Source organism: Jaculus jaculus, chromosome 3 (genome assembly GCF_020740685.1).
Source record: "Jaculus jaculus isolate mJacJac1 chromosome 3, mJacJac1.mat.Y.cur, whole genome shotgun sequence".
Classification (NCBI taxonomy): Eukaryota; Metazoa; Chordata; class Mammalia; order Rodentia; family Dipodidae; genus Jaculus; species Jaculus jaculus.
In genome coordinates this window covers 95,285,769-95,565,675 of record NC_059104.1, presented here as the reverse complement: position 1 = coordinate 95,565,675, position 279,907 = coordinate 95,285,769, and the positions used below count along the sequence as shown (strand labels likewise).

Below are 279,907 nucleotides of genomic sequence, written 5' to 3'. Positions count from 1 at the left end.
TTTTTTTTAACTCTGTTCATCTCCACTTTCTGGAAAATCCTCCCTAACCCTGACTAGGACTTACTTGCTCCATTTTATCATTAGGAAAAAAAAAAAAAAATCAGGGGTGGAGAGATGGTTTAGCAGGTAAGGGACTCACCTGCCAAGCCTAAGGACCAAGGTTCAATTCCCCAGGACCCACATAAGCCACATAAGCACAGGGTAGCGCATGCGTCTGGACTTCATTTGCAGTGCCTATAGAGGCCCTGGAGTGCCCATCCCCGCCCCCCCCCCCCCCCCCCCCCCGTCTAACTCTCTCACTCAAATAAATAAATAAAATATTTAAAAATATTTTTGTTTGTTTTTTCAAGATAGGGTCTTGCTCTAGCCCAGGCTGGCTTGGAATCTGCTGTGTAGTCTCAGGGTGATCTCAAACTCATGGTGAAACTCCTACCTCTGCCTAGGGCTGGGATTAAAGGCCTGGGCTACCAGACCCCACCTCCACTAGATACTGCAGGACATCTCTGAGGCTGCATTCCCAAGCCACGCCTTTCTAATTAATTGTCCAACTCCAAAGAAAACTGGCCAGAGAGATCAGAGTATGTGACCTTGACCTAGGAACTTCTATTCTCTGGGCCTGTTTCTTTAAATGTTAAGAAGTACCAGGTGAGTTTAGTTACAAGGTCTTCTTTACCCTAAAGAGAACAATTAAATAACAGGCTTGGGGTTGTTTGATTGGCTAGTTTTATTGGTCTGCTTTTTTTTTTTTTTGGTCTGCTTTTTGTTGTTTGTTTATTTCTGTAAAATATTTTATTTATTTGAAAGAATGGATGCATCTGGACCTCCAGCCACTGCAAACAAACTCCAAACACATGTCCCACCTTGTGCATCTGGCTTATGTGGGTCCTGGGGAACCAAACCTGGGTCCTTTGGTTTTGTAGGCAAGCACCTTAACTGCTAAACCATTTCTCCAGCCCCAGCTTGTTTGTTTTTGACCATGGTCTTGCTATGCAGAATTGGCTAACCTGGTAGTCATTATGTAGCTTAGACTGGGCATTAAGCTCTATGCAGTCCTATGTGTCAACTTCCAGAGGGCTGGGATTACAGGAATGTGCCATTATGCCTAGCTCTGTTGTTTCGAGGAAGAGTCTCACTAGGTATCCCAGCCTGGCCTCCAACTCAACGTCCTTCTTACTCAGCCTACTTCCTTGCTGGGATTGCAGGTACGTACCACCACTTCAACTAATCATAGGCATGCTGAGAAAACCAATACTTCACTCTGATCTGTATGATGAATACAAAGTTCTGCTTTGAGGTGGAGACTTACTGGGTTGTCCAGACTGGTCTTAAACTCCCAGACTCAGCCAATCCTCCCAGCTCAGCCTCCCAGTGCTCAAACTGTGAAGCCAGTTCTTAAATCCAAGAGAAGGGCTCGGTGTGTGGCTTGGAAGCACAGTGCCTGCCTAGCATGTACAGGGTTCTGAGTGCGATCTCCTGTACCACCAATTAAATAAGTATGAATCTAGGAAAGAAGATCTGGTAGCAAAGCCCGGGGGGGGGGGGGGAACCATAGTCACTTGCCTCCTAGTCTTTCTTTCTGCCCAATTCTGGCAGTTCTGAGTCTCAGAGAGTTAATTCTTGCCATTTAATCTTTGAATTAAAGGCTAAAGCCTTTCTGAGATTTGCTGGGAACAGGGAACATTGGGGGACAGCACTCACAGACTATATGTAGCGACTGCATTAATTTGCTCTTGTATGTAGCACTTTAGAACACTCTTTTGTTTGTTTGTTGATTTGTTTTTGTTTTTTGAGGTAGGTTCTCACTCTAGCTCAGGCCAACCTGGAGTTTACTATAGTAGTCTGAGGGCAGCCTTGTTCTCTCTCTCTCTCTCTACATATATATATATATATATATATATATATATATATATATATATATATATATATATATATATACACACACACACACATATACAGGAGGCAGAGGTAGGAGGATCGCTATGAGTTCAAGGCCAGTTTGAGACTACACAGTGAACTGCAGGTCAGCCTGGCTTAGAGCAAAACCCTACCTTGGGGAAAAATAAAAATAAAACGAGAGAGAAAAGGTCCTGCACGTGGAAAGGAAATAGGCTTAACACTGGCTGTCCGCAGGATCCCGCAGCCTCAGGACCATGCATGCACTATCAGAGGGGCCAGGGTGCTGCTCACTGGGGTATAAAACACCTAAGCCCGTGCTCAGTCCTGTGAAAGCTCCAGGCTATTCTGGCTGCATATTTTCTCGGCCTCCATTGCCCGGTTATCAACAGTAATTGCCAAAAGGACTTCCAACAGTCACCTGTGTCCCAGGAGAGCAGTACACTTCCTAACCTGTGGTCACATTTGTCAAAGTTCCTGCACTGTTCTGTTCCCTCCACCTCATAGCAGTCACTGTCAGTCAGTCATTCTGCGAACCCTGTCTGCCCATCTGTCTTCTACAGCCGGAGCTCCTCTGTCTCCTCTGCCAGCCCCTTTCTATGTGGACTGGAGTAAACTTTTGGCTCATTCGTTTCCTCTTTTCTTCCCCATTACCAAGTTTCTCCCTGAACCAAGAGAAAGTTACTTTTCTCCTGCCTCCTTAGTCCAACCTCTCATCTCTTGCCCCCAAATCCCCCCTTCACACGTCTGAATGACAGAACCCCTAGGAGGAGCAAGCCAAGCCAAGCCAATTTTTTCTTTGTTTTTGGTTTTTTGGGGTTTTTTTTGGTTTTTTTTTTTTTTGGTTTTTCGAGGTAGGGTCTCACTCTGGTCCAGGCTGACCTGGAATTAACTCTGGAGTCTCAGGGTGGCCTTGAACTCACGGCGATTCTCCTACCTCTGCCTCCCCAGTGCTGGGATTAAAGGCATGTACCACCACGCCCGGCTGTTTTTGGTTTTTTGAGATAGGGTCTCACTCTAGCCTAAGACAATTTTTTTTTGTTGTTTTTTTAAGGAAAACCGAACAGAATGGCCTTTTGTTTTGTTTTGGTTTTTAATGCAAAAAAGTGAGAAAGAGAGAGAGGAGAGAGCGAAGATTGGCACGCCAGGGCCTCCAGCCACTGTAATTGAATTCCAGATGCATGTGCCACCTCGTGCGCATGTGCAACCTTGCACACTCGCGTCACCTTGTGCGTCCAGCTTACGGGATCTGAAGAGTTGAACATGAGTCCTTAAGCTTCGCAGGCAAGTGCCTTAACAGCTAAGCCATCTCTCCATCCCAAGACAAAAATGTTAATAATAGGGGAACCCACTTAAGCCAGATGCGCTAGGTGGCTCATGTGTCTGGAGTCTGTTTGCAGTGGCTGGAGGCCCTGGTGCACCTATTCTCTCTCTGTGTCTGCCTCTTTTTCTCTCTCACTCTCTCAAACAAGCAAACAAATAAACAAATAAATAAAAGTTTTAATAATAGAGCTGGAGAGATTGCCCAGTGGTGGAGGTACCTGCTGCCAAGCCTAATGACCCGGGTTCAATTCCCCAGTACCCACGTAAAGCCAGATGCACAGTGGCACATGCCAATTCTCAATCTCTTTCTCTCTGTCTCTTAAATAAATAAAATATTTTTTTTTAACTTTTGACATAGGGTCTCATGTAGCCCAGACTGATCTGGAATTTGCAATCCAATAGAGGGTGACCTTGAACTTCTGATCTTCCTGCCTTGAGTTCCTGAGTGCTGGGATTACAGATATGCACTACTCACTGGGTTTTACGTTCTGAGATGCTAATAAAATTGTAACTGAGAACTCAGGTACCTGTCCTCAAGGACACCTATGACAGAGATAATGAATAAATAAATAAAGGATACTAAATGATGAAAAAATATAGTATTCATGCTGTCAGTGCAGAGGGTAACCTCAGGCAGACCTAGTGGAGAACAAGAAACGGACCTGAGCTGACAGCTCAGGAGCACAGAGGGCGGGTGAGGAGTACCAGAGAGCAAAGGCATGGACAGTCATAGATCTTGGTGGAGTGTACCTCAAAGGCTAGCTGCCTAGTTCAAATTCTTTCTGATGCTCAACTCCCTGCCAACATCTCTGGCAAGCAGTGGCCATCCGAGAACATCTTGCACACCCTAACCCGCTCCATTTATGGATATCAGCTTTCCCTTCCTCTGATCTGAACTTTGTCTTTCAGTGATCTCCACTGAACTGGACTTCACTCCGAGCAGAGCTTCACTTTGAGCTGGACTCTCTCACCCAGCAGTCCATGCACTACCTCACAGACCACACACTGTAAGTTGAATTTCCCCCATTGTAGTCCTTTACTATATATACATTTTTTTGTTTGTTTGTTTATTTGTTTTTTTGAGGTAGGGTCTTGTTGCGCCCCTCCCGCCAGCAGGAAGAACGACAACAACAGGATTCTTCTCAAGCACACTTTATTGGGAGCTCCAAACTGAAAGAGAGAAGGACCCCAACCCTACGGAGTGCCAAGCTTATATACTTATGGTCATGTGATTGTATAGCATCGTCTGATTGGCTTAAGTCTCATCAGATGATTTTGCATCACCCAATCGGGATGGGTGAGCAACCATATTAGAATAACATCATGTGCTCATGCGCAGGCAATTAGGATACAAAAGCAGTAAACAAGCTGACATGGCAAAGCCTGACGAAGCCAGCATGGCTTCCCACAGTTCCCCCTTTAAAAAATTGTTTTGAACCTCAGGATACCCGATCAAGGACCAACCCTCATGATGGCCAGTCCGATCGAGGGTAGAGCCTAAGACCAAAAACTTGCTTAAGCACCTTCCCGAGTGTAATGAGAAAAATCCCTTCGGGGTGCAAAGGCTGCTCATGCAGGGATGTAAGCCTTCCAAGGTGCAATGACAACAAGGTCACTTGGTGTACAAAGGCCTTACAATAGGCAGGGTGGAACTATCCATGGGATGTAAGCCTTCCAAGGTGCAATGACAACAAGGTCACTTGGTGTGCAAAGGCCTTACAGTAGGCAGGGTGGAACTAACCATCTCGCAGGCTCACCAGCCACACTTGTGGAGATGCTCCTTGATCCAAAGCCATAAGTGCCTGAACAATCTTTATGTTATCCTGCTGACATTGTTGTCTGATTCGACAGATAAGCCAGAGACAGAACACCATACCACACAAAAGGGCTGCTCCAAACATAGCCACCCCCACCCATTCCTTAAAGAAAGAAAATGCAGAAGATAGCCAAGAAGTAAAATCTCCCAAAGAGATTGGCTCCAGATGAGTTCCATTCAGCTGTACAATCTGGAACAATAACTTCCGAGATAGCTGCTCTCCTTCAAGTGTCCAGTTTCCTGCCAAAAATTCAGCTAGCTTGCAACTCGGTACCGCCGCTCCGTGTGTTGAGTTCTGAATCCTCCCTCCGAAGTATCCTCAGGGGTCCTCTCAACTGGCCGTTTGCTGACAAATTCCCAGGTTTCGGCACCACTTGTTGTGCCCCTCCCGCCAGCAGGAAGAACGACAACAACAGGATTCTTCTCAAGCACACTTTATTGGGAGCTCCAAACTGAAAGAGAGAAGGACCCCGACCCTACGGAGCGCCAAGCTTATATACTTATGGTCATGTGATTGTATAGCATCTTCTGATTGGCTTAAGTCTCATCAGATGATTTTGCATCACCCAATCGGGATGGGTGAGCAACCATATTAGAATAACATCATGTGCTCATGCGCAGGCAATTAGGATACAAAAGCAGTAAACAAGCTGACATGGCAAAGCCTGACGAAGCCAGCATGGCTTCCCACAGGGTCTCACTCTGGCCCAGGCTGACCTGGAATTCACTATGTAGTCTCAGGGTGGCCTCGAACTCATGGCGATCCTCCTACCTCTGCCTCCCAATTGCTGGGATTAAAGGCGTGCGCCACCAAGCCTGGTTTAGTCCTTTACAATATTTGAGCCTTTTTTTTTTCTTTTTTTGTTTTCTGAGGTAGGATCTCACTCTAGCTTAGAATGACCTGTATTTCACTATGAAGTCTCAGGATGGCCTTGAATTTACAGTGATCTGCCTCCTGAGTGCTGGGATTAAAGGCATGTGCCACCACGCCCTGCTATTTGAGCTTTAGTAACAATCAACTCTTGTCCTTTTCTTTAGCCTGAACATTTCCAGTACACTAAATAGTTACTTCAGTGATAACATCTGGCCAATTTAGAGTAAGACAGAAGTATCTGTCCTCCCATTGTTATCCCCTTATCAATTTACTTTTTTTTTTTTTTTTCTAGGTAGGGTCTCACACTAGCTCAGGCTGACCTGGAATTCACTATGTAGTCTCAGAGTTTCCTCAAACTTACAGCGATCCTCCTACCTCTGCCTCTTTTTGTTGTTGTTGTTGTTTTGAGGTAGGGTCTCACTCTAGCCCAGGCTGACCTGAAATTCACAGTGTAGTCTCAGAGTGACCTTGAACCCCAGTGATCCTCCTACCTCTGCCTCCTGAACTTTGGGATTAAAGGTGTGTGCTGCCAAGCACACTTGGGAGGCAGAGGTAGGAGGATCACTGGGAGTTCAAGGTCACTCTGAGACTACATTGTGAATTTCAGGTCAGCCTGGGCTAGAATGAAACCCTACCTTGAAAAACCAAAAAAGAAAAAAAAAAAAAAAAGTCGTGTGCCACCATGCCCGGTTTAAATAAAACTTTTTTTTTTTTTTTTTTTAAAGAAATGTGCCAGGCATAGTGGTGCACGCCTTTAATCCCAGCACTCGGGAGGCAGAGGTAGGAGGATCACCATGAATCCAAGGCTACCCTCAGACTACATACTGAATTCCAGGTCAGCCTGGGCTAGAGTGAAACCCTACCTCGAAAAACAAAAACAACAACAACAAAACAGTTTTATTTGTTAATTTATTTCAGAGAGAGTGAGAGAAAGAACAAAACAAAAAAAGAGAGAAAAGACTGGGGCTGGGGAAATGGTGTAGCAGTTAAGACATTTGCCTGTGAAGCCTAAGGACTCCGGTTCAATTCCCCAGGACCCATGTAAGCCAGATGCACAAAGGGACACATGTGTCTGGAGTTTGTTTGCAGTGGCTGGAGTCCCTAGCATGCCCATTCTCTTTCTCTCTACCTGCCTCTTTCTCTCTCTCTCAATTAAATAAATATTAAAGTAAATAAAGAAAGAATGGGCGCACCAGGGTCAGTGCAAACAAACTCCAGATACATGTTCCACTTGTGTATCTGGGTTTACATGGGTCCTGGAATCGAACCTGGGTCCTTAGGCTTAACACCTTAACTGCTCAGTTATGTCTCCAGCCCCCTTATCACATTTAAAAATTTTTTTATTTACTTACTTATGAGAGAGAGAGAATGGGTATGCTAGGGCTTGTAACCACTGCAGACACATGTGCCACATGTGCATCTGGCTTACGTGGGTTCTGGGGAATTGAGCCTGGGTTCTCAGGCTTCACAGGCAAGCACCTTAACTGCTAAGCCATCTCTCCAGCCCCCTTATCACAATTCTAAAAATGCAATTTAAAATATAACTTAAGCCATACATGTTGGCAGACATCTTTAGTCCCAGTACTCAAGAGATTGAGGTAGGAGGATCACTATGGCTACAAAGTGAGTTCCAGGCAAGCCTACGCTAAAGTAAGATTCTGAATTACTCTAGCCAAAAAAATAAATAAATAAAGCCTAGTGTGATGGCACATGCCTGTAATCCCAGCACTCAGGAGGCAGAGGTAGGAGGATCACTTAAGAGTTCCAGGCCACCCTGAGATGACATAGTGAATTCCAGGTCAGCCTGGGCTAGAATGAGACCCTACCTCAGAAACCAAAAAATAATTAAATAAATAAGTAAAATAAAATGTAATTCAGCTGAGTGTGGTAGCACAAGTAATCCCAGAATTTAAAAGGCTGAAGCAGGAGGATCAAGTAAGGGGCTAGAGATGGCTTAGCAGTTAAGGTGCTTGCATGCAAAGCCACAGAACCCAGGTTCAATTCCCCAGGACCCACATAATCACAAGGTGGCACACACATCTGGAGTTCATTTGCAATGGCTGGAGACCCTGGCATACCCACTTTCGCTCTCTTTTTCTCTGTCTGCCTCTTTCTTTCCCTCTCTCCTTCTCTCTCTGAAATAAATAGGTAAAAAGAAAATATTTTTAAAAGAGTTCCAGGCTAGCCTGGGCTACATACAGAACCCCCCCATCTCAAAAATAATATGGTAAATAGAATTTGCTTTGATATTATATTATAAAGCTGACTCAGACAATGTGCTAAACTCTTGGTTCTGCTTTACCAGAACTTTTTTTTTTTTTTTTCCTTTCTTTCTTTCTGTTTTTGTTTTTCTAGGTAAGGTCTCACTCTAGCCCAGACTGACCTGGAATTCACTATGTAGTTTAGGCTGACCTCAAACTTCCAGTGATCCTCCTACCTCTGCCTCTCCAGTGCTGGGATTAAAGGTGTGTACTGCCATGCTCAGCCAGAACTGCTTTTAAAAAACAATATATTTATTTATTTATTTTATTTGGGAGAGAGGCAGATAGAGAGAGAATGGGCCCCAGGGCCTGCAGCAAACTCCAAACATATGTGCCGACTGTGCATCTGACTTATATGGGTACTGGGGAATTGAACCTGGGTCCTTAGGCTTTGTAGGCAAGCACTTTAACCACTAAGCCATCTCCCCAGCCCCAAAACTGCTTTTGCACTCTATCTGAATGCCTGTGTACATCTGACTGTTTCATTTGGTTAGGTCTGCCCACTATTTTATACCTGGAAATGATTTTTGGATCCTTATCTAGTCTTTCAGTATTTAGTATTTTTGAGTTTGAATCTGTGAAATGTGAGGTTATGACACCATATAAACTATTAATAAAGATTTTGAGCTGGGCTGGAGTGAGTTTTGCTGTGAGTTTGAGGCCAGTCTGAGACTACATAGTAAATTCCATGTAAGCCAACTCTATAGAGAAACCCTACCTCACAAAACAAAAAAATTAAAAATTCCTTTTTTGAAACTGGGTGTGGTGGCACATGCCTTTGATCTCAGCTCTTGGGGAAACAGAGATAGGATTGCCATGAGTTTGAGGCCACCTTGAGACTACATAGTGAAATACAGGTCAGCCTGGGCTAGTGAGAGACCCTCCCTCAAAAAAAAAAAAAAAAAAAAAAAAATTGAATCCAGGAGTGGTGGCTCTCGCCTTTAATCTCAGCATTTGGGAGGCAGAGGTAGGTGGACTGCCATGAATTCAATGCCACTCTGAAACTACATAGTGAATTCCAGGTCAGTCTGGGCTAGAGTGAGACCCTACTTTGAAAAACAAAACATAGATATGTAAATAAATTTTTAAAAATTTATATAATAAAGATTTTTAGCTGTGCATGGTGGTGCATGCCTTTAATCCCAGCACTCAGGAGGCAGAGGTAGGATTGACATGAGTTCAAGGCCACCCTGAGACTACAGAGTGAATTCCAGGTCAGCCTGAGCTAGAGTGAGACTTTACCTAGAAAAAACAAAACAAAACAAAAGGGCTGGGGAGGAGCTGGAGAGATGGCTCAATGGTTAAGGCACTTGCCTGCAAAGCCTAATGACCCTGGTTTGATTCCCCAGTACCAACAAACACAAAGCCATGCGCAAAGTGGTGCACACAGCTGGAGCTCATGCGCAGTGGCTGGAGGCCTTGGCATGCCCATTCTCGCTGTGTTCTCTTTCTGCTTGCAAATAAATAAATAAAAAATATTTTAAAAAGGAAGGAAGGAAGGAAAGAAGGAAAGAAGGCGAAAGGAAGGAAGGAAAGAAGGCCAGGCCATGCACATGCCTTTAATCCTAGCACTTGGGAGACAGGGAGGATCACTATCGTTAGGAGTTGAGGCCAGCCTGAGACTACATGGTGAATTCTAGGTCAGCCTGGAGACCCTACGGTGAAAAGCCAAAATACACATGCAACAACAACACACACACAAACGAATTTTTAGTGAGACACAGAGATGATGATGAGCCCCAAAGCACACAAATGTTTTTCTAGTGGATACCAATTCAGGGGATAATTGCGAAACAGCAAGATGCATCCAGGAAGGAGACATATTTGTACGTGGGATGGAGTTAGATCAGATGAGCCCAAAAATCTACCAGAAGAATAAAGAAACAGGAAATCTCAGAAGAGTTTTGAGTAGAAGAGCCATCTGAGGACAGTTTGGTATAGTAAAAATAAATAAATATATAAATGAAACACTAATTTTGGAACTCTACAAATCTGGGTTTGAGTTCTAGCTATTTGGTTAACCAGCTGTAGAACTTTGGACAAATTAGCCACCCTGAACGCCAATGTCTTCTGGCAATACCTATCAGATAATACCTACCAGTTGCCAGGTGTGGCCTCCAATTTTAATCCCATAATCCCAGCACTCTGGAGGTAGAAATAGGAGATAGGAGGATCATTATGAGTTCAAGGAAAGCCTGAGACTACATAGTGAACTCAGATCAACCTGGATAGAGTGAAACCCTACCACGAGAAAAACAAAACAAAACAAAACAACACCAATAATAATAAATAAAAAAAGAATTGTGGGGGCTGGAGAGATGGTTTAGTGGTTAAGGCGTTTGCCTGCAAAGCCTAAAGACCCAGGTTCGACTCTCCAGGTCCCACATAAGCCAGATGCACATGGTGGCACTTAAATCTGGAGTTCATTTGCAGTGGCTAGAGGCCCTGGTGCTCCCATTCTCTCTCTCTCTCTTTTTCTCACTGTCTCAAATAAATAAATAAAAATAAATCAGAAAAGAAAATTAAAAAAAAAAAAAAGAATTGTGAAGATGAAGTAAGATACTGTAAATGAAGTGGCCAGAACAGCAAAGAAAAAAAAAGAGTTGAGGAGAGGGGGAAGAAAATTGTGCTTAAGGCGGGCCTTGTTTCTGAAATGTGACTACTTTTGTATTAGGGACAAATAAAAGGTCCACCTCTGGGACTGTAGTGAGGAGTGTCTAGGCTGACTTACTGGATTCTTGCTCTAGGGTGACATACATTCTATGGCAAAATGACAGGAGCATGTATGAATAAACTTCACAGAGAGAGTTGATACAGAAGATGACAGACAAGGTTCATGTGCAGCACCATGGGTTCTACGGAAGTATAGAGGGGTGATGGCCTGGGCAGGGTAGATTCTATTTAAGGTCACTGCATGAGGACATGAAAGTCGGACACCCCAGTGGACATGACCAGCAAGAGAGTAATAGAGATTTGATAAACTTGGGAGAGTGAGAAGTCAGCCAAAGTTAGGTAGGGGAAACCTAAATTCATGCCAGTGTAGTTGCAGCCACTGGCTGAGGTCTCCAAGGGTGACAGGAAATGAAGCCCATGGACAGGGGACGCCCTCAGAACCACTAATGCTGACAGATTCTTCTGGAGCAGAAACTGCTCAATACTGGGGTCATCCCCACTCCCTGCCCCACTCTACACATCGACCTGAGCTGATACTCTCCAGCCAACACATTCATGCCAACAAACCCCTTTCCAGGGCCCGCTGAGACTCAAATCCTGTCTCTCCCTTCTCTCTTCTGGGAAGTTCTTGGGGAGCCAGCGGACCCCAGATGGCTGCTGGAACTGTGGACTTGAGAAGCTAGAGAGGAGGGAGGCTTTGGAAAGGGACTTGCCCAGTGGAGGCAGGGAGGCCTTCGGGGAGAACAGAGGGAACTGGAGAAGCTGAGAGATGAAGAGGCGAGAGAGCACCCTGGGTCCATAGGAAAACAGACCAATGGAGGAACAGAAAAAGGGAGATTGGAGAAGGGGGCAGAAAGAAGAAAAAGATTTGCCGAGAAGCTGATGAAGTGCGACTGAGAAAACCGTTGCCATGGTGACGGGTCCAGAGGCGGGAGTAGGAATATAAATCGGATTATGAGTTGGGGGAGTCTGTGTGCTGGGTGTGTGGTAGGGACCCCAGAGGCAGCTCCCCCACACCAGGCGCTCCCCACCGGATCTCCTTGGGGCCATGAGGAGCACCTTTCCCAGGAGTCTCCCTCAGGCCAGAACAGAAGCGGGGCAGTGCGTAGCAGTGGTGGAGGGGCCCCGAGAGCTGCCAGGATCCTCTGTCTCCCCCCCTCACCACCCCGACCCCAAGGGAAACACGACAGCTGCACCCTCGTCCCCAAGGTGTCCCTGGCCTCCTGCAGAGCTTTCTCCTATGCTCATCGCCCCTCTTCTCAGAACCCCAAAGAGAAAAAAGGGGGCGGAGCTTGTTGTAAACACCTCGGACCCAAACACTGTTTAGGACAAGCCCTCAGAGGAGGGAGATTCTGCCTCCATTCTTTTTTCTTCTTCTTCTTTTTTTTTTTTTTTTCGAGGTAGGGACTCTCTCTAGCCCAGGCTGACGTGGAATTCACTATGTAGTCTCAGGGCGGCCTTGAACTCACGGAGTGATCCTCCTACCTCTGCCTGCCGAGTGCTGGGATTAAGGGTGTGCGGCCGTTCTTGCAAGGCAGCGCCACCTAGTGTGCAGTCGGTGGAAGGCACCGGGGAGCTCTTAGCTCAAGGGAAGTGAGGAGGAAGGGCTGGGGTTGAGGGGCCCCTGGGACTGGAGGAGGTTAGGGGGAAGTTCAAAGGCCAGGCCTTTTCCGGCAGGAGCACCGAAGAGAACTCAATTTGAGCATGCAGCATGTGGGGAGCTGGAGAAGCAGCAGTTTCTGGCTTGTCAGTCCAACTAGCGCTGAGGTGATGGGCTTGCTATGAGCCTGCAGATCCCTGCAACTCAGAGTGGGGGCAGGGATGAGAGAAAGAGAAGAGGGAGGCTTCCCTCTCTCCCCTTGGGGCTTCTGAACAAAAAACAGTCTTGCAAAGGGCACTAGTATCTGATGTGCATCTCAAACAGGGCCTGGGGAGGTGGAACAAGGCCAAGTTCAGGGCCACGGCCTGCACAGCTGTGACAAAACCACTCTGCCCCTTTAGGAGGATGAGGTGGGATTCCAAAGCATTTTGGCCTTTTCCCATCATGTCTTGCTCTTCTTCTTGGTGGCTAGCTACATTGGAACATCCCTGTTCTCTTCAGAGACTGCCTTGGACCAGATCCTATCCTAAGAGTCCCTGTTGGTGGTTGACACCCAGAATGGATGGAGTCTGGGGGGTGGGGAAGGTTAAATGTGGTAGTTCCACTGATTCCTTTGGCTGTTCGGCTGGAAATCCCAGGTCTCTGTCCCACACCTCTCTGGTTGTGAGCTCCAAGATCCATTCACTAATGGTCTTCTCCATTCTCCACCCATAGTCCAGGAAACCCTCTGACCCTCCTTCCCTTACCCATCAGAAAAGCCTACAGACAGCCCATAAGGAGCCCAGCAGGAGCTGCATGAAGGAGATTTCATAGGGAAGACCCCTGTCCTTTTTCTACTGTTCTGTCCAGGCTGTCTGGCCTTTTAGCTTTTCAGGGAGTCCTGGAGCCATCTCCATACAGCCATTTCAGCATCCTCTTGGCTGGCCCAGACCCTCTCACTCACACGCCATCCAATTTGAGTTTTTGTGTTTGTTGTTGTTTTTGTAGCATTGGGATTTGAACCCAGGATCTTGGCATACTAGGCAGGCGCTCTACCACTGAACCACAACCCCAGCCCACCCCTCATTTGAAGAGCTGTCCAAGGGCTCCTTCCTGCCAGAGTCAAGGTGCCCACTCCTGGCCTCTGCTTTCTCCAGCTCTGCCGCTGTTCACGGGCTTCCTGCAAGCTCCTAGGAGCACCTGCCCTCCACGCTTCTCTTTTCTCCCAGGAAAACGTCTCAATCCCTTTGCAGGTTTCTCTTCTCTGTCCTGCAATCTCAAGGCTCCCAAGGCTCTCTCTTTAGCCTTGTCTTTTCGCTGGTACACTCCTTTCCAAGGTTTTGGCTGGCAGCACCTGTACTGACCACCCTTCCTGCACCGCAGACCACTTACATCAACCCACTTGCCACATAACCTCACCTCAGCATCCTTCAGGCACCTCAACTAGCAAGTTCAAAGCAGAAATATCGCCCCTCAGGCCCTCCCCACAAATCTACTCCCCAGCTAATAAGAATACTATCCCTGGAGCAGGGTGTGTTGGTGCACACCTTCAATCCCAGCACCTGGGAGGCAGAGATAGAAGGATCACCATGAGTTCGAGGCCACCCTGAGACTACATAGTGAATTCCAGGTCAGCCTGGGCTAGAGTGAGACCCTACCTCACAAAACCAAAATAAACAAGAATACTTTCCTTGGGGCGGCTGCCCCAGAAAGCAACCCTAACTTCAACCTCCATAACCCTCCCTGCGTATGTCCAGGCCCTGTCACTCTCAACCCCAAACCCCTCTTCTGTCATCTTCTATCTGGAATGCAATTTCAATAGCCTGTAAATGGTTTCCCAGCTGTTCATCCAACTCAATTGCTATACTGCAGCAGCAGATCGTCTTTATAAAATACAGATCTGATCATTGCGCCCTCCATTTTAAAACCCTTGAAGAAGGGCTTCCTTTTATCTTTAGGATAAAAATTAAAATTTCAGCCAGGCGTGGTGGCACACCCCTTTAATCCCAGCACTCAAGAGGCAGAGGTAGGAGGATTGCTGTGAGTTCGAGGCCACCTGAGATTACATAGTGAATTCCAGGTCAACCTGGGCTAGAGTGAGACCCTACCTTGAAAAAAATTAAAATTCCTGTGGTTGGGGCTGTAGCCTAGTCATAGAATGCTTGCCTAACATATGTGAAACCCTTAGGTCCAATCCCTAGTACTGAAACAAACAAACAAACCATGCTCTTTAAGAGTTTCTCATCTGGATCAAAGAGATGGCTTAGTGGTTAAGGTGCTTGCCTGTGAAGGCTAGAGACCCAGGTTTGATTCTCCAGGACCCATGTAGGCCAGATGTACAAGATGGTGCATGTGTCTGGAGTTCATTTGCAGAGGCTGGAGGCCCTGGTGTACTCATTTGAGAATTTATTTTTTTTCAAGTTCCTCATTGGGTCCTATCTACTTCTCCAGTGATCTTTCCCAAGTCTGTCCTCTGACTTTGAGTCTTTGCAGTTCTGTCAGCCTAAAACAATCCCCTTCTCATCTCTATCCGCCTCCACCTTCACCCAGCTAATTCCTACTCTTTTGCTAAGTACTCACCACTTCCTTTTGACCCGCCCCAGACTACTTAAGTTGCCTCTTTGGTATGGTGCTTCTCCAGTAAGATTCGGCTTTCCTGTGTCTTCATTTCATTTCATTTTAAGTTTTTTTTCATTTTCATTTATTTATTTGAGAGCGACAGAGAGAGAGAGAGAGAGAGAGAGAGGGAGGGAGGAAGAGAGAATGGGCGCGCCAGGGCCTCCAGCCACTGCAAAGGAACTCCAGACGCGTGCGCCCCCTTGTGCATCTGGCTAACGTGGGTCCTGGGGAATCGAGCCTTGAACCAGGTTCTTTAGGCTTCACAGGCAAGTGCTTAACCACTAAGCCATCTCTCCAGCCCTTCATTTCATTTCTAATCAAATGAAAATAGCAGTTCTTGATGACACACACCTATGGTCCCAGCTACTTGGGAGGATCTCCTGAGTCCAAGGGCAGCCAGGGCTACATAGCAAGACCTGTGCCTCACAAACAAACAAATAAATGAATAAAAAATAATAAATAAAGGCTGGAGAGATGGCTTAGAGGTTAAGGCATTTGCCTGCAAAGCCAAAGGATCTTGGTTTGATTCCCCAGGACCCACATAAGCCAGATGCACAAGATGACGCATGTGTCTGGAGTTCATTTGTTGTGGTTGGAGGTCCTGGTATGCCCATTTTCCCTCTCTCTCTGTCTCTCATATAATAAATAAAAATAATATATATATAAAATAAAATAAGGGCTGGAGAGATGGCTTAGCAGTAAAGCATTTCCCTGTGAAGCCTAACAACCCTGGTTCAAGGCTCGGTTCCCCAGGTCCCATGTTAGCCAGATGCACAAGGGGGCGCACGCGTCTGGAGTTCATTTGCAGAGGCTGGAGGCCCTGGCGCGCCCATTCTCTCTCTCTCTATCTGCCTCTTTCTCTCTCTGTCTGCCACTTTCAAATAAATAAAAATAAACAAACAAAAAGGACAAATTGTTAAAATAAAACAAAGTTGGCAGTGGCTGGATGTGTGCTCAGTGGTAGAGCCTTTGCCTAGTGTAGTGAGGCCCTGGGTTCACTATGTGAGCTTAGCACAGTGCAGGGCACATGGAAACATTTGATAGCTGTCATCATTTTGGCTTAACTCATCATGCAGGGCAGCAGTGGATTCTTCTCAGTACAGTGTCCTCCTGTATCTAAATTTCAGTAAGAACTGTTTTTTAAAAAAATATTTTAGCCGGGTGTGGTGGCGCACGCCTTTAATCCCAGCACTTGGGAGGCAGAGGTAGGAGGATCGCTGTGAGTTCGAGGCCACCCTGAGACTCCATAGTGAATTCCAGGTCAGCCTGGGCTAGAGTGAAACCCTACCTTGAAAAACCAAAAAAAAAAAAAAAAAAAAAAAAATATTTTAATGTATTTGCAAGCAGAGAGAGAGAGAATGGGCATGCCAGGGCCTCTTGCTACTGCAAATGAACTCCAAATGCATGTGCCATTTTATGCATGTGGCTTACATGGGTAGTGGGGAATCAAGCCCAGGCTGGCAGTCTTTGCAAGCAAGTGCTTTTAAGCACTGAGCCATCTCTTCAACCTCAAAGAGTTATGTTTTACCTCTAAATGTCCAGTACTTTTCACAGTGGCCAGCACAAAAAGCATTTAATAGATGTTTATTTATTAAATTAATTCATACAAGCCACGTGTGGTGCCTTATGCCTGTAATTCCAAAACTCCAGAAGCTGAGGCAGGAGGATTGCTATCAATTTGAGACCAGCCTGGATACACAGTACCAGGCTAGCCTGGACTACAATGTGAAAGCATGTTTCCACCACCAAAAAAATTTCAAAGTTAAATTAATTTATGCTAATTTGGGCAGTTTGTTTTGAGACATGGTCTCTTGTAGCCCGGGCTTCTCTGCATTCTCTATGTGACAGAGAATGATCCTAAAATCGTGATCCTCCTGTCTACACTTCCCAAATACTAGGATTATGGGCAGGAATCACCATGCCTGGCAGGACCATTGCCGTGTGTGCGTGCGTGCGTGCGTGCGTGTGTGTGTGTGTGTGTGTGTGTTACTAGGGATGGAACCCAGAGCCTCATATATGCTAGGAAACACTCTACTACTGAGACAAACCTCCAAGCCAACCATGAATTCTTGTGTGAGTGGGCTGTCCTTGAAACCTGAGGAGAGAGAAATCAGTAGACTTCCTATACACTAGCAATAAACATGCTGAGGATGAAATCAAATACCCCTTCCCACTCAGATATCTGGACAATTGTTGAATAAACCAGAGACAGAAAGAGCACTCAGCTGGCTCGGCCAGGGCAGGACCAGAGTGAGCAGAGGCAGGGGGTCCCTAAGGCCCCAAAGCCACATTTTCATGTGTCTTCTAATACTGCTTCTTGTCTGAGGCTTGGACATGGCTGTAGCGGTGTGCACACATAGAGGTACAGGCCCCAGCAAGGACTGAAAAAGGTGTATAGTCACCTAACCGGCAAAACTTTCAACCATGTATAAACTTGTACGGGTCCCTTGCTCCTTACATCCATTAAATAAAGAGATTGTCTTCACACACACACAAAATAAAAAAAAATAAAAAAAAACTGAAGGACCCAGGTTCGATTCCCCAGATCCTACGTAAGCCAGATGCACATGGTGGCACATGTGTCTGAAATTTGCTTGCATGCCCATTCTCTCCTCCAAATAAATAAATAAAATTTTTAAAAAACATTTTAAGCCAGCCATGGTGGTGCATGCCTTTAATCCCAGCACTCAGGAGGCAGAGGTAGGAGGATCACCATGAGTTCAAAGCCACCCTGAGACTACATAGTGAATTCCAGGTCAGCCTGGGCCAGAGTGAAACCCTACCTTGAAAAACTAAAAAAGAATTTTTTTTTAAAATCAGGATTATTTCAATAGATGTAGAAAAAGCATTTGACAAAAATCCAACATCCCTTCATGATAAAAGTCCTATAGAAACTGGGAATAGAAGGAACATATGTCAACATAACAAAAGCTATATTTATGACAAACCTACAGCTAACATAATACTAAATGGAGAAAAACCTGAAGCTTTTCCACTAAAATCAGGAACAAGACAAGGGTGTCCACTGTCCCCACTTTTATTTAATATAGTATTGCAAGTCTTGGCTGTAGAATTAGGCAAGAGACACACATTAAAGGTATACAAATAGGAAAGGAAAAGACCAAGTTATCATTTTTTGCAGATGATATGATTCTATACATAAAGGACCCTAACTCTGTTATTTATTTATTTATTTATTTATTTATTTATTTATTTATTTGGGGAGAATGGGCATGCAAACAAATTTCAGACACATGTGCCACCATGTGCATCTGGTTTACATGGGATCTGGAGAATCAAACCTGGGTCCTTCAGTTGTGTGTGTGTGTGTGTGTGTGTGTGAAGACAATCTCTTTATTTAATGGATATAAGGAGAGCAAGGGACATGTACAAGTTTACACAAACTGTTAGAGCTGATAAACACGTATAACAACATAGCAGGATACAAAATAAACACACAGAAACCTGAGGAGAGGCAGCATCATTACCCCAAATTAAGTCCCCACCTCTTCTTAGAGCTTTCTTTTTTCCCCCCTGAGGTAGGGTTTCATTATAGCCCAGGCTGACGTGGAACTCACTCTGTAGTCCCAGGCTGGCCTCAAACTCACTCCAATCTTCCTATCTCTGCCTCCCAAATGCCACACCCAGCTAGATTAATCTTTCTTTTTCTTTTTTTTTTTTTTTTTTTTTTGGATTTTCAAGGTAGGGTCTCGCTTTAGCCCAGGCTGACCTGGAATTCAATATGTAGCCTTAGGGTGGCCTCGAACTCACAGCAGTTCTGCCTCTGCCTCCCAAGTGCTGGGATTAAAGGCGTGTGCCACCACGCCTGGCTAAGAGCAACCTTTCTATAACCAAGCTTAATGCCACTTCCGTGCTTGAACCCTGTGGGACTCCACACGTCTGCCCAGAACACGCATGCCAGGCCTTTCCAGGGACTGCTCCCTCACCTCCTCCACCTTCACCGCATTCCTTTGCAGTGTCTCCTTCCTGGGGCACTGCTGGCTGGCTGCATGAAGCCTTTGCTAAACCCTCCAGCCTAAATATCCTTCTTCTGTGGTTTGTCCTCTAATGTTTCATGTGCTAGAAACTTGGTCCCTAGTGTAATGGTATTGAGGGGTGATAGACCCTTTAAGACATGGTGTCTGGGCCAGGCATGGTTCCAGATCATCCTGGGTTATAGTTGAGACCCTTCCTCAAAAAAAAAAAAAAAAAAAAGTAGAGGCATGGTGGCATACGCCTTTAATCTCAGCAGTCCAGAGGCAGTGGTGGGAGGATCATTGTGAGTTCAAGGCCAGCATGAGACTACGTAGTGGTAGATCAGCCTGGGATAGAATGAGATCCTACCTCAATCCCCTCCCCCACCAAATGCCTTGGCATGCCCATTCTCTCTCTGTCTCTCTGTCTCTTTCTCCCTTTCTCTCTCTCTCAAATAAATAAATTCCTAAAGAGAGAGAGAGAGGGAGAGAGAGAGAGAGAGGGAGAGAAATAGAGCCCACTGGGTTTCAGATCTGCCCAGAATGGCCACTTTATTTTTATTTATTTTTTTTTTTTTTCAAGGTAGGGTGTCACTATGGCCCAGGCTGACCTAGAATTCACTATGTAGACTCAAGGTGGCCTTGAACTCAGGGCGATCCTCCTACCTCTGCCTCCCAAGTGCTGGGACGAAAAGCATGCGCCACCACACCCGGTTTCAGGATGGCCACTTTAGAAAGAATTTAGGCAGCTGCAGTTGGCCCCACTTCCTGCTACTTTTGCTATCTATGTGGTCCCACAATAATTCCACCCATCCAACTCCTGTAAAAACCTTGGCTTCCTCTCTTTAGCAGCCACCGTCTGTCACCACTCTATTCCCCATCTTTATCCACATTCTCGGCTTTTCCACTTCTCTCACAGCCTCCTTCTAAGCTGACACTGCAAGCCTTCTCTTCCTATCCCTTAAAGGCAATACCAAGAGGCAGAGGTTGAAAATTTGAAGCCAACCTGAGCTACAAGGTGAGATCAGGTCTCAATAAATAAATAGTCAGGCATGGTGGTGGATGCCTTTAGTCCCAGCACTCAGGAGGTAGAGATAGAAGGTCATTGTGAGCTTGAGGCCAGCCTGAAAGTACATGGTGAATTCCAAGAGGCTGGACATGGGGGTGCACTTGGGAGGCTGAGATAGGAGAATTATTGTGAGTTCAAGGCCATCCTGAGATTACAGAGTGAATTCCAGGTCAGCCTGGGCTACAGCAAGACCCTACCTTGAAATAGAAAAGGAGGGGTGTGCTGGAGAGATGGCTTAGCATTTAAAGCCCTAAGGACCCAGGTTCAGTTCCCCAGGACCCATGTAAAGCCAGAAGTAAGAGGGTGCATGTGTCTGGAGTTCATTTGTGGTAGCTAGAGGCCCTGGAGCTCCCATAACCTCTTTCTCTATCTGCCTCTCTGTCTCTCTTTCTACCTTTTTTTTAATGTGAGAGAGCGAGGATGAGACAGACAGACAGACAGACAGACAACAGACAGATAGATACATAGATAGATACATAAAGGGAGAGAGAGAATGGGCATGCCAAGGCCTCCAACCACTGCAAACAAACTCCAAATGCATGTACCACCTTGTGGATCTGGCTTATGTGGGTCCTGGGGAGTCAAACCAGGATTCCTTGGCTTTGTAGGCAAACACCTTAACCACTAAGCAGTCTCTCCAGCCCTATAAATAACTTTTTAAATGATTGCTTGTTTTAATTTTTGTTATTTTAAAAAATATTTTACTTAGCCGGGCATGGTGGCGCACGCCTTTAATCCCAGCATTCGGGAGGCAGAGGTAGGAGGATTGCCACGAGTTCAAGGCCACCCTGAGACTACAGAGTTAATTCCAGGTCAGCCTGGACCAGAGTGAGACCCTACCTCGAAAAACAAAAAACAAAAAAAATAAATAAATTAAAAAAATATATTTTACTTATCTATTTGAGACAGCGTGAAGGAGAGAAAGAGGAATTTAGAACGGACTTTCTCAGGGCCTCTAGCCACCTCAAACAAACTCCTGACACATGTTCCACCTTGTACATCTGGGTACTGGGGAATCAAACTCAGGTCCTTAGGCTTTGCAGGCAATTGCCTTAACTGCTGAGCCATCTTTTCAACCCTGTTGCAGTTTTTGCTTCAACAGATGTACATTACAATGTTTCACAAGGCCAATACCATGAGTGTGTGCTGTGGACAGCTTCACATTGCTGGGTTGAATATCCAAACCCAGCACAGTTTAGGGAAGAAAACCTCCGTAAAACGCCTGAGTCTAGGGAGGGCATACATTCATACTACCACAGTGTGAAAGCTGAAGTTTGAGATGTACCGCATCTAAAGTCCAAGGGAGGTGAATGAGACAAGCAGTGGTCATTCCAATTGAAGAATCAGGTGGGGCTGGAAAGATTGCTTAGTGGTTAAGGCACTTGCCTTCAAAGTCTAAGGATCCAGGTTCAATTCCCCAGGACCCATGTAAAACCAGATGTGCATGGTGGCACATGTGTCTGGAGTTTGTTTGCAGTGGCGGGAAGCCCTGGTGTTCCCATTCTCTTTCTCTATGCCTCTCTCTCTCTCTCTCAAATAAATAAATAGACAAAATTAAATTAAAGAAACACTAAGAATCAGGTAATAGCACAAGTAGGTACAGCATCAGAACTGTCCGTTGTTTCTTTTTCCCTGATGGTAAGAGGTCCTGTGTGTCTGGGCTCTTGGTTGTGTGTTTTTTAAACTTTTTATTAACAAATTCTCTAAATAGAGACAAAATATCGTGATTATAATCCCCTTTCACTGTATCTTATGTGAGTTTCTGTCATAGACTAGAAACCTTTGGACCTCCAACTCCAGCAGGACACAACTTTATTCTCCATGTAGAAAGTGTGTGCTAACCTTAAGTTCTCTTTCTAGATGTGGATGGTAACCATAGCTTTAAAAATGTTTCTTAGATATTTTTATTTTTATTTATTTATTTGAGAGAGGGAGAGAGAGAGAGAGAGAATGAGCACACCAGGGCCTCCAGCCACTACAAATGAACTCCAGATGTATGCACCACCTTGTGCATCTGGCTTACATGGGCCCTGGGGAATGGAACCGAGGTCCTTTGGCTTCACAGGCAAGCACTTTAACCACTAAGCCCTCTCTCCAGCCCCTTTTAGAAAATTTATTTATTTATTTATATTTATTTGAGAGAGAGAGAAAGAGAGGATTGTCTGACCAGGGCCTCTAGCCACTGCAAACAAATTCCAGATGCATGCACTGCCTTGGGCATCTGGCTTACGTGGGTTCTGGGGAGTCGAACCTGGATCTTCGGGCTTCACAGGCAAGCGACTCAACTGCTAAGCCATCTCTCCATCCCTTTTATATATTTTTTTTTGTATTTGCAATACAGAGAAGGGGGGAAGAGAGAGAGATTGGGCTTGCCAGGACCTCTTGCTCCTGCAAATGAACTCCAAATGCATGTGCTACTTTGTGCATCTGGCTTTATGCAGGTACTAAGGAGCTGAACCCAGTCAGCAGACTTTGTAAGCAAGCACCTTTAACTGTTGAGCCATCTCCCCAGCTCCCACTCGTCAGTCAGACCTGTTCTAAGACCTGAATCTGGAGACTGTTCTCTGTTTGTTTTTATTGATGAGAGAGAAGGGGGTGGGCAGATAGAGAGTGGGCATGCCAGCGCCTTCAACCATTGCAAACAAACCCCAGACACATGCTCCACCTTATGCATCAGGCTTACATAGGTCCTGGGAATCAAACCTGGGTCCTTTGGCTGTGCAGACAGGTGCCTTAACCACTAAGCCATTTCTGCAGCCCTGGAAACTTGTTGATTCTCCCTTCCTGAGGAAGATTCTGCAATCCTTCCAGACTCCAGGCAGTCTCCTTCCTATCTACTTCTCCGTTCGTACATCACTGCCTGGCCAGTTCCCCCTCACCCCACCTTTTCACTAGAATCATTTTCTTCTCTTCAGTCTCCTTGCCTTACGTCTCACCTGCTGCCAATCTCTCCTCCACACTGTTGCCCTCAGAGGCTTTCTGTTTCCTCCGAGATAAAACACAAGCCCTTTGACATAGGACACAAAGGCATTGATGGTCCAGCCAGTGGCTGTAGCTCTCACCAGGTTCTTCTTTGAATCCTTCTTTCTAGCTAAAACGTATGGTTTGCTGTGCCCAGAAGGTGTCAAGATAGATGATGCAGGTCTGGAGAGATGGCAAAGCGGTTAGGACACTTGCCTGTGAAGCCCAAGGACCCAGGTTTGATTCCCCAAGGCCCATGTAAGCCAGATGCATAAGGAGGCACATGAGTCTGGAGTTCCTTTACAGTGGCTGGAGGCCTGGTGTGCCCATTCTCTCCCTCCTCCCACCTCTCCCTCTCTCTCTCTCTCTCTCTCTCTCTCTCTCTCTCCATATATATATATATATATATATATATATATATATATATATATATACATGCTTCTATCTCAAAATAAATAAATTAAATATTTTTTAAAAGATAGAGAATGCATACCCACGAGTCCTTTCTCATGTGGCTGCTTCTCTTTTGGAATATCCTTTTTGACTTTTCCATCAGGTCAGCTCTGGTTCACTCTTCAAAATTCATGCTGTTGGGAGCAGGAGTTGCATCTTGTCAACTCAATATCTCAAGTCTGGCGTGGTGGCACACGCCTTTAATCCCAGCACTAGGGAGGCAGAGGTAGGAGGATCGCTGTGAGTTCCAGGCCACACTGAGACTACAGAGTGAATTCCAGGTCGGCCTGAGGTCCAGTGAGAACCTACCCCAAAACAAACAAACAAAAAATCTCAGCACCTGGCATAATGTCCACCACAGAGGAGCTTTCCTACAAATGGTATCAGTCATAGTTCATAGCTGCCATCATAGGCCAACATGCCCTTGGAGACAAGTGGGCATATTTTCCTAAGTTACTGGTAGGCAGGGAAGTGGCGTGGTGGAAAAAGAGCCCATTGACCCAGTCAGACCTGGGTTTTGATTCCAGCTCTTCAGGTGGCAGAACTACTGAAGTTCGGGAGGAGGGAAAAGTACCATAGTTAAGAATAGGAAGTGCTTTTTTGTTTGTTTTTTGTTTGCTTGTTTGTTTGTTTTTCCGAGGTAGGGTCTCACTCTAGCTCAGGCTGACCTGGAATTCACTCTGTAGTCTCAGGGTGACCTGGAACTCACAGTGATCCTCCTGCCTCTGTCTCCCAAGTGCTGAGATTAAAGGTGTGCACCACCACGCCTGGCTCAGGAAGTGCGTTTTTTAAAGAAGTGATTATCTAGCTGGGCATGGTGGCGCACATTTAATTCCAGCAGTCAGGAGGCACAGTTTGGAGGATCGCTGTGAGGTTGAGGCCATCCTGAAACTACATAGACATTCTTGGTACTCAATAAAAGGTCTATTGACTTGAGTAGCAGATTTGGAAGGAAGAAGAAAGGGATTGGAATTCGAAGGAGTTTGCAATCATGAATCAAGGAGAAAACAGCCTATAGAGAGGGGTCTAGAACAGAAACTCCACACAGGTGGTCCCTGTCTCCCTCATTCCAGGCCACTGGGAAATCCTCTGGAAGAACAAGGTGCTATGGCTTTAAATGACTTCAGCATTGTCAATGAAGCCTGGTAAAAGAGTTATCCTTTTGCTCCTGCGCTTGGCCTCCCCCTCCTCTCAGCTCCCCAAACCCTTCTCAGCCGCTGTGATGGGATAATTAGATGCGAGAGCTCAGCACAGATGATGCTCCAGTTGCTTAGCAACTAATGGTTTCCATGGAGACCGCAAAGCACAGCCTCCAAAGCAGCCAGTGAGCAGCTCGGCAGGGCAAGGAGAAGACGCAACTCTCTGCTCCTCCAGAAACCTGGGGAGGGTTTGGGTGGTGAAGGTGGGGGGAGATTGGAGGGAGAAGGACAGGCTTAAAGGCACAGGGTCCTCACATCTCTTTAAAGTCTTGTCAGAGAGCCCCCCTCCCCTCCGTCTCACTCCTGATTTCAGATGAAAATGGGGGCTTACAAGTGGGTCAAAACAACGTGCCCTACAATGAACCTGGCCTCTCCTTTCTGCTTCCTGCTTGGACTGAATTGGAACAGATAACTCCAAAGCCCACAGAACAGCCCACTGGGTGGGTGGTGTGGGCGATGGGGTTTGAGAAGTGCCAGGAAGATCCCTTTGCCCTGACATCCTACTGAGAAGACCAAAAGTGTCTCTATCTCTCACTGTCTGCCTCTATGTCTCTCTCTATGTATCTATCTCTTCTCTCCCCAAGTTCAACTTCACATGGGAAATGTCCGTTTTAGAGTGGGGGATAAGATCTCATTAAAAATGCACAAAAGCCAAGGAGCAGGAAAAACAGAATTCAGCTCTTCACACAAAAGTAGCCTGTCCTGGCAGCCTGGAGAAAATCCTTGACTCGAGAAGTATCCATGTGTGACACACGCACATACACGCAGAACCAACATTCAACATCTGGACATCTGGCAATCCCCAAGTGTGGTTGTCTCAGACCAGCAGTAACATCATCTGCTTTACCTGAAAGCTCCTAGAATTGTAGTTTCAGAGCCAGGCATGGTGACACACGACTTTAATCCCAGCACTCAGGATGCAGATGTAGGAGGATCACTGTGAGTTTGAGGCCGCCCTGAGACTACATAGTGAATTCCAGGTCAGCCTGGGCTAGAGCAAGAGCCTATTTCAAAAAACAAAACAAAGTGTCATTTCAGGCTGTATCTCAGATCCACTGAATCAGAAACTGCTTCTGAACAAGCTCCCTGGTGATTCACTGGACAGTACTCAAGACCCTCCTGTCCTCTGCTTGGGTCTCTGAGTTCAAACATCGCTGTTATGCCACTCACAGCCCTGGCTTCCCACCATGAGGGAAAGACATGCTGCATCAGCCTTTCATTTTTCTACTATCTTCCTCAGTGAATTGAGAAGATAAGTGGTTTGTGGTGCCAAGAGACAGACAGTATTCAGTTGAGCTCGGGTCTGTAGAGTTCTCCAGCCTCTCCCAACAAAACATTCCACTTTCTGGTAACTGAACTACCTGTTTGAGTCTAAGATTCCACATCTGTGCAAGGTAGCCAGGAACATAAGCCACTCAGGATGACTGTTAGTCAAGAAAGTGAGAGCCAGGGAGGGGTGGCGTACGCCTTGAATCCCAGCATTCCCAGCACTCAGACAGCAGAGGTAGGAAGTCCACCGTGAGTTCGAAGCCACCTTGATACTACTCAGTGAATTCCAGAACAGGCTGGATTAGAGGGAGACTCTAACTTGAAATTAGTGGGGTTTTTGTTGTTGTTGTTTGTTTTTGCTTTTAGTTTTTTTCGAGGTAGGGTCTCACTCTGGTCCAGGCTGACCTGGAATTAACTATGTAGTCTCAGGGTGGCCTCGAACTCATGGTGATCCTCCTACCTCTGCCTCCCAAGTGCTAGGATTAAAGGCGTGCATCACCACGCCCGGCTGAGACTCTAACTTGAAAAAAATAAAAAAGATTTTGTGAGGGGGGCTGGAGAGATGGCTTAGCAGTTAAGTGCTTGCCTGTGAAGCCTAAGGACCCCAGTTCGAGGCTTGATTCCCCAGGACCCACATTAGCCAAGGTGCACAAGGGGGCGCACATGCCTGGAGTTTCTTTGCAGTGGCTGGAGGCCCTGGCATTCTCTGTCTATCTGCCTCTTTCTGTTTGTTGCTCTCAAATAAATAAATTTTTTTAAACTTTTTTTTTTGTTCATTTTTTATTTATTTATTTGAGAGCAACAGACACAGAGAGAAAGACAGATAGAGGGAGAGAGAGAGAATGGGCGCGCCAGGGCTTCCAGCCTCTGCAAACAAACTCCAGACGCATGTGCCCCCTTGTGCATCTGGCTAACGTGGGACCTGGGGAACCGAGCCTCGAACCAGGGTCCATAGGCTTCATAGGCGAGTGCTTAACCACTAAGCCATCTCTCCAGCCCTCAAATAAATAAATTTTTTTAAAAAAAAGATTTTGTGAGCATTTAGAGCTCAGAGTAGGGGTGTTGGCGTGCACATCTTGCCTCTCCTCTCCCTCTGCCCAGAGCTCCTTCACTTCTCTGTGTTGAGCCTGGGGTGGAAGACAGTCAGAAAAGCGTCTCTGGTTTCCTCCTATCAGGTCTCTCTGTTACTTTTGTAGAGCCAGGGACAGAACCCAAAGCCTTGTGCATACAAAGCATGGGCTCTACCACTGAGCTACACATCCCAGCCCTTTTTCTTTCTTTTCTTCCCTTCTTTCTTTCTTCCTTTTTTTTTTTTTTAATGTTGTTTGTTTGTTCTTGTTTTTGCAAGGTAGGGTCTCACCCTAGTCCAGGCTGACCTGGAATTCACTATGCAGTCTCAGGGTAGCCTTGAACTCACAGCGATCCTCCTACCTCTGCCCCCCAAGTGCTCTGATTAGTGTGCACCACCACACCCGGATTTTTTTGGGGGGGGTGTTGAGGTAGGGTCTCACTCTAGCCCAGGCTGACCTGGAATTCACTATGGAGTCTCAGGGTGGCCTCGAACTCATGGCGATCCTCCTACCTCTGCCTCCAAAGTGCGGGATTAAAGGCATGTGCCACCCTGCCCGGCTCCCCCGGCTTTTTGTTTTGGGTCTTACTGGATAGCCCAGGCTGCCCTTGAACCCCAGATCCTCCTGTCTTTGTTTTCTGACCTTTTCCTTTCTTTATTCTCAGTCAGCTCAACAAAGGTTTACTCCTCAAGGCTGACTGTACACCTGGTCCTCCCCCTGCTAGACTAGACCAGTGTCACTTCTCTGGCTTCTCTGGAGGAAGCCTTACCTGGCCTCCTTTGTCCCCACCTGCAAGAGATATCTGGAGGTCTGCATTATCACTTCAGTCAACACTAGGAACTAGAACTCTGTCATCCCCTCCCCAGCCCCCTATTATTTAGTCTCCTTCTCTTCCATCCTTATTCAGTGCACTCAGGGTGGCTCTCTTTTTCCTATGCACCAGAGCAACTTCAGAACTCATGCCCCCCCCCCCCGCCCGAGAAAACCCTGGGGCAGCTCCTACAGCCCAGACTAGAGACATGCACGTATGCTCATAGAAATTTTGTGCTTTCATCATGGGAATTCCAGAAGATGGGGTGATTTATCCTATTTCCCTGCAGCTAGCAAAGCTGCCAGCACCCAGCCAAGCCTAAGGGCCAGCTCCCCATCCTGCAAAACCTGTCTGAGGGCCCCTCCCTGAGGCTAGAGTGCCCAAGGGGCAGGTTGGACTGGATTCCCTTCTAGCCCCTCCTACCCTCAAGACAAAATCAGCCACCCTGGGGCCAAGGCCTCACTTGCCTAAGGAAGCTCCAGCCTGCCAGAGCCTGTTCGAGGTTCCAGCTCCCAGCCCAGCATGGCATCCAGGCTGCCTGTCCAGACTTTGCCCTTGATCCTGATTCTACTGGCTGTCCTGGCTCCAGGGGCTGCAGGTCTCTGCTGTTTCTGGTGGGAGTGAGAAGGGTTTCAGAGGACTAGACACGGGTACTGTGTCTTCCAGGACTCTCAAGAGGGAAGCTGATCTGGTTGTTAGGTGTCAAGGGCTCATGAGGTAGTGACCAGGCATTAGATGCTGGGTCCCCGGCACACTCCCGGGCTTCCTCCAAACCCAGGAGACAAGTGTGGGAAGGGGACCAGAGCTGCGGGCCGTGGTGAAGGGGTGTTGGAGGTGTCCTGGCAAATGGCTTGCTGGGAACCAGGGGTTTAAGTGGCTTGGTGCTGCCCATCTCCCAGCCTCCCGGGTTTGGCTCCCAGGCAGCCCAGTATCCAGCATCTGTGGCTCAAGCCTGCCACCTGGTGGTCAGGCCCACACAGAACAGGCTATTCTGCGGATGGCCCGGGAAGAGAAGGTGTACTCTGCTTCCTTCACGCTGCCCCCAAGGGGATGTGACCAGATCTAAAGGTTGGGAGGGTCGGTTGATCCCATCGAAGCTCCCTCCTGTCTTCCCAGCAGACTTCAACATCTCAAGCCTCTCTGGTCTGCTGTCCCCAGCACTAACAGAAAGCTTGCTAGTTGCCTTGCCCCCATGTCACCTCACGGGAGGTAACGCCACACTGATGGTCCGGAGAGCCAATGACAGCAAAGGTCGGCCACCCCTTCCCCAGGAATCCCCTCGCTTTCCAGCAGCGCTTTGGCCAGGACACTTCCAACATCCCTTCCCCCCATTCATGCCAGTTAGCCCCTTTCCCAAGTCCTCCACACTCTTTTTTTTAAAAATATTTATTTATTTATTTGAGAGCGACAGACACAGAGAGAAAGACAGATAGAGGGAGAGAGAGAGAATGGGCACGCCAAGGCTTCCAGCCTCTGCAAACGAACTCCAGACGCGTGCTCCCCCTGTGCATCTGGCTAACGTGGAACCTGGGGAACCGAGCCTCGAACCGGGGTCCTTAGGCTTCACAGGCAAGCGCTTAACCGCTAAGCCACCTCTCCAGCCCACCAAGTCATCCACACTCTTAAGAGCTGCTCCTCCGCCGTCGGGCCTCCAGAAACTTAACCCTTGCCTTTGCTGCCCATTCCCCCCTAGTGGTGAAGTCGAACTTTGTGGTGCCGCCGTGCCGGGGACGCAGGGAGCTGGTGAGCGTAGTGGACAGTGGAGGGGGCTACACAGTCACTCGACTCAGTGCCTATCAGGTGACAAACCTCACACCAGGAACCAAATACTAGTAGGTACCCACTCCAATGAAGCTTGGGGCACATGCAGGAATGGGGTACGGGAAGAGAGGTCTGCCAGCTTGAGGAAGGGAGGGCACAGGATGTGAAAAGTATTCCTCTTCCTCAGGATGGCACACATGGGAGGCAAGACCCTGAAGGGGCTGAGGGCTGGACTGGGTCCTTTTTTTTTTTTTTTTAATTTATTTATTTGAGAGCGACAGACACAGAGAGAAAGACAGATAGAGGGAGAGAGAGAATGGGCGCGCCAGGGCCTCCAGCCACTGCAAACGAACTCCAGACGCGTGCGCCCCCTTGTGCATCTGGCTAACGTGGGACCTGGGGAACCGAGCCTCGAACCGGGGTCCTTAGGCTTCACAGGCAAGCGCTTAACCGCTAAGCCATCTCTCCAGCCCTGGACTGGGTCCTTTTTGCCCTCAAGAACTATATATGCACTCTGCTTTCTCTCAACCCCCACCGCAAAGCATTTCCTATCAAGTACAGAAGGGGACATCTACTGAGTCCAGTCGAGAGACCCCGATGTCCACACTTCCTCGTAAGTAACACTCCCACATCATTCACACATCGGGGTCCCCAGGCCTCCCATCTCATCCCCCAGCGTGGGTTGGCTGCCCCCTCTCAGCTGCACTCCCTCAACAGCGTGGCTTCCCTTTCCTGCGGCTGAGTGTTTGGACTGGCAGCCTCCTATTGACTCATCTGCTCCTCTGCCCAACTGGGGAGGAACAGTGTCCTCCTAATTTCTGTGTCCTCAAGTGACTCACGTGGGACCTGACTCCTAAGAGCCAGTGTGAGGAGTCCACTGATTGCCTGGATAGTTGAAGTAACGGCTGAACAGGCAGCTGCTCGGATGGCTGGATACGAGGCTCAGCTGTGAGCCTCAGGTGGCTAGGGGCCCCTGTTGCTCACAAAAACACACCCCCTTCTCTTCTGATAGGAAGGCGCGTGGAGTCCATCGGGCTTGGAATGGCCAGAACAGGAGGGATGGTGGTCATTACAGTGCTGCTGTCCGTGGCCATGTTCCTGCTGGTTGTAGGCCTCATCATCGCCCTGGCAGTGGGTGCCCGAAAGTGAGGAGGTCTCCCCTGTGCCACAGGCTGCTCAAAGAAGTCCCAGCTCTACCCCTGTCTCCAGCCTGCTCTTCCCAGGGCTCCTTCAGTGCCTCCCCCTCCCACCCCCCGAGTCCTTCCCTAACTGCGTCCCTCTCCTTGCCCGCGTCTCACCCTCACGGCACTCCCATCAAAGCCAACTTACCTCCTATTTTACCCCTCTCACCACCAGAGCAGCCACCACTCCCCCCATGAGCTCCGTTCTCACAATAAAGCTCTGAATACCCCTTTAGTGTGCTGACCTTGTGTGCAAGCCTATGGAATCAATGTCAATGCCAGGCACACTCTTGCAGTCCTCAGTCTCAGAGTCACTCTTCCCATGAGGGAAGCAGGCAGGGGCAGAGGCCATGAGATCCCAGGAGGCAGAGCTCCCGGCCTCACACCTGGGCTGTGGTTTTGCACCCCTGCCCTCAGCAGGTGACCCAAGCAGGACTTTGCATGCATCTGGGCTGGGGGTGGAACCTGGGGCTGAAGCACCAGGAGGAAGTTGGCATAGGAGCTGGCAGACCGAGGGGTACTACTGAGGAAAAGACAAAGACAGTGTCTCCAGGGTGAGACCCAAGCTAGGGCACTGGAGCATACCCAAGCACCGGCTGAAGGGGCTCTAGAAAGAGACAGCCTGGGGGGAGAGAGCCAGGCAGCAGTGCCCCCCCATTCATTTTTGTCCTCACCAGTATGTGGTCCTAATGAGAAGTAGTGACCTTGACATTGCTCCTAGGGTGAAAACCAGGTGTTTTGGTTGTTGTTGTTTTGTTTTACTATATTTATTTAGAAAGCACCACTTTGCATCTGGCTACACGTGGGTACTGGGGGTATTGAATCCCAGGCCATCAGGTTTCTCAAGCCAGCGCCTTTAACCACTAAGCCATCTCTCTAGCCCCTGTTTGTTGTTTTGAAGCAAGGTCTCACTCTAGCCCAGACTGGCCTTGAACTCATGGCCATCCTCCTACCTCAGCCTTCAGAATGCTGGGATTATAGGTATAAATCACCATATCCAATTTTAAAAAACCTTAAAATGAGCCTTAAGGCCAGGTTTCTCAGGCTTTAAGGTATCCTATAATCTCCCCTCAACTTTTACCACCATGCCTCCAGTGTCCTGTGTTTCCTCTTGTCTCAGGACTTCTGTAGAAGATTCCATATGCCTGAACTGCTCTTGTGAATATTCCCAGACTCTCTCCACAACTATTTGCATAGTTAGTTCACTATTCTTTCTTTAGGGAAGCCCCCTGACCTCCACTGTCCCCCGTCAGGTGTCCCTATCTTGTTCCGACCATGATTCATTACTATGTGTTTGTGTGATTATTCAGCTGTCCCCCATCAAAAGGCAAGTTCCCTGACAGCAATTGCTTTGGCCTGAGGGGCATGCAAGACCAAGGAACAGTGAACTCCACTGAAGTGGTTTCTTTGGGGTCTCCATGCTCTGTAAGTAAACCCTCTCCTGAGACTGAGGGAAGAGCATCCATGAGAGTAATCCAATCATTCTGAGCCCCAATAAAGTGCTGCTCTAGGGTCTAATAATCTCTAAGTAAGCCCTTATCTTGAGACTGAAGGGGGAGCACAGGGTGGGGGTAATCTGGATACAGTGAGTTCCACTGAAGGACTGCTCTGGGGTCGCATGCTCTGTAAGTAAGCCCTCACCCTGAGGGTTAGGGAAGAGAATCCTCAGGGGTAATCCTGATGCAGTGGGTTCTGATGTAGTGTCACTCTGTTGGTCCCATTACTCCTGAACAGGGAAGAGAAGCTTCTGGAAGTGGCCATGGGGAAGTTGTCATTCAGGGTGGGATGAGACTTTTCAGTGGTGAGGCTGCTCTGGGATCCTCATGCTCTGTAAGGAGCCTTCACCCTGAGGCTGAGGGAGGAGCATCCAAGGAGGAATCTTGACACAAGGAGCCCCATCAAAATGGACACTTTGAGGGCTCTACGTTCCTATAAGTAACCCTCTGCATTCTCTGTTAGTAACCCCAATAAACTCGTTGGGTCACTGAGTTAGTATTCTTGCGATTATACTTTGTTCTGCCATCTGAGTCCTATTTGGGGTGAAGATGTGTGTTTGGAGATAGTAGCCTAGAGTTGGCCTTGACCTTGCAGCAGAGCTGCTTCAGTCCCCCAAGTGCTGGGAAAAATCACACAAACACATAGTAATGAATCATGGTCAGGAAAAGATAGGGACACCTGACGGGGGACAGTGGGGGTCAGAGGGCTTCCCTAAAGAAAGAATAGTGAACTAACTATGCAAATAGGTGTGAGCCACCATGCCTGGCTGCAACAGTTATGGCATTCTCTTTCTAAAGTAACACCAGAGCCCAGAAGTAGGCAACAGGGGAGAAGGACAACAGTGCTATTTTTTGGGGGGGGGGGGCTGGAGGGATGGCTTAATGGTTAAGGCACTTGCCTGCAAAGCTAGAAGACTCAGGCTCCATTCCCCAGGACCCACATAAGCCACAGATGCTCAAGGTGGCACATGCTTCTGGAGTTTATTTGCAGCAGCTAAAGGCCCTGACGTGCCCATTCTCTCTCTCTTTCTCTATTTTTTTATTTTTTTTCGAGGTAGGGTTTCACTGTAGCTCAGGCTGACCTGGAATTCACTATGGAGTCTCAGGGTGGCCTCGAACTCACAGTGATCGTCCTACCTCTGCCTCTTGTGCTGGGATTAAAGGTGTGCGCCACCACACCCAGCTCAAACTCCTTCTTGATTTGGGCCGCAATGTCCTTCTCTATGCAGTTTTGATCACCACCTTAAGGTTGCACATGGTTGGTTACTGAGGAGCTGGGGTTGCCTCACCGGCAGTGGTCTCCTGGGGGAGGTGCCCAGGAAGAGGCTCAAGGCAAGAGAAGATGCCATTGCTAGCAAAGCGGTGGCGTATCTCAGTACTCTTCGTTCACAAATACTGACTGAATATTTATCAGGTGCCAGATGCTATTGAAGGTGCAAGCCATAAACTATGAAAAGACAGTGTTGCCGGGAATGGTGGCACAGAGGTAGAATAATCACCATGAGTTCAAGGCAGCCCTGAGACTATGTAACTAATTCCAGGTCAGCCTGGGCCAGAGTGAGACCCTACCTGAAAAATCCAAAAAAGAAAACATAGTGTCCAATACAATGAATGGTAGACACAGAGCATCCAAAATGTAAGCAATCTGGTGCTGGAGACATGGCTTATTGGTTAAGCACTTGCCTGTGAAGCCTAAGGACCCCAGTTCGAGGCTCAATTCCCTAGAACCCACGTTAGCCAGATGCACAAGGAGGCGCGCAATGGCTGGAGGCCCTGGCGTGCCCGTTCTTTCTCCCTCTGTCTATCTGCCTCTTTCTCTGTCTGTCATTCTCAAATAAGTAAATAAAAATAACAAAAAAAAATTAAAAAAAAACCCAAAATGTAAGCAATCTAATATACACTATTGACTGAGTATGGTGGCACACACCTATAATCCCAGACGGGAGATGAAGGCAGGAGAATAAGAAGTTCAAAGCTAGCCTAGGCTACTTGAGACCCTGTCTCAAAAAAGGGGGCTGAGAGATTGCTCAGTGGCTAAAGTGTTTGCTTGCAAAGCATGACAGCAGAGTTCAATTCCCCAGTACCCACATAAAGCCAGATACACAAAGTAGCTCATGCATCTGGAGTTCATGGACAGTGACAAGAAGGGCTGATAGACTCACTTATGCTCTCTAACTCTTCCACCCTCTTTACAAATAAATAGTTTTAAAATATTTTTTAAAATATATATTTTTTTAATTTTCACTTTATTTATTTACGAGAGACAGAGACAGAGAGAGAGGGAGAGAGAATGGGTGCACCAGGGCCTCCAGCCACTGCAAACAAACTCGCACTACCATGTACATCTGGTTTATGTGGGTTCTGGGGGATTGAACCTGGGTCCTTTGGCTTTGCAGCAAATGTCTTAACCAATAAACCATCTATCCAGCCCCTTTAAATATTTTTTATTTGTATTTATTTATTTGAGAGCGACAGATAGAGAAAGAAGGAGAGACAGAGAGAGAAAGGATGGGTGTGCCAGGGCCTCCAGCCACTGCAAATGAACTCCAGACGCGTGCACCCCGTTGTGGGTTTGTGGCTAGCTAACGTGGGTCCTGGGGAATTGAGCCTTGAACCAGAGTCCTTAGGCTTCACAGGCAAGTGCTTAACTGCTAAGCCATCTCTCCAGCCCAACAAATAAATAATTTTTAAAACATAAATAAATACAAGTGCCATAAATGCTGGGAGTGATGAGGAGTATGCACTGTAGTCGTTCCTAAGTTTGGGTAAGCTGAACTGAGCTGAGCACAAAGTTAGGCAGATCAGAGAGAACATGTCCTACAAGGAGGAGGATTTAGGCTCTCCACTCTCCCTATATGGGTCCTGGGAGATTTAGGTGTCTACGCTTCCTGACAAGCTAACTGTTAATACACATACATTAGAATCCTGTGGGGCGCTTTAACACATACCAGGATTAGAATGCTTGCAGATGAAAGACAGACATTTGTTTATTTATTTGCAAGCAGAGAGGTGAGAGAGAGGAGAGAGAGAGAGAATGGGTGTGTTAGAGCTTCTAGCTCCTGCAAACGAACTCCAGATGTATGGCCACTTTGTGCATCTGGCTTTATACTAGTACTGGGGAATTGAACCCAGGTTGTCAGGCTTGACAGGCAAGCACCTTAACCACTGAATCATCTTTCCAGCCTGGAGCCAGACACTTAAAAAAAAAAAAAAAAACACTTATTTGATTTGGGCATGGTGGCACACACCTTTAATCCCAGCACTTAGGGAGGAGAGGTACGATCACTCTGAGTTCCAGGTCAGCCTGGGCTAGAGCGAGACCCTACCTTGGAAAAAAATAAAATTATTTGACAGAAAGAGAAAAAGAGAGTGAGAGAGTATAGGTGTGCCATGGCCTCCTGCTGCTGCAAACAAACTCCAGATACATGCACCCATTTGTGCATCTGGCTTTATGTGGATACTGGGGAATCAAACCTAGGCCATTACACTTTGAAAACAAGTGCTTTTAACCACTGAGTCATCTCTCCAGCCCCAGGCTTCTTTTTGGAAGACCACCACCCAAGAGATTCCAATATGTAGCAGTCTGAAATGACATACCTGACATAAATTTTCTATTATAACATATTTTCCTTTGGGGCATTTCTTTCTTTCTTTCTTCCTGTCTTCCTGTCTTCCTTCCTTCCTTCCTTCCTTTTCTTTCTTTTTTTCTTTTCTTTTCTTTTCTTTTCTTTTCTTTTCTTTTCTTTCTTTCTTAGTGTAGTGGTTGTGGGGATGAAGTCAGTGTCCTGCATGCCAAACAAGTGCTTTACCACTGAGCCACTGCCTTGGCCTGGCCCTAAGTAGATTTTCAGCATTCTGCAATCATGACCACTACCAATTTACAGAATGTTATGTCATTCCAATGAGACACTAAGTCCACTAAATAATAGCTCTCTATTACTACCTCCCCAGTCTTGAGCAACCACCACTCTACTTTTGTGTGTGAACTAGGCTATTCTAGATACTTCATATAAAATTTTGTCCTGAGCTGGAAAGATGCCTTAGCAGCTAAGGTGCTCGTTTGTAAAGCCAAAAGGACCCAGGTTCAACCCAGGACCCACGTAAGCCAGATGCACAATGGGGTGCATGCATCTGGAGTCTGTTGGCAGGGCTGGAGGCCCTGGTGCACCCATTTTCTCCCTCTCTTCCAAATAAGTAAATAAAAATTTAAAAAATTGTCCTTTTGTGCCTAGCATATTTCATAATGTCTTCAGGGTGCATAATGTCTTCAGTGTCCATCCATGTTACATATCCACGTTAAATCATATGTTAGAATTGCATTCCTGTTGTGTGTGTGTGGTACATGCATATGTGTGTGCAAATATGTGTGCCTCATATGCACATGCGTGCAAGCCAGAGGAGAACACTGGTGTCCTCTATTGTTCACCTGTTTCTTTGTGACAGAGTCTTTCACTGAACCCATTTTTTTTTAAAAAAAAATTATTATTTATTTTTATTTGTTTATTTGAGAGAGAGAGAGAAAAAAAGGCAGAGAGAGGGAGAGAGAGAGAGAATGGGCATGCCAGGGCTTCCAGCCTCTGGATACAAACTCCAGACGCATGTCCCCCTTGTGCATCTGGTTTACGTGGGTCCTAGGGAATCAAATTGAGGTTCTTTGGCTTTGCAGACAAATGCCTTAACCGCTAAGCCATCTCTCCAGCCTTCTATTTATTTTTATTTATTTAAGAGAAAGCAAAAGAGGGAGAGAGAGATTAAGAGAGAGCCTCTAGCCACTGCAACCGAACTCCCAATGTACCACCTTATGCATATGACTTACATGGGTCCCAGGGAATTGAACCTGGGTCCTTTGGCTTTTCAGGCAAGTGCTAAACTTGCAAGTGCTAAAGAAAACTGCTAAACCATCTCTTCAGCCTAGGCAGCTGCCATTTTTGGTCAGACTGATGGGCAAGCCCCAGCAATTCTCCAATCTCTGCTACTCACATGACTGGGGTTATAGGCATGCATAGGCATACCGAGCTTTTTTTTTTTTTTTTTAACATGTGAATGCTGGGATTGAATTCAGATGAATAGGCCCACTCAGGACCTTAAGGCTGGTGAGCTCTCTTAACTGCTGAATCATCTCCCCAGCTACAGACTTGAACTCCATTTATTTGTCTTTTACATTTTTGTTGTTGTTGTTGTTTAATTATTTTTTTTTCAATTTTAATTTTTTTTTTCTTTTCACAATTTTTATTGACATTTTCCATGATTATAAAAAATATCCCATGGTAATACCCACCCTTTCCCCCCCCCCCGCACTTTCCCCATTGAAATTCCATTCTCCATCATATTACCTCCCCATCTCAATCATTGTACTTACATATATACAATACCAACCTATTAAGTTCCCTCCTCCCTTCCTTTCTCTTCCCTTTATATCTCCTTTTTAACTTATTGGCCTCTGCTACTAAGTATTTTCCTTCTCACGCAGAAGCCCAATCATCTGTAGCTAGGATCCACATATGAGGGAGAACATGTGGCGCTTGGCTTTCTGGGCCTGGGTTACCTCACTTAGTATAATCCTTTCCAGATCCATCCATTTTCCTAAAAATTTCATAACTTCATTTTTCTTTACCGCTGAGTAGAACTCCATTGTATAAATGTGCCACATCTTCATTATCCACTCATCTGTTGAGGGACATCTAGGCTGGTTCCATTTCCCAGCTATTATAAATTGAGCAGCAATAAACATGGTTGAGCACGTACTTTAAGGAAATGAGATGAGTCCTTTGGATATATGCCTAGGAGTGCTATAGCTGGGTCATATGGTAGATCAATCTCTAGCTGCTTTAGGAACCTCCACACTGTTTTCCACAATGGCTGGACCAGATTGCATTCCCACCAGCAGTGCAGAAGGGTTCCTTTTTTTCCACATCCCCGCCAACATTTATGATCATTTGTTTTCATGATGGTGGCCAATCTGACAGGAGTGAGATGGAATCTCAATGTAGTTTTAATCTGCATTTCCCTGATGACTAGTGACGTAGAACATTTTTTTAGATGCTTATATGCCATTCGTATTTCTTCCTTTGAGAACTCTCTATTTAGCTCCATAGCCCATTTTTTGATTGGCTTGTTTGATTCCTTATTATTTAACTTTTTGAGTTCTTTGTATATCCTAGATATTAATCCTCTATCAGATATAAAGCTGGCAAAGACTTTTTCCCATTCTGTAGGATGCCTCTTTGCTTTTTTTACTGTGTCCTTTGCAGTGCAAAATCTTTGTAATTTCATGAGGTCCCAGTGATTAATCTGTGGTTTTATTGCCTGAACAATTGGGGTTGTATTCAGAAAGTCTTTGCCAAGACCAATATGTTGAAGGGTTTCCCCTACTTTTTCCTCTAGCAGTTTCAGAATTTCAGGTCTGATGTTAAGGTCTTTAATCCATTTGGACTTAATTCTTGTGCATGGAGAGAGAGAAGAATCTATTTTCATCCTTCTACAGATATATATCCAGTTTTTCCAACACCACTTGCTGAAGAGGCTGTCTTTTCTCCAATGAGTATTTTTGGCATTTTTATTGAATATCAGGTGGCTATAGCTACCTGGACTTACATCTGCATCCTCTATTCTGTTCCACTGATCTACATGTCTGTTTTTGTGCCAATACCACGCTGTTTTTGTTACTATGGCTCTATAGTATAGGTTAAAATCAGGTATGGTGATACCACCAGCCTTATATTTGTTGCCCATTATTATTTTAGATATTCGAGGGTTTTTTTTTTATTTTTAATTTATTTATTTGAGAGCGACAGACATAGAGAGAAAGACAGATAGAGGAAGAGAGAGAGAATGGGTGTGCCAGGGCTTCCAGCCACTGCAAAGGAACTCCAGACGCGTGCGCCCCCTTGTGCATCTGGCTAACATGGGTCCTGGGGAACCGAGCCTTGAACCGGGGTTCTTAGGCTTCACAGGCAAGTGCTTAACCGCTAAGCCATCTCTCCAGCCCATATTCGAGGTTTTTTGTGATTCCAAATGAATTATTGATTTTTTTTTTCTATTTCCATGAAGAATGCCTTTGGAATTTTGATAGGGATTGCATTAAATGTGTAGATTGCTTTTGGTAAGATTGCTATTTTCACGATATTGATTCTTCCAATCCAGGAACACGGGATGTTTCTCTACTTTCTAGTGTCTTCTGCAATTTCTGGCTTGAGTGTTTTAAAGTTCTCATTGTAGAGATTCTTTACTTCCTTGGTTAGGTTTATTCCAAGGTACTTTTTAAAAAATTTTTATTAGCATTTTCCATGACTTACTTTATTTTTTTTTTTTTGATGCAATTGTGAATGGGAGTGATTCTCTGATTTCATCCTCTGTGTGTTTGTTGTTAGCATATATGAAGGCTACTGATTTCTGTGTATTTATTTTGTATACTGCTACATGGCTGTAGGTTTTGATCAGCTCTAACAGTTTGCTAGTAGAGTCTTTAGGGTCCTTTATTTATAGAATCATGTCATCTGCAAATAATGATAACTTGATCTCTTCCTTTCCAATTTGTATTCCTTTTATGTGTCTCTTGCCATATTGCTATGGCTAAGACTTCCAAAACTATATTAAATAAAAGTGGGGTCAGTGGACATCCTTGTCTTGTTCCTGATTTTAGTGGAAAAGCTTCCAATTTTTCCCCATTTAGTAATATGTTGTCTGTAGGCTTGTCTTAAATAGCTTTTATTATATTGAGATATGTTCCTTCTATTCCCAGTCTCTGTAGGACTTTTATCATGAAGGAATGTTAGATTTTGTCAAATGCTTTCTCTGCATCTAATGAGATGATCATGTGATTTTTGTCCTTCAACCTGTTTATGTAATGTATTATATTTATAGATTTGCGTATGTTGAACCATCCCTGTATCTCTGGGATAAAGCCTACTTGGTCAGGGTGAATGATCTTTTTGATATACTCTTGTATTCTGTTTGCCAATATTTTGTTGAGAATTTTCATAGAAGGAGTTTGGTAGAATTCCTTCTTTTTCTATTTCCTGGAAAAGCTTAAGAAGCAATGGTGTTAGCTCCTCCTTGGAGGTCTGGTAAAATTCAGCAGTGAATCCATCTGGGCCTGGGCTTTTTTTAGTTGGGAGATTATTGATAACTGTTCGGATCTCCAAGATTGTTATAGGTCTATTTAAATGATTAATCTCATTTTGATTTAATTTAAGTAGGTCATATAAATCAAGGAACTCATCCATTTCTTTCAGATTTTCATACTTTGTGGAGTATATGCTTTTATAGTATGTCCCTATGGTTTTTTGAATTTCTCTGGAATCTGTTGTGATGTTACCTTTTTCATCTCTGATTTTATTAATTTGTGTCTCTTCTCTCTTTCTTTTGGTCAGATTTGCTAAGGGTTTATCAATCTTGTTTATCCTTTCAAAGAACCAATTCTTTGTTTCATTAATTCTTTGGATTTTTTTGTTGTTTCTATTTCATTAATTTCTGCCCTAATCTTTATTATTTCTTCCCATCTACTGATTTTTGGTTTGCCTTGTTCTTCTTTTTCCAAGGCTTTAAGGTGAAGCATTGGGGGGGGGAGGGAGGGAATTACCATGGGATATTTTTTTATAATCATGGAAAATGCTAATTAAAAAAAAAAAAACACAGTCAGACACAGACCTTCAACCCGAAAAAAAAAAAAAAAAAAAAGAGAGAGATTTGCTTTGTGTCCTAATATATGGTCTATTTTAGAGAATGTTCCATGTGCTGCTGAAAAGAATGTATATTCTGCAGCATGTGGATGAAATGTCCTGTATATATCTGTTAGGTCCATTCCTTCTATGACCTCATTTAGTCCAGCTGCCTCTCTGTTTATTTTTTCCTGGGATGACCTGTCAATTGATGAGAGTGGGGTGTTAAAGTCACCTACCACCACTGTGTTTGGTGTCATCTGTGACAATAGTTCTAATAGTGTTTGTTTGATGAATTTGGGAGCCCCCATGTTAGGTGCACGTATGTTTAGGCTTGTAATGTCCTCCTGTTGGAGTGTGCCCTTAATCAATATAAAGTGACCTTCCTTATCTTTCTTGACTAACCTTGGACTGAAGTTTACCTTGTCAGATATTAGGATAGCAACCCCTGTTTGTTTTCTAGGCCCATTTGCTTGAAACACCGTTTTCCAACCTTTTACCCTAAGATAATGTCTATCCTTTCTAGAAAGGTGAGTTTCTTGGAGACAACAAATTGTAGGATCCTGCTTTTTTTTTTTTTTTTTTTTTTTTTTGGTTTTCTGAGGTAGGGTCTCACTCTAGCTCAGGCTGACCTGGAATTCACTATGTATTCTCAGGGTGGCCTTGAACTCATGGCAATCCTCCTACCTCTGCCTCCCGAGTGCTGGGATTAAAGGCATGCACCACCACGCCCGGCTTTGGATCCTGCTTTTTAACCCAGTCTGCAAACCTATGTCTTTTGGTTGGGGCATTGAGGCCGTTGATATTAAGAAATGTTATTGAAAGATATGTATTTATGTTTGCCATTTCTTTGTGTGGTTCTGGTTCTACCTTTGCTCTCTTGTGTTAACTAGTATTTGAGTATTGCTTGTTTCTTCCAGGTTCCTTACATGTGTGCTTTTCCTTTTCTTCAGCATGGAAGATTCTATCAAGTATTTTTTGTAGAGCTGATTTTGTCTTCAAATACTCCTTTAACCTGCTTTTGTCATGGAATGTCCTTATTTCTCCATCTATTTGAATGGATAGCTTTGCAGGATAAAGTAACCTTGGTTGACCATTGTTATCTTTCAGAACTTGGAATACATCACTCCAAGCCCTTCTGGCTTTTAAAGTTTGTGTTGAATAATCTGCTGTAATCCTGATGGGCTTGCCTTTGTAGGTAACTTGATTTTTCTCTCTAACTGCTTTCAATATTTTTTCTTTGGTTTGTGTGTTTGGTTGTTTGATAATAATATAGCGAGGAGAAGTTCTTTCCGGGTTTTGTCTGGCTGGGGTTCTAAAGGCTTCCTGTATCTGCATTGGCATCTCTTTCCCAATTTGGGGGAAGTTTTCTTCTATGATTTTGTTGAAGACGCCTGCTATGCCTTTGGAGTGGAATTCTTCTCCTTCTACTATGCCCTGAATTCTTATATTTGATCTTTTCATAGTGTCCCGAATATCTTGAAATTCCCACTCATACTTTTCTATGTTTGTCTTTCTCTTTGTTAGACTGTATTAGATCTGCCACCTGGTCTTCTAGCTTATTCTGTCCTCTCCTTCATCCATTCTACTGGTGAAATTTTCTACAGAGATTTTTATTTCATTAATTGTGTTCTTCATTGCTAGTAATTCTGACTGGTTTTTCTTTATTATTTCTATTTCCTTATTTATGTCTTGTATTGCCTTCTTTATTTCATTAAATTGGTGTCTTGCGTCTTCTTTGATTTCCTCTTTGATTCCTTTGATTTCCTCTTTGATTCCTTTGATTTGTTCTTTGACTTCTTTGAACATATTTACAATCATTCTTTTGAAATCTTTCTTAGGCATTTCCTCTAACTTGTTCTCACTGGAGGTCATTTCTGATGCATTAATACTTTTAGGTAGATTTATATTGTCTTTATTTTTAGTGTTTCTTGTGTTATAATGTATATATTTTTGCATCTTGGATTAAGTTAATGATTGGATTTTCTAGCCAGCTGGATATTCTTAGGTGTATCAATTGATTTGGTGTTATATATCTTCAGGGTAGGAGCTTAAGTTGTTTGGTGTGGCTCTTAAGACTCTCAGAGTATCTACAAAGGTGTTCCTAGGGATTGAGTTTCCTTGCTATGGGAGTAGGCTGAGTGCAATAAAATACAGGTAGATTCTAAAATTTAACTAAACACTGTACACATTCAATCAAAAACAGTACCGAGTATTTATGCAAGAGTAGTTATTATAACAACCAGATCCTCTATCAACAAAGAGGTTAAGATTTCTGGTCTGTTGAGGGATGCAAGTCAGCTTGTGACCAAGTAAGACCCTTCCCTGGTACAATCCCACTTACGTTTTTGGATGGTTTTGGTCTCAGTCAAGTTGCTGGCTGGGTTGTTTGGCTGCTGTTCTGATTTCTGGAGCTGGGCACTGGCTTTTCCTGTGGGGCAAACCGAGCCTGTCAACTGTGGCCCTGCAGATCGGCACCCCCGCTGCTGGAACTGCTACTGCTGTTGCTGAAGCTGCTGCTGCTGGATCCACCGCTGCTGCTGCTGCTGCTGTTGCTGCCACTGCTGGAACTGCCGCTGCTACCGCTGAAGCTGCTGCTGCTGGATCCACCGCTGCTGCTGCTGCTGCTGTTGCTGCCACTGCTGGAACTGCCGCTGCTACCACTGAAGCTGCTGCTGCTGGATCTGCCACTGCTGCTGCTGCCGGATCTGCTGCCACTGGGGCCGCTGTTGCCGGTGCCAGAGCGGCTGATGTTGCTGCTGGACTCTGCTCCTGCTTGGGTCCCGCTGTCGGCTCAAGTTGGCGTGGCCAGGTCCCGGGACCACTGCTCTGTTCGCTGGAGCTGGGCACAGGTGGTGGGGGAGGGGAGGGAGACGCAGCTGCTCTAGTTCTCTCACTGTTCCACGTGTTCTTCTACCTTGTGATCTGCTCCTCCATTGTTCACTGCCACTCTCCCTTCACGTTTCTAGAGTTTGTGGAGAGCTCCGGTGTGAGTGGAAGCTTCCTGCACCTGGCTTTTCCTGTGGCTGTTGTTGTTGTTTTGAGGTAGGGTCTTGCTCTAACCCAGTCTGACCTAGAATTCACTATGTAACTCATGCTGACCTGGAACTCACAGCAATCTTCCTACCTCTGCCTCAGAGTTCTGGGATTAAAGACATGTGCCATGGGCTGGAGAGATGGTGTAGGAGTAAAGGTGCTTGCCTGTGAAGCCTAAGGACCCAGGTTCAATTCCCCAGTACCCACGTAAGCTAGATGCACAAGGTGGCACATGCATCTGGAGTTTGTTTGCAGGGCTGGAGACGCTGGTGGACCCATTCTCTTCCTCTTTCTCTCTCTTTCAAATAAATAAAATAAAAATTAAGCCAGGCATAGTGGCACATGCCTTTAATCCTAGCACTTGGGAGGCAGAGATGGGAGGATAACCATGAGTTCAAGGCCACCCTGAGATTACATAGTGAGTTCCAGGTCAGCCTGGGCTAGAGAGTGAAATCCTACCTTGAAAAAAAAAAAAAAAAAAAGGCACATGCCACCATGCCTGGCCTATCTTTCTTTCTTTTTTTATTTCATTGCTTTTGTATTTTATGTATTTATTTAAAAAGTGGGCAGATAGAAAATGTGCATGCCAGGGCCTCTAGCCACTAGCCACTGCAAACTCCAAACACATGCACCACTTTGTGCATCTGGCTTTACGTGGGTACTGAGGAATCAAACCTGGTCCTTTGGCTTTGCTGGCAAGTGCCTTAGCTGCTAATCCATCTCTCCAGCCCCTCTGTATTTCATTGTTAAGAGATAGCTATATTATTTTCCCCGGTAGCTGTACTATTTTACATTCCCACCAATAGTGTACAGGATTACACTTTCTCCACATTCTTACCAATACTTGATTGCTTGCAATCTTAGAGAAGCAGCAGTTTCTTAGCTATGAACCCAAAAGCACAAGCAAGAGACGATGAAAATAGATAAAATAAACTTCTGGGCTGAGGAGATCACTCAGAGGTTAAAAGTGCTTGTTTGTAAAACCTACTGAGTTCAATTCCTCAGCACCCAGGTAAAGCCATACGCAAAAAGTGGTGCAAGCATTTGGTGTTCATTTGCAGTGGCAAGAGATCATGGGTGTGTGCATGTGTGCGTGCACACTCACACACACACGGAAACAAATTAATTAAAAAACTACCTGGGGGGCTGGAGAGATGGCTTAGAGGTTAAGGTGTTTGCCTGCAAAGCCAAAGGATCCCGGTTCAATTCTCCAGGACCAACATAAACCAGATGCACAAGGGGGTGCATGTATCTGGAGTTCATTTGCAGTGGCTGGAGGCCCTGGCATGTCCATTGTCTCTCTCAAATAAATATATAAAATATATGTAAAAATTAAAAAAAAAAAAAACTACCTGGGAGCTGGAGAGACAGCTTAGCATTTAAGGCACTTGCTTGAGAAGCCTAAGAACTCATGTTTGAATCTCCAAGTCCCCACATAAGATAGATGCACAGTAACACACGTGTGCAATGTTGCACATGCACACAAGGGGATGCACACATTTAGAGTTCATTTGCAGCAGCTGAAGGCCCTGGTGTGCCCATTCTTTCTCTCTCTCTCTCAAATAAACAATAATTTTTAGAAAACTATCTGGAAGCTGGGTATGGTGGTACATGTCTTTAATCCTAGCATTCAGAAAGCAGAGGTAGGAGGATTGCCAAAATTTTGAGGCCAATCTGACATAGTGAATTCCAGGTCAGCCAGAGCTAGAGCAAGACCCTCCTACAAAAAACCGCATACACACACACACACACACACACACACACACACACACACACACACAAAAACTACTTGGGGCTGGAGAGTTGGCTCAGCTGATAAGGCAGTTACCTGCAAAGCCTGATAACACAGGGTCAATTCCTTAGTACCCACATAGGGCTACATGTACAAAGTGGCCCATGTCTGCAGTTTGTCGTGCCAACAGAGACTAACATGTGCTCTCTCTATTTGTAAATAAAATTATTATTCTTATTTATTATTATTATTTTGTTTTTTGGAGGTAGGGTCTCACTCTAGCCCAGGATGACCAGGAATTCACTACGTACTCTCAGGCTGGCCTCCAACTCACAGTGATCCTCCTACCTCTTCTCCCAAGAGCTGGGATTAAAGGCATGTGCCACCATGCCTGGCTATAAAAGTTGTGTTTTTTTTTTTTATTAACTAGGGGGCTGGAGAGATGGTTTAGCGGTTAAGCGCTTGCCTGTGAAGCCTAAGGACCCCAGTTCGAGGCTTGATTCCCCAGGACCTACGTTAGCCAAATGCACAAGGGGGAGCATTTGTTTGCAGTGGCTGAAGGCCCTGGCATGCCCATTCTCTCTTTCTCTCTTGCTCTTTCTCTCTCTGTCTGTTGCTCTCAAATAAATAAATAAAAATAACAAAAAAAATTTTTTTTCAATTAACTAGGGCTGGAGTGATTAAAGTATTTGCCTGTGAAGCCAAAGGACCCAAGTTCAGTTCCCCAGGACCCACATAAGCCAGATGCACAATGTGGCACGTGCATCTTATTTTTTCTCTCTCTCTCCCTCTTTCTCTCTGTGTCTCTGAAATAAAGTTAATAAAAATGTGTGTGTGTGTGTATATATATATTTTAATCTTTTTTTAATTTATTTGAGAGCGACAGACAGAGAGAGAAAGAGGCAGAGAGAGAGAGACTGAGAATGAATGGGTGCTCCAGGGCCTCCAGCCACTGCAAACGAACTCCAGATACGTGCACCCCCTTGTGCATCTGGCTAATGTGGGTCCTGGGGAATTGGCTTAGCGGTTAAGCGCTTGCCTGTGAAGCCTAAGGACCCCGGTTCGAGGCTCGGTTCCCCAGGTCCCACGTTAGCCAGATGCACAAGGGGCGCACGCGTCTGGAGTTCGTTTGCAGAGGCTGGAGGCCCTGGCACGCCCATTCTCTCTCTCTCCCTCTATCTGTCTTTCTCTCTATGTCTGTCGCTCTCAAATAAATAAATAAATAATAATAAAATATTTAAAAAAATAAATAAATAAAAGAATCTGCCTCAAAATAAAACATAAAAAATTTAGGTTTTTGGAATGTATTTGTTTTCTAACTCACTGCCTTACTCCCATTCTTGGGAGTACCTTTCACCTTAAAAAAGAAAAAGAGGGCTGGAGAGATGGCTTAGTGGTTAAGCGCTTGCCTGTGAAGCCTAAGGACCCCGGTTCGAGGCTCGGTTCCCCAGGTCCCACGTTAGCCAGATGCACAAGGGGGCACACGCGTCTGGAGTTCGTTTGCAGAGGCCGGAAGCCCTGGCGCGCCCATTCTCTCTCTCTCTCCCTCTATCTGTCTTTCTCTCTGTGTCTGTCGCTCTCAAATAAATAAATAAAAATTTTTAAAAAAAAAAAAAAGAAAAGAAAAAGAGCTGGGCGTGGTGGTGCCCGCCTTTAATCCCAGCACTTGGGAGGCAGAGGTAGGAGGATCGCCCTAAGTTCAAGGCCACCCTGAGATGACAGAGTTAATTCCAGGTCAGCCTGGACCCGAGTGAGACCCTATCTTGAAAAACAAAAACAAAAACAAAAAAAGGAAAAGAAAGAAAGAAAGGAAAAAAGGAAAAAGAAAAGAAAAGAAACCTGAAGGAAGGATGGCAGGGACCAATGGAGGAGCAGCTAGTGAGGAAGAGGATCACCAGGACCAGCGGAGAGAGAACTTTAGCCACCATCCACAGCCTCCCCTCCCCTGCCACCAGCGCAAGCATCAGAGACCTGGGGAAGGGAGTTCACCTATATACAACATTTGGCTCAGGCAATCAGAGCAGCGATCCAGCCACCCAGCCAGCCTACCTGAGCCCACAGTGTAACAAAGATAGAAGCAAGCAGGAGTGCAGCATAATTTTGACCAAAACCATCTGAAGGTAACTGGTATTACGCCAGGTCAGTATCCACCAAATAAGCCTAGTATGTAGGCCTGAACCGGAAGTGTTAATTGCACCTTCCATGTCGGGATAAATTATATGCTAAATCTGATGGATGGTTGGATTTGCCATTCTTTTTTACTGTTGTTTTCAAGGTAGGGTTTCACTCTAGCTCAGGCTGACCTGGAATTAACTATGTAGTCTCAGGGTGGCCTGGAACTCCTGTTAATCCTCCTACCTCTGCCTCCCGAGTGCTGGGATTAAAGGCATGCACGACCACGCCCAGCTCACCATTCTTAAATAAGCTATATTTTGGGCTTGTCATTTGTTGCTTCCTGATTTATAATGCCTCTGTCTTCTCTTCTGTGGTTCACTAGAGAAGGGTCTCACTTGGCCACAAGCTGACTTGGAACCCTCAACAAACCAGAAATCTTAGCCTCCTAGTTGACAGGAAAGGAAAGGTAGAGGGAGGACTAATCAAAGTCTAAGAGGGTATAAATAAGTCATATGGAATCCTACTTTTTTAGACAACGGAACACTCAGGAGTCATAGATTGTTACTAGAAAATTTTCAGTGCCAGGAATGGGATACCTTCCAGTCAGTTGTTGGTCAGGGAGGTCCCTGATACCCCCAAAACATTACAGGCCATTGCCAAGGCCCTTGGTTTCCCACCAGGAATAGATGGTAAGACCCTATTGCTGAAGATTACACATACTTGAGCTGCAAGATCACTGAGAAACCCTGTTAGAGCTGAGCTAAAAACCTTCTCCATGTAGACAGCTGACAGAAAGCTGGAAAAAGCCACACTGCACGCAGTTCAATGGGAGGGAGAAATCACCAATGAAGATACTCAACATTAGACACTGAAAGCCTTATATTTGGCCTGCCAGGCCAAATGAGCCAACAGATGCAATAGTGGCATGTCTGTTATGGGAGAAACCAACTGCCCTCAGATTTGATTGGAGGACTGCTCCATGGGAGGGAATATACCCCTCATACTAAAAACCTACAACAGGGGAAGTCATGAGCCCTAGGTGTGTAATGTCTGCTGCTATCTGGTTAAATGTATATACTATGCTCACCAAACTGCCCAGTATGCACTTCTCTTAATGTTCATACCCAAATATTAATGGTACTCTCACTTTTGGTTAAAGAACCTTCTTTTTTCAGATGACAGTGACCTTGGGATGACTCAGAAGGCACCATGGTGCTGAGAAGTGACAGAGGAGTGCTCAGCACTGAAATATCTCTATCACACCCTCCAAGGCTCAGGGTCCATTGCGGAAGAGGTGGTGGAAAGAATGTAAGAGCCAAAGGAAGGGTAGGACTCCTTACAATGTGCTCCTCCAGACACAAAATGGCCTGAATATCCATGACCTCACAGTGCCTGACACTACATACACAAGACCATGAAAATAGAAGGAAAAGATCATGCTATCAAAATAAGAGAGACTGATTGAGAGGGGGAGGAGATATGATGGAGAGTGGAGTTTCAAAGGGGGAAGTGGAGCGGGGAGGGAGGGAATTATCATGGAATATTGTTTACAATCATGGAGGTTGTCAATTAAAAAAATAGGGGCTGGGGTGATGGCTTAGTGTTTAAGGCATTTGCCTGCAAAGCCAAAGGACTCAGGTTCAATTCCCTAGGACCCACATTAGCCAGATGCTCATGGTGGTGTATGCCTCTGGAGTTCATTTGCAGTAGCTAGAGGCCCTCACATGCCCATTCTCTCTCTCTCTCCCTCTTTCTCTCTGTCAAATAAATAAAAATTTAAAAACAAAATACATCTAGCTGGTTGTGGTGGTCTACACTTTTAATCCCAGGGGGATAGAGATAGGAAGATCACTGTGAGTTCAGGGCAGCCTGAGACTACATAGTGAATTCCAGGTCAGCCTGGACTAGAGAAAAACCCTACCTCCAAAAATTAAAAAGAAAAAAAAAATCTGGGGAAATAGCTAAGTGGTGGAGCATTTGTCAGACCTGAGCATGTGGGAGGCTGTGAGTTAAATCTCTAATACCACACACACACATAAAATGTCATGTTTGAGCCTTGTGTGGTGGTGCACGCCTTTAATCTCAGCACTCGGGAGGCAGGGAGGCAGAAGTAGAACTGCTGAAAGTTTAAGGCCACCCAGAGACTACATAGTGAATTCCAGGTCAGCCTAGGTGGTACACATCTTTAATCCCAACACTTAGGAGGCAGAGGTAGGAGGATTGCCATGAGTTCAAGGCCAACCTGAGACTACATAGTGAATTCCAGGTCAGCCTGGGCTAGAGCAAAACCCTACCTCAAAAAAATAAAATAAAAATAAAGTCATGTTTAGTGGCATGTGCTTAGGAGTGCAAGATAAGATTGAGCAATATAACAAGACTCTTCTAAAAAAAGAAAATTGGGAGGTGGGCTGGAGAGATGGTTTAGCTGCTAAGGGTACTTGCCTGCAAAACCTAAGGACCCATGTTCAATGTCTCTCCAGATCTTGGTAAGCCAGACACACACAGGCGATGAAAGCACAAGGTTGCACATGCACACTAGATGGCACAAGTCTGGAGTTCGATTGCAGTGGCTGAGGCCCTGGTACACCAATCCTCTCTCTCTTATTCTTGCTCTAAAAAAAATGGAGGTCTGAAGAGAGAGCTCAACAGTTAAGGCACTTGCCCGCACAGTTGAGGACCTAGGTTAGATTCCCCAGTATCCATGTAAAGCCACATACACAAGGTTGTTTATGTATCTGGAGTTCCTTTATAGTGTCTAGAGGCCCTAGCTTGCCCATTCTCTGTATATATCTGCCTCTGTCTCTCAAATAAATAAATCATATTGAAAGGGGGTAGAGTTAGGGTGGCTGGACCACTGAAGGTAAAAAGGGCAGGAAAGTTTTTCTTCTTTCCCTTAGTTCTAAAGAACTGTTGTCTTTCATAGGATTTAAACATTGTGGTTGGTCAAGTTAAGCTAATCTCTTCCTGAGACAGCCTCTAGACCTAACTGATCAGCTGGCCCTCTGGTTTACCAGGGTCAAAAGACAGCCTACCACCCCAAGGTTATAAACACTTTTGCAAGGGGAGGGCAGGCTGTCTTTCTGATCACCTGGGAACTTCCAGCTGTGGGTGAGTTTTTCTCTCAGCTGGGCCTGAGCTGGCTCAACCAGGAGGGGCTCAGCCTAGGCACTAGCCCAGGCCCAGCAGAGAGGGACCCCTAGCCCTTACTCTCGGCATGGTTTCTTTATCTCCTCAAACTCCCTACATGGCAGGAGTTCTTTGAACTCTCTTTTCTCTTTTCTTTCCACACTTTTTTTCCCAGATCAGTCTGGTCACATGGACTCCTGAGCTAGCGTGGCCCACATGGGCTTCTGGGCTCCACGTGGTACACTTGTCTTCTCCCCACTTTGTTTCCCCTTATCTCTCAGCCTTCCCCTTCCCACACCCCTTTGTAAAATCTTATTTCCTTCTTGATTTCTTCATTGACCCATTCATCATTTAGTAGTGTATTGCTCTATAGCTTTTCTTGCTATTGATTTGTAGTTTGATTCCATTGTGATCAGATAGTGCAAGGAATTATTTCAATTTTCCTGTATTCGTTAAGATTTGTTTTGTGTCCTAGTATATGGTCTATTTTAGAGAATGTTCCATGTGCTGCTGAAAAGAATGTGTATTCTGCAGCATTTGGATGAAATGTCCTGTAGATATCTGCTAGGTCCATTTGTTCTATAACCTCACTTAATCCAGATGCATCTCTGTTTAATTTTTGCCAGGATGACTGGTCAGTTGATGAGAGTGGGGTCTTAAAGTCACCCACTACAACTGTGTTTGTTGTTATCTGTGACATTAGTTCTAATAGTGTTTGTTTGATGAAGTTGGAAACCCCCATGTTAGGTGCGTATATGTTTAGGATTGTAATGTCCTCCTGTTGGAGTGTGCCCTTAATCAATATAAAATGACCTTCCTTATCTTTCCTAACTAATGTTGGACTGAAGTCTACCTTGTTAGATATTAGAATAGCAACCCCTGCTTGTTTTCTAGGCCCATTTGCTTGAAACATCATTTTCCAACCTTTCACCCTAAATGTCCATCCTTTGTAGAAAGGTGAGTTTCTTGGAGGCAACAAACTGAAGGATCCTGCTATTTAACCAAGTCTGCAAACCTATGTCTTTTGGTCCTTTGTAAAATCTGAATAAAATGTGATATTTTCAAAATCATTCTCTTGAATCTGGAATTGCTAAATCTTTTTTTTTTCTTTTCAATTTATTTTTATTAACAACTTCCATGATTATAAAAAATATTCCATGGTAATTCCTCCCCCTACTTTCCCCTTTGAAACTCCATTCTCCATATCCCCCCATCTCAATCAGTCTTTTATTTTAACGTCATGATCTTTTCCTCCTATTATGATGGTCTTATGTAGGTAGTGTCATGTCAGGCACTGTGAGGTCATGGATATCCAGGCCATTTTGTGTCGGGGGGGGGGGGAGTGGAATTGCCAATTCTTTGGTTAGTTTGCAGATATTTACTCAGGGCTTGGGGTTCCAGTTAGCATTCCAGAACCCCAATTTCCCCATTACAATATATTTATATGTACATAGACACACACATATATACGTGTGTGGGTAGCACATGCCTGTAATCCCAGAATTTGGGACGCAGAAGTCGGTGGATTGCCTTGAGTTTGAAGTTACCCTGAGACTACATAGTAAATTCCATATCAGCCTGGACTAGACCTCAAAAACCCTGGTGGCTCATGGCTGTAATCCCAGCACTTGACAGTCTGAGATAGGAAAACTGTTGTGAGTTTGAGGACAGCCTGGGCTATAAAGTGAGTTTCAGATCAGCCTAAGATAAAGTGAGATTTAGCCCAAGCTAATCTCAAACTGGGTATTAGCTGAGAATGACTTTGAACTTCTAATCTTCCTGCCTCTACCTCTTGAATGCTAAGATTACAGGTGCACCCAGTGTATGCAGTGCTGGGGCTAGAACCCAGACCCTCATGCATTCTATGCAAGTACATTATCAACTGAGCTACATCCTCAGCCCTCAAAAAAAAAAAAAAATATATATATATATATATATATATATACACATACATACATATATGGCTTAGTGGTGAAGGCACTTGCCTGGCAGCACACACCTTTAATCCAAGCATTCTGGAAGCAGAGGTAGGAGGATCTTCATGAGTTCGAGGTCAACCTGAGAGTACATGTGAATTCCAGGTCAGCCTCAGCTAGAGTGAGACCCTACCTGGAAAAAAAGAATTAGTAAAGATTATTTGAACAAAGAAAGCAACAGGGGGAAAAAACATTTCAGGGCTGGAGAGATGAGATGGCTCAGTGAGTGGTTAAGGTACTTACTGGCAAAGCCAAAGGACCTAGGTTCAATTTCCCAGTACCCATGTAAAGCCAGATGCACAAAGTGGTGCATACATCTAGAGTTCATTTGCAGTGTCTAGAATTCCTGGCACACCCATTCTCTCTGTCTCTCAAATAAATAGTTAGTTGTGTTTTTGTTGTTGTTGTTGTTTAAGGTTTGAGAATCTGGCAGTACCTAGGCCAAAGCAAGTTCTGAAAAATGCCAGCTCACAACCTGACCTGACATTTACAGAGAAGTGAGGTCACAACATGATTTAGACACAGGGGCCCTGGTAAGTGCTTGTCCCAGCATTTGGGAAGTGGAGGACATGACAGTACAGTGGTTAGTACTGTGCATTGTGGGAAGTGGAGGTCCGTGTCAGCGAGGATCAGGTAAGACCAAGCTCAGTTACACAACAAGTTCCCACCAGGGCTACATGAGACCCTGACTCAAATAAAAGGAGGAGGGATGGCATGTTTGGCATAGTACCTGGCTTGTATAGTGCATTTAAATGTTCCCATCTTGCCAGCAAGTCCTAGAATCCCAACTTGCAGAAGGCTGAAGGAGGAGGAACATGTGACTGGGGGGAAGGGTAGTTTTGGGGATAGAACCTAGGGCTTTGCCTCCAGATCCAGAGGCCAGCTTGGGCTATATGGCAAACACTGTCTCAAACAAAACCACAATAAGCTGGGTGTGGTGGAATGTGCATTTGATCCCAGGCAGAGATAGGAGGATCTCTATGAGATCAAGACAACCCTGAGGCTACATAGTGAATTCCAGGTCAGCCTAGAGTGAGACCCTACCTCAAAATTAAATAATAATAATAATAATAATAATAACCCAATCAGTTGGTCATGGTGGTGCATGGCTTTAATCCCAGCACTTAGGAGGCAGAAGTAGGATTGTTGTGAGTGCGAGGCCACCCTGAAACTGCACAGTGAATTCCCAATCAGCCTAGGCTAATGTGAGACACTACCTCAAAATTTATTTTTTTTAATTAATTAATTTATTTATTTATTTGAGAGCGACAGACACAGAGAGAAAGACAGATAGAGGGAGAGAGAGAGAATGGGCGCGCCAGGGCCTCCAGCCACTGCAAACGAACTCCAGACGCGTGCGCCCCCTTGTGCATCTGGCTAACGTGGGACCTGGGGAACCGAGCCTCGAACCGGGGTCCTTAGGCTTCACAGGCAAGCACTTAACCGCTAAGCCATCTCTCCAGCCCTACCTCAAAATTTAAAAAAAAAAAAGGAGTTCTGTATATGTGTATGCCAGGGTGCCTGGTTACTGCAAATAAACACCAGATCTATGCACCTGGCTTTATGAATAGAACCAACAGACTTTACAAGCAGGTGCCTTTCACTACTAAAACATCTCCTTAGGTCTGCAGTGACTTTTGTTGTTGCTATAGGCTGCTTGTTGTTTTTGTTTGTTTGTTTGTTTGTTTTGTTATTTTTCAAGGTAGGGTTTCACTCTAGCTCAGGCTGGCCTGGAATTCACTATGTAGTCTCAGGGTGGCCTCAAACTCATGGTGATCCTCCTACCTCTGCCTCCCAAGTGCTGGAATTAAAGGTGTGTGCCACCACGCCAGGCTTGGAGTTGTTTTTCTGCTTTCATTTTTTACTTATTTTTTTATTATTTTAATTTTTTTCATTTATTTATTTGAGAGAGAGAGGAAAGAGGCAGATAGAGAATGGGCACATCAGGGCCTCTAGCCACTGCAAATGAACTCCAGGTGCATGCACACCCATTTGCATCTGGCTTATGTGGGTCCTGGGGGTTGAACCTGTGTCCTTTGGCTTTGCAGGCAAACACCTTAACCACTAAGCCACCTCACCAGCCCTACTTTTTATTTTTGAAGCAGTATCTGTAGCCTAGGCTGTCCTGGATCTCACTCTATAGCCCAGGTTGGCCTCAAATTCATAGACATGCTCCTACCTCGGCCTTCCAAGTACTGGGATTAAAGGTGTGCACCACCATGCCCAGCTTGGAGTTGTTTTTCTGCTTTCATATTTCACTTCTTATTTATTTGCTTCTAATTTTATTTATTAAAGTTGTGTGACACCATGCCCAGCATATATATATGTATGTGTATATATATATATATATATATATATATATATATATATATATATATATGTATATATATTTTTTTTGAGGTAGGGTCTCATTTTAGCCCAGGCTGACCTGGAATTCACTATGGAGTCTCAGGGTGGCCTTGAACTCACGGACTCCTCCTACCTCTGCTTCCTGAGTGTTGGGATTAAAGGCGTGCGCCACCATGCCCGGCTTATTTATTTATATATATATATATATATATATATATATATATATATATATATATATATAATATTTAGTATTTCACTTGAGAGAGGCAGATAAAGACAGAAAGCGGGTGTACCAGAGTCTCTAGATACTGCAAATTCCAGGTGCATACACCATCTAGTGCATTTGACTCTATGTGGATACTGGGGAATGGAACTGGGGTCCTTAGGTTTTTCAGGCAAGTGCCTTACCTGTTGAACCATCTCTCCAGCCCAGGAATTATATAATTTTTAATATTTTATTTTTATTTATTTATTTCAGAGAGAGAGAGAGATGGAAAGAGAGAAAATGGATGTACCAGGGCCTCCAGGCACTGCAAATGAACTCCAGAGCATGCAACACTTTGTGCATCTGGCTTATGTTGGTCATGGGGAATAAAACCTATGTCCTTTGGCTTGCTGGCAAGTGCTTTAACTGCTAAGCCATTTCTCCAGCCCCCAGGAATTATATATATATTTTTAAATTTTATTTATTATTTTTTAACATTTTATTTATTTGAGAGACACAGAGAGGAAGAGGCAGGCAGAAAGAGAAGAATGGGCACACCAGGGCCTATAGCCACTGCAAATGAACTCCAGATTCATGTGCCCCTTTGCATCTGGCTCATGTAGGTCCTGGGAATTGAAATGGGGTCCTTAGGCTTCACAGGCAAACACCTTAACTGCTAAGCCATTTCCCCAGTCCTTTTTTTTTTGTGGTAGGGTTCCATTCTAGCCCAGGCTGACCTGGAATTAACTATGTAATCTCAGGGAGGCCTAGAAGTCCTGGTGATCCTACCACTGCCTCCTGAATGCTGGGACTAAAGGTGTGTGCCACCACACCCAGCTTAGTTATTTTTATTTATTTTTGATGTAAAGTCTCCCTCTAGGCCAGGCTGACCTGGAATTCACTATGTAATCTCAGGGTGGCCTTGAACTCACAGTGATCCTCCTACCTCTGCCTCCTGAGTGTTAGGATTAAAGGCATGCACCACCACACTCGGCTTATTTATTAAATATTTTAGTTTTATTTATTTGACAAAGAAAGAGAGAGACAGAGAGAGAGAGAGAATGGGTATGCGAGACCCTTCAACCACTGCAGACGAACTCCAGACCCGTACACCTCCTTGAGCATCTGGCTAACATGTGTCTTGGGGAATCAAACCAGGGTTCTTTGGCTTTGCAGGCAAACGCCTTAACCGAGAGGGGTGGGGGGTAGGGAAAATGGGTGCACCAGGGCCTTCAGCCATTGTAAATGAACTTCAGATGCATGTGTCACCTTATGTATCTGGTTTATTAGGGTCCCAGGGAATAGAACCTGGGTCCTTTGGCTTTTGCCGCCAAACCTCTTAAGTGCTAGTCCATCTCTCCAGCCCTCAGTTGTATTTTGTTTTTCAAGGTAGGGTCTCACTCTAGCCCAGGCTGACCTGGAATTCACTATGGAGTCTCAGGGTGGGAGTCTCAGGGTGGCCTTGAACTCATGGCAATCCTCCTACCTCTGCCTCCTGAGTGCTGGGATTAAAGGCGTGCACTATCACGTCCGGCTCAGTTGTAATTTTAAAAGATAGTATATTAAGGAAGACTGGAAATATACAGCTATTGGTAAAGTGCTTGCCTAGTGTGTGTAAGAGGCCTTTTGTTCAAAACCGAGTACCATAAAAAATATATACGTGTGTATGTGTATGTAAAAGTAATTGAAAGCTGGGTGTGGTGGGTCACACCCGTAAGCAATACCAGCATTTGAGGCTGAGGCAGGGGATCCCTATGAATTTGAGGCCAGCCAGGTGTACACAGTGAGACCCAGTCTCAAAAGAATAAATTAAAAAAAAAAATTAGGGTATGGTGGTGCACGCCTTTGATCCCAACGCTCAAGAGGCTATGGTAGAAGGATCGTTGTGAGCTGGAGGCCAATGTGAGACCATATAGTGAATTCCAGGTCAGCTTGGGCTAGAGCAAGACCCTACCTGGAAAACCTAAATAAATAAATAAAATAGTTTTAAAAAACCAAGTCGTTAATCAGTAATCCCATCTTCATCTGCACCTTAATACAGATGTAATCTTAGATAAGCCTTTGAGATTGCCTAGAAGGTATGCAATCAGGATTCTCTTGCCTTTTTGTTTGTTTTTTTTCCAGGCAGGGTCTCACTCATGCCCAGGCCAGCCTGAAGCTCACCACGTAGGCCCAGGGTGGCCTTCCACTCACGGCGATCCTCCTACCTCTGCCTCCCGAGTGCGGGGATTAAAGGGCGTGCGGCACCACGCCCGCCCCGCGCGTCTGCTGCCTTTTAAATTAGAAGTTTGTGCAAAGCGGCGGTGGGAGATGGTCTGAGGCGGCCTTTCTGGAGCCCAGGCCTGGGACGCCGGACGAGCGCCGCGACCCTGGAGGCGCCCAAAGGGGCGCTGCACACCTGACCCGCGGGCCGCCGCCACCTGAGCCCGTCCCCACGGGGGTATTTGAGGAAGCGCCTCCCACACCCGCCCACCGGCGGCTCTCCCGGGCTCTCCCACACTCGGCCGGCTCTCCTCAAACGTGGATCTCCAACTCCAGGATCCCGACTTCTGGAACAGCCTCCATGGCCAGGTCCCGGGCTTGCTGGACTGGGATCTGGGCAACGAGGCCTTGCTGGCCTGCACCACCTCGCACCTGCCCTTGTGGGAGCAGAACCGTGAGTCGCGTGGGCGCGGGCGGGGCTCCACGCGTGACCTCCAGGCCCCGGGCCCGCCACCCTCGGCCGTAGGCCCCACGCGAGGGCTGGGTGGCTTTTATTTTGACGGGGAGCCCCCGCGGGCAGTCCCGGCCGCCCGCCGGGTACCGGGCTTTCTTCACTAGCTCTCCACACTCCAGAACATTCTAGGCCTCGTCAGAGCCTTGGCGCCTGCGCAGTGCCGTTTGGCCTACTGAAGATTATTTCTCCCTGAAATACTCTTCTTTGACGACGTTCAGGACTGGGGAGGCAGTTAAAGGTTCTCGCTTGCAAAGTCTGATGGCCTGGGTTCCATTCCTTGGAGCCTGAAGGCGCGCATGCGTCTGGAGTTCCTCTGTGGTGGCTGCTGGGCCTGGAATGCCCCTAGTCAGCTCGTCTACCTCTAATTGTGTGGGCGCCACTCAGCCTCTGTACCAAATAAGAAATTTTTTGCTTTGTTTTGTTGAGGTAGGGTCTCACAATACCGCAGGCTGACCTGAAATTCACCATGTAGTCTCAGGGTGGCCTTGAACTCACAATGATCCTCCTACCTCTGTCTCCCGAGTGCTGGAATTAAAGGCGTGCGCCACCACGCCTCGCTATTTATTATTACTATTTTCTAAAACAGTTTTAGTTTTATTTATTTATTTGAGAGCAACAGATAGAGAGAAAGAAGCAGAGAATGGGCGCGCCAGGGCTTCCAGCCACTACTGCAAATGAACTCCAGATGCTTGTGCCCCCTTGTGCATCTGGCTAACATGGGTCCTGGGGAATGGAGCCTCGAACCGAGGACCTTAGGCTTCACAGGCAAGCGCTTAACCGCTAAGCCATCTCTCCAGCCCCTATTATTATTATTTTAACAAATATTTTATTTACTTGAAACAGACAGAGGGGGAGGAGGATGGCCATGTCAGGGCCTCTAGCCACTGTGAAGGAACTCCAGTCGTATGTGCCACCTTCTGTATCTGTTTTACGTGAGTCCTTGGGAATCCAATCAGGGTCCTTAGGCTTCATAGGCAAATACCTTAACTACTAAGCTTCCTCTCAAGCCCAAGAATATATATTATTTATTTATGTATTTATTTGAGAGATAGAGGGAGAAAGAGGAAGAAGCAGATAGAATGGGCAGGCCAGGGCTTCCAGCCACTGCAAAGGAACTCCAGATGAGTGCGCCACCTTGTGTATCTGGCTCATGTGGGAACAGGGCAATTGAACCTGGGTCCTTAGGCTTTGCAGGCATGCACCTTAACTACTGGGCAATCTCTCCAGTTTATTTATTTTAATTTTGTATAACTAACAACTTCCAGGATTGTAAACAACATCCTATGGTAATTCCCTCCCTCACTCCCTCTCTTCCTTCCCCCACTTTCCCCTTTGAAACTCCACTCTTCATCATATCCCCTCCCCCTCTCAGTCTTTTATTTTTCTCAAATTTCTTTAAATATTTTATTTGCATTTATTTATTTGAGAGAGACAGAGTCAGACAGAGGGAGAGAGAGAGAGAAAGAGAGAGAATGGGCACACCAGGGCATCTAGCCACTGCAAACGAACTCCAGATGCATGTGCCATCTTGTGCATCTGGTTTACATGGGTCCTGGGGAATCGAACTGAGGTCCTTTGGCTTTGTAGGCAAACGCCTTAACCGCTAAGCCATCTCTCCAGCCCTGATTTTTGTGGGGTTTTTTTGCAGCTTTTGTTTTTTTGTTTTTTTGTTTTTTTTTTTTTGGTTTTTTGAGGTAGGGTCTCACTCTAGCCCAGGCTGACCTGGAATTCACTATGTAGTCTCAGGGTGGCCTCGAACTCATGGCGATCCTCCTACCTCTGCCTCCCGAGTGCTGGGATTAAAGGCGTGCACCACCACGCCTGGCTTTTTTCTCAATTTTTATTAACATCTTCCATGATTATAAAAAATATCCCTCCCCCCCACTTTCCCCTTTGAAATTCCATTCTCCATCATATCCCCTCCCCATCTCAGTCTCTCTTTTATTTTGATGTCATCATCTTTTCCTCCTATTATGAAGGTCTTATGTAGGGTAGTGTCAGGTGCTGTGAGGTCGTGGATATCCGGGCCAGTTTGTGTGTGGGGGGAGCACATTGTAAGGAGTCCCACCCTTCCTTTGGCTCTTACATTCTTTCCGCCACCTCTTCTGCAGTGGACCCTGAGCCTTGGAAGGTGTGATAGAGATATTGCAGTGCTCAGCACTCCTGTCACTTCTTTCCAGCTCCATGATGCCTTCTGAGTCATTCCAAGGTCACTGACATCTGAAAAAAGAAGGTTCTCTAATGAAAAAGTGAGAGTAGCATTAATATATGGATATGAACATTAAGAGAAGTGCTTACTGGGCAGTTTGTTGAGCATAGTATATACATTTAGCCAAACAGTAGCAGATGTTACACCCCTAGGGCTCATGACTACCCCTGTTGTGGATTTTCAGTATCAGGGATTATTCCCTCCCATGAAGTGAGCCTCCCTCCAGTCAAATTAGAGGGCAGTTGCTTTCCACCACGTCAGACAAGTCTCTATTGTACCCGTTGGCTCATTTGGCCTTTTTGGCCAAATAAATATAAAGCTTGCAGTGTCCACTGTTGAGTATCTTCACTGGTGATTTCTCTCTCTCCCATTGAACTGCATGCAGTGTGGCTTTTTCCAGCTTTCTGTCAGCTGGTCTACATGGAAGAGGTTTTCAGCTCAGCTCCATCAGGATTTCTCAGTGACCTCACAGCCCAAATATGTGCAGTCTTCAGCAATAGGGTCTTACCATCTCTACCTGGTGGGAAACCAAGGGCCTCTGCAATGGTCTATAACGTTTGGGCGGGGGGCATCAGGGACCTCCCTGAAGAATATATTTTTAAAAATTATTTATTTGGTGCCTGGTGTGGTGGCACACGCCTTTAATCCCAGCACTTGGGAGGCAGAGGTAGGTGGATCTCCTTGAGTTGAGGCCACCCTGAGATTACACGGTGAATTCCAGGTCAGCGTGGGCTGGAATGAGACCCTTCCTCAAAAACAAAACAAACAAAAAAATTACTGATTTGGGAGCCGGGTGTGATGGTGCACACCTTAATTTTTTTTTTTATTAATTAGCTTTGTATTCAGCAAATACAGTTTGGTACCATTATTAGGCTCATCAGTGACCTACCCCCTCCCCTTGGCCCCTCCTTGATAAGGTATATGGGTCATGCATTGTGGAGTTAGCCCAATTATAGGTAAGATAAATGTCTCTGCATATCATGACCCAACATGTGGCTCTGACATTCTTTCTGCCCCCTCTTCCACAAAATTTCCCTGAGCCATGTTGGGTTCATTTTTGGTCTGCTTCAGTGATGAGGTGTTGGGGGCCTCTGGGTCTCTGGATCTCTAATTTGATAGGAGTTGATTTTTCTCTGTGTTGATCTCCTTCCCCCTTGTGCTGGTATCCGGTACACACCTTTAATCCCAGCACTGGGTAGGCAGAGGTAGGGGGCTTGCTGTGAGTTCAAGGCCACCCTGAGACTAGAGTGAATTTCAGGTCACTCTGGGGTACAGCGAGACCCTACTTAAAAAAAAATTATATATATATATTATATATATATATTAGTGTTGGAGAGATTGCCTAGTGGTTAAGGCACTTGTCTGCATAACCTAAGGACTCATTTGACTCTCCAAGTCATGTATAAACCAGCTGCACAAAGTCAAGCAAGTTGTGCAAGCTCACACATGTGCACAATGTGGTGCAAGTGTATGGAGTTCTATTGCAGTGTCTGGAGGCTTTAGCATGTAAATTAACACTTTTTCTTTTTTTTTTTTTTTGGTTTTCTGAGGTAGGGTCTCACTGTAGCCCAGGCTGACCTGGAATTCACTCTGTAGTCTCAGGGTGGCCTCGAACTCACAGCAATCCTCCTACCTCTGCCTCCCAAGTGCTGGGATTAAAGACATGCATCACCATGCCTGGCTTAATTAACTCTCTTTCTTTCTATCTTTTTTTTTTTTTTCTTTTTGGTTTTTCCAGGTAGAATCTCACTCTATCCCAGGCTGACCTAGAATTTACTATGTAGTCTAAGGATGGCATCGAACTCAGTGATCCTTCTACTTCCCTCCCAAGTGCTGGGATGAAAGGCGTGTGCCACCACACCCGGCCATTTCTCTCTCTCTCTCTCTCTCTCTCTCTCTCTCTTACTCTCTTGCTTAAAAAGAAAGGCCATTCTGTTGGGCTTCGCCCCCGCCCACAAAAAAAGAAAATCTTTATTTTTTTAAAATTCATTTTATAGCCAGGTGTTGTGGTACAAGCCTTTAACCCAAACACTCGGGAGGCAGAGGTAGGAGGATTGCCATGAATTCGAGGCCACCCTGAGACTCTATATTGAATTCCAGGTCAGCCTGGACCAGAGTGAGACCCTACCTTATATTTATTTGAAGCAAGAAGAGAGACAGAGAGAAAATGGGCATGCCAGGGCCTCTAGACACTGCAAATGAAATCCAGAAGCATGTACCACTTTGTGCATCTGGCTTTACATGGGTACTGGGGAAGAATTGAACTCCGGTCATTAGGCTTTGCAGGCAAGTGCCTTAACTGCTGAGCAATCTCTCCTGTCCAAAGAAAAATTATTTATTTATGTGTGAGTGTGCAAGCGCTCCGGGACATCTTGCTGCTGAGATGAACACCAGAGGCTTAGGCAAGTGGGACAGGGAGGGCTTATGTGTGTGGTTTAGGAATTGAACCCAGGCTGGTAAACTGAGCCCTTCATGAGTTCCCCAGTCTGACCTTTCCAAGCAAGCATCCTAACCACTGAGTGTCTCCCCCATCCCTTTGTGGTCTTTTTTTTAACTTATTTATTTAGTGAGAGGGAGAGAGAGAAAATTGGCCAGCCAGTACAATAGAACCCCAGACGCTTATGCTACCTACTGGGCATATACGACCTTGTGTTTGCCTCACCTTTGTGCATCTGGCTTTCATGGGATCTGGAGAATAGCACATGGGTCTTTAGGCTTCACAGACAAATGCCTTACCTGCTAAACCATCTCCAGCCCCATGGTGGTCTTTTAAAACATTTTTTTTCCTTCTTGGACTTCAACAAAGAAAAAACAAAACATTGGCTGGAGAGATGGCTTAGTGCTTGCCTATGAAGCCTACGGACCCTGGTTCGAGGCTCAATTCCCCAGGACCCACGTTAGCCAGATGGCTGGAAGCCCTGGCACGCCCATTCTCTCTCTCTGTCTGTTGCTCTCAAATAAATAAAATAAACAAAAAATTAAAAAAGAAAGACAAAACAAAACATTACAACTCTTAAGAACTGTATGACTCAGCTACTCAGTTAAGATTGAGCATAGGAGATTCAGGACAGGCTGGTCAACACAGCTGGACTATTAAAAACAAAACTGATAGATGACACCTAAAGTTGTTGGCTGATTGGAAGAAAAAGTTATCTTGTCCTCAGATGGAGAAGGCTTCTTTTTCTTTTCTTTTTCTTTTTCTTTTTTTCTTTTTTTTGGTTGGTTGGTTTTTCAAGGTAGGGTTTCACTCTAGTTCAGGCTGACCTGGAATTCACTCTGTAGTCTCAGGGTAACCTTGAACTCATGGCAATCCTCCTACCTCTGCCTCCCAACTGCTGGGATTAAAGGTGTGCACCACCGTGCCTGGCTGGGTTTTTGTTTGTTTGTTTGTTTTTTTAGAATTTTATTTGAAAGAGAAGGGTAGAGAGAGAATGGGCACACCCAAGCCACTGCAAATTAACTCCAGACCCAGGCACCACCTTGTGTATCTGACTTACTTGGATACTGGGGAACCAAACCTAGGCTTTGCAGGCAAATGCTTTACCTGCTAAGCCTTCTCTCTAGCACTTGGTTTTGCTTTTGTTCTTTGTTTTGAGGCTAAGTCTTTCTCTGGCTGATCTGAAACTCACTCTATCCTAGGCATGCCTTAAACTCACAAGGATCCTCCTCCTCCCTCTGCCTCCCTATTGCTGGGATCAAAGACATGTACCACCCTGCCCAGCTACAGAAGGCTTGAGGACACATCTGCCAAGGAAGATCAGCAATTGTGCTCTGGATTTGTTGATTTGGAGTTACTTACCAGTCATCTGAGTAGAAATATTGAGTAGGCACTTGAATAAAGAGCCTGGAGTACATGGTGGCACACACCTTTAATTCCAGCACTCAGGAGGCAGAGGATCACAGTGAGTTTGAGGCCAGCCTGAGACTACATAGTGAATTCTATGCCAGCTTGGGCCTAGAGCAAGACCATATTTGGAAAAACCTTTAAAAAAAAAAATTAAAAAGAGCCTGGAGTTTATGAGAAATTTGTGGGTTGCCAATATAAACTTTAAAAATCTTTGGGACTGGGTCTGGAGAGATGGTTTAGTGGGTAAGGTGCTTGCCTGTGAAGCCTAACAACCCAGGTTCAATTCTCCAAGTCCCACATAAGCCAGATGCACCTGGTGGCGCATGCATATGGAGTTCACTTGCAGTGGCTAGAGGTTCTGGTGTGCCCATTGTCTCTCTCTCTCTCCTCCTGTCTCAAGTAAATAAATAAATAAAATCTTTAAAAAAAAATCTTGGTGACTAGAGGGATTGCTTAATGGTTAGAGCATTTGTCTGCAAAGCCAAAGGAACTTGGTTTGATTCTCCAGGACCCACGTTAGCCAGATGCACAAGGGGATGCGTGCGTTTGGAGTTCATTTGCAGTGGCTGGAGGTCCTGGCACACTCATATTCTCTCTCTCTCTCTGTCAAAACAAATAAAAATAAAATATTTTTTTAAATCTTTGGGATATGGGTAGCATTTAAGGAGTGAAAATAGGTGACCAAGGCTGAATCTTGGGGACATTCCATTGTAAACACTTGAGAGAAGAGTTTACTATCACAAAAAGGTGACCTAGATCTCATTGTATAGCCTCAGGCTGGCCTCCAACTCACAACTATTCACCTACTTCTGCTCCCCAAATGCTGGGATTACAGGCCTGGGGCTTGTCCACTTTTTGTTGTTGTTTGCTTTTTGATAGCCCAGACTGGCTTGTAATTCACTACATATTCTCTGCTTCCTGAGTGCTGGTATTAAAGGTGTGCACCACCACGCCCAGCCTGAACAGCTGGTTGGGTAGTGGTGCACTTTGTTGAAACAAAGAATACAGGAGGGAGAACAAGAAAATGGAATTGAGTTTTAGAATGTTGAGTTTGAAACTGGTAATCCTGCCAGGTTTAGGTAGGAGAATGGAGAGTTTGAAGCCAGCCTGGGCTATTTAGTGAGACCATATCTTGGGAAGAGGGAAAGAAAATAAAAAGGAATGAGAGATGAGTTTGCCTCAGACTACCCAAGAAATGCCATCCAGTAAGCAGCTTTATTTAAGAGACTAGCAAAGTGTGGTCTAGAGGTAAAATTTGAGAACCCTGGATTTATTGATGGTGAATGATAAACACTGACATGAATGAGATTATTCAGAATAACGTAGGTGGAGTGAGAGAAAAAAGAATGCAGGGCTGGAGCGATGGCTTAGCAATTAAAGTGCTTGCCTGCAAGTCTGACAGCCCAGGTTCAAATCCCTAGGACCCACATAAAGCCAGATGCACAAGGTGGCACACGCATCTGGAGTTTGTTTGCAGAAGGTCCTGGTGCAATCCTTTCTCTCCTTCCTTCTTTCCCTGTGTGCAAATAATTATAAATTCTTAAAAAAGAAGAGTTCAGAGGAGACTGAAAAGGTCAGAGAGTGAAGGGAACACCAATAGGATGTAACCTCATGACCCCAAGGCCAGGCTCATACCAAGTCCCAGGAGATCTTTAAGGCCCAGCATCAAGGGGTCACGGTAGTAACTCTACAGTGTCTTGACCTTCTTGTCTTTTTGCCAGTGGCCAAATACAAACTCCAGATAATTGAGCCACCAAAACTGCCTCTGAAAAAGAAACCCAACGCTGATAAAGACGGTAAGAGTCATGAGTTCTACAAACTAGGCTCTATGTCCTGGGCTGGTATCACAGGGACACCCAAAGCCAGTGAGCTGTGGCACAGTCTGCTTTTGCTCTGCACAGGTCCAGCTATTGAGCCCAACCCATGGATGTGGGTGAACCCCAACATCGTGTATCCCCCTGGCAAGCTGGAGGTGAAAGAACGTAAAGTGGAGGGCCTGCCAAGCACACGTCTGTCCCGTCAGCCACTCCTGAAGAAGGAGGAAGCCAGCTCTTCAGACACCTCACAGGCACGGTCACTGTTGCCTTCCTCTAGTGAGCAGCCGCTGGCCTGGAAACGGAAGGAGCTCAAGCAGAAGCAGCCGCGGAAGCGTTCTGCCTCTTGCCCTAGTTCCTGGGAGGTAGGGATTGCTGGGCTGTGAGCCAGCCTTGGGTAGTATGCAGGGTGGGCACAGCGCTGAAGCGTCAGCATTTGGGTTTCTGAGGGTCAATAAAAGTATTCAGGCTCAGAAATGACAACCTGTAGCCTCGCACTGAGAAGCCAGGATGGTGGTCCTAGACTGCGCGCCTCTTCTGCCATTGCACCCCAGAGCTGAGGCCAAGGAGGCAGGACCAGTTCCTACTCTGTGCTCCTCTAGCTTACAGAAGAGGAGGAGGAGGAGGCCAAGGACCAGGATGACAGCTCCTCTGTGGCTCTCCCATCCCCTCACACAAGGGTCCCCCTCCAAAGTCGGAGGCTTCTTCGGCAAGCCATCAGCCCAGAGGGGAGGCTCTGGTCCCGGCCCCCTCTCAATTACTTCCACCTAATTGCCCTGGCACTAAGAAACAGTCCCCCCTGTGGCCTCAACGTGCAGCAGATCTACAGTTTCACTCGGTATGTGCCCAAGGGGCCCTGTGAGGAGGGAAAAAGGGAGGGTCAGGGTCTGTTGCCTTCCAACCTGGCCCTTGGCTGCTGACTCAGTTCCACATTTGGGCCTGAGGACATGTGCCTTCCCAGTTCTCTTTCCCCAGGCAAGTGCTTGCCTAACCAACCACCACTTTAGGCTTAAAATTTTAGCCCTCCCTCAAAAGAGTAATCTACCAGGTTCAGACAATAGCTCCTCCCACATTCCCTCTTAAGATTAGCTAGAATAAAATCCAATTTTCCCAACATTGACCCTCATTTAATTCTCCTTGGATTGTTCTGCCTGTAAAGCACCCTGTATCCCCAGGGGCACCTTATTGAAAGTTGCATTTAGTGATTTAATAGTGTGTGTGCATGTATGGTCTTCAGAATTGAACCCAGGACCTCACAGCTTTTTCTTTCTTTTTTTTTTTTTTTAATGAGAGAGTGTTGGCGAGCCAGGGCATCAGGCACTCCAGTCAAACTCCAGAGGCACGTACCACCTTGTGCACATGCATGACCTTGTGCGGCTGGCTTACATGGGTTCTGGGGAGTTGAAACTGGGTTGTTAGGCTTCTCAGGCAAGCACCTTAATTAACTGCTAAACCATCTCTCCAGCCCCCACCCTGTTTTTTTGTTTGTGGTTTTTTTGTTTGTTTGTTTTTTGAGATAAGGTTTCACTCTAGCCCAGGCTGACCTGGAATTCGCTACATAGACTCAAGCTGGCCTCCAACTCACAACAATCCTTCTACCTCAGCCTCCTGAGTGCTGGGAATGGGACGGAGTTTCTTTGGGGGCCCTTTTCCAGTATTAGGCAAAGAGCCCAATGTTTTAGAATATGATCTTACAGTGGTTTATCCAGTCCTTGATTTGTGCTATGATAGAAATCTTGAGCCCTCGGGGTAGGGAGGAAAATAAACTTGGGGTTAGGGCAGTGAACTAGGCTTAGAAGGTTCTCAGCTGAGTATGGTGGCACGCTGCCTGAAATCCCAGCACTCAGGTGGTAGAGGCAGGAATTCAAGGTTGTGCTTGCTTAGCTACATAGAGTACCCTTCTCCCACCCCAACCAAAATAAAAAAGAGTTCTCATAAGCAATGCACGAGGATTGAGGTTTTGCACAATCAACAAAGGGCAATTCCAGACCAGTTTGAGAGAAATGCTGAGGCTTCTGGCCCGTGGGGAGGGCACGCACTACAGAGGAAGCCCCTTCACAGAAGCCATACCTTTCCTTACTTTACTTTCCTGTTCACAGACAGCACTTCCCCTTTTTCCAGACGGCTCCAGAAGGCTGGAAGAATACTGTCCGTCACAATCTTTGTTTCCGAGACAGCTTTGAGAAAGTGCCAGTCAGTATGCAGAGGGAAGCCAGCACACAGCCTCGATCCTGTCTCTGGAAGTTGACGGAGGAGGGACACCGCCGCTTTGTAGAGGAGGCCCGCGCCTTGGCTTCCACACAGCTGGAAAGTATCCAACAGAGCATGAGCCATCCAGGTGTGAAGCCTTGTCATGCGTGGGCCCAAGGGTAGGGAACCTGAGGAATTAACCATGCCTGGGTGCATCAACCTTCATCACACTCTGGGGGCATCTTCTGTAGGAAGCAGGGAGAATAGCAGTGGTTTGCGACCCTCTAGTGATTGATGTCTGCCTGAGGTGAGACCTCTCCAATGGAATTGGGACTCGATGTACAAGGAATTGGTGGGGAAACAACTGAGGGTATAGCTGGGTCTGCTCACAGCCAGCATCAAGTGCAAGATCCTTAGAGGTCTTTCTTTTTCTTACAGATGTGATGCCCTTCCTCTTTGACATTCACCTTTAAGAAGAATCAGCCATACCCTATTAAAGTTTACCTCAGCAGCATGTGTGTGCATGTGTCTTTGGTCTCAGGATGAGTTCAAGGGGAGAGTGGAGCTCAGTTCCAAGGATGAAAATGGGGGGACTGGTGGAGAAGTGCTGTGAATTTAGGAGAGGCTAAGCCTTTCTCTTCTCAAAGGAGGAAAGGAATGAGCCTTCTGCAGAATCTTGAAGTTCCATATTTCTGGGGTATGACATTAGGTTGTAGAATCAGCCCTGGAACTTCCACCACCACTTATTCAGCTGACATTTAATTAATTTAATTTTTATTTATTTATTTAAGAGAAGGAAACAGGCAGACTGAGAGAAAGAGTGGGCGCACCAGGGCTTCTACCCACTGCAAAAGAACTCCAGATGCATGCGATTAGAGAGAGGACGAGGCACAGAGAAAGAATGGGTATGCCAGGGCCTTTAGCTATGCAAATGAACTCCAGACACATGCGTCCCCTGTGCATTTGGCTTACGTGGGTCCTACGGAATTGAACTGGGGTCATTAGCTTTGCAGGCAAACAACTTAACCACTAAGCCATTTCCACACACTCCCCCCCCCTCTTTTTTTTTTTAAGGTAGGGTTCACTCTAGCCCAGGCTGACCTGGAATTGACTTTGTGGTCTCAGGGTGGACTCAAACTCATGACAGTCCTCCTACCCTGCCTCCTGAGTGCTAGGATTAAAGGCGTGCACCACCATGCCCCACATTTTTTTTTAATTTGTTTTTTATTTTTTTTATTTACAACTTCCATAATGCAGACAATATCCCATGGTAATTCCCTCTCCCCTTTCCCATTTGAAACTCCACTCTCCATCATATCCCCTCCCCTTCCCAATCAGTCTCTCTTTTATTTATTTTTTTAATGTGTGAGAGAGTGAGAATTGTCATGTCAAGGCCTCTAGCCACTGCAATCCAACTCCACACACATGTGCCTTAAAAATATTTTTATAGCCAGGTGTGGTGATACATGCCTTTAATCCCACCACTCAAGAGGCAGACAATAGGAGGATCATGATGAGTTTGAGGCCACCCTGAGAATACAGAGTGAATTCCAGGTGAACCTGGACTAGAGTGAAACTGTACAAGTTATTTGAGAGAAACAGAGTATGAGTATGCTAGGGCCTCCTGACACTGCAAAAGATGCAGGTGTGACTGTGCATCTGGTTTTGTAAGCAAGGGCCATCTCTCCAGCCCTCTGCTGACATTTGTCTGCTCTGGGAACCAACATAAGAAGAGAGCACTGGCCTGCCTCGGCTATAATGGTAAAGGCATATGCTCAAAAAACAGAGGGCCTGAGGTAGGAAAACATTTAGAGAAAAAAGATACAGCTTTTTTTGGATGATGGGGGTGTGAGGCAAGCAAGCGTCAAACTGTAGTGCAAGGATCAAGTATGACCTAAATACCAAGGCTACAGGGGTGTACCATCTTGTGTTTGTTTGTTTTTGTAGACAGAACTGTACTAGGGCCCCTAGCTACTGCAAACAAACTCCAGACACATGTAACAACTGTGCATCTGGTACTGGGGGACTGAACCCCAGTCCCAGGTTTTGCAGGCAAGCACCTTAACTGCTGACCCATCTCTTCAGCCCAAAAGAATTTTTTGGTTTTATGAGCATGTGCCATCATACCTACCTCTGCTCCCCCCTCCCCCCCCCCCCGGGAAAAAGGTTTATTTTGGCTTATAGGCTCGAGGAGAAGCTCAATGATGGCAGGGAAAAACAATGGCATGAGCAGAGGGTGGACTTCACCCACTGGCCAACATAAGGTGGACAATAGCAACAGGAGAGTGTACCCAACACTGGCATGGGGAAACTGGCTTTAACTCCCATAAGCCTGCCCCCAACAATACACTCCCTCCAGGAAGCATTAATTCCCAAACATCCATCAGCTGAGCACCTAGCATTCAGAACACCTAAGTTTATGGCGGACACCTGAATCAAACCACCACATTCTGCCCCTAGCCCCCACAAACTGATAACCATAAATGGTGTAAAATGCAATGCATTTAGCTAACAAAAGTGCCATAGTTGAGAGGCCCTGGGTCATCATGACAGCCTTCAGAACCCATGTGTTGCTGTGAAGGCTGCTGTCCGGCTGTCAGCTCACAGCAGCTCTGTATCTGAGCCGGAGCGCAGCCCCAGCCCCGCGCTCTGCTGTAGGGTCCCGAGGCCACCATGCCGCCGGCTGGGCTCCGAGGCGGCAGAGTCTAGTAGAGCAGAGATGAAGAAACCTACATTTATGGATGAAGAAGTCCAAAGCATCCTTGTCAAGATGACAGGCCTGGACTTGCAGAAGATTTTTACGCCAGCTGTACAGAAACTGAAGCCACCAACCTACAAGCTGATGAACCAGGCACAGCTGGAAGAGGCTACCAGACAGGCAGTTGAGGCCGCTAAAGTACGATTAAAAATGCCACCGGGGGCTGGAGAGATGGCTTAGCAGTTAAGCGCTTGCCTGTGAAGCCTAAGGACCCCGGTTCGAGGCTTGGTTCCCCAAGTCCCACGTTAGCCAGATGCACGAGGGGGCGCACGCATCTGGAGTTCGTTTGTAGAGGCTGGAAGCCCTGGCGCGCCCATTCTCTCTCACTCCCTCTATCTGTCTTTCTCTCTGTGTCTGTCGCACTCAAATAAATTAATTAATTAAATTTAAAAAAATACATTTAAAAAATGCCACCAGTTCTGGAAGAGCAAACACCCATAGATGATGTGCTAGCTGAAGATAAGATTTTGGAAAGAGCACAAACGAACAAATATGTTTTTACTGATATATCATCTACCACACCGGGAACGTTTTGTCAGAGAACCAAATGGCACACTTCGTAAAGCCTGTTGGGAAGAACGTGATCGGGTGATACAAATTTATTTTCCAAAGAAAGGTTGTAGAGTTTTGACACCAATAATTTTCAAGGAAGAAAACCTTAAGACCATGTATAGCAAGGATCGACATGTTCATGTCCTCAATCTTTGTGTTGCCCAGTTTGAGCCAGATTCTGCTGATTATATCAAGCTTCATCACCAGACCTATCAAGATATAGACAGACATGGGAAGTACGACCTCTTACGCTCAACAAGACACTTTGGTGGAATGGCTTGGTATTTTGTAAATAAGAAGATTGATGGCTTGCTTGTGACCAGATTTAGAGAGAGTTGATCGATGATGCTACCAGCTTGGTCCAGCTGTATCACATGATCCATCCCGATGGTTCAGTCAGCTCGGGAAGCTAAAGAGCAGGCTGCTGAGGGAGCAAATTTGATTAAGGTCTTTGCAAAAGCTGAAGCCCAGAGAGGAGCATATATAGAACTAACACTGCAGACATATCAAGACTCATTCGTTAGACATTCTGCAGCTTTGTGAAATCATTGAAAACATTTCATTTTACTAAAAAAAAAAAGTGCCATAGTTTTTATCAATTCCAATGATGTTCATACATCTCCATAGTCCAAGATCTTTTTTATTTTTATTTTATTTTTATTAACATCCATGATAATAAAATATATCCCATGGTAATACCCTCCCCGACTTTCCTCTTTGAAACTCCATTCTCCATCATACCCTCTCCCCATCTCAATCAGTCTATTGAGTTTATTTTGATGGCATGATCTTTTCCTCCTCTTATGGTCTTGTGTAGGTAGTGTCAGGCACTGTGAGGTCATGGATATCCAGGCCATTTTGTGTCTGTGGAGGAGCACGTTGTAAGGGGTCCTACCTTTCCTTTGGCTCATACATTCCACCACCTCCTCTGCATTGGACCCTGAGTCTTGGAAGGTGTAATAGAGATATAAGGGTATGAACATTAAGAGAAAAGTGCTTACTGGGCAGTTTGATAAGCATAGTATATATATTTAGCCAGACAGCAGCAGACATTACACCTCTAGGCTTCATGACTACCCCAGTTTTAAGTTTTCAGTATCAGGGGTGTATTACCTCCCATGGAGCGGGCCTCTGGTCCAATTGGAGGTCAGTTGGTTTCAACCATGACAGACCTACCACTATTGCACCCGTTGGCTCATTTGGCCTAGCTGGCCAAATATAAGTCTTGCAGTGTCCACTGTTGAGTATCTTCACTGGTGATTTCTCTTTCTCCCATGGAACTGCATACAGAATGGCTTCTTCCAGCTTTCTGTCAGCTAGTCTACATGGAGGAGGTTATCAGCTCAGTTCCAGCAGGATTTTTCAGTGGCCTTGCAGCCCAAGTATGTGGAGTCTTCAACAATCGGGTCTTACCATCTATTCCTGGTGAGTATCAAACCTGGGTCCTTAGGCTTTGCAGGCAAATGCCTTAACTACTAAGCCATCTCTCCAGCCCTTTTTGTTTGTTTGTTTTTCTAGCTATGGTTTCACTGAAGCTCAGGCTGACCTGACCTGGAATTCACTATGTAGTCCAGGGTGGCCTTGAACTCATGGTGATCCTCCCACCTCTGCCTCCCAAGTGCTGGGATTAAAGGCGTACACCACCACACCAGGCTCTACTGCCCTTTTTAAGTGTATATATATATATATATATATATATATATATATATATATATATATATATGTGTGTGTGTGTGTGTGTGTGTGTGTGTGTGTGTATACACTTATATATATAAAGTATATATATATTTAAAGTATATATATATATACATATAATATTTTATTTATTTATTTATTTATTTGAGAGTGACAGACAGAGAGAGAAAGAGGCAGATAGATAGAGAATGGGCGCGCCAGGGCCTCCAGCCACTGTAAACTCGAGATGTGTGTGCCCCCTTGTGCATCTGGCTAACGTGGGTCCTTGGGAATCGAGCCTTGAACCGGGGTCCTTTGGCTTCACAGGTAAGTGCTTAACCGCTAAGCCATCTCTCCAGCCTAAAAAAAAATTGTTTTATTTATTTGCTAGCAGAGAGAGTAGGGGCACAGCAGGACCTCTTGCCTCTGTAGAGAAACTCCAGACTCATGCACCACTTTGTGCATCTGGCTTTATGTGGATACTGAGGAATCAAACCCAGACCTGGAGACCTTGCCAACAAGCTCCTTTAACTGCTGAGCCACTTCCCCACCCCCCCCCCCCGGGCACAAGTTTTCTGAACATTTCTACACCTATTTCCTTGATATTCAAATTGGAAATATTGGGTGGTCGTGATGGTGCATGTCTTTAATCTCAGCACTTGGCAGATTGAGGTGGGAGTATCACCATGACTTTTGCTGCAAACAAACATCACATGGACCACTTTTGTGACTGGCTTTATGAGAATGTTGGGAAATTGAACTCAGCCCTTTGAGATCAGCCTGTGCTAGAGTGAGACCCTGCCTCAAAAGAACATTGTGTGGGCTGGAGAGATGGCTTAGTGGTTAAGCACTTGCCTGTGAAGCCTAAGGACCCCAGTTCGAGGCTCGGTTCCCCAGGTCCCACGTTAGCCAGATGCACAAGGGGGCACACGCGTCTGGAGTTTGTTTGCAGAGGCTGGAAGCCCTGGCGCCCCCATTCTCTCTCTCTCCCTCTATCTGTCTTTCTCTCTGTGTCTGTTGCTCTCAAATAAATAAATTTAAAAAAAAAAAGAACATTGTGTAATTTTTTGTGTGGTAGGTTATTTCTTTGGTAAGATTCATTTCAAGGGGGCTGGGGTGAAGTCTCAGTGGTTAAAAGCACTTTCTTTTTCTTTTTTAAAATTTCTTTCTTTAACAACTTCCATGATTATAAACAATATCCCATGGTAGTGCCTTCCATCCCCCAACTTCCCCTTTGAAACTCCATTCTCCACCATAACCCCTCCCCCTCTCAATCAGTCTCTCTTTTATTTTGATGTCATGATCTTTTCCTCCTATTATGGTAGGTAGTGTCAAGCACTATGTGATCACGAATATCCAGGCCATTTTGTCTGGGGGGAGCACGTTGTAAGGAGTCCTATCCTTCCTTTGTCTCTTACATTCTTTCTGCCACCTCTTCTGCAATAGACCCTGAGCCATGGAAGGTGTGATAGAGATATTGCAGTGTTGAGCACTCCTGTCACTTCTTTCCAGCACCATGATGCCTTCTGAGTCATCCCAAGGTCACTGCCATCTAAAAAGAGAAGATTCTCTACCAAAAGTGAGAGTACCATTAATATAAGGCTATGAACATTAACAGAAGTGCTTACTGGGCAGTTTGATAAGCATAGTATATATACATTTAGTCAGACAGCAGCCGATTTACACCCATAGACTACCCCTGTTTTAAGTTTTCAGTTTCAGGGATGTATTCCCTCCCATGGAGTGGGCCTCCAGTCCAATTAGAGGGCAGTTGGCTTCCACCATGATAGATGTGCCACCATTGCACCCATTGGCTCATTTGGCCTGATTGGCCAAATATAAGGCTTGCAGCGTCCACTGTTGAGTATCTTCACTGGTGGTATCTCTTTCTCCCATTAAACTGCATACAGAATGGCTTCTTCCAGCTTTCTGTCAGCTGGTCTACATGGAGGAGGTTATCAGCTCAGTTCCAGCAGGATTTTTCAGTGGCCTTGCAGCCCAAGTATATGGGGTCTTCAGCAATAGGATCTTACCACCTATTCCTGGTGGGAAACCAAGGGCCTCGGCAATGGCCTATAATGTTTTGGGGGCATCAGGGACCTCCCTGGCCAGCAACTCACTGGAAAGTATCCCATCCCTGGCACTGAAAATTTTCTAGCAACAATCTATGGCATCTGAGTGTTCCATTGTCCAAAACTGTAGTTTCCATATGATTTATTTATATCCTCTTAGCTTTTGATTAGCCCTCTCTCCACCTTTCCTTTACTCAATCTCTTTCCCTGACCTCACTTGGGCCTCAGTGGTTAAAAGCACTTTCTTCCTTTCTTTTATTTTTTCTTTCAAGGTAGGGTCTCACTATCCTAGGCTGGCCTGGAATTCACTCTGTAGACCCAGGGTGGTTCGAACTCACAGTGATCCTCCTACCCCTGCCTCCTGAGTGCTGGGATTAAAGGCGTACGCCACCACACCCGGCTCTAAAAGAACTTTCTTGCAAAGCCTGCTGGGCTGGGTTCATTTTTCCAACATCCTCATAAAGCTGGATGCAAAAATGGCCCATGTGGTATTTGTTTGCAGCAGCAGGAGACTATCCACGTACATAATTTTTTAAAACGATTTATTTCAGGGAGGAAAAGCACTTGCACTATCCCTTTGGTAAAGCTGACAGTAGATGGCGCTAAAGTGAGCATCATACAAAATACAATGTCCACTCACAGGGCCTCCCTTTCAGTGCTTTTGGAAACCAGGGAGGGCAACACAAAGGAGTCAGTAATGGTCATGTCCAAATCCCCTGAGCTTAGCATGGAGTCTGTTGGGCAATAAGGCTGCACCCTTGGCTATGAATAGTCACTTCTTTCACAGGCAAATTCCATGTCCCTTGGAAACACACAGAAAGAGCAATTAGCTCTGATTGGAGGAGCTACAGATGGCTTCTCACAGGAGGAGGGGTTAGCACTGAGTGTTCCCCAAATCTGGACAATAATTCTTCTCCAGAAGTGCCCTAAGCTAGCCCTGCTCTGTGGAGGTCAGCTGATGCCCCACAGAAGTGGAGGTGCAGATGGGGGAGGTGAAGAAGAGCAGAGGTGAGTGGAAAAGCACAGAGAGACCAGATGCTCATCAAGTCACAATGCAGCTATGCCATATAAAGTGCTTCCCTCATTGAGACTGTCTTGTTGAAAATGCCTTGTACTTACCTAACCTAGGGAACTTCCTTGCTTAGCCACTGCGAACTGTTGAGCATCGGTTGATTCACTCATGATCCCAGGGTTTACCGGGAGCTGGGGCTTGGTGCTGCTACCTGTGGTGGCTCACGCCTTTAATCCCAGCACTCAGGAGGCAGAGGAGGGAGAATTACCATGAGTTTGAGACCGCCCTGAGACTACGTAGTGAGTTCCAGGTTAGCCTGGGCTAGTGAGACCCTACCTGGAAAAAACAACCAACCAAACAACTGGCTTGGGTTACATAGGAAGACTGTCTCAAGGGCTGGAGACATTTGCCTGCAAAGCCAAAGGACTCTGGTTTGATTCCCCAGGACCCACGTAAGTCAGATGCACTAGGTGGCGCATGCGTCTGGAGTTTGTTTGCTGTGGCTAGAGACCCTCATGCGCCCATTTTCTCTATCTGCCTCACTCTCTCAAAAGAGAGAGACAGAGAGAGAGATAGAGATGAGCTGGGTGAGATGGCATGGGCCTTTAATTCCAGAACTCACTACAGAGGCTGAGATAGGATCATCGTGAATTCAAGGTAGCCAGCCTGGGCTAGAGTGAGACCCTACCTGGAGGAGGGGAGAAATAAAAACACAATATAAAAATGAATAAAAGGGCTGGAGAGATAGCTTAGTGGTTAAGCACTTGCCTGTGAAGCCTAAGGACCCCGGTTCGAGGCTCGATTCCCCAGATTTTACTTTAGCCAGATGCACAAGGGGGCACACGCACCTGGAGTTCGTTTGCAGTGGCTGGAGGCCCTGGTGCGCCCATTCTCTCTCTCTCCCTCTCTCTATCTGCCTCTTTCTCTCTGTGTCTGTTGCTCTCAAATAAATAAAGAAAAAAGAAAAAAAAAAAAAAAAAAAAAAGAAGAAGAATCCAGGCGTGATGGCACCATGAGCTCGAGGCCAGCCTGTGCTAGAATGGGCAGAAGGCTGGTGTAGTGGCACACACCTTTAATCCCAGCACTCTGGGGGCAGAGGGCTAGAGTGAGACACTACCTCAAAAAAAAAAAAAAAAAAAAATAGAGAAAGAGTGGGCGCTAGCTGCCAGAGGGTGGAAAATAGCAAGGGTTGCAGAGGCCAAGAGGCAGTCTGCCAGGCCGCGGTCCCGGAGCACGCGGGGGTTACAGTTGGCTTTGGCAGAATTATATGAAGATGAAGCAAAAGGCAAGTCTTTCAAGTCTGGTAGACATAAAGCCATAGTCTTCTGGATCCGTGAACGCCACCTCAGTGGTTTAGTTCAGATGAGCGTTAGAATGGTGGATTACATATGGTTCAACCTTCAACTGGGAAAATTGTGAGTGAACTTTTCAAAGAAGCAAAGGAACATTGGGCCATTCTCTAAATGAAGCCACGAAATTTTTTTTCATTGCAGCAGTTAGAGGCCCAAGTGTGCCCATTCATTCTATTTGTTTTTTCTCTCTCCATTATATATTTGAGAGGGGGGGGGATAGTCAAGGCCTCCAGCTGCTGCAAACTAACTCCAGATGCATGCACCACCTTGTGCATCTGGCTTATCTGGGTCCTGGGGAGTTGGCTTTGCAGGCAAGTGCCTTAACTGCTAAGCCATCCCTCCAGCCTGAACAGCCCAATTTATATCTTCCTCCTATAAATGATTTAGTTTTGTCATCACTTGAAATTTTTGTGGGGCTGGAGAGATGGCTTAGCGGTTAAGGCACTTGCTGGCAAAGCCGAAGGAACCAGGTTTGATTCCCCAGAACCCATGTTAGCCAGATGCACAAAATGACTCATGCTTCTGGAGTTCTGTGGAGCAGAACAGTTTAGGTGATGGAGAATTGAGACTTTACAATGACCCAGCAAATACTCAGTTTTTGGAATCTGTTAAGAGAAGAGAGATTCTGCTGGAGCTTCAGTGACAGGTTTGTGGTGGCCAAGTGAGTTTGGATATGGAGGAACATGAGGACCAAGGGTACATGAAGCCTAGATTGAGTCTCAAAGCTTTTAGAGAAGCGCAAAAACTTGGAAGCCTTACACCTGAAATAGTAAGTACACCTTCTTCCCTGGAAGAAGAGGATAAATCAATATTTAATGCAGTTGTTCTTATTGACAATTCAGTGCCCACTACAAAAATTCATATTTGGGGCTGGAGAGATGGCTTAGTTGTTAAGGTGTTTGCTTGCAAAGCCAATGGACCCAGGTTCGATTCCCCAGGACCCCACATAAGCCAGATGCACAAGGTGGCCATGCCTCTGTAGCTCATTTGCAGTGGCTGTATGCCCTGGTGCACCCATTTTCTCTCTCTCCCTCTTTCTGCCTCTTTCTCTCTCTCAAATAAATAAATAAATGTCTTAAAAATATTAAAAACATATTTTAGCTGGGGATGGTGGCACATGTCTTTAGTCCCAGCACTTGAGAGGCAAAGGTAGGAGAATCACTGTGAGTTTGAGGCCAGTCTGAGACTACAGAGTGAATTCCAGGTCAACCTGGGTTGGAGCAAGGACATACATTGGGGGAAAGAAAAAATAAAAAATCATATATATATTGCTGAGGAATGGCTTGCCAGTTAAGGCATTTGCCTGCAAAGCCAAAGGACGCAGAGTTTTTTAATTTTTTTTTTTTTTGTTCATTTTTATTTATTGAGAGTGACAGAGAGAGAGAGAGAGAGAGAGAGGGAGAGGGAGAGAGGTAGATAGGTAGAGAGAGAGAGAATGGGCACGCCAGGGCTTCCATCTACTGCAAACGAACTCCAGATGCGTGCGCCCCCTTGTGCATCAGGTTAACGTGGGTCCTGGGGAATAGAGCCTCGAACCGGGGTTCTTAGGCTTCACAGGCAAGCGCTTAACCACTAAGCCATCTCTCCAGCCCCCAGATTTTTTTGTTGTTGTTGTTTGTTTTTGTTTTTATTCTTTTGTTTTTCGGAGTAGGGTCTCACTCTAGCCCAGGCTGAACTGGAATTCACTATGGAGTCTCAGGGTGGCCTTGAACTCACAGCGATCCTCCTGCCTCTGCCTCCTGAGTGCTGGGATTAAAGGCTTCACAGGCAAGTGCTTAACCACTAAGCCATCTCTCCAGCCCGATTTTTTTTTTTTTAACAGAGAGAGAATGGGCGCGCCAAGGCCTCCAGCCACTGCAAACGAGCTCCAGATGCGTGCGCCCCCTCGTGCATCTGGGTTATATGGGTCCTGGGGAATTGAACCAGTGTCGTTAGGCAGGCGCCTTAACCACTGACCCATATCTTCAGCCCTCAGGGAGATTATTAATGAAAAGTTCGGAACATAAAGCACCCTTTGTAAACATTAGTTATGACTTGTTACTTTGTCTAATTCGGGTCCTTCCAATGCCGAGATGGGTGTGGCCTGTGGTCCTAACTGGCTTGCGTCTCGCCTACTCCGCCAGACTTGCCAAAGGCGCAGGGGAGGGGCGGGCAGCGGGCGGTCTGCGCAGCCGCACGACGCTCTGCAGTGGCGCCCGCCGGCCGCTGGGGACCGCAGGAGTTCCCGCTTCGCCCCGCCCCGAGAGGTCAAGGGTCAGCGCACCGGGACTAGCCGGCCGCTGGTGGCGGGTATCCCGGGCTCCTGGCCTATGGCACCGCCTCAGCGCTGCCCCGTGTGTCGCCAGACCTTCTTCTGCGGTCGTGGGCACGTCTACAGCCGCAAGCACCAGCGGCAGCTGAGAGCGGCCCTGGAGCGACTGCTACCCCAGGTGCGGACGCCAGGCCGGAGGGGCCTGGGGCGGGTGGGCCGTGGGGACCGCGGTGGCCTGACACCCGGCCTCCTTTCTGCAGATAGAGGCCGCCCGCAAGGCCATCCGCGCCGCCCAGGTGGAGCGGTACGCCGCGGAGCACGAGCGATGCTGCTGGTGCCTGTGCTGTGGCTGCGAGGTGCGGAAACACCTGAGCCACGGAAACCTGACGGTGCTGCACGGGGGCCTGCTGGAGCATCTGGCCAGGTGAAGAGGGCCCCGGGAGACTCCCCCAGCTCCGATGCTCGCCTGTGGGATGGAAGGCTGGGATGGGGAGACAATGGTCTTTTTTGGGATTGGTCGAGGTAGATGAATTGAGTCACCTTACAGGCAGGCATTGCCAATCCTGGCTAGGGGTCTTCGGGTTTCCATGTCAGTGGCATTGGTGGTCTAAGTAGAAAAGCCAGTTTGCTTTTCGCCCAGTATTTCACATCTTATTAGAAGGGAGTATGGAGATCTTGAAGAGATTGGGAATAGTATTTTTATTTATTTACTTATTTTTTGTTCACCAGAAGAAAATTTATTGAATTTTCATGTGAGCATAATGAAGCAATCCGTAGTATCATCATAGAATTCCTCCACTTGGCATATTTTGTGGAGGCATTGAGTATTTTTTTTTTTTATTAACAATTTCCATGATTATAAAAACTATCCCATGGTGATGCCCTCCCTCCCCTAACCTTCCCTTTTGAAACTCCAGGGGATAGTATTTCTATCTCTGTTTTGCCCCAGGCAGAAACTTAGATGCCAGTCTGCATTATTTACCCAATACTCAGATAACCCAAGTTCCCTTTTACTATTTTATTACTTATTTGCTTATTCTGTTTATTTGATTGTTTTCGAACTAAGTTCTTACTCTAGCCCAGGCTGACTTGGAACTCACTCTTGTAGTCCCAGGGAGGCCTCAAACTCACAGAGATCTCCTACCTCTGCCTCCAGAGTGCTCTATTTTATTTTTTTAAATTAATTATTTCTTTTATTTGTGTATGGGGGGGGGATGCCAGGATCTCTTGCAATACAATGCCTGTGGACACCTGGGGACTTAAACCCTACCTGGCAGGCTATGCAAGCAAGTGCCTTTAAGAGCTGAGCCATCTCCCCAGGCCTTCTTTTACTATTTTACTGTATAGCTAAGATCATTTATCCTCTCCATCCTCAGTCCAGAGCACAAGAAAGCCACCAACAAATTCTGGTGGGAGAACAAGGCTGAAGTCGAGATGAAAGAGAAGTTTCTGATCTCCCCCCAAGATTATGCACGGTAAGTCACTTGTTATGAAAGATGAAGTAGCAAAGTGAATTCTCCAGGTCTTTTTGTGGATTTTCTTTGTTTTGCAATACTGGAGATTGAACCCAGGGCCTTGTATAGGTAGAAAAAGTGACACCTTTAATCCCAGCACTTGGGTAGCTAAGGTAAGAGAATTACCATGAATTTGAGGCCAGCATGAGCTACACAGTGAGTTCCAGGTCAGTCTGGACTAGAGTGAGACCCTGTTTTAGGGAAAAAAAAGAGAGAGTGAAATAGTTCTTGAAGTTGATAGTTGGTATCAGGGACAGTTAGCAAATAGAGAACAGTATAGTAAAACCAGGCTTGGTGGCGCACGCCTTTAATCTCAGCACTCTGGAGGCAGAGGTAGGAGGATCACTGTGAGTTTGAGGTTGCCCTGAGACTACATAGTGAATTCCAGGTCAGCCTGAGCTAGAGCAAGACCCTATTTCAGGAAAAAAAATTGGGGGCTGGAGAGATGACTTAGCAGTTCAGGCATTTGCCTGTGAAGCTAAAGGATCCAAGTTCGGTTCCCCAGGAACCACATAAGCCAGATATACACTGGGGTGCATGCATCTGGAGTTTGTCTACAGTGGCTGAAGGCCCTGATGTGCCCATTCTCTCTCTCTCTGCCTCTTTATCTCTTTCTCTGAAATAAATAAAATTAAAAAAAATTTATTAGAATCAGGAGAAATAAACCTGGGCATGGTGGTACAAGCCTTTAATCCCAGCACTCTGGAGGCAGAAATAAGAGGATCACTGAGTTTGAGGCCACCCTGAGACTACATAGTGAATTCCAGGTCAGCCTGAGCTAGAGGGAGACCCTACCTGGAAAAATAAAAATTAAAAAAAAAGGGGAGGGGTAGATAAAAGCCATGTTTGGTTGTACACACCTTTAATCCTAGCAGCACGCCTTTAATCCCAGCACTAGGAGGTAGGAGGATCACCTTAAATTCAAGGCCACCTTAGACTACATAGTTAATTTCAGGTCGCCCTGGGCGAGAGCAAGACCCTACATTGGAGAAAAAACAAAGTTGACTATGGGGCTGGGGAGACTGCTTAGTGAATGAAGCACCCATCATTCAAGCTGGAGGACTTGAGTTCAGTCCCCAGACCCTACATAAAAAGGTAGAAGCTGGGCTGGAGAGATGGCTTAGCGGTTAAGCGCTTGCCTGTGAAGCCTAAGGACTCCGGTTCGAGGCTCGTTTCCCCAGGACCCACGTTAGCCAGATGCACAAGGGGGCGCACGCGTCTGGAGTTTGTTTGCAGTGGCTGGAAGCCCTGGCGCGCCCATTCTCTCTCTATCTGTCTCTTTCTCTCCCTCTCTCTCTGTCACTTTCAAATAAATAAAGAAAGAAACAAACAAACAAAAAAAAAAGCTAGAAGCTGCAGTGTACTTACAGTGACAGCAAAGAGGGAAGGTGAAGGTAGACAGAATTTCCCAGAAGCTGGTGCTAAGCACAGCAAAGAGCAGCAGATTGAGAACCCTACCTTAAATGAGGTGACAGGCAGGACCAACCACTAAGCCATCCCTCCAGCCCAAATTTTTAAAAAGTTTTTATTTATTTATTTGAGAGAGAGGGACAGAAATTTAATTGTAGCACTTGGGAGGCAGAGGTAGCAGGATTGCCAAAAGTTCGACCCTGAGACTACATAGTGAATTCCAGGTCAGCCTGAGCTGACCCTACCTTGAAAAACCAAAATAAATAAATAAATAAAAATAATTTTATATCTATTGAGCGAAGTACAGAACCAAGGAAAAGCACCCACATGGCTAGAGATCCCATGGGAAGGGCCTGGAAAAGCCATGGAAAGTAAAAAGGGGAAAAGAAAGTTCAAAGAGCTCCTGCCATGTGGGGAGCTGGAGGAGTAAAGAACCTATGTGGAGAGTAAGGGCAAGAGGGTCCTTCCCTTGGCTCAACCTGACTGGGCCTGAGAAGCTGAGGGGAAAATTTATTCATAGCTGGAAGTTCTCAAGTGGTCAGAGTGCCTGCCCTCCCCTTGCAAAGGTATTTATAACTTTATGGTGGTGGGCTGTCTTCCTGCTAGGGTGAACTAGAGGGACAGCTGGTTGGGTAGGGCTAGGGGCTGTCTCAGGAAGAAATTAGTCCTGACACCAAGTTCCAGGGCTGAACCTGACCAATCACACTGTTTAAATCCTATGAAAGACCTCCCTCCCAGTAGGGGTCCTGTTTGTTTGTGGAAAAACTAATCCAAGGAACTAGGCAAGACTTTTCTGCCCTTTTTAGTTTCAGGGGTCCAGTCACCCTAACTGTACTCCCTCTCATTCCCACCTCTCATGAGAAGACACTAACTGCTGTTAGAGGAAAGGGGACAATGATGTCAGATCCTGAACTACTTCCAGGTGAGGGCAGGAGAGAGGGGGTACAGAAATATGACATTTAGAGTCTCTCCCAGAGAGAGGAATTGTTTATTCTAAATGACCCCGAAAGTGTATTGATGGAATGCAGGAAGAGAATGTTAGGGAGAAAGAATGTAAGTAAGGAGTTATTGAGAAGTGGGCACACAGCAAATTGGTTGCCTTTAGGCTTGTCCTTCCTTTGTAAAATTTTTTTAATTTTATTTATTTGAGAGAGAATGGGCACGCCAAGGCCTCCAGCCACTGCAAACTAACTCCAGATGCATGTGCGCCCTTGTGCATCTGGCTTACATGTGCCCTGGGGAATAGAGGCTCAAACTGGGATCCTTAGGCTTCACAGGCAAGAGCTTAACCACTAAGCCATCTCTCCAGCCCAGGATTGTCCTTCTTTTGTGGACTTCCAAGCCTTGGGAAGCATTTGAGGGAGCCCAGGTAGATGGAGTTGTATTGTCTCAGGACCATCTGAGCATAGACTGACTGAGATTTTCTGTCACAGCTGTTCATCGAATGGCACAATATTGTCTGACATGGCCAGAGTCTGTTTCTGTATGGCTTATATATTAAAAAAAAAAAAAAAAAAACACGAGAGGGCTTAACAGTTAAGGTGTTTGCCTGCAAAGGCAAAGGACCCAGGTTTGATTCCCTGGGGCCCACATTAGCCAGATGCACAAGGGGGCACAAACATCTGGAGTTTGTTTGCAATGGCTGGAGGCCCTGGCACGCCCATTCATTTTCTTTCTCCGTCAAATAAATAATAACCTTGATAATGGCAAATATGTCCTATTTTGTATAATAGCCTTCCAGAGTTTTTAAATTTGTCCTGGGGGTAGTCAGGGCCAAAAGTTGGTAACATAGAGCCATTGGGTGCCAATAGGGGCTGTACAGTATATTTTGGCCTCATGATGTCCTGGTACAAGTTAGAAAAGGCTTACCATTGTTTTCAGTATAAGGATTTTTTTTTTTAAAAAAAATATTCTATTTAGTTGTTTATTTGCAAGCAGAGTTAAAAAGAATATTGGCGCATGAGGGCCTCCAGCCACTGCACACTCCAGATACATGTGCCACTAAGTGCATCTGGCTTTATTTGGGTACTGGGAAATTGAATTCAACTATGTTGCAGTCAAGTCCCTTAACTTCTGAGCCATCTCTCCAGCACAATAAAAATATTTTTTTGTTTTTTATTTTTATTTATTTGACAGCAACACACAAAGAGGCAGATAGAGAGAAATAGAGAGAATGGGCACGCCAGGGCCTACAGCCACTGCAAACAAACTCCAGATGTGTGTGCCCCTTTGTACATCTGGCTAAAGTGGGTCCTGGGGAATCAAGCCTCAAACCAGGGTCCTTAGGCTTCACCGGCAAGCACTTAACCACGAAGCCATCTCACCAGCCCCCAATAAAATTTTTGTTGTTGTTGTTTTTTTTGAGGTAGGGTCTTGCTGTAGCCCAAGCTGACCTGGTATTCACTATGGAGTCTCAGGGTGGCCTCGAACTCACAGCGATCCTCCTACCTCTGCCTCCCCAGTGCTGGGATTAAAGGCGTGCACCACCATGCCTGGCTAATAAAAATATTTTTTAAGTTGACTATATTCAACTAAATAGATGTGAGATTCAGGCTGGGCATGGTGGCACATGCCCATAACCCCAGACAAAGCTGAAGAATGAGGATCCTAAGCTCAAGGCTAGTCTATGCTATATAGTGTTATCTTGTCTTAATTTTATAAAGGGGGCATGGCTGAGGAGACAGTGTAGTCAGTAAAGTTTTAACACAAGTTTGAGGACCTGAGTTTAGATCCCCAGCACCCACGTAAAATCCTGGCATGGTGGCACACTCCTATAATCCCAGCACTAGAAAGGAGGATCCCTGGGGCTTGCTGGCCAGCTAGTCTGCCCTCAGTGACAAGCTCTTATCTCAAAAAATAAAAGCTGTGCAGGAATGGTGACACACGCCTTTAATCTCAGCACTTGGGATGCTGATGGCTATATAGTGAGTTCTAGTATAGCCTGGGTTACCAAATGAGACCTTATGCCAAAAATTTTTAAATTCTTGAGCTGGGGAAGTGGCTTAGTGATTAAGGCACTTGTCTGTGAAACCTAAGGCCCCAGGTTCCATTTCTCAGAACCCACATAAGCCAGATGCACATAGTGCAAGTGGCTGAAGTTCATCTGCAGTGGCTAGAGGCCCTAACACACCCATTCCTTATTGCTGTGAGTTCAAGGCCACCATGAGACTACATAGTGAATTCCAGGTCAGCCTGGGCTAGAGTGAGACTCTACCTCGGAAAAAAAAAAAAGTCCATATGTATGGAGGTTGTCATTGAAAATACCTATTTGCAGAGCTTATCATAACTGGTATGGCTGGAGTTCTGGGCTGATTTGTCCATCTTATTTTCAATTGTTTGCTTGCTTTTTAGATTCAAGAAATCCATGGTGAAGGGTTTAGATTCCTATGAGGAAAAAGAAGATGAGGTGATTAAAGAGGTAAGAAGGGAAGGTCTCTGAAGAACCTTTCCTCCTTATCATGAACCTGTCTAAAGATTCTCTCTCCCACAGATGGCAGCTCAGATTCGTCAGGTAGAACAGAGCCGGCAAGAAGTGGTCCGATCTGTCTTAGAGGTTGGTTTCCCTCGGAGGATCCAGAGCAGTATCCAAATCCACTGATCCCTGCTTCCCCAGGTCCAGCACTTCAACCATCTGCTCTTCTAAGTGAACTCATGGATTAGTCTCATCTGCCTGGCTTGAATTCCCTTATCTGTCTGTCCACCGCGGGGGAGGGGCAGGCCTAGTTGGTGGAGATGTGGGCAAGGCTGGGAGTTTACAAAATGGGCAGTAGCCTCCATATGATACTGGGGTCTGAAGTGTGGGGACACCGCCTAGACAGGCTCTTAAGCATCATAGACACATTTATTTTTCCTGAATAAAACTCAGCCTCAGGTAGACCCAGACCCAGAAGAGGGTTCTTCAGCACCTGGAACCTGGGAAGGGACAAACAGGTAAGATTATGATTATCAAGAAGTCAATCTCTAGTTTAATGTGGTATCTCAGAGCAGTCTGTGGCCTTAATTATTTGTTTATAAGTAGAGAGACAGAGAAAATGGGCATGCCAGGCCTCTTGTCACTGCAAGCATACTCCATATGCATGCACTGTCTTATACATTTGGCTTTACGTAGGTTCTGGGGAACCAAACCGGGGCTGGAGGCTTTGCAAGCAAGTGCTTTTAAACTGAACCATCTGTGGGTTGGTTTTTTTTTTTTTTTTTTTTGAGGTAGCATCTTGCTCTAGCCCAGGCTGACCTGGAATTAATTCACCATAGTCTCAAGGTGGGCTTGAATTGATGGTACTCCTACCTCTGTCTCCTGGGATTAAAGGTGTGTACCACCAAGCGCAATTTGTTTTGGATTTTGTGAGAATAGATTTCAATCTAGCTCAGGCTGACCTGGAACTGACATCATCACTCTAGGGCTGGCCTCAGTCATGGTGATCCTACTTCAGCTTCCCAAGTGCTGGGATTAAAGACATATGCCACCATGCCTAGCTCTCTAGTCTATAACTTGGCTCTTACTCTAGTCTGGGCTAACCTGGAATTCACTATATAATCTCAAAGTGGCCTCGAACTCACAGCAATCCTCCTACCTCTACCTCCTGAGTACTGGGATTAAAGACATGTGCTGGGTTCCTTCCTGGCCAGGTAGTGCTGAGGGAAGAACCAGGCCTGCTGGTTCCTCCCTAGGGGTTGAGAAGGATGATGAGCGTCCGATGACTCAGAAACCTCTCCTGGCCACTGGAGTCTTTTCGATGCAGGAATTCGCAGAAACAACTCACTTTATTATTCTGATCAGTTGCCTATATCATGTTGGGGACCAAGGCGGGGATTTTAGGATGGGGGAAGAGGTAAGGGCCAATAGTAAACTTTAACTATTGAAATGGTAATTACAATTGCCACGGGGAGGTAGCAGGCCAGAAGCCATTAGGCGTCTTGCTGAGTCATAGCTGGCCAGAGACAGGTCGCCAAACTTAAGCTAAGCTCAGGAAGTCCCACTAGGCTCACGCCTGGGTCCTTCAGGGCCCAACACATGTACCACCACACCTGGCTTTTTTTTTTTTTTTTTTTTTTTTTTTTTTGAGGTAAGGTCTTGCTCTAACCCAGGCTGACCTGGAATTCACTGTATAGTCTCAGGGTGGCCCTAAACTCACCTCAATTCCAGTGCTAGGATTAAAAGTGAGCCCCACTTTGCTAGACTTGAGACTGTCAAGTGAGAACAGATCTAATCTCTGCCATCCCAGTGGCTCAAGAACTTCATCTGGGGGCTGGAGGGATGGTTTAGCAGTTAAGGCATTTGCCTACAAAGCCAAAGGACCCAGGTTTGATTCCCCCAAGACCCACGTTAGCCGGATTCACAAGGAGCCACATGCATTTGGAGTTTGTTTGCAGTGGCTGGAGGCCTTGGTGTGCCCATTCTCCCTCCCTTTCTCTGTCAAATAAATAAATAAAAATAAAAATATTTTTTAAAAAGAGCCCCATCTGCCAGCCTGGCTCATGTCTTTCAGCCAAGTAGCCTCCAGCTCACAGCAGCCCTCACACTTGAACCTGCGACCAGCTCCAGAGTTTGACTGGATGGAGACAGGACAACCTCTGACTTTCATTGGCCATCAGGTACTACAGACAAGCAACAGGATAGCCCAGTGTATGCCCTTCTGCTTCTGGTCATCCCCATCTCTGCTAACCTGCCGGTGTGTTCATTGCAGCTCCTCTCTCCGGCCCACCTTACCCATACTCATTGCCAGTGCTGCCACTCAGGAATGTTAACTACTTAGTACAGTGTGCTTTAAGTTATCCGTGGGCATCCGAACCCCCTGTGCTGCCACTCTACTTGCAGGTTCCTATCCTCTCGTCTCCCGTACTCTGCCAGTTTTACTGTCTCTACTCACTCTTGAGGTTCAGTGATTTACCATGCATTTCAACACCATCAAAACTAGTTGGGTCTACCTACCCTTAAATGTGTTGCTTCTAGCAGTGGGTGTCTTGTCTCATTACTTTATCTTGGGTCTTCTTATCCCCATTTTTACCACAGGATGCACCTGGAGTTGGTAATGTCCATTCAGGTAAGAGACAAAAAAAGTTTTGTTTTGAGACAGTCTGATGTAGCCCAGGTTGGCCTTGAATTTCTCCAACACTTAAACGCTGGGTTACAGGCATGTACCACCATGCCTGGCCTGTTTGTTTATTTTAGGGTCTTGCTCTAGAATTCACTATGTAGTCTCAAGCTGGCCTCAAACTCATGATTCTCCTACCTTGGCCTCCCAAGTGCTGGGATTAAAGGACTGCACCACCACCCCTGGCATTAAAAATTTTTATATATTTGGGGATGGGGGGAAGAAAGGCAGATAGAGAGTGGGCGTGCCAGGGCCTCCAACCACTGAAAATGAACTCCAGACACATGTGCATCTGCCTTAAATAGGTCCTTAGGCCTCAAAAGCAAGAGCCTTAAACACTAAATCCCTTTATTTTATTATAAAAATAAAGTTCAGCTGGGTGTGGTGGTGTACAACTTAAAAGTTCCAACTGTTGGGGGGGGATGCTGACATAAAAAGATTACTGTTGCCGGGTGTGGTGGCGCACGCCTTTAATCCCAGCACTCGGGAGGCAGAGGTAGGAGGATCGCCGTGAGTTCAAGGCCACCCTGAGACTACAGAGTTAATTCCAGGTCAGCCTGGACCAGAGTGAGACCCTACATCGAAAAAAAGGGAGAAAAAAAAGATTACTGTTGAGTTCAAGCCCAGCCTGGGCTGAAAAAGAAAAGTTGACTAAGTAAAGCGTGTATTTAGGTATTTCTATCCAAAATAGATCAAAGTTGAGCAAAACAATCCCAATAGCTAGATATCATGCACCCCTGTAGAACCAGCACTTGGGAAGATAAAGCAGGCAGGTTGAAGCCAGCTGCTTAGTGAAAAGGCCTTTCCCCAAAAAAGCAGGGATGGGGAAGGTGTTATATAAAAACAATGAAAACCCTAACAAGACAAACAGGAAGAGATGGAAGGTTGTAGTCCTGGGTGGCTTAGTCGAGGTCCACACTAAACTATAATAAAAAATGAAGCTGGGCTGGGCACAGTGGCACATGCCTTTAATCCCAGCACTTGGAAGACAGAGGTAGGAATGCTGTGAGTTCCAGGTCAGCCTGGGCTAGAGTGAGACCCTACCTTGAAAAACAAAAAGCTGGTTGCACCAAGTGTTGGCTACAATGTAGATGAAATGGAACTTTTCTATATTCAGCCAATAAGGAGATACTGATAAATGGAACATGGATGTTCTCAGCAGTTACAACCTCCCCTCCTAAGTACATCATTTAGTAAATGCCTCCAAACTTTTTCTTTTGAGGTAGGGTCTCACTCTAGCCTAGACTGATCTGGAATTCACTCTGTATTCTCAGGGTGATCTCAAACTCACAGCAATTCTTTTACCGCTGCCTCCTGAGTGCTGGGATTAAAGGTGTGTGCCACCACACCCAGCACCAAACTTTTGTGTTTTTTTTTTAAATTTTTATTTATTTGAGAGTAACAGAGAGGAGGCAGAGAGAGAATGGGCATGCCAGGGCTTCCAGCCCCTGCAAATGATCTCCAGATGCATGCGCCCCTTGTGCATCTGGCTAACATGGGTCCTGGGAAATCAAGCCTCAAACCGGGGTCCTTAGACTTCACAGGCAAGCATTTAACCGCTAAGTCATCTCTCCAGCACCCTCCTTTTTTTTTTTTTGAGGTAGGGTCTCACTCTAGGTCAGGCTGACCTGGAGTTCACTATGTAGTCTCAAGGGTGGCCTTGAACTCATGGCAATCATCCTACCTCTGGCTACTGAGTGCTGGGATTAAAGGTGTGCGTCACCATGCCCGGCCCAACCAAACTTTTAAGTGCACCACATGGACAGTGTATTGCTTTAAATTAGTCTGTTTTCAACATCTCATTTCAACTGAGCTTCAGAACTCCTAGGTTTGGAACACTGTAGTGTATAGGTTAAGTGCTTTAGTTTTTGTTCAGTAGCTCTTTTTCCAGGTGCCACGCCTCCCTGGATGAGCCAAGATGAGGACTGTAGCTTTGGAAACCAACAAATAGGGCCCTCCTATGAAGAATTTCTTAAACAAAGTAAGTAAGCTACCTCAAGAAGGGCAGAAATTTCAGGTATGGACACCCAAAGCCAGTCCCTAAGCTAAGTTCAATGACATGTATCTATAGACCTAGGTGCCTCACAGTTGCAGGCAGAACTGCTTGAGCCAAGGCCAGCATAGCCAAAATACTTAAAGACCCATCCAAGAAAAATGTTTCCTTATCTCTGCAGAGGAAAAACAGAAGCTGAACAAACTCCCCCCAGAACGAGTCGGGGCCAACTTTGACCACACCTCCAGCACCAGTGCAGGCTGGCTACCTTCTTTTGGCAGAGTGTGGAATAATGGACGCCGCTGGCAGTCCAGGTATGAATCCAGTGCCAGCACTACAGACAGCCTTCTATCTTTCCTGATTGTCACTAACTCTCATTTCTTTTCAGGCACCAATTCAAAACTGAAGCAGCAAGGAACAAGCAGCAGTCACACAAAGATAGCTGATGATGCTTCCCAACACATACTCTTCCAACCACAAGGCTCAAAAGGCCAATCTGTCCTCCCCTATTATTCCTAACCCCAAATCCTTTAAGAAACAGACAAACTCATTTGACTTAATAAATTTTATTTTTCCAAATGTACAGTCAGTTGAGTTGAACCTGTTAAAAAAAAAAAAAAACAACTCAGAACAAGTGTCATGTGAAGGGGACACATATGCTCCCTTCACCTTGAGTCCTTAGGTTCCTGCTCACCTGTTCATGCATCTTCACCAGCAGCGGGGGCATCTCCACCCTTGGTATTTCTGGTGTAAATCACTTGAGCTCTGTGCTTTGAAACCAGTTTGATAAGTCCTAAAGGGAAAGGACAAGGTTTTTACAGAGCTGATGCTTAATAGAACTGCCTAAGTAAGATAGCCACCATCTACAATACTTGAGGTTGAGACAGGATCTCAAACTCAGGCTGACCTGCATCCACAAGTGCTGCGATCATAGCCACATGCCACCACCACTCCTGCTTGCTGACAATTTAAATTCAGGATTTACTATAAACTTAGTAGCCACTATCTCCACATGTACAACAGTGGCAATAGTTAGTGAACCCTCACAATACAGGACCCTGAGTTGCCTGAACTAAATATTTAAGTTGGTATCTCAACACTGCTCCAGAAGTACTGTACCCTGTAACTTCATACATTTATTTATGTTTGTGAAGCCTAATAACCCAGCTTCAATTCTGCGGTAGCCATATAAAAGCCAGATGCACAAGGTGGCACAGTGAAACCCTACCTGGTGGTAAACAGGGTGGGGCCAGGCATGGTAGCACAGGCCTTTAATCCCAGCACTCAGCAGCAGGCAGAGGTAGGAGAATTGAGAGTTCAAGGACACCCTGAGACTCCATAGTTAAAATTCCAGGTCAGCCTGGTCTAGAGTGAGACCCTACCTCGAAAAACCAAAAAAACTTTTTGAAATACTACCACCAAACCCAGGGGCTGGAGGCTTAGGTGTTAAGGCACTTGTCTCTGAAGCCTAAGGACCCAGGTTCTATTCCCCAGTACCCACGTAAAGCCAGAGGCAGTTCATTTGCAGTGGTTAGAGACCCTGACGTGCCCATTCTGTCTAAAGTCAGTAACCCAGGGTGAGAGATGGCTCAGAGATTAAATGGGCTTGCCTGCAAAGCCTAACAGCCTTGGTTCAATTCCAACAGTACCCACATAAAACCAGATGCACAAAGTGGTACATGCATGTGGAGTTGTATTTTCAGCTGCGGGAAGCCTTGGTGCATCCATTCTCTGGCAATTAAAAAAAAAAAACAAAAAACGACAGTAACCCCTAAAAGCAGACACCACCTCCCCCCTCACCTTTACTAAGGAGCTCCTGAAGGGCTGCCCTGGCCAGGGAACCGCGGATCTTCAGTCTCTCAGAGACCACAGCAGGGGTAATAAGCTTATAGTTGGGAACTTCTTTACAGAGTTTGTCGTACGTAGCTTTGTCAAATAGGACTAGGTTGTTGAGCTTGTCCCGAACTTTGCCTTTGGACCACTTCTGCTCACAAACACAGAAAAAAAGAAATAATTTTCCCCCCAGAAATCCTGGTAGAATTACCAATTCGCTCCCAACCAACCTATGTCTGAGAAATTCCTTTAGTTATCGTAGGCAAGTTACAGATTTGCAGGTAAAGATACATCTTTGAGGCTTTGCACATGGAGGAAATCCCTACAGGACCTGTTTAATATGCTGCACGCTGGAGCTAACGCTTTATATAGTTATATAGTTTTTAAGGAATGTACACCCGAATGAGTGGCGATCAAGCCTTTATCTCAGGGGCTGGAGAGAGGGGTTGGTGGTTAAAGTGTTTGCCTGCAAAGCCAAAAGATTCCGGTTCGACTCTCCAGGACCCACGTAAGACAGATACACAAAAGGGTGCATGCATCTGGATGTAGTTTCTTTGCAGTGGCTGGAGGTCCTGGCGTGCCCATTCTCTCCCTCAAATAAGTAAATAGATAAAACATCAGAAAAGTAAATACAAATCTCTATCTCAGGAGCATGGCGGCCTAGCGGAAAGCGAACTCAGACTCCTCGTCCTTCGGGGAGGCCAGCCCCTACCTTCTTTTTGGCCTTGCCCCCAGACTTGTTGACTGGGTCTTTGTCTTTCTTAGCCGACTTCCCGGCGTCTTTCTTCTTCTTGTCGTCCTTGGGCGGCTGCAAGAGGACAGCGGGGATGGAGGAAGGTCTTAAAGGTTGGACAAGCCCCACTACTGCACGTCTCGGCCCAGCGCCAGCGCCCCAACGCCGCCCAAGCACATGCGGGCGCGAGCCCGGGCCCGCCCGAGACCCGGCGCTCAGCGCCCGAAGCCCTCCCGCCCGCCAGGGCCACCCCACGGCCTCGGAGCACCCTGCTGCCCTCGGAACCCCGCCACTCGCCGCCCGCGACGCTCACCATGGCGAAGCTTGGAGAGCCGCTGCGACCACTGCGGCTTCGCTAAGATGTCGGAGAAAAAGGAAGTACTGCTCACCGACGGTCCCAGAAACCTCAGGCCCAGGCAAGGACTTCCGGGGCGAGGGGCGGGGCCAGGCAGAGGGGCCCGGAAGTGAGACTCCAAGCCACGCCCCTAGCGCCCATTTGCGGCTGCGCGGACGCTGCTGTCAGTCACCACAGTCTCATAGCTTTCTCCCTGGCTTGGGATTGTAACGCCGGGTGCGCTAGCGCCGCAGGTAGCGGGCACGAGCCAGGAAGGACAGAGTCGGGGTGGCGGCCCGGGGAGGGTCGTGTGACCGAGGTTCTGGGACGGAAACCTCCCGGAGAGAGCAGATCGGAGTGTCCGGGAGGCTGCAGTTGAGGCAGCCATGGCGATTTTCAGTGTGTATGTGGTGAACAAAGCTGGCGGCCTGATTTACCAGTTGGACAGCTATGCACCTCGGGCCGAGGCCGAGAAAACCTTCAGCTACCCACTGGACCTGCTGCTCAAGCTGCACGACGAGCGGGTGTTGGTGGCCTTCGGCCAGCGCGACGGCATCCGGGGTGAGCCAGGCTCGGGGGCGGGGCCGGCGAGGGGCGGGGCCGGGGGCGGGGGCGCCTCTGATCCTTGGCCTCTGCTTTGCAGTGGGCCACGCCGTGCTGGCCATCAACGGCGTGGATGTGAATGGCAAGTACACGGCCGATGGCAAAGAGGTGCTGGAGTATCTGGGTAACCCTGCCAATTACCCTGTGTCCATTCGATTCGGCCGGCCCCGCCTCACCTCCAATGAGAAGCTCATGCTAGCCTCCATGTTCCACTCGTAAGACCCCTCGTGGTTTTTTTGTTCGTTTGTCTGTTCTCCCTAAGTCATCGAACCCATTGCCTTGCATATGCTTACCAAACGCCCTATCAGTGACCACACCCTCAGCCCCTCTTCCTTACCTTTCCGGTGCTCTTGTCCTGCACCTTTCTGTAGGCTGGTTAGGTTAACGTGCTTCTATGGGTATCCTCTGTAGGGGTAGTACGTCTTTTTCTACCTCTTAAGTGGTTGGTTCTGTTATCAAAAGAAAAGCTGATTTGAGTATATCTAAAGTTGTAGGTGAGATTGGATGGGGATGTGGTCTTTCGTGATCCAGCTTCTTATTTCAGCCATACTGTTTCATCATCTTTAAAGTAAATCAGTTGAATTAAGTATCTGTCCTTTAAAAATGGTTTCCAGAGTCTGGAGAGATGGCTTAGCGGTTAAGGCGCTTGCCTGCAAAGCCAAATGACCGGTTCGATTTCCCAGTACCCACTTAAGCCAGCTGCACAAGCATGTATCTGGAATTCATTTACAGTGGCTGGAAGCCCTGGCGCGACCATTCTCTCTCTCAAAGAAATAAAATAAAATATTTAAAATCTGAATAAGATGTGGTATTAGAAAAAAATGGCGCTTTTGTGCCTTAGGGGGCAGAGGTAGGAGGACTGCTGTGAGTTCAAGGCCACCCTGAGTCTACAGTGAATTCCAGGTCAATCTGGGCTAGAGGGAGACCCTACCTTGAAAACTAGAAAAATAAAAAGAGAAGTTGTTTCTGAGCTGGAGAGATGGCTTAGTGGCTAAAGCACTTGCCTGCGAAGACTAAGGACCCAGGTGCAATTTCCCACATACGTCAGGTGCACAAGGTAACACACGCACCTGGAGTTTGTTTGTAGTGGCTAGAGGCCCTGGCGTGTACATTTTCGATCTGCCTCTTTCTCCTGAGTAATTTAAAGCATCTCTGGAGAGATGGAGATGGCTCTGTTAGTAGAATGCTTGCCTAGCATATACAAAGCCCTGAGTTCTAGCCCTTGCACTATATAAAGCCAAGCAGGGTGGCCCACACCTGTAATCTGAGGAGGTTCAAGGTCATCATTAGTTATCTGAGACCCTGTCTCTTGTTTCTTTTGTCGAGGTAGGGTCTCACTGTAGCCCATGCTGACCTGGCACTTACTCTGTAGTCCCAAGCTGGCCTTGAACTCATGACATTCCTCCTACCTCTGCCTCCTGAGTGCTGAGATTAAAGGTGTTGCCACATCTGGTTGACACTCTCTTTTCCAAAAACCTTGACAGAGAAAGAGGAAGAGAGAATCTGCCTCTTAGTTATTTAAAAAACCTTTTCCAGGCTGGGGAGATGGTTCAGAGGTTAAAGGCACTTGCTTGCAAAGCCTGCTGGCCTGGGTTTGATTCCCTAGTACTGATATAAAGCCAGATGCACAAAGTGATGCATGCATCTGGAGATTGTAGCAAGAGGCCCTGGTGTGCCTATTGTCTCTTGCTCTCTTGAATAATGTGTGTGTGTGTTCCTTCTCAACTGTGGCATAAGATGTGCTGGTGTAGGCCTAGCCATGAACTAAGCATGCATGCATGCACATATTCCCCAGTGTTGATTTTTCCAACTTTTTCAATGTCAAATGTTTTGCAGTGAAATGTGTAACATGAGATGTATGCAAAGAGTCAAGTGAATTTGAGCTGGGTGTGGTGATGCACACCTTTAATCCCAGCACTCTGGAGGCAGAGGTAGGAGGATCGCCTCAAGTTTGAGTCCACCCTGAGACTACATAGTGAGTTCCAGGTCAGCCTGGGCTAGAAGGAGACCCTGCCTTAGGGTGGGGGGAGTCAAGTGAATTTGAAAGAGATTTTACAGTGCTGGCTAGCAGTTCACACTTCTCCTGACTGTCCCAGGCTACAAAGTGAACTTCTCAGCAGATAGGGTTACTAGTGGGAAAGTTTTGAGATGCTCCCTTCCCTTACAGAGCTGGGTACATTCTTGACTTTGCCTCCTTTGCATCCAGGCTCTTTGCCATTGGTTCCCAGCTGTCTCCTGAACAGGGAAGCTCAGGCATTGAGATGCTAGAGACAGACACATTCAAACTGCACTGCTTCCAGACACTGACAGGTACGTGTCTCCAGAGAGGCCAAAGGGATAGACGGGGCATGCTAGACCACGGGATTGACCAGAGGCAGCTTTGGTAAGCAAGAATAAAAGTGGTATCAGGTTTTCTGGAGACACTGTGACACTTCTGTTTATTTTGTGAATCCAAATGTCCCAGTATGCTCAGCCCTGGCTGTCCTGGGTTTGGATGAAACTCATCATGTTAAATTGCACACATTTTAGAAGGTGTAAATGTTTCAAATTTGAAAGCCAAATGGAAGTGGCCTTTGGATCCTATCATTGCTTCACTCCCTTGATGCAAATCATAGAAATTGCTTTTCCTCTCTGCCTAGCACTATTTCTGTTGAGAATTCCAAGTCTGAAAGTCTAGTCACTCAGTCACCTAGTGGCTGAGTAAAGTTATTTCATTTCTCTAGCCCATTCAGTATCCTATGTTATATCAAAGACAAAATTAAAATGGGCTTGTAATAGTGCTGGACAAAACTGAAATTGCTGCAAAAATGCAAGATGACATTGGATGCATTCTCTGTCCTTGGATGACATTCCTGGCTTTTCTCTAGGGATCAAGTTTGTGGTCCTGGCAGATCCTAGGCAAGCTGGAATAGATTCTCTTCTCCGAAAAATTTATGAGATTTATTCAGATTTTGCCCTCAAGAATCCATTCTATTCCCTGGAAATGCCCATCAGGTAGGTGGTCCCATTTCCCAGTTACTGAGCAAAACCTTGTGCTCCTCCCCAAAGTCAGTGAAGTGTACGAGTTTTATCTTTAAGCAAAGACGAGTGATTGGCCTTTGAGAACCCAGTGCTTCCTTGTAGTTCATGTCCCTCAAGTAGAATATTCACTGATCATCCCTAGGTTCCAAATAGTGACAGAGCTTGAGTTCTTACACTTGTTTCCTTGTTTTGGCGTAGGTGTGAACTGTTTGACCAGAACCTGAAGCTAGCTCTGGAGGTGGCAGAGAAGGCTGGGACTTTTGGACCTGGATCATAAGCTAACTCTGCAATGGACCTCTGAATTCTAAGAGATCCCGCAACAAGGGTTGTGCTGTTTCCATTCCAATGGAGATCCTGTTGCAGCAGCCTTGTTAGTATACTTGAAAAGTGGGAGAACACCAAGTTTGGTGACACCAGTTGATCCCTAAGCCAGAAAGCCATGCCTGCTTCCTTTCTGTATATATCGTCCTACTTCCCTGTGCTGTACAGATTTATTTATGGAGAAAGCCTGCCCATAATGCTATAATAAACACTCTTTTGTTCTACTAGTTGATGTCTTGATGATTTGGGAGAAAGGCATGAGGTGGTATGGAAATAGCAAAATGAGATGCTTTGTTCTGGTAGAAAACAAAACCCATAAGTGTTTACTGCATAAATGAACATGATCATTTGACTGACAAGCCTTGGATCTAGTCCCAAAATGGCTATTCCCTGGGAGGCTGAGATGCTGGTGGTAGTTGGACATTTGCCCATTCTCACTTCACCTATTACATCGGGAGATACATTCTGTTACAGGCAGAATTAAGCAAGGTACAAAATCTGTGCTTCCAGCAAAGTACAGCTTGGGATTTATGAATTTCTTCACAGCTGTGAATATTTTGCTGGGGTACACTGGAGATAGAAGACTGCTGAAAAGTTTTATATTTGGGATTTTGTTTTAAACACTTGTTTCTTCAGTGAGTATTATAGAACCAGACTGTCCATTCCAAGACGTCTTTTCTCTGATCACAAAGAACAAATGTCAGTATCTCTTATGATGGTGGGAAAAGGAGTTAATGAAAATAAACTTTTCACAAAATCTTTGCTTCAATGTTCCCAAGCAAAGGGCTGGAGAGATGGCTTAGCAGTTAAGGCACTTGCTGGCAAAGCCAAAGGACTCAGGTTCATTTCCCCAGTACCCACATAAAGCCAGAGGCACAAGATGGTGAACGCTCCTAGAGATGATTTGTAGTGGCTAAAAGCCGTGGTGTGCCCATTCTCTCTCAAATATTTAAAAACATAAAGTCCGCAAATAAATATATAAATAAAAATATTTTTTAAAAAACACATAAGGTCCCATCTAGGCATGATGGCACATGTGTTTAATCCCAGGACACAGGCAGTAGGGGTAGGAGGATTGCTATGAGTTTGAGGCCACCCTGAGACTACACAGTGAATTCCAGGCCAGTCTGGACCAGAGTGAAACCCTACCTTGAAAAACTAAAAAAAGGCAGGCATGGTGGCACATGCCTTTAATCCCATCACTTGGGAGGCAGAGGTAGGAGGATCACCATGAGTTCGAGGCCACACTGAGACTACACAACTACATAGCGAATTCCAGGTCGGCCTGGGCCAGAATGAGACCCTACCTTGAAAAACCAAAAAAAAAGTCACCATGTGAGTTTGGACGCATGCTTTCTGACCACCTATCAGTGAACTACTATTATACTGACCACCTTCATCAAGCCATTTCACCTGCCAGCAACCCAGTAGCTTTGTCTGTAAGATTTCCACTGAATTATACAGTGTTCAAATGAAAACTGAGCTTGAGCTCAAAGGCTCAAGCTATACTTCAGCTCTCTCATACCAGGAAAATGAAATGTTTCATTTGGAGTGGAAAGAGCTGGGTGATATTCTTGTTTTTGTGGTAGCATGTCAGTTTAGCCCAGGCCAACCTGGAACTCACTCTGTAGTCCTGGGCTGACCTTAAACCCACTACTTCAGCGTCCTGAGCCTAAGAGCACGTGATAAGAGTAATTTCTCAGGGAAAGCTGTCTCTAGCTTATAGCACCCCTTTTGAAAGAATGAGTCACTGTTTACTATCAAATCTCGTTTTTTAATCTATAACATGTCAACTTGCACCTCCTCCCCCACATACCTCCCTTGTGTACCCAGTGTATTGATGAGAGTGGCTGCCTCTCTTCCCTTGGGGTGATAGCTTTGCCCACTGTCAAGAGGCCTTAGGGCTGAGCAGAAGCCACAACATTAATGTCCTGCAGCCACAGGGACAGTCTCACCTCAGAGGGGGATAGATGGCATGGAAACAGGACCCAGGCTCAGGAGGGGGAAAAAATGGGTAACTAGACTCCCTACTACGGGAGTTTGTTTGTTTGAAGGTAGGAAATAGGAGCTGATGCGGTCCACAAAGGTTTTCACTTAAAAAAAGCAAAGATGGGCTGGAGCAAAGATCAGGGGAGCCTGGACCTCCTCAGCCGCTGATAACTTGTAGCACCGCTCTGGACAAGGGAGCTAGTGCAGACATGTTCCAGTTGCAGGTTCTGTGCTGGCTGGAACAGTCCCCTGTCCTTGCTGCATCCCACCAGGGAGCTTCAGGTGGAGATCCCCATCGCAGGTACTCTCTTCACTCAGCTTTCTTGGGTACTCGGCCCATCTTGGTGCGGATGTTTCGGAGCAGGAAGAAGGCAGCTGTGCTGGCTGCACAAATCACCTCAGCTACCCAGAAGGCTGTGCTCCAACTATAGTGCTTGGCAATGGTGCTGAAGGGTAGCCCAGCCAGAAAGCCACCCACTGCCAAGGAGAAAGGGAAAAACCTGAGCCACACAAGGATAAAGCCAGTGGGTTGGTTCCGTATCTAATAGGCCTGGGCACAAGGCATAGTGAAGCAAGGCAGCTACTGTAGAAGGTACCACTTACCATTGGCCATAAGCCCCACAATGGCATGAGAGGTGCCACATAAGTTGGGAGGAGCGCTCTCATTGGCTATGACTCCAAACAAGGCAATGGGACCGTAAGAGGAGAAACCAAACACAGCTCCCAACACTAGGATCCAGATCTGCAAGGGCAGTCGGGGAGGCATCAGTCACAAAGCCTACCTGCTGCATGCACATCGCTGCTAAAGGAGAGTGGCCCCCAGGAACAGACCAGTCAGGGGTACTCAGTGACCTTCCTCAACCCACTTCCCAGAACAAGTGACAGAATGGGTGCCAGAGAGCCAACCCAAGGCCTATGTGGGAAGGGACAAGAAGTACAGCCAACTCTCTGAGTTGGATGCTGGCTCAGAATTTATGCAAGCTGGATTGCTTTATAGGGGCAAAGCAGAGGGGCAGAACAAAAGTGAGACAGACCAGGAGGGAAACCAGAAATATCTTTAAGGCACCTCGTGCTCTGTAAAGCCCGTAAGTTCAGCGAGAGAGTGGAAAGCCGAAGTCCAGAGAGCTACATCCTAGAAGACCAGAAAGAAGAAAACCAGGCCCAAAGTGGAGGAGGGAAACCAAAATACAAAACACAAAGAGGAAATGAAGTATTAAAAAAAAAAAAAAAAAACTGAAAGGGAAATCGGAGAGGCAGAGAAAGGGCTGGCCCATGGTAGGCAGCCTTGGGAGAGAGAATCTTATTTTCTCTCCTCGTACCCTGCCGTTGCCTCTTCATACTTACCTTGGGAGAGTCACTGGTCACTGTTACCCGGAAGAGGTACATGGAAACCGTCATGCCAGCCATCATGAACAGCAGCAGCCCATGGCGAGGGTTCCCATACACAGACAGCCCTGCCTATGGATACAGTCAATACAGTCCCAGCCACATCAGGCCCTCAGAGCAGGGCAGAGCACCCCCACCCCTGGACTCTGACACAGCAGGGCCACTGCTGACAGGTCTTTGGCAATGCCATCACAGTTCTTGGCCCCAGGCAGCTCTGGGAGGCCCTGGGACCTGCTCATGTTCTGAGGCCAAATTCCACAACAACCCTTCCTCCACCTTAGTAGGGCAGGCATGGGACACGTGCTGAGAAGCTGCATGCAGTCCACTGCCACCCCCAGGCTTCCTGGAGCAGTGGAAAAGCCTACAGACTGGGGTTAAAGAGATTTTGGCTGTCCCTGCCATCAGTTAAAACTTTTTCCCCAGCAGCCTTATGTCCATATCCCTAGGGCAAGTAAAAGAAATCTGGAATCATCCCCACACCTCACCCAACTTAAACCTGAAGTGCTATCAGGCCCATATCCTGGGATTCCCACCTCTTCCTTCTAGTGCTTTTGCTCAGCTCACCTTTGCCATGGCCCGGTCTGACAAGTAGCCAGCTGCGATGCTGCCTATGAGGCCTCCAACTTCCAGAGCGCTCATGTAAGAACTGCCTGCATGGAGAGTTGTAGAAAGACTGAGAAAGGGTGTTTCAGATTGTGATTGCCCCACAATGGCTTATGGAGAGATACAGAGGCCCCAAGAGTGCCTATCCTTATTTATTTATTTGACAGTGACAGAGAGAGAAAGAGGCAGAGAGAGAATGGGCACGCCAGGGCTTCCATCCACTGCAAACGAACTCCAGACACATGTGCCCCCTTGTGCATCTGGCTAACGTGGGTCCTGGGGAATCGAGCCTTGAACCAGGGTCCTTAGGCTTCACAGGCAAGCGCTTAACCGCTAAGCCATCTCTCCAGCCCAGGTGTATTTCTTTAATCCCAGCACTCACAAGGCTGAGGAAGGAGGATCACTATGAGTTTGAAGCCTGCTTGGGTTATACAGTTTCAGGTCAGCCTGGACCAGAATGAGACCCCCACCTCGAAAAAAAGGAAAAAAAGGGCAGAGGGGCTTGGATTACTCATCCTTTGCACTGGTTCCTGGTTTTTGGCCCACTCCTGTCCTAGTACTCATCTTACCCACAAGGGCAGACTGTCCTTTTTCCTGGATGAGGAAGAACTGGCCCCAGTCTGTACAGCAGGTCTTTACTCCAAAAACCACAAGGTAGCCAGTGGAAAGCACCCATAGGTAGGGAGATAGCAGCAGCTCCTGTAGGGTACTCTCCTCCTTTGAAGAGCCTGGAGGTGGGGAAAGGCCAAGCAGGCCTCAGCTCTGCTTCTGCAACCCTGTCCCCACTGCACCCCACCATTCATTAACCAACCCTAGGGACAAAGTCCATGGGTACAACCGGGGTCAATGTGGTATCCCCTTGAGCTCGTCCTCCTCTCCCCAACTCTGCTGCAAACCTCAGTGAATGAATGGAACTGGGGGCTAGGGCACATGGAAGGAAGGCACTCAAACCACTTGAACTTGGGATGCTATCCAGGACAGGCAGGTCTATGCTGCCATGAGAAGGCTTAGGATATAATGTGAGTAGAATTTCACTTATTTCCCACCCAATGCCTATTGCCACTCCTTTCCCTACATCCACTGGCCAGCACAGGACAAGGCATAGGCTATTCCTCAACAAAATTTTCCCATGTGGAGGCTGAATGAAGGTGCTCCAGTGGTCGGCTTGGTGCAGGCTCACCCTTCTTGCCCTTTGAGGGGGTAGGGTCCAGGTTGCGGAGTCCAACATCAGCAGGTTCATTGTGGATGAGCAGTAGACAGAGGAAGGAGACAACCACACACAGAGCCCCAGACAAGGCCAGCGTGCTGCGCCAGCTGTAGCTCTGGGCAAGGATGGTTGCCAGGATAGGGCCTAGCCCTCCAGCCAAGTTCATACTGGTCGACAGAACAGCCCACCAAGTGCCAAACTGGGATGGCTCAAACCACTGTGAGGCAGAAGGGGCAGAGTAGGTGCCTGGTCTATAGCCCACATTGAGGGAGGGGCTCACGAGGGGCAGATGCAGAATCTCACATTACAGGAATGAGGGAGAGGGTGCAGTTACTTGGCAGGGTCACTTCCCTCATCTGCCACCTGATCCCACCACTCCTAAAATATCTTGGCAAGCAGTAGGAGCTGGCAGAGAACTCCTGAGGAACCTGCTGTGGGTTAGGTACAGAGGGGAGTGGATAAAAGGGGGCGCTCCCAAATTCTCATTCGGTAAATAACTCCAACCATTCTAGAAAGGCTTGTTTATATGCACTCACCTTCCGTAGGATCTTCCCACAGGGGGGCCAGCCCAGTCCCTGTGCCAGGCCATTAAGGAACCAAAGCGCAGCGAAGACAGACACCATGGAGCTCCAGGAAAAGACTATGTTAACTAAGCCGACCAGGAGTAGCCCAGAGGAGAAGAGCCAGCGAGCACTCATCTGGTCGGACAGCACCCCGCTCACAAACTTGCTGATGGCATAGGCTGCTGACTGGCTGCTGGTGATGAGCCCTGCAGTGGAGGGGAGCAGGGAGTAGGACACCTGCGGGGTTAGGAGCAGGGCAGAGGCACAGGAGGGGTGGAGGAAGGCAAGGGGTCAGGCGTGTACAGGTGCCGGCAGAGTAAGGTGGGTTCCTTCCCAGAGAAACAGGAGGACCTGTGCTGCACATGACTCTTTTCTGTTTGTTTGTTTTCAAGGTAGGGTTTCACTGTAGTCCAGGCTGACCTGGAATTTACTATGTAGTCTCAGGGTGGCTTCGAACTCATGGTGATCCACCTACCTCTGCCTCCCAAGTGCAGGGATTAAAGGCGAGCGCTACCACGCCTGGCGCATCTGACTCTCTTGAAGGGCCTGCTGCCTTGGCTAGCTCTCCTGCCTGCCACATCTACGCACCATAGCCCCAGGAATGACCTGTGACTTCTCAGCCTCCTGGAGAATTCTACTGCAGGAGTCTGGACAAGGGAAATGTTTCCTTCCCTAAGAATTGCATATGCCTGGTTTCCCATCTCACCCTACATGCCAACCTAAGGCCTCTAGCAGTTCTGTTGCCTCCCCTCTGAACATGAGTGAAAGGCTCAAGCTTGTAATCAGAAATCTTACTCTTCCTGGCGGGAAGCGTGCCGGGCCACATCAAATCATGGTGCCTGCTTCTCCATGCTCCCCGTGTCGCTCACCCGCAGCTTCAGCATGCCCACCACACAGGGTGAAAACCTTGCTCAGAACCTCCCACCCCACCCCCAGACACACTCAACATGAGCAGTGCTTCTGAAGTCACATGTGGGTCACAGGCATCCGCTCATCAGTTGTGAAGCAGCCCGCCTCAGTCCTTCACCCACACCCGTGCACATGAACCTCGGAGCCTCTGCATCCGGCTCGTGCTGCTGTGCAGGTCCTCCATGCATTCTGCATGCCTGCACATAACCACACTGCCCAGTCAGTCTCTTCCACCACCCTACCCTTACAGAACTCACCCAGATCATCCTTGTCCAGTGAGATCTCTTCCACCAATGACGGCATAACAAAGGAGAAGGTCTTGCGGTTGAAGTAATACAGGCTGTAGCCCCCAAACATGGCCGCAAAGATGACGGTGCGGTAATAGCCATAGCCTTGGGCTGCCATGGTGGAAATGAGTCGGCTCTGCCAGCCAAGTCACAGCACCTCTGACCACAGCCTCTTCGCTGCTCCTGCCTGCTGCCTTCTCAGTGCCCAGATCTGCTGAGTTGGTTTTTCTTACGCTCCCTCCTCCACCCAGGCTCCCTTTATAGCTGCCTTCTGGATAATCATTAACCCCAGGGTGGCAACGAGGGAACCTAGTGTCCTGAGGGAGACAAGAAAACAGGAAATTGTTGAAACCAAACTGTGGGGGCTGGGGGAATCCTAAGAGGGGCTATATGTGTAAATCTGGCCAGCACTCTCTGTGTCCCCAGGATTTCTGCCTTTCTCTCCTTTTCCATGTTCTCCTGCCAGAGAAACCAACTGTGATTAAGAGTTCAACATAATTACTTTTGTCAGAATGAGCCCAGGGGAGGCCAAGGTAGGATGAACAGAGGTGCCCTCTCTATGTGGCCCAACTGCCTCAGTCACTGAACCTTATTCACTCAAAGATCTACTGAGGGCCTCCTGGTTACCAGGCATTACAAATCACCAGTTTCTTTCACTTTCAGTCAGTCGCAAACCGGTGCTACCCTAACTACTCCATCTCCAAGCTTTCCACAGGTGACCTCACCAACATTTAGCACATGATGGTGTGTAACTTTCCGGGTTTAGCTGTCCCCGCCCCATCCTCAGGGGTTATATTCAAAGACCTCAAGACAGTACTGAACTCTGTACAATACTTAACATATAACAATTTGACTTAACTTATAAAGCACTGTAAAAATTAATAAACAGAGCCGGGCGTGGTGGCGCATGCCTTTAATCTTAACACTTGGGATGCAGAGGTAGGAGGATCGCTATGAGTTCCAGGGCATCCTGAGATTACATAGTGAATTCGAGGTCAGCCTGGGCTAAAGCGAGACAGACCCTATCTCGAAAAAACAAAACAAAAAACAAACATATATATATATATATATATAAAATGGACAATTGGAATAATATATTGCAATAAAATTACTCAAAGACCACTGTTTATTTTTGGAATTTCCCATTGAGATTGACCCCGGTAAGTGAAATGGAAAACAAATGGACAAGAGAGGACTGCTGTAGTTGCAGAACTTTTGCAGGGGCAATCTCCCCACTTCACCCAACAGTGTCATCCATAAAGCGCCCTAAGGAAGGGTTGAGATCTTGATGGGGGGGCTTGGACCACTGTCCTTGAGTCCCATTACCCGGCGACGTCAGTCTGGGCTTCCGTCCGGCTGGGGTTTGCCGGGGTCTGGGCGGCGTGTGGGCCGCAGGGTGCGCGGGCGGCTCGGGGCCCGAGTGCGGAAGCGCCCAGTCCCGGGCCCGGCCGCATGCCGCGGTCTCGCCGCTCGGCTGAGCAGCCTGCGGAGCGGAGGGCGTGGGCGCCGGCGGAGCCGCGGCCGCACAGAGCCTGGCAGCCTCTCTCCCGGCGGCCTGCAGGGGCCGCGGGGCGGCGACAACCGGGAGGACACCTGCCCAGACCTCGCGTCTTCCAGCCTCCCAGGACGCCCGACTCCCGGGCTGCGAACCAGGAGCCTCAGGAAATGTCCCTCGTCCCGGAAGGACAGGCCTAGCTGGTGTCAGAAGTCGGGGCTCGCAAACCAGGGAGCCCGAGGGCCTGAGACTCCCCCTCCGGCCCCGCCCTAGAAAACCGCCCTCCCTCGCACACCTCGCCCTACCTGGACGGAGGCGGGAACCCGTTAGCAGGGGCGGGCCGGGACGAGGGGGGCGCGCATGCGCCGCGTGGGCGGGGCCTCGGCCGGGCGGCGGCGGCGGCGGCGGCGGCGGCGGCGGCGGCGGGCGGGCTCGAGGCGGGCGCTTGGTTTGGTTGTGCCTTGAGGGTGATGATGCCCCTTAGGGGTGGGCCGATTACATTGAACAAGGAAATTTCGAGTGCGTGCGTCCTAGTAACACACACGTGCAGGAAAGTAACTAATCATTCCTGAGTTATAGTCTCGAAGCAGTCTTGTAGCGATTTCTTTTTTCTTTTCTTTGTTTTTTCGAAGTACGTTCTCACTGTAGCCGGGGCTGACCGAGAACTCACTCTGTCGTCCCAAGGCTAGCCTCAAACTTTCATATTTACGTATGTAGGAAATGCATGCAGTCTTCCTTACAAATTTGGAATTTTAGCTCGTGGTGGCACTGTTGGGGGTAGAGATAAAACAGTATCATTTTGGAGGCCAGACTTGCTTCAAACTCCTGAAGATCCTCCTGCCTTTACCTCCTAAATGCGCATGTGTCATCACACTTGGTTTAGACTAATTCTTCAATCCACTATATTAAAAAAAAAAAAAAACCAACACCAACAAAAAAACCACTGGGCTGGAGGGATTTAAGGCGTTTGTTTGCAAACCCAAAAGACCCAGGTTCAATTCCCCAGGACCCACGTAAACCAGATGCACAAGGGGGCGCACACGTCTGGAGTTTGTTTGCAGTGGCTGGAACCCTGGCGCGCCCATTTTCTCTCTCTCCCTCTTTCTCTCTGTCAAATAAACAAATAAATAAATTTAAAATATTTTATTTTTATTTGAGAGAGAGGGAAAGAGAAAGAACAAGAGAATGGAAGTGCCAGGGCCCCAGCCACTGCAAAGGAACTCCAGATGCATGTGCCTTATGGTGGGTGAACCACATCTTGACCTTAGTTATGTGTACCTCTTGCCCTGTATTTAAACCTAAACCTTATCTGGACATGGTGGTACATGCCTTTAATCCCAACACTCGAGAGGCAGAGCTAGGAGGATCACTGAGTTTGAGGCCATCCTGAGGCTTCATAGCGACTTCCAGGTCAACCTGAGCTAGAGTGAGACCCTACCTCAAAAAAAAAAAAAAGAAGAAGAAGAAGAAGAAAAAGAAGCCCCCCGTGGTGGTGTATGCCTTTAATCCCAGCATTCAGGAGGCAGAGATAGGATGGCCATGAGTTCGAGGCCACTCTGAGACGCCATAATGAATTCCAGGTCAGCCTGGACTAGAGTGAAACTCTACCTCAAAAAAAGAAAAAGAAAAAGAAGGGGGGTAAAAAAGAAGATGGACTTGGGGATCACTGGACTTCATTTGTACTGCTTCTCAGTAGTGCCACACAGAATAAATCTTTCTCTGCTTTCCATTGTTGTCTAATTGGTCTGTTGAGAACAGCTGGTTAAGCCTACCTTGATTGGGCTGCTAGGGTGACCTTAACAACTCCAGTAACAGGAGTATTTTTTTTTTTTTTTTTTGAGGTAGTCCCAGGCTGGCTTTGAACTCAGAGATTCTCCTATCTGTGCCTATCAAATACTGGAATTAAAGGCGTGTGCCACCATGCTTAGCTACAGGAAAAATAGGAATAAAGATACCATTAACTAATTACATTGAACTTATCCTGGCCATAAATAAAGCAGGTGAAACAACCTAACGCAGGGCAAGTTTTGAGATAGATGAAAAGTACTTGTTAAGGCATGGAGGAAATGGCACATGCTTGAAATGTCAATGTTTAGCAAGTGATGGCAGGAGGATCAGAAGTTCAAAGTCATCCTCAGCTCTGTAATGAAGTTATCCTGGGCTACATAAGAACTTGCCCACACCCCAAAAAAGTTCTTGTTGATTCTAGATTGGTTGAATTGTAATAAAAATCTAGAGGGAGGGAATTACCATGGGATATATTTTATAATCATGAAAAATGTTAATAAAAATTTAAAAAAAAATCTAATGTCCCTATCACTGTCCTCTGGGAGCTTTTGTTTCAGTTTATCTTTTTTTTTTGGGTGGGAGGGGGCGGGTGTTGAGGTAGGGTCTCACTCTAGCCCAGGCTGGCCTGGAATTCACTCTATAGTCTCAGGGTAGCCTTGAACTCATGGCAATCCTCCTACCTTGGCCTCCCAAGTGCTGGGATTAAAGGCATGTGCTCCCACGCCCAGCTAAAAGAGATTCTTTTCTTTTCCTTTTTTGAGATAGGGTCTCACTCTAGTCCAGGCTGACCTGGCATTCACTATGGAGTCTCAGGGTGGCCTCAAACTTGCAGTGATCCTCCTACCTCTGCCTTCTGAGTGCTGGGATTAAAGGTGTGCGACACCATGCCCGCCTTCTTTTTTTCTTTTTTTTTGTTTTTAGTTTTTTGAGGTAGGGTCTCACTCTAGCCCAGGCTGACCTGGAATTCACTACAGAGTCTCAGGGTGGCCTTGAACTCACGGTGATCCTCCTACCTCTGCCTCCCAAGTGCTGGGATTAAAGGCGTGCGTTCTTTTTTCTTTTTAAGCGAGAGAGAGAGAGGGGTGGGGGCGGAGAATGGGAACTCCAGCCACTGCAAACGAACTCCAGATGCATGTGTCCGAACTCCAGATGCATGTGTCCCCTTGTGCATCTGGCTTACATGGGTCCTGGAGAATCAAACCTGAGTCCTTTGGCTTTGCAGGCAGGCTTTAACCGGTATGCCATTTCTCCAGCCCCTTCTTTTCTTTTTTTTTTTTCTTTTTAAGTTTTTATGCCAACTAATGCAATAGCAGTGTGTCCTTTTTTTTCTCTTGGTTTCTTTATGGTAGGGTCTCGCTCGCCTCGCTCTAGTCTAGGCTGACCTGAAATTCAGTACGTAGCCTAAAGGTGGCCTCAAACTCCCAGCTATCTTCTTACCTCTGCCTCTTGAATGCTGGGATTAAAGACGTGTGCCACCACGCATGGCACGGTATGTCTATTATTGTAGGCCTGCTCCATTAGAGGGAATACAAGCTGGTACTGAAAACCTATTCAAAAGCTTATGGTGGGGAAGTCATAAGCCCTAGAGGAGTAACGCCTGCTATCTGGCTAAATGCATATATTATGCCCCAAACTGCTCTGTAAGCACTACCACGAAAAACCAAAACAAACAAAAACACGCCACCCCTAGTGCTGAGAAGGAACAGTGAGTGTTCAGCACTGAAACATCTCTATCACACCCTTTGAAGGCTCAGGGTCCCTTGCAGAAGTGGTGGAAAGATGTAAGAGCCAAAGGAAGGGGATGACTGTTTACAATGCAATCTTCCAGACACAAAATGGCTTTGATACTCATGACCTCACTGTGCCCGGCACTACCTACACAAGACCTTCATATTAAGAGGAAAAGATGACATTAAAATAGAAGAGAGACTAATTGTAAAGAAGGGATTCAATTGAGTAGTTTTGAGAAGGGTAGAATGGGATTATTATTTTGATTTTTGGTTTTTGGTGGTAGGTCCTCACTCTGGCCCAGGCTGACCTGGAATTCATTATGTAGTCTCAGGGTGACCTCAAACTCATGGTGATCCTACCTCTGCCTCCTGAGTACTGGAATTAAAGGCGTGCACCACTACGTCCGGCTTTAGAATGAGATTTATATTCGTGGAAGATAGCACTAAAGAGCTGTCAGAATATTTAAAGGGAGGGAGCTGGGGAGATGACTCTGCAGCTAAAGGTGCTTGCTTACAATGCTTGATGGTCTGAGTTCTATTTCCCAGTACTTACCCACATAAAGCCAAATGCACAAAGTGGTACATGCACCTGGAGTACATTTAAAGTGACAAGAGGCCTTGAAATGCTCACTTTTTCTCTTTTTGCAAATAAGTAAACATAAAATATTAAGTACGCCTTTAACCCCAGCATCCGGGAGGCAGAGGTAGGAGAATTGCTGTGAGTTCAAGGCTACCCTAAGACTATATTGTGGATTACAGGTCAGCCTGGGCTAGAGCAAGACCCTACCTCAAAAAAAAAAATTTTTTTTAAGATATTTTGAGGTAGACAAAATACATGCACTAAGCCTCTACTACACAGGAACTCCAGATGCATGCACCAGTTTGTTTTGCTTCATATGACTATTGGGGAATCAAACCCAGGCCAGCAGGATTAGCACTCTTTTAAACTGCTGAATCATCTCGCCAGTCTTATTTTTTCTTAACATTTTATTTGAGGAAGAGGGAGAGAATGGGCGTGTCAGGGCCACTGCAGACAAAATCCAGACACATGTGCCCCTTGTGTATCTGGCTTATGTGGGTCTTGAAAGAGTCTAACCAGGATCCTTTGGCTTTGCAGGCAAATGCCTTAACTGCCAAACCATCTCTCCAGCCCTCTTTCTTATTTGCACATTTGTGTGTGTGTGGGTGCGGGGGGGGGGCACACATCAGGGTCTCTTGCCACCTGGAAATGCCTGACTTTACATAGGCAGCTAGGGCTTTGCAAGACTAGCAGGCTCTACGAGCAAGCACCTTAAATTGCTGAGTCACCTCTTTATCCCAAGGATTTCTTTAAAAATATTCCCAATATTGGAGATTGTTATGAAAAGACTCCTGCATGATAGCCAAGGAGTCTACCACTGTGCTACAACCCCAACCTCCCCACGCTATGATGGTTTGAACGCAAGATGGTCCCCATCGCCTCATGTATTTGTAAGTAAGCCTCATGCTTGATCTTCAGCTGGCGCAGCCTTAGAGGAAGTGTGTTGCTGGGGGTGGGCATGGAGGTTTAATACTCCACTGGGTGGTCATACTTTTGCTCATTCATGCTACCATCTCCTTGCTGATGTGACAATGTGAGTCAGCTTCCTGCTCATGTCTTGTTTTCCCCACCATAATGAAACTGGAAAACAAAAGCCAGGCATGGTGCTGCAAATCTTTAATCCCAGCATTTGGAAGCAGAGGTAGGAGGATCACCATGAGTTCAAGGCCACCCTGAGAAGAGTGAATTCCAGGTCAGCCTGAGCTAGAGCAAGTCCCTACCTATTAAAAAAAAAATCTAGAAAACAAGGGCCAGAGAGATGGCTTAGCAGTTAAGGAAGGCACTTGCTTGCAAACCCCAAAGGACCCAGGTTTGATTCCCCATGTAAGCCAGATGCAAAAGGTGGTACATACTTTTGGAGTTTGTTTGCAGTGGCTAGAGACCCCAAAGTACCCATTCTCTCTTAAATAAATCTATATATGTATATATAAATATGTATATTAATATATATATATATATATATATATATATATATATATTGTTGTTTTTCGAGATAGGGTCTCACTCTAGCCCAGGCTGACCTGGAATTCACTATGGAGTCTCAGGGTGGCCTCGAACTCACAGCGATCCTGAGTGCTGGGATTAAAGGCGTGTGCCACCATGCCTGGCTCTAAAAATATTTTTTTTTTTTTGTTCCTAAGTTTTATTCATGAATTCATACAAAATATTCCAGACCTCCTCCTCTTCTTCATCCTGGTTAATCTGGAAGTAACGCAATTCATAACTCTCTTTGCTGTTAGCAACTACGCGTAACCAATCACGTAGGTTATTCTTCTTCAAATATTTTTTGGTGAGATATTTCAAATACCTTTTGGAAAAAGGCACCTCGGATGTTACGGTGATCTTGCTCTTGCTCCTCTCGATGGTTACAACCCCTCCACCAAGGTTCCCAGCCTTTCCGTTCACTTTGATTCTCTCTTGGAGGAACTGCTCGAAATTGGCAGCATCCATGATTCCATCTTCTACAGGGTGGGTGCAGTTGAGGGTAAACTTCAGAACCTGCTTCTTTTTTTTGCCCCCCTTCGCCACAAGCTTTTTCACAGGCGCCATGGCAGCAGCGGAGGCAGAAAGGCTAAAAATATTTTTTAAAAAAATGTAAAACAAGCCAGGCATGGTGGCACACTTTTAATTGCAGCACTTGGGAGGCAGAGGTAGGATTGCGAGTTTGAGACCAGTCTGAGACTACATAGTGAATTCCAGGTCAGCGAGACCCTACCTCAGAAACATTAAAAGGACAAGGGGGACTGGAAATAGCTCAGTGGTAAGAGGTGTTTGCTTGCAAAGCCTGCCCATGGGGGTTCTACTCCCTAGCAATCTACATAAAGCCAGGCATTCGTTTGTAGTGGCAAGAGACTGGTGCACACACATATGAAGAAGTCAGCAAATAAAAACACAGCTCTTTCTAGCTGCTCATCTCTCCTGATGCCTGAACCCCCAGGCCCCTGCTCTGGTAGGTTTTATGGTATCCATATAGTCAAATGTATGTCTGGAGTTCCCATTCTCTCTCTTCCTTCTCTCAAATATTTATTTTGGGTTTTCGAGGTAGGGTCTCACTCTATCTCAGGCTGACCTGGAATTCACTATGTAATCTCAGGGTGGCCTCGAACTCACAGCAATCTTTCTACCTCTTCCTCCCCAAGTGCTGGGATTAAAGGTGTGCACCACCACGCCTGGCTTTCCCAAATATTTAAAGTAACAAAATTTATAGAAAAGAATATTTTATTGAAAGTTTGTCAACTAACAATGGAGCTAAGTACAGTATGATTCAAACCTGTCCAACCAGCCTGAACTGCTAATGAAAGAACTCAAACATACAGAAAGAGGGCTGAGTGGGGCCTTTAAGTCTCTGCCAATGTGGCAAAAAAAGGAGGGGGGAATAGGAGAGAAGACAAAATGACTGACACGACTGGGTTTGTTTTGTCCTGGGGCTAGTACAATAGCCCTAGTTCCTGTTACAGACATGATACTTCAGGGCAGGCTCCCCGGGCATCAGCATAGTGGGTTAGGGCTCCCTCTTAGCAGAGCAGTGCACCCCAGGAAGGCCAGCCCCGACCCTCTTCCTTTACCCACAAAGCCTGCCTCAAAGAGTGAGGTGGCATTTTTACATTCACACCATGGTCTTTCCATCTTCCAGAGTCTCAGGACAAGGGCTCACAGTAGAAAGCACATTTTTGGTCAGTCCAAGGGGAAGGAGGGGAAAGGAAAAGACTTGGTCTGGAAGAGGCAGGGAAGGGGTATGTGTCACAGGAACCTGGAGAGGAAAGGGTTCTGAGTGCCTACAGATACCGGCATCCTTGCCAACCACTCTACATGGCTTTCCAGAGCCCCATAGCTCACAGGTGGCTTTTCTACATCTCTCACTCCAGGAAGGTAGGGGACTCCCTTCTTACTCTGGCCACCAGGGGTCGCATGGGCCTGTGAGAAGCAGCCCAACCTTCACCAGGAAAGCAAGGGAAAGAGTGAAGCCAGAAGCCAGAGAAGAATTTGGGGGAGGGGCTAAGGAAAGAAGAGGGAAGAGCTCGGAAAGACACCAAAGCTGATGACTGACCAAGGCTCTCTAGACACTGGCCCAAATGGGACACTGATTTCAAGGAAGAGGAAAGGATGTCTAGAGAAGATGGGACACTCCCCAGTGTCCCAGGACATTCTTCCTTCCTGTTATCAACCACTGGGAGCCATTCTCTCACCTACCCACAGGCAACCAATTAAGACATAATAGTGATTTTTCCCAAATGCAGGGCCGGATGGGTAGGGGACCAGAGAGTAGGGCAGGGGACAGAACAAAATTAGATTTTAACCATGGAGCTATTCCATAAGGAACTGTTGAGCGCTCCCCTCCTGCCCCAGGGTGAGAGTAGGAACTTGAGCCCCTGAGGGCAGGATCAAGCCTCGCCCTCACCCTAATGTGTAATAAATAGAGGGTAGGGGCTGGAGATGAGTGGGGCAACAGGAGGTGGGTTATAGCTCATCGTTCTTCACAGGCCGCTTCTGTTCAGCTGGCTGCTCCTTTTGTTCTGATTCTGTGGGAGAGGAGGAGGATGGCAATGAAACACAGCCAGCTGTCTGCCTCCCAACCCTACCAGGCACCCAAGACCTGTGTGGAGCCCTCACCTGCAGCAGGACCTTCTAACTCCAGAGGTTCAGAGTCTGCTGCGTCTGCTTCCAAACCTACATTTTAGAAGCAGTTTATTAGCCTCTAAAGGTAAAGAGCCAGCTGGTAAACATAATAAACCAGATGTGTGGGCCAAATTTGTTTTCTTTGTCTTTTTTTTTTTTTTTTTTTTGAGGAAGGGTCTCACTCTAGCCCAGGCAAGCCTAGAACTCACTCTTGTAGTCCCAGGCTCGCTTTCAATTCACAGCGATCCTATCTCTGCCTCTGAAGTACTTGGATTAAAGGTGTATACCACCATAATTGGCTCCCTTGTTTTTGTTGTTGTTGTTAAATTTAAAAAACTTATTTGCAAGCACCCTCAGAAAGACAGAGAATGAGCACGCCAACGCCTCTAGCCACTGCAAACAAATTGCAGGTGCATGCGCCACCTTGTGCATCTGGCTCTGTGTGGGTACTGGGAATCAAACCCAGGCTGTCAGCTTTGCAAGCAAGCACAGTAACTGCTGAGCCATCTCTCCAGGACCCTCTCCTCCCGCGCCGGTATTTTTAGTTATGCGATGTTTTTAAAAAAGTAAAGACCTAAACCAGAGTGTGGTGGCTCATAACTTTAATCACAGAACTCAGGAGGCTGAGCTGGGTGGACAGTTGTGAGTTCAAGTCCAGTCTAGGCTACAGAGTGAGCTCCAGGTCAGCCTGTGCCACATGAGACCTTGCTTCAAGAAACAAAACAAAACAAAAAGCTGGGTGTGGTGGTGCACAACTTTAATCCCAGCACTCGGGAAGCAGAAGTAGGATGACTGCATTGAGTTCTAGGCTACCCTGAGACTACACAGTGAATTCCAGGTCAGTCTAGGATACAGCAAGACCCTATCTTGAAAAACAAAACAATACAAAACAAACCAAAAGGGCAGGGGGGTGGTACCGGCCTGGGTCAGTGGATAAAGCACTGAAGCTGAAGTACTAGGGTTTAATCCCCTGGATCATATAAAAAGCTTGAAGCCATGGTGGCCTTCTGTAATCCTAGCACACTGACAGGAGAGATAGCAAAATTTATAGGAGAATTTCTTAGAAACTTGTGTTGAGCACAGCCAACAACAGCAGAGCAAGAATCCAGAGAAAAACCTAGCCGCAAGTGAGGTGGACAGGCAGAGAATGACCTGAAAGTGGTTCCCTGACCTCCACATACACATGCCCACACACCAAAATAATTACAGGCCATCTACAGGTCATGGGCTATCAAGAAATAGGCCATGCCCCAGTTTACTTGCCCCCAACTTATGCTAAGTCCCACTCTCAATCACAGCTTCCCCAACTCACGAGACTCTTCTTTTTCAGGTTCTATAATGGGCTTTGCCTCTTCAGTCTGGCCTGGAGGGAAACCAGGAGTAAGATAGAGCTCTAGGAAAAACAGGGGACTTCCCTGCCTGCAGAAATTGGAGCCAAGCACTCTGGCCTCACCTGTGGTTGGGATGACTTTCTCCCCCTGGTCACTGGCACTGGCATTGAGGGGAGGCTCTGTTCGGGTGCCATTCTTGTCCTTGGGCCGGGGCCGGGGCTTGGTAAACTTGGCTTTGTTGAGCAGATACTGTACTTCACGGTCCAGAGCCAGCATCTTGGCCTCAATGTCTTTTGAGAGCAGCACGGGCTTCTCTGTAGCAGGAAGCTTGGCCTGCTCAGCCATAGTTGCATTCTTCCAGGCCTGTGGACAAAGCCAGGGTGGGCTCAGAGCGAGATGTAGAGGACAAACACCTGCCCCAGAGGAATTCACTCTATCAGTTTCAGGCTCCTTCTACAAACCACATTATCACCCTGCCACCCTTGGCATCCCAGAGCACCAGCTAAGGGTCCAGTTGTATATTCACACAGTGATTACCCAGGTCTCATTGATGACTTTCTCTAACGTTGTCATCTCCACCTCAGTGAAGATCTGGTCCATCTCTGGGATAAGCCGGGCGCCCCTGTGAGCCACAAAGGAAACAATCAGCCCGGGCAAAGGGGCCTGGGCTGTGGGGAATGGGCAGCTGACAGGAATGGCAGCCTTGGCAGGACTTACACAAAAAAAGTAGGGCCACTCACTTGAGGAAAATGCTAGAATGGTTGAGGAGATTGTCCAGGGCTGAAAGCCGTTCAGGCCATTTCTTGCGCTCTTCCACCCGAAAAAAAAGTCCTTGGCATAGCTTCCTTAGCTCAGCCAACTTCTCCTTCAACATCTGATGGACAAGGGGTTAGAAGTGATGAACAGCTGGAAGCAGAGCCCTGGACTCAGCCTTGGATCCTTCTCTCCCTCACCCTAGTAGCAGAAGACCAGAGTGCCCATCCACCTGCCATAATACCCTGGGAGGCCCCTTACCACAGTAGTGGCCCCAAATCCTTCATCCTCCAGCCAGGTGGAGGTGGCACTGAGTTTCGCAGAGATCTCTTCCCTCTGTTCCTCAGTAGACACTTCTTGGTACTCGGGCTGATACAGCTTGTCCTAAGGAAGAACACAAATCCAAGTATGATGTGAGCCCCAGGGCAAGCTCAGAGCCAGGTGCTCCCAAACCCAAGCCCTCTGGGGCAGGGAGTGCCCCCAACCTGCTGACCTGGGTCTCAAAGATAAATGCTTCCAAGCTGTTGGCAGCTTTCTCTCGTTCCTGCTTTTCCAGGTCTCGGAGGGTCAAGTCCTCAAGTCTTCAGGGAAAAGGAGGGGCAAAGATGAGGGAGGTGCTGGAACTTGGTCCCCTCCCAGAGGCAGCATTCCTCCCTCAGTATGTCCCTGCGTCCCTCTACTCACTTCTGCACAGAACGAGCCAGCTCATCCTCTGGCAAGTCAGGCAGGTCCAGAACAGCTAACTCCACAGCGATCTCCTCTACCATCTTCTGCTTCCGGGCAGGCTTCTGCTTCTTTTCCTCCTCAGAGGCTGGAGGGACACCCTCAGGCCCTACCTGCCCCTTTTCATTGGGCTTCTGAGTGCAAAGAACAGTGGCAAAGTTAGCAAGCCACCTTCTTCCAAACAGCAAAAATAAAGTAGCTACAGGGCCGGGTATGCCTTTAATCCCAGCACTAGGGAGGCAGAGGTAGGAGGATCACCGTGAGTTCGAGGCCACCCTGAGACTACAGAGTGAATTCCAGGTCAGCCTGGGCTAGAGCAAGACCCTACCTTGAGCGAGGGGGGGGGGGGGGAGCAAAAAAAGCAAAAAAACAAAACAAAACAAACAAAAAAAAAGCAGCTTCCATCTACTCCCTTAGCTCCTGGCTCCACTGTTCATCTACTGGCTATAGCTCACCTGGGGCTCAGGCTTGTCCCCACTATCTTTTTCAGCAGGCTTGTCTTGATCAGTGGCTTTGTCCCCTTTAGGCCCAGGAGTAGTAGACTGAGAGGTATCCTCCACTGGGGCCTCAGCTTCCTCCTTCAGCTGCCCCTGCTCTCCAGGCTCATCTTTGCTTCCCTCAGCAGGATTCTCCTCTTCTTCCTGGGAGACAATTACAGCTGAGCCTATGGGCCAGGCCTGGCCTTCACCACACCTCTGCCCAGAAGGGATCTCAGAAGAAAGCAGAAGAGGAGACAGATGACATCTGTATGTGAACAGTCTGGGGCTACGTGAGTAAAAGGACGGTGACAAAGGGAGCTGAAGAGAATGGGCCTTGGGCTCTTACACAAGGATTGGCTCCAAGTCAGAGGAGCACAAGCAGGAGAGCATGGTTAACCCAGTATAGGCTTAGGCAAAGGCAGGGTCATCACAGCCCAGGCAGCTAGAATGCCCATCAGATTCTCTGCTTCTGCTACCTGCCCCCAGTGCTGCTCTTCATGCTACCCTCTTACCTGGACAGCATCAGTACCATTCTCTTTGGTATCTGATGTGGTACCACCTCCAAACAGGCTGGAAATAGTGTTGCCAAGTTCTAGGGAGAAGGAAACCCAGAGACTCATGAGAGGACCTAGCAGTGGCTCCATTTCCTACTTTAAGGGCATGCCGTCACCTCAAAGCATACACCATGTATGTTTGTTCACACATACACACAGGTGACCATACTCATCTTACTGGTTAAAGTAGATTCCTCCTCTGGGCTATCCTCCACCAGGGTCTCAAAAACAGACTCCACCTATTTCAAAACAGGTCAAAATACAGAACTGCACACGCAAACCACACTTCTCCACCAATGTCTGGCTTATACATACTACATGATCTGCAGCTGTGCTGGCCTACTCACTCACTTTTCTTTTCTTGGTTTTTCAAGGTAAGAGTCTTGCTGTAGCCCAGGCTGACCTAGAATTCACTAGTCTCAGGTTGATCATCCTACCTCAGCTTCCACACCTGGTTCACTTTCCTTTTCTAAAGACTCTGGATGGTCACCTGCCCCCTTGATTACCAGCCCTCTAAGGAGAGGCTCACATTCTTTCTCTCAAAGCCATCCATGTCTCAGTAACACAATGGACCAAGCTTCCTAGTGTGCTACAGATACTATCCAAGATTTACTTTTTAAAAACAGGCTTTTCCAAAACAAGAGTAAGAAAATCTCAAGGCCTAGGCATATTGATGCATGCCTTTAATCCCAGCACTGGGGAGGCTGAGGTAGGATCACAGTGAGTTCAAGGCCAGCCTGAGCTACAGAGTGAATTCTAGATTAAGCTAGGCTAGAGTGAGACCTTCCCTTGAAAAATTAAAAACAAAAGTTGGCTTAGTTCCCTCTAAACAAGTTACAAAGCCCATAAGAATGTACAGGCTATGAGAAAGCCCCATCAGAACCCTGTTAGCTCTGTTTAGAGACAAGACTGCTCTGACTTGATTCTGTAACTTCTTTGTTTATTCTGTGGAACCCACTTTGGGCAAGGCTGGCAGGCCCCAGGCTCCTGCTCTATCCTCACACAGGGTCTCCTTTTGTTCTCACCCTGTCTAGACTGAGCACACCACTCTCATCCAAGTTGAAGTGCGCCTTGATGCCCTTGGACTCGTAGTCTGGATATTTCTTGAAGCTCTCACCCACACCTTTTAGCTTCACTGTGGTCAGATTCTGGGAGCCAAACACCCTGGTTGGGAAGGAAAGGAGTTTGAGGAGACCCACCAGGCCCACTTCTGACCCTAGGCGATAATACAGCCTGTTGGCATGAGATGTCAGGGATCCTGCCCAAAGACACTCAGAAGGGAGGAGGCACTCTTGAGAGGCTGTCATAACCTCACCTTAACCCACTGAAACTCTGCAAGCCTCACTTTTCCCTCTCCATAATCCACAGGTCATCTGGCAAGTGCACCTCCCCCTCCCTAGAGGTCCCATCCTGCCCCCGCCCCTCACCGAAGATCCTCAGGCCCCAGGAAGCCCAGGTCACCATAGTTGATGTGAAAGTTGAAATCATGGCTGTAGCGGTTAAAGGTGATGACTTTTCGTTGGGGGTAGGGCCCCATGCGTGAGAAGAGCACGCGTTTATTGTGCTTCAGGCTGTGAATCCCAGGCTCCTCCTCTACCTCCCTTGTGAACTCCACCTACATAACAGGCAGAGAGAAGGTACACAGGAGAATAGGGTAAGTTCTGCAGTAGGGATGTGAATGTGAGGACCTCTTGGTCAGAAGGCATAGGATGGGCTTCTCCCACGTAGAGAAGCAAAGGGCATTTTTCAGACAAGGTTACTCACCAGGATGGGGTAGATGACAGCATCACGCACGACAAAGGGCTTCACCTTGAAGGCCTTGCTGAGTGCAGCTGCCTGGTATACAGCCCCCATGGCAGCTGCTTCATCTGCATTGATGTTCTTCCCTAGCTCCTCCCTACGAGAGGAGGCACATGGTCCAGCACCAGTCACCGTCATCCCGTACCTCCCGCTGCCCAGACCCCATGACAAACCCCCACACTCACTTGCCCACAGCCTTCAGCAGCACGTCCTGAACTTTGGGAACACGAGTGGCTCCACCTACTAGGATCACCTGCTCGATCTCATCCTACAAAAGGGGGAGAAGGTGAGATGCAAGCAGTTAATGCCTTTTCTCTACACTGGCTCTCCCCCGTCCCCAGTGATGTTTCCTGTCCCATTCCCGCCAGGCACTTCTGCCTTCCCCATGCTCTCACCAAGCTCATCTCCGCACTCTGGAGAGCCTGATGGACAGGCCCAGGCACCCGCTCAAACAAGTCTGCACACAACTCTTCAAACTCCACTCGAGTCACTTTTGCCTTGAAGTCCACATCATCCATCAAGCCTTCAATCTGGAGGAGGAAGAAACTACTTATTAGGAGGGGTTCTTATCCAGTCCTACTCTCTGTGGTAAAGGACTTTGAAAGGGTGGCAGGTTTGCCCTCCACTAAGACCCACGTAGGAACCTGGGCCATGTGGTCGGCATTGGCACTCAAGATGGTTTTGAGCCGATTGGCCTCCCGCAACAGCTTGGCCATGGCACGTGGGTTTTCTCGGACATCCTTAGCTCTCTGTCCCTTGCGTTGCTCATTAAAGAGTCCAGCCAAGTGTTCCCGTAGGCGAAGCTCCATCTCTAGGCCACCCAGGGTACGGTCAAACCTGTTCAAAAAAGAAAGGAAGTACTGTGAGGATACACAGAGCCCCTCCATGGCACAAGAGCCAGTCATCCATATTTGGAAATATACTAGTAGCAGAAGGGCAAAGGATATAGCTCAGTGGTAAGCACCTCCCCAAAGTGGCAGGAGTTGGAGGCAGTGTGACAAGACAGGTCTCTGCTGTCAAGTGGTTTATAATCTTGCAATTCAACAGCCTTGTAAATGTGCAATCATAACCACATGTGTTAAAAATGAGGGCACACCAGGCTAGTGGACCACACAAGAGATGTGTGCTACTCAAGGCAGTTAAAGAAAGAGTTCCTGAGTAAAGATGCTGGAACTGAAGCCTCAAGGAAGAGCTGGAGATGACTGGGTACAGAGAAAAGGAAAGAATATTCTACACAAAAGACAGAATCTGGGCTGGAGAAATGGATTAGCGGTTAAGTGCTTGCCTGTGAAGCCTAAGGACCCCGGTTCGAGGCTCGGTTCCCCAGGTCCCACATTAGCCAGATGCACAAGGGGGCGCACGCGTCTGGAGTTCGTTTGCAGAGGCTGGAAGCCCTGGCGCGCCCATTCTCTCTCTCTCCCTCTATCTGCCTTTCTCTCTGTGTCTGTCTATCTCAAATAAATAAATAAAAAAAAAATTAAAAAAAAAAAAAAAAAAAAAAAAAAAAAAAAAAAGACAGAATCTGGGCTGGAGAAATGGATTAGCGGTTAAGTGCTTGCCTGTGAAGCCTAAGGACCCCGGTTCGAGGCTCGGTTCCCCAGGTCCCACATTAGCCAGATGCACAAGGGGGCGCACGCGTCTGGAGTTCGTTTGCAGAGGCTGGAAGCCCTGGCGCGCCCATTCTCTCTCTCTCCCTCTATCTGTCTTTCTCTCTGTGTCTGTCGCTCTCAAATAAATAAATTAATTAAAAAAAAAAAAAAGACAGAATCTCTCTAGACTCTGAGGTAGAGAGGTAGGAGGAATAAACATAGCAAGTTTGAAAGGAAAGCAAATATACTCAAAGAGCAAAAGGGCTTAACGACAGTTGTGGGAACAGGGCTCAGAAGATACAGGGACAGTTTTGAAGAAATGGTTAACAATCAGATTGGCATTTTATTTTATTTATTTTGTGGGTGTGGTGTTGTGAATTAAGTCTAGAACCCCACAAATGCTAGGCAAGGACTTCACTGCTACTGAGACATAGCCCTGGCTCCAAAACAAACTCCCCCCCCCCCCTCGAAATAGGGTTTCACTCTAGTCCAGGCCGACCTGGAATTCACTATGTAGTCTCAAGGTGGCCTCGAACTCATGGTGGTCCTCCTACCTCTGCCTCCCTGGGATTAAAGACGTGTGCCACCACACCCGGTCCTAAACAATAAACAAAAGAAAATTCCTAGTCGGCCATGCTGGTATATGCCTTTAACCCCAGCACTCAGGAGGCAGGAAAATTGCATGAGTTCAAGGCCACTCTGAGATAACATAGTGAATTCCAGGTCAGCCTGGGCTAGAATGAGTCCCTATCTTGAAAAAAAAGACAAAAAAATAATGAATTTTAGAAATTTAAAGAAAACCTGCAGAATTAAAACATTATCTCCCTGAGGGCTGGAGTGACGGCCTCACAAGCATTAGGACCTGAGTTCAACCCCTAGTACCCATGTAAAAATGCTAGACATAACTGGGTGTGGTGGTGCACGTCTTAAATTCCAGCACTTAGGAGGCAGAGGTAGGAGGATCGCCATGAGTTTGAGGCCAACCAAAAAAAAAAAAAAAAAAAAGATTCCCAGATTGTCCCTGGCTTCTATCCTACCTTTTATTTATTTATTTGAGGTAGGTTCTCAGTCTAGTCCAGGCTGACCTAGAATCCACTATATAGTCTTAGGGTGGCCTTAAACTCATGGTGATCCTCCTGCCTCTGCCTCCCAAGTGCTGGAATTAAAGGTGTGTGCCACCATACCCTGCTCACTATCTTGAACCCCCCCACAAAAAAAAATCTGTACTGTGAGATGGCTTAGTGATAAGGCATTTCCAGCAAGCCAAAGCAAAGGACCCAGGTACAATTCCCCAGTAGAGCCAGACGCACAAGGTGGCACATGCATTTGAAGTGGTTAGAGGTCCTCCTGCCATGTCTATTCTCTCCCTGTCTCTCTTCTTCTCACATAAATAAAAATATTTCTTAAAAGATCTTTCTAGGGCTGGAGAGATGACTTAGTGGCTAAGGCGTTTGCCAGCAAAGCCAAAAGACCTTGATTTGATTCCCCAGCACCCACATAAGCCAGATGCACAAGATGACACATGCATCTGGAGTCCATTTGCAGTGCCTGGAGGCCCTGGTTTGCCCATTCTCTCCCTCTCTCTCTGTCTCTTTCTCAAACAAGTAAATAAATAAAATACTAAAACAGAAGACAATGAAGCCAGGTACAGTGGTGCCTGCCTTTTAATTCCACCACCCCAAATAAGCAGGCAGGAGAATTGACACAAGTTTGAGACCAGCCCGGTCTACCCAGAATTCCAAACTAACCAAGATTTTACAGCTAATTAAATTTTTTTTTTTTTTTGAGGGAGGGTCTCTAATTCTAGCCCAGGCTGACCTGGAATTCACTCTGTAGTTCCAGGCTACAATTCACAGCAATCCCCCTACCTCTGGCCTTGTGAGTGCTGGGATTAATGGCATGCACCACCACATGTGGCCAAAATCTTTTTTTTTTGGTTTGTTTTTGTTTTTCATAGTAGGGCAGAGGTTGGAGGACTGCCATGAGTTCGAGGCCACCCTGAGACCACATAGTGAATTCCAGGTCAGTCTGAGCTACAGTGAGACCTTACCTTGAAAAACCAAAACAGGCATATGCCACTACACCCAACTCAAAATATTTTTTAAAACAACTTTTTTTTGGTCTCAAAAAAACGGACAGCACCGGTATGGTGGCATGCACCTTTAATTCCAACACTCAGGAGGCAAGGGAGGAGGAATGCTGTGAGTTTGAAGCCATTCTGGGAGTATATAGTGTATTCCAGGTCAGCTTAAGACCCTTCCTTGATAAACTAAATTAAAATCAAAAGCTGGACATGGTGGTGCATGCCTTTAATCCCAGCATACGGGAGGCAGAGGTAGGAGGATCACTGTGAATTCGAGACCACCCTAAGACTACATAGTGAATTCCGGGTCAGTGTGGGCCAGAGTGAGACCCTACCTTGAAAAACCAAAAATAAATAAAATACACAGAAGGGAAAGGATCTAGGGAAATGGTCCAGTGGTTAAAAGCACTTGCTTGGCAAAGCCTGCCAGCCTGGGTTCAATTCTCTAGCCATCCACATAAAGCTGAACATGCACTCATTTGCAGTGGTAAGACCCTGACACATGCACACACATGTCAATATATAAATTAAAAATAAAAAAGTTGCTGGATGTGGTGGCGCACACTTTTAATCCCAGCACTCGGGAGGCAGAGGTAGGAAGATCACCATGAGTTCCAGGCCACCCTGAAACTACATAGTGAATTCCAGATCTGCCTGGGCTAGAGTGAGCCCCTAGCTCAAACAAAACAAAACAAAACAAAACAAAACAAAAATAACAATAATAATAAATTAATTAATAAATAAAAAAGGTCAAAGGAAAAAAAACATGAAGATAATGAGAGCTAGGGATATAGCTCAGATGTTTTGCCCAGCATTTGTGAGGTCATAGGTTCAATCCCAGTAAACCAATAATGACAATGACAGACGTTTAAGTAAACTAAATGGGCAGGAAAACAAGAGAGTGGCTGAATCTTACAACCTACATATCACCTCACAAATGTCCTTAGAGCATGTTCAGGAAGCTCCCTAACTTCCAATCTCCCCAAGATTGTCTTTCCCTTTTCTCCTGCTTTCTCTTCTTTGGAAACAGCCCCACTTGGTGACTGATGCTTTACCCAAGAGCATTTCTACAGAGAAAAGGGAGTAGGCAGCTAAAACCCAGGAAGAAATTCTTGACCTAAAGGTCTTAATAACTTACCCCACACCTCTGATCTGCAGCTGTGGTTGCATCCCAGCCTCCTTCGTCTTCACTGTCTGGTAGGTCACGATGGTGCACACAGTGCTGCCTGAGCCCATGTCATAGAACATGACATTCTGTGGCGACAGCAAGGACACTGTCACAGGAACTTTATCAAATGCAAGGTGCCTGCCCACCCACCTGACTGCACACAAGGGGATGAAATTCCCAACAGCATAAAGCCAAACACCATCAATGAAGGCTGACCGGAGGCCACTGTCACATTTTGCTAAGGGTCAGTCATGCAAAACACTGCAAATAAAGTCTAGCAGACTTTGTCCTCACACCCAGCACCCTCTGGGTCTTGTCAGGAAGAGTGTCCTGGCTCACCTGTGCAGTGGCATTAATATCTTTCCGTCGGAACACACCATAGCTAAGGGCAGTGGCAGTGTTGTCGTTGATGAGCTGCAGCACTTTGAGACCAGCCATGCGGGCAGCCTGCAACACAGCTCGGCGCTCAGCTTGGTTGAAGAAGGCTGGCACGGTGATCACTGCATCTTTAATAGGCTGCTCTGTAGAACACAAAAGAGGGTCCCATCAGCTACAACTTCAGACCACTTTTGCCAACCACAGTACTTCTAACATTTCAGGCCAGGTAATTCTGTTGGTGGCTCCCTGTGTATTACAGTATGTTTACGGCCTCTCTGCCTTCTGGATACCAGTGGTGTACTGCCAATTATGACAACCAAATGTACCTTTAGATATAGTCAAATATTCACTACCCTTACAACTGACCCCACCTGATATTCACTGCTTTAGATCTCAGGGAGCCTGGCAGTCACAGGCCCCACCTTGGCACTCACCTGCAAAATCTTCAGCCAGGGAACGGGAGTAGTTGAGAACCATGCCCAGCACCTCCTCAGGTGAGAACTGAAGCTGCCTGAGAAGAGGTGAAGCAAGGAGAATCAAGCACTAAGGCAGACAACATTAAAATTCCAACAAGGAGTCTGGCAGAGCTGTTGGGCCCACCCTCCCCAGGAGAACACTCACGGGCTGATCTGGAAGCTCACAGTCTGCCTCTGTTTGTCAATGCTTAGTTCATGTTCAGGGAAACGGTCCCGATAAAGGGCCACATGGGGGTTATCTGCTTTCTTCCCTAAGAGGTGCTGGAAATAACGGAGTGTAGCCTTTGGGTTCTTGATGGCCTGAGAAAAGATGAAGATTAAAAAAAAAACTGAAAAGTGTAAAGCCCAAGCCCATTACAGCCTGCATCTTACATCAGTGATGGGTGAGGGAATAAACTCTGGGGGCACTGATCTAACAAGGGGGCTGCGACTCACCATGCCTGCTGCAGTGTCTCCTAAGAACCTTTCATTTTCTTTCAAGGTAACACACACTGGAGTTTTCCTCCGGGATTCCCTTAGAAAAGAGAGGTATGCATTAGGACCAGAGACCTACAGAAGGGTGTGAAGCTAGGCACTAACACTCCCCACATACCCTCAGCCACCAGTCTGTGTAGGCACTACAAAAACCACAAACATCCTTGGAGCCCGGACTCCCTTGTTGCCTGCCCTTGGTATTAAGCTACCCTCACTTGTTCAACACAATCTCCATGGGCACTCCAGGTTTGACAATGGCCACCTTCATGGATTCACTGCCCAGGTCCACAGACATCACAGCCAGAGTATCTGCAGGGAGAATCAGATTATTTGTTAGTGCTCACCTTCCTGAGGGCCCTGGAAAGCATACTACTTTCTGTGCCTTCAGATGACCATGACATGGTATTAACATATACATGATGTGTCCATACCAAGTTTCTACTTCAGAGCCAGGCATGATGGTGCACGCCTTTAACCCCTGCACTTGGGAGGCAGAGGCAGAAGGATCATGGTGAGTTCAAGGCCATTCAAGGCCACCCTGAGACTACATAGTGAATTCCAGGTCAGCCTGGGTTAGAGTGAGACCCTCTCTTTCCAAGAAAACAAAACCAAAAACAAACACTTTCTATTTAATTTTTTAAAAGACCACGAGAAAGATCCAACATTATAGAGTTGTTATAGGGGTCTTATGCCCCCTTCCTACCACTCACTCTTCTTTTGATCCCTCTGTCAAGTACATACCACTCAATGCCAACAAGTCTGCCAAGAGGATCGTCATCAAGATCCAACAGGCAAGCCTCCTTGGCCTCTGTTTCCTGACTGTGGCTGCCATTGTGCCCCTGGGGAAAAGGAAAAACACTTGTAACTAGATGCTCCGAGTGAAGGAAAAAAGAACTACATCCCAGAACAAGGTCTAAGATTCTTATCTACATTTTGACTCAAGAGTAGAGGAGCCTCCACCGCCATCACCTACAGGTGAGTTCCCTAAAACCTCCCAAGTTAGGGCTCAGACACAAAGGGCTCAGATCCTCGGTTCCACCTCATCCCTAAAGTGGAGAAGGTAACAGGATCGGAGGAAGAAGAGAACCTGAGCCTGGTTTTCAGCACTGCACGGACAAGTAACTGGTGTGCCACGGCACTGTGTCCATCAAGCCACCTGAGATGGGGCCCGAGTCCCTCACTACTCACTCAACTACCACCTTACACCTGGAGCTCCCCTGGCGGCAGGGAAAGCCAGGTTGGGCCTGGACAGGAACTGAGTGGTGATGACGTTGGGGGATGGCTGTTACGGAAAGAAGGCCCGTCTCCTCCTGGCCGGCAACCCTGACGGTGGTCCCGCTCCCTCCCCATCCCCGTCCCCATCCCACTCCGGGGCCCCACGGCTCACCCGAGTGGACGCGGTGTCGGGTTAGGTTACTCCTCGGCTGAGTGTTCACCCAAGCCTCACCTGACCAAGGTGAAGGCTCCCACTCCCGGAAACGTATGCCGGCCCTCCCCTAGCGCGCGGGGTCGCCCGTGGTACAAGATGGGGGGGGCGCACACACCGGCTTTCGCGCGGCCCTCGCTCCCGCTAGCGACCCGCCCCCGGAGCTAGCACGCTGCCTCCCTTAGGAGCCACGGCCCGGCAGCTCCTCCATCCTCACCACGGCTCCCTCGGGCCTTGCGCTTCGGTAGCCCCGGCTCTGGGGATCCACGAGGCGCGGACGTACCCACGCGGTCGGCAGCTCGCCCCAACCCGCGCCCTTCACAACTCCCCTCGCTTTGCAAACAGTTACAGTGACCACCAACCTCTCGGCGGCGTCTCGCGCACTAGCCGGCCCCGGACGCGGCGCGCGCTCATTGGCGCCTCCGCTGCCCGGCCCTGCGCCGCGCACCTGGCCCCGCCCCAGCCGCCCGGCGCGCGCTTCCATTGGTCCACGTCCTGGGCCCGCCCCCTCAACGGCCCCGCCCCCCGAAGCGTGCACCAGTTGGGACAAAACCGCCGGCGGAGACTGGGGATTGGGCCACGTCACTGGCCCCGCGGGTTCGCTCCCACCTCCCTGGTGCTGGACGGCTGGGGGCCCACGCAGGACCTTCTCCAGTCTCCGAGCTGAGCTGCATCTTTGCGTAGGCCGCGGAGTGCCCCGCGCCTGGAACTGATGGGGCGTCGGGACTGTTAGGCACTCGGACCTCGTCTTCCGGTCACCTGGAGAGCCTCATCCGAGGAACCGGAACGACCGCATCCCCACCACAGCTACCCGGAAGAGGCGCTTGCGTGGGAATTGGAATCTACACTGCCCTAGGCCTTGGCTATAGACATCAGAGAATGGCTACAGCTCAGGCATGGTCCCTCCAACCTACCTGTTTCCTTGAGCAAACTTAGGTCACAGAAATGATGTTCGCAGGCTAGAGAGAGGGTTCAGCTGTTTTAAGCGATTGCTCTCAAAGCCTGTCTGGGTTCGATTCCCCAGTACCCACAAGAAGCCAGATGCACAAACTGGTGCAAGCATCTGGAGTTCCTTTGTAATGGTAAGAGGTCCTGGCTGGCTCGTTCTTATTCTCGCTCGCTCGCTCGCAAATAAGTAGAATTTTAAAATATGACGTTCTCAGGCCGGGAGTGGTGGCGCAAGCCTTTAATCCCAGCACTCAGGAGGCAGAGGTAGGATTGCCATGAGTTCGAGCCTACCCTGAGACTACATAGTGAGTTCCAGGTCAGCCTGGGCTAGAGCGATGCCCTACTTTGAAGAAGAAAAAAAGAAAAGAAAAATGATGTTCCTTGGTGATGAGTCAGAGATAAGTAATATATTGATGGTAGAACTTGACCAGGACTCTAAGCTCCATATTTATGAGAAAGCATATTCCAAGCTGTAAGGCACTACATACACAAGATACTTGCAAGAGGGCTGGAGAAATGGCTTAGCGGTTGAGCACTTGCCTGTGAAGCTTAAGGACCCGGGTTCCAAGCTCGACTCCCCAGGACCCATGTTAGCCAGATACACAAGGGGGCGCACGCGTCTGTAGTTCGTTTGAAGTGGCTAGAGGCCCTGGGGCGCCCATTCTCTATCTCTGCCTCTTTCTCTCTTTGTCTGTCACTCTAAATAAATAAATAAATAATTTTTTAAAAAAAGATACTTGCAAGTTTGAGCAAATGAGTGTCCCATTTTATGTATTCCTGTTCCATAAATCTTGTGTTTTTCCTTCTCGACTACTAAGAGCATAGAATTAAAATATCTCAATCCCTGTCTGCTGTTTTTCTCTTCTCATTTCCTTCTCTGCTAGCCAGCCCTTTTGAAACGTGGTCTTTGGACTGCTCACTTCCTTTACACTTGGAAATCAGCCTCTCCCCCACTAAATCCATACCAGGTGTCCCTACACTGAAGGCTCTTCCTCCCTCCCTCCTTTTCTTGGGAATTGAACCCAGGGCCACTGCATGCTAGGCACTCAACCAACTAAGCTACAGCCCCAGAAGTCCCCTTCTCCACCCTTTGTTTTAAATATTTTATTATTTATTTGAAAGCGGGGTGGACGGAAGGGGAGGATGGGCACACCAGGGTCTCTTGCCGCTGCAAACTAACTCCAGATGCATACACCATCCTGTGTATCGGCTTTACGCTGGCACTAGGGAATCAAACCCTGCTGGCTTTGCAAGTAAGCGCCTTTAACCATTGAACCATCTCTCTAGTCCCTAAAATGATGTTTTCTGTTGTTGTTTTGAGGTAGGGTTTCACTGTAGTGCAGGCTTACCGGGAACTCACTATATAGTCTCAGGGTGGCCTCAAACACATGGTGATCCTTCTACCTCTGCCTCCCAAGTGCTGGGATTAAAGATGTGTGCCACCAATCCCAGCCCTGTTTTGTTTTGGATTTTTTTGTTTGTTTTGTGTTGTTTTTCAAGGTTAGGTCTCACTCTAGCCCAGGATAACCTGGAATGCACTCCGTAGTCCCAGGTTGGCCTTAACCTCACAGCATCCTCCTACCTCTGCCCCCCACGTACTGGGATTAAAGACATGCACTACAATGCCTGGCTACCTTTGCATTCATATGAATAAATGTATATATATATGTAAGTATGTGTAAATTTGTTTGAGAGAGAATGGGTACACCAGGGCCTTCAGCCACTACAAACTAACTCTAGATGTGTACGCCCCCTTGTGTGCATGTGTGACATTGCATGCTTGTGTCCCTGCCTGTAGTTTACCTGGGACCTGGTAATTCGAAGATGAATTCTTAGGCTTTGCAGGCAAGTGCCTTAACCACTAAGCCATCTCTCCACCCCCATTTGCATATTTTAAAAATATTTTTATTCATTTATTTGCAAGGAGAGAGGATTGGCATGCCAGGGCCTCCAGCTGCTGTAAGGAAACTTAAGACACATGTGCCACTTTGTGCATCTGGCTCTATGTGGGTACTTGGGAATTGTACCCAGGTCATTAGGCTTTGCAGGCAAGTGCTTTAATGGCTGAGCCATCTCTTCAGTGTATTATCATATTTATACCTGTATATATTGTATTTGCTCTTATTCTCCCTAATTATTTTCTTATTTCCTCCCTCCCCCACTAACAGGCTTCTTCTCAATCTCCATCTTACTATCATACTTTCTTTTTAGCCTATCACATTAAATTAGTGTTACTATTTTTAGTATGTCTGTTTTATTTGAGGTAGGGTCTCACTCTAACCCAGGCTGACATGGAACTCACTCTTTAGTCTCAGGCTGGCCTTGAACTCACAGTGATACTCCTACCTTTTCCTCCTAAATTCTGAGGTTAAAGGTGTGCACCACCATACATGGACAGCTCTTTTTTTTTTTTTTAAATATTTAAGAGGGGGGGGGCATTCCAGGGCTTCTAGCCATTGCAGACAAACTTCAGCTGTATTTGCTCCTTGGCGTATGTAGCCTTCTTGGATCCTGGGGAATTGAACCAGGGTCCTTAGGCCTCACAGGTAAATGCCTTAACTGCTAAGCCATTTCCCCAGCCCTGCTTTTTTTTTTTCCTTAATATTTATTTATTTGCAAGCAAAGAGGGGAGGGGTACCAGGTCCTCTAGCCACTGCAGAGGAATTCTAGATGCCTGTGCCACTTTGTGCATCTAGCTTCACGTGGGTTCTGGGGAATTGAACCCAGTTGTTAGGCTTTGCAGGTGATTTTCTCAACTGCTATGCATATCTTTGGCCGGCTTTGTTTTTGAGACAGGGGCTCATGTAGCCCAGGCTGGCCTCCAGCTTGCTATGTAGTCAAGGCTGGATTTGAGTCCCTGATCCTGCCTGTACCTCCCAAGTATTCGGATTACAGAAAGATTTTTCTTTCTTAATAATTGGCCAACTATTCAGTTGATTTTTTTCCCATCCACTTCAAATAGAAAATATGTTTATGGGCCTCTGTGAAAAGCCATCACTGTGCTAGGTGTTTGGAATCCAGAATTAGATATGAACTTGTTATTGCCATCAAAGAATTCACAGTCTGGGGGTTGGAGCGATGGCTTAGCTGTTAAGGTGCTTGCCTGCAAAGCCTAATGACCTGGGTTCACTTTCCCAATAGCCATGTAAAGCCAGACACTCAAAGTGTCACATGTGTGTGGAGTTCATTTGCAACAGCTAGAGGCTCTGGGGTGCCCATTCTCTCCCTACCTCTCTCTCTCTCTCTCCCTTCCCCTCCTACCCATGTCTCTGCTTATAATTTTTTTTTAATTTATTTGTGAATAAAGAGAGAAGAGAGACAGCAGAGAGAATAGGCATGCTAGGGCCTTCAGCTGCTGCAAACAAACCCCAAATGCATGCACCTCTTTGTGCATCTAGATCTACAAAGATACTGAGGAATTGAATTCTGGTCATTTACCTTTGCAGTCAAGTGCCTTAACCCCTGAGCCCATCTCTCCAGCGCACAAATAATTTTAGTCAGTTAGTTATTATTATTATTATTTGCTATTTCAAGGCAGGGTTTACTTAGCCCAGGATGACCTGGAATTCACTATGTAGTCTCAGGATAGCCTCAGACTCATAGAAATCCCCCTACCTCTGCCTCCCAAGTGCTGGGATTAAAGGCATGTGCCACCAGACCCAGCCTAGAAATATTTTTTTTTTTACTTTAATTTTATTTTAGACAGAGAATTGGTGTGCCAGGGCCTCAGCCACTATAATCGAAGTCCAGGTTCTTGCACCAAGCACAACATTGCACTTGTCTTACCTTTGTGCCTCTGGTTTACGTGGGATCTGGGGAGTCAAACATGGGTCCTTGGGCTTTGCAGGCAAGCACCTTAATCACTAAGCAATCTCTCCAGCCCAGAATTTTTTTTTTTTTTTTTGGTTTGAGGTAGGGTCTCACTGTAGCACAGGCTGACTTAGAATTCACTATGTATTCTCAGAGTGACCTCAAATTCATGGCAATCCTCCTACCTCAGCCTCCTGAGTGCTGGGACTAAAGGCATGTGCTGCCACTCCCAGCTAACTTTTTTTAAAAATAAGTGCTGGAGCCAGGCATGGTGGCGCACGCCTTTGGTCCCAGCACTCGGGAGGTAGAGGTAGGAGGATGACTGTGAGTTCAAGTACCCCTGAGATGACAGTGAATTCCAGGTCAGCCTGAGCTAGAGTGAGACCCTACTTCAAAAAGAAAAAAGTGCTGGAGAGATGATTTAGCAATTAAGGCACTTGCTTGCAAAGCCTAAGGACCCAGGTTCCATTCCCTAGAACTCATGTAAGCCAGATGCACATGGTGGCACATGAGTCTGGTGTATGTTTGTAGTAGCTAGAGACCCTGGCATGTCCACTTTCTCTCTCTCATAATAAATAAATAATATTTTTTTAAAAAGGGGCCAGACATTGTGGCACACACCTTTAATCCCAGCACTTGGGAGGCAGAGATAGGAGGATCACTGTGAGTTCACCCTGAGACTACACAGGTCAGCCTGGGCCAGAGTGAGACCCTACTCGAAAAACCAAAAGAAAAGTGGGGGCCTAGAGAGATGGCTTACTGGTTAATGCAATTGCCTGCAAAGTCTAAGGACTCAGGTTCAATTCCCCAGGACTCACATTAGCCAGATGAACATAATGGCACATGTATCTGGAGTTTTGTTTGCAATAGCTAGAGGCCCTGGCATGCCCATTCTCTCTCTCTCTCTTAATTTTTTTTTTTAAACAAAGTCACAATCTGGAAGTAAATATATTTGTGATCATGCACATTAAAATATATTAGATAGCCAGGCGTGGTGGCACATGCCTTTGATCCCAGCACTTGGAAGACAGAGGTAGGAGGATTGCCATGAGTTCAAGGCTACCCAGAGAATACAGAGTGAATTCCAGGTCAGCCTGAGCTAGAGCGAGACTGTACCTCAAAATAAAAAATAGGGCTGGAGAGATGGCTTAGCGGTTAATCGCTTCCTGTGAAGCCTGAAGACTGGTTTTAGGCTCGATTCCCCAGGACCCACATTAGCCAGATGTACAAGGGACATACGCATCTGGAGTTCGTTTGCAGTGACTAGAGGCCCTGGCATGCCCATTCTCTCTCACTATCTGCCTCTTTCTCTCTCTGTCGCTCTCAAATAAATAAAAATAAGCAAAAATAAATTAAAAAGCCAGGTGTGGTGGTGCACATCTTTTTTTTTTTTTTTTCGAAGTAGGGTCTCACTCTGGTCCAGGCTGACCTGGAATTAACTCTGTCATCTCAGGGTGGCCTTGAACTCATGGCAATCCTCCTACCTCTGCCTCCCGAGTGCTGGGATTAAAGGTGTGTGCCACCACGCCCGGCTGGCGCACATCTTTAATCCCAGCACTCGGGAGGCAGAGGTAGGATCACCAAGATTCAAGACCACCTTGAGACTACATAGTGAATACCAGGTCAGCCTGGGCTAAAGCAAGACCCTAACCTCAAAAAAAATAAATAAATAAAACAAAAAAAACAGGCTGGAGAGATGGCTTAGCAATTAAGACATTTCTCTGTGAAGCCAGAAGATCCCAGTTCAGATTTCCAGGAACCACATAAGCCAGATGCACAAGGGGAAGCATACATCTGGAGTTCGTTTACAGTGGCTGGAGGCCCTGGTATGCCCATTTTTTCTCTCCCCTCCGCTTTGTTTATTTCTCCCTCTCAAATAAATAAATAAAAATATATTAAAGTAGAAAGTGGTTTCTTAAAAAAAAAAAAAAAGGACTGGGGTGCTGGCTCAGTGGTTAAAGGTGCTGGTTTTGCAAAGCCTGCCATCCAAGGTTCATTTCCCTAGCCACTCAAGTAAAGCCAGATGCAAAACGTGGCACACACATTTGTTCATTTGCAGTGGCAAGAGCAGGTGTGCAACACACAGACAAATGTTTGTTTGTTTAAATATTTTATTTATTAGAGAGCAACAGAGAGAAAGAGACAGAGAATGAGCATTCCAGGGCTCCAGCCACTGCAAAGGAACTTCAGACACATGCGCCACCTTGTGCATATGGCTTATGTGGGTCCTGGGGAAGTTGACCTTGGGTCCTTGGGCTTTGCAGGCAAGTGCCTTAACTGCTAAACCATGTCTCCAGCCCAGTTTTTTTATTTCTTGAGACAGTCTCATATCGCCTAGGCTTGCCTTAAATTCACTCTGAAGCTGGCATAGTGGCACATATCTTTAATCCTAGCACTATGATAGCTGTCGCAATCAGGTTTGCATTGCTGGTAGAAATCATCCAACCAAGAGCAGCTTGTCGGAAAGAGAGGTTTATTTTGGCTTACAGGCTCAAGGGAGAAGCTCCATGATGGCAGGGAAAATGACAACATGAGCAGAGGATGGACATCACCTCCTGGCCAATATAAGCTGGAACATAACAACAGGAGAGTGTGCATGGGGAAACTGGCTATAACACCCATAAACCCACCCCCAACAATACACTCCCTCCAGGAGGGGTTAATTCCAAAACTCCATCAGCTGGGAAGCTAGCATTCAGAACACCTAAGCTTATGGTGGACACCTGAATGAAACCACCACATTCTACCCCTGGTCCCCATAAACTGATATCCATACGTGATGTAAAATACAGTGCATTCAGTCCAACTTAAAAATCCCCATAGTTTCTAATTAGTCCCAGTGATGTTCAAACATCCCCATAATCCAAGATCTTTTAACTAAGGCATAATACCATAAAATAACCTCAAAAAAAAAAAAAACATGGCACAGAATAAACATTCACACTACAAAAGATGGCATTGAACATAGCAAAGAAATACTCAAGCAATACATGATTTAAATAGAGCAAACACCAAACTGTAGCTCTAAGTCCATCAACTCTAGCCAGTGACAAATCTCCAAGTCTGATAATTCTAACCAGCAACAAGTCTCTGGAGTTCCAATTCTGCCCCTCCAGCTAGGCTACTCACAGTCCTAGAAAACTTCATCTGAGGCCAGCAGCTTTCCTTGGCAGCCATCGTGGTGCAGCATCTCCACTGGGTCTCCACTGCAACCCACAGTTCATTATCATGGCTCCAGTGGGTCCCCATGCAGGCATCCAGCAAACCTGCTTCACACTGCCTATGGCCATTTCCAAAACACAAGACCATGTTGCAAACTCAATGACCCTCTCTTTCCTGCCTTTCTTATACTCCATAATCCAGGAAGGGTGCCAATTTGTTAATCCAGAGGGGAAAAAAAGCAAACTTTGAAGAACAGGATACTCCTTGAGTACTCAGGCCCCTTCAAAAGAGTCTGCATTCAGGCTGGAGAGGTGGCTTAGCAGTTAAGGCACTTGTCTGCAAAGCCAAAGGATCCAGGTTCCATTCCCCAGGGCCCACATAAGCCAAGGTGGTGCATGCCTGTGGAGTTCGTTTGCAGTGGCTGGAGGCCCTGGTGCACCCATATTCTCTCTCCCTATCTCAAGTAAATAAATGAAAATTACTTAAAAAAAAAAAAAAAAAGCCGGGTGTGGTGGTGCATGCCTTTAATCCCAGCACTTGGGAGGCAGAGGTAGGAGGATCGCTGTGAGTTTGAGTCTGCCCTGAGACTACATGGTGAATCCCAGGTCAGCCTCCTAGACTAGAGTGAAACCCTACCTTGAAAAAAAAAAAAAAAAAAACAACTACATTCTTCCTATTGCCCCAGAGCAGGTCAGCTGGCCCAATCTCAATTGCAGCTGAGTGGGCAGCAGTTAACCCAAAGATTTGTTTTTGTGCCATATCCCTCTGCTCACACCAGTTCATTTCTATGCAAAGCAACCCTGCACAACTTCTCAGGACTGCAGGCTTTTCACACAAACTGCTTCTAGTCCAGTCCAAGCAAAGCTTTTTCTCACCCTCATAAGCCAAACCCCACAGTCCATAGTTCCTACTGTATTCAGGCCTTTCAACTCTGACCAGAAGAGTCCATCAAGCTGTACTTACAGCACTGCAAGGCATCTCTTAGGCCAAGGTTTCAAATCCTTCCACATTCCTCTTGAAAATCAGCTCCAAAAGGCCAAAGCCACACAGTCAGGTATCTAGCAGCAATCCCAATCCTTGGTACCACTTTACTGTTGCAGTCAGGTTCGCATTGCTGGTAGAAATCATCCAACCAAGAGCAGCTTGTGGGAAAAAGAGGTTTATTTTGGTTTACAGGCTCGAGGGGAAGCTCCATGATGGCAGGGGAAATGATAGCATGAGCAGAGGGTGGACATCACCCCTCACCAACAGCAACAGGGGTGTGTGTTCAACACTGGCATGGGGAAATCAGCTATAACACCCATAAGCCCGCCCCCAACAATACAGTGCCTCCAGGAGGCATTAATTCCCAAATCTCCATCAGCTGGGAGCCTAGCATTCAATTTATTGGGGACACCTGAATCAAACTATTACAGTGGCAGAGGTAGGAGGATTGTCTTGTGTTCAAGGCACTCTGAAACTACATAGTGAATGCCAGGTCAGCCTGGGCTAGGGCTAGACCCTACCTTGAACCCCCCTCCAAAAAAATTTACTATGTAACTCAGCCTGGTCTTGAACTCCTGATCCTCTTGTCTCCAGCTCCCAAGTGCTGAAATTACTGACATGTACCACCATCCTGTTTAATGCAGTGCTAGGGATCAAACATGGGGTCTTCTGTGTACTAGACAAGAGTCCTACCATGGAGCTATATCCCCAGTTCCCTCTTTTAAAATTTTTTTGTTTTTTTATTATTTATTTATTATTTGTTTATTTGAGAGCGACAGAGAAAGAGGCAGAGAGAGAGAGAGAATGGGCGCATCAGGGCCTCCAGCCACTGCAAATGAACTCCAGGCGTGTGCACCCCCTTGTGCATTAGCCAATGTGGGTCCTGGGGAATTGAGCCTCAAATCCGGGTCCTTAGGCTTCACAGGCAAGCGCTTAACCACTAAGCCATCTCTCCAGCCCCCCTCTTTACTTTTTTTATTTTGAGACAAGGTCTTGACAAATTGTCCGGGGTGGAATTCACTTTGTAGCCCAGGCAGGCCTAGAACTTGCTACCCTTCCTTTCTCAGGCACCTGAATAGCTGAGATTATATGGCTTTGCCAGTAAACTTGGCTTTGTGACCTTTTAAATTTCAAATTAAATGTGTGTATTAGTTTTTTATCTTTAGTCCCTTCAGAACTCAGGTTTTCAGTAAGGAGAACTGTAAGTGAATATATATACACAGTTCTTTTCTGCTCATCTTCCTCACTGGATTCAGTCAAGCAAAACTAAAGATAAACACCAGTGCACAACTGATGTGTGCCACAGCTCCATGCTCCAGAAAAGAAGGCCATTAGAAGTTACAGAACTGGAGAACTCTCCTTTGTTCTCAAAATACTTTGATGTTGCTAGGCATGGTGTTGCATGATTTTAGTCCTAGCAGGTAGGAGGATTACTGAGTTCAAAGCCAGTCTAGGGCTAGAGAGTGAATTCCAGGTCAGCCTGGGCTACACTGAGACCCTGACTGGAAAAAAAAAAAACAAAAAACAATGAAGAACTTTGAGCTTGGCATGGTGTGGAACACCTTTAATCCCAGCACTTGGGAGGCAGAGGTAGGAGGATCACCCTGAGTTCAAGGCCACCCTGATACTACACAGTGAATTCCAGGTCAGCCTGGGCTAGAGTGAAACCGTACCTCAAAAAACAAAACAAAACAACAAAAAAAACTTTGATATTTTTGGTCAAAAAGAGTCATGTTAACTTCTTTTTTTTTTTTCTTTCTTTACATTTTTTATTGACAACTTCCAAAATAATAGACAATATACCATGATAATTCACTCCCCTTCCCCACTTTCAAAATCTATCCTCCATCATAGACCCTTTGCCCTCTCTCTCTCTCTCTCTTTTTTTTTTTTTTAGTCTCTCTTTTATTTCATTATTTTGGTTTTTTGAGGTAGGGTCTTGCTGTAGCCCAGGCTGATCTGGAACTCACTATGTAGTCTCAAGGTGGCCTCAAACTCAGGGTGATCCTCCTACCTCTTCCTCCCAAGTGCTGGGATTAAAGGCATGTACCACCACACCTGACTTCTCTTTTATTTTGATGCCATCATTTTTCCCTTCTATTGTGAGGGTCCTGTGTAGGTACTGCCAGACCTATGAGTCATGGATATTGTGGCCAATTTGTGTCTGGAAGATTGCATTGTAATCAGTCCTACCCTTCCTTTGGCTCTTACATTCTTTCTGCCACCTCTTCTACAATGGACCCTGAGCCTTGGAAGGAGTGCTAGAGATATTTCAGTGCTGAACACTCCTCTGTCACTTCCTCTCAGGGCTATGGTGCCTTTTGAGTCATCCCAGTGGTCACCACCATCTGAAATGAAGCTTCTCTAAAAAGTGAGAGTAGCTTTAATATATGGGTATGCACATTAAGAGAAATGCTTACAGGGCAGTTTGGTTTGGTGAACATAATATATGCATTTAGCCATACAACAGCAAGTGTTACTCCCCTAGGGCTCATGACCTCCTGGCCATAGGCTTTTGACTAGATTTTCAATATCAGGCATGTATTCCCTCCAGTTCAATTAGAGAGCAGTTGGTTTCCCCAATTAACAGACATGCCAGATTGCAGCCTGTGATGGTTAAGTTTTATGTCAACTTGATCTGTTTAGGAATCCACAGACACTCTTCATAAGTGGTTCTCTAAGGTTGCTTCCAGGGGGGATTAACTAAAGGAGGAATCCTTCCTCCAGGGTGAGCCCTTCCCCCAGAGTGGGTGGTCCCTCTCAGAAGTGGGGAGGCTTTATCTAGAAGCTCTGGGAAGGAAAGTATCCTCCCCTCCCAGGTGGCTACTGGTTCTGCTTGCTGCTTCCCAGTGTGGACTGAAGACCAGTGGCTCTCCAGGAAGCCTCCAGGCCTTCAGTGTTAGATTGGGACTGTTGAAGCATCCAGCCTCATGGATTGAGCAGCTACTGGGTTCCTTGACTCTCAGGCCTGCAAACAGCTTTTGTTGGACTGTCATAAACTAATCCAATAAATTCCTTTTTTTTTTTTTTTTTGTTTATTTCTCGAGGTAGGGTCTCGCTCTAGCCCAGGCTGACTTGGAATTCACTATGTAGACTCAAGGTGCCCTTGAACTCATGGCAATTCTCCTACCTCTACCTCCTGAGTGCTGGGATTAAAGGTGTGCACCACCACACTGGCTTAATTTCCCTTTTAATACAATTCATTCCATCAGTTCTGGTCCTCTAGAGAACCCTGACTAACACACAGCCATTGGCTCATTTGGCCTGGCTTACAGTGTCTACTGTTTATCATGGTTGATGTCTTCTCTCTCCCATAGGGTTGCATACACTGTAGCTTTTTCCAGCTTTCTGTAGCTTGGCTCAACTCCACATGGATTTCTCAATGACCTTGTAGTCCAGGCATGTGGAGTCTTCAGCAATAAGGTCTTACTATTTACTTTTGATGGGAAACCAAAGCCTTGGCCATGGCCTGTAATGTTTTGGGGTCCTCAGGGACCTCCCTGGCCAACAACTCACTGGAAGGTATACCACCCCTGCACTTTAACTTCTTTTGAGACTTTTTTTTTTAAATTTTGGTTTTGCAAAGTAGGGTCTTACTCTAGCCCAGGCTGACCTGAAATTCACTATATAGTCTCAGACTGGCCTCAAACTCACAGTGATCCTCCTATCTCTGCCTCCTGAGTGTTGGAATTAAAGGCGTGTGTCACCACACCCAGTTTTTGAGACTTTTTAAAACCCTGGATATGGCCACACGCCTTTCTTTAATCCCACCATCCAAGAGAGCAGAGGTAGGGTCACTATGAGTTTGAGGCCAGCCTGGGGTTACAGAGTGAGTTCCAAGGCAGCCTGGGCTAGAGTGAAACCCTACCTGGAAGGAAAAATTATGGATATTGTCACTATTAGGTCGGGACAGGTTCCCAAAATGGAGTCCCCAAGGTCAGCAGAATGGTGGCAGAGGACTAAGGAAGTGGATTATCCACATTCCTCAATAAACCACCCAGTCCTCATCCCCTCCTCATATCATACCACATGGTCACTGTTCTGGTGTCACACCCTAGCTTTTATTTTTATTTTTATTATTATTATTTTTTTTAAAGGTAGGGTCTTGCTCTACTCTAGCACAGGCTGACCTGGAATTCACTATGTAGTCCCAGGGTGGCCTCGACCTCACAGAGATCCTCCTACCTCTGCCTCCTGAGTGCTGGGATCAAAGGCATGCACCATCATGCCCAGCTCCACCCTAGCTATTTTAATGTAATGATCTCCCCTAAATGAACTTTTCCTTCCTCACCTTCCCCCAACTGAAAAAGCCCTATAACACCCACTACCTGAAAAGTCAGGTTGGCTGTGCTCCTTTCTTGTGAGTCAGCCCTGGAAGCTGGTGCTTTTCCCAAATAAAAGCTTTCCTCTTTGCTCAGAGTGGTTTGTGTGGTCTTGGTCACTTCCAAACCTTACATCGGTGCCATGACTCAGATGGAAGCTCCCAGTTGCCCTCTTGGGCAGCCAGACCTCCTCCCCCACCCCCACCAGACCACTGAGCTGCCACTGACCCTCTGATGGCCCCGGACCAGGTGAAGGCTCTCCTACCCACCACGATTCATCTTCAGGCCTCTTCCCTCATTCTCTACCCTTGGTAAGTGTCTTCCACAAATTGGCTTGCTCTCAGAAGTACTTTTCCTCCATTCCTCTCTCTTTCTCCCTTCTCTCTCTCTCCTGTACACTCTCTCTCGCCCTTTCCCTCTCTGAGTGTCTCATGACACAGGTTGGCCTGCTCTCCTTCTCGAGGAGGCATACTCCCTTCCTCACTGTCATCTAAACCCCACTAAGCCAGGCCACACCCCTTGCCTGATTCTGGGCTTCTCAGGTCTTGAGAAAGACACACTTGTCAGGACTGTCTGTCAGGCCCACTGAGCCCTGACGGATGCCTTTTGGCTCAGTTTGCTGGCCTAGGGACACTCTCCCTTCTCCTTTCCTTCTCCCCAGAGAGGAGAGGGCAGCTCCTCCCTTGCCCCTCCTCCCACTGCCAATCAAAGTTGATCAGTCACGCACAAAGAGGAACCAACTCGCCTCTCCCTTCTTTCCCTTTTTCTTTCTGTCATCCTCCATGCTAGGTTCCCTCAGCCACTCTAAGCCTTTAAGCAACCTGCCATGGCTTCTCTGTCCTCTGCCACAGCTCCCAGTGGCCTGCATCAAGCATAAGGCACTGAGCCACTGTAATTTACATGCTCCTGCCAGTTTAAAGCTTAATCTCCCAAGCCTCTCTGGTCTGTGTGGCCCCACCTGGGGCTCTGCCTCCACCACATGCTCTCTCCCGCCCCCCCTTCACCTCCTGAAGTCTCATGTTCACTGCCAGCTGTTTACTCCATCACGAGCACAGTTGCCTGCCTTGCCCAATAACAGGCTAAGCAGCCAACAGTTGCAACCTGTATTGGTCTCTGCCTACATGGAGGTGCAGGCCACATTCACTCGAATGGGGCAGGAGGTCATATTGGTGTTATGTGTAAACCCATTCTGTTTCTCTCTCTCAAATAAATAAATAAATAAAATATATATTTTGGTTTTCAAGGTAGAGTTTCATTCTAGCCCAGGCTGACCTGGAAATAATTGACTACGGAGTCTCAGGGTGACCTCAAACTCTCAGTGGTCCTCCTACCTCCGCTTCCCAAGCGCTGGGATTAAAGGTGTGTGCCACTATGCCCAGCAATAAAAATAATATTAGAAAAGAACAATTTGCAAAAAAAAAAGAAAAAGAAAAGAATAGAAAAGAACAATTTGCTACATGAAATCAAGTACTGGTGACTGTTTTTTCTCCTCCCTCCCTTCCTTTTCTTTTTTGAGGTAGGTTTTCACTCTAGTCCGGGCTGACCTGGAATTCACTGAGTATTCTCAGGGTGGCCTCAAAATCACTACGATCCTCCTACCTCTGCCTCCTGAGTCCTGACATTAAAGGGGTGCACCACCATGCCTGGCTTTTTTTTTTTTTAGTTTGAGAATGTCCCGACCCGCGGGACCTCGTTATTCGTGGGGGCGAGGAGGACCCTAACCTGAAATAAGATGGGCGAGAGAGAGGAAGAGACTCAAGCAAATGTACACTTGTCAAGAGTCCAATTTTATTGAGCCACAGCGGCCTTTTTAAGGGTTAGGGTTAGGGTCTTGGGTGAGTGGGGGCTGGAGGAGGCAGGTGGTGGAAAGTTACAGAATCTTCTTGGCCTTTGGCCTAGGACAGTTTGCAGTTATTCTAAGAATTCCCGGTATAGTTCTCAAGTCTCTGCAGTCGCCAGGCAGGATGTTAATTAGTTAGGTGTGGCGGGGTGAGGGGATGGAATCAGTTAGGTATGGCAGGGTGGGGGGATGAGGAAAGGTCAGAAGTTGCTCAGGGCAGAAGTTATCTCAGGGCAGAGGTTATTTCAGGGCAAAGATCTGTTCAGGGCTCATCTCCTCGTCTCCAACATCTCCCCCTCTTCTGTATACAAGGACCAGGATAGGGAGGTTACCGCGACCCCTTAATGATGTCCCAAAGAAGGGCTTGTTTTGGTGGCCGATTATTTTTGTTTAAGAGTAAAAATGGATCCAGAGGAGCAACCTGACAGTAACCTGACATCAGAGAGGCGAGCGTTCCCCAGAGTAGGTTGAGCGCTGTTACTCATAGGTCATTGATTTTGATAAAGTCATTTGGATTGACCTTAGAACAAGGGGCACAAACGGGGTCTGAGCCTGTTAGAAGAGCAGTGCTGGACCCTTACCCGTCATTGGATCGGCCTCCTCTCGGCGAGGTCGTCCTGTCTTAGGCAGGTCGAGACTTAGCCACCCGTTCCGTCGCTGACTTACCAGACCACTCACTTTGTGGAAATGTAACGCATTTTGCTCTCAAAAAGACCATCAAAGCCCCATAAGGATCCTGGAGGAAATATGTTTGGTAGCCAATTAGTATGAGGGGTCGCGGAGACCTGAGTTATTATTCGGAGGGGCGGGACCAAAATTTCCACCCCAGGGTGGGTTTCTGCAGGGAGGTAAAGTCTAAGGGTCGAGATGGGGGGTTGTCTTGTTCTTTTGGTGGGTCAGCGGCAAATGTTTCTTCTGTGGCGAGGCGATGGTAATAGACTTCCATCGGCTTGATTGTAGAATCTACCTGACTCTTAATGAAACTGGTTAGTCGTCTGAAGGCCCAGGGGCCAAAGGAGATAAGCAAAAGGAATCCAACAAAAGGGCCTAAAAGACTGGGAAGCAAAGTAGTTAGCCAGGGAGATGTGGAAAACCAATTTTTATACCAAGATTCTTGTTGTTCTCGAGTCCTTTTTCTATCCTCTAGATTTCTTTTAACTTTATCAAGGCTATTTTGTATTAGCCCAGTCTTATCTAAGTAAAACAACATTCTTCTTTGAGGGCTACACAGAGTCCCCCTTCCTTTAAGAACACCAAATTTAGCCCTCTCCGGTTTTGAAGTACAACCTCAGAGAGTGAGGCCAAAGAATCTTTGAGATCTTGTATCCCCTCATGTATGAGGTTAAGATCTCTGTCCACTAAGGCACTGAGTTGTGAAAAATGCTGTTGGGAGGTTACCAGTGAGGCAATACCTGTCCCGGCCCCTGCAGCACTAAGTCCCAGGAGCACAGTCAGGGTGAGGGCAGTTAAAGGCTCTCTTTTTGGTCTAATGGCAATGCCTTGATCTATAGTAGTTGTAAAACTTTCAGAATCATGAATGAAAAATCGTGGCAAAACTATAACTACAACACAATAGTCCTTAGTCTGTAAAAAGTCCTTGTTGACAATAAAGGGAGTCAGCCCCGTGGAACAAGCAAGATAGGAGTTACTAGGGGCTTTAGTATATATAAAGGAGTCATTGATAATAGCAGTTTGGTTGCATACTGGTTCAAGAGTCAGAGGAGGGAGCATATCAGGGCCTAATAGACACAGTCCGAGGCCGGAAATGGATGTAAGAGTAATACCCCCCTTTGGGGCAGAGTGCCAGAATAATCCCTCTGCACTGTTAGTAGACACAGGAGATGTAAGGATGGCAATTCCCTCATAAAAGGAAGGTCCTAGAACTTTTAATCTGTATGGCATTTCAATCAAGCTCTATAATTTTATTTGAGGAACTTTAAATAAACTTATTTTAAGTAAACTTTATCTATGACAACAGGAATGTATGGTATAGACAGTCTATTTCCCTTTTATTTCTCCCTCTCATGAGAAGACACTCTAACTGCTTTAGGGGGCTGGGTCGAAGACATCAGATCATTTACTACTTCTTGCTGAATGGGACACGAAGTGGAGACTTGTTGCAGTTAGAGAATCTCTCCTAGAGAGGGGAACTATTTTAATGTACCCCAGAGTGTAGGAAGATAATCTTGAAAGATAACTTTGGAAAGAAAGAATAAAAGTAAGGAGTTACTGAGAAGTGAACACACAGCAAACTGGTCTTTTTGTAGGTCAAGGGAATCTAGGTAGACAGGCTTGGATCATCTCAGGACCATCTGAGGATGAGCTGGCTGAGATTTTCTTTCAGAACTGTTCATTAAATGGCACAGTAGTATTTAACATGGCTTGTAAAACAGATGAGATGCTAGCAGAGTTATCAGAAACATATACATAACATTTAATCTTAATAATAAAGAGCTATTTTTTATCTTTGGTTATACATTTTTCTCTGAGTGTTTAAGACCTTGCAGATAGCCAAAGTTAATTAAGGATTAATTTTGGAGGTCATTAATGGCTCTCCAAAGAGACTTTAGGGACACAGGAGTAGCCCCATAGCTTACTGGTGTCTTTGGCCTGTTAGGATGAGTCAGGGCCATGCTGGCCAAGTAGTTTTCCCTTCTTTGGGAAGTCAGGAGGACTGATTGCTTCTCAATTGTGACTCTCCTGTTTTACATTGTACACCACTTTTGTTTGGGTCTCCATATCCTCCCTGCTCAGGAAGACAGGTGACTTACCAGGGGGCCAGTGTAGAAGTGTCCCATCATCTCCAGTGGCCTCATGACATGGGAGCACAGGCCAAAATATTGACACTTTTTACTCCGATGATTCCAATTGGCTTTGGCTTCTACATAGGTGATTAACACACTTAGAAAGGAAGTTACATCAGCTTGGATGTACATACATATGGAGCACATTTAATTACTGAAATAGACTTAACTAAAGAATGGCACAGGGCTTCTAAAATCATTTTGTCCTATTTTTAAAATTTTTGTTGTACTGTGGTAGCATAAGCCATATATCTGAGGTATAGAAAGTAGGCACATCTCCCATTTTAAATATCCAACATTTATAAGTATAGGCAGAACCTGTTATCAGTCTTGAAAACAGTACCAGTTGATTTACAAACTTAACTTATTTAACCTAGAAAACAAGTAAGACAGTATAAGGTCTTAGCACCTGTGTGAAAACATCTTTGATTAGTTCAGATACCTGTGTGGGTACAAATTACCCAGAGAACATTGGAAACAGAACCATGGAGCTTGATTTTTTTTTTTTTTTTTTTCTCAGATGAGGACCATTGTTTGAGCATGAGGCTGTGCCCTAAAGTAGGGAAGATGTCTTAAGGGTTAATTTTGTTATAAGCACTGGACTTAAGATGCCAAAATTGAGACAGTTACTTTACATATAACAGAGTAGAATCTGGTCTTTTCTGAGCCCAAACAGCTAGCTAAATATTAATATAACCCTTGATAAATCTTTTTGAAAGAAAAAAAACATTATTTGACAACCAATGATTTTGGCTTAAACTTGATAGCTATTGATTTCATGCACCACAGAAATTTTTATTAACATAAAACAATTTTATGTTTTACCCATGACTTAAATTTGATAAAGCTCAAGCAAACTATCCCAACATACTTAAGCCTGAAAAATTTTTTTTTTTTCTATCACTGCAGCCAATATCCTATTTAAGTTCCTTTCTTGTCTCCTTTTCCCGTTATTTTTTTTTCTCTTTTGCTTCCTTTTTTTTTCTTTCTTTTCTTTTTCTCTCTCTCTTATGATAAACCTTTTCAGCTTCCTTAATTATGTCTGTCAAAGCTAGATCTTGTAAACCCTCCAGATGTTGTAATTTCTTTTTAATGTCTGGAGCGGACTGCCTTATCTATGTCATTGTTATCGCTGCCTGTTGACCCGGAGAAGTAGGGCCAAAAGGAGTATATCTCCGGGAAGCCTCCATCAAGCATTCTAAAAAAATAGAGGGAGGTTACCTTAGCCAGATTTGCGGGGCGGCGAGCAGCTCCCCTGAGACCTGCCATCAGAGCATGGCGGTAGACTGTCAGTTGCTCCCTACCTTCTGCTGAGTTGTAATTCCATTCAGGTCGGGTGAGAGGGAATCCCACATCAATCTCATTTGGGAGCTAGGTAGGCTACTCATTTGGGCCTGAGACATGCTAGGGTCAGGGGGAGGACCAAAGGCTTGTACGATGGAATCAGGTCCTTCAGTTTCTAGTCCCTGTAGCGGGCCCATCTCCTCCTCCCTCGGGCAAAGCTGGAGCAGGGAGAGCAGGGGGCTAAGGTGGGGGAGATGGAATCAGGGCAGAGGGCCACTCGGGAGGGTCCTCTATTTCAGGATATATTTTGGGCTGAGCTGAGGGGTCTGGGGCCACTCGGCTTGGTTTTCTCGTGGCTTGTTGGGCCACTGCCAGGACTCGGGAGCCTGACCGTGGCGAGGGATGGATCCAGGGCTTGACCCATTGCCGGGGGATCCGTCACTAGGCTCTCCCAGACCAGGATGTATGGCTGTTGATCTGGGTGAGAATGGGTCCCTTCTGAAAAACAATATTCTTAACAGCAGAAATAATGGTTAGATCAAATGTTCCCTCTGGCAGCCACTCAAAGGAGCAGAAAGTCTGTTATTTACCTTTTTTAATTTTTACAGATAAGTCATGAGCCTTACTTCTAACTTCAGAGAAATGAGATACCATCAGAGTCAGGGGGGTCGTCACAGTCTGTACCATAATTAGAAACAAGAGTCCACAAACAAACACAAAATAGATACTGACACAAAGAAACCAAAAACCGTGACACCTCCGATGCATCCAGAACAGACAATCAAATGCAGTTTCAGATGGAAGATGCCTCTGTGGTTTCTCCTGAAGGAGAAATACACAATCTTCCTTTACCAGATAGGAGACTGTCAGCCACACTGACTCTCCTCAGATCCTGGGGCGTCCCCCAGGATTGCAGCCTGTGGTCCTGCCAACCACCATTGTCAGGTCCTCACGGTCCTGAACAACAGCTGCCCAAACTGAAATTAAAACAGATCAGAGCAACAGAAATCACTCAAACACTCAGACAAACACTCAGACAAGCAGCGCTGCAGACATTTACATTGTTTACCTCCAAGGGGGTCTCTGGAGTCCAGGGTAGACGTGCAAATCCCTGGATGAGTCCTCAATTGAAAGACCCCCAGAGGGAGACCTTCACTCAAGTCTCGAGATAGCACGCACCCAAAGACACACAGGAGACCCAACTTGCTGCAAAAGCATGAGGCTTTATTTAGGAAACCAGAGCTCTGGGGTCGACACATATCTCACGCAGGAGACAGAGGTGTCGACTCTTTGCCATTTCTTCAGTAGTAAGTTTTGATTTAATTCTTTACTGACCCTTTGTCATTTCTTGGGATGAATGTTAAGTCCATCAATCATAAACCATGGACATGTCTTATCAAAAAAAATAAAAAACTGGTATAAGATCCTTTTTCTATACCCGTATTCCTCGCTCTCTGAGAGAGGCTTTTAAATCCTTTATGAAAGAAGCCTCTTTAGACAATGAATGGCCCATCTTGATGGGACGGAATGAAGAGGGAAAACTTACCAGGTCTTGCCGTCTTCTTGGGTGGAGAAGCGGTGACCACTTAACAAATCCTCCGGAGGTCGCTGAACTGGGGGTCTCCGTCCGGTAGGAGTCCGTGCCTCGAGCCGCCACGTTGGGCGCCACTTGTCCCGACCCGCGGGACCTCGTTATTCATGGGGGCGAGGAGGACCCCAACCTGAAATAAGATGGGCGAGAGAGAGGAAGGGACTCAAGTCGGGACATGAGAATTTAGACAGAGAGAAAGAATGGGCGCTCCACGACCTCTAGCCACTGCGCAAATGAACTCCAGATGCATGCGTCCCCTTGTGCAGCCGGCTTACGTGGGTCCTGGGGAATTGAACCAGGCTACTAATACACATGCTTTTCATATGCCTGTTCCCTGCAGGGGGATCAAGGACAGTGTGTAATGTTCATTGATCTTTTGAGAATTTAGTACAATTTGATTCCTCAAATTGGGGGGTGCTCAAGACATTTGTCAAAAGAGGATAGGAAGGATGTAGGTCTAACGAGGTGCTGTAAATTAAGGCAAGTCCCTCTGCTTAGGTTATCACTCATCAATCAGCCCCAACAGTTACTGACAGGGCCGCATCAGAGGACAAACTCTGAGACTAGACAGCAGGTGGAGCACACAACAGTAAACACGTCAACAGTAAAGATGCCACTCTGGGGCTGGAGAGATGGCTTAGCGGTTAAGCGCTTGCCTGTGAAGCCTAAGGACCCCGGTTCGAGGCTCGGTTCCCCAGGTCCCACATTAGCCAGATGCACAAGGGGGCGCACGCGTCTGGAGTTCGTTTGTAGAGGCTGGAAGCCCTGGCGCGCCCATTCCCTCTCTCTCCCTCTATCTGTCTTTCTCTCTGTGTCTGTCGCTCTCAAATAAATAAATAAAAAATAATAAAAAAAAAGATGCCACTCTGTATGCTGTTCATATATTTTCAGTTAAGTTCCTTCTGGCACCAACAGGACACAGCAGAACAGCTTCTGCCTCCACACAAAACAAAATTAGCCAGAGTTAGGATAAAAGCCATGGAATATTTATTTATTTATTTTCTTTTTTTGAGGTAGGGTCTCACTGTAGTGCAGGCTGACCTGGAATTCACTTTGTAGTCTCAGGCTGGCTTCCAGCTCATAGTGATCCTCCTACTTCTGCCCTTCAAGTGCTGGGATTAAAAATGTGAGCCACCATGCCTGGCCTCCATGAAATATTTTGAACTTGTCACCTGTTAAGTCTCTCAACTCTCGAAGCTTCTACTTCCATGCATTTATTTTGTTATTTTTCTGTCCCATATTCTGCCTCAATTGAAACTGTGAGATGGCACAGGGTCTTAGGAGTTTCTGCCCCAGTTCACTTACTCTAAGTGTCTTGCTAGGTATGGTGGTTTATGTGTTTAATCCCGGCAGAAGGGAGTCAGAGGTAGAAAGATCACTGTGAGTTTGAGGCCAGCCTGGAGCTACAGGGTGAGTTACAGGTCATCCTGGGCTACAGTGAGACCCTACCTCGGGAAAACAAACAAAAACGAACGTCTTGAATGTATTAGGTGCAACACACTCTGTACAGTGCATAGAAACGAATATAAGACACTGAAGATGACTTGAAATACATAGTGGCACACACAGACTTCTCTCTCTCCATTGCAGCAGTAGAAAAACAAGGTTGGTTTGTTTGTTTTCTAGGGTCTCACTCTAGCCCAGGCTGATCTGGAACTCACTCTGTAGTCCCAGGCTGCCATCGAACTCAGTGATCCTCCTACCGCTGGCTCTGGAGTGCTGGGGTTAAAGGCATGTGCTACCACACCCGGCTGAAAAGCCAGTTTCTGCATACATGAATATATGATGTAAAAATAATGACAGGTTGAAACATAATTGAGGCACAGAGGGTTACATTTCACAAAACAAGTAACGTCCATCATATGGGTGGTGAGTATGTCTGACTACTTCATTTTTTTTTTTTTTGGCCACTTCATTTGGCTGGCAGGCTGGCTTCAAAATCTTGAAACCAAGCCTCGTGTGGCAGAGCATGCCTTTAATCCCAGCACTTGGGAGGCAGAGATTGGAGGATCGCCATGAGTTCCAGGCTACCCTGAGACTAGACAGTGAATTCCAGGTTAGCCTGAACTAGAGTGAGACCTTACCTGGAAAAAACCCAAACAAAACAAAGAAACTAATGCCTTAGTCTCCTGAGTTTACTGGCCTGCGCCACCTTGTGCTGAGTCTTGGTCCTACTTTTTTTTGGCTTTTATTTATTTGACAGAGGGAGAGAGGGAGGGGGAGGGGAAGGGGAGGAGGGAGGGAGAGCGGGGGGAGGGGGAGAGAGGGAGAGAGGGAGGGAAGGAGGAAGAATATGGGTACGTCAGGTCCTCCAGCCACTGCAAACGAACCCCAGACGCGTGCACCCCCTTGTGCATCTGGCTAACGTGGGTCCTGGAGAATCGAACCTGGATCCTTTGGCTTTGCAGGCAAACGCCTTAACCGCCAAGCAACCCCTCCATCCTTTTTTTTTTTTTCTTTTGGCTTCTCTGGGGTTAGCCTAGGCTAGCCCGGAACTCCTTGTAGCTCCAGGCTAGCCTGGAACTCACAGCAATGCTCCTGAACCTCTGCCTCTCAAGCGCTGGGATTAAATTAGGCGTGCTCCACCCCATCCGGCTTCGTCCCACTTTTACAGATCGGTAAAACCAAGCACAGAGATGATGGACCCTCGCCACCAAAACAAGAAAAGAATAAAAATCCGAGAAGACAAGATCCAGAGAACGTGCGAAGAACGCAGCAAACCGCAAGGAGCCCCCCTCGCCACTGCCGCGCCCACCGCGGGCCGCCACAGCCCGGCCTCCCGGCTCCAGAGCGCCTGCGCGCTCCCGGCCGCTTCCTGTCACATGACCGCGCTGCTCGGTCACGTGACCTTGCCTGTCCAGCCTGCACCCTGGGAAAGATGGCAGCCTATCTCCAGTGGCGGCGCTTTGTGTTTTTCGACAAGGAGCTGGTGAAGGAGCCGCTGGGCAGTGATGGGGCCGCTCCCGGAGCCGCGCCTGCCTCTGGCTCCACCGCTGCCAAGTTCCTCTGCCTCCCTCCGGGCATCACGGTGTGCGACTCGGGCCGGGGCAGCCTGGTCTTTGGAGATATCCTTCCCGTGGAGCTGGGATCCCGCTGGGATGGAGCCTGTCAGGGCCAGTGGTCGACGCCTCGCGCCACCTTCGTGAGATAGGAACCCAGAGCTCTTCCGTGGCTTACGGGAAGAAAGAAGTCTGTTTTCTAACTTGTCAGCTGAGCAGCCCTGGGCAAGTCGAACCTCGCTGGGCTTCAGTTTCCTTATCTGCAGAAAGGATGTAGATGCTAATTTGACAAGGTTATTTTAATAAATAGATGCTACTTTCGCTTTAAAGAGAAATGTGTAAGGGCCCATCTTCCCTGCCTAATGCTAGTAGGTGAGGCCGGGCAAGGACTCATGTCTTTAGTCCCTGCACTCGGGAGGCAGAGGGTAGAAGATCGCCCGTCAGTTCGAGGCCGGCCTGAGACTACATAGTGAACTCCAGGTCCGCCTGGGCTAGAGCGAGACCCTGACTCTGAAGAAAAAAAAAAAAAGTATATCGTAGGTAAGGAGGTACTGAAGATCGTTTAACCAGATGTGGTGGCTCACTGTTGTAATCCCAGCACTGAGGTTTGAGGTAGGAAGATCACCATGAGTTCAAGGCCAGCCTGGGCTAGAATGAGACCCTGCCCTCTCCCCCCAACAAAAAGAACATAATTGGTTTTTTTCTTGTTATATGTAAATGGATCTTGAAAAATTTAAATGTTAGTTGTTATCTCAATTCTGCACTTTGCTGCAACTGCCCAGCATCACTACAGTAATTTACCCGTGATTGACCGAGGCAAGGTTGAAAATTCAAGGTAGAATTCCTACTGCATGCTTATCACTTTTTTTTTTCCGGTTTTTCAAGGTAGGGTCTCACTCTAGCTCAGGCTGACCTTGAATTCACTGTGTAGTCTCGGGGTGGTCTTGAATTCACAGTGATCCTCCTACTTCTGCCTCCCTAGTGCTGGGATTTAAAGGCTTGCACCACCACGCCCAGCTGCTTAGCACTTTAGTACCATCAGAAATGAAAAATCATTCAGCAATGATCATACATATATACCAATAACTTTTAATTTCTAAATTAAGCCCAGTAAGAGATTAGCGACAGTAGCTAGTATTAAACCAGATTGGTTAAAGGCACTTGCTTGCAAAGCCTGCCCCAGCCACCTAGGTGAAGTGAAATGGGTGTGTTTGTGTGCAGCAGGAAGAGACCTAGTAGATTCACACACACATGCATACTTGCAAAGAAATATTTTAAAAAGTTATGTCATTATCCTGAAATTAAAGTTACGTAAATGTGGACTGAAAATATATGCTATTTTCCTTTTTCTGTTGGAGAGAGGATGAGCATGCCAGAACCTTCCTTCACTGCAAACAAACTCCAGATGCATGTGCCCCCTTGTGCATTTGGCTTATGTGGGTCCTGGGGAATAGAACCTGGGTGCTCTGGCTTTGCAGGCAAGTGCTTTAACCACTAAGCAATCTCTCCAGCCCTTTTCTCTTTTTTTAAAGTTTATTTTATTTATTTATTTGCAAGGAAAGAGAAAGAGACAATGGGTGTGCTAGGACTTCTGGCTACTGCAACTGAACTCCAGATGCATTCACTGCTGAGCCATCTCTCCAGTCCCTGCTTGTGCCACTTTTTTTTTTTTTTTCTTTCAAGGTAGGATCTTACTCTAGCCCAGGCTGACATTGAATTCACGCTAGTCTCACTCAGGGTGGCCTTGAACTCAAGGTGATCTTCCTACCTCTACCTCCTGAGTATTGGGATTAAAAGTATACGCCACCATGCCTGGCTTGTGCCACTTTTTGCATCTGGCTTAGAGACTGGCAGGCAGGGTTTACAAGCAAATGATTTTAACTGCTGAGCCATCTTCCCAGTCCCCTAAGATATCTCAATTCCTCATTGTACTGTAGTAGTATTTTCAGAGCGTGGTTGACAACAGAGACCTAAAAGCACAGAGAATGAAGCCACAGGTGGGGTTGGAGGAGACTGTTTTCATTCTTCATAAAGGAAGCTCCTTGACTATCTTGCACATATGGAAGGCCAGATCTGGTTCTTGCCACGTTCTCTACAGCTTACAGGTTTCCAGGCCTACAAACTACGAGTAACACACCTGTACCAACTGAAGCAGCACAATATTTTGGCATCTGTTGGAGAGGATGAAGAGGGTATTAACCCTTTGGTGAGTCCCAGATAGGAAGGATCCAGACGCTTGGGGATGTTTTTGGTTGGAGGAGACTAGCATTCGCTGTGGTCTGTCTACAGGTAAAGATCTGGAACCTAGAGAAGAGAGATGGTGGCAATCCCCTTTGCACTCGAATCTTCCCTGCCATCCCAGGAACAGAACCGACCGTTGTGTCTTGTCTGACTGTCCATGAAAATCTCAACTTTATGGCTATTGGTAAGCAGGAAGAAGGCAAAACTTGTATTCCTAGAATGTTTTCTTTTTAAATTTTTACTTACTGATTTATATATGGTTTGTATGTGTGTGCCAGGGCCTCTTGCCACTGCAGACAAACACCAGGCGATCACACCACTTTTTGCATTTGGCTTATGTGGGTGGCTTGGGAATTTAAGCCAGGCTGGCAGACTTTGTAAGCAAGTGCCTTTAACTGCTAAGCCATCTTCACAGTCTCTTCTCTATAGATTGTGCTTCAAGTTGTTTTTGCAGCACATCCTTATTATTTTCATGAGATCACTTGGTACTGAACTGAGGCCTTTGAGATTTTTTTGTTGTTATTTTGTTTTGTGTTTTGGTTTTCGAGGTAGGGTTTCACTCTAGCTCAGGCTGTCCTGCAATTCACTATGTAGTTTCAGGGTGGCCTCGAACTCATGGCCATCCTCCTACCTCTGCTTCTTGAGTACTGGGATTAAAGGCGTGCGCCACCACACCTGGTATTTTTTTTAATTTATTTTTTTATTGACAACTTCCATAATTGTAGACAATATCCCATGGTAATATCCTCCCTCCCTCCACTTTCCCCTTTAAAACTCCACTCTCCATCATATCTCCTCCCCCTCTCAATCAGTCTTTTATTTTGATGGCATGGTCTTTTCCTCCTATTATGATGGACTTGTGTAGGTAGTGTCAGGCACTGTTAGGTCATGAATATCCAGGCCATCTTGTGTCTGGAGGAGCACAGTGTAAGGAGTCCTTCCCTTCCTTTGGCTCTTACATTCTTTTTTTTTTTTAATTTTTAAATTTTTATTAATATTTTCCATGATTATACAAAAAACCCCATGGTAATTCCCTCCCTCCCCACCCCCACACTTTCCCCTTTGAAATTCCATTCTCCATCATATTACCTCCCCATTACAATCATTGTACTTACATATATACATTATCAACCTATAGGCTCTTACATTCTTTCTGCCACCTCTTTCGCAATGGACCCTGAGCCTTGGAAAGTGTGGTTGAGATATTTCAGTGCTGAACACTCCTCTGTCACTTCTTCTCAGCATCATGGTGCCTTCTGAGTCATCCCAAGGTCACTGCCATCTGAAAAGAGAAGGTTTTCATTAATATATGGGTATGAACATTAAGAGAAGTGTTTACTGGGCAGTTTGATAAGCATTGCATATACATTTAGCCAGACACCAGCAGACATTATACCTCTAGGGCTCATGATTACCCCTTTTGTAGGTTTTCAGTATCAGGGATGTATTCCCTCCCATGGAGTGGGCTTCTAGTCAAATTAGAGGGCGGTTGGTTTCCCCCATAATAGACATACCACTATTGCACCTGTTGGCTCATTTGGCCTGATTGGCCAAATATAAGGCTTGCAGTGTCCACTGTTGGGTATCTTCACTGGTGATTTCTCTCTCTCCTGTTGAACTTTGCAGTGTGGCTTTTTCCAGCTTTCTGTCAGCTGGTCTACAGGGAAGAGGTTTTCAGCTCAGCTCCAGCAGGGTTTTTCAGTGACCTTGCAGCCCAAGTATGTGGAGTCTTCAGCAATAGGGTCTTACCATCTATTTCTGGTGGGAAACCAAAGGCCTTAACAATAGCCTGTAATGTATTGGGGGCATCAGGGACCTCCCTGGCCAACAATTCACTGGAAAATCTCATCCCTGCCACTGAAAATTTTCTAGTAAGAATCTTTGGCTTCTGGGTCTTTCATTGTCCAAAAAAGTAGGTTTCCATGTAACTTATTTATATCCTCTTGTATTTTTTTAAGTTTTTTTTTTTTTTTTTTTTGAGGTAGGGTTTCACTCTAACTCAGGTTGACCTGGAATTCACTATTTAGTCTCAGGGTAGCCTTGAACTCATGACAATCTTCCTATATCTGCCTCCCGAGTGCTGGGATTAAAGATATGCATAGCATTTTGTATTTTGATTAGCTCTCCCTCCACCTTTCCTTTACTCAGTCTCTTCTCCTGACCTCACTTAGGCCTTTCCACCCCTGTTAGTCTGTTCTTCTACTTACATATATACAATACTATACTATTAAGTCCCTCCCTTTCTGTTCCCTTTATATCCTCTTTCTAGCTTACTGATCTCTGTTACTGAGTTTTATTCCAACTCACATAGAAATCCAATCATCTGTAGCTAGGATCTACATATGAGGAGAACATATGATGTTTGGCTTTCTGGGCCTGGGTTACCTCACTTAGTATAATCCTTTCCAGATCCATCCATTTTCCTGCAAATTTCATAATTTCATTTTCCTTTATCACTAAGTAGAACTCCATTGTACAAATGTGCCACATCTTCATTATCTACTCATTAGTTGAGGGACATCTAGGCTGGTTCTGTTTCCTAGCTGTTGTGAATAGACCAACAATAAAAATGGTTGAGCAAGTATCTCTAAGGTAGTCAGACGAGTCCTTAGGATATTTGCCTAGGAGTGGTACAGCCGGGTCATATGGTAGATCTATTTTTAGCTGTCTCAGGAACATCCACACTGATTTCCATAATGGCTAGACCAGATTGCATTCCCACCAACAGTGTAGAAAGATTCCTCTTTTTCCACATCCTCGCCAGCATTTATGGTCATTCGTTTTCAGATGGTAGCCATTCTGACAGGAGTGAGGTGGAATCTCAAGGTAGTTTTAATTTACATTTCCCTGATGGCTAGGTTTTTGTTGGTTTTTCGAGGTACTGTTGCTGTAGCTCAGGCTGACCTGGCATTCACTATGTAGTCTTAGGCTGGCCTCAAACTGTTCGCCGTCCTCCTACTTCTGTCTCCTGAGTGCTAGGATTAACAGCACATAACCACATCTAGCACTTATTGTTTTTGAGACAGGTTCTCATGTGGCCCAAGGTGTCCTTAGACTAGCCAAGGATGACTTTGCTTCTGATCCTTCTTCCTGTTCTTCTCAAGTGCTGAGGTTATAGCATATACCACCACACTTGGTTTATGTAGTCCTGAGGATCAAACACAGGCTTTGTGCAAGGACTTGACTGACTGACGTATATTTTTAGCCCAAACTTTTAATAGTCTTCTTTTTCCTCTCCACTTGCTGATCTTTCCAGCCTTTCTCAGGTGCTGATTTCTGCTCTTGTGCAGGTTTTGCGGATGGCAGTGTCACCTTGAACAAAGGTGACATCACCCGGGACCGGCATAGCAAGACTCAGATTTTGCACAGGGACAACTATCCTGTTACTGGACTTGCCTTTCGCCAAGCAGGAAAGACCACTCACTTGTTTGTTGTGACAACTGAGAATGTTCAGGTGTGACTAAGACTACTACTGTTAGGGGCAAACAACAAAGGCTTCTCCATTATTCAGGGTGTAGGTGAAAGCTGGCAGGAGAGCTGGGAATCTTAATTTTTCATCACATAGCCTTGAATCATTTGCCCAACTTAATGTTTTATTTCTTCATTTAGGAGACTGGAGGGAGCTAGGTCCAGGAAAAGAACTCTGTGCTTGTAGTAAAATAGGATGTTTTCCCCCCGCCCCAATTTGTTAATTTGACAGAGAAGTTGGTTTATCCCCTTGGCTCTCAGGGCTACACTCTTATTGTTGGATTTGGGGATCAAGCCCAGAGCCTCATACATGCTGTGTTTGCACTCTGCCATTGAACTACTTCCCCAGCCCAGGTATACACTTCTTTTTTTGGGGGGGGGGGATGTTGGTCTTTTTTGTATTTTTGGTTTTTCAAGGTAGGGTCTCACACTAGCTCAGGCTGACCTGGAATTCACTATGTAGTCTCAGGATGGCCTGGAACTCAAAGTGATCCTTCTACCTCTGCCTCCTCAGTGCTGGGATTAAAGGTGTGTGCCACCACGCCCAGCCCACATGTACACTTCTGATACAACAGTGAAAGATGATTGCATTGGGTTTACTTTGCAGAATTGCTGAAATAGGTAGTGATAATTTAAAAAGAAAGAAAAGTGGCTCCTGTGAGTATATCCATCTAGTACAGATATGTCCAACCTGTGGACTACAAGCATCCCAGGATAGCTGTGCATGTGGCCAAATACATTTGTAAATGACAACATTGTGTCAAAATGCCAAACAGTTCACCATCCCTTATCCAGTAGATACATGATGGTTACTGAGAAAGGCACACAGCTCAAGGAAAGTCTTAGAATGCTAAGATGGAAAAAAGCATAGAATTGGGAATGCTTTCATAAAGCCTTGGGTTCTGTCACTTCAAAAAAGAGCCTGCTAACGTTTTCTTTCTTTTGGCAGTCCTATATAGTTTCTGGAAAGGACTACCCTCGTGTGGAATTGGACACCCATGGTTGTGGCCTGCGCTGTTCAGCCCTGAGCGACCCTTCTCAGGACCTGCAATTCATTGTTGCTGGGGATGAGTGTGTCTACCTTTACCAGCCTGATGAACGTGGGCCCTGCTTTGCCTTTGAGGGTCATAAACTCATCACGCACTGGTTTCGAGGTTATCTTGTCATTGTTTCCCGTGACCGGAAGGTTTCTCCCAAGTAAGGATTACAGGGAGAAGGGATAAAAAAGAAGACTAGGCTTGTTTTCCAAACCTAAACTGATTTAAAAATCTTTTATTACGTATTTTATTTTGGAGATAGGGTCTTGCTCTAGCCCAGGCTGACCTGGAATTCACTCTGTATTCTCAGGGTGGCCTCCAACTCACAGCAATCCTCCTACCTCTACCTCCTGAGTGTTGGGATTAAAGGCGTGCACCACGCCTGCCTGATTTAAAAATCTTAATGCCTAGATCCTACCAACCTTGTACTTGGGCTTTAATGTAGACTTTATTTCCAGCTGGACTAGTGCTTTTGCTGGAGACATTTACTGTGTAGCCCTTGTGTTTTAGAATGCTCCAGAGAAATTGGACCTGGGATTACATTTTTTACTATTTGGCTAAAATAAGTTGGTCAGAACAACACGGGATTGAGTGGTGGCGAAATTGAGAAGTACTAGACACGGGGCGGTGGGTGTTTTGCATGATAGTAGTGCTCCCTGTTGGGTGTCCATTTGTTTCGTTCAGTACCAGGCACAGTTTCTAATATATATCAGGCAATGACTGATAATTCATTAAGTGAGTAGGTGTATGTGCCTGATTTTCTACTCTCTTGGCCCAATGATAGGATCCTAAAAGATAAGATCAAGATTATGTTCTTTTGCACAGCCATCACCACAGTTCTACGAGTATGAGAGGAGCTAGTAGAGGGGCCAAAGAGGTGATTTGTTCTAGGTGGAAGTGGCAGCTTCAAAGTTGTTCTGGGAAAGAAACAACAGGGAGTGCTGACAACAGAGCTGGTCCAAATAGCCAGTGTCTTTTCTTTCCTGCACAGGTCAGAGTTCACCAGCAGAGACTCACAGAGCTCTGACAAGCAGATTCTCAATATCTATGACCTATGCAACAAGTTCATCGCCTATAGTGCTGTCTTTGAGGATGTGGTGGACGTTCTTGCTGAGTGGGGCTCCCTGTATGTGCTGACGCGGGATGGACGGGTCCATGCACTGCAGGAAAAGGACACACAGACCAAACTGGAGGCAAGGCCACCAGGTTCTCAGAGCTGACATGGGCATCTGGAAGAAGCTACAGGAAGGGGTTCTCTAAGTCCAGGATTTTTTTGGGGGGGGGGTCAAACTTTAGTTAGATTCCTTAGTGTAGGATTAGAAGCAAATGGCTTCTAAGTGGTGACTCACACCTTTAATTCCAGCACTTAGGAGGTTGAGGTGGGAAGATTGCCATGAGTTTGAGGCCAGCCTGGCCTACAGAGTGAGATTCTATCTCAAAATAAATAAAAACAGGGCTATGGAGATGGTTCAATGGTTAAATGTGCTTGTTTGTGAAGCCTGACAGTTTGGGGTCAATTTCCCAGTAATACACTTAAACCAGATGTACAAAGTGACACATGCAACTGGAGTTCATTTGTAGTGGCAAGAGGTCCTGGCATGCCCATTCTCTCTTGCTCTTTAGTAAACATAATATTTTAAAACATGATGTGGGTGCTGGGTGTGGTGGTGCACACCTTTAATCCCAGCACTCGGGAGGCAGAGGTAGGAGGATCACTATGAGTTCGAGGCCATCCTGAGATTACGTAGTGAATTCCAGGTCAGCTTGGACTGGAGTGAAACCCTACCTTGAAAAAATAAAAAAAAATGATGTGGTTAGCTGGGCTGGTGGCACGTGCCATTAATCCCAGCACTCAGGAGGCAGAGGTAGGTGGATCGCGCTGTGAGTTGGAGGTCACCATGAAACATACATAGAGAATTCCAGGTTAGCTTGGGCTATATCAAAAAACAGCAACAAAAAAATTATGTTGGATATGGCTTTGGAGGGGACTAATGGAGGGAACCTGAACCTTCCCCTTTTGTTTGCAGAGTCTATTTTTTTTTCAATTTATTAGAAAGAATGGGCATGCCAGAACCCCTAGCCACTGCAAATGAATTCCAGACACAAGCACCACCTTATGCATCTGGCTTTTATGTGGGTCCTAGGGAATCGAACCTGGGTCCTTAGGCTTTGCAGGCAAGTACCTTAACCACTGAGTCATCTCCCCAGCTCTGTTTGTGGAGACTTTTATGAGGAGAAGTGATGTTGATCTTGGGGTTAGCTTGAGGCCTTTGTCTATAATTAGGAAAATTATAACTCCAGGACTAGATGGGCTTGTGTGTTACAAGTACACACTAGGAAGGTGTCTGCTAAGGATTGCTTCTACCAATTTTGTAATCTCTCTTTCCATCTAGATGCTGTTTAAGAAGAATCTTTTTGAGATGGCAATTAACCTGGCCAAGAGCCAGCATCTGGATAGTGATGGGCTGGCTCAGATCTTCATGCAGTATGGAGATCATCTCTACAGCAAGGGCAACCATGATGGGGCTGTCCAGCAGTATATCCGGTCAGTCTGGAGGTTCTGTGAAGTGTAGCCCTGGATGCAGAGACAGGGAGCCAGATTGTTCAGAGTCATGCTGGGTTGGGGTGGGGAAGGGGAAATGTTCACTTTTCCTACAGAAACCAATGTCTCAAGTAATAGGACAAGCTGGCTCTGGTGCTGCATGCCTGTAATCCTAGCACTTCAGAGGTTGAAGCAAGGGGATCACGAGTTCCAAGACTAGCCTGAGCTACATAATGAGATACTGTTTCAAAAATGCTAGACAGAGATTTATTTATTTGTATGTATGTATTGTACATGTATACTGGGTTGCCAGCCCAAACAAGCCAGACTCTTGTAACACCTTTTATGTTCATTTTATTTATTTATTTTGGTTTTTTGAAGTAGGGTTTTACTCTAGCTCAGGCTAACCTGGAATTCCTCAGGGTGGCCTTGAACTCATGGTGATCCTCCTACCTCTGCTTCCCAAGTGCTTGGATTAAAGGTATGTGCCACCACTCCTGGCTTATGTTCACTTTATATGGGTGGTTTGGGAATTGAACCCAGGCCTGCAGGCTTTGCAAGAAGGTGCCTTTTAACTGCAAGCCATCTTCCTAACCCTTTGCCCTAGTGTGTTAAAAGAAAAATGGGGGCTGGAGAGATGGCTTAGCAGTTAAGCGCTTGCCTGTGAAGCCTAAGGACCCCAGTTCGAGGCTCGGTTCCCCAGGTCCCACGTTAGCCAGATGCACAAGGGGGCGCACGCGTATGGAGTTCGTTTGCAGAGGCTGGAAGCCCTGGCGCGCCCATTCTCTCTCTTTCTCCCTCTTTCTCTCTGTGTCTGTCGCTCTCAAATAAATAAATAAATAATTTTAAAAAAAAAAGAAAAATGGGTTGGAGAGATGGCTTAGTGGTTAAGGTGCTGCCTAAAAAGCCTAAGGACCCATGTTTGACTCTCCACGTCCCACATAAGCCAGACACATAATGATACAACTGCATAAAGTCATACATGCTCATAAGGGAGCACATGCATGTGGAGTTCAATTGAGTGGCTGGAGGCCCTGGCACACCATTTCTTTCTCTTTTTCACTCTCTCACATAAAAAAAAGGCAGTGCTGGGTGTGGTGGTGCACACCTTTAATCCCAGCACTTGGGGAGCAGAGGTTAGGAGGATCATGGTGAGTTCAAGGCCACCCTGAGACTACATAGTGAATTCCAGATCAGCCTGAGCTAGAATGAAACCCTACCTTGAAAAACCATAAATAAATAAATAAATAATAAAATAAAGGCAACAGGCAGGTGTGGTGGTACACGCCTTTAATCCCAGCACTTGGGAGGCAGAGGTAGGAGGATCACCATGAGTTCAAGTCTACTCTGAGACCTCATAGTGAATTCCATGTCAGCCTGTACTAGAGTGAGACTCTACCTCAGGAAAAAAAAAAAGTAGTCTGTTGGACTTGCCTCAAAAAATAAAAATAAAAGAGATGGCTTAGTGGTTAAACACTTGCCTGTGAAGCCTAAGGACCCTGGTTCGAAGCTTGATGCCCCAGGACCCACGTTAGCAGATGCACGAGGGGGTGCACGTGTCTGGTGTTTGCAGTTCGTTTGCAGTGGCTGGAAGTCCTTGCATGCCCATTCTCTCTCTCTATCTGCCTATTTCTTTGTCACTCTCAAATAAATAAAAATGAACAAAAAACTTTTTTTTAAGATGAAAATAGGGGGACTAGAGAGATGGCTTGGTGGGGGGGGGGTGTTGGGGTTAAGGTGCTTACCTTCAAAGCCTAATGACCTGGGTTCTGTTCTCCAGTAAACCACATAAAACCAGATGCACAAAGTGGTACATGTACCTGGAGTTCATTTGCAGTGGATAGTGGCCCTGGTATGCCCATTCTCTTTTTTCTCTCAATTAAATAAATAAATAAATATATATATTGAATTTTTTTTTAATTTTTATTAACATTTTCCATGATTATAAAATATATCCCATGGTAATTCCCTCCCTCCCCACCCCCACACTTTCCCGTTTGAAATTCCATTCTCCATCATATTACCTCCCCATTACAATCATTGTAATTACATATATACAATATCAACCTATTAAGTATCCTCCTCCCTTCCTTTCTCCACCCTTTATGTCTCCTTTTCAACTTACTGGCCTCTGCTACTAAGTATTTTCATTCTCACGCAGAAGCCCAGTCATCTGTAGCTAGGATCCACATATGAGAGAGAACATGTGGCGCTTGGCTTTCTGGGCCTGGGTTACCTGACTTAGTATAATACTTTCCAGGTCCATCCATTTTTCTGCAAATTTCATAACTTCATTTTTCTTTACCGCTGAGTAGAACTCCATTGTATAAATGTACCACATCTTCATTATCCACTCATCTGTTGAGGGACATCTAGGCTGGTTCCATTTCCCAGCTATTATAAATTGAGCAGCAATAAACATGGTTGAGCATGTACTTCTAAGGAAATGAGATGAGTCCTTTGGATATATGCCTAGGAGTGGTATAGCTGGGTCATATGGTAGATCAATCTCTAGCTGCTTTAGGAACCTCCACACTGTTTTCCACAATGGCTGGACCAGATTGCATTCCCACCAGCATTGTAGAAGGGTTCCTTTTTTTCCACATCCCCGCCAACATTTATGATCATTTGTTTTCATGATGGTGGCCAATCTGACAGGAGTGAGATGGAATCTCAATGTAGTTTTAATCTGCATTTCCCTGATGACTAGTGACGTAGAACATTTTTTTAGATGCTTATATGCCATTCGTATTTCTTCCTTTGAGAACTCTCTATTTAGCTCCATAGCCCATTTTTTGATTGGCTTGTTTGATTTCTTATTATCTAACTTTTTGAGTTCTTTGTATATCCTAGATATTAATCCTCTATCAGATATATAGCTGGCGAAGATTTTTTCCCATTCTGTAGGTTGCCTCTTTGCTTTTTTCACTGTGTCCTTTGCAGTGCAAAATCTTTGTAATTTCATTAGGTCCCAGTGGTTAATCTGTGGTTTTATTGCCTGAGCAATTGGGGTTGTATTCAGAAAGTCTTTGCCAAGACCAATATGTTGAAGGGTTTCCCCTACTTTTTCCTCTAGCAGTTTCAGAGTTTCAGGTCTGATGTTAAGGTCTTTAATCCATTTGGACTTAATTCTTGTGCATGGTGAGAGAGAAGAATCTATTTTCATCCTTCTGCAGATATTTATCCAGTTTTCAAAACACCATTTGCTGAAGAGGCTGTCTCTTCTCCAATGAGTATTTTTGGCATTTTTATCGAATATCAGGTGGCTATAGCTACTTGGGCTTACATCTGGGTCCTCTATTCTGTTCCACTGATCTACATGTCTGTTTTTGTGCCAGTACCATGCTGTTTTTGTTACTATGGCTCTGTAGTATAGGTTAAAATCAGGTATGGTGATACCACCAGCCTCTTTTTTGTTGCTCAGTATTATTTTAGATATTCGAGGTTTTGTGTGATTCCAAATGAATTTTTGGATTGTTTTTTCTATTTCCATGAAGAAAGCCTTTGGAATTTTGATAGGGATTGCATTTAATGTGTAGATTGCTTTAGGTAAGAATGCCATTTTCACGATATTGATTCTTCCAATCCAGGAACAAGGGATGTTTCTCCACTTTCTAGTGTCTTGTGCAATTTCTCGCTTGAGTGTTTTAAAGTTCTCATTGTATAGATTCTTTACTTCCTTGGTTAGGTTTATTCCAAGGTATTTTATTTTTTTTGATGCAATTGTGAATGGGAGTGATTCTCTGATTTCATCCTCTGTGTGTTTGTTGTTAGCATATATGAAGGCTACTGATTTCTGTGTATTTATTTTGTATACTGCTACATGGCTGTAGGTTTTGATCAGCTCTAACAGTTTGCTAGTAGAGTCTTTAGGGTCCTTTATTTATAGAATCATGTCATCTGCAAATAATGATAACTTGATCTCTTCCTTTCCAATTTGTATTCCTTTTATGTGTCTCTTGCCATATTGCTATGGCTAAGACTTCCAAAACTATATTAAATAAAAGTGGGGACAGTGGACATCCTTGTCTTGTTCCTGATTTTAGTGGAAAAGCTTCCAATTTTTCCCCATTTAGTAATATGTTGTCTGTAGGCTTGTCTTAAATAGCTTTTATTATATTGAGATATGTTCCTTCTATTCCCAGTCTCTGTAGGACTTTTATCATGAAGGCATGTTAGATTTTGTCAAATGCTTTCTCTGCATCTAATGAGATGATCATGTGATTTTTGTCCTTCAACCCGTTTATGTAATGTATTATATTTATAGATTTGCGTATGTGGAACCATCCCTGTATCTCTGGGATAAAGCCTACTTGGTCAGGGTGAATGATCTTTTTGATATACTCTTGTATTCTGTTTGCCAATATTTTGTTGAGAATTTTCATAGAAGGAGTTTGGTAGAATTCCTTCTTTTTCTATTTCCTGGAAAAGCTTAAGAAGCAATGGTGTTAGCTCCTCCTTGGAGGTCTGGTAAAATTCAGCAGTGAATCCATCTGGGCCTGGGCTTTTTTTAGTTGGGAGATTATTGATAACTGTTCGGAGAGATGGCTTAATGGTTAAGGTGGTTGCCTGCAAAGCCTCAGGATTCAGGTTCAATTCCCTAGGACCCATGTAAGTAAGGTGTACAAAGTGGCATATGTGTCTAGAGATTGTTTACAGTGGCTAGAGGCCCTGGTGCAAAAAAAAAAAAAAAAAAAAGGCTGGGCATGGTAGCACATGTGTTTAGTCCCAGCACTTGGGAGGCAGATGTAGAAGGATCACTGTGAGTTTGAGGCCAGCCTAAGATTACATAGTGAATTTCATGTCAGCCTGGGCTAGAGTGAGATACTACTTCAAAAAGGTGGGGGGGCTGGAGAGATGTGATGGCTTAGCATTTGCCTACAAAGTGTAAGGACCCAGATTTGATTCCTCAGTATCCACATAGCCAGATGTACATGGTGGTGCATGCATCTGGAATTCATTTGCATTGGCTCGAGGCCCTGATGTGCCCATCCCCACTCTGTATCTGTCTCTCTCACTCTCTATTTTTTTATTTTTTTGAGGTAGGGCCTCACTCAAACCAAAGCTGACCTGGAATTCACTATGTAGTCTCAGGGTGACCTCAAATTCATGACGATCCTCTACCTCTGCCTCCCAAGTGCTGGGATTAAAGATATGTGCCACCGCATCTGGCTTCTCTCTCTCTGTAATAAATTTAAAGAAAACCCAGGACTGGAGAAATGGCTCAGTGGTTAAGGCACTTGCCTGTAAAGCCTAAGGACCCAAGTTCAGTTCCCCAATACCCGTGTAAAGCCAGAAACACTAAGTGGCACATGCATCTGGAGTTCATTTGCAGTGGCAGGAAACCCTGCTACACCCAAACTCGTTCTCTCTGTGTCTTCCTGTTTCTCTCTCTTGATCTTTCAAACAAATAAAGAAAATAATAAATGAAAAAAAGTCACAGAAAAAGAAAAAATTGTACTTACCTTCTACATCCCTGTTTCTCTTCCTTGGGGCTGGAGAGATGGCTTAGTGGTCAAGGCAGTTGCCTGCAGAGCCCACGGACCTGAGTTCAGTTCCCCAGTACCCATGTAAAGCCAGATGTACAAGGTAGCACATGTACCTGGGCTTTGTTTTCATTGGCTAGAGGATCTTCCATGTCCATTCTCTCTCAATCTCTCTCTCTCTTTATTAATTAGTTTTGCACTCAGTGAATATAGTCAGTTTGGTACCATTGTTAGGCTCATCCATGTCCTATCCCCTCCCCTGGCCCCTCGTTGAGGTGTATTGGTCATGCATTCTGGAGTTAGCCCACAGTTATGGGTAGGATAAATGTCTCTGTATATCATGACCCAACATGTGGCTCTGACATTCTTTCCGCTCCCCTGAGCCTTGTTGGGTTCAATTTTGGTCTGCTTCAGTGATGAGGTGTCTTTCTCTCTTTTTCATCTGCTTCTCAAATAAATAAAATATCCCTCTTTTTGTGTGAATATATGAAATTCCCTGATAAGAGATCTATCTAGCCTCTTTCCTAATCTCTAGAATTCCTATTGTTAGACAGCTTTAAGAGCCAGTGTCCTGGGCTGGGCATGATAGTGTTTACCTGTAATCCCAGCTTTTGGGAGCGAGAGGCAGGAATATTGCCACAAGTTTTGAGGCCACCTTGGTCTACTAGTAATTTCAAGGACAGCCCGGGCAGCTACATAAACCCATCTGAGAACACAAAAGAAAAGGGCTGGAGAGATGACTTAGTAGTTAAGGTGCTTGCCTGCCAAGCCTGAGAACTCATGTTCAAATTCCAGGTCCCACATAGCCAGATGCACAGTGACGTAAGCCACAAGGGGGCACATACATCTGTAGTTTGTAATAGGGCTGGAGAGATGGCTTAGCTGTTAAGGCGCTTGCCTGCAAAACCAAAGGACCCAGATGCACAAGGTGATGCATGCATCTGTTGTTTGTTTGCAGTGGTTGGAGGCCCTGGCGTGCCCATTCTCTTTCTCTCTTTCTCTGCCTCTTTTTCTCTTTCAAATAAATGAATAAAAATAATAATAGAAAGAAGCTGGGTGTGGTGGTGCATGGCCTTAGTCTCAGCACTCTGGAGGCTAAGGTAGGATGGTCACCATGAGTTTGTGGCCAGTGTGGAGATACAAAGTAAGTTTCAATTCAGCCTGGGCTGGAGTGAGACACTGTCTCAAAAAAGGGGGAAAAAAAGTTAACTAGTGCTGTGAAGCCTGGCACAGTATAGTCTGTAGTTAGTAGCCTTGATGATACCTGGTACTTTGTTAGAAATGAGCTCCCCAACATCTACTGAAACATCATTTGCATTTTAACAAGATTTATAAATGTTTCTTACATAGTTTGTGAAGCATACTGATTCAGATCCATGTGATATACACATTTCTGTAGGACCATTGGAAAATTGGAGCCATCTTACGTGATCCGCAAGTTTCTCGATGCCCAGCGCATCCACAACCTGACTGCTTACCTGCAGACCCTACACCGACAGTCCCTGGCTAACGCCGACCATACCACCCTGCTCCTGAATTGTTATACAAAGCTCAAAGACAGCTCAAAGTTGGAGGAATTCATCAAGGTGACGGGTAGTGTTGGATGGGATGATTCCTAGCGGTCTCATTGAGCACAGGTGGCTCTGCCAGGGCTTCCCTTCCTTTAGCAGGACATGGCAAAAGGAAAGGGCTGACTTTATTTGGGAATCAGAACCCTCTACTTTATAGATAAGGAAGAAGGCTACTCATAGTAGTAGCTCTTTTTTGGTTTTTCAATGTAGGGTCTCGCTCTAGCCCAAGCTAACCTGGTACTGTCAGGGTGGCTTTGAACTCACGGCTATACTCCTACCTTCTGCCTGTGAGTGCTGGGATTAAAGGCGTACACCACCACACCTGGCCTCATTTTTACTTTCTTTCTTTCTTTTTATTTTTTTGTTTTTTTCCAGGTTGAGTCTTGCTGTAGCTCAGGCTGACCTGGAATTCACTCTGTAGTCTCAGGGTTGCCTTGAACTCAAGGTGATCCTCCTACTTCTGCCTCCTAAGTGCTGGGATTAAAGGTATGTGCCACCATACCTGGCTTTGTTTTATACTTTTTTTTTTTTTTTTTTTGTGGTATTTTGAGGTAGGATCTCACTTTGGCCCAGCTTGACCTGGAATTAACTATGTAGTCTCAGGGTGGCCTCAAACTCATGGCAATCCTCCTACCTTTGCCTCCTGAATGCTAGGACTATAGGCATGTACTACCTCACCTGGCTCATTTTTACTTTTTAAAATATTTTATTTTATTTTTTTATTTGAGAGAGGGAAAGAGAGGAGAGGCAGGGTGCCATGGCCTCCACCCACCGCAAATAAACACCAGATGCATGTGCCCCCTTGTGCATCTGGCTTATGTGGATCCTGGGGAATCGAACCGAGGTCTTTTGGCTTTGCAGGCAAGTGTCTTAACTGCTAAACCATTTCTCCAGCCCCGTTTTTTACTTTTTGAGACAGAATCTCGAGTCCTTAGTTTTCCATAGTATTGAAGCCCTGTCCTGTGTCTCTCTAACGATAGAAGCAGAAGAAAGCCATGGCTCTTTAGTCAGAAACTGAGTCAAAACGTAGATGTCCTCATCATATACTTCCTTCCTCTCCTTTCTTCAGCCACTTCTGTGCAAATGATTTTGTCTAATATCTCCCTGGCAGACAAAAAGTGAAAGTGAAGTCCACTTTGATGTAGAGACAGCCATCAAGGTCCTCCGGCAGGCTGGCTACTACACCCACGCCCTGTATCTGGCTGAGAACCATGCACATCACGAATGGTACTTGAAGATACAGCTAGAAGACATTAAGGTGGGCAAAGCGCTGTTTAAGGACAAGCCAGGAATGATGAAAGGTGGGTGAGGCAGGAGTGGGCACTAGTTTACCTTTTGCTTCTCCACAGAATTATCAAGAAGCCCTTCGGTACATTGGCAAGCTGCCGTTTGAGCAGGCAGAAAGCAATATGAAGCGCTATGGCAAGATCCTGATGCACCATGTACCAGAGCAGACCACCCAGTTGCTCAAGGGACTTTGTACTGACTACCGACCCAGCCCCGAAGGCCGAGGCGATCGGGAGGCTCCAGGCTGCCGGGTGAGGCTTATGGAGAACCACTTTGAGCCACAAAGATCACTTTAGGAGCTGCTGGGTACCAAGCCCACTCACTCAGCTGCTCTCTCCTCCTCCATCTCAGGCCAACTCCGAGGAGTTCATCCCCATCTTTGCAAACAACCCACGAGAGTTGAAAGCCTTCCTGGAGCACATGAGTGAAGTGCAGCCAGACTCACCCCAAGGCATCTATGATACCCTGCTGGAGTTGCGGCTGCAGAACTGGGCGCATGAGAAGGATCCACAGGTGAGGCCTATATAGAGAACGTGGGAGATGCTGGAGAAAAGACTGTTTTTGGGATGGGGGCATAGCTCAGTGATAGAGTGCTTGCCTTGCTTAGCAGGTGTGAGGCCCTGGATTATATCCCTAGCAATGAAGAGAAGAAAAGGCTGGGCGGGGTGGCACATGCCTTTTATCCCAGCACCGGGAGGCAAAGGTATGAGGATCACTGTGGTTTTTTGAACTCACAGGTATCCTCTACCTCAGCCCCCTGAGTTCTGGGATTAGAGACGTGGGCCACCACACCCAGTGTAACTCCCTTATGCTATTTTCCTTAGACCAGTAATACTTCATCTCACCTCTGGAGCTGAATAAAAGGCTGAACTGAGAGAAAGAGATAGTTGCTATGCTTTGTTCCAAGAGACCTTGTCATTTTCCCACTGATATCTAGCAGCCCTGCCCTCCTTCATCCCTAGGCGAAGGAGAAACTCCATGCGGAGGCCATCTCCCTGCTAAAGAGTGGCCGCTTCTGCGATGTGTTTGACAAGGCGCTGGTTCTGTGCCAGATGCATGACTTCCAGGATGGAGTCCTTTACCTCTATGAGCAGGGGAAGCTGTAAGAATTGGGAGACCTCCAGGGAAAAGGGAAGATCCAGGTAGTCTTCCCAGCACAGCCACTGAGGTGTGCCCTTGTCCTGGCCCAGGTTTCAGCAGATCATGCACTACCACATGCAGCACGAGCAGTACCGGCAGGTGATTGCGGTGTGTGAGCGCCATGGGGAACAGGAGCCCTCTCTGTGGGAGCAGGCCCTGAGCTACTTTGCTCGCAAGGAGGAGGACTGCAAGGAGTACATGGCAGCTGTACTCAAGCATATTGAGACCAAGAACCTCATGCCGCCCCTTTTAGGTATTTGGGAGGATTTGGGTGGACAGCTGGTTGTCATAGTCATGGGCTCTGCAGCAAGAGGCCTTTAGCTCTACTCAGAGAGCACTGTTCGATTCATTGTTTTACTTTCACCCCTTCCCCCCAACCAACCTCAGTGGTGCAGACCCTGGCCCACAACTCCACAGCGACTCTTTCCGTCATCCGAGACTACCTGGTCCACAAACTGCAGAAACAGAGCCAGCAGATTGCACAGGATGAGCTGCGGGTGAGACGATACCGAGAGGAGACCACACGCATCCGCCAAGAAATTCAAGAACTCAAGGCAAGGTAGCCAGCCACACTGGGGTACTTGGTGGGGAGGGAAGTTTGCAGGAGGAAACCTTGGCCCTCATAAGGTGCTATTCCATAGTTTTTCCAGAGGAGTGTGAGGAGTAAGAGCATTTTTACATTTCTCTCACTCTCTGTTTTTTTGTTTTTCAAGGTAGGGTCTCACTGTAGCCCAGGCTGACCTGGGACTCACTATGTAGTCTCAGGGTGGCATCGAACTCACAGTGATCCTCCCGAGTTCTGGGATTAAAGGTGTGCACCACCTCGCCCGTTTTTTTATTTTTTATTTTTTATGGTGGTGGGATCAAACCCAGAGCTTCCTGCACATATTCTAGGTACCCGCTCTATCACTGAACCACACATGCCCAGCCCTTTGCAGATCATGGAAAGCTTTCAAAAAATGATTAACACATAAATCATTACTGGGTTTGAGAGGACTCATAGCAAGTGCTTTTCTTTCTGCATGTGCCATGTTTATCTCTTCTAAGCAGGCAGCTGAGTTGCAAAGCCATTCTGAGATAAAATTTGACTTAAAAGAGTGCATTATGGCCAGGCTTGGTGGCACATGCCTTTTTCTCATCACTTGAGAGGCCAAGGTAGGATCACTGTGAGTTCAAGGCGAGCCTGAGACTACATAGTGAATTCCAGGTAGCCTGGGCTAGAGCATACCTCGAAAAACCAAGTTAAAAAAAAAAAAAAAGCAGGATGGGGATAATTTAGAATTTTTATTAAAAATTGTTTTTATTTGTTTGCAGATCTGGGAATTGAACGGAGAACCTGTAATTTGCTAGGCAAGCTTTCTACCACTAAGATACAACTCTAGTGCTCAAGCAGGGTGTGGTGGTACATACCTTTAATCTCTGCTCTTAAACTCAGGAGGCTGAGGTAGAAGGATTGTTGTGAGTTCCAGGCCAGTCAAGGGCTACCAAGCAAGTTCCAGGTGAATGAACTTGGGCTAGAGTGAGACTCTATCTTGAAAAAACAACAAAACAAAACAAAACCAAATAAAAAAGTGGGCTGGAAAGATGGTTCTGTGGTTAAGGGAACTTGCTTGCAAAAAGAAAGGAAGGAAGGAAGGAAGAAAACCCAGCACTCTGTTTTTTGTGCATGTGTATTTTTTCAGGGTATGTGTGTGTGTGTGGTATGTGTGATATGAGTATGTATGCATGCATGTGGTGTATGCATGTATGTGTGGAGGCCAAGAGGAAGATGTCAGGTGTCATCCTCTGCGCTCTTCTGCTTTATTTCCCTGAGACAGTCTCTCACTGAAGCTAGAGCACTCCAGTTTTTGGTTAGACTGGCTGACCAGGGAGCCCCAGTGATCCTCCGCTCTCTCATCCTCAGTGCAGGGGTTACAGACGTGCACAGTGATTCCTAGATTTTGGTATGGGTACGGGGGATCAGGTCAGGTCCTCATGCTTTCACAGCAAGCACTCTTACCCACTGAGCCATCCAACCCCTGCACTATTTACTTTTTATTTTGAGACAAGGTCTCCTTAAATTGCCCACACTTGCCTTGAACTCATTCTGTAGCCCAGGCTGGCCTTGATCTTGTGACCCTTCTGCGTCAGCTTTCTGAATAGCTAGTATTAAAAGCCTTCTCCACTAGGCATGCTTTTTAAAAATATTTTATTTTTTTATTTGAGGGGGAAGAGAATGAGAATGGTAGTTAGTTACAGAACCTCTGCCTTCTGCAAATGAACTCCAGATGCATATGCTCCTTTGTGTGTCTGGCTTTATATGGGTAATGGGGAATCAAACCCAGACCATCACACTTTGTAAGCAAGTGCCTTTAACCACTGAGCCATCTCTCAAGCTCTGATTTATTTGTTTTTGAGACACAATCTCATTCTGTTGTCCAAACTGGCCTCTAACTCACAACAGTCTTCCTACATCATTGCCGCTGAGATTATAGGCATGAGCCACCATGCCCAGCTAAAATTATTTCTGGTGAAGATTATTCCCAAGTGTTAAGTATTTTTTTATTTTTATTTTTTTGACACAGTCCCATGTAGCCCGGGCTGACCTCAAACACTATGTAGCTGCTGAAATTAGCCTTAAACTTCTGATATTCCTGCCTCTGACTCCTAAGTGTGAGGATAATAGGTGTGACCATTACATCTGGCTGTCCCAAGTCTTAAATCTCTCCTGCCCTTAACATTGTGGACTATTTCTTAGACAGCAGTTTCTTTTTTTCTTTCTCTTTCTTTTTTTTTAAAAATGTTTTTGTTTATTTTTATTTATTTACTTAAGAGCAACAGACAGAGAGAGAAAGAGGCAGAGAGAGAGAGAATGGGCATGCCAGGGCTTCCAGCCACTGCAAACGAACTCCAGACATGTGCACCCCCTTGTGCATCTGGCTAACGTGGGTCCCAGGGAATCGAGCCTTGAACCCGGGTCCTTAGGCTTCACAGGCAAGCGCTTAACCACTAAGCCACTTCTCCAGCCCCTTCTTTCTCTCTCTTTCTTTCTTTTTTTTTTTTTTTTTGAGGTAGGTTCTCACTCTAGCCCAGGCTGACCTAGAATTCACTATGTAGATTCAGGGTAGCCTTGAACTCACTATGATCCTCCTACCTCTGCCTCCCGAGTGCTGGGATTAAAGTCATGCGCCACCACGCCTGGCTGCTGCTGCTTCTTCTTCTTTTTTTTTTTTTAGTATTTTATTTTTATTTATTTATTTGACAGTGAAAGAGGGAGGGGAAGAGAGAGAATGGGCACACCAGGGCCTCCAGCCACTGCAAACGAACTCCAGATGTGTGGGCCCCCTTGTGCATCTGGCTTACATGGGTCCTGAAGAATCAAACTGGGATCCTTCTGCTTTGCAGGCACACGCCTTAACCACTAAGCCATCTGTTCAGCCCTCAGACAGCAGTTTCTTCATTCCACAAACACTCAGCCCCATTATGCCTCAAGCCTTCTGCAAACAGTATAGACAAGAAGCCCTTCCTGGAGCTGAAATCATAAAGGGAGAGACTGACAATAAATATTTTAAATAGGCAAGCTATTATGTGGTATTGTCTTAGGAGAAAATAACTGAGGAAAGGAGAAGGGTAAGGAATGTATTTTTAATATTTATTATTGGGGGGGCAGGTATATATAGAGAGAGACAATGAGAGAATGGGCGCACCAGGGCCTCCAGCCACTGAACTTTAGATGCATGTGCCACCTTGTGCATCTGGCTTATGTGGGTCCTGGGGAATCGAATTGTGGTCCTCTGACTTTCCAGGCAAGTGCCTTAACTGCTAAGCTATTTCTCCAGACCGTGTGTGTGTGTATGTATGTGTGTACACACACGCAGGGCCTTGAACATTCTTTTTTTTTATTTTTTATTTTTGGGTTTTCGAGGTAGGGTCTCACTCTAGCCCAGGCTGACCTGGAATTCACTCTGTATTCTCAGGGTGGTCTTGAACTCACGGCAATTCTCCTACCTCTGCTTCCCAAGTGCTGGGATTAAAGGCATGTGCCACCACGACCAGCCTGAACATTCTAATTCTAGGCAAACACTCTGCCACTGAACTAGAATCTCACTCATCTCCTGCTTGCTTTTATAGATGTATGCCACAATTTTAGATTAGAGGGCCACTTTTGAGTACATACCTGAAAGGAGTTAGTGGCACTTGTGAGTGCTGAAAGAATCCTCCTGAGTTAGTTGCATTGCAAAGTTTAACTCCAAGCTGGGTGTTGTGGTGCACACCTTAATCCCAGCACTCTGGAGACTATGGTAGGAGGATCGCCGTAAGTTCAAGGCCACCATGAGACTACAGAGTGAATTCCAGGTCAGCCTGGGCCACAGCCAGATCCTATCTCGAAAAACCAAAAAAAAAAAAAAAGCTTCATTCCAGGTGCAGAGCTTTTGACTGCCTTTAGGAGGTAAGAAGAGCAGCTGTGCAGGGACCTGCGGCCTTCTCTTTTCCTCTAGACTGTTGGGTCCACTGTTATGCTCTCCGCTTATTTCTTTGTCTCTTTGCTGTAGTCCAAAGATTTTCCAGAAGACCAAGTGCAGCATCTGTAACAGTGCCTTGGAGTTGCCCTCAGTCCACTTCCTGTGTGGCCACTCCTTTCACCAACACTGTTTCGAGAGTTACTCGGAAAGCGATGCTGACTGTCCTACCTGCCTCCCTGAAAACCGGAAGGTGATGGATATGATTCGGGCCCAGGAACAGAGACGAGATCTGCACGATCAGTTTCAGCACCAGGTGGGGATGGCCCTCAGTGTCACAGAGAGTTTGGCACCCGGGAGGGCTTGTTTCCTTTCTCCTCAGTCAGGAACTGAGCCCTGTGGAGCTGATGTGTCTTTCCTCCTGTTCCCCTGCAGCTCAAGTGCTCCAACGACAGCTTCTCTGTGATTGCCGACTATTTTGGTAGAGGGGTTTTCAACAAGTTGACTCTGCTGACTGACCCTCCCACAGCCAGACTGACCCCCAGCCTGGAAGCTGGGTTGCAGCGGGACCTGCTAATGCACTCTAGAAGGGGCACTTAAGCAACTTGCAGGCAAGCTTGTGACCTGGGACCTCACTGATGTGTCTGCTTGGAGCTGTTTCACATATGGCAGACAAGCCACAGCGCCATGCCCTCAGGACTTAAGGGGGTGTACTTTTCTGCTCCCTTCTTTTGCCAGCCTGCTGTCCCTCATATTGACTAACAGTATAGATTAGTCCACGCCAAGAGGGGAGGGCATCTCAACCACACTGTGGACAAGAGCTGCTTTATTCTCTGTTCAAGAGCACCAGGCCGTGCTTGGGTCCTTGCTCCTAGAGTCTGTAAATAAAAGAGTATAATGATTTGAGGGTTGCAGAGTATCTTACGGGGATTGTCTCTGGTACCTCCTCTGCTCTAGAGCTCCACTTTTCTTCCTGCAGTCTTGCATGGAGATCATGCTGACTCCACCCCCTTTTCGTCATAGCCTTTGGGCCTGAAGAACCTCGTGTTTCTCTTTTTTAAAAATATCTATTATTTATTTATTTGAAAGAGAGGGAAAGAGGCAGATAGAGAGAGATGAGAGAGAGAATGGGTGCACCAGGGCCTCCAACCATTGCAAATGAACTCCGCACAGATGTGCCACCTTGTGCATCTGGCTTTACGTGTGTCCTGGGGAGTCGAACCGGGGTCCTTAGGCTTTGCAGGCAAGTGCCTTAACCGCTAAGCCATCTCTCCATCCCTAAGAACTTCTTACATTTAAAATTTTTGGGCTGGAGAGATGGCTAAGCGGTTAAGCACTTGCCTGCGAAGCCTAAGGGCCCTGGTTTCGAGGCTCCATTCCCCAGGACTCACGTTAGCCAGATGCACAAGGGGGCGCACACATCTGGAGTTCGTTTGCAGTGGCTGGAGGCCCTGGTGCGCCTATTCTCTCTCTCTCTCTCTCTCTCTGTCACTCTCAAATAAATAAATAAAAATAAAACAAAAAAAAATTTTAATTTTTTTTTTTTTTTTGTCAGGTGTAGTGGAGCACACCTTTAATGCCAGCACTTGGGAGGCAGGGATAGGAGGATCACTGTGAGTTTGAGACTACATAGTGAATTTCAGGTCAGCCTGAGCTTGAGTGAGACCCTCCCTGGGAAAACAAAACACAACAACAACAAAAAAATTTATTTTTATTTTTTTGAGGTAGGATCTCACTGTAGCCCAGGCAGACCTGGGACTCACTTAGTAGTCTTAGGCTGGCCTCAAACTCACAGCTGTCCTCCCACCTTAGCCTCCCAAGTGCTGGATCAAAGGTGTGTTCCACCACGTCCAGCCAAATTTTTTTTTTCGGTTTTTCAAGGTAGGGTCTTGCTTTAGCCCAGGCTCACCTGGAATTTACTATGTAGTTTCAGAGTGGCTTTGAACTCATAGTGATCATCACCTCTGCCTCCAAGTGCTGGGATTAAAGGCGTGGTTCACTACTCCTGGCTGAGATATAATTTATTTATTTGAGAGAGAAAGGCAGATAGTGAATGGGCAGTGCCAGGGCCTCTAGCCACTGCTAATGAACTAGATGCATGTGCCACCTTGTACAACTGGCTTCATATGGGTACTGGGGTATTAAACATGGGTCCTTAGGTTTTGCAGGCAAGTGCCTTAACTACTAAGCCTCCCAAAATTCTTTTTTTAAAATAGTTTTTAAAATTTATTTGAGAGCCTGGCATGGTGGCACATGCCTTTAATCCCAGCACTTGGGAGGCAGAGGTAGAAGGATCACATTGAGTTCAAAGCTGCCTTGAGACTATAGTGAATTCTTGGTCATCCTGGGTTAAAGCAGAACACTACCATTAAAAACAAAAACAAGCTGGGCGTGGTGGCGCACGCCTTTAATCCCAGCACTCCCAGCACTCGGGAGGCAGAGGTAGGAGGATCACTGTGAGTTCAAGGCCACCCTGAGACTACAGAGTTAATTCCAGGTCAGCCTGGACCAGAGTGAGACCCTACCTCAAAAAAAAAAAAAAAAAAAGGGCTGGAGAGGTTGCTAAGTGGTTAAGGCGTTTGCCTGCAAAGCCAAAGGATCCCAGTTTGATTTTCCAGGACCCGTGTAAGCCAGATACACAAGGGGGCACATGCATCTGGAGTTCCTTTGCAGTGGCTGGAGGCCCCGGGTACTCCTATCCTTTCTCTTTCTCTCCCCCTCCCTTTCTGCCTCTTTCTCCCTCTCAAATAAATAAATAAAATATATTTTTAGGGGCTGGAGAGATGGCTTAGCAGTTAAGCGCTTGCCTGTGAAGCCTAAGGACCCCGGTTCGAGGCTCGAATCTCCAGGACCCACGTCAGCCAGATGCACAAGGGGCACATGCATCTGGAGTTCGTTTGCAGTGGCCAGAGGCCCTGGCGCGCCCATTTTCTCTCTCTCACTCTATCTGCCTCTTTCTCTCTCTCTCTGTCCATCACTTTCAAATAAATAAATAAAGTGTAAAATATATTTTTAAAAATATTATAAAACAAACAAAATTCATTTGAGAGACAGGCAGACAGAGAATGAATATGGGTACATCAGGGCCTCTTGCCCCTACAAATGAACCCCAGATGCATATTGCATTTTGTATATCTGGCATTCATATAGGTGCTGTGGGAATCAAACCCTGACCGTCATGTTTTGCAAGCCAGTGCACTTAACCACTAAGCAATGTCTTCGTCCCCGCCCCACACCTTTTGTTTCTCCCAAAGTAAGTTCTCACTCTAGCTCAGGCTGACCTGGAATTCACTATGGAGTCTCAGGGTGGCCTCAAACTCACGGCGATCCTCCTACCTCTGCCTCCTGAGTGCTGGAGTGCTAGGTTTAAATGCATGCGCTACCATGCCCAGCCAACTCCTAATTTTTTTTTTTTTTTTTTTGACATAGAGTTTTACTCTGGCCCAGTCTGACCTGGAATTCACTCTGTGTTCTCAGGGTGTCCTCAGACTCACAGCACTCCTCCTGCTTCTGCCTCCTGAGTGCTGGGATTACAGTCGTGTGCCACCACTCCCAGCCTGGCCAATTTTTTTTTGTTTGTTTTTTTTCGAGGTGGTCTCACTGTACCCTAGACTGACCTGGAATTCACTATAGAGTCCAGGGTGGCCTCATACTCACAGCAATCCTCCTACCTCTGCCTCCCGAGTGCTGGCATTAAAGGCGTGCACCACCATGCCCGGTTAGTTTTTTTTATTTGTATGTGTGGCATGAATGTAGGAGTATTAGTCCTCTCCTTCCAGTTTGGTTTTCTTTTTTTTTAATTTTTAGTTATTTACATGTAGGTGTGTCTTGCTGTTGCAAATGCACACAGGATACTTGCTTTTTTTTTTTTAGATTTTATTTAGTTTATTTATTTTTTTTTTGGTTTTTCGAGGTAGGGTCTCACTCTGGCTCAAGCTGACCTGGAATTCACTATGTAGTCTCAGGGTGGCCTCGAACTCATGGCGATCCTCCTACCTCTGCCTCCCGAGTGCTGGGATTAAAGGCGTGTGCCACCACGCCCAGCTTTAGATTTTATTTTTATGTATTTATTTTTTAGAGAGACAGAGAGAGAGAGAATGGGTGTGCTAGGGCCTCTAGCCACTGCAAACAGATTCTAGACACGTGCCACCATGTGCATATGGCTTACATGGGACCTGAAGATTTGAACTTGGATCCTTCGGCTTCGCAGGCATGCACCTTAACTACCAAGCCATTTCTCTAGCCTTGCATCACTTCTTGCATCCAGTTTATGTGGGTGGTTTAGGAATTGAACCCTCACCAGCTGGCTTTGCAAGCAAGCACCTTTTACTCCAGAGCCATCTTCCTGGCCCCCCAACTTTTTTTTTTCCAGGTAGGGTCTCACTCTAGCCCAGGCTGACCTGGAATTCACTATATAGTCTCAATCTCGGTGGCCTTGAACTCACAGCAATCCTCTTACCTTTGCCTCCCGAGTGCCGGGATTAAAGGCGTGCACCACCAGGGCTGGCTAAGATCTTTTATTTAAACATTTTTTTTTTCCATTTGAGGTTGTCCCCACTTGAAGGTTGTGTTACTGTGTTTATATAATTTGGGTTACATATGCTGTCAGAAAATTGTTCCTACAGGATGGTTCAAAGGAAGTAACATGGACATTGTGATTTAAGCAGCCTTTCAAAGAAAGGCAATATCGGGCTGGAGAGATGACTTAGCGGTTAAGCACTTGCCTGTGAAACCTAAGGACCCTGGTTCGAGGCGCGATTTCCCAGGACCCAGATATGCAAGGGGGCGCACGCGTCTGGAGTTCATTTGCAGTGGCTAGAGGCCCTGGCACACCCATTCTCTCTCTCTTATCTGCCTTTCTCTGTCACTCTCAAATAAATAAATAAAAATTAAAAAAAAAAGACAGGAAGAGGGCTGGAGAGATGGCTTAGCGGTTAAGCGCTTGCCTGTGAAGCCTAAGGACCTCGGTTCGAGGCTCGGTTCCCCAGGTCCCACGTTAGCCAGATGCGCAAGGGGGCGCACGCGTCTGGAGTTCGTTTGCAGAGGCTGGAGGCCCTGGCGCGTCCATTCTCTCTCTCTCCCTCTATCTGTCTCTCTCTCTGTGTCTGTCGCTCTCAAATAAATAAATAACTTAAAAAAAAATTAAAAAAAAAAAAAAACAGGAAGAAAAAGAAAGGCAATATCAGCAGGGTTTTTTTTTCGGGGGGGGGTGGGGGCAAACTATGTAGCCCTGCCTGGCCTGCAACTCATTATATAGCATAAACTGGCCATGAAGTTGTAATCCTCCTGCCTCAGCCTCCCAAGTGCTGGGATTGCAGGCCTATGCCACCACATCTAGGTGTAGTAGTTATGATAAACTGGACCATATGTCCTGAGATTGAATCCTGGTTATATTGTTTGACTTTTTTTCCCTGAGGTAGGGTTGGCGAAGAACTTACATTGATCCTCCTACCTCTGCCTCTGAATGCTGTGATTAAAGGCATGTGCCATCATGCCCATGTTTTTTTTTCCTTAAACCTCTTTTGTTTTTTCAAGTTGGGGGGGGGGGTTCTTACTTTAACCCAGGATGACCCTAAACTCACCAGTGATCCTCCTACCTAATAGGCCTCCTAAACTCTGGTATTAAAGGTGTGCACCACCATGCCTCGCTCTTAAACATTTTTTTTATTTATTTGCAAGCAGAGAGAGAGACTGGATGCACCAGGGTCTCCTGTCACTACAAACAAACTCTAGATGTGTGCACCACTTTGTGCATCTGGCTTTATGTGGGTACTGGAGATTCAAACTAGGCTTTACAAGCAAGTGCCTTTAAGCACTGAGCCATCTCCTCAGCCCTTTTTGTTTGTTTTTCAAGATAGGGTTTCACTCTAGCTCAGGCTAAACTGGAATTCACTGTGTAGTCTCAGGGTGACCTTGAACTCACAGCGATCCTCTTACCTCTGCCTCCCTAATACTGGGATTAAAGGTGTGTGCCACCATGCCTGGCTTCCACTCTTGTTTTTGAGATGAAGTCTTCCTATGTTATCTAGCCTGATCTTCTAAACCATCCTTCTGTTTCAGTCACCCAATAGGTGTACTATAGCCATATACAACTGCTTCTAACACCTTAGGTGAATTTTCATCTTTTTTTAAAAAAAAATTATTTGAGAGAGGGAGAGGCAGAACAAGGCAGCTATATATAGAGAATGGGCGTGCCAGGGCTTCCAGCCACTGCAGACAAACTCCAGACACATGTGTCACTTTGTGCATCTGGCTTATGTGGGTTGCAGGGAGGCAAAGCTGGATCCTTTGGCTTTGCAGGCAAGCACCTTAACCGTTAAGTCATCTCTGTAGCCCTTTATCTTCTAAGAACCTCACTTTCCTAATGTGCACATTAACCTTGAATAGCTATTATGACCTAAAGAGCAAATGCCTATTAACTTCTTTGTATGGTAATTAGCATTCCAGGTGCTCAAGTCACGACTGTTAATAAAAGTCGTAAGCGAGCCGGGCGTGGTGGCGCACGCCTTTAATCCCAGCACTCGGGAGGCAGAGGTAGGAGGATAGCCGTGAGTTCAAGGCCACCCTGAGACTACAGAGTTAATTCCAGGTCAGCCTGGACCAGAGTGAGACCCTACCTTGAAAAACCAAAAAAAAAAAAAAAAAAAAAAGTCGTAAGCGAAGTATTCTGTGAATGTGTGTAGTGTGGTGCTAGGGATCGAAGTACTCAACACTCAGCTGATCCCCAGCCCAACATTTTTGTATTGGGGTGTGAGGTTAGGGGGAGTGTGTCTTTGAGGGTCTTCATATGTGTTCTAGGCAGACTAGCATCAAATTCTTAGATTATCTTGCCTCAGCCTCTCCCACGCTGGGGTCACAGGTGTTAATGCGCACCTGCTCAGCACCTTTCCTAAGACTGTTTCCACCAATACTATTTACCATGGTGTTACCGGCTCGGGTTGCAGCTGTAGCTCCATGGCAGAGTGCTTGCTTAGCATGTGTGAGGTTCATCCTCAGCACCACATGACCACACAACTGTTGGTACTTTCACTTCAGACATCTCTTTAGGCCTGACTTTTATTTTTCTTCCCCTGAGGTAGGGTTTCACTCTAACTCAGGCTGGCCTGGAATTCACTATATAGGCTCAGGGTGGCCTTGAACTTGTGGTGATCCTCCTACCTCTGCTTTCAGAGCACTGGGATTAAAGGTATGCACCACCACTCACAGCCCCTACCCCTTTCTTTTCTTTCTTTCTTTCTTTTTTTTTCTTTTTGAGTTAGCGTCTAACGTTAGCCCAGGCTGACCTGGAACTCACTCTGTAGTCCCAGGCTGGCCTCGAACTCATGGCAATACTCCTTTGGCTAGGTGCTGATATTAAAGGTGTGCCCCACCACGCCAGGTAGTAGGCATGAACTTTTTTATTTTATTTCATTTTATTTTTTATTTATTTGTCAGAGAAAGAGGGGGAGAAAGAGAGAATGGGCACACCAGGACCTCCAGCCACTGCAAAGGAACTCCAGACACGTGTGCACCCTTGTGCATCTGGCTTTATGTAGATACTGGGAATTGAACCTGGGTCCTTTGGCTTTGCAGGCAAGTGCCTTAACTGCTAAGCCATCTGTCCAGCTCAATAGACATGAACTTTAACAAGTCCCAACTATGTTCATTTTTACAAGTAGAAATGTGGGTATTACAGCACATTCCTGTATTCCTAGCACTTGGGAGACAGTTCAAGATCATCCAAGTTTCAACAAGTTTAGGGCCAGACTGGGCTACATGAGACCCTGTCTCAAACTAAGAAGGGCTGGGGTGATGGCTCAGGGTTAAGGTGCCTGCCTGCAAAACCTAACAACCCATGTTTGATTCCCCAGTACCCATGTAAAGCCAGATGCACAAAGTGTTGCATACATCTGGAGTTCATTTGCAGTGGCAGGGGCCCTGGCACTCACGTTCTTGTTCTCTCTACCTCTGCTTGCAAATTAATAAATAAAATATTTAAAAAAATAAAACAAAGCCAGGTATGGGGGCACATGCCTTTAATCCCAGCACTCCGGAGGCAGAGGTAGGAGGATCACCATGAGTTTGAGGCCGCCCTGAGACTACATAGTGAAATCCAGGTCATCTGCGCCAGAGGGAAACCCTACCTCTGCCTCCCGAGTGCTGGGATTAAAAACGTGCACTACCACACCCTGCTGCAAATATATATATTTATTTAAAGTTGAACAGAAACTCTCCAGCAATTACAATAATTGTTTATGCCACAGCTGGGGAGATGAAGCTGTTAGAATGCTGAGGAGGAACCTTGTGGGGCTGTCTTTAAAATAAAAACCAAAAAGAAAGTCAAAAAATAAAAAATAATTTATTTTAGAGAGAGAATTGACGCAACAGGGCCTCAGCAACTACTGTCGACCTACAGATGTTTGCACCACCTAAAGGGCATGTGCAACCTTGTACTTGCTCACCTTTGTGCACTTGGCTAATATGAGATCTGGAGAGCTGAACATGGGTTCTTAGTCTTCACAGGCAAGCGCCTTAACTGCTAAGCCATCTCTCCAGCCAGCAGGTATGGTAACCTCTTCAAATCTCTACCTCAGACTCAGTGTTTTGGGTTAATTTGTCTTCCTTTTCCCCTTGGGCACTGCTGACTTCTATTTAATTGTCCCTTAAGGTAGCTGTAGGAGGGGACGGGCCGTAGTTAAAATGAAAAGTATATCTTAGACACTGACCACTGGCATTCCAGGAGCCAGGATTGGTACATGCCTGTGATCCCAGCACTTGGGAGGGGAAGGCAGGAGGATCAAGAGCTCAAGGTCATTCTTCTCAGCGAGTGAATTCGAGGTCAGCCTGAGCTATAAGATGTCCACTCCCAAAAAAAGAAAGCAAGCAGGTGTGGTAGAGCGTATCTTAAATCCTTGCATTAGGGAGGCAGAGGTAGGAGGATAACTGTGAGGTCGAGGCCATCCTGGGCTAGAATGACACCCTGCTTGGAAATCAAAAACAAGAAAGGTGGCAATCCTAGGCCTCAAACCAGAAAGCCTCTGGGACAAAGGGGAACCCGCTCTCCAGGTGGGCCTAGCTGAAGGGAGAGGTGGTGCCCGCCGTGTCGCAATGCTTCCAATTCCCGCCCAGAGGAAGGTGCCACCTCCTGGAGGGCGGGCGCCGGAAGTGACGCGTCGCCAGCAGGGCCTGCAGTGCGGGTGCAGTAGGGACTCGGACCCCATGTGCCCTCAGCCCACGCTGCCCGCAGTCGCCGGCTTCGCTGGATCTCAGGGGGTCTCCGCAGCCCCGCCGCCCCCGCGGGCCGAGGCCGAGCCATGTCTGGTAATGGCGACGCGGCTGCAACCGCGGTGAGTCCTGAGCCGGTGACCCGCACGCTCGGTTTCCCGGGTGCAGCCATTGGCCCTACGTTTCCAAGCTCAGTCGTCCATTGGTCGACATGAGTAGCTGTCATGTCCCCCGCCCTCGGTGTGGTTTTTAAAGGGCCAGTAACTAGGCTGCTCGGAAGGAAAGGGGAGATGAGGGGTAGAGTTGAACGTGGAGCCCCCCCATCCCTGCAGTCTTCTGGGTGGGTTTCTCGCCCACGCCTGGCAGTGCAGTTCAAGGTTCGGTGACCGAGCCAATACAGTTCGTGTACATAGACAGGGTTCTTTTCAAAATAGGGGTCAAGACGAATGCCCCCACCCTGGAAGATGGTCCACTTCTGATTCAGGGTCGAGTACACCCCCCCCGGTATCTTAGAACTGCATACGAACGTCTTGAAAGTTTGCCCTCGCCCTTTCTCCGTTATGGCAGTCACCCACCCTGTCAAAAGTCCCCAGCTGATGAACGGGGTATGGTGGCGCACGCGCCCTCGGGAGGCCGAGGTGGGAGGATCGCCGTGAGTTCAAGGCCACCCTGAGACTACATAGTGAATCCCACGTCAGCCTGGGCTACAGTGAGACCCTACCTTGAAAAACCAAACAAACAAAAAAAAGTGCCCAGTTAAGCCACACCTCTGAATTACTCCAGAGGGTGGGAGGCCACTCCTGGGCCTTGTCATTCTTCCCTTGTGGAGCTCTGAGCTGTGGGCAGGGTTGGTACCAAGCTTTCCAGGCCACTGCCTGTGTGAGATAAGACAGAGACGGGGCACCTGCTTATCTCCTGTCCTGGTGAACACTGGAGTTCCTTGCTAGTGCAGATATTTCAGAACACTGGGCTACAACTAAGACCTGGATACAGCACCAGCTTTCTGCCCTCTATTTGTTGTGGACTGTGAGTCAATAATCACCTCTCCAACCTTTACTTCTGTGGCAAAGATACCTGTCCCATCTAACCTAGTAAGATGGATGTGGGGACAATACCAAAGACAGCAGTACTGGCATATAAGTGATAGATACATCTGTTTTTATTTATTTATTTAGGTTTTCAGAGTAGGGTTTCACTTTAGTCCAGGCTGACCTGGAATTCACTATGTAGTCTCAGGGTGGCCTCGAACTCACAGTGATCCTCCTTCCTCTGCCCCTAAGTGCTGGGATTAAAGCTATCTATCTATCTATCTATCTATCTATCTTTTTTTTTTTTTTCTTGAGATAGGGTTTCATGTCTTTCAGGCTGGCCTCAGACTTGCTACATAGTGAAGCTGGCCTTTAACTGATCTTCCCGCATCTACCTCCCAAGTGCTGGGATTATAGATGTGCACCACCACGGCCAGTTTATGCAGTGCTGAGGATTGAACCCAGGGCTTCATGCATGCTAGATAAGCACTCTACCATGTGAGCTACCTTCCCAGCCTACACCTCTCTCTTTTTAGACTAAGTCTCACTATGTTCACCAGTCTGGTCTTGAACTGTTGGGCTCAGATGATCTGCTCTGTTCAGCTTCTGTAGTGCTGGGACAACAGGTGCATGCCACCATGCCCTGCAAATACTTTTTTGCATGTCTATTTGTAGTATGTGGGGTATGGCATAGTGTGTGTATAGTATATGCATGTATGCGTGCAGATGTGGTGTTTATTGTGTGAAGGCCAGAGAGCTTCACGTGTTCCCCACTCCATCACTTAGCTCATACATGTATTTTCTTGAGACAGAGAGTCTCACTGATTCTGGAGCTTGCTGCTTTGGGGATTACAGGATGTGTGGCCATGCCCAGCTATTTATGTGGATGCTGGAGCTGGAGATGATTTTACCAGCTGAGCCAACCTTTTAGCCTTTTCCCTAGATTTTTGTTTGTTTGTTTTGGTTTTTCAAGTAGGGTTTCACTACTGGCCTAGATTGACCTGTAATTCATTATGTACTCTCAGGATTGCTTTGAACTCTTGGCACCTCTGCCTCCCCAGTGCTGGGATTAAAGGCATCCACCACTACGCTCCCCTTTTTTTGTTGTTGTTATTATTGTTTGGTTGGTTTGTTTTTCTTCAATGTAGGATCTCACTCTAGCCTAGGCTGACCTGGAATTCAATATGTACTCTCAGGCTGGCCTTGAACTCACAGTGATTCTCCTACCCGGCCTTCTGAGTGTTGGGATTAAGGCCTGCACCACCACAGCCTGCCCTCCCTAGAAATTTTGTGACAATGTTTAATATTTAAAATTTAGCCAGATTTGCAAAGGGATTCCCAGAGTTGATTTTTTTTTTTTTAAGTTTTTTAGTTTTTCAAAATAGGGTCTTGTTCTCACCCAGGCTGGCCTGGAATTTAATATGTAGTCTCAGAGTGGCCTCAAACTTTGCTTCCTACGTGCTGGGATTAAAAGTATGTGTCACCATGCCTGGCCCCAGAGTAGATTTATTGGAGTGATCTTACTGAAGTAGCCTAGAGTCCAAAAACAGCAAGCTATTACCAGCCTCCAACAACAGAGGCCTTGGACATCTGGCTGCAAAAGAACCTATGGGATAGGGTCCCAGACCATGGAAAGCTGACTGTTTTCATAATGTTCTGGTCTGATGTAGAAAGAAATAGAACCTCAGTGTCAGACTGCAGAACCCCGTTCTACCTGCTCTGCATTGAATTCCTTTGTCCAAGGTGTCTTGACAGGAGGAAGAGGTGTGTCCTTTTGAGGTCTTGGCTCAGGGTCTGACAGCCTTACATTTACTTGTTGGTGAAACTGGAGACAGCATTTAGGCAAATAAACATTTGGCAGTTGATCCTCAATCTTCTTTTTTTTTCCGAGGTAGGGTCTTGCTCTAGGCCAGGCTGACCTGGAATTCACTATGTAGTCTCAGGGTGGTCTCGAATTCTCAGCAATCCTACCTTTACCTCCTGAGAGTTCTGGGATTAAAGGTGTGTGCCACCATGCCCAGCTGAACCTCAATTTTATAGGCTGGCTATGGCAGGAAAAAGTTTTTTATTTCATAGAGGAACAAACTGGTCCTGATGCTCGATGCTCCCTAAGTCACCTAGCCTAAAGGCTAAGGAGGACCATGTGTTTCATTAGTTGACACCAGTTCTTTATTGGAGTGCATCCCAGTTTGATTAAGGGAAGTTTAGGGTGGCATTATAGGATGCTCTAGGCATCCGGGTGACAGTAAGGCTTTCTCCAGTGCCTACTCTGTTGTGGATAGTGAACCTCACCTTCAGTGATGCGCAGCTCCAGCTGCCCTGCCCCAGCTTGCCCCGGTCTCCACCCTCCCATGGGGCCCACCCTCCCTGTGGTGAGTCCGATGGGGCCTTATCACTTTACCCACCTGGTGGTGTGCAGCCTTCCCACTGAGAACTGCCTTGGCTGGGTTTAGTGTCCTGGTTGCCGCTGTCACCCCAGCAGATCCGACCATCTCTTCCCTGTTTTCTGCCTCTCTCAATCGTGGAGGAGGACAGAGGTACTGAGGACAGTTAAGGGACCCCTCTTGGAGTATTTCTCCACTTGGAGGCTCAGCTGGCCAGACACTGAGTTTTTTTTTTTTCTTCTTCTACTCTGGTGGTTATGGTTCTTAGACACATTGTTGTGAAACAGAAGGGACTGTGACTCGGGGATTTTTTGTTTTTTTTTCTGCAGGAAAAAAACGGCTCAAAGATGAGAGTGGTCCGAGTGGGTACCCGTAAGAGCCAGGTGAGTGCAAGTGTGAAGAATTGTGAGATTTCTAGTACACAGTCACAAATTGGAGGGCTCAGAGGGTTGGTCCCCAGTAAAGAGGGAATAGAGTGGCAGGGAATTAAATGGCAGATAACTTCCTATAAAAATATGGTCTCTGGAGTAGGGATGTTTTGGGGGTGTAGAAGACTCCAACGCCAGGTCCCTCTCATCCTTCGATGAGAATTCTAGACCCTTTAGGATATTCCTGGTCTAGAGGCAGTGGCCAGGAAAGGGCAGGACCAACCTGGATCTCTGTTTCTAGCTGGCTCGTATTCAGACGGACACTGTGGTGGCAATGCTGAAAGCCTTGTACCCTGGCCTGCACTTTGAAATCAGTAAGTTTTCTGAAGAGAAATGACTAGGAATTACTGGGAAGCCAGTATCCCTGGTGGGGAAAACACAGTGCTTCTGGCTTTGCCTCTAAAAGCCCATCTTGGCTGATTACAATTGTAGAGCTCGCCTCTGAACACCTCTACCTCTACCTGCATGGGCTACTTACTTGGCCATTTACCATTCTGCTTTCGGTCTTAGGAGTGTGCATGCTAGAGGGAAGGAATTGGAGCTTGTGCACATCTGCCTCACTGTGAATCTTAGCACAATACTGGGCACAGTAACAACTCATTAAGTGTTAATTAATGGGCACCTGATTGACTTTCTCCTTAGTTGCTATGTCCACCACAGGGGACAAGATTCTTGATACTGCACTCTCTAAGGTAACAACATCCTTCCTCCAAATCTTGATCCCCACTCCTTTTCTTAAGAGATTCACTCTGAAAAGCTGGGCGTGGTGGCGCACGCCTTTAATCCCAGCACTTGGGAGGCAGAGGTAGGAGGATCATCATGAGTTCAAGGCCACCCTGAGACTCCATAGTGAATTCCAGGTCAGCCTGAGCTAGAGTGAGACCCTACCTCAAGCCCGCCCCTCCCCCCCGCCCAAATAAAAGAGAGAGAGATTTACTGTGAAGCTGTTTCTTACCTGGCAGATTGGAGAGAAGAGCCTGTTTACTAAGGAACTGGAATATGCCCTGGAGAAAAATGAGTAAGTGGAGATAGGAGAATATGGCACCCTTCCTACAGTGCTGTTTTTTCAGATATCAGCAGAGTTGCTGGATTTGACCCTCAGATAGGATGGTGGGCTCATAGAGCCTAGGCTTTTATTTTTTTTTATTTTTTATTTTGTTTTAAATATTTTATCTTTACTTACTTATTTGAGAGAGAGCATCAGGGCCTCCAAACCACTGCAAACAGACACCAGACACATGCATCTGGCCTATGTGGGTCTTGGGGAATTGAACCTGGGTCCTTTGGCTTTGTAGGCAAACGCCTAAACTGTTAAGCCATCCCTCCAGCCTGCCTAGGCTTTTAAAATGCAGTGTCTTGGCTTGGAGCCATCTGCCTGCTGGATATACATGATTGGCTAGAGGAGTGGGATGGAAGAGAAGTTGAAAGCAAGTCTTAGGTCCTGAGGGCTTAAGGAGGCCTTTCTCTCTGAATTATATATTTCCTAAACTTCCACTACTGCAGTAGAAGGAGGATGGATAGAAAAGGGGAGTATTAATCAAGCTTCTCTCCTTGCCCTCCTCCCCTCTTCTCTAGAGTTGACCTGGTTGTTCACTCCCTGAAGGATGTGCCTACGATGCTACCTCCTGGCTTCACCATTGGAGCCATCTGCAAGTAAGAGTCCTGTATGCCAAGGGGCCTAGACACTGTAGACCTATGAGAGTCTGTGCTTCTGCCTTTTGGATTTGGCCTTTTGTCATTAAGCATGGCAGAAAACTCAGGAAAAACCATTTGGTTAGCTATTGAGAATGAGTGGTGCTGGGCCTGGTGATAGCCTGTAATTTCAACTGCTAGGAATAATGCAGCCTGCACTATACAGTGAGTTCAAAGCCAGCCTGAGATAGCTGTGCTTATGCACACTTTTAATCCCAGCACTTGGGAGACAGAGGTAGGAGAATCAATGTGAGTTCAAGGCTAGCCTGGGCAAGAGAGAGACTCTACCTTGAAAAACAAAAAACAAACAAAAGACCAAAAACGCCACACATAGTGACTCATGCCTGTAATCCTAACCCTCAGGTAGCTTAGGTAAGAAGATTGCTGTGAGTTTGAGGCCAGGCTGGGCTACATATTAAGGGCTAGTTAAGCCTGGGCTGTAGAGTGAGTTCATGTCTCAAAAAAAAAGTTGGGAGCTGGGCGTGGTAAGACACACCTTTAATCCCAGCACTCAGAAGGCAGGGGTAGGAAGATTGCTGTGAGTTTGAGGCCAGCCTGAGACTACATAGTGAATTCCAGGTCAGCCTGGGCTACAGTGAGACCCTACCATGAAACACTGAAAAAAAAAAAAAAAAAAGCTGGGCAACTCCTTTCCCAATCTCTCCCTACTTTTTGCTTTGAGTTCTCAATAAAACTGCTTACCGTTAAAAAAAGAAAAGAATGCCGGGCGTGGTGGCGCACGCCTTTAATCCTAGCACTCGGGAGGCAGAGGTAGGAGGATCGCCGAGAGTTCGAGGCCACCCTGAGACTACATAGTGAATTCCAGGTCAGCCTGAGCCAGAGTGAGACCCTACCTCAAAAAACACAAAAAACAAAAAAAAGAAAAGAAGCCAGGCGTGGTGGTGCACGCCTTTAATCCCAGTATTTGGGAGGCACAGGTAGGAGTTCAAGGCCAGCCTGAGACCACATAGTGAATTCCAGGTCAGCCTGAGCTACAGTGAGACCCCATCTCAAAAAACCAAAAAATAAAATAAAAGAAAAAGAAAAGGACACTACCTACACAAGACCATGATAATAGGAGGTAAAGATCATGACATCAAAATAAAAGAGGGACTGATTGAGAGTGGGAAGGGATATGATGGAGAATGGAGTTTCAAAGGGGAAAGCGGGGGAGAGGGAGGACATTACCATGGGATAATTTTTATAATCATGGAAGTTGTTAATAAAAAAAAAATGAAAAAAAAAAGAAAAGGAAAAAGGGCTGGGAATGTAACTCAATGGGTAGAGTGTTTGCCTGGGGTGCACAAAGCCCTGAGTTTTGTGCTAAGCACTGCATAAAATTGGGTGTGGTAGCATACATATCTATAATTCTAGCACTCTGGAGGAAGTTCAGGAAAATCCTCAGCTATATAGTGAGTTCAAGGCCAGCCTGGGATACACGAGAACCTGTCTTAAAACAAAATGAAACAAAATGAAACAAATGCAACTTAAAAGCACTGAGGCTATAACTAGGTGACAGAAAGAATGCTTATCTACCATGTGAAAGATCCTAGTACCTGCCCACCTCCCTCCCTCCCCCTAAAAAAAATCCAGACTGTTCCAGGATTGAAATGTGCATCTCATTTCTCAGACGGGAAAACCCCTGTGATGCTGTGGTTTTTCATCCAAAATTTGTTGGGAAGACCCTAGAAACCTTGCCAGAGAGGAGGTGAGTGGGGCCTCGATAGGCATCTTACTGGAATGTGCAAAGAAGATGGAAGGAGGATGGGAGAAGGAAAAGAACAGCGGCTACTTAGAGAGGTAAATTTCATTTTAAATCCTCTCTCTGAGCAGCACAGTGGGAACCAGCTCCCTGAGGAGGGTGGCCCAGCTACAGAGAAAGTTCCCACATCTGGAGTTTAAAAGTATTGTATCCTTTCAAAGAGGGAAAGGGCAGTGAACTCTCTCTATTCACTCATCCGTCCGTGGTTCTTTACTGTTTTCTTAACTTCAGGCAAGTTCCTGGCACTAGGATTAATTGTAAGATAAATGTTGTTCCTGCCTATAAGGAGTTTACATGTTATGGAGACAGTAATGCATTGACAATACAGAGTGATAGTGTTTACTTCTGTGGAGGGAGACAGAGGTATTCTTTTTTACTTTATATGCTAATACATATAGTGTTTTGATTAAAAAAAATTTTTGTTCTTGTTGTTTATTTGAGAGCAACAGACAGAGAGAGAAAGAGGCAGACAGAGAGAGAGAGAGAGAGAGAATGGGCGCACCAGGGCCTCCAGCCACTGCAAACGAACTCCAGATGCGTGCGCCCCCTTGTGCATCTAGCTAATGTGGGTCCTGGGGAATCAAGCCTTGAACCGGGGTCCTTAGGCTTCACAGGCAAGTGCTTAACCACTAAGCCATCTCTCCAGCCCAGTGTTTTAATTTTTATAGCAAATACATAGTATGTTTTGTAAAACTATTTTTTCCATGGCTAGGTGTCATGGCACCATATGTCTTTAATCCCAGCACCCAGGAGGCAGAAGTAGAAGGATCGCCTTGAGTACAAGGCCAGGCTGAGACTACATAGTGAATTTCAGGTCAACCTGGACTAGAATAAGACCCTACTTTGAAAAAAAAATACACACACACACACACACACACACACACACACAATGAGAGAAGCTGATATTTTGGGTGTTTTTGTTTTATGTGTTTTTTTGAGGTAGGGTCTTACTCTAGGCCAGGCTGAGCTGGAATTCACTGTGTAGTCTCAGGGTGGCCTTGAACTCACAGCGATCCTCCTGCCTCTGCCTCCCAAGTGCTGGAATTAAAGGCATGCGCCACCACGCCCGGCAAGAAGCTAGAATATTTAAGCGTGTACGTGGAGAGTATGATGTGAGTGGTAGCCATCTCAAAGCTGACAGCTAGAAGACAAATGGAAGTCAATCAGAGAGGGAAAGAGACTGTGGCAGTTCAAATGCACATGGCTCCAATTTGTCCTTAGCATCTCTCCACAGCGGGGAAACCTCAACACCAGGCTTCGTAAGCTGGATGAACAGCAAGAGTTCAGTGCCATCATCCTGGCGGTGGCTGGTCTACAGCGTATGGGCTGGCAGAACCGGGTGGGCCAGGTAGGGGCTGCCCTTTTCTACTTCCCACTTAAGCAGTGTCTCCCTCCTACCTGTATTGCCTTCCCTACCAGTAAGACTACAAGCCAGTAGTCGGTGCCAGGCTGGGAGATTGGGGTCGGAGGTCAGACTCCTATTTGGGCCCCACTTCAGGCTTTCTAGAGGATAGTAGATCCCATATCACTGCTTTGGACACCTCTACCCCATCCTTTGCCTGTTCTTCCTCCACAGATCTTGCACCCGGAGGAATGTATGTATGCTGTGGGACAGGTAAGCTTGGCTAGGGAAGCCTTGTCTATGTGCCCCTTTTATTTTCAATCAAGAAGCTACTCTTGCGGGCTGGAGAGATGGCTTAGCTGTTAAGGCACTTGTCTACGAAGCCTAAGGGCCCAGGTTCAATTCTCCAGGTCCCACGTAAGCCAGATGCACATGGTGGCACAGAGTTTGTTTGCAGTGGCTAGAGGCCCTGACATGTCCATTCTCTCTTTCCCTCTGTCTCTAATAAATAAATAAATTATATATATATATATATATATATATATATATATATATATATATATGTATATATACACACACACACACACACAAACACACACACACACACACACACATAATAAGCTACTCTTGGGCTGGAGAGATGGCTTAGCAGTGAAGGTGCTTGCCTGCAAACCCAAAAGGCCAGGTTCAGGTCCCTAGTACTCACATAAAACCAGATGCACAAGGTGGCCCATGGGACGAGAGTTCATTGGCAGTGGCTAGAGGCCCTGGGGCGCACATTCTCTTATCTATCTGCCTCTCTCTCTCGCTTTCTCTCAAAAAATTTTTTTGGTTTCTTGAGGTAGGGTCTTGCTTTAGTCCAGGCTGTCCTGGAATTCACAATGTAGTCTCAGGCTGGCCTTGAACTCACAGTAATCCTCCTACCTCTGCCTCCCAAGTGCTGGGATTAAAGGCGTGCACCACCACACCCAGCCTAAATATTTTTTTTTTTAAAGAAGCTGCTCTCATAACTTCTGGCTTCTGCATGTTAAAATTTACAGGGTGGGGAATGCAAAAGACCCTGAGGAACAGGTAGAGGAGGGGTATTCCCTTCCCTAGCTCCATAGTTTGGGAGCGATCAGGTCTGTTTTTCCATTAGGGAGCCCTAGCTGTAGAAGTCCGAGCCAAGGACCAGGACATCTTGGAACTGGTTGGTGTATTACACGATCCTGAGACTCTGCTTCGCTGCATTGCTGAAAGGGCCTTCCTGAGGCACCTTGTAAGGCTTGTGTCTCCTGTGGAGGGGTGGGATTTGGAAACCAGGAAGGGAGGCAGGGAAGATTTATTGAATGAGTGCTCCATGGTGGTTAACATGCTTTTGTTGAATGTTACATATGGGGAGGAGTCAGCTCTGGCCTCAGCAACCTTTTTGTATGTCCTCAGAGGTCTGTGGTCATAGGGCAGCTTACGGGCCCTTGTAGCTCATGGGAACTTCTCATTGCAGGAAGGAGGCTGCAGTGTGCCAGTAGCAGTGCATACAATGATGAAGGATGGGCAAGTAAGCAGGGAACAATGGGAAGGTAGGAGAGGGACTGTGACTTCTGTGCCTGTGTGTCCCAAGTTGTTTGTGTATGTGTGTATGTGGTTTTTCCAGGAAGGGTCTTTCTATAGACCAGGCTGACCTGGAATTCACTACGTAGTCTCAGGGAGGCCTCAAACTCACAGTGATCTTCCTTCCTCCATTTCCAGAGTGCTGAGATTAAAGGCATGTGCCACGATGCCCGGCTTGTGCCAAGTTTTTAAGCTTTCCCTTCTCAGAATATGCTGACGTAACCATTTTGTTTCCTAGTTGTACCTGACTGGGGGAGTCTGGAGTCTAGATGGCTCAAATAGCATGCAAGAGACAATGCAGACTACGATCCATGTCCCTGCCCAGGTACCTTTACTGGAGGTTAAGGAATAAACATAATCGTGTGTAATCACTTTCACTCTCACCAAATCCCACCTCCTTCCTTCATCTAGCATGCAGATGGCCCAGAGGATGATCCACAGTTGGTAGGTATCACTGCCCGGAACATTCCACGAGCAGCCCAGCTAGCTGCAGAGAACTTGGGTATCAACCTAGCCAGTTTGTTGCTGAACAAAGGAGCCAAGAACATCCTAGATGTTGCTCGGCAGCTTAATGATGCACATTGACTGGTCTGTGGTACACAGGGCCTGGGAAGCCACTTTCCAGTGCTCATGTCAGCCCCCAGTGCCCTGTGGTAACTGCGGAGAGATTGTTCCCAGAGACTGAACTGAGACTTCAAGACTGCATCACCTTGGGGCCTTGATGACTGCCTTGCCTCCTCAGTAGCTTTTTCTCTTTAGAGAGAAAGTCCATACCAGTCTTTGAATGTAACCAAGTCTAATAAGCCAACTCTGAATGTGGTTGTTTGGAAGGGGTTGGGGAGAAGATAATAAACCCAAAACTCCTTTTAATTCTTAATTCTGAGTCTGGGACATCCTTTATTTATTTGTTTGTTTTTCGAAGTAGGGTTTTGCCCTAGCCCAGGCTGACCTGGCATTCACTATGGAGTCTCAGGATGGCCCTTGAACTCATGGCAATCCTTTTATCTCTGCTTTCCAAGTGCTGGGAATAAAGGCATGCACCACCACACCCAGCAAATTCTTGAGAGACAGAGGCAGATAGAATGGGTGCACCAGGGCTTCTAGCCACTGCAAATGAATTCCAGATGCATGCCCCACCTTGTGCATCTTGCTTTATGTGGGCACTGAGGAATTAAAACTGGGTCCTGGGCTGGAGAGATGGCTTAGCGGTTAAGCGCATGCCTGTGAAGCCTAAGGACCGCGGTTCGAGGCTCGGTTCCCCAGGTCCCACGTTAGCCAGATGCACAAGGGGGCGCACGCGTCTGGAGTTCGTTTGCAGAGGCTGGAAGCCCTGGTGCGCCCATTCTCTCTCTCTCCCTCTATCTGTCTTTCTCTCTGTGTCTGTCGCTCTCAAATAAATAAATAAATAAAATTTTAAAAAAAATAATAAAAAAACTGGGTCCTTTGGCTTTGCAGTGAAGCACCTTAATCGCTATTTCTTCAACCCTAAAATATATTTCTATTATGTTTTTTGTTTTTTTGAGTTAGGGTTTCACTCTAGTCCAGGCTGACCTGGGATTGACTATGTAGTCTGGGTGGCTTTGAACTCGAGGAGATCCTTTTACCTCTGCCTCTCCAGTGCCACCACGCCTGGCCTCTATTATTTACTTGTGAACAAGAGAGCATAATGGAGGGAATGGGCAGGCCAAACTCAGATGTATGCACAACTTATTGCCTTTGCATGGCTACTGGGGAATCGAACCAGGGCATTACAAGGGCCTTTAACCACTGAAGTACCTCTCTAGCTGTGGATAATCCTGTTTTCTGCCTCAGTAGTTCTCAAACTGTATCTCCTTTCCCAGGGAGCATCCACCAAGCAAGAGAAAGATAGCTTAAAAGTTCTACAGCTTACTCCTAAAGTTAACAAAATCCCCTATGCCCTTATAAAATCATCAATCCTATAGCCACGACCCGTACCCCACCCAAAGCGTGCACACCACACACACAGGCAACCGACCCAGGGCTTCACATACACTCCACCACTTTACTGCTTCCCCAGCCCCGAACCCACAGCTCTTACAAAATGAAAACAAGACACTTCACTTATAAAAACAACCAAACAATCCTTTAATAAACAAAATTAGCCCATTTGAAACTCCCCAATACCCAGTTCTAGTCTTAGGTTAGCTGCAAAGTTCCAGTTCAGAAGCCAACAGAGGCTCAGCCCAGACAGGGTCCAGTGATTTGTGCTGGTATCTAGGTGTGTGGTGGGTCGCCGAGGTGAGTGGCTGGAAGGGATGGGAAGGGGTGGCTAGGCCGGCCGCCAGTCTCTCAAGCACCAACCCAACTTTCCCGCTTCCACGAGCTGCGAATGCCAGCTGGAGGGCTCTGCTCTCCCCGGAAAGCGGTTCGAACTATGTGTGTCCAGCCGCACTGCACAGGTCTAGGAATGAACATGGGGTGGGGGAGGGGAAGGGGGTTCTGATCCGAAAGCCTCAGGGCTTGGTTGGCAGCGAGGTGTGTGGGGGAAACACACAGGACCAAAAACCTGCAAATTCAAGTCACTTCTGGAAAAGTCCTAGCGGGGGTAAGCACCAAGCTGAAGAAAAGATGATGTCCGGGCCGCGGCTGCAGAGGGCTTCACCTTCAGGACCGCCGACCTACTATTAGCCTTCGCGTAGACTTTCCGGCTTCCACCGCAGCCGCCAGGGTCACGAGAGCTCGGCGGCGGCAGAGCTCGCGCGGGGGTCCCCCACGGACCTCGCACGCCGGCGGCCGGGGACGCGGCGCGGGGGAGGGGCGGCCGGGTGGCGCGGGGGCGGGACGTCCGGCCGGCCCCGCAGGCCGATGTGGCTCAGCTCTTTCAGTGAGGGACATGGTGGCCCTTAAAAGGGCCTTTGTGGCATTGGGGGAGGAGGGCTCGGGCGGGAAGGGCTGGCGGCCCTCAGTACTCCTGGGAGGCCTGGGTGGCCTTCTTGCCGCCCGCCGGCGCCTTGGGCCCCACGGTGGCGCTGGTCTTCTTGGGCAGCAGCACGGCCTGGATGTTGGGCAGCACGCCTCCCTGCGCGATGGTCACGCCGCCCAGCAGCTTGTTGAGCTCCTCGTCGTTGCGGATGGCCAGCTGCAGGTGGCGGGGGATGATGCGCGTCTTCTTGTTGTCGCGGGCCGCGTTGCCCGCCAGCTCGAGGATCTCGGCCGTCAGGTACTCGAGCACGGCCGCCAGGTAGACGGGCGCGCCGGCGCCCACCCGCTCGGCGTAGTGCCCCTTGCGGAGGAGCCGGTGCACGCGGCCCACCGGAAACTGCAGCCCGGCGCGAGACGAGCGCGACTTGGCCTTGGCGCGGGCCTTGCCGCCGGTCTTGCCGCGGCCCGACATGACGAGAGGCGAGGTAGAATAGAGCGGCGAGGAGGAACGCCCCGAGACTCCCAAACGGCCAACCGCCGCAGTCCGAGTGTCGCCGGCCGCCGGGACGCCCTTATAAGCGGCCGGAGCACGCCCCCGCCCCTCCCGGTTGGCTCTCCGCTCCGGCGCCCGCCTCTGATTGGTGGCACCTAACCCTTCCTCGACGTGCTTCGGATGAGGGAACGCGCCCTGCGATTGGTCCAATTTGAAAACCTTTTGCCCGGGGAAAAGACGGCAAAATGGGGCCGCCTGTAGCGGGTCAACCATCTTCGGAGATGGCCAATCCGAGTGGAGCGCGCGAGATTTAAACGCGAAAGCCGGAGCCCAGAAGCGGAAGGAGACACTGGAGTCTGAAGCCAACCTCAATAGCCTCTGGAAAATTTGGGATGGCCTGGGTTTTTTTTTTGTTTTGTTTTTCGAGGTATGGTGTCACTCTAGCCCAGGCTGACCTGGGGTTCACTGTTGTTCCACGCTGGCCTTGAACTCACGGCGATCCTCCGACCTCTGCCTCCTGAGTGTTGGGATTGAAGGCGGGCCGTGCGCCACCACATCCGGCCTGAGTAATAGCTTTTAAAGAAAAAGGCTGTACGTTACAACTACCTCTGCCTCCCCTTTCTAGGTCTGATCACTCCCTATCCCTTCCTCTCATCCGTGAAAGGGAAGAGAGCTCCATCCTATACCATAGGACGGAGCATATGGCCCTCCATACTACCTTAAGTATCAGTATTTATTTTTCTTGTTTTACACTCAGGGTCCCACTCCAGCCCATGCTGCCTGGAAATCCAGTAGCTCCAGGCTGGCCTGGAACGAATGGCGATCCTCCAACCATAGCCGTCTCCCACCATAGCCTCCGGAGTGCTGGGATTAAAGGCATGCAATCCCATTCCCAGCCTCAGTATCACTATTTTATTATTTCTTCAAATACGAAAACTGGGCGTATTGGTGTCTGCTTTTAATCCCAGCACTCTGGAAGCAGAGGTAGGAGGATCACCATCAGTTTGAGGCCACCCTGGGCTAGTGTAAGGCCCTACCTCGAAAAACTGGAGGGGAAAAAAAAAAGGAAAAACAAAATGTTCTGCACAATGTTCTGTCACTTTTTTCCCCTTGGTTTGATGATGATTCTCCTACCTCTGCCTCCAGAGTGCTGGGATTAACGGCATGTGCCACCATGCCCTGCCTATCACTTTTGAGAAAGGATCTGATGGGGCAGAGCTGCGTATCCTCTGGGAAGCTTTCCAATCTATCCTAAATGTCCACATGGAAAATATATAGCAGTTGTAGAGCACTTGTGTGGTATAAAGAAATCCTGAGTTCAATCCTCAAGTGCCTAAAAAAAAAAAACTGGGTGTGTTGGTGCCTGCCTTTAATCCCAGCACTGGGGAGGCAGAGTTTGGAGACTGGATCGGAGTTTGAGGCCGCCCTGAGACTACATAGTGAAATCCAGATCAGCCTGAGCTAGAGTGAGACTTTACCTCAAAAAACAAACAAACAAAAAAACTGAGGCTTGGTGGTGGCACATGTCTTTAATCTCAGCACTTGGGAGGGCAGAGGTAGTAAGAGGATCACTGTGAGTTCAAGGCCAGGCCAGTCTGGGACTACAGAGTGAGTTCCTGGACAGCTAGAATGAGACCCTACCTGGAAACAAAACAAAATAGAACAACCACTGAAGAGATGGCTTAGCAGTTAAGGTGCTTACCTGCAAAGCCAAAGCACCCTGGTTTGATTCCCCAGGACGCATATAAGCCAGATGCACAAGGTGGTGCATGTGTCTGGAGTTGGTTTGCGGTAGCTAGACACCCTGGTGCACTCATTCTCTCTCTATCTGCTTCTCCCTTTCTCTCTCTTAAACTCATAAATGAAATGAAATTTAAAAAGAAAAGAAAAGGAAAACAACAAAAAAGGAAATATAGCTCTAGGAACAAGGAAAAAGGCAACATTTTATTGTCACCACTAGGAGCACTTTGCCCTGCGTCTGCTCTTACTAATCAGAACACTTAATTTACAGTCAAGTATGAAGTCATTGTGGAATATGTGGACCTAGCCTTAGGCCAGGGTCTATCTCAATGTCCAGTATATTCCTTTAGAGTCAGTACTCTGAAAGTTGAGTTGTATTTGCATAAAAGATGCTGCATCCCACCTTGCTCATCTGCAAAGACTGGATGGGAAAATGGCAAGTTGAAGAAAACCAAGGGCAAATTCCAATTAATAGTCTGTGGAGAGCAAAAAAGGTCCAGGATGTAAATAATCACAGGTGAGGAGAGATGCTGAGGACAAAATCTGAAGGAGAAGGAATAGTGGAAGGGGCCTTGGCCAGTATGTATTCTTGGAACACACACAGTTGGCCCCCAGGGTCAGGGCCCCTGGAGACTGTGAGGTAAGGGGCAACCTTCAGGTAACTCAGACATCATAGAAGAGCCGGACAAGCTGGTAACGAATGAGGAAGGTGAGGGCGCTGCTCAGGACCTGCAAGGAGAAATGTGCTGGAATAAGAACCAAGGAGAAAGCAAGAAGAGGAAGTTCACGTAAACCCCACCTTCAACCTAACCTGTAGCAGCAGCAGGAGCAACGTGAGGTTTCTCTCGTGCATAGGCCCAAAGATTTTAAGTAGCAAGTTGATGAGGGTCATGTTGTTACACTCAGTGAAATCACCTTCCGTGTCCTCATTCTGGTGCACTGCCACTAGCCGGAGACGCTCTGCTACCTGGAGGGACCGGACGTGGAGACCACTTGAGCTACCTACGTTTCAGAAATGGGAATCTGATGCTTCCAAGCTTTCCTTGTTTCTGATACGGGCTTAGGTTCCCCATTTCCCAAGTTAAGGATGGCGGCCTGGGGCCTTACCTCCTTGTTACCTTGTTACCTTTAAAATAAAGGTGCCCAAGAAAGAGAGACTCTTGGTCTTGAACTTGGAATAGCTCATCTCCAGTTTGCCTGTCTTGGTACTGAATCTGCAGGGGGGAAGATGACTTCATGTGACTGGATCACTTCTCACAGAACTCTCTGGTTAATAGCTAGAAAGAGCACTGTAGGTGGAGTCACACAATCTGATATCTAAATTTCTGGCTGTGCTGCTTGCTTCTGTGTGAACAGAACTACTGTGAGCATTATGCATTGTGTAAGTACACTGTGTAAATTATAAAGGGCTACCCACATAGTTATCCCTTCTTTGGGCCCCATTCCTTTGCCATAGGAAATGTATAGACTGGCTTTCGATACCCCAGGTGAAAAGCTATGGTGTCTCTGAAGCCCCAAAATTGCTACCTGGGCATGCGGTGGCGAGGGCAGGGGATGATATGTAGGAGCTGAGGCAGAGAGTAGAGGAAGTTGAACACCTGTGGCATGAAGAAGAGTAGCATGGTCTTGCTGAAGTGTCCCAAGATGCCCACCACGGCAAAGGTCATGCCAGCAAAGTAACAGAAAGTATCTCCCACAAACACCTGTGATGGGTACCTGTTTGGGGAAGAGGATCTGAGCCAAGGGCAAAAATCATTACTAATCCTTTCTCTCACACCATACACTTTGGGCATTGGGCTAGCACTAACCCTAGCTCTGACTGAAAGTAAACTCGAGTCCCAGAAACCTGTCAGGGCCCAAATCATGGAATTAATATATCCCCGGGGGCTCCACAGTGCTCATCCCCAGCTACCACTGGGTGGGTAGTAATTTCACAAGACTACCAAGTTGGCAGTGTAGCTCAGTGATTAAGCATCTGCTAGTGTGCCCAAGGTCATGGCTTGGTCCCCATCACCGTGGGGTGGAAGTGGGGAGTGAAGTGGTCTTTTGTCATAGGCCTGTAAACCCTGCTACTTAGGAGTCTGAAGACTGGAAAACCTCAAGTTCAAATCCAGTCAGCCTGGGATACAGAGGCAGTTCAAGGCCAGCCTGGACAACTGACTCAAAAATAGGTCAGGTGTGGCACATGCTTTTAATCCCAGCAAAGGTAGTAGGATTGTAGTGAGTTTGAGGACAGCCTGAAACTACATAGTGAATTCTAGGGCAGCCTGGGCTAGACTAAGACCCTACCTCCACAAACAAACAAACAAAAAAGAGGGCTGGAGAGATGATTTAGCAGTTAAGGCATTTGCCTGCAAAGCTGAAGGACCCAGGTTCAATTCCCAGTACCTACATAAAGCCAGATGCACAAGGTGGCACGTGCATATGTAGTTTGTTTACAGTGGCTAGAGGTCCTGGCATGCCCATTCTCTACCTACCTCTTTCTCTCAACTTTTTTTTTTTTTTTTAAGAGGACTAGGGCCAGGTGTGGTAATGCACACCTTTAATCCCAGCACTTGGCAGGCAGAGGCAGGAGGATCACCATGAATTCATGGCCATCCTGAGACTACATAGTGAATTCCAGGTCAGCCTGGGCTAGAATGAGACCCTACCTCAAAAAAGGATGGGGGGAGGGTGGTGCAATGCCTTAGCCATTAAGGCGCTTGCCTGCAAAGCCAAAGGACCTAGGTGTGATTCACCAGGACCCACGTAAACCAGATGCACAAGGATGTACATGCATCTGGAGTTCGTTTGCAGTAGCTGGAAGCCTTGGTGTGCCCATTCTCTCTCTCTCTCACTCTGTCTCTTTCCGTCTCTCAAATAAATAAATAAAAATAAAAATATTTTTTAAAAAACATGGCTAGGGCTGGAGGGATGGCTTAGCAGTTAAGGCGCTTGCCTGCAAAGCCAAAGGCCCTGGCGCACCCATTCTCTCTCTGTCTCTCAAATAAAAACAGAAATAAGCCAGGCGTGGTGGGGCACACCTTTAATTCCAGCACTCGGGAGGCAGAGGTAGGAGAATCACCATGAGTTCGAGGCCCCTCTGAGACTATATAGTGAATTCCAGGTCAGCCTGGGCTAGAGTGAGACCCTACCTTGCAAAACCTAAATAAATAAATAAATAAAAATAAAAATAAATATTTAAAAAGAGGGCTGGAGAGATGGCTTGGAAGTTAAGGTGATTGCCTGTGAAGCCTAAGGACCCAGATCCCAAGTAACACAAGACACACAAGGTGATACATGCACAAGGTGGTGCATATGCCCGGGGCCATGGCGTGCCAATTCTCTCTCTCATACAAGATAAAAATAAAATAAATAAATAAAGAGGGCTGGGGGTATAATAGCTCAGAGACAGAGTGCTTGCTTAGCATGCATGAGACCATAGACAGTAAATTCAATCTCTAGTACCACCCCCCCAAAAAAAAATTAATGACAAAACATTACCAATGGAAGACCCAAATGACACTTGGCAAAGGTATAGACAGGTTTATCACTGTTGTCCAGTAGCAGCTAGCTTACGATCAAGACCATCTCTGCTGCATGTATAAGTAGTTGTCACCTTTTTCCACAGGCCTACTCACCAGTTATGGTATAGCAATCCCAGGGTCGTAAAAAAAAATGGTATCATGAAATAGAGGGAAAAAACATGATCATCACGATAATCACCTTTGAAGCAGAGGAAAGAGAAAGGAAAAAAATTAATGCTCACATTCTCTACATACACCAGTCCTTTTTGGTTTTTGGTTTTTCAAGGTAGGGTCTCACTCTAGCTCAGGCTGACCTGGAATTCACTAAGTAGTCTTAGGGACTTAGGGTGGCCTTGAACTCACAGTGACCCTCCTCTCTCTGCCTCCTGAGTGCTGGGATCAAAGGCTTGTACCACCATGCCAACTTCCCAGTCCTATTTTTGTTTGTCTCGGCTATTGGGAGCACCTGGACCATGTCATTTTCCAGAACCAACTTCCCTTTTGTGTGTACACATGCATATACCCCATGCACGTGTGCAGAGGCCAGAGCAGAATGTTGGATGTCCCTGTCTGTTGCTCTTTTGCTCTATTTCCTTGAAATAGAGTCTCTCACTGAACTTGGAGCTGCTATTTTTCAACCAAACTGGCTAACTACTGAGCCCCTGTGATTTTCCTGTCATGAGGTCACAGGCATGTGCAGGCATAATGGAGAAATGAGTCCCTGGTTAAAAGCTCTTGCTTGTAAAGCCTGATGTCCTGGGTTCAATTCTCCAGTATTGACATAAAACCAGATGCAGAAAGCGGTGGCTGGAGTTAGTTTACAGTGGCTGGGGGCCCTGGCACATCCATACTTTCTCTCTCTCTCAAATAGTCAATCAATCAATATATAAATCATGGTCTAGCTATTCATGCTAATCCAGCTATAAATAATAGGGCTTCTATTTTTCTTTCTTATGTTTAATAACTTCTCGTTGTTATTTACAAAGTAAGTGGTTTCCCTTCTAAATCACATACATACTGTTTTGTCCTCCCTGCCACACACACACAGAGTTCCCCAAAGCCACGTGTCAGGCGACTCTCTTAATACTTACACTTCTCTCTTCGTATCTCCAACCCCCACCTACCTTCCAGCTCTACGAGGTTGAAGACAATGATAGAAGCAGAGATGACCAGTGACTGGCCAGCCTCTAAACCATTAATTCCTGCTAGGATGTTGATGGCATTGGTACAGAACACCGCAAGCAGTCCCATGTAGACATAGTAGAGGATTCCTGGAGAAAGACACAGTATAAAAAGTAGTGCCAGGCCGGGCGTGGTGGTGCACGCCTTTATTCCCAGAACTCGGGAGGTAGAGGTAGGAGGATTGCCATGAGTTTGAGGCCACCTTGAGACTCCATAGTGAATTCCAGGTCAGCCTGGGCCAGAGTGAGACCCTACCATGAAAAACAAAACAAAACAAAACAAAAAAGTAGTGTCAGGCCAAGCATGTTTGCCTTTAATCCCAGTACTCAGGAGGCAGAGGTAGGAGGATCCCTGTTTGAAGCCAGCCTAGGACTACATAGTGAATTCCAGGTCAGCCTGGGCTAGAGGGAGACCCTACCTCAGAAAAAAAGAAAGAAAGAAAAGAAAAGAAAATTAGTGTGAAGGAGGATTAAGATATTTTTCTGAAAACAGAGCATGGGATGAATGGCCACCAGAAAGCATCTAAGTAAACTGGGCCTGGTGGCAGAGACTTGTAATCCCAGCTACGCTGGAGATTGAGATAGGGGTGTCAGTGGGACTGCGGCAATGACTCTAGGGTTAAAGCACTTGCTTACAAGCTAGCAGCCTGGGTTCAAATCCCTAGTACCCATATAGAGCCAGATGTACAATGGCACATACATCAGGAGTTTGTCTGCAGCAGCAAGATAGGAGAATCACAAATTTAAGCCCTGTCTGGGTTACAGAATGAGTTCGAGGCAACTTGTGAGACCCTGTCTCAAAATAAAAAAAAAAGAAAAACAAAAACAGGGGGTGGTTGTGCATGCCTGTAATCACAGTACTGGGGAGGTTGAGGCAGGAGGATGTTAAATTCAAGACCATCTAATGGACTATACACTACACAGGGAGACCTTCTCTCAAAAAAAAAAAAAAAAAGGGGGGGGGGATATAGCTAAGCAGTAGTGCTTGCCAAGTAAGAACAAGACCCTAGGTTCAATACCTGGTACAAGAGGAAGATAAAAGGCCCTAGGTTCAATTCCTGGTTCAGAGAAGGGAGGAGGGAGGAAGAGAAGGAGAGAAAGAGAGAAAGCGAATCAAATGCAGGAAAAGAACAGCACAGGAACACTTGGAGACTGTGAAGCACCAGTTACAATATTCCTGCGGGGAGGGTGCTGTGAAATAGGTGCCACATGGGCTACTCACCCAAGTCCAGATGCAGGCCAAGAATTGGACGGAAAGGCTTGGGTACCACAATGGTCGTGTTGCCAAAATTGGTGAAATAGACCATGAGGAGAGGTAGTGAGGCAGCGGTGGGTAGCAGTAGCTTATGGCGCCAGCGCAGATTCAGTACATCATCGGCGAAGCCCAGGAAAATCATGCAGCAGATGGCAAGGAGGGCACCTATCAGGGCCACAAACTGGGGAGGCTCCAGAGGTCAAACTCAAGCTTACTCCCATTCCACCTTTCAAGAATTCCTGCTTTTTCCTTTGTGTTTTGGGGGCTGAAGGATCAAACCTAGGACTTTGTTAGGTAAGCACTCAACCACTGAGCTACATCCCCATTCCTGTGTTTTCAGTTGGGTTCACAGCCCCTCTTCCCAAGTCCAATCACCTCCCCAGACCCAAGCCAACCGCCCCCCACTAATCCACTTACTTCATGGTGGGGGAATGCCTTACACTGCTCCTCCACAAAGCAGTTCAGGAAGGGGAAAGGAATGAAGCAGAAGAGGATGATAAGGAAGACAGCACCGCTGATCACTCCTTGGGATTCTGGGCTGTGGCCCAGCAGGAAGGGGGTGGGAAAGAGGAAAGGGGCGGGGAAGAGGAAAGGGGCGTGGTCACTCACTAGGGTAAGAGTTATAGCAACTCAAAATGGCTTTTATCCTAATTGTTCCCTTCCGGGGCGGGGGGAGGGGGTGGTGGCGGTGAACAGGGAGGGGGATGCCCCTCTAGAATTCTCAAGAGGCTCGTTCCATCTTTCCCCAGTGTTACCCAGTTCTGGGTTGCTTGGGTCGGCTCCCAGTCCTCGCCCCTGCCCAGCTCACCTAGGCCCCTACCAGGATCGCCCGTGGGCCTTTACTCACATCTGCTGCCGACTGGGTTTGTTGAGGTCCTGGCCGCAGAGGCGCGCGGCGATGAAGTGGCTCCGGAAGGCAGGGATGAGGGTGACAGTGGCCACGAATCCCAGCAGCGAGCCGATCAGATTCACCAGCAGCGGCAGCGGCAGCACCGGGAAGGCCCACATGGTGACCTGTCGGCGGCTCGCTGCGGCGCTGGCTCCGCTACCCCGCAGCAGCTGGCCGCAGAGAGGAGTGGTCGCTCCCTACCAGCAGGGTATCTGACGCCAGCCGGAGCAAACGCCACCACCTCCAGCTTGACCCTGCCGCCTGACTCCCAAAAGGCTAGATCAAGCAACCTGGTCTCAGCTCTACCCACCTACTGTTTCCGCCCGGATTTTAATTGCAGTGGAACTGTCGCCGCCGAAGACGGAGGCTCCATCTTTAGTGTGGGCACTACAGACGGAACAGAAACGTCATTTTTTAACCGAATACTGTTCGAGAGTCAGCGCATTACTAGAGCTTTGTGAAAGCACCCAAAGAAAGACAAGGTGTATCTATCTCCTAACATCATATCGTACAGTTCCGAGAGGAAATACGCCTTGCCCAGTTCCAATATGAACGCCTCCTTGTACCACGTGCTTTGATACCACTCGCTAGGTTCCAGTGGGCCCTCCACAGGTCAGGTTTAAAGAGCCAGTAACCTGAGCTTAATCTAAAACGTTTTGGCACTAGAGATAGAGCTACTGAAAGCCAGTAGTGGTGATGATGGGCTGACGAAGGCTGGAGAGATGGCTTAGTGATGAAGGCACTTGCTAGCAAAGCCAAAGGACCCAGGTTCGATTTCCCAGAGCCCACGTAAAGCCAGATTCACAAAGTTGTGCATGCATCTGGAGTTCGTTCGTTTGCAGCAGTTAGAGGCTCTGGCGTGTCTATTCTCTCTGTCTGCCTCTGTCTATATATTTCAAATAAATAAAAATGAAATATTTTTAAAGAGAGTGACAGTGTGGAGCCACATCTGGCCTTTGTAGGAAACCTATTGCCAATGTAGTCAGAAGCCAAGATAAACCCAACTGTTTCCAGAAGCAATTTGGAATGGTGGTGTAAATTCTAAAGTACATGCCGGGCGTGGTGGCGCACGCCTTTAATCCCAGCACTTGGGAGGCAGAGTAGGAGGATCGCTGTGAGTTCGAGGCCACCCTGAGACTACATAGTGAATTCCAGGTCAGCCTGGGCTAGAGTGAGACCCTACCTCAAAAAATCAAAAAAACAAAATAAATAAATAAATAAATAAAGTACAGACATTTGAAAAGCCCGTCCCACTCTTGTTCTTTATCCAGGTACTTTTCCCTCAACCACCCACCCACCTGCCTTCACTATAGCAGTTGGTTGCTTGGCAACCCACAGCCGCATTTCACTGCCACCAAAGGAGTCTGAGTCTACAGGTTTTGAGTTTAACCAGGGCCCTTAACTTGATCTCGGATCACTGCATCCTGCGAACTCCCAAACCATGGAGATGGAGGCTGAGGCACCTAAAAGCTCTGTAGATCAGAGCCAGACCACCTCTCTTTTCAGCCTGCATATCTCCCAGTCAGATCACCATTCTTTTTGCTGGACACCTGTTTCCCAGCAAGTAACAGTTCTCTTGAATGTTGAGCTCTCAGATGGCAAATCATTTCCCTTTCTTGGAGACAAATAGCCACATGGGAATTAGGGCGATGATTCAATACCCTGGCGCTTTGCCCATCCTTTGGAATATAGCATGTTCCAGGTGGGCTTGACTCTTATTTTATTTATTTGTTTGTAATTTTTTTTTTTTTAGGTAGGGTCTCACTCTGGCCCAGGCTGACCTGGAATTAGCTATGTAGTCTCAGGGTGGTCTCAAACTCAGGATGATCCTCCTACCTCTGCCTCCTGAGTGCTGGGATTAAAGGTATACATCACCATGCCCGACTTGACTCTTCTTTTAGTATGGTATTGTTTTTTAATTGAAGGAAAGAAAATAGATTAATGTTTTCTATAGGACACAAGTGTTAAATCACTTGGCATTGTGATTTGTGTTTTGTTTATCTATTTATTTATTTGAGAGCAACAGACAGAAAGAGGCAGAGAGAGAGAGAATGGCCACACTAGGGCCTCCAGCCACTGCGAACGAACTCCAGACACATGCTCTACCTTATGCATCTGGTTTATGTGGGTACTGGGGAATCAAGCCTCAAACCAGGGTTGGCTTCACAGGCAAGTGCTTAACCACTGAGATATCTTTCCAGCCCTTGACTCTTCTTTTATTTATTTTTAATTTTTTATTAATTAGTTTTGTATTCAGTAAATACAGTTTGGTACCATTATTAGGCTCATCCTTGACCTACCCCCTCCCCTTGGTACCTCCTTGTTGAGGTATATGGGTCATACTTTGTGGAGTTAGCCCACTGTTATGGGTAGGAGAAATGTCTCTGCATATCATGACCCAACATGTGGCTCTGACATTCTTTCTGCCCCCTTTTCCGCAAAATTTCCCTGGGCCATGTTGGGTTCATATTTGGTCTGCTTCAGTGATGAGGTGTTGGGGGCCTCTGGCTCTCTGATTTGGTAGGAGTTGATTTTTCTCTGTGTTGGTCTCCTTCCCCATTGTGCTGGCACCCGGTTCACCAGGAAAACAGCACCCTTTCTTGTTTCACCAATTTTTCTTAGTTTTAGCCGGGGCCCTTTTGAGGTATGATGGGGTGGCTCTCTCCTTAGGATCTACATCTATCTGAAAAAGAGAAGCAGATTCTCCAATGGAGAGTAGGTTAGAACCAGGACAAATACGATAACCCTTACTTTTTTTTAATAGAGAATTTAATAGGTGTAGGCCCTCTTGTAGCCCATGCTTGATGGTTGCTTGATAATGGAGAGTAGGCTTATGTTTGGATATGGATCTGTCTTGTTTCCCAGCCACAAATCTTGACACTTCTTTTAGATCAAAGATAGTCTTTATGTTTCCTCAAAGTCAGTTATGAAATGCCCTTTCTATCTGAAGGTGGCTCTAATTAAAAACAAACACCCACATATGTAATGCATATACCCAATCTCAGTAATTTACTTGATAGTATTCTGGCAAGTTTTGTTTCCCTTTGTGTCTGTGTGCCCGGGCAATCAAAGACTACGGAGGCAAATATTTTCCTTTCCACAGGGTGTCCTCTTGAGTTTAAGAACACAGAGATATCTGTATACAAGGCATCATCACACGTAATAGTGAATCAGAGTTTGGAAGAGGTCTAGAGGGCAATAGGTTTACATGGAAGGAGTTGTAACAAGTGGAAGAAAGAGGGCCTTAAAGTGTATTATCTCAAAATGTTCCAGTATTGGTAAGAGTGTAAGAGCCTTCCAAAGAGGACGAGGGAGAAGGTAAGAGCAGGTGGATAGGAGTTTGCAAGATCCCCAGAGGAGGAAGCAGTCAGTTATCTTGTTGATCAGGAGTAGACTAAGACTCCCTGGAGATCTAAGAGACAGCCTGTATCCTTTCTTTTCTTTTCTTTCTTTTTTTAATTTGGAAGCCAATCCTGTTAAATCTTCCTTTCCAATTCGGTTTAAATCCTAAGACCTCTTTGTATCTTTCTTTCCCAGAGATCTTTATCCCACCCACTTCCACCGAGGAGGATGAGGGACGGAACCCAGAGCCTCACTCACGCTACACAAATGCTCTACCACTGAACTACATCCTCAACCCTATTGGATTATTTGGTTAGACTGTTGCTGTTGAGGTTTTATTGAAACAGGGTATCACTGTAGTTCAGGCTGACCTGGGACTCTGTAGCCCAGGCTGGCCTCAAATGTACCACAATCCTCCTACCTCAGCTTTCCAAGTATTGGGAGTAAAGCATGAGCCACCATGCTGAGAAACTTAATTAATTAATTTATTTATTTGGTCTTTCCAGGTAGGGTGTCTCTCTAGCCCAAGATGGCCTGGAATTTACTGTGTAGTCTCTGGCTGGCCTCAGTTTCACAGCGATCCTCCTACCTCTGCCTCCAGAGTGCTGGGATTAAAGATGTGCACCACTATATCCAGCAGAGAACTTTATTTTTTTATTTTTATTTTTATTTTTTTTGAGACAGGTATTCTAGCTCACGCTGGCTTTGACTGCCTTATGTAGTTGATGATGACTTTGAACTTTTGATCCTTCTGCCTTCCCTTTCCAAGAATTATAGGTTTACACAGCCACTCAGGGTAAACAGTAGGGTAATGCTGCTGAGTGTTATCTATCACTCATTTCTAGTACAACACACAGCTGGGTCATTTTTGTCGCCATCTTTACTGTTAAAAAAGGCAGTTTCAGCAGGGCATGGTAGCACACGCCTGGCACTTGGGAGGCAGAGGTAGAGGATCACCGTGAGTTTAGGCCACCCTGAGACTACAGAGTGAATTCCACATCAGCCAGGGCTAGAGTGAAACCCTGCCTTGAGGGGTAGGGCGGGAATCAACTTCCTGGGCTTAAGTATCTTCCGCCTCAGCCTACTACAGTCATGTGGCTACATATTTAGGTAGCAGGGTCTTTTGGCAAAATTTATTGATAATTCAGTACTACACTGCCTGTTCCCCTCTCATAACCACCCTCTCTACACGTGCTGCATAAGATAGGACCTGTTACTATGGAAATGTATTATTTTTAAAAATAGACGTAGCCCTCTTCTTGAGAAATATCTCAAGAACAAACCCACACAAGCAAGGAGGTTAACTGGAGACCTTCCTAGATCCTAGATCTAAGGGGAAGGAGGAGGATGGTGGTGGAAGGAATTCAATGTTCTATTCCCAACTTCTACCAGGTTCAGGTTCCACATCCTCCGTGCAAACACCATCTGGACTTTTGCTAATCACCTCTGCCGGGGAGAGACGCCTTGTGCCTACTTACCCAAGGCCTAGCTTCAGCTTGGCATGGGAGCCTAGAAGCTCCTGAGCCAGGGGGTAGGGAGAAGAGGCTTGTGAGTTCCACAGGGTCCAACTCTTTCTTAAACCCACAGTCCTCCAACCTGTAGAAATTCAAGAAACTTAAGGGAAACACAGAGATGACTTCTCAGATAAGTTACGTCCTTCTGCCTTGAGTTGGATTGAGAGGGTGAACCCCGACTGTAGGATGGAGCGAGGCGGTCAAGGGTGCTGCCTGTTTTCAACCCGGGAGCCCGGGCTTACTCCGGCCCTGTCTGCTCAGGGCGCCAGACTTGGCTGGACCCCGCCCCACAGAGGTGCGGCTCCTTTAAGAGCGGGTGGGGGCGGGGCGCCGGCGGTGTTGTCAGTGTCAGTTCTGCGCACGCAGCCCTCCCGGAGCCGGTGCCGGCCCGCGAGCCCGGGCGTCTCTGCAGACCGGTCCCCGCCCGGGTCCGGCGGGGCCCGCGCCGAGGGAGGAGTCAGGGAGCTGGCTAGCGACTAGCTGGGGTCCAACCGCTGGACCAAAAAGATCGGGAATCCCGGCCACCGAGACAGAGCCCCGGCGTGGCGACCCGGGAGGACCTCTTCTCGATCTGTGACACCCTCTAGTCCTGGGCAGCCAGCGCCGGAGAGCCCCCGCGCCCACCCGCTCGGCCCCGGGGGAGCTCGCCCCCGCCCCGCGGCCCGCCCGGGCTATGCTCCCCCGGGGCAGCGGCTGATCCCGAGCCGGGACCGGCACCGGGACCCGAACCCGCGCAGAGCATGGATCCGGGCTGGGGGCAGCAGGACGTGGGCTGGGCGGCTCTGTTGATTCTCTTCGCCGCCTCGCTGCTCACGGTATTAGGCTGGCTCCTGCAGTATGCCCGGGGTCTGTGGCTGGCGCGGGCCCGAGGGGGCCGGGACCCGGGACCGGCCTTAGCCACCGAGCCCGGGGGTTCCCTCCGGGAGCTGGGTGTGTGGCGCTCGTTGCTGCGTCTGCGGACGACTCGGGTTGGCGCCCCTGAGGAGCCCGGCGTCCGGGGCCTCCTGGCTTCGCTCTTTGCCTTCAAATCTTTCCGGGAGAACTGGCAACGGGCTTGGGTGCGAGCCTTGAACGAGCAGGCCTGCAGGGATGGGGTGAGTTGCGCCAAGCACTTGTGTGGCCCCTTCAGCTTTTCCTTCCAGAGGAGAGACTCGTGCTAGGAGGGCTCCGTGGGTGCTGGGGGATCAACTGGGCTTCCCCCACCCTCCCCGGCCAGATCAGAGAAGGGTGCAAGGAGGCTGGGGGTTGTAGAAATCCTGGTCTGTACCACAAATCTTCTATTTTTGTGGGCTAGGTGTTCTCAGGCTCCAACCCCAAGCACAAGTTACAGTTCTCATAGCAACGCTAATCCTGTGCCTGAGGGCACTTCCGCCTAGCGTGTGTGCTGGTTGGGCCAAGTGAGACAGGTGCACCCGCAGAAGGTATTTGCCTGGTTCGCATGCCACCACACCCTGTTAACATTTCAGGCTCCAAACTGGTGGTCAGGTAGATCCCCCAAGGTACCTGAACTACTCCTCTGCCTGTCATTAATTTGACTGCTACAAGCACATCTTCCTCCATGTTAGCCTGCAGTGTAGTGTTGTGGGGGTGGGGGGAGTTCAGTTAAAGGGTATATTGACAATCCATGTCCTTTCTAGTAAATGAACTTGGAGTTGTCCTTTGAGGGTCAGTCACAAACCAGCTCAGCCTACTTCCTCCCATTGCACCATGGGCATATGGCCTCCCAGGAAGTGGGCAGGAAGCATGGTCATGAGATGGAGGCTGAGAAGGCAGAGGTCTCCTTTTACTGGGCCTCCTCCTCCCTCGTTGCCCCAGCATCCTCTCCTTGCCCTCAGTCTCAGCTCCTTGCTCAGAGGCTCCTTTCTTTCCAGCCCCCAAGAGCTTGGAGGCTTCACCTTCCTAATTCCTCAGATGCTTGGAAACAGAAATGACCACAAGAAATTGTTCTCTTTTCTATTCCCAGCTGGTCAGATGACATCTGTCAATATACCTCTTGAACCAACCCCTCCTGTACCTTGTCCCTGGGTCAGAAACGACTCCCCAGAGTGGCTGACTCAGCTGAACATTGGCCTTGCTTTCAGGGGGACAGGAGATTGAGACTCTAAGCATCCATCTCCCGATCTCCCTTGGCCTGGCTTTTGAAGAACACAGCCACCAGAGCAGAGAAATTGGTTTGCCATGCAAATGAGTGAGATTTTGTGTCTCATATCTCAAGACTCTGAGAAGAGTTGCCAGCCCAGTCTCTGTGCATCACCTCACCCCTTCTTCCCATTCTGCTCTCCACTTCTGTGGCGGAATTAGGGAGCAGCTCTTTTGCAAGCTAAGCCAAAGCAGCTTTTGCTCCTTAATACCGTCCTGCTGTCTGCCTTGAGGAATTAGTGAGGCCTGGGATCCTGGAGCCCTTCTTCTAAGCTTGGTTCTCTTCCCACTACCTCTGGTGAAGTTCCCCAAGGCCAGGCTGAACTGGTCTTCATTTCCAATAACTTAAATAGACTTATGCATTTTTGTTTTTATTTTGTTTGTTTTTTGGGAGTAGGGTCTCACTCTAGCCCAGGCTGACCTGGAATTTACTGTGTAGTCTCAGGGTGGCCTCGAACTCATGACCATCCTCCTGCCTCTACCTCCCAAGTGCTAGGACTAAAGGCATATACCACAATACCCAGCTCAGATTTACACTTTTGAACCTTAACATCTTATTATTAATCTGTGAAAAGGCTTAGCCTTGTTTCTCTCATTTAATTTACAATAAGTGACACTACTCTTTTTACGCTTAACACAACCCTGTCCCTTCCTGCCCCTCCCTGCACAGCAGCTACATATAGATGACAATTAACACTTTTTTCTAGGTATACCTTTCTTTGGGGCTAGAGTGGGGAGTAGGGTAGAGAAATTAAGAGGATGGTAGAGAGAACCGGGAGGCTCCTGGGATCCCAAGAAGTATCCATTGTCTTCACCTCAAGGTGGTCTAGGCTTGGGCTCCAAGATGATCTAACTTCCAGGTTCCTAGGGACCTCTAGCAGCTGCAGGTCCCTGGAGAGGTGGGACTTGTGGGGATAGCTCTCATCATAAAGTCCTGAGCCAAGAAGGCACCAGAAGCCAGTCTGCAGCTGAGGCCTCCGCAGTGCTAGGACCCAGCCAGCAATGGAATGGGCCAGCACTGCTGGGGGCAGCTCCAGAGACCTGATCCTGTGCCCACATTATTTCCTTAGAGCTCCATCCAAATCACTTTTGAGGAGGTGCCCCAACTTCCACCAAGAGCCAGCGTTAGTCATGTGACCTGCGTAGACCAATCAGAGCGCACCATGGTAAGGGTCTGTTGGGCACTCTTTGGGATGTGAAGGTGGCTGACCCCAAGGTTCCTTTTATTTGAGGGTTCTTAACGTGAAGTCTGTGGGTACCGTAGGGATCTAAGGATTAGCTTTAGAAGGTCTGAGAATCCTACTGAAGTGATGGGCAAAGTGTGTGTGTGTGTGTGTGTGTGTGTGTGTGTGTGTGTGTGTGCAGGCGCGTGCGTGCGCCTGTTTATCTGCATTTTGCTAGGAAGAGGAATCTTTGCCTTTTATCTAACTCATTGAGGGGCTTATGGTCCCCAAAAGATGGCATCCCAAAGGAAATTTAATTGAGGAGGGGGTCTGCTGAGCCATGGCAAATCAAGGTGAGCGCCTGTCTCTCTGCCTCTTCTCTCTTAGGTGCTGCACTGCCAGCTCTCCGCTGAGGAGGTGCGCTTCCCAGTCTCTGTGACCCAGCAGTCCCCTGCTGCTGTCTCCATGGAGACATACCACGTCACTCTGACACTGCCACCAACACAGGTAGAGGGAAACATGGGAAATTGAGTTGGGCAGGGGGCAGCATCTCTGGGATGGCATCTGGGAAAGGAGTGTCCTCGGGTGTAAGCAGTAGCTGGAGGAATGGGGAAAGCCAGTTCAATCCTTTTGTCTCTGCTCTTAGCTGGAAGTCAGCCTGGAGGAAATCCCAGATGAGGGGCTGCTGGTGTCCTGGGCCTTCACTGACCGCCCAGATCTCAGCCTAGTGGTGCTGCCTAAGTTGCAAGCTAGGGAGGTAAGGAGGAACTTGGCAGAGTAGAGGCCAAACAGAGAGTAGAGCAGAGCTGGGGCTCCACCTCTTCTCCTTTCTGCAGAGGGGTGAGGAGCAAACAGAACTCTCAACAGTTGAGGAACTGATCAAGGACGCCATTGTTAGTACCCAGCCAGCCATGATGGTCAACCTTAGGGCCTGCTCTGCCCCAGGAGGCCTGGTGAGTAGGTGCCCAAAACAAAGGTTTAATATACCCCGCCCCCAGGATACAATATCAGGATTATTATTGCTCTTTTTTTTTTTAAATATTTTAAACCTTCTGCTGATAGGTACCCAATGAGAAGCCAGTCAAGATGCCCCAGGCCCAGCCAGCTATGCCCAGACCTACGCGGTTATTATTACGGCAGCTTCGAGCATCTCACCTAGGAAGTCTGCTGGGAGGTAAGAACCTGAAGCAACCGCTTAGGGTTTAGTGTTCTAGCTGCAGGCAGTTCCTGACCCTCTGCCAAAGGCACAGGCTCTCTGTTCCTCAGTGGCTTCCTGTCTGTGGCCTGAGCATCCTCTGGTTCCTTACAGGGACTGAGGAACTGTATTGTGTAGCTGAACTTGACAACCCCATGCAACAGAAGTGGACCAAACCTGTGAGGGCTGGTCCTGAAGCAGAATGGACAGAGGACCTGGCACTGTAAGGCATGATGCTGGCCCTACCCCCTGTACCCTGGGCAGTCAGGATGAAGAAACCATTTCAAGGCTAGTCATTGGCATGTCAGCCCTGCTTTCAATAGCCTTTGGTATGAACCTGTATTGTATCCAGCCCTTGACCTAGGTCCTGGAAATACAGAGAAGGCCAATATACAACCCCTACCTCTGGGTTGATCACAGGCCTGGGGCAAAAAACACGTGCGCTGAGAGAAGATGATATAAACAGTCCAGTTGAGGTTCACATACCATGCCATGGAAGCACGTAGGGAGGGAGAAAAATGCTAGTAGAAGCAGAATCTGAGCAGGCTTCATAGAAGAGGTGGCATTTAAACCATACTTTTTTTGAATTTTTAAAAAATTATTTATGCCGGGCGTGGTGGTGCATGCCTTTAATCCAAGCACTCGGGAGGCAGAGGTAGGAGGATTGCCATGAGTTCAAGGCCACCCTGAGACTACATAGCTAATTCCAGGTCAGCCTGGACCAGAGTGAGACTCTTCCTCGAAAAACCAAAAAAAAAAAAAAATTATTATTATTATTTATTTATTTCTTATTGACAACTTCCATGATTATAAAAAAAATCCCATGGTAATACCCTCCCTCCCCCCACTTTCCCCTTTGAAACTCCATTCTCCCCATCTCAATCAGTCTTTCTTTTATTTTGATGTTATGGTCTTTTCCTCCTATTATGATGGTCTTTTGTAGGTAGTGTTTCAATCTAGCCCAGGCTGACCTGGAATTCATGATATATTCTCCGGGTGGCCTCAAACTCATGGTGATTCTCCTACCTCTGCCTCCCTAGTGCTGGGATTAAAGGTGTGCACCACCACGCCTGGCTAAGCCATACCTTTGAGCAAGAATAGGATTGTACCAGAGTGTGACAGTCTTCTTGGCAAGAGAAAGAAGGACTGACTAGACAGGGTAGAGAAGGGCTAGAGGATTTGAATACTTGACTGAAGAAAGTGGTCTCTACTTGGACTCTGCCCCATCCATCCTCTTGGGAAGAGGGAGGATTTAGAAGACAGGATAATTTTTAAAAAATTTTTTGGGTTTTTTGAGGCAGGATCTCGCTGTAGCTCAGGCTGACCTGGAATTCACTATGTAGTCTCAGGGTGGCCTTGAACTCACGGTGGTCCTCGTACCTCTGCCTCCTGAGTGCTAGAATTAAAGGCATGCGCCACCATGCCCAGCAGGACAGGATAATTCGATAGGAACCCTGGTGCCGTATTATTTGTGTCCACCTCTCTGCCCCTGACCTGTGGTTGACTCTAGGGTAGGTTCAGTTTACTAAACTTCCCCTTCCTTGGCCTGTCTCCTCTTGGTCCACAGGGATCTAGGTCCCCAGAGCCGGGAGCTGACCTTCAAAGTGCTCAGGAGCAGCAGTGGAGACAGTGAGTGGGGGTAGGAGGGGCACTTCCGGGTGGGTGCTGAGCAGGGCCTGCCTGTTCATGGGCCCAGCTCACAGTGCCACTCCTGTCTCCAGCCGAGCTCCTTGGCCAAGCCACACTGCCCGTGGGCTCACCCTCTAGACCACTGTCACGGAGACAGGTGTGCCCACTAATTCCAGGGCCAGCGAAAGCCTTGGGCCCAGCAGCCACTATGGCAGCAGAGGTAAGATGGTGACTGCTGGGGGCGGGGAGCTGGGTAGGTAAGGATGGACAGCCGCGAGGTTCTGATCCCTTGCTCTCCCGCCCCTTGGCAGCTGCAATATGAAGAAGGTTCCCCCCGGAACCTTGGCACACCCACTCCCTCCACCCCACGCCCCAGCATCACACCTACCAAGAAGATTGAATTGGACCGGACCATTATGCCCGATGGCACCATTGTCACTACTGTCACCACCGTCCAGTCCCGGCCCCGTGTAGATGGCAAGTTAGGTAAACAGGAATAGCTTGGGAATCTAATTCTAGCCAGGGGTCCTAGACTGCAGAACCATGGCTAGAGAAGGAGAGGGGAAGGAAAGCCTCCAGTTTAGCATGTTCTGTTTCCTGATGTCCCACTCTGATCCAGCCACCTCTTCCTTAGGATCTTTGTCTCAAATTTTCCCTTCATTCCTCCATTTCACCATCCATTCCTTTCACTTTCTAGTCTTTCTGAATCTACCAGTCTTCATGCAGGACTCTGTTTACCTACCCAAGCTCCTTTCTATCTTCTCACAGTTCTCTTTCCTTCCCTATATCCAACCCCAACTAGCTTAACTTCCCCACCTACTCTCAAATCTGTAGTACCCTGTAGGGTCCTCCAACAAACTCAGTGGCCTCCATGGCATTCCTCCTACCCCTAGCGACCCTCCATCACTTCTCCCATCTCTTAGGATCCCATAGCAGTACCCCTCTCTCCAGGGGCCCTGCACTGCCTCTACCCATTCTTCATACACCCACATATGTTGTTTTTAATCAGGATCTCACTTTAGCCCAGGCTGATCTGGAACTCACTCTGTAACCCAGGCTGGCCTCAAACTTATGGTGATCCTCCTACCCTTGCCCCCCAAGTATGAGTACTGGGACTTAAGGCATGCACCACCACACTTGACTACATTCTCCATATTTTTATGGCATCTCCCCATATCCTTAAGTGACATTTTCCCACATTGTCATTGGTTCCTGTGGTTTCTCTTCCTGATAGCATTTTTTTTTTTTTCCGGGTAGTGTCTCACTGTAGCTCAGGCTGACCAGGAATTCACTCTAGTCTCAGGATGGCCTTGAACTCACAGCGATCTTCCTACCTCAGGCTCCCAAGTGCTAGGATTAAAGGCGTGTGCCACTATGCCTGGCTCACAGCATCTTAATCATCATTGTGATTAATACCTCTTAATCATCCTTGCCCTCTGAGTCAACGAAAGCTTGTATCTCAATAAAGATAGTAGGGAGGGGGTCACTCTTAAAGCACTCCCAGCTCACTGGCCCTCCCCCACCCACCAGACTCCCCCTCCCGCTCCCCGTCCAAGGTGGAGGTGACTGAGAAGATGGCAACTGTGTTGAGTGAGAGCAGCGGCCCCAGCAATGCCTCCCACAGCAGCAGCCGTGAGTGGGGAAGGGGATGTGTGAATGAAGGTTGGTGGCCTCTAGTTGCCCTGTTAGTTAAAAACCACTTTGGGTGGGGCAAGAGGAGTTTGAATCCAAGAAGGAGCCTAGTAGAAGTCAGGTTGCCTATCTGTTCCCCTAATAGGGGAGAGCCACCTTTCCAATGGCTTGGACCCAGTGGCAGAGACAGCAATTCGCCAGCTCACTGAGCCCAGTGGGCGGGCAGCCAAGAAGACACCCACCAAGCGAAGCACTCTCATCATCTCTGGTGTTTCCAAGGTAACAGGGCTCGGGGAGAGGAGCTGGGATGGGGAGAGAACCCTGGTGGGTCCCTCCTTGCTTATTAAAACCCATCCTTCCTGCCAGGTACCCATTGCTCAGGATGAACTGGCACTATCCCTGGGCTATGCAGCATCGCTGGAAGCCTCAACGCAAGATGATGCCAGGAACAGTGGAGGTCCCTCGTCACCCCCATCCGAGCCACCAGCCATGTCCCCAGGACCTGTAGACGCCCTCTCCAGTCCCACGAGTGTCCAGGAAGCAGATGATACGACGCGTTCAGACATTTCTGAGAGGCCATCAGTGGATGATGTAGAGTCAGAAACAGGGTCTACTGGTGCCCTGGAGACTCGGAGCCTCAAGGATCACAAAGGTGGGGAGCCATTGGCAAGATGTCCTCCATCTGCTTCTTTTGTTGTTGTTGGGGCTGGGTCTTTCTAGCACAGGCTCACCTGGAACTCACTTTGTAACCCAGGCTGGTGGTGCCTATCCTCCCGCCACAGCCTCTCAAGTGCTGCTGGGATCACAGGCATGAGCCACCAAGCCTGGCTCTTTTTTCTTCCTTCCTTCCTTCCTTCCTTCCTTCCTTCCTTCCTTCCTTCCTTCCTTCCTTCCTTCCTTCCTTCCTTCCTTCCTTCCTTCCTTCCTGTTTTTTAAAATATTTTTTATTTTTCTTTATTTGAGGGATGGGGGAGAGAGGGAGAGAGGATGGGTTCGTCGGAGCCTCCAGCCGCTGCAAATGAACACCAGATGTGTGCGCCCCCTTGTGCATGTGGCTAATGTGGGTCCTGGGGAATTGAAGCCTGCTGCTTTGGCTTTGCAGGCAAGCACCTCAACCATTAAGCCATTTCTCCAGCCCTATTATTTTTTTGTAATTTTACAAATTTTATTTGAGAAAGAGGCAGAGAGTGGGGTGGGGAGGGAGGTAGAAGGGGCGCCCCAGGGCCTTCAGCCTCTGCAAATGAACTCCAGATGCATGCAGCACCTTGTGCATCTGGCTTATATGGGTCATGGGGACTTGAACCTGGGCCCTTTGGCTTCCCAGGCAAGTGCCTTAACTGCTAAGCCTTCTCTCTAGCCCTCCACTGCTTCTTTTATATTCAGTATTGGCCCTAGGTCCTACTAGACATTTAGGGACATGGTAGGTTCCGCTGACTTACCTTCAAGGTTCAGGGCTGGAGAGATGGCTGAGCAGTTAAAAGCACTTGCTTTCAAAGCCTGACTGCCCCAGTATTTCCTATGCAATGGCAAGAGGCCCTGGTGCACCCATATTCTTTCTCACAAATAGATAAATAAGATAGATGATGGATAGATTGGTTGGTTCAGACAAGCTGCAGTAGAGAAAGGGAACTTGGTGCCTCCATTCCTGCCCTGGATGTGACAGGCTTGGGTGACAGCAAAGGAGGCAACATTATTTTCCTTTCTTTTTGAGCCCAAGGGCCTGTCTTCCTTCCCTCTTCTTTGTCTTAGCTTTTTTTTTTTTTTTTTTTTGTTTCTTGAGGCAGGGTCTTACTAGCTCAGGCTAACCTGGAATTCACTATGTAGTCTCAGGGTGGCCTTGAACTCACAGCAATCCTCCTACTTTTGCCTCCCAAGTGCTGGGACTAAAGGCATGTGGCACCACATCTGGCTTTTGGCTTATTTGTTTTAATGTCATTCTCTTGTAACCTTAGCTGACCTTGAACTTGCTATATGCCCCAAACTGACTTTGAACTTCTGATCTTCCTGCTTGCATCTCTCAAGTACTAGGATTATAGACCAACCTCACTTAGCTTTTTTTTTTTTTGAGATGGGTTCTTATAATGTAGCCCACTCAGCCTCCTAAGTGCTATAATTATAGGCAGGAGCAACCATTCCTTGACTTTTTTAAAAAAATATTTTCTTTAAACTGGGTATGGTGGTACATGCCATCCATTATGCAGTCTCAGGGTATCCTCAAACTCACAGTGATCCTCCTACCTCTGCCTCCCAAATAAGCCACCATGCCTGGCCCAAGACTCACCACTTCTTGCTCACACCGTGGAATGCAGTAAACAAGATATGTCAACCCACTTTATAGAGGGCACACCCTCTGTGTAGCCTTTTTCTTTCCATAGATGAAAGGTCTAATCCAGGCTGTCTGCCCACAGCAGCAGGCCCTGCCCATGACACTCCTCCTTGACCATGAGAAGTGCATACAACTTTCTAGAAACACACTGTTTCTCCCTCAGGATGGGGGTAGCACATGTTTGGTTTTTCTATCTTTTTTTTTTTTTTTTTTGAGGTAGGGTCCTGTTCTAGCCCAGGCTGACCTGGAATTCAGTGTTAGGCTGGCCTCAAACTCACAGCGATTCTCCTAACTCAGCCTCCCAAGTACTAGGATTAAAGGTGTGGGCTACCACACCCAGCTGGTTTTACTTTCTTGTCCCAGAAAGTCTGGCTTTGGGCCAAGGGACTGGTTCTGTTCTTCAACTTCTTTACCCCACCCTTTGCTGTTTCTCTGACCCATCTCATCGCACCATGTGCCCCTTTATCTGCCTCAGTTTCTCCTCTTCTCCACAGTGAGTTTCCTGCGCAGTGGCACTAAGCTCATCTTTCGCAGAAGGCCTCGACAGAAGGAAGCTGGTTTGAGCCAATCACATGATGACCTCTCTAACACTACGGCCACACCCAGTGTCCGAAAGAAGGCTGGCAGCTTTTCCCGCCGTCTTATCAAGCGTTTTTCCTTCAAATCCAAACCCAAGGCCAATGGCAACCCTAGCCCCCAGCTCTGAGGGGGCCTCCCTACCTCCTAAGCTGGAAGAGGGCAAGAGTTCTCTCAGCTCATCCTCCACATCCCCTTCTGTCCTCCTTCCTGGATTTCTAGTGTCGGGGCCAGGAAAGCCCTTGGGTTCTAGGAAGCCCCCATCCACCCTGGGTTGTGGGACCAGTTGGAAGGGTACTTGCAGAGGGTAGCATTTGAAGGAGGGTGTTCATTGCTGTGGACATAGAAGAGAAGTGTTGTTGGCCGGGAGTAAGAGGCAGGCTCTGTCTTGGCATGTGTGGACATTCCTCAGAAGCATCTGCCCTCTGCTGACACTGGTCCTGAGAGAAGTCCCAGTGTGCTCTGCTCCTTAGCAGATCCTTCCTCCCTTATTTATTCTTTTCTATTTATATGTGTGGTCTAGGACCCTTAGCAAACAGATGACAGAGGGCATCTCTCCAAGGTGACCCTTCTTTTCTGTCCCAGGAGGGTAGGCAATTCCCAAGAGGGGTTTCCACACCTCCCTCAGGTCTCAACTCAGCCAGTGTCTGTCTTTGAAGACATTGGCAGCTCATAGGAAGCTGGGCCAGTGCCCAGGATGGGGGGCAGGCACTCCCCACCTCCCTGCCTCCCCTACTGCTCCTTATCCCTCCCTCCCCCTTTATTACCATTTTGTACTTGATGCCTTCTCCATGAGCAATGGCTCAATTGAAAGGAGGGAGCCAGGAAGTTGGTGGTAAGCCTTTCTCAGAGAGATGACTTTGGGGGCTTTACTTAAAGACTGGATGAGACGGAGAAAGAGCAAGACCGCACCTGAATGTTGGGGGATGATGATGTCCATTGCTGTGTGATGGCTTGGAATTTAATTTATTAAATTAAAGTCAAATTGGAGTTTATAAACTGGACAACTGGTAATCCTTGGAATGACAAACAGAATGATAGAGTGCCTGGATTTCAGTCCCTCTCTCGTGATTACTTTTGTGACCTTGGACAAATTATGTAAACTCTGGGTGTTCAGTATTTCATCTGTAAAATGGGAACTATGGGCGGGGACATAGCCCAGCATGCCAAAGTCTCTGGGTTTGATCCCCAGCACCTTAAGGAAGGAGAGGGAGGGAAGAAGGTAGAAAAAGGAAGAGGGGGCTGGAGAGATGGCTTAGTGGTTAAGCGCTTGCTTGTGAAGCCTAAGGACAACGGTTCGAGGCTCGATTCCCTAGGACCCATGTTAGCCAGATGCACAAGGGGGCGCACACATCTGGAGTTTGTTAGCAGTGGCTGGAAGCCCTGGTGTGCCCATTCTCTCTCTCTTTCTGTGTCTCTTTCTCTCTCTGTCACACTCAAATAAATAAAAATGAACAAAAAATTTAAAAAAAAATAAAGGAAGGGCCGGGCGTGGTGGCGCACGCCTTTAATCCCAGCACTTGGGAGGCAGAGGTAGGAGGATCACCGAGAGTTCAAGGTCACCCTGAGACTCCATGGCGAATTCCAGGTCAGCCTGAGCCAGAGTGAGACCCTACCTCGAAAAACCAAAAAAAAAAAAAAAAAAAAAAAAAAAAGGAAGAGAAAGCTGGATGTGGTGGCTCATGCCTTTAATCACAGCCCTCCGGAGGCTGAGGTAGGAGGATTGTTGTGAGTTCAAGGCCACCCTGAGACTACAAAGTGAATTCCAGGTCAGCCTGGGCCAGAGTGAGACCCTACCTCAAAACAAACAAACAAACAAAAACAAAAAGAAACAGGAAGAGGAAGGGATTAGGATAATAGCAGCCATCAATTTGTTGTGGATGAGATGTAAATGAGTTCCTGAAAGTGTTGCATTTAGTCAGTAACACCTCAGCTGTCACCTCAGAAAAGACTGATTAAGATGGTGAAACCTTGTTTCATTATAATATGTCTTTTATTCCTGGGCAAGATTCAGGGAGCTATCGTTACTAGTAAACGTAACCTCTGGTTTCTGTCCTCTGGGCAGGATGTTGGATAGATTAGTAGGGAAATGGAGTCTGCCATTAACACACCTCAGGATCTAAAGTAAGCTACTCCTTTCTGGACCTTCCTCATCTGTAAAATGGGTGGTCTGGATAACCTGGTCACTTCTAGCCTTGACACTCTAAGATTTACCTGGGCTTGTGCCTTTGGGTAGACAGCACAGAACTGTTTGGCATTCATTGCAAGTGCTGTACCACTGAGCTATATTCTCGGCCCTTTTAATTTTTTTTTCTCAATTCTTATTAACATTTTCCATGATTATAAAAAAAAATCCCATGGTAATAGCCTCCCCTCCCCCCACTTTTCCTTTTGAAGTTCCATTCTCCATCATATCCCTTCCCCATCTCAATCAGTCTCTCTTTTCCTTTTAAATTTTTAATTTAATTTTAATTTTTTTTTTTTGGTTTTTCGAGGTAGGGTCTCACTCTGGTCCAGGCTGACCTGGAATTAACTCTGTAGTCTCAGGGTGGCCTTGAACTCTCGGCAATCCTCCTACCTCTGCCTCCCGAGTGCTGGGATTAAAGGCGTGCGCCACCACGCCCAGCTTAATTTAATTTTACTTTTTAAGGTGTGTACCACATACTCAGCTAGGCTTATTTATTTATTTATGAGAGAGAGAATGGGCATGCCACTGCAAACAAACTCCAGATTCATGTGCCACCTTGTGCATCTGGTTTATGTGGGTCCTGGGGAATCGAACCTGGTTCCTTTGGCTTTGTAGGCAAGTGCCATAACCACTAAGCATTCCCTCCAACCCTATTTTTTCATTTTTTGAGGTAGGGTCTTAGCCCAGGCTGACCTGGAACTCACTATGTAGTCTCTGGGTGGCCTTGAACTCATGGTGATCCTCCTACCTCTGCCTTCCGAGTGCTGGTATTAAAGGTTTGCATCACCACACCTGGCTTATTTTTTATTTTATTTTATTTAAAATATTTTTTATTTGAGATGGACAGAGAAAGACAATGGGCACACCAGGGCCTCTAGCCACTGCAGATGAACTCTAAATGTATGAGCCACCTTGTGCATCTGGCTTTTGTGGGACCTGGAGGATTGAACCTGGATCCTTAGGCTTTACCACAAGCACCTTAATGGCTAAGCCATCTCTCTAGCCCTTATTTTTATTTTTGGTGTTTCAAAGTATGGTTTCATTCTAGCCCAGGCTGACCTGGAATTCACTATGTAGCCTTAGGATAGACTAAAACTCACAGTAATCCTCCTACCTCTACCTCCTGAACGCTGAGATTAAAGATGTGCACCACCACACCCAGCCCTTTTCAATTTTTTATTTTATTTTATTTTATTTTTTTAAAATTTAAAACATTTTTAGTTATTTGCTAGCAGAAAGAGTATGGGTGTACTAGAACCTTTTGTCACTGCAAACAGATTCCATATGCATGTACCACTTTGTGCATCTGGTTCTATATAAGTACCGGGGAATCAAATCCAGGCTGACAGGCACTGCAAGCAAGCCTTTAATTGCTAAGCCATCTCCTCAGCCATCTTCAGTCCTTTAGATTTTACATGTTATTTTGTTTTTTTGAGAAAGGACCTCACTCTAGCCCAGGCTGACCTGGAAGTCACTATGTCGTCTCAGGCTGGCCTTGAACTCACAGCAATCCTCCTACCTTAGCCTCTTGAGTGCTGGAATTAAAGGTGTGCACCATCACATCTGACTTTTATTTTATTTATTTATTTTAGGTTTTTCAAGGTAAGGTCTCACTTTAGCCCAGTCTGACCTGGAATTCACTATGTAGTCTCAGGGTGGTCTCGAACCCACAGTGATCCTCCTACCTCTGTTTCCCAAATGCAGTGATTAAAGGCATGCGCCACCATGTCCAGCTTCTTTTCTATGTTTTTTCCCCACTTTTTATTTATTTATTTATTTGAGCCAGACAGAGGGAGAGAAAAAGAGAGAGAATGAGCATGCCAGGGCTTCTAGCTACTGCAAACAAACTCCAGATGCAGGTGCCACCTGTGCATTTGGCTTATATGGGGCTTGGAGGCTAGAATCTGGGTCCTTAGGCTTTGTAGGCAAGTGCCTTAACTGCTAAACCATCTCTCCAGCCCTTCTTTTATTTATTTATTTATTTTGGTTTTCTAGGTAAGATGTCTTTCTAGTCCAGGCTGACCTGGAATTCACTATGTAATCTCAGGGTGTCCTTGAACTCATGGTGATCCTCCTACTTCTGCCTCTGAGTGCTAGGATTAAAGGCATGTACCACCACACTTTTATTTATTTAAAAAAAATTTAAATTTCCCAAAGGAAATATACCTACTGACTTAGGAAACCCCCTGCGGGCATCATACACGGTGCTGGGCTTTCAGGAAGCTGGGATGGCTGAGAATCATGGCTTGACTTCATTTGCTCACTACTTGGAAAGAGCTCCTTGAGAAACATGGTTGGAGGCCAAAGTATTGGGGGTGTAACCCCATTAGTGGAGTGCTTGCCTAGCATGCACTGGTCCCTGGGTTCCGTCCTCAACATCGCATAACCAGGTTTGGTGGTGTAGTAGGTAAATGGACATTAGGCTGGAGGTCATTGAAGGAGAGGCTCCCACCTTCCATTTCCCTAGTATGCGAGGGAGGAAGGTGAAGGCTCCATGCTCAAGAAACCACCCCTCACCTAAAGACATGCTAAGGGGGTGGGAGGAATAGTTATTTTAATGAAATAAGGTACTATATCCCCAGAAACCCCTCCTTGGTGTGGTTGCCTGCAGGTCCCTGCTTAGCCTGCCCACTTCTCTGAGCTATCAGATAGCAACAGCATAACTTGGATGAACTGAAATCTCAAACATGCTTGCCTTGACACTTTGGGACTTTTCCATCTTTTTCCTCAATAAATCTCCTTTGCCTTACTCATCAAAAAAAAAAAAAAAAATTTTTTTTTTAAATTTATTTGACAGAGAGAGAGAGAAAGAGGCAGAGATAGATAGAGAGAGAATTGGCATGCCAGCACCTTTAGCCACTGCAAACGAACTCCAGATGTATGTGCCACTTTGTGCAACTGGCATACGTGGGTCCCGGGGAATCAAACTTATGTCCTTTGGCTTTGCAGGCAAACACCTTAACTGCTATACCATCTTTCTAGCCCTTCTTTTATTGTTTTAAGATAGGGTCTTGGTTTAGAGGGATGGTTTTGCTGTTAGGGTGCTTGCTTGCAAAGCCTAAGGACCCAAGTATGATTCCCCAGTACCCATGTAAACCAGATGGACAGGGTGGCACATGCATCTAGAGTTTATTTACAATGGCTGGAGGCCCTAGAATGCTCATTCTCTCTGCCTTTCTCTCTTTCTCCAGTGAATGAATAAGTAAATAAACAGATAAATAAATAAAAAGATAGGGTCTTGCTATGCAGTTATGGCTACCCTAGAAATTGTTATGTACATCAGACCAGCCTTGAATTTGTGGCAATCTATCTCTGCTCTTGAGTGCGGGGGTTACATGTGTATCACCATACCCAGCTTGAACTTGCAGTTTCTTGGAAAACTTTTTTTTGTTATTTGAGACAGGATCTTACGTGGCCTAGGCTGGCCTCAAATTCATGACTCTTCTGATTAAGCTTCTTGAGAGCTGAGATCACAAGTGTGCACTACAAAATGTGGGAAATGTTTGCTGATGGAGAGCACATCTTTAGATTTCCACTGGACCTGGGAACTGAAACTGTAATCACGCTTCTAGTACTGAGCTGCCCAGGAATCAATGCAATCACACATGGTTATGGTGAAGATGAAAGATGAGGCTGATCACATCGGACATAAGGTTTGGTTTTTTTTGTTGTTTGTTTTGTTTTTCAAGGTAGGCTTTCACTCTAGCCCAGGGTTTCTTTTTTATTTTTATTTTTATTTATTTATTTATTTTTGTTTTTCAAGGTAGGGTCTTACTCTGGCTCAGGCTGGCCTGGAATTAAATATGTAGTCCCAGGGTGGCTTCGAACTCACGGTGATTCTCCTACCTCTGCCTCCCGAGTGCTGGGATTAAAGGCGTGCACCACCACGCCCGGCCTAGGGTTTCTTTTTTAAAGCCTTGGCATGGTAGCTCACACCTTTAATTCTAGCACACAGGAGGCTGAGGTAGAAGGGTCATCATGAATCCAAGGTCAGCCTGGGTTAAATAAGACTTTGCCTTAAAACAAAATTAAACATAACAAAAAAAAATGGATTTTTAAAATTAATGCAGAGGCTAGAGAGATGGCTCAGCAGTTAAGGCACTTTCTGGGAAAGCCTAATAACCCGAGTTCAATTCTCCAGTATCCTTGTAAAGCCAGATGCACAAAGTGGCACATGCATCTGAAGTTCATTTGTTACTGTTAGAGGACCTGGTGATACACACCTTTAATCCCAGCACTCAGGACACAGAGGTAGGAGGAACACTGAGTTCCAGGTCAGCTTGAGACTACATAGTGAATTCCACATCAGAATGGTCTAGACCAAGACCCTACTTCGAAAAACCAAATAAAATAAAATGAATGCAGGAGAGCCAGGTGTGGTAGCACACACCCTTAATCCAAGCACTCACTTGGGAGGAGGCAGAGGTAGGATTGCTATGTTTGAGGCTAGTCTGGGACTACAAAGTGAGTTCCAGGTCAACCTGGGCTAGAGTGAGACCCTGCCTTGGGGGGGGAAAAAAATTACAGGATTGGGAATATAGCTTAGTGGTAGAGTGGTTACCTAGCATTCAAGAAGTCCTGGATTGAAAAAAAAAAAAAGAAAAGAGAGTGTAAAAGGAAAACAAAACATGATCTCATCAACTTTATGGCTTTCATACGTTTAGAAGAGATTCCTAGCTTTTTTTAAAAAATGTATTTGTTAGCCAGGTGTGGTGGCACATGCCTTTAATCCTAGCACTTGGAAGGCAGAGGTAGGATTGCTGTGAGTTTGAGGCTACCCTGAGACTACATAGTGAATTCCAGGTCAGACTGGGCTAGAGGGAGATCCTACCTCAAAAAACCAAAAACCAAAAAAAGCACCCATATTTATTGATTTATTTGTAGACAGAGAGAATGGGTACGCTAGGGCTTCTAGCCACTGCAAATGAACTCCAGATGTATGTGCCACTTTGTGCATCTGGCTTTATGAGGGTACTGGGGAATCAAGTTCAGGTTGTAAGATTTTATGTTCAAGCAACTTAACCGCTGAGCCATCTCTTCAGTACAAGATTCCTAGCTTTTTAATTTCATTCCTTCCTTCCTTTCTTCCTCTTCTTTGTTCTCCCTCCCTCTCTCTCTCTCTGTGTGTGTTTTTCCCCAGGTAGGGTTTCACTCTAACCCAGGATGAGCTGGAATTAACTCTGTAGTCTCAGGGTAGCCTCGAATTTACAGCCATCCGCCTATCTCTGCCTCCCAAATGCTGGGATTAAAGGTGTGCACCACCATGCCCAGCTCTGGCTTTTTTTGTTGTTGTTGTTTGTTTTTGTTTTTTCTAGGTACGGTCTCGAGCTCAGGCTGACCTGGAATTCACAATGTAGTCTCAGGGTGGCCTCGAACTCACAGTTATCCTCCTAACTCCGCTTCCCGAGTGCTGGGATTAAAGGCGTGCGCCACCATGCCTGGCCGGCTTTTTATTTTTTTATATTTTATTTATTTATTTGGAGAGAGAGAGAGAATGGGTGTGCCAGGGCCTCCAGCCACTGCAAACAAACTGCAGACGCATGCACCACCTTGTGCATCTGGCCTACGTGGGACATGGGTACTGGGAAACCAAACCTGTGTCCTTAAGTCTTCATAGGCAAGCACCTTAGCTGCTACGTCATTTCTCCAGCACCTTTTTCTCTTTTGATATACCCCGCTTTAATGAACGTGAATTATGCTCTGTGTATGTGGCAGCTTCAGTAGCAGACTGATATGGAAGTAAATTATGCTAGACAAGAGACTGCCTTACATTTTGGAAAAAGACTGATCCCATAATAATACTGATATTTCTGCTGCTCTGAAGTCAGTGTTGGAGTTTACACAGTCTGTGACTGATCTATTTCTACATGAAGTTGATAAAAGGAAGCAAAGCCATTTTCAGTGATATATGTCAAACCTGTGGCTAGCACTTCATGAAGTACTGCTATAACTAGGAACTGAATGAATAAAGTTGCTAAAATATATTTTGTTATGCATATATGTATAAAAAGTATATATAATTTCCTTTGGTTTTTCAAGTTAGGGTCTTGCTCTAGCCCAGCATGACCTGGCATTCGCTATGTAGTCTTAGAGTGGCCTCAAACTCACAGTGATCCTACCTCTGTCTCCCAAGTGCTGGGATTAAAGGCATATGCCACCATGCCAAGCTATATTTTAATTTAGTTTTTCTTTTTGTTTTCTTTTATTTTCCAAACTTTTAACAACTTCCATGATTATAAAAAATACCCCATGGTAATATCCTCCTTCCCCCCACTTTCCCCTTTGAAACTCCATTCTTCACCATATCCCCTCCCCATCTCAATCAGGCTCTCTTTTAATTTTTTTTTTAATATGCAAGTATCTGTGATTATGTCACATTGCTGAGCCTGGTTTTTTTTTTTTTTTTTTTTTTTTTTTTACTGGTAAAGTACTTTATTCTTCTTTGTGTTTTGCAAATTATAGAACTAATTATAATTTGTCCAGGTTACAGTGGTAGAATTGAAGTCAATGACATTTCACAGATAATCTAAACTACAATCTGCATTTGGAGGGTTTGGAATTATTTTTCTTTATATTTATTTATTTATTTTTCTCAACTTTTATTAACATTTTCCATGATTATAAAAAATATCCCATGGTAATACCCTCCCTCCCCCCACTTTCCCCTTTGAAACTCCATTCTCCATTATATCTCTTCCCCATCTCAATTAGTCTCTCTTTTAATTTGGATGTCATGAACTTTTCCTCCTCTTGTGATGGTCTTGTGCAGGTAGTGTCAGGCCATTTTGTGTCTGGAGGGAGCATGTTGTATGGAGTCCTGCCCTTCCTTTGGCTCTTACATTCTTTCTGCCACCTCTTCTGCCTTAGACCCTGAGCCTTGGAAGGTGTGATAGAGATATTGCAGTACTGAGCACTGCGGTCATTTCTTTCCATCACCATGATACCTTCTGAGTTGTCCCAAGGTCACTGCCATCTGAAAAGAGAAGATTCTCTACCAAAAGTGAGAGTAGTATAAATATAAAGCTATGAACATTAAGAGAAGTGCTTACTGGGGAGTTTGATAAGCATAGTATATACATTTAGCCAGACAGCAGCAGACATTACACCCCTAGGGCTCATGACTACCCCTGTTTTAAGTTTTCAGTATCAGGGATGTAGTACCTCCCATGGAGCAGGCCTCCAGTCCAATTAGAGGGCAGTTTGTTTCCCCCATAACAGATGTGCCACTATTGCACCCGTTGGCTCATTTAGCCTGGCTGGCCAAATATAAGGCTTGCAATGTCCACTGTTGAGTTATCTTCACTGGTGATTTCTCTTTCTCCCATTGAACTGCATGCAGAATGGCTTCTTCCAGTTTTCTGTCAGCTAGTTTTTGTTTTTCAAGGTAGGGTCTTTGGTAGTTTGAATGTATGTCCTCCATAGACTCAGGTGTTTTATTAAAGTTTGTAACTTGGGTTTCCAGCTGCCTGGCTGGAAGGTGTCATTGGAAGCAGATTGGCTCCTAGAGGCCAACCCTAAGGTATGTTTGGGGGTGTTTCTGATTTCCAGACAAAGGTATATAGAGACATCTGAGCTCTGGGATGTGTGTTTGTGTGTTGGTGCTGTGTTTTGCTTGTTGCCGGGTTTTGTTTGCTGGCTGGCTGGTTGTTTCTCTCTGCTTGCATCTTCCACCAAAGATGGAACTTTCCCCTGGATCTATAAGCTTGAAATAAAACCCTTCCTCCCATAAACTGTGCCTGGTTTTGGATGTTCATCTCAAGAACATGGACCTGTTCATGACTACAACAGGGTCTCACTCTAGCCCAGGCTGACCTGCAATTCACTCTGTAGTCTCAGACTGGCCTGGAACTCACAGTGATACTCCTACTTCAGCCTCCCCAGTGCTGGAATTATAGGCTTGTGCCACTAGTTCCCAGTCTCCTTTTTTTTTCTTTTTTTTCTTTTTTTGAGGTAGGGTATCATTCTAGCCAATGCTGGCCTAGAATTCAGTATCTAGTCTCAGACTAGTCTTGAACTCACAGTGATCCTCCTTGTGAGATCCTCAATGAGATTCACATTGCTGTCAGAAAACACTAAGAGCAGCTTGTGGGAAAAAGGGTTTATTTTGGCTTACAGACTTTAGGGGAAGCTCCATGATGGCAGGAGGAGACAATGGCATGAGCAGAAGGTGGACATTACTTCCTCACCATCATCAGGTGGAGAACAGCAACCGGAGACTGAGCCAAACACTGGCAAGGGGAAACTGGCTATAATACCCATAAGCCCGCCCCCAACAATACACTGCCTTCAAGAGTCATTAATTCCCAAATTTCCATCAGCTGGGAACCTAGCATTCAGAATTCCTAAGTTTATGGGGGACACCTGAATCAAACCACCACATTATGCCCCCGACTCCCATAAACTGACAACCATACATGATGTAAAATGCAATGCATTCAGTCCAACTTTAAAAGTCCCTATAGTTTTTTGTTTTGTTTTTTGATTTTTGGAAAGGGTCTCACTCTGGCCCAGGCTGACCTGGAATTAACTATGTAATCTCAGGATGGCCTCGAACCCATGGGGATCCTCCTATGTCTGCCTCCCAAGTGCTGGGATTAAAGGCATGCACCACCACGCCTGGCAAAGTCCCTATAGTTTTTATCAATCCTAATGATGTTCAAATATTCCCATAGTCTGAGATGTTTTAAGTGAGCCATAATACCAAAAAAAAGTGTGTGTGTGGGGGGGAGCTGGAGGGATGGCTTAGTGGTTAAGGCATTTGCCTGCAAAGCCAAAGGACCCAGGTTCGATTCCCCAAAACCCATGTTAGCCAGATGCACAAGGGGGCACATACATCTGGAGTTCATTTGCAGTGGCTGGAGGCCCTGGTGTGCCCATTATCTCACTCTCTCTCCCACTTTCTCTGTCAAATAAATAAATAAAAATAAAATATTAAAAAAACACAACTAAACCAAAAAAACCCATAATGGCACAGAATAAACATTCACACTGCAAAAGATGGCATTGGGCATAGCAAAGAAATATTCTAACAATACAACATTGAAATAGGGCAAATATCAAATTCTGTAGCTCAAAGTCCAACAACTCAAGCCAATGACAAATCTCCAAGTCCGATAATTCTAACCAGTAGCAACTCTCTGGAGTTCCAATTCTGCCCCTCCAGCTAGGCTACTCACAGTCCTGGAAAATTCACCCAGCAGTTCTCCTTGGCAACCATCTTGCGGTCCTGGTCTCTCGACTGCAACCCACGGTTCATCCTCACAGCTTCATCAGTTCTCCATACAGGCATCCAGCAAACCTGCCATGGCCATTTCCAAAACACAAGACCATGTGGCAAACACAATGACCCTCTCTTTGCTATATTTCTTATACACCATAATACCAGGTGGGGTGCCAATTTGTTAATCCAAGGGGCAATAAATAAGACTTTGAAGAACAGGACACTCCTTTAGCATTCAGGCCCCTTTAAAAGACTGCATTCTTTCTGTTGTCCCAGTGCAGGTCAGCTGGCACAATCTCAATGGTTGTAATCTCACATACAATAATTGCAGCTGAACAGGTAGCAGTTTTGGCTCAAAGACTTCATTTTTTCCTCTGTCATATCCCTCTGCACTCACCAGTCCATTTCTATGCAATGCAACCCCGCACAAGTTCTCAAGCCTCTTACATAAACTTGACCAGTCCAGGCAAAGCTCTTTCTCACCCTCCTAAGCCAAACTTCACAATCCATAGTTCTTACTGCATTCAGGTCTTTCAACTCTGACCATAATAGTCCATCAAGCTGTACTTACAGCACTGCAAGGCATCTCTTAGGCCAAGGTTTTAAATCCTTCACATTCCTCTTGAAAATCAGCTCCAAAAGGCCAAAAGCCACACACTAAGAAGTCTAGCATCTGGGCTGAAGAGATGGCTTAGTGGTTAAGCGCTTGCTTATGAAGCCTAAGGATCTTGTTTCCAGGCTTGATTCCCCAGTACCCACATAAGCCAGATGCATAAGGTGGTACATGCATCTGGAGTTCGTTTGCAGTGGCTGGAGGTGCTGGTGTGCCCATTCTCTCTCTCTCTCCCTCTCTGCCTCTTCGTCTGTCTGTCGCTTTGAAATTAAAAAAAAAAAAAAAAGCCTAGCATCAATGACACCATGTCTCAGTACAAATTTAACTGTTGCAGTCAGGTTCCCATTGCTGTCAGAAAACACCTGACCAAGAGCAGCTTGTGGGAGATTTATTTTGGCTTACAGACTTTAGGGGAAGTTCCATCATGGCAGAAGAAAATGATGGCATGAGCAGAGGGTGGACATCATCTCCTCACCAACATCGGGTGAAGAACAGCAACAGGAGAGTGTGACAAACAGTGGCAAGGGGAAACTGGCAACAGTACCAATAAGCCCACCCCCAACAATACACTGCCTCCTGGAGGTGTTAATTCCCAAATCTCCATCAGCTGGGAACCTAGCTGTAGCAGACAGATTTAGGTTTGCTGAAATAAACTTCCCAACCAGGCACAGTTATGGAGGAAGGGATTTATTGAAGCTGGCCTGCCTTCACAGGCCCAAGCAGACAGAGAAGCATCAGCCTAAAAGCCAAAGCCATAGCACACTTTAGGAACTTCAGCTAGGCACGCTTTGCATATCTTTAGAATGAAATCTGGAATCTACCACCACACCTTAAGATCCACACAGTGACACTGCCTCCAGATGCAAACTAAAAACAACTGAATATATTGGGGGCCATCTATTCTATTCAAACCACCACACTACCATTCAGAACAACTAAGTTATGGGGGACACCTGAATCAAACCACCATCACCACCATGCCCAGCTTTGATGAATTTGGGATTTTAATGTCTCCTCAGCCTGCTGAATAGCTGGGATTATAGGCATACTGTTTCACCTTCCTATTTTTAAAAATATTATTTATTTGTTTGTTTGTTTGTTTGTTTGGGAGAGATAGAGAAAGAGGTAGAGGTATTGAGAGAGAGAGAGAGAGAGAGGGAGGGAGAGACAGACAGAGAGAGAGAATGGGTGCACCAGGGCCTCCAACCACTGCAAACAAACTCCAGATGCATGCACCTCCTTGTGCATCTGCCTTAAGTGGATCCTGGGGAATTGAACTGGGGTCCCTTGTCTTTGCAGGCAAATGCATTAACTGCCAAGCCATCTTCTCCAGCCCCTCACTTTCCTATTTTTATGGCATCTTTTAATTCATTTTATGTATATAGAACAGTTATGTTTTAAAATTATTTTAATTAATTAATTAATTTTGGTTTTTTTCGAGGTAGGGTCTCACTCTAGCTCAGGCTGACCTGGAATTCACTATGTAATCTCAAGGTGGTCTCAAATTCACAGCAATCCCCTACCTCTGCCTCCTAAATGCTGGGATTAAAGGCTGAGAAAAGTTCTTATAGCCCAGGTTAGCCTGTAACTCCGTATGTAGCTCAGACTGATCTCAAATTTATGATCCTTCTGCCTCCACCTTCCAGAACTGGGATTACAGGATTGAGTTACTATCCCAAAGTTAATGTGTTTTCTGGTTATATAGTTTTTTGTGTGTGTGTGTTTGTTTCTCAAGGTAGGGTCTCACTTTAGCCCAGGTTGACCTGGAACTCACTCTGTAGTCTCAGGCTGGTCTTGAACACTCAGCGATCCTTCTACTTCTGCCACCCAAGTGCTAGGATTAAAGGCATGCGCCACCACGCCTGGCTGGTTATATAGATGTTTTTTTAGGTTAGATGATAGCAAATCATAATAGAATAACATTATCAATCACAGTGTACATTACTAAAGTACATGATTTAACAAATGTCTTGAACTCTAAAGTTTCAGTCACTGGACTAAATGACTGGGTTATACAAGTGAATAAATAGGGCTGGAGAGATGACTCAGTGGTTAAGGTACTTGCCCATAAAGCCTAACAACCCAAGTTTAATTTCCCAGTACCCATGTAAAATCCAAATGCACAAAGTGGCACATACATCTGGAGTTCATTTGTAGTTAGAGGCCCTTGTGTGTCCATTCATTCTTTCTCCTGGGCCTGGTAATGCATGCCCTTAATCCTAGCACTTGGAAGGCTGAGGTAGGAGGATCACTGTGAGTTCAAGGACAGCCTGAGATTACATAGTGAATTCCAGGTCAGCTTGGGCTAGAGTGAGACCTTACCGCAAATGCCACCCCTCAAAGAAAAAGTAAAAATGAATGGTATGGTGGCTCACACATACACAATCCCACCAACTGAAGCTTGAATGAAGCAGGCAGATGGCCATAAGTTCAAAGCCAGTTTGGTCTACAAAGTGAATTCAGGACAGCTTGGGACAGAGTGAGACCCTGTCAAAAAAAAAAAAAAAAAAAAAGTAAAGAAATAGACAAAACCCTGTTCTCCCTCACTGGCAGAATGCAAAGGAATTAACATACACATTCAGTAGGACATGATAAAACTATATTGGAAAATATAGGAAAGTAGTCTTGGAAAAGTACTTCTTAGAAAAGAAAGGAACCATCTTCACTGGAAACAACGTGTAAGAATCAAATAAGCCAGGCGTAGTGGCGCATGCCTTTAATCCCAGCACTCGGGAGGCAGAGGTGGGAGGATTGCCTAGAGTTCGAGGCCACCCTGAGACTCCATAGTGAATTCCAGGTCAGCCTGGGCTACAGTGAGACCCTACCTCAAAAAACCAAAAAAAAAAAAAAAAAAAAAAGAATCAAATAAATGTGATGGAGGAAGGAAGACTTTTATGCAGAGAAAAAAAAGTAAATATAGGGCTAGAGAGATGGCTCTCAGCAGTGAAGGGGCTTGCCTGTAAGGCCTAAGGACCCAGGTTTGATTCCCTTGTACCCACATAAAGCCAGATGCACAAAGCAGTGCATGTGTCTGGAGTTCACTTGGAGTGGCATTAGGCCCTGGCGTACCCTTTCATTTCTGTCTCTCTACTTGCAGATAAATAAATAAAATTAGGGTTGGAGAGATGTCCTACTGTTTAAAGTGCTTGCCTGAGAAGCCTAAGGACCCAGGTTTGATTCTCCAGAACCCAGGTAAGCTGGATGCACATGGATGCATCTGGAGTTCGTTTGCAGTGGCTAGAGGCCCATTCTCTCTCATAAATAAAAATAAAATATTAAAGCCAGGTGTGGCAGTGCATGACTTTAATCCCAGCACTTGGGAGGTAGAGGTAGGTGGACCGCCATGAGTTTGAGCCCACCCTGAGACTACATAGGGAATTTCAGGTCAACCTGGGCTAGAGTGAGACCCTACCTTGAAAAACCAAAATAAAATAAAACATTAAAAAAATACAAGCTGGGCGTGGTGGCACACTATTTTAATCCCAGCACTCGGAGGCAGAGGTAGGAGGATTGCCATGAGTTCGAGGCCATCCTGAAACTACACAGCGGTTAAGGCACTTGCCTGCAAAGCCAAACCACGGTTCAATTCTCCAGGACCCATGTAAACCAGATGCACAAGGCAGCACATGTATCTGTAGTTCATTGGCAGCAGTTGGAGGCCCTGGCGTGCCCATTCTTTCTCTCTCTCTCAAATAAATAAATATTAAAAAAAAAAAGAAGCTGAATCCACAAAACCTGTCGATGGTGACAGGCGAAGGAGTAGTAAAATTTACCTGCCAGTTTTTTTTTTTTCCTTTTAATATCTGAAATGGGGTGTGGATGCCAGGTCGTTCATAAAGCCTGACACAGGCAGTGATTTGTAGGGAAAAAGAAGTGGGCACAGTAACGCAAGTATTTAACTGGTAAGTGCTAGGGAATTGAAGAGGTAGGGAGCCCCCGCACCCCACCCTCAGACTTAAGCTCACTGGGCTGCTCGTCAGATACGAGCTCTGCACCACCCTCCTCCGTGCCCACCCAGGTCCACGCAGCCAGTTAACTACAGCAAAAAGCCAGCCTAGCTCGCATCGGCGCATGCCCATTGGGTACCGAGCGCAGAGTCTGCGCAGTGGGCGGTGTTTCAGGTCCCAAGGCCCGCAGCCCCAGCATCGAGGACTGGAGACACCTTTTTCCACATCCGGTCGGTTGCCCCTCACTCTCGCCAGCGACAGCCAGCGCCACACACCGTTCCCGCCCCTTCCGTATTTTGGTGCTCACAGGTTCCGACAGACATCGCAGCGATTGGCTGTCAGCTCCTCCGAGGGCGACGATTGGCTGTCAGCCCCGCCGAGGGCGACGATTGGCTGTCAGCCCCGCCGAGGGCGGTGATTGGCTGTCGCGGGCGGTCGCTCGAGCGGCCCCAGGTCAACGGCGTGAGGTGGGTGGGGAAGGAGCGAGCCTGGGAGCTGACACTTGGTAAGTTGGCGCTCGCGGCTCCGCGGGCTCGGCCGCCGGGGTTGGGTTCTCCCTGGGCGCACTGGGCCGCGCCGGCCCGCTCCCTCGGCCCCAGCCCCAGCAGCCCTGCTTCCGCCCGGGGCTCCGGTGCCGCGGGACCCGGTCCGAGCCACGCCTTGACGGACGGGTGGATTCTGGGAAGCCGAGTGGGCGCTTGCCCTGCGGGGCTGTCAGTCGTCTGCCGGAATGCTAGCCGTCCTCTTCGGCGAGGCGAGGCGAGCCGGCCCCGTGTCGCGTGTCACCGGGGTTCTAAAGGTCTGTCCTGGCCGTTCTCCTCGGTGCTTTGTTTTTGTTGTGTTTTCAGTCCGAGCCGCTTCTCCGTGGCCAGGTTCTGAACTCAGTTGTTTAGGCCCCGGCTCCCCTCTTCTTGAGCCGCGTTCAGGACTCTCAGTTCTTCTTGTGTTGTGTTTGGTTTTTGTTTTCCAGGCAGGGTCTCTCTAGCCCAGGTTGACCTGGAACTCTGTAGTCTTAGTCTCAGGTTGGCCTCGAACTCAGAGATCCGCCTATCTCTGCCTCCGGAGTGCTGGGGTTAAAGGCGTGCGACACCACGCCCGGCTCAGCTATTTCTGCATGCTTTATGGTGGCTTCTGAGGATAAAAGAATGTTGAGGATCCCAAAGGTGGTGATGTTGATCTTTTTTTTTTTTTCTTTCACAATTCGTGTTTAAATTATCTTCAGATAAGAAGAATGCTTCTAGCTAACTTGTGTTGAGTTCTAGCGTTGGGTTGGACTAAACAAGTGTTCATCCATTGTCTAGTTTCCTTCTTTCTGTATGAGGAACTGAGGCAAGTATCTTTCCCAAGATTGTACAGCTAGTAAATGTTGGAGCTTTGGAGTCAGATTCTTTGAATCCAACACTCGTAACTAATATTAGCGCCCCATTTTACATTTAAGTAATGAGGTTCAGAGAAGCTAGGTGATTATCAAAAGAGTGACTCATAAGGTGGGGAGTGGTGGCTCACACTTTTGATCCCAGCACTGGGGAGACGGAGGTAAGAGATTGACTGTGAATTGGAGGCCAGCCTGGGCTACAGTGAGTTCCAGATCAGCTTGGGCTACAGTGAGACCCTACCTCCAAATACCTGCTCTCCACCCCCATACACAAAGTGAGCTGTAGACTTCTTTTTTTGTTTTTTTTTTTTTTTTTTTGTTTTTTCGAGGTAGGGTCTCACTCTAGCACAGGCTGACCTGGAATTCACTATGGAGTCTCAGGGTGGCCTTGAACTCACAGCAGTCCTCCTACCTCTGCCTCCCGAGTGCTGGGATTAAAGGTGTGCACCACCACGCCCGGCTTGTAGGCTTCTTTAAATATGGTGAGTAGACTGGGGCTGTAGCTCAGTGGTCGAGTACCTAGCGTGGGTTCCCAGCACTGAAAAACAAAACTAGTCCGAGGCATTAGCACACATCTGTAGTCCCAGGGCTCAGAAGGAGACTTAAGCAGGAGGATATCAAGTTTGAGTCTAGCCTGGACTAAATAGTGAGTCCAGATCCCAAATAAACAAAAGTGTTGTAAGAGCTTCTAGCAGATGTGTGGAAAACTGACAAAATAACTGCTTAATAAGCCATCTGAAAGTGTGTGTACCGCAGCGTCTGTGGAGAGGGAATATTACAACAGGAATAAGACAGGCAGATGGAAGAGGAAAATGGAACCAAATTTCTTAGCCTTGAGTTGATGGCACCTTTTAGCTTTGTGATCTATAAATTAGTCTATCTGTGCCCACTTCAAAATTTGGATATAATAATGCCTGCCTCAATAGGATTGTTGTATTGATGCGGTTTTGTACTTGTCAGCCACCTACAGCAGTGTTTGACACATAGGGGAAAATAGGCAGAGCAATTCATTGAGACAAGAATGTGTAGCCCTTGGCTTGGGGGGATGTCTCAGTGGGTAAGAACACCTGCTACAAAAATGAAATTCTGAGTTCAATCCCTAGCAAACACATAAAAAGCCAGATGTGAAACTGGGTGTGGTGGCACATGCCTTTAATCCCAGTACTTGGGAGGTAGAGGTAGGATCAGTGTGAGTTCAAGGCCAGACTGAGACTACAGAGTAAGACCCTCTCTCGAACCCCTCGTCCCCTTCCCCCCAAAAGTCAGGTGTGTACGTACACAGTTGCCTATAACCATAGTGCTGAGGGGAGCAGAGTCAGGATCTTTGGGGCTTACTGGTAAACCAGTCAGACCAAAAAGTGGTAGATCCAGGGTGAACCAGACTCCATCCTAAGCAACAGAGTAGTCAAGGACTCCTGACATTCTCTGGTCTCTGCATGTGTGTAAGGTGTGGGAATCTGCACACACAGGTACTTAAACCATACCACACACACACAAAAAAAATTAAAAATTATCTTTGGTGGTTTTATTCTGGCTTTTCTTTTTTTGAGATAGGGTCTCAGGTAGTGCAGGTTGGTCTTATACTTGCTGGGTAACTGAGGCTGGCCTTGAACTCTTGATACTCCTGTTTGTGCCTCCTGAGTGCTGCAATTACAGGCATGTGCTACTATGCCCAGCTGAGACAAGAAACTTCAACCCATGTCTCTTGATAGCTGGTTCATTGCCTTGCCATTATACTGATTGCTTCACTTGCCTTCCTTACCTTCAGATGGTAGACTAAGGACTATATAGTTACTCTGCCCCACATCTCCTTGGGGTAGAAATGAGACAAACAATTAAAGAAGGATTGGAAACAAAGTGTTTTGATTAGCTTTCAAATCATTCTAGATCATTGGTTAGCCTGTCCCCTGTCTACACTAGGTATGGGTGTATTGAGAATGTTTATGTGCCACACTGTTCTCAACATGCTGTAACAAAAGTCATTCTGTTTTCTCCTTCAGACACAGCTTGTAGCCCAGTTAGGTAAACAAAAACAAAACACTTAAAAGTACTATGAGTGGTATAAAAATAGAATTGAGGTTTAATGGCATCAGCTGTCAATGGTAGAACCAGAAGGTAGTCAGTGAGGAGTGTGGTCCTGTAAGAAGACTTCCTGAAATGTGATCCTGACTTTTATTGAGCATGAAGCTTCGTTGACACTGGGAGTGAGAAGTGAATAAGTGGTAGGCCCTGCCTAAGTAATTGCTGATTTATAGGAGACCAATGTTCCTTTGCATTGGGACTAGTGTGTCAATGAAGGTATATGCCAGGTTCTGTAGGCAAGAAGTAGAATAATTCACCTGTACTTGGATAAATTGGCAAAAGGGTCACCAAGAAAGAGACATTTGGGTTTGAATGGTGAATAGAGTTTGCTTAGGCAGAGTTTTAGGAGACTATGGTAAGGAGAGCTTGATATCTGGATTGGATTTAAGGCATTCTTATCTGGATGAAGGGACACATGGAGAAGGCTCACCCTGGGGCTGACATACCTTGGGCCCTTAGTATGTGCTAATTTCCCTGCCTAAGCCTGGAGAAGTAAATTGAATGTGGTTTGTGAAGAGCCTTTGAACAATGCAGTGAACCCATGAAGGTTAAGGAGATCACATTCTTCTCAGGAGCAAAGCTGTGCAAATTTAGTGGAAATAATAGTCCCAGAAGCCTGTGCTTGAAGGGAAAAAACATGTATTTTGTGGGTTTTTTTTTTCCTCCTCTTTCTTCCTTCTTCCCTCTTGTTCTCCCTCCCTCCCTCCCTCCCTCCCTCCCTCCCTCCCTCCCTCCCTCCCTCCCTCCTTCCCCCCCCCCCCCTCTCTCTCTCTCTTTGGTATTTTGAGGTAGGATCTCACTCTAGCCCAGGCTGACCTGGAATTCACTATGTAGGCTCGAGGTGGCCTCAAACTCACAGTGATCCTCCAACGTCTGCCTCCCTAGTGCTAGGATTAAAGGCGTGTGCCACCATGTCTGGCTCCCTCCTCCCAGAATTTTGTACAAACTTTTACTTTTTTTTTACAAGGTAGTGTCTCACTCAGCTGAACCTTTTGCTTTTAAAATGGTTAACAGTCTATTCAAATGGGAAAGTGGGGGGAGGGAGGGTATTACCATGGGATTTTTTTTTTTTTTTAATAATCATGGAAGTTGTTAATAAAATTTTTTTTGAAAGAACAAAATCGCTCACGGTCTATTTATTTCTTTATTTTAAATTTTATTTATTTATTTTGGTTTTTCGAGGTAGGGTCTTGCTCTAGCCCAGGCTGACCTGGAACTCACTATGGAGTCTCAGGGTGGCCTCAAACTTACTTTGATCCTCCTACCTCTGCCTACCAAGTGCTGGGATTAAAGGTGTGTGCCACCACTCCTGGCTTAAATTTATTTATTTTATAGAGAGAAAGAGGAGGGGAGAGAGAGAAGAAGCATACCAGGGCCTCCAGCCACTGCAAACAAACTCCAGATGCATGCACCACCTTGTGCATCTGGCTAACATGGGTCCTGGGGAACCAAACCAGTGTCCTTTGGCTTTGCAGGCAAACGCCTTAACTGCTAAGCCATCCCTCCAGCCCCAACAGTCTATTTATAACATGCATGGTGTCGCATGCCTTTAATCCCAGCACTTGGGAGGCAGAGGTAGGAAGATTGCTGAGTTCAAGGCCACCCTGAGACTACGCAGTGACTTCCAGGTCAGCCTGGGCTAGAGCGAGACCCTACCTCGAAAAACCAAAAACAAAACAAAACAAAACAAAAAAAAACCTAGCACTCTCCCTTTAGAAACTAGAGGTTAGTATAAACAAGACAAATAGAGCTTCTTACATCCAAATGGAATCTTCATTTGGACAGGTATTAAATAAGTGGTATAGTCACCCCTTGGGTAGGGTAGACAAAGACATCATATGACACTTTAAAAGTATGGCAGGGAGTAGCTAGGTGTGGTAGCACACACCTTAATCCCAGCACCTGGGAAGCAGAGGTAGGAAGATCGCTGTGAGTTCAAGGCCAGTCTGAGACTACATAGTGAATTCCAGGTCAGCCTGGGCTAAAGTGAGACCCTATCTAGAAAAAAAAAAAAAAAAAAGGGCACCATTCCTGAGGGTAGCACCCCAGGATTGTCCTCTGGCCTCCACAGACATTAGCATACCACACAAATATATAAAAAAAAAGTAAAACAAAGATCTGGGGATATAGTTTGTGATAAAGTGCTTGCCTGACATTTGCAAGACCCTAGGTGCAAACTCCCAGTACCTAAGTGGGTGGGAGAAGCTAATATGGTGACTGACATACAGTAAGTGTAAACTTCAGAAAATGTTATCCTTTGGCCAACATCAGACAGCTAATAGGTGGTGAACAATGGAGTCTGGGTTTTAACTCTGTTCCCTCTCTGAACCTAGGCATTGTTTTGCTTCCTGTGGAAATAACTGTTTCTTGGCAAGTTGCTTGAAGATTCTTGAGAGAATGCCTGTTAAAGTGTTTAGCTCTGTGTTTGGCAGATACCCAATAATTTCAGTTTTTGTTCTTCTCAGGAACACCAGGCAGCTTCTGGGGTTTATGGACTCTCTGGTCCATTCTTTCTCAAAAAGCAGCACAGGAGCTGGGTGTGGTGGCGCATGCCTTTAATCACAGGGGAGGCAGAGGGAGGAGGATTGATGTGAATTTGAGGGCAGTTTGTGACTACTAGTGAATTCCAGGCCAGCCTGTAGAGCAAGACCCTACCTTGAAAAAGAAAAACAAACAAAATTTCAAAAAGGTCCTTGAGGAAAGTCCTGATTGTCAGCATGCTGCCTGCTTAGCTATTTTGCCTCAGTAGCCCTGGGACAGAGTCCTTGTCACTATGCATTTCTTTTCTTTCCCTTCCTCTAGGGTGAAAGCCATGTCTCCTCCTGGGAAAGTTCCCCGGAAGGAGAACCTGTGGCTCCAGTGTGAGTGGGGGTCCTGTTCCTTTGTGTGTTCCACCATGGAGGAGTTTTTCCAGCATGTCACTCAGCACCTGCAGCAGCACATGCATGGCCCCAGGGAGGAAGATGAGGAAGATGACCCACTTGGTAAGGAAAGAGGACACATTCATGGGAAAGATCAACTCTTGATTTTGCCTGGGAGAACAGTTATTCCCATAATTGTGCTTTTGTTTATTAAAAATACTGTAAATTCACTTACAGAGAATTAAGTCAGCAAAGATGTAAAGAATGGATACCATTTTGACATCAAGAAGCAACTTTTTAATTTTTTTATTTTTTTTTTGGTTTTTCGAGGTAGGGTCTCACTCTGGCCCAGGCTGACCTGGAATTAACTCTGTAGTCTCAGGGTGGCCTTGAACTCATGGCGATCCTCCTACCTCTGCCTCCCGAGTGCTGGGATTAAAGGCGTGCGCCACCACGCCCGGCTTATTTTTTATTTTTGAGGTAGGGTCTCACTCTAGCTCAGGCTGACCTAGAATTTACTATGTAATCTCAGGATAGGCTCAAACTCATGGTGATCCTCCTATTTCTGCCTCCCAAGTGCTAGGATTAAAGGCATGTGCCACCACGCCCCACTAAGAAAATTTTTCCCCCCAATGCTGGGGATTGAATTCAGGGCCTGGTGCATGTGAAGCCAGTGCTCTACTGATAAGTCACATTCGCAACATTCTTTTTTACTTACCTCTGCCTGTTTACATATGTGTGTGTGTGTATGTGTGTGTGTGTGTGTGTGTATACACACACACACACACACACACACACACACATAGATGAATTATGAATTGTTTAGTTTAGGGCTAGAGAGATGGCCTAGCAGTTAAGGCGCTTGCCTCAAAATCCAAAGGATTCAGGTTCGATTCCCTGAGACCCACATAAGCCAGATGTACAAGGTGGTGCATGTGTCTGGATTTTGTTTGCAGTGACTGGAGGCCCTAGTGTTCCCATTCTCTCTCATTCGTTCATTCTCTCTCTCTCGCACACACTCTTTCTCTCTCTCTGTCTCTATATGTATATTCCTTTCTCTCAAATAAATAAATAAAATATTTAAAAATAAAATAAAATGAATTATCAATTTTATTTCGGGTTTATTTAATTCACAAATTGTGGGGTTTAAGGGAGATTGGGATCTAGACAGGAGGTTAAACATATGGAAAGTAGGAAACACATTCTCATGTGGAAACATTGTATTTTATAAGGTTCATTTAGGAGAAATTGAGGGGGCTGGAGAGATGGCTTAGCGGTTAAGCCCTTGCCTGTGCAGCCCAAGGACCCGGTTCAAGGCTCTGTTCCCCAGGACCCACATTAGCCAGATGCACAAGGGGGCGCATGCATCTGGAGTTCGTTTGCAGTGGCTGAAGGCCCTGGTACACCCATTCTCTCTCTCTCTCTTCTGCCTCTTTCTTTCTGTCACTCTCAAATAAATAAAATGATAAACAAAAAAATTTTAAGAGAAATTGAGGTCTTTAGAAGAGGGCTGGAACAGTGTTGTAAGTATGGAAAGCAGAATATAGATGTATATGCAGAGAGACTCAGAAAACACACATGGCATCCACCATGTGCTTTTCTGGAGAAGGAAGTTATTAAAGCAGAAGAGACATTGAGGGCCTCTGGGGAAAACTGGAGTAGAGCTGCAAGCATGTGGACTTGAGAGAAACTGAGGCTTTTAAAGAGAAATTAGGGTAAAACTGCAACCATGTGGAGAGCAGGATGGAGGAGCTCATATAGGGAGACCTAGGAGGAACCCCGCATAGCATCTGCCATGTGTTTTTAGAAAAGTTAAGAGGACAAACTGTGAGGCTCAATGGAAAAAAAAAACTTGAGAGGACAGACATCAAAGAAGAAACGAAGAGATTCAGAGGAAAAGAGTGGTGAAGAGGGTTACGCTCTGGCTACCCTGAGTTTGGAGTAAGAACACAGGTAGCAAGTCTGGGGCTGGTAAGAGCACCCACGTGGTAGATTCAGAGGTAAGAGAAAGTCATACGCACCATTAAAGTGAGGAGTTACTCCAAACTACAAAGCAGAGAGGCAAGTGGAAAAGTTTAGAAGAAACAGTGCAGTGCTTTCTCACCTCACTCAGCCTGGCTGGGTGGGGGTAGAGGCCAGACTCATGTGTCCGAGCAGCACAGGAGAGAAACGCACACTGAGGGTTGTAATCAGAGAGGCGCACATATTTCTTTAAACTATTTTATTTACTTATTTATTTATAAGAGAGTATGGGTGTGTAAGGTCCTCTTGTTCTGCATACAAATTCAAGACACATGTGTCACTTGGTGCATTGGCTTAACATGGGTAATTGGGGGATTGAACCCTGGCCAGCAAGTGCCTTTAACCATTGATCCATCTCCCCAGCTCATGCTTACATATATTTAAATATAATTTTTAAAAATAAAAATGTTATCTGTGCAAGTTTATGGCAGCCTGGGTTTTTTGCTTGTTTTTGTGTATGTATGCATGTGGTATGCATGCATGTACGTATGCATATTTACACATGTGGGTACATATGGCATATGTAGGCTAGAGGTTAACTTGGCTGTCTTCCTCAACTACCTCTCCACTTTATTTACTGAGTCAGTATCTCTTACTTGAATCTAGAGCTCATTGATTCCAGTAGTCTAGCTAGCTAGCTCGCCCCAGTGTTTCTCTGTCTGCCTCCTGAGGGCTGGGATTACAGATGGGCCACCACATCCACTCAGCATTTATGTGGGTGCTGGGGATCTAGATTTGAATTCTCATGTTTGTGTAGCAAGCACCTTATCCACTGAGCTATCTCCCCAGCCCCTTCACATTGTTTTTTATTTATTTTTTTATTTGAGTTAGAGAGTTGGCTGAGCAGTTAAGACACTTGCCTACAAAGCTTGACAACATGAGTTCAATTCCCCAGTTCCCACATAAAGCCAGATGAACAGGGTGCTGCATGCACCTGGAGTTCATTTGCAGTGTTTGGTGGCTATGGCATACCCATCTGTCTTTCTCATTTCTGTCTTTCTGCTTGCAAATAAATAAAATAAATGTTTTAAATTAATTTTATTTATTTATTTATTTGAGAGAGAAAGAGAGACAGGCCAGTGAGAGAGAGAAGGAGAATGGGCACACCAGGGCCTCTAGCCACTACAGGTAAACTCTAAACACACACACCACCTTGTGCATCTGGCTTTTTTGGGTACTGAGGAATTGTACCCCAGGTCCCTAGGCTTTGCAAGCAAGTACCTTAACTGCTGAGCCATCTCTCCAGTCCTTAAAAAAAATTTTTTTTTTTTTTGATGTATGGTCTCAGTCTAGCCCAGGTGATTCTCCTACCTCCCAAGTGCAGGAATTAAAGGCATGTGCTACCATACCCGGCCTTATTTTAGTTTTAGTTTTAGTTTTTCAAGGCAGGGTCTCACTCTAGCCTGTGTGACTTGGAATTCACTCTGAAGTCCAGACTGGTCTCAAACTCATGGTGATCCTCCTAGCTCAGCCTCGGTTAGATGAACTATCCAGTAAGCCATAGGGTTTCACCTGTCTTTGCTTCCTGAGCCCTGGGATACACACCACATCTGCCATTTTAGATGGTGCTGAAGCTCTGAACTCAGGTCTTCATGCCTTTGCAGCAGTCACTTCCCACCAAACCATCTGCCCACTACCACTCCCTGGTGTTTTATTTTTATTTTATTTTTTTATTAACAATTTCCATGATTATAAAAAATATCCCATGATAATACCCTCCCTCCCCCCACCTCCTTGAAACTCCATTCTCCATCATATCCTCTCCCCCTCTCAATCAGTCTCTCTTTTCTTTTGATGTCATGATCTTTTACTCCTATTAGATGGTCTTGTGTAGGTAGTGTTAGGCACTGTGAGGTCATGGATATCCAGGCCATTTTGTGCCGGGGGAGCACGTTGTAAGGAGTCCTATTCTTCCTTTGGCTCTTACATTCTTTCCACTACCTCTTCCACAATAGACCCTGAGCCTTGGAAGGTGTGATAGAGATATTGCAGTGCTGAGCATTCCTGTCACTTCTTTCCAGCACCATGATGCCTTCCGAGTCATCCCAAGGTCACTGCCATCTGAAAAGAAAAAAATCTCTACCAAAAGTGACAGTAGCATTAATATAAGGGTATGAACATTAAGACAAGTGTTTATTGGGTAGTTTGATAAGCATAGCATATATATTTAGCCAGATAGCAACAGATATTACACCCCTAGGGCTCATGTTTTAAGTTTTCAGTATCAGGGATGTATTTCCTCCCATGGAGTGGTCCTTTAATACAATTAGAGGGCAGTTGGTTTCCACCATGACAAACGAGCCACTATTGCACCTATTGGCTCTTTGGCCTGACTGGCCAAATATAAGGCTTGCAGTGTCCACTGTTGAGTATCTTCACTGGTGGTTTCTGTCTCTCCCACTGAACTGCATGCAGAATGGCTTCTTCCAGCTTTCTGTCAGCTGGTCTACATGGAGGAGGTTATCAGCTCAGTTCCAGCAGGATTTCTCAGTGGCCTTGCAGCCCAAGTATGTGGAGTCTTCAGCAATAGGGTCTTACCATCTATTTCTGGTGGGAAACCAAGGTACTCGGCAATGGCCTATAATGTCTGGGGACCATCAGGGACCTCCCTGGCCAACAACTCACTAGAAGGTATCCCATTCCTGGCACTGAAAATTTTCTAGCAGCGATCTATGGCTCCTGAGTGCTCCATTGTCCAAAAATGTAGGTTTCCATATGACTTATTTATATCCTCTTAGAATTTGATTAGCTGTACCTCCTCCTTTCCTTTACTCAATCTCTTCCCTTGACCTCACTTGGGCCTTTTCACCCCCATTAATCTATTCTACTTACATATATACAATACCATCCTATTAAGTACCCCCCACCCTTTCCTTTTTCTTCCCTTTATGTCTCTTTTCTAGCTTACTGGCTTTTGCTACTGAGTTTTCTTCATACTCACACAGACATCCAATCATCTGTAGCTAGGATCCACATATGAGAGAGAACTTGCAATACTTGGCTTTTTGGGCCTGGATTACCTCACTTAGTATAATCCTTTCCAGATCCATTTTCCTGCAAATTTCATAACTTCATTTTTCTTTATCGCTGAGTAGAACTCCATTGTATAAATGTTTTCCTAGGTAGTGTTTCACTTTAGCTCAGGCTGACCTGGAATTTACTATATAGTCTCAGGGTGGCCTCAAACTCACTGTGGTCCTCTTACCTCTGCTTCCCGAGTTCTGGGATTAAAGGCGTGTGCTACCATACCTGGCTCCTGTTCATTTTATTTTATTTTTTATTTATATATTTTCTTTTCAGGCCTCAAGCTCACAGGTATCCTCCTTTCTCTGCCTTCCAAGTTCTGGGCTTAAAGGCATACCAAGGACTCTAGCCACTGAGAATGAACTCCAGATACATGTACAACTTATGCATTTGGCATTACATGGTTACTGGGAAATTGAATCCAGCCTGTTAGGTTTTATAAGCCTTTAACTGCTGAGTCATCTCTCCAGCCCCCATTTTATTTTTTAAAATATTTTACTTATTTATTTGAGAGACAGAGAGAGTTGAGTATGGGTACACCAGGACCTCCTACTGCTGCAAATGAACTCTGGTTTTGTGTTCCACTGTGCATCTGGCTTTACATGGGTACTAAGGAATAAACCCATGCTTTCAGGGTTTGCAAGTAAGTGCTTTAACTGCTGAGTTATCTCTCCAGCCCCCTCATTTTATTTTTACATTGATCTCACTCAGCTCAGGCTGGCCTGGAATTCACTATGTAACACAGGCTGATTTGATTTCAGAGTCATTGTAGCCCTCCTGCCTCAGCCTTATAAGTGCAAGAATTTAAAAAAAAATATATATATATATATACACATACATACATACATACACACACACACACACGCACACACATATATTTTTGAGAGAGAAAGGCAAGGGGGGGGCGCACTAGGGCCTCCAGCCACTGCAAATGAACTCCAGACAAATGTGCTCCCCCTGTGCATCTGGTTTATGTGGGCCCTGGAGAATTAAACTGGGATTCTTTGGCTTTGCAGGCAAATGCCCTAACTGCTAAGCCATCCCTCCAGCCCCCAAATGCTAGAATTTTAAGTATTAGCCACCACACAGACATTGTATGGTACCTTTATGCCCCATAGTTAGAGAAAACAAAAACAAAACAGTTGAATAAATACCCTGAAATAGGCCAGGCATGGTGGTGCATGCCTTTAATCCCAGCAGAGGTAGGAGGAGCTCTGTGAGTTTAAGGCCAGCCTGGGACTACAGAGGGAGTTCCAGGACAGCCTGAGTGAAGAATGAGACCCTACCTCATACTCTCTCCCCTCCTGAAATAATACTCTGAAATGTTTGGTTTAGTTTATCATTTATTTATTTTTTTTTTTCTGAGGCTGTGTTTCTCTATTACCCCAGACTGTCATTGACGTCACAGCAATCCTCTGCCACAGACTCTCTAGTGCTGGGATGAAAGATGTGTGCAACTACACCTGGCTGGCATTTTTTATTTTTTTCAAGGTAGGGTCTCATTCCAGCCCAGGATGACCTGGAATTCACTATGTAGTCTCAGGGTGACCTTGAACTCATGGTGATCCTCCTACCTCTGCCCCCTGACTGCTGGGATTAAAGGTGTGCATCACCAAACCCAGCTTTTTCTTTGTTTTTTCAAGGTAGGGTCTCTGTAGCCCTGGCTGACCTGGATTTCACTATGTAGTCTCAGGGTGGTCTTGAACTCATAAAGATCCTCCCACCTGTGCCTCCATGAGCTAGAGGCCAGCCTGGGACTACATAGTGAATTCCAGGTCATCCTGGACTTGAATAAGACCCTACCTCAAAAAACTGGAAGAAAAAAAACAAATTTGAATTTCATCCTTCTGGAGGTGAACACTACATCTGCTTCAAAGTCACATATTAATACAAAAATTATGGGATAGTTATATATATATTTACTTTTATTTTTCTCAATTTTTATTAACATTTTCCATGATTATAATGGTAATACCATGGAAATACCCTCCCTAACCCCCCCCCACACTTTCCCCTTTGAAATTCCATTCTCCATCATATGGGATAGTTATATTTTTAGAAATGTCTACTTTTCCTTTTTCTTTCTTTTTTTTTTTTTTTTTTGTTTTGGTTTTTCGAGATAGGGTCTCATTCTGGTCCCTGGAATTAACTCTCTAGTCTCAGGGTGGCCTTGAACTCATGGCAATCCTCCTACCTCTGCCTCCCAAGTGCTGGGATTAGAAATGTCTACTTTTCTAAATGAGCAAATTCCTATTAAGCATTGAAAATACTGCCCGGCTTAAAAATGTCTACTTTTCTAAATAAGCAAATTCCTATTAAGCATTGAAAATATAGTGCTTAGAGATGGCTAGAGAGAGAAATTTGTTTGGAATAGATAAGGTGCCCTTCCTAGAGAAGTAGATCCTTAAGCAGAACAGGAGGGAAAGGAGAATTTGGGTTTTCCAATTTTGGGAGGCTGTGTCTACCTCAGGAACCATCAAAAATTCCGAGCAGAGCTTGTGTATATTTTCCAACAGTGCTCTAGCTTTCTGTGTCTGGGGCTTTGGTACAAGCCTTACGTACACCATTGCTTTAATCTAGACTACAGGTCTCCTTCACCTTCAGCTCTTGACACAGGGACATTTCAAAAGACACCTAGTCTACAAATTCTGTCTAATACTTAGTCCTTTTGTTGGCTTTTTTTTTTTTTTGCACGTGTGTGTGTATAGCGTGCATGCATGTGAGCTTGTATATGTGTGGGTGCACTGTGTGTGTATGTGTATGTATTAGCTACAGGTTGACATCAGGTGTTTTCCTTGTTCGCTGTCCGCATTATTTACTGAGGCAGGATCTCTCCCTTGAACTCACAGCTCACTGATACAGCTAGTGTGGCTAGCCAGCTTGCTATGGGGATCCCTGTCTCCACTTCCCAAGCGCTGAGATTACAGGTGAGCTACCATATCTACCAGGCATTTACAAGGTGCTTTATCCATGGAACCATTTCCCCAGCCTTTGTTTTAATTAATTAATTAAGTTATTATTATTATTATTATTTTGGTTTTTCAAGGTAGGGTTTCACCCTAGTCCAGGCTGACCTGGAATCCTTGAGAGTTTGTAGTCTCAAGGTGGCCTTGAACTCATGGTGATCCTCCTACTTCTGCCTCCCAAATGCTGGGTTTAAAGGCGTGCACCATCACGCCTGGCTTTATTTTCTTGGTTTTTTTTTGTTTGTTTGTTTGTTTTAAGGTAGGGTCTCACTCTGGCCCAGGCTGACCTGGAATTCACTATGTAGTTTTAGGGTGGCCTTGAACTCATGGTAATGCACCTACCTCTGCCTCCAAGTGCTAGGATTAAAGGCTTGTGCCACCATGCCCAGCCTAGCTTTTTGGTTTTTTATTGACAACCTCCATAATTATAGATAATAAATCATGATAATTCCCTCCTCTCTCACTTTCTTCTTAATAACTCCACTCTCCATCATATCTCTTCCCCCTCTCTTTAATCAGTTTTCTCTTTTATTTCGATGTCATCATCTTTTCCTCCTATTATGATGGTCTTGTGTAGATAGTGCCAGGCACTGCGAGGTCATGGATATCCAGGTCATTTTGTATCTGGAGGAGTGCATTGTAAGGAGTCCTTCCCTTCCTTTTGCTCTTACATTTTTTTTTTTTTACAACTTCCATGATTGTAAACATTATCCCATGGTAATGCCTTCCCTCCCACACCCATTTTCCCCTTTGAAACTCCATTCTCCATCATATCCCCTTCCCCTCTCAGTCAGTCTCTCTTATTTTGATACCATGATCTTTTCCTCCTATTAGAGGGTCTTGTGTAGGTAATGTCAGGCTTTGTGAGGTCATGGATATCCAGGCCATTTTGTGTCTGGGGGGAGTACGTTGTAAGGAGTTCCTTTGGCTCATACATTCTTTCCACCACCTCTTCTGCAATGGACCCTGAGCCTTGGAAGGTGTGATAAAGATATTTCAGTACTAAGCACTCCTCTGTCACTTTTTCCCAGCACTATGGTGCCTTTTGCATCATCCCAGAAGTCATTGCCATCTGAAAAGAGAAGGTTCTTGAACCAAAAGTGAGAATAGCATTAATAAATGGTTATGAACATCAAGATAAGTACTTACTGGACAGTTTAGTGAGCATAATATATGCATTTATATATATATATAAAATATATGCACCAGCAGGCATTACACCCCTAGGGCTCATGACTTCCCCTGTCATAGATTTTCAGTATCAAGCATGTATTCCTTTCTATGGAGCAGGCTTCTAGTCCAATTAGAGAGCAGTTGGTTTCCCCCATAAAAGACATGCCATTATTGCACCTGTTGATTCATTTGGCCTGGCTGGGTAAAATTAAGGCTTGTGGTATCCACTGTTGAGTATCTTCACTGGTGATTTCTCTCTCTCCCATTGAACTGCATGTAACATAGCTTTTTCCAACTTCTGTCAGCTGGTCTACAGGAAGAGGTTTTCAGTTCAGCTCCAGCAGGATTTTTCAGTGACCTTGTAGCCAAGTACATGGAGTCTTCAACAATAGGGTTTTACCATCTATTCCTGGTGGGGAAACCAAGAGCCTTGGCAATGGCCTGTAATGTTTTGGGGGCATCAGAAACCTCCCTGGCCAACAACTCACTGGAAAGAATCCCATCCCTGGCACTGAAAATTTTCTAGTAACAATCTGTGGCTTCTTGGTGCACTGTTGTCCAAAATGTAGGTTTCCATATAACTTATTCATACCCTCTTAGATTTTTTTTATTCTTTTTTTTTCTGTTGTTTTGTTTTTTGTTTTTCCTTCTTAGATTTTGATTAACCCTCTCTCCACCCTCCTTTACTCAATATCTTCCCCTGATCTCATGCCTTTTCACCTTTATTTTTAAAACATTTTGTTTATTTTCAAGCAGAGACAAAGATTGGGAATAAATAGGTGTTCTGGGGCCTCCAGCCACTACAAATGAATTCCAGGTGCATGAACCACTTCACATCTGGTTTTATGTGGGTCCTCAGGAATGGAACCCAGGTCACTAAGGTGCAGGCAAGCACTTTTAACTGCTAAGATAGCTCTCCAGCCCACACCTGGCTGTTTTACATCTAATTAAAAAAATTGTGTGTGGGGGGAGAGGGTTTTCAAGGTAGGGTCTCATTCTGGTCCAGGCTGACCTGGAATTAACTATGTAGTCTCAGGGTGGCCTCGAACTTATGGCGAACCTCCTACCTCTGCCTCCCAAGTGCTGGGATTAAAGGTGTGCGCCACCATGCCTGGCCAAAAAAAATTTTTTTTTCCCTGAGACAGTCTTACTCTGTAGCCCAGGCTGGTCTCTAACCCTTGGCAATCCACTTGCCTCAGCCTCCCAAGTGCTGGAATTAAAGGTATGTGCCACCATGCCTGGCTGGTACTTTAAAAAAAAAAAAAAAAAAAGGGAGGGAACTGGAGAAATGGCTCAGCAGTTAAGACATTTTCCTGCAAGGCCTAATGTGACCCAAGTTCAGTTCCCCAGTACCCACATAAAGCCAAATGCACAAGGTGGCAAGTATATCTGGAGTTTGCAGTGGTTAGAAGCCCTGGTGCACCCATATTCTTCTCTCTCTTTCTCTCTCTCTGCTTGCAAATAAGTTGATTTCTAAAAATTCTGTTTGTTTTCATTTTTCAAGGTAGCATCTCACTGTAGCCCAGGGTGAGCTCAAACCCATAGCAGTCCTTCTACCTCAGCCTCCCAAGTGCTGGGATTAAAGGCATGTGCCACCACCATGCCTGGCCTAAAAAATTTTTCCCTTTATTTATTTGCGAGGAGAGAGAGAAGAGAGAGAGAATGGGTGTGTGTCAGGGCTGCCTGCAAACAAACTCGATACATATGCCACTCTGCATCCAGCTCCAAGTGGGCACTGAGGAATCAAACCTGGGATGGCAGGCTTTGGTAGCAAGCACGTTTAATCACTGAGCCATCTCCCCAGACCAATACATTTTTTTTTGGGGGGGGGGAGGGCTCTGTAGCCCAGGTTGTCAAGAACTATGTAAACCAGCCTAGCCTTGAGCTTACGTGATCTGCTTGCCTCAGTTTTCCAAGTGCTGTGATGACAAGCAAGAGCCACTGTGTCCTGCTAAAAGTTTTTTTTGTGTTACTAGGGATCAAACATGAAGCCATGTGCATACCAGGCAAGCATTCTACCACTGAGCTGCATCCCCTGATGTTACCCCATAGCCCTTGCCAACAGTTTTATAGGTGTGATTGATTAATGTTCTTTTTCCCTAACTGAAAGCAATGTGAGGACAAAGACTGGGACTCCTAACTCATTGTTATATCGCAGTTGCAGACACACAATTGAAAGTCATTAATACTGCTTTTTACTGAATGAACTCCTGGTAACTTGGTCAAAGTCCTGCTTAATGCCTGAGGTGGAAAGCAAGCTAAGCCTTGGAAAGTATCAGACTCTTACTTCTAAACCCCTTTCTGCAGAGGAAGAATTCTCCTGTTTGTGGCAGGAGTGTGGCTTTTGCTCTCTGGATAATTCCACTGACCTCATCCGCCATGTCTACTTCCACTGCTACCATACCAAGCTGAAACAGTGGGGGCTGCAAGCCTTGCAAAGCCAGGCTGACCTCAGTCCCTGCATCTTGGACTTCCAGAGCCGCAACGTCATTCCTGATGTCCCAGGCTTCCTGTGTCTGTGGGAACATTGTGAGGTCAGCAGACAGTGCCAGAAATAGGGGTGGAAGGAAGTTGGGGATCTTAACTCAAGATGCTTTGACTCTTTCTGGGGTGCCTTATATTTCTGAGACTTTTGCTAGTATCTCTCTATTTCTGTGTAATTCTTTTCCTCAAACTTTCCCATCCCCTTCAAGTTAATCTGGGGGAGAGCCAAGAAGCCCCTTTTGGACTCAGGGGTAAGAGTCCCTCTGCCCACCCTCAGTCCTCACCCCAAGTTGCCCTGGCACAGAGCTCCTTCGACAATCCTGAGTGGTTCTATCGGCACGTGGACGCACACAGCCTGTGCTGTGAATACCAAGCTGTCAGCAAGGACAACCATGTGGTGCTGTGTGGCTGGAAAGGTAGGTCTCCCCCAACCTCTGGTTGAAACTGGGGCTGTTAACAGTCCAGGGAGCCATGGATGGGACCAGTCCTGAAGGCTAGGTGGCTGCTGCATGGGGAGACTTGCTACTAGAGTCAAGTTGGGAGGGGGCTTTGTGGATGGAGCTTGACCAGTCTTTCTCTCCCAGGCTGCACCTGCACCTTCAAGGACCGGTGTAAGCTTCGAGAACACCTTCGTAGCCACACCCAGGAAAAAGTGGTGGCCTGCCCCACCTGTGGGGGCATGTTTGCCAACAACACCAAGTTCTTAGATCACATCCGTCGCCAGACTTCATTGGATCGTAAGCAGTCAGAGAGAAGGGGGTGGGTGCAGGCTGTCCTTGGAGTGAGGTTGGGGGTATATTTTCAGGGGAGGTGGCCACTGAAGAAATCAGCTGCAGCTTGGTTTCCTTCCCCTTTGGGGCTCAGACACCTCCTAGACTTTTCATAGACACAGTTTAGCACTTACTGTGCTTACTGTGGGCTGTATCATTTATCTCAGGGAATCCTCACAACAGCCCCGTGAGGTAGGCTTCTTATCCCCCTTTTTACAGATGAGGAAACTGAGGCTCAGAGAGGTTAAATCACTTACCTGAGATCATACAGCTAGTAAGTGGTAAAGCTGGGCTTCTAACAGGTTCTGGACTCCAAATCCCATCCATAGCTTCCTAAGCTCTCCCCTTGCTCCTTGGGTGGTTCCCTTATGTTTGGGATGGTTCCCCTGTCCTCTCTGTCCCCCACTATCCTGTTCAGTACTCATTTCTTTTGTCCACTCCACCCCAGAGCAGCGGTTTCAGTGCTCTCACTGCTCCAAGAGATTTGCCACAGAGCGGCTTTTGCGGGACCACATGCGTAACCATGGTGAGTTTCCTGTCCCCAACCCCCCAGCATCCCTGCCCATCTCTTAAGGTTCTGTGAGTCCTTGAGTCACAGCTTCTTCTCTACTCCTCAGTGAATCACTATAAATGCCCCTTGTGTGACATGACCTGCCCACTGCCTTCTTCCCTCCGCAACCACATGCGCTTTCGACATAGTGAGGACCGGCCCTTTAAATGTGACTGTTGTGACTACAGGTAAGGGGACCAAGGGCCAGACAAGGGAGCTCATGTTCCAGGGTCCCTCATGCCCTACAACCCTTCTTACTTCTCCTTTGCAGTTGCAAGAATCTGATTGACCTCCGGAAGCACCTGGACACCCATAGCAAGGAGTCAGCCTACAGGTGTGATTTTGAGAACTGCGGCTTCAGTGCCCGGTCGCTAAGCTCTATCAAGTCCCATTATCGCAAAGTGCATGAAGTGAGTGGAGCTGGTGGTGGGAGAGGGTTGGCAGGAGTGTGGGTCAAAGAGCTGGCCTCATCTCTTTCATCCCTCCACCAGGGAGACTCAGAGCCAAGGTACAAATGTCACGTGTGTGACAAATGCTTCACACGTGGCAACAACCTTACCGTGCACCTTCGCAAGAAGCACCAGTTCAAGTGGCCCTCAGGGCACCCCCGTTTTCGGTATGTCGTTCAACCTCTTCCCCCAGATTTAGGTTTTTTATTTACTAGAGAGGGAGGGAAGGAGGGAGAGAGAGAGAGGGAGAATGGGCACACCAGGTCCTCTAGCCATTGCACATAAACTCCAGATGTATGTGCCACCACGTACATCTGGCTTTATGTGAGCATTGGTCACTTGAACCTGGGCTGTCAGACTTTGCAAGCAAGCACCTTAGCTGCTGAGCCATCTCCCTAGTCCACTTTTAAAATATTTTTTTATTTATTTGCAAGCATAGAGAGGGAATATGTATGTCAGGGCCTTTTGCCACTGTAAAAAAACTCTAGATGCATGTGCCACTTTATAATCTGGCTTTATGTGGGTGCTGGGGAATCAAACTGGGACCTGTAGGATTTGCAAGTAAGTGCCTTTAACTGTTGAGCCATTTCTCTAGCTCTGTAACATTTTCAACAAAGGAAAAATGTTGAAATTTATGGTATACAGATGTTCACAATTTCTGTGTAGTCTCAACACTAAACATAGTGGTGGAGCATATTGTAATATTTCATTATTTATATTTATTAGCGAGATAGAATGGGTATGCCAGGGCCTCTAGTCACTGTAAATGAACTCCAGGTGCATGTGCCACCAGGTGCATCTGGCTTATGTGAGTACTGGTGAATCCAGCCTGGGTCCTTAGATTTTGCAGGCAAGTACCTTAACTGCTAAGCTATCTCTCCAGTACTGGGGTTTTTTTTTGTTTTTTTTTTTTTTGGGGGGGTTTTTTTTTTGTTTTGTTTTGTTTTTTGAGGTAGGGTTTCACTCTAGCTCAGGCTGACCTGGAATTCACTGTGTAGTCTCCTCAAATTCATGGCTACTCTACCTCTGCCTGGGATTAAAGGCATGCACCACCACACCTGCTCCAATCCTGTTTTTTTTTTTTTTCAAAAATTTTTAAAAATTTTTTTGTTTATTTTTATTTATTTATTTGAGAGCGACAGACAGAGGAAGAGGGAGAGAGAAAATGGGTGTGCCAGGGCCTCCAGCCACTGCAAATTCAAACTCCAGATGCGTGCGCCCTCTTGTACATCTGGCTAACGTGGGTCCTGAGGAATCGAGCCTTGAACTCGGGTCCTTAGGCTTCACAGGCAAGCGTTTAACTGACAAGCCATCTCTCCAGCCTTTATTTTCAAATTTTTATTAACAACTTCCATGATTATAAAAAATAGCCCATGGTGCTGGGCATGGTGGTGCACACCTTTAATCCCAGCACTCGGGAGGCAGAGGTAGGAGGATCACCGTGAGTTCGAGGCCACCCTGAGACTACACAGTGAATTCCAGGTCAGCCTGGGCCAGAGTGAAACTGTGAATCACCATGCCTGGCCCCTTTTTTTGTGATTTCTGAGGCACAGTGCCAGGCCCAATAAATCGTGCTAAAAGACCTGCAGCCAGAATCAGCATTAGAGCCTAACGGCCTGTCCATCAGCTCATGGCCTTCTCATAAACCATTGGCATTCCTGCCCTTCCACATAGACTGTCTTTCTCTTCTGGACTGGGCTTCTACATATTTCCCATTTTGAGTAATGGTCTTTTCCTCTTGCCCTTTATTCTACATATGCCAGTAAGAACCCTTTTTGTTCTCCTGGAACTTCTTCCTGCCTTCATATTTGTGTTTTAACTCCCCCGACTCAAAGCCATTTCTTTATCCTCTGCCTGTGTTTGCTCCCCTTAACCTCTTCTCCAGGTACAAGGAGCATGAAGACGGCTACATGCGGCTGCAGCTGGTTCGCTACGAGAGCGTGGAGCTGACGCAGCAGCTACTGCGGCAGCTACAAGAGGGATCAGACTTGGGAGTGACGCTGAACGACAGCAGCCTGCAGGGCATTGTTCTAGAAACTGTGCTGGGGGAGCCAGGACCTGAAGAAGAGGCGGAAGAGGATGTGGGTGACGAGGGGACTGCCCTCTCAGCTTTTCAGGACAACCCCAGCCCTGTCATCCATGTGGTAAATCAGACCACCACCCAGGGCCAGCAAGAGGTTGTCTACTATGTGCTGTCAGAAGCCCCAGGAGAGCCCCCACCAGCCCCTGTACCACCCTCGGGGGACCTCATGGAAAAGCTTCAAGGAATACCTGAGAATCCAGAGGTCCAGATGGTGTAAAGACTGCAGAGCCTGACTGACCACTCCTACTCCAGACCTTGACCTTGGGTTTGAGCCAGGCAGGTGGTGGTACCGCTAACAGGCAGTCCTTGTCCATGGATGCTTTAGGAGTGGTGCTGGAGTGGAGGTGTCTCCTCTGGCCCAGACTTGCCTTGTTCTGCAGACTCTGAGGACTTGTCTCTTACCACACGGCTATTGTGGGGATCCTAAGGAGTTGGGATTTTTGGAGGTGATCCTGTATGTGTGTGCTTGTTGTGAGGGCTGTTGTTAGGCTCAAGTATGACCTCCCCTCAACGTGCTAGACAGTAAATCAGTCAGTTCACATCTAGTCCCACCTCTAAAGTCCATAGGCCCTGGGATGATGAGTGACTGGTCCTTAACAAGGGCCCTTTCCTCACCACCAGTTAAGCGCTGGTCACCAGTATCCATTCCTCTCTTAAGGTTTCATCCTATACCCCAGGGACATTTGTGGTTATCCTCAGGGACAGGATTGGAGGCTGTGTTGTGTGTGTGTGTGACAATTGTTTTTGGTAATAAACACTTGTTACTCATTTCTTCCTTGAGTTTGGTGGCATTTAACTAGTAACAAGGAAATACAGCTGAGGAGCTGAATAATTGAACTTCTTTCCCTTTTAGTTATTTTGATGATTTAATTATTTAGGGGCTGTGTGCCCTGTTAATGGAATTTGCCCATTTCTTCCAGAGCATCTGCTAGTTCCATGGAATGATTCCCCGGGCACTTGGCCATGAATGGACAGTAGCAGTGTTAGAGAATGGATACAAATGGGCTCACTCAGGAAGGTAGAGCACTTGACCAGAGTAATCCCCTGATTAGCACCCTATGCTCTAGGGTAGGATTCGATTCTGTGTGGAGTCATAAGATTGCAAGGAAAGCTGGGGGTGGAGAGTAGGTTGAGAGATTTCCCAGGGAGTGCCAGGTACTCAAGGGGGCTAGGAACTTAGTTAAAAAATTTGTGTGTCTAATACATTTTCCTGAATACTCAGAGTTAAATCCTCAAAATAAGAAACATTCTTTTGATCTGTTTAACCACTTCTCAGCATACTATTCCTTTGTGGTGATCTTTGTCACTCTGGACAGATCAAATTTCCCCAAATGGATTTCTGAATCTCCAGCCTCACCCAGGTAGAGTCTTAGTCTACCCCAGGCTGACCTGGAATTCACTATGTAATCTCAGAGTGGCCTTGAACTCATGGTGATCCTCCTACCTCTGCCTCCCAAGTACTGGGATTAAAGGCGTGCGCCATCATGCCTGGCTCAAATAAAAATATTTTTTAAAAAGCTGGAGCTGGGCAGAGGTAGGAGTATAACCATGAGTCTGAGGCCACCCTGAGGTTACATAGTGAATTCTAGGTCAGCCTGGGCTACAGTGAGACTCTACGTTGAAAAAAACACCAAAAAAGCTGGGCATAGTGGTGCATGCCTTTAACCCCAGCACTTGGGTGGGGGGATAGAAGTAGGAAGAGCAACGTGAGTTTGAGACCAACCTGAGATTACATAGTGAGTTCCAGGTCAGCCTGGGCTAAAGTGAGACCCTACCTCAAAAAAAGAAAGAAGGAAGAAAGAAAGAAAGCTGGGTATGGTAGTACACACCTTTAATCCCAGCACTTGAGAGTCAGAGTTAGGAGGATCACAGTGAGTTCAAGGCCACCTCGAGCCTACATAATGAATTCCAGATCAGCTTGGGCTAGAGCAAGACCCTACCTCTAAAATCAAAAAGAAAAAAAGTGTAGGGTTTTTTCGTACCAAACTCAAGGCTTTGCACATACAAGGCTCTATCACTGAGCTACACACACAGCCCCAGAAGTGCAGGATTTCTCTTCTCCCAAATAGTGTTTTCCTCCCCTCACCCCACTTTTGTGAGCTCATGTGCATGGCTGCAGATGAGCACATGCCACCCCGTTACGTAAGGCTAAAGGACCTTAGCTATCCACCTTGTTTGCAGCAGGGTCTCTTATTCACAGTGTTTGCTTTATGCTATATGTTATTCCTTTCTTGCTATGACAAAATACCTGAGGTGGGGCTGGAGAGATAATTCAACAGTTAAGTCATTTGCCTGCAAAGCCTAATGACCTGGGTTTAATCCCCAATACCCATGTAAAACCAGGCACACCAATTGTTTGAAGTTCATTTGCAGTGGTTAGACGCCCTGGCATGCACATTCGTTCTCTCTCTCTCTGCTAGCAAATAAAATATTTGTTTTCAAAATGAAGAATAGTGCCCAACACTACCTACACAAGACCACCATAAGAGGAGGAAAAGATCATGACATCTAAATAAAAGAAGAGACTGATTGAGAGGGGGAGGGGATATGATGGAGAATGGCGTTTCAGAGGGGAAAGTTGGGGGAGGGAGGGAAATACCATGGGATATTTTTTATAATCATGGAAGTTGTTAATAAAAATTTGGAAAAAAAATGAAGAAAAAAGGGCTGGAGAGATGGCTTAGTGGTTAAGCGCTTGTCTGTGAAGTCTAAGGACCCTAGTTTGAGGCTCCATTCCCCAGGACCCATGTAAGCCAGTTGCACAAGGTGGCGCACGCATCTGGAGTTCATTTGCGTTGCATTGGCCAGAGGCCCTGGCACACTCACTCTCAAATCTCTCTGTGACTGTCTGTCGCTCTCAAATAAAAATTTGAAAATGAAGAAAAAATACCTTAGACAAGGAAGGGAGGATTTGTTTCACCTCATTGTTGCAGAGGCTTCAGTCTGCTCCTGCTGGCTCAAATGTTTCTGGGCCTATGGTGAAGGTGAGGTGAAGGAAAGCTGCTCCACTATGTGGCCAGGGAACAGAAGAAGGGACTGGGGACAAGATAAACTATTTTCTTCTATCGTTTTAAACTTTTTTATTGACAGCTTCCATAATTACAGACAGCAAGCCATGATAATTCTTTCCCATCCTCTACTTTTCCCTTCACAAATCCACTCTCCATCACACCCCCTCCCTTTCTCAATTAGTCTTTATTTTGATGTTGTCATCTTTTCCTCCTATTATGAGGCTCTTTACTTATTTGAGAAAAATTGAAAGTGTGGGGTTATGAGCATAACAGGGCCTCCTGCCACTGCAAATGAACTCCAGACATATGTGCCACTTGTGCACTTGGCTTTACCTGGATACTGGGAAATTGAACCCCGCCTGTAAGGCTTTGCAACCAAGTGCCATTAGCTGTTGAGCCAGCTCCAGCCACCACCAACCCCCTTCTTTTTTTCTTTCTGAAGTAGGGTCTCACTGTGCCAGACTGACCTGGAACTTACTCTTTTTTTTTTTTTTTTTTGGTTTTTCAAGGTAGGGTCTCACTGTAGCCCAGGCTGACCTGGAATTAACTATGTAGTCTCAGGGTGGCCTTGAACTCATGGCGATGCTCCTACCCCTGCCTCCCAAGTGCTGGGATTAAAGGCATGTGCCACCACGCCTGGCCTGGAACTTATTTTTTTTTTCTTCAAGTTTTATTCTTTTTTTAAAAATTTATTTTCGGGCTGGAGAGATGGCTTAGCGGTTAAGCGCTTGCCTGTGAAGCCTAAGGACCCCGGTTCGAGGCTCGGTTCCCCAGGTCCCACGTTAGCCAGATGCACAAGGGGGCGCACGCGTCTGGAGTTCGTTTGCAGAGGCTGGAAGCCCTGGCGCGTCCATTCTCTCTCTCCCTCTATCTGTCTTTCTCTCTGTGTCTGTCACTCTCAAATAAATAAATAAATAAAATTTAAAAAAAAAATTTATTTTCTTTTTAAAAATTTTTTATTAGAATTTTCCATGATTATAAAAAAAATCCCATGTTAATTCCCTCCCTCTCCCCACACACTTTCTCCTTTGAAATTCCATTCTCCATCATATTACCTCCCCATCACAATCATTGTACTTACATATATACAATATCAACTTATTAAGTACCCTCTTCCCTTCCTTTCTCTTCCCTTTATGTCTCCTTTTTAACTTACTGGCCTCTGCTACTAAGTATTTTCATTCTCACGCAGAAGCCCAGTCATCTGTAGCTAGGATGCACATATGAGAGAGAACATGTGGCGCTTGGCTTTCTGGGCCTGGGTGGAACTTACTTTTATAGTAACAGTTTGGCCTTGAACTCATGGTGATCTTCCTATGTGAAGCCTCCTGGGACTCATGGCATGAATCACTATGCCTGGCTTATTTATTTTTTAATTTTTAAAAACTTTTAAAAAATAGGGCTGGAGAGATGGCTTAGTGGTTAAGCGCTTGCCTGTGAAGCCTAAGGACCCCGGTTTGAGGCTCGGTTCCCCAGGTCCCACATTAGCCAGATGCACAAGGGGGCGCACGCGTCTGGAGTTCGTTTGCAGAGGCTGGAAGCCCTGGCACACCCATTCTCTCTCTCTCCCTCTATCTGTCTTTCTGTGTCTGTCGCTCTCAAATAAATAAATAAATAATTTTTAAAAAATAAAAATTTTTTTTTTTTATTTATTTGAGAGAGGAAGATGGGAGGCTGAGGAGAGAGCATGGGCACGTCCCGGTCTCCAGCCACTGGTGAATCGAACCAGGATCCTTTAGCTTTGCAGGCAAATGCTTTAACCAGTAAGCCATTTCTCCAGCTCTATTTTTAAATTTTTGTCTGGGCCTGTTGCCATAAAAAATGCCACTCTTCCACTTTTTTTCTGACACTTTTTATTAGAGAGAGAGAGAATGGGTGCACCCTTTATGCATGTGCAACGTTGTACACTTGTGTCACTGTGCCTTTGGCTATGTGGGACCTGGAGATTTGAACATGCGTTCTTAGGCTTCACAGGCAATCGAGTAACTGCCAAGCCATCTCTCCAACCCTAGAAAGCACTTTTATTTATTTTTATATTGTGTTTTTATTTATTTCTATCCCCCTTTCCCCTGTAGGGTCTCACTTTAGCCCAGGCTGACCTGGATTTCGCTATGTAGTCTCAGGGTGGCCTCAAACTCATGGCGAACCTCTTAGCTCTGCCGAGTGCTGAAATTGAAGGCGTGTGCCACCACTCCTGGCTCCCGGCTTTGTTTTTGTTCTTGAGATGGAGTGTCACTGTAGCTCAGGTTAACCTGGAACTCATCCTGTAGTCCCAGGCTGTTCTCCTAACTCTTAGCACTCCATAGACAGACACAAGGTGATCTTGAGTTCAAGGCCAGCCTGAGCTATATAGCAAGACCTTATTTCAGACTGTCAAGTCTGAGAGCTAAGGAAATGAATCAGGCTAGGTATGGTGGTGCACACCTTTAATCCCAGTACTAGGAGGCAGAAGGAGGAGGATTGCCATGAGTTTGAGGCCAGCCTGAGACTACATAGCGAATTCCAGGTCAGCCTGGGCTAGAATGAAATCCTACCTCGAAAAACCAAAAAAAGAGAAAGGAAGCAGAAGGAAGATAAGTCTCCACAGTTGCTACTGCCCTGCCTTTGTAAGAGAGCCAATGAAGAGAAGGTAAACTGCTGGAGGATCTGGAGATTCAGAGAGGTTTAGGAAGGAGGGAGGAGGGAGCCTTGTCCAACTCATCCATCCCGTCTCTGTGTTCCAAGCTGCACCTCCCCAAGTGGCCAGCAGAGGGCCCTCCCATTGACAAAACCGTAGAAATGAGACTCAGTAGGCATAGGGGTCTAGAGACCTTGTCATGGAAGGAGACTTCCAGGGGAAGGGAGGGTTAGATGGAAGTGGGAGGATCAAGGGCTGTGGGGATGGCAGAATGGTTAAAGGCACTGGTTTGCAAAGCCTGACAGTTGGGTTCAATTCCCCAGCACCCATGTAAAAATCCGAAGCAAGCCTGGTGTGGTGGCGCATGCTTTCATCCCAGCACTCAGGAGGCAGAGGTAGGAGAATTGCGGTGCTTTCGAGACCACCCTGAGACTACATAGTGAATTCCAGGTCAGTCTGGGCTAGAGCAAGATCTTGTCATGAAAAAAAGAAATTGGAAGCACAAAGTAGTGTGAGAGCTGGGCATGTGGCACACACCTTTTAAAAATTATTGAGGCAGGTGTGGTGGTGCACACCTTTAATCCTAGCACTCAGGAGGCAGAGGTAGGAGGATTGCCTTGAGTTCAAAGCCACCCTGAGACTACATAGTGAATTCCAGGTCAGCCTGGGCCAGAGTGAGACCCTACCTTGAAAAACAAAAATGAAACAACAAAATTATTTGAGAGAGAGAGAGAGAGAGAGAATGGGTAGACCAGGGCCTTAAGTCACTGTGAATGAACTCCAGATGCATATACCATCTTGTGCGTCTGGCTTATGTGGGTCCTGGGGAATTGCACTGTGGTCCTTTGGCTTTGCAAGCAAGTGCCTTAATGCTAAGCCATCTCTCCAGCCCTGGCAAATGCTGTTAATCCCAGCACTCGGAAGGCAGAGGCAGGAGGATCACTGTGAGTTTGAGGTCAGCCTGACCCTACGTAGAGAGTTATAGGTCAGCCTGGAATAGAGTGAGACCCTATCTCAGAAAACAAAAACAGGGCTGGAGAGATGGCTCAGTCACTAAGGTGCTTATCTGCAAAGCCTAATGTCCTGGGTTGATTCCCCAGTACCCATGTAAAGCCAAAAAAAAAAAAAAAAAAAAGATAAAAAAGTATTGCTAGCATCTGGCATTCCTTTGTAATAACAAAAGACCCTGGCATACCCATATGTATGCACAGGCACACACACATGCAAATAAATAACTTTAAAAAAAATAAAAGGGGGTTGGGGAAATGGCACTTGCAGTTAAGGCACTTGCCTGTGAAGCCTCAGCACCTCGGTTCAATTCCCCAGGACCCATGTAAGCCAGATGCACATGAGGGCGCATGTGTCTGGAGATTTTTCAGTGTTTGGGGCCATGGTGCACTCATTCTCTCTGCCTCTTCCTCTCTCTCTCTCTCTCAAATAAATAAAGAAATAAATTTAAAGAAAAAAGGGAAGGTCAATCTTTAGTGAATTTTGGGAAGAGGTCTGGGGCAATGTAGGAGAATCTATCTGGACTTTAAAGAAAGTGTGTGTTAGGACACAGGCTTTATTCTGAGGATGATGAATTGAGATTAAGGGAAGACCCACACCAGATACCAAATCAGAAACTCTGACAATGGAGTCTGCACTCTGAGGGTTTTTTTTAAATTTTTTTGTTTTTCTCTTTCTTTCTTTCTTTCTTTCTTTCTTTCTTTCTTTCTTTCTTTCTTTCTTTCTTTTTTTAATTTTTGGCTTTTCAAGGTAGGGTCTCACTCAAGCTCAGAATGACCTGGAATTCACTATGTAGTCTCAGGGTAGCCTTGAACTCATGGCAATCCTCCTACCTCTGCCTCTCGAGTGCTGAGATTAAAGGCATGTGCCACCACGCCTGGCTTTTTTTTTTTTTTTTTTTTTCCAAGGTAGGGACTCTCTCTAGCCAGGCTGACCTGGAATTTACTATGTAGACTCAGAGTGACTTCATATTCACAATGATCCTCCTACCTGTGCCTCCCAAGTGCTGGGGTTAAAGGCATGTGCCACTATGCTTGGCTCTGAAGTATTTTTTTGTTTTTGTTTTTCCTGTGATTTTTTTTTTTTTAGCAGAGCAAGAGTGCATTGGTGTGCCAGGGCCTCCAGCCACTGCAATCAAACTACAGACACATGCGCCACCTTGTGCACATGTGCGACCTTGCATGCTTGCATCACTGTGCATCTGGTTTACATGAGCCTTGGAGAGTTGAATATAGGTCCTTAGGCTTCACAGGCAAGTGACTTAACTGCTAAGCCATCTCTCCAGCCCTGGCTCTGAGTCTTTTTTTTTTTTTTCAAAAACATCTTTTATTAACAACTTCCATGATTATAAAAAATTATGCCATGGTTCTACGTGCAGGTCAAGGGGAGAAAGAGATACCACCAGTGAAGATATTCAACAGTAGACACTGCAAGCCTTATATTTGGCCAGCCAGGCCAAATGAACCAATGGATGCAGTAGTGGAATGTCTATCATTGTGGAAACCAACTGCCCTCTAATTAGACTGGAGGCCCGCTCCATGGGAGGGACTATATCCCTGATACTGAAAACTTAAAACAGGGGTAGTCATGAGTCCTAGGGGTATAACGTCTGCTGTTGTCTGAATAAATGTATATACTATGCTTATCAAACTGCCCAGTAAGCACTTCTGTTGGTGTTCATAGCCTTATATTAATGCTACTCTCACTTTGGGTAGAGAATCTTCTCTTTTCAGATGGCAGTGACCTTGGGACGACTCAGAAGGGATCATGGTGATGGAAAGTAGTGACTGGAGTACTGAGTAATATCTTGATCACACCTTCTGAGGCTCAGGGTCTAATGCGGAAGAGGTGGTGGAAAGAATGTAAGAGCCAAAGGAAGGGTAGGACTCCTTACAACGTGCTCCTCTGAGACACAAAATGGCCTGGATATCCATGACCTCACGGTGCCTGACACTACCTACACAAGACCATCATAAGAGGAGGAAAAGATCATGACATCAAAATAAAAGAGGACTGATTAAGATGGGGAGAATGGAGTTTCAAAGGGGAAAGTGGGGAGAGGGAAGGTATAACCATGGGATACTTTTTATAATCATGGAAGCTGTTAATAAAAATTGAGAAAAAAATTTTCCTCCTGCTCTTTTTTAGCTCTTTCCACCATGACAGACATGCTACTCTTGTACCCATTGGCTCATTTGGCCTGGCTGGCCAAATATAAGGTTTGCAGTGTCCACTGTTGAGTATCTTCACTGGTGATTTCTCTTTCTCCCATTGAACTGCATGCAGAATGGCTTCTTCCAGCTTTCTGTCAGCTGGTCTACATGGAGGAGGTTTTCAGCTTAGTTCCAGCAGGATTTCTCAGTGGCCTTGTAGCCCAAGTATGTGCAGTCTTCAGCAATAGGGTCTTACCATCTATTCCTGGTGGGAAACCAAGAGATATAAAGGGAAGAGAAGGGAAGGGAGGAGGGAACTTAATAGGATGGTATTGTATATACATAAGTAGAATAGATTAATGGGGGTGGAAAGGCTCAAGTGAGGTCAGGAGAAGAGATTGAGTAAAGGAAATGGTGAAGGGATGGCTCTGAGTTTTTAAAAAATATTTTTAGGACATTGGATTTTTTTGTTGTTGTTGTTCATTTATTTATTTGAGAGCGACAGACAGAGAGAAAGAGGCAGAGAGAGAGAGAATGGTTGTGCCAGGGCCTCCAGCCACTGCAAATGAACTCCAGACGTGTGTACCCCCTTGTGCATCTGGCTAACATGGGTCCTGGGGATTTGAGCACAAACCAGGGTCTTTAGGCTTCACAGGCAAGCGCTTAACCGCTAAGCCATCCCTCCAGCCCCAGCTCTGAGTTTTTAAAAAAATATTTGTAAACATAGAAAGAGAAAGATAGTGAACATGGGCCAGCCAGGATCTCATGCAGCTGCAAATGAACTCCAGATACATATGCTACTTAGGGTGTCTGGCTTCAGATGAGTACTGGGGAATTGACTCCCCAGCAGGCTTTGCAAGCAAGCACCTTTAACGAATGACCCATATTCCCACCCCATTTTTAAAATTTTATTATTATTTTATTGCTTTGTGTTTATTTTTGCATGCATGTGTGCATGGTGTATGCATGTATATGTGCCCTTGTAGCACCCTTTATGCTCGTTTTAGGGGGCTAGCTACTGAGCCATCTCCCCAGCCCTCAATTTTATTTATTATTTATTTTTAAATTTTAATTATTTGCAAGCAGAAAAATAGAAGAGGGACAGACAGACAGAATGGGCTGGCTAAGGCTTCTAGCCACTGCAAACGAACTCCAGGTGCATGCACCCCTTCTGCATCTGGCTTACATGGGTCCTGGAGAATTGAACCTGGGTCTTTTGGCTTCGCAGGTAAATGCCTTAACCACTAAGCCATCTCTCCAACCTCTCAATTTTATTTATTATTTTTTAAATATTTTTGTTTATTTTTATTTATTTATTTGAGAGTGACAGAGAGAGAAAGAGGCAGAGAGAGAGAGGAGAGTGGGCGTGCCAGGGCTTCTAGCCACTATAAACGAACTCCACATGCGTGCGCCCCCTTGTGCATCTGGCTAACATGGGTCCTGGGAATCGAGCCTCGAACCGGGGTCCTTAGGTTTCACAGGCAAGCACTTAACCGCTAAGCCAACTCTCCAGCCCTCATTTTTACTTTTGAGAAAGTGTCAGTGAATCATGCAGGCTTGCCTGAAACTTGAGATTTTTCTGCATTACTCTCTGAGATCACAGGCATGTGCCACTAGTGGAATTCATTTTATATATATATATATATAAATACATATATATGTGGGGGGGGGTTGGGGGGTTGAGATAGGGTTACCTCAGGCTGACCTGTAATTCACTATGTAGTCTCAGGGTGGCCTTGAACTCATGATGATTCACCTACCTCTGCCTCCTGAGTGCTGGGATTAAAGGAGTGCGCCACCATGCCTGGTTTGTTTTAATTTTTTTTTTTTTTTTGGTTTTTCAAGATAGGGTCTCACTCTAGCCCAGGCTGACCTGGAATTCATTATGGAGTCTCAGGGTGGCCTTGAACTCACAGCAGTCCTCCTTCCTCTGCCTCCCAAGTGCTGGGATTAAAGGCATTGTTTTATTTTTTTTAAATATTTTTATTTTTATTTATCTATTTGACAGAGAAAGAGGGAGGGAGAGAGAGAATGGGTACACCAGGGCCTCCAGCCACTGCAAATGAACTCCAGACGCACAGGCCACTTGTGCATCTGGGTAGCGTGGGTCCTGGGGAATCAAACCTGGGTTCTTTGACTTTGCAGGCAAAGGCCTTAACTGCTTAGCCATCCCTCTAGCCCTTAAATTTTAAAAATATTTTATTTTTATTTATTTGACAGAGAGAGGGAGAAAAAGAGAGAATGGGCATGCCAGGGCCTCCAGCCAGTGCAAACAAACTCCAGATGTGTGCACTCCCTTGTGCATCTGGCTAATGTTGTTCTGGGGAATCAAACCTGAGTCCTTTGGCTTTGCAGGCAAATGCCTTAACCACTAAGCCATCCCTCCAGCCCTTAATTTTTTTTTTTTTGGTTTTTCGAGGTAGGGTCTCACTCTGGTCCAGGCTGACCTGGAATTCACTCTGTCATCTCAGGGTGGCCTTGAACTCATGGTGATCCTCCTACCTCTGCCTCCCGAGTGCTGGGATTAAAGGCGTGCGCCACCACGCCCGGCCTCCTTAATTTTTTTTTATTGACAGCTTTCATACTTACAGATGATAAACCATGATAATTCCTTCCCCTCCACCACTTTCCTCTTCACAACTCCACTCACCATCATATCCCTTCCATCTCTATTAGTTTCATTTATTTTGATGTCATCCTTTCCTCCTATTATGAGGGTCTTATGAAGGTAGTGCTAGGCACTGTGAGGACATGGATATCAAGGCAGTTTCTGTCTGGATGATTGCATTGTAAACAGTCCTACTCTTCCTTTGGCTCTTACATTCTTTCTGCTACCCCTTCTGCAATGGACCCTGAGCCTTGGAAGGTGTGATAGAGATGTTTCAATGCTGAGCATTCCTCTGTCACATCTTCTCAGCACTATCCCACCCCTGTTTTGTTTTTTAAAATATTTATTCATTAGCTGGGAAATGGAACCAGCCTAGATGTCCCTCAACTGATGAGTGGATAATGAAGATGTGGCACATTTATACAATGGAGTTCTACTCAGCGGTAAAGAAAAATGAAGTTATGAAATTTGCAGAAAAATGGATGGACCTGGAAAGGATTATACTAAGTGAGGTAACCCAGGCCCAGAAAGCCAAGTGCCACATGTTCTCTCTCATATGTGGATCCTAGCTACAGATGATTGGGCTTCTGCGTGAGAATGAAAATACTTAGTAGCAGAGGCCAGTAAGTTAAAAAGGAGGCATAAAGGGAAGAGAAAGGAAGGGAGGAGGGTACTTAATAGGCTGATATTGTATATATATAAGTACAATGATTGAGATGGGGAAGTAATATGATGGAGAATGGACTTTCAAAGGGGAAAGTGTGTGTGGGGGAATTACCATGGGATTTTTTTTATAATCATGGAAAATGCTAATAAAAATTAAAAAAGATATTTATTCATTTATTAGAGAGAGAGAGAGAGAAAGGAGCACAGAGAGAGAGAGACAGACAGACAGAGAATGGACATACCAGGACCTCCAGCCACTGTAAATGAACTCCAAACGCATGTGCCACCTTGTGCTTCTGGCTTATGTGAGTCTTGGGGAATTGAACCTAGGTCCTTTGACTTTGCAGGCAAGCACCTTAACTGCTAAGCCATTTCTCCAGCCCCCTATTTTATTTTTATTTTTTTAAATTTTTATTAGCATTTTCCATGATTATAAAAAAATCCCATGTTAATTCCCTCCCCCCCCCCCTACTGTTTTATTTTTTGTGAGGCAAGGTCTCACTCTAGCCCAGGCTGACCTAGAATTACTCTGTAATCCACACTCGACTTGAGTTCACAGCAATTCTTCTACCTCAGCCTCCTGAGTGTTAGAATTACAGGTTTGAGCCACCATGGCCAGCTGGCACCCTGAATTTTAACAAACTTTCCAGGGTTAGGGTACTGAGTTGTGCTATAATAAAGTCTGACAACCATGATTGGTGAGTTGCAAGGATTTAGAGGTGTGTGTTCTCTGTACTCAAAGTAGAATATGTGGTGTGAGTAGAGTGTGCCTTCCAGATTGGGAAGGATCTTTTTTAGTGGACCTCCACCAGGTAGGAAAGGTTCCATATCCTAGAATAAGAGAGGGCTGTTCAGGGGATGGAGGCAGATCTGCATTATTAAAATGGGAAGGACCTATTTCAATGGTAGAACATTTGCCTAGCATGCATAAGGTCCTGGGTTTGATCCCTAGCACTGAGAGGAGGGGGATTTTATTTTATGGTTGTTTTTTTTTTTTTTTTCTTTCTTTGAGGTAGAGTCTCACTCTAGCTCAGGCTGGCCTGAAATTCACTATGTAGTCTCAGGATGGCCTTGAACTCACAGCGATCTTCCTACCTCTGCCTCCACATGCGTCACCATGCCCAGCTCAGGAGGGGGCTTTAAAAAAGAAAATGGATGCAATAGGCCTGTATACATGAAGCCTGGGTTCAATGGCCAACACTACTTAAAAGTAGGTTGTTGGTATATACTTGTAATGTCAGTACTTGGAAGATGGAAACAACTTACTGGCCAGAGGATCATCAATTCAAGGTCACCCTTTGCTACATATTGAATTCCCCAGGCCAGTATGGAATACATGAGACCCTGTCTCAAAATTAAATAAATATTGGCCGGGCATGATGGCATATGCCTTTAATTCCAGCACTTGGGAGGCAGAGGTAGGAGGATCACCCTGAGTTCGAGGCCACCCTGAGACTACATAGTGAATTCCAGGTCAGCCTGGGCTAGAGTGAGACCCTACCTCAAAAAAAAAATTAAATAAATAGACTGGGCATGGTAGCACATACTTTTAATCTCAGCCCTTGGGAGGCAGAGGTAGGATGATTGCTGTGAGTTCAAAACCACCCTGAGAATACATAGGGAATTTAAGGTCAGCTTGGGCTAGAGTGAGATGCTACCTCAAAAACCAAAACAAGGGCTGGAGAGATGGCTTAGCAGTTAAGCGCTTGCCTGTGAAGCCTAAGGGCCCAGGTTCGAGGCTAGATTCCCCAGAGCCCATGTTAGCCAGATGCACAAGGGAGTGCATGCATCTGGCATTTGTTTGCAGTAGCTGGAGGACCTGGCACACCCATTGTCTGTCTCTCTCTGCCTTTCTCCCTCTGTCTGTCACTCTCAAAAAAATAAATTAATTAATTAATAAAATAAAAAACTAAACTAAACTAAACAAAATTTAAATAAATACAATAAAATGGAAGTGTGGCACAGTGGTAGCATGCCTGTAACCCCAATACATGGGAAGCTGAGGCAAGAGAATTGTAAGTTCAAGTCAAGCCTGGGCTACAGAGTGTGACTGTCTCAGAAAGCCAAAATAAAAAAGGAAGGTAAAAGCCTGGTGGTGGTGCACGCCTTTAATCCCAGCACTTGGGAGGCAGAGGTAGGAGGATTGCCTTGAGTTTGAGGCCACCCTGAGATGGCATAATGAATTCCAGGTCAGCCTAGGTTAGAGTGAAACCCTACCTCGAAAAACCAAAAAGAAAGAAAAAAAAAAAAAAAAAGGAAGGCATTAGATGTCCTTCAACTGATGAATGAATGGATAATGATGTGGTACATTTATACAAAGGAGTTCTATTCAATGGTTAAAAAAAAAAAACAAAAACTATGAAGTTTGCAGGGAAAAGGGTGGATCTGGAAAGGATTATACCAAGTGAGGTAATCCAGGCCCAGAAATCCGAACACTGAATATTCTCTCTCATATGGATCCTAGCTACAAATGTTTAGATTTGTGTGAGTTGGACTAAAAATTGGTAGCAGAGGTTAGTAAGCTAGAAAGGGGCTATAAGAGGAGGAGGGGTGGACTTAAGGAGAGGGTATTGTATATATGTAAGTAGATGAACAGATTACTGGGGGCGCAATTGCCTAAGTGAGGGGAAAGGATTGAGTAAAAGAAGGGCAAGAGAAGGGTTAACCAAAACTTAAGATGTTATGAATAAGTCATATGGAAACCTACTTCTTTGGAAAATGGCACACCCAGAAGCCACAGATTATTACTACAAAAATTTCAGTGCTAGTGATGGGATACCTTCCAGTGAGTTGTTGGCCAGAGAGATCCCCAATGCCCCCAAAACATTATAGGTCATTGCCAAGACTCTTGGCTTCCCACCAGAACTAGATGGCAAGGCCCTATTGCTGAAGACTCCACATGCTTGGGCTGCAGGTCACTGAGAATCAAGGTGGAGCTGAGCTGAAAACCTCTTCTCTGTGGACCAGCTAATAAAAAGCTATGCTGCATGCAGCCCTATGGGAGAGAGAAGTCATTAATGGTGGTAAACAGCAGTGGATATTGCAAGCCTTAAGATTGGCCAGCCAGGCCAAATGAGCCAACTGGTGCAACAGTGGCATGTCTGTTATGGGGAAACCAACTGCTTTCTTACTAGGCTGAAGTCCCGCTCCACAGGAGGGAATACATGCCTGGTACTGACAATCTAATCAAAAGCCTATGATGGGGGAGAGAGGTCATGAGTCCCAGAGGAGTAATACCTGGTGTTGTCTGGCTAAATGCATATGTTATGCTCATCATACCGCCCAGTAAGCACTTTTGTTCATACTCATATATTAATGCTACTGTAACTTTTGCTTAGAGGAGCTTCTCTTTTCAGAGAGTGGTGACCACTGGGAAGACTCAGAAGGCACCATAGTGCTAAGAAGTGACAGAGGATTGCTCAGCATTGGAACCTCTATCACACCTCTATCCAAGGCTCAGGGTCTATTGCAGAAGAGGTGGCAGAAAGAATGTAAGAGCCAAAGGAAGAGTAGGACTACTTACAATGCAATCTTCCGGACACAAAATGGCCTGGATATCCATGACCTCATTGTGCCTGACACTACCTACCTAAGTCTTTCATAATAGGAGGAAAAGATGACTACATCAAAATTCAAGAGGAGCTGGGTGTGGTGGCACATGCCTTTAACCCCAGCACTCAAGAGGCAGAGGTAGATGATCGCTGTGAGTTCAAGGGCACCCTGAGACTACATAGTGAATTCCAGGTTAGCCTGGGCTAGAGCAAGACCCTACCTTAAAAGACCAAAACAATAATAATAATAATTAAAGACAGACCTGGGCTGGAGAAATGGCTTAGTGGTTAAAGCACTTGCCTACAAAACATAAGGACCCAGGTTTGATTCCCTGCTGGGGTCCAGCCCTGGCTTGAAGGAGGGTCCCCGAAGAGAGGTGTGAAAGGGAGCGGCACAATAACGACTTGAAGTCAAGTTCTGGTGCAAGCTGACAGGCGAATGCTGAAGGCAGCTGAGTTTCTCAATCTCTCTCTCTCTCTCTCTCTCTCTCTCTCTCTCTCTCTCTCTCTCTCTCTCTCTGCTTTTCCCTTTTTTTTTCTCTCTCTTTTTCTCTGTTTTTCCCTGCTTTTCTGCTGCCACAGCTCTTAGCCTCAGTCTTATTTTCTGATCATGTCATGCAAGAGCAAACTTCAAGAAAGGTGCAGTTCCACATAATTCATAGAAACTTTTTGCTATTTCTTTACATCAAACAATCCCATAATTATTTACCTCAAGTACAGTCATCAGGCCTCTATAATGATTAACTATTTTCGCACTTTCCCCATGTATGTGCGGTCAAGCACTGGCAGTTTCCTGAGCTCCTACTTTCAATTACTATATTATAGGTGAGAGACAAAACAACCACAAAATGGGGTTCCCACCATTAATCACTGATCCAATAAATCCATTATCCCTCAATCATTTATTTTGAATTTTTCTTTTCATATCTTTCCAATACTTAGACTTTGGTCCCCCCAATTGAACTCATTCTGACCTTCCTGTAAGGATGCTTGGTAAAGAGTCATAGTTTGCTGCAATTGCCACCATTTAGAAAAATTAGTCATAGAACAATTTTTACATTGTTCCAGGAGGTTCATTGTTTCCTCCTAAGTGTACTGTACTCCATACCTGACTTTCTTTAAGGCCTTTAAGGAAAACAATTATCTCTGACTCATTTTCTTATTTTTCCAATTCTATACCAGAGCCTCTTTCAGATACATTGACCAACACTTCACTAACACCAATTTTTGCTGGAAAAGTAGACTTAGAGATTGGTACACCAAGTGAAAGACAGAAAAAGACAAACATACAGAAAACCATAGATATCTGTAGTGTAGAGAACCAAAGATGTTTCTGTAGAGGAGCCACACTGGACTTCAAGGAAGAGACAGCTGGGCTGGAACTGTGTCATGCAGCTCTTCAGCACTCGATGCCTCGTGATCCTGAAATGGTATGCTTGCCATCTCTGGCAATTCCCCAGTACCCCACGTAAGCCAAGATGCACAAGGTTGTGCATGCTTCTGGAACTCATTTACAGTGGATGGAGGCCCTGGCATACCCATTCTCCCCCCCGCCCGCCACCTCTCTGCCTCTTTCTCAATCTTTCTATCTCTCTCAAATATATATATATATTAGTTTTTCAAGGTAGGGTTTCACTCAGCCTCTTTATTTTTTAAAAATAATTTTTACTTTTTAAAAATTTATTTGAGCCAGGCGTGGTGGTACATGCCTTTAATCCCAGCTCTTGGGAGGCAGAGGTAGGAGGATCACCATGAGTTAGAAGTCAGCCTGGGACTACATAGTGAATTCCAGGTCAGCATGGGCTAGAGCGAAACCCTACCTTGGGGAAAAAAAAAATTAAAAGAGAGATGGAGGGGGAGGGGATATGATGGAGGGTAGATTTGTGAGGGGGAAAGCAGTGGAGGGGAGGGAATTATCATGGTTTATTGTCTATAATTATGGAAGCTATCAATAAAAAACTTTAAAAAGGAAGGCGTTAATAATTAGGGCATAAGGAAGTTTCACATGGCACATTGACTCATGATTTATAATCATTACGCCATCAATTTGGATTCTTGGACCCATCACAGTAGATATGTAACCTCACACTTGAACTTAGCATTTCTGAGTCTTAGTTTCCTTGTTTGAAACATGGGAAGATAAAATTGACCTCAAAAAGGGGTTGTGAGGGATAGTTATATATTTTTTATTTGTCTTTAAATTTTTATATGAAGCCAGTGTAGTGGCATATGCTTTTAATGCCAGCACTTTCGAGGCAGAGGTAGGAGGATTGCTATGAGTTCAAGGCCACCCTGAGACTACATAGTGAAAGCCAGGTCAGCCTGGGCTAGAGCAAAACCCTACCCCAAAACAAACAAATTTATCTGAGAAAGAGAAAGAATGGGTTACCAGGGTCTCTTGCCACTGCAGATGAAATCCAGACATCCTGCATTTGTCTTCACATAGGGACTGGGAAATTGAACTGAGGCCCTGGGCAGGCAAGCTTTTCAAGAAAGCCTCTTTAAGAGACTGATTGAGATGGGGAGGGGATATGATGGAGAGTGGAGTTTCAAAGGGGAAATTGAGGGATAGGGAGAGAATTGCTATGAGATATTGTTTACAATCATGGAAGTTGTCAATAAAAAAATAAATAAAGCCGGATATGGTGGCGCACGCCTTTAATCCCAGTACTCCAGAGGCAGAGGTAGCAGGGTAGCTGTGAGTTCGAGGCCACCCTGAGACTACATAGTGAATTCCAGGTCAGCCTAAGCTAGAGTGAGACCCTACCTTGAGAAAAAGAAAATAAATAAATAAATAAATAAATAAATAAAATAAATGTTAAAAAAAAAAGAAGAAAGAAAGAAAGCCTCTTTAACTATTGAGCTATATCCTCAACCCTTTGATTTTAGTTTTTGAGACAGATTCTCATGTATCCCAGTGTGGTCTCAAATTCACTATGTAACTGAGATAACTTTGAACTCCTTTGAGATCATGAATGTGTTCTATGATGCCTGGCCCTGGTTTTTTTTTGTTTTTTTTTTTTCTCACTCTGTAGTCTAGACTAGCCTTGAACTCAAGATCTTCCATCTTTACTTCAAAACGACAAGATTACAGTCACCTGCCACCACTTCTGGCCAGATAGGCTACATTTTTATCATCCTCATGATTGTCATGAGGCTTTAAGAGCTGGAGGAATTTGTTTAGTGGGGGGAAGCCTGGTGTGGTGGCCTTTGACCCCAGCACTCAGGAGGCAGAAGTAGGAGGATTTCCATGAGTAGGAGGCTGGCTTGGGGCTACAGAGCAAGACCCTACCTCAAAAAGGGGGGGCTAGAGAGATGTCTCAGTGGTTAAAAGCACTTAATTGCAAAGCCTGATGGCCTGGCTTTGAACAGTCAGATGCACAAAGTGGTGCATGTGTCTGGAGTTCATTTGCAGCAGTACTAGGCTCTGGTGCATCCATTCTGTCTGTCTGTCTGTCTGTCTGTCTTTCTCCTTGCAAATAAATAAATATTTCAGAAACAAACAAAGAAAGAATTCTAGTGGGGCTAAGGTGTTGGAGATTGGAGAGAGGATGGTAACGAGCACAGGATGCAGTGGTAAAAGAGGAATAACTTGTGTGTATAGTGCTGGGGATCAAACTCAAGGCCTCACAAATTCTGGGCAAACTCTGTACCATCTAGCTGTGCCCTCAGCCCAGGAAGAATAGTTTCTATTGTGCTATAACAGAGTAGGGTGACTGCTTGACAGAGCTTTCAACATTGCTAGTAGAGAGGATTTTGAATGTTCCCAGTACAGATAAATGATAAAGGTGTGAGATGATTTGTTTGACAGTTACCCTGATACAATCATTATCCACCATATACATGTATGTAATATTGTGTTGTAACCCATAAATATGAATAGTATTGTTCATTAACATTTTTGGCTTGTGTTTGCATGTGTGTGTGAAACTGCATGTGGAGGCCAGAGGTGGATGTCAGGTATCTTAATCATTTGCCACCTGACTTTATTTGAGAGTGAGAAAGAGAGAGAGAATGGGCAGGCTAGCGCCTCTAGCCACTGCAAATGAACTCCAGATGCATGTGCCACCATGTGCATCTGGCTTATGTGGGTACTGAGGAATTGAATCTGGGTCCTTAGGCTTTGCAGGCAGGTGCCTTAACCACTAAGCCATCTCTCCAGCCCTACCACCTTACTTAAAAAACTATGGACTGGGCTTGGTGGCGCATTCCTTTAATCCCAGCATTCGGGAGGCAGAGGTAGGAGGATCGCAAGGAGTTCAAGGGCACCCTGAGACTACATAGTGAATTCCAGGTCAGCCTGGGCTAGAGTGAGACCCTACCTCAAAAAACAAATCAAAACAAAACAAAACAAAACAAAAAAAACCCTGCTAAATGTATATACTATGCTCACCAAGTTGCCCGGTAAGCACAAATGTTCATACCCATATATTAATGCTATTCTCACTTTTGGTTAGAGAAGTTTCTCTTTGCAGATGGCAGTGACCTTGGGATGACTCCGAAAACACCATAGTGCTAAGAAAAAGTGACAGAGGAGTGCTCAGCACTGAACATCTCTATCCCATCTTCCAAGGCTCAGGGTCCACTGCGGAAGAGGTGGCAGAAAGAATGTAAGAGCCAAAGGAAGGGTAGGACTCCTTACAATGTGCTTCTCCAGACATAAGATGGTCTGGATATCCATGACCTTGCAGTGCCTGACACTACCTACATAAGACCATCATAATAGGAGGGAAAGATGGTGACATCAGAATAAAAGAAAGACTGATTGAGATTGAAAGGGAAAGGGGAGATGATCGAGAGTGGAGCTGCAAAGGGAAAGTGAGGGAGGGGAGGGAATTATCATATTTATTGTCTGTAATTATGGAAGCTGTCAATAAAAAAAAAAAATGGGAGGGAGAGGTAGGAGGATCGCCATGAGTTCGAGACCAGCCTGTGACTACATAATGAATTCCAGGTCAGTCTGGGCCAG

At 46.3% G+C, this 279,907-nt stretch overlaps 14 protein-coding genes and 1 pseudogene across 30 annotated transcripts; 9 read left to right on the top strand and 6 right to left on the bottom strand.

Moving 5' to 3' along the window:
- Positions 1-28,321: 28,321 nt before the first annotated feature.
- Positions 28,322-31,016, top strand: Upk2 (uroplakin 2). 3 transcript variants are annotated; one of them, XM_045146422.1, is made up of 5 exons: positions 28,322-28,442; positions 28,964-29,095; positions 29,538-29,676; positions 30,148-30,218; positions 30,618-31,016. In XM_045146422.1, exons 1-5 carry the CDS (start codon positions 28,367-28,369, stop codon positions 30,752-30,754), a joined length of 555 nt encoding a protein of 184 aa, XP_045002357.1. In that variant the 5' UTR covers positions 28,322-28,366; the 3' UTR covers positions 30,755-31,016. The 3 variants fall into 3 exon arrangements, with proteins under 3 accessions (XP_045002357.1, XP_045002356.1, XP_045002358.1); XM_045146421.1 differs by having other exon boundaries at positions 28,961-29,095; XM_045146423.1 differs by lacking the exon at positions 28,964-29,095.
- Positions 31,017-53,496: 22,480 nt separating this feature from the next.
- Foxr1 (forkhead box R1) lies at positions 53,497-68,730 on the top strand. The gene is made up of 7 exons (XM_045146064.1): positions 53,497-53,560; positions 57,931-58,137; positions 65,975-66,049; positions 66,155-66,432; positions 66,670-66,905; positions 68,167-68,405; positions 68,696-68,730. Exons 1-7 carry the CDS (start codon positions 53,497-53,499, stop codon positions 68,728-68,730), a joined length of 1,134 nt encoding a protein of 377 aa, XP_045001999.1.
- A 2,073-nt stretch (positions 68,731-70,803) lies between these two features.
- On the top strand, positions 70,804-72,110 carry LOC123459439 (annotated as a pseudogene).
- A 7,831-nt stretch (positions 72,111-79,941) lies between these two features.
- On the top strand, positions 79,942-91,520 carry Cenatac (centrosomal AT-AC splicing factor). Its single transcript, XM_004667321.2, has 11 exons — positions 79,942-80,106; positions 80,189-80,352; positions 81,305-81,403; positions 86,204-86,270; positions 86,343-86,405; positions 86,718-86,782; positions 88,339-88,444; positions 88,863-88,893; positions 90,836-90,925; positions 91,119-91,251; positions 91,326-91,520. The coding sequence occupies exons 1-11, from the start codon at positions 79,987-79,989 to the stop codon at positions 91,381-91,383; spliced, it is 996 nt and encodes a 331-aa protein (XP_004667378.1). The 5' UTR covers positions 79,942-79,986; the 3' UTR covers positions 91,384-91,520.
- On the bottom strand, positions 91,488-93,945 carry Rps25 (ribosomal protein S25). The gene is made up of 5 exons (XM_004667384.2): positions 93,817-93,945; positions 93,483-93,578; positions 92,738-92,921; positions 91,632-91,730; positions 91,488-91,538 (listed from the first exon to the last, which is right to left on the bottom strand). The coding sequence occupies exons 1-4, from the start codon at positions 93,817-93,819 to the stop codon at positions 91,636-91,638; spliced, it is 378 nt and encodes a 125-aa protein (XP_004667441.1). The 5' UTR covers positions 93,820-93,945; the 3' UTR covers positions 91,488-91,538; positions 91,632-91,635.
- Positions 93,946-93,994: 49 nt separating this feature from the next.
- On the top strand, positions 93,995-98,009 carry Trappc4 (trafficking protein particle complex subunit 4). 2 transcript variants are annotated; one of them, XM_004667383.3, is made up of 5 exons: positions 93,999-94,398; positions 94,481-94,655; positions 96,647-96,750; positions 97,308-97,434; positions 97,660-98,009. In XM_004667383.3, exons 1-5 carry the CDS (start codon positions 94,224-94,226, stop codon positions 97,736-97,738), a joined length of 660 nt encoding a protein of 219 aa, XP_004667440.1. In that variant the 5' UTR covers positions 93,999-94,223; the 3' UTR covers positions 97,739-98,009. The 2 variants fall into 2 exon arrangements, with proteins under 2 accessions (XP_045001540.1, XP_004667440.1); XM_045145605.1 differs by lacking the exons at positions 94,481-94,655; positions 96,647-96,750 and having other exon boundaries at positions 93,995-94,398.
- A 1,526-nt stretch (positions 98,010-99,535) lies between these two features.
- Positions 99,536-106,573, bottom strand: Slc37a4 (solute carrier family 37 member 4). Of its 4 annotated transcripts, none has more exons than XM_045146187.1 (10): positions 106,527-106,573; positions 104,697-105,043; positions 103,504-103,736; positions 102,941-103,184; positions 102,330-102,488; positions 101,722-101,807; positions 101,116-101,229; positions 100,838-100,903; positions 100,375-100,513; positions 99,536-100,248 (listed from the first exon to the last, which is right to left on the bottom strand). In XM_045146187.1, exons 2-10 carry the CDS (start codon positions 104,842-104,844, stop codon positions 100,082-100,084), a joined length of 1,356 nt encoding a protein of 451 aa, XP_045002122.1. In that variant the 5' UTR covers positions 104,845-105,043; positions 106,527-106,573; the 3' UTR covers positions 99,536-100,081. The 4 variants fall into 4 exon arrangements, with proteins under 4 accessions (XP_045002122.1, XP_045002123.1, XP_004667439.2 ...); XM_045146188.1 differs by lacking the exon at positions 106,527-106,573 and adding an exon at positions 106,053-106,146; XM_004667382.3 differs by lacking the exon at positions 106,527-106,573 and having other exon boundaries at positions 104,697-105,075.
- Positions 106,574-111,990: 5,417 nt separating this feature from the next.
- Positions 111,991-112,374, bottom strand: LOC123459511 (60S ribosomal protein L22-like; the record flags this gene model as incomplete). Its single annotated transcript, XM_045146182.1, has 1 exon — positions 111,991-112,374. A coding segment is annotated over exon 1 (378 nt), but the record flags the coding sequence as incomplete, so codon positions are not given.
- Positions 112,375-113,019: 645 nt separating this feature from the next.
- On the bottom strand, positions 113,020-128,068 carry Hyou1 (hypoxia up-regulated 1). 3 transcript variants are annotated; one of them, XM_045145328.1, is made up of 26 exons: positions 128,032-128,068; positions 126,985-127,082; positions 126,459-126,552; positions 126,205-126,283; positions 125,915-126,069; positions 125,728-125,804; positions 125,255-125,436; positions 124,886-125,001; positions 120,720-120,912; positions 120,471-120,605; positions 120,261-120,343; positions 120,040-120,172; positions 119,703-119,890; positions 119,301-119,439; positions 118,454-118,514; positions 118,234-118,313; positions 117,698-117,883; positions 117,204-117,376; positions 117,013-117,100; positions 116,781-116,903; positions 116,507-116,640; positions 116,304-116,388; positions 115,889-116,129; positions 115,748-115,798; positions 114,430-114,486; positions 113,020-114,338 (listed from the first exon to the last, which is right to left on the bottom strand). In XM_045145328.1, exons 2-26 carry the CDS (start codon positions 127,073-127,075, stop codon positions 114,277-114,279), a joined length of 3,006 nt encoding a protein of 1,001 aa, XP_045001263.1. In that variant the 5' UTR covers positions 127,076-127,082; positions 128,032-128,068; the 3' UTR covers positions 113,020-114,276. The 3 variants fall into 3 exon arrangements, with proteins under 3 accessions (XP_045001263.1, XP_045001262.1, XP_045001264.1); XM_045145327.1 differs by lacking the exon at positions 128,032-128,068 and adding an exon at positions 127,887-128,025; XM_045145329.1 differs by lacking the exon at positions 128,032-128,068 and adding an exon at positions 127,631-127,836.
- Positions 128,069-151,262: 23,194 nt separating this feature from the next.
- Vps11 (VPS11 core subunit of CORVET and HOPS complexes) lies at positions 151,263-175,530 on the top strand. Its single transcript, XM_004667380.3, has 16 exons — positions 151,263-151,479; positions 153,471-153,619; positions 153,703-153,838; positions 156,945-157,108; positions 158,072-158,319; positions 159,151-159,352; positions 160,553-160,704; positions 167,587-167,773; positions 168,870-169,016; positions 169,108-169,296; positions 169,397-169,558; positions 170,008-170,147; positions 170,236-170,438; positions 170,573-170,744; positions 174,718-174,940; positions 175,060-175,530. Exons 1-16 carry the CDS (start codon positions 151,293-151,295, stop codon positions 175,222-175,224), a joined length of 2,826 nt encoding a protein of 941 aa, XP_004667437.1. The 5' UTR covers positions 151,263-151,292; the 3' UTR covers positions 175,225-175,530.
- Positions 175,531-183,786: 8,256 nt separating this feature from the next.
- Hmbs (hydroxymethylbilane synthase) lies at positions 183,787-194,931 on the top strand. Its single transcript, XM_004667378.2, has 14 exons — positions 183,787-183,950; positions 187,570-187,623; positions 187,910-187,982; positions 188,311-188,360; positions 188,631-188,686; positions 189,244-189,321; positions 190,991-191,068; positions 191,194-191,269; positions 192,357-192,470; positions 192,699-192,737; positions 193,603-193,722; positions 193,948-194,001; positions 194,293-194,379; positions 194,466-194,931. Exons 1-14 carry the CDS (start codon positions 183,918-183,920, stop codon positions 194,637-194,639), a joined length of 1,086 nt encoding a protein of 361 aa, XP_004667435.1. The 5' UTR covers positions 183,787-183,917; the 3' UTR covers positions 194,640-194,931.
- A 1,898-nt stretch (positions 194,932-196,829) lies between these two features.
- On the bottom strand, positions 196,830-197,487 carry LOC101594019 (histone H2AX). The gene has a single exon (XM_004667377.2). The coding sequence runs from the start codon at positions 197,407-197,409 to the stop codon at positions 196,978-196,980; it is 432 nt and encodes a 143-aa protein (XP_004667434.1). The 5' UTR covers positions 197,410-197,487; the 3' UTR covers positions 196,830-196,977.
- A 1,860-nt stretch (positions 197,488-199,347) lies between these two features.
- Positions 199,348-206,519, bottom strand: Dpagt1 (dolichyl-phosphate N-acetylglucosaminephosphotransferase 1). Of its 4 annotated transcripts, XM_004667376.2 has the most exons (9): positions 205,960-206,516; positions 205,530-205,650; positions 205,080-205,293; positions 203,801-203,947; positions 202,791-202,875; positions 200,698-200,886; positions 200,297-200,384; positions 199,982-200,137; positions 199,348-199,899 (listed from the first exon to the last, which is right to left on the bottom strand). In XM_004667376.2, the coding sequence occupies exons 1-9, from the start codon at positions 206,118-206,120 to the stop codon at positions 199,834-199,836; spliced, it is 1,227 nt and encodes a 408-aa protein (XP_004667433.2). In that variant the 5' UTR covers positions 206,121-206,516; the 3' UTR covers positions 199,348-199,833. The 4 variants fall into 4 exon arrangements, with proteins under 4 accessions (XP_004667433.2, XP_045002196.1, XP_045002194.1 ...); XM_045146261.1 differs by lacking the exon at positions 205,530-205,650 and having other exon boundaries at positions 205,960-206,085; XM_045146259.1 differs by lacking the exon at positions 199,348-199,899 and having other exon boundaries at positions 200,001-200,137; positions 200,278-200,384; positions 205,960-206,518.
- Positions 206,520-211,577: 5,058 nt separating this feature from the next.
- C2cd2l (C2CD2 like) lies at positions 211,578-222,507 on the top strand. Of its 2 annotated transcripts, XM_004667375.3 has the most exons (14): positions 211,580-211,951; positions 214,067-214,162; positions 214,547-214,666; positions 214,806-214,916; positions 214,996-215,112; positions 215,222-215,333; positions 215,469-215,577; positions 216,922-216,983; positions 217,076-217,203; positions 217,295-217,469; positions 218,514-218,615; positions 218,761-218,894; positions 218,982-219,267; positions 221,436-222,507. In XM_004667375.3, the coding sequence occupies exons 1-14, from the start codon at positions 211,598-211,600 to the stop codon at positions 221,645-221,647; spliced, it is 2,118 nt and encodes a 705-aa protein (XP_004667432.2). In that variant the 5' UTR covers positions 211,580-211,597; the 3' UTR covers positions 221,648-222,507. The 2 variants fall into 2 exon arrangements, with proteins under 2 accessions (XP_045002313.1, XP_004667432.2); XM_045146378.1 differs by lacking the exon at positions 218,514-218,615 and having other exon boundaries at positions 211,578-211,951.
- Positions 222,508-237,914: 15,407 nt separating this feature from the next.
- LOC101618037 (histone H4 transcription factor) lies at positions 237,915-260,096 on the top strand. Of its 5 annotated transcripts, none has more exons than XM_045146360.1 (10): positions 237,915-237,990; positions 243,745-243,926; positions 255,296-255,522; positions 255,777-255,888; positions 256,057-256,209; positions 256,691-256,768; positions 256,860-256,980; positions 257,064-257,202; positions 257,284-257,408; positions 259,127-260,096. In XM_045146360.1, the coding sequence occupies exons 2-10, from the start codon at positions 243,755-243,757 to the stop codon at positions 259,539-259,541; spliced, it is 1,542 nt and encodes a 513-aa protein (XP_045002295.1). In that variant the 5' UTR covers positions 237,915-237,990; positions 243,745-243,754; the 3' UTR covers positions 259,542-260,096. The 5 variants fall into 5 exon arrangements, with proteins under 5 accessions (XP_045002295.1, XP_045002296.1, XP_045002298.1 ...); XM_045146361.1 differs by lacking the exon at positions 237,915-237,990 and adding an exon at positions 238,165-238,284; XM_045146363.1 differs by lacking the exon at positions 237,915-237,990 and adding an exon at positions 251,699-251,776 and having other exon boundaries at positions 243,788-243,926; positions 255,682-255,888.
- The last annotated feature ends 19,811 nt before the right edge of the window (positions 260,097-279,907 follow it).

Bases quoted from the DNA above. Each gene is read 5' to 3' on its own strand.
- Upk2 (XM_045146421.1), top strand. From the start codon at position 28,367: ATGGCATCCAGGCTGCCTGTCCAGACTTTGCCCTTGATCCTGATTCTA. The intron at 28,443-28,960 runs GTCTCTGCTGTT...CTGTCTTCCCAG, and splicing joins CCTGGCTCCAGGGGCTGCAG to CAGACTTCAACATCTCAAGC. The intron at 29,096-29,537 runs GTCGGCCACCCC...ATTCCCCCCTAG, and splicing joins GAGAGCCAATGACAGCAAAG to TGGTGAAGTCGAACTTTGTG.
- Foxr1 (XM_045146064.1), top strand. From the start codon at position 53,497: ATGACAGTACAGTGGTTAGTACTGTGCATTGTGGGAAGTGGAGGTCCG. The intron at 66,433-66,669 runs GTAGGGATTGCT...GTGCTCCTCTAG, and splicing joins CTTGCCCTAGTTCCTGGGAG to CTTACAGAAGAGGAGGAGGA. The intron at 66,906-68,166 runs GTATGTGCCCAA...TCCTGTTCACAG, and splicing joins CAGATCTACAGTTTCACTCG to ACAGCACTTCCCCTTTTTCC.
- Cenatac (XM_004667321.2), top strand. From the start codon at position 79,987: ATGGCACCGCCTCAGCGCTGCCCCGTGTGTCGCCAGACCTTCTTCTGC. The intron at 80,107-80,188 runs GTGCGGACGCCA...TCCTTTCTGCAG, and splicing joins TGGAGCGACTGCTACCCCAG to ATAGAGGCCGCCCGCAAGGC. The intron at 86,271-86,342 runs GTAAGAAGGGAA...TCTCTCCCACAG, and splicing joins AAGATGAGGTGATTAAAGAG to ATGGCAGCTCAGATTCGTCA.
- Rps25 (XM_004667384.2), bottom strand. The intron at 92,922-93,482 runs GTAGGGGCTGGC...GTTTGTGAGCAG, and splicing joins GGGGCAAGGCCAAAAAGAAG to AAGTGGTCCAAAGGCAAAGT. The intron at 91,731-92,737 runs GTGAGGGGGGAG...CTTTCCCTTTAG, and splicing joins TCAGGAGCTCCTTAGTAAAG to GACTTATCAAACTGGTTTCA.
- Trappc4 (XM_004667383.3), top strand. From the start codon at position 94,224: ATGGCGATTTTCAGTGTGTATGTGGTGAACAAAGCTGGCGGCCTGATT. The intron at 94,399-94,480 runs GTGAGCCAGGCT...TCTGCTTTGCAG, and splicing joins CCAGCGCGACGGCATCCGGG to TGGGCCACGCCGTGCTGGCC. The intron at 94,656-96,646 runs GTAAGACCCCTC...CTTTGCATCCAG, and splicing joins CTAGCCTCCATGTTCCACTC to GCTCTTTGCCATTGGTTCCC.
- Slc37a4 (XM_045146187.1), bottom strand. From the start codon at position 104,844: ATGGCAGCCCAAGGCTATGGCTATTACCGCACCGTCATCTTTGCGGCC. The intron at 103,737-104,696 runs GTGAGTTCTGTA...CCTCCACTGCAG, and splicing joins ACTGGACAAGGATGATCTGG to GGCTCATCACCAGCAGCCAG. The intron at 102,489-102,940 runs GTGAGCCTGCAC...CCCCACCTCCAG, and splicing joins CCCCTCAAAGGGCAAGAAGG to GCTCTTCAAAGGAGGAGAGT.
- Hyou1 (XM_045145328.1), bottom strand. From the start codon at position 127,075: ATGGCAGCCACAGTCAGGAAACAGAGGCCAAGGAGGCTTGCCTGTTGG. The intron at 126,070-126,204 runs GTGAGTCGCAGC...ATCTTTTCTCAG, and splicing joins GAGACACTGCAGCAGGCATG to GCCATCAAGAACCCAAAGGC. The intron at 125,002-125,254 runs GTGAGCCAGGAC...CTGTCGCCACAG, and splicing joins ATATTAATGCCACTGCACAG to AATGTCATGTTCTATGACAT.
- Vps11 (XM_004667380.3), top strand. From the start codon at position 151,293: ATGGCAGCCTATCTCCAGTGGCGGCGCTTTGTGTTTTTCGACAAGGAG. The intron at 151,480-153,470 runs ATATCCTTCCCG...ACTATCTTGCAC, and splicing joins GGGCAGCCTGGTCTTTGGAG to ATATGGAAGGCCAGATCTGG. The intron at 157,109-158,071 runs GTGTGACTAAGA...TTCTTTTGGCAG, and splicing joins TGACAACTGAGAATGTTCAG to TCCTATATAGTTTCTGGAAA.
- Hmbs (XM_004667378.2), top strand. From the start codon at position 183,918: ATGTCTGGTAATGGCGACGCGGCTGCAACCGCG. The intron at 187,983-188,310 runs GTAAGTTTTCTG...CTTTCTCCTTAG, and splicing joins TGGCCTGCACTTTGAAATCA to TTGCTATGTCCACCACAGGG. The intron at 191,270-192,356 runs GTATCCTTTCAA...ATCTCTCCACAG, and splicing joins ATCTGGAGTTTAAAAGTATT to CGGGGAAACCTCAACACCAG.
- LOC101594019 (XM_004667377.2), bottom strand. From the start codon at position 197,409: ATGTCGGGCCGCGGCAAGACCGGCGGCAAGGCCCGCGCCAAGGCCAAG.
- Dpagt1 (XM_004667376.2), bottom strand. From the start codon at position 206,120: ATGTGGGCCTTCCCGGTGCTGCCGCTGCCGCTGCTGGTGAATCTGATC. The intron at 205,294-205,529 runs GTAAGTGGATTA...GAGCCTCCCCAG, and splicing joins AGGCATTCCCCCACCATGAA to TTTGTGGCCCTGATAGGTGC. The intron at 199,900-199,981 runs GTTAGGTTGAAG...TTCTCCTTGCAG, and splicing joins TGCTCCTGCTGCTGCTACAG to GTCCTGAGCAGCGCCCTCAC.
- C2cd2l (XM_004667375.3), top strand. From the start codon at position 211,598: ATGGATCCGGGCTGGGGGCAGCAGGACGTGGGCTGGGCGGCTCTGTTG. The intron at 211,952-214,066 runs GTGAGTTGCGCC...TTATTTCCTTAG, and splicing joins AGCAGGCCTGCAGGGATGGG to AGCTCCATCCAAATCACTTT. The intron at 214,163-214,546 runs GTAAGGGTCTGT...CTTCTCTCTTAG, and splicing joins ACCAATCAGAGCGCACCATG to GTGCTGCACTGCCAGCTCTC.
- LOC101618037 (XM_045146360.1), top strand. From the start codon at position 243,755: ATGTCTCCTCCTGGGAAAGTTCCCCGGAAGGAGAACCTGTGGCTCCAG. The intron at 256,769-256,859 runs GTGAGTTTCCTG...TCTACTCCTCAG, and splicing joins GGACCACATGCGTAACCATG to TGAATCACTATAAATGCCCC. The intron at 257,409-259,126 runs GTATGTCGTTCA...CCTCTTCTCCAG, and splicing joins TCAGGGCACCCCCGTTTTCG to GTACAAGGAGCATGAAGACG.